The following is a 288,358-nucleotide window of genomic DNA, read 5'->3' as shown; positions in this document are numbered from 1 at the left end:
TTACCATTTGTATCCCAGCAGACAGGGTAGCTAGTAGTATTGCTCTGTAAATACTTGCTGATTGATTGAGACACTAACACAGGTAATTTGCTTTTCACAAGCATGAGGAATCCTCATGAGCCAATAATTCCCACTATTTCCAACGTGTGTTAGGTGTATTTTCTACCTACAAGAGTTCATTCATTTTTGGTTATCTCTTAGCTCATTGTCTCAGGGCTCTCTTAAGCTTTCTCTTATTTCCTTTTAGTCTTTGGCTTAGAAGCCAAAAGGTTTTACTCACAGAAGTTTTAAGTTTTCTCTCAGCCATGTTCAGATCTCTCCCACCATGACAGGTGGGCTCCCTCCCTGCATATTTCAGGGCTCTGTATTCTCCTTTTAAGCTGAGAAACCCAGGAAGTACACCAAGGACTGTCAACATGGCCCTTATGCCAGAGAACAAAAAACAAAACTGAGCGCAGAAATTCTGTCTGGCTAAGCCATTGTCAGGACACTTGAGGGCAATTTTATTCACTCACCAGCATTGGCTCTTTTTTAGAAAATGCACCTGTGCTGATATCTGCCTTTCCCGAGTCATACCGAGGGTCTCTGCCCAGCCGAGAATCTGTGAACATAAACAAAACATCTTCTTCTTCCTCTAAAAATGTCTGGAGGAGCAGGGAGGCGGGTGTCAACTAAAGCTACTGTCTCCTCTCCCATCTCTTTTTGTAGATGTGGCTGGGATCTCTGACCTCATCGATCAACCTACTGTCTGGGATACAATGAGTACTTACTACTGTATTTTGCTGTATATGATGCTCTCCCGTGTATAATGTGCACCCACGTTTTTGGCCCAAACTTTCGGGGGGAAAAATCTTTTGTTTTAATTTTTTAATTCAAATTTTTATTTGCCTATATTTAGGTACTTGTTTTTTGCATTATAAAGGAATTTTATCATTTATTTTTTAACATATTATGGTACAAGGAATTTTATGTAACAAATTATTGCAAAAGACAAGAACAGATACAAGGTACAAGAAATTTTATGTACCAGTAATAAATTTATTATATTTACCCATCATAGAAGGCCAAGAACTCTTCGTCATTGCAAGTTCGTCCTAAGTTCTACAAAACTGATTATCGTATTCCAGGGTATTATTTTGCATGTGGATATCGTTATTGATTTGTAGAGTTACACTTTTAACTCATAAACATAAATAAAAGAATTAAACACTTTTATATGGATATGGAATTAGTACTACCCATGTATAATGTGCATCCTTATTTTTCCCTCACAAATTTGGGCAAAAAAGCATGCATTATACATGGCAAAATACGGTATGTGCTAGGAGGTGATCCCAAAGAAATAGAGAAGACAATACACTGCCATCAAGGCTATTCAGTTCAACAATTATAGAATGTCCACCTAGGCCAAATGGTATAACAGCGTGCCAAAACCATGGGTAAATCTTGACCTGGAGCTATTAGGTTTCTGCTACTGAGGCAGGAGACCCCAGAATCCACAGGGATGCTACAAAGTCCTCATGGGCAAGGGCCAATGTGACAGCATCCTGTGCTGAACAGCTGACCACAGCGAAACCGTTGAGACAGTGCCTGATAAAGATTCAGATTCCTGGGCCCCACCTTCAGAGGTTCTGGTTTACTAGGTCTTAGGGGAGGAGACCAGGACTCTACATTTCAACTAGTGTCACTGGTGGAAGGTGGTCTAAGGACCACACCGGGAGTCACTTTCACATCTAGAGGCATCTGGGATAAAAAATTCACCCAAACTTCCTAAGGCTATACCATGTCCACAAAACACAGGAAGTGATCACTCTTTTTGACCATAGCCACTAGAGAGTGGATTCCCCTGGTGCAGGTGTTGCCCTCTTATCCAAGGTTTCACTTTCCAAGGTTTCAGTTACCCACAGTCAGCTGTGGTCCAAAAATACGAAATGGAAAATCCAGAAATAAGTTTGAAATTGCATGCCATTTTGAGTAGTGTGATGAAATCTTGTGCTGTCCTGCTCCATCCCAGCCAGGTTGTGAGTCATCCGTTTGTCCAGCATCTCCACACTGTATACACTGCCCGCCCGTTAATTACTTAGTAGTTGCCTCAGATATTAGGTAGACTGTTGTGATAGCACAGTGCTTGTGTTCAGTAACTCTTATGATGCCTTATTCACCTCATTTCATCTCATATGTAGGCATTGTATCATCTCACATCATCACAGGAAGAAGGGTGAGTACAGCACAATAAGATATTTTGAGAAGGGGAGCGAGAGACCACATTCACATAACTTTTACTACCGTATATTGTTATAATTGTTCTGTTTTGTTGTTTTTTGTTGTTAATCTCTTTCTGTGCATAATTTATGGATCAAACTTTATCAGGTATGTATATATTTTTAAAAAGCCATGGTACAGTCATGCACATCATAACGACATTTCAGTCATGACAGACCACATGTACTGTGGTGGTATACCACATAGCAAGGTGTGTAGTAGTCAATACCACTTAGGTTTGTGTACGTGTACTCTATGAAGTACACACAATGATGAAATCACCTAACAATGCATTTCTCAGGATGTATCCCAGTCCGTGAGCGGTACATGACTGTGTATATATGGTTCTGTGCTATCCGTGGTTTCAGGCAACCACTGGGGGAACTTATCCCCCATGGATAAGTGGGGACTACTGTATTTCTACACTCTCCACTTCTGCAAAGACAGAGTGTGCCCCGCACCCCTTTGTGACTAAAAGCTTCTATTAACTAAGAGGGAAGGGAAGTTTATTACCTCCAGCACAATTCTAGTCATTTCATCCTGCAGAAAATCTAGGAATTTTGCCCCAGCAGAGTACTTTGTTTAAGACCCACTCAACTGGTCCTGGTAATAGCTACCCCAACCGAAGGGTCCTAAACTAGAGTGAGCTCAGAAAATCTACTGTGGGCTCATTAGAGAAGGTTCCACAGAGGAGGGGAGCTTTGAGCAAGGGCATGGAAAGGGACCAATGAGGAATCCCTGGCTGGGGAAACAGCAGGAAGGAAGGTTATGAGGTGGGAATGACCCTCACGACCTGTGCAGGCTCCACTGTCAGGCAGCACACAGGAGGTCCCTGGCTGTCGGGGCAGGAGGAGGCAGTAATAGAGCATCTGGGGATAGAAGAACTAACCCCACTGCCTACTGCAGATGGACGTAGGGGCCAAGGAGGAGGTGGATGGTGCCTAGAGGTGTCCAGGCCCTTAGCTCTCAGTGTGCAGGGAGCAGTCCAGGCACCAGCTTCCTGAGAGCCAGCCTTGCGGACGGGCAACAGCAGGAGGTTCTCACGGGGAATTTAGGGCAGAGATACAGGCAGGGGACTGTCAAAGTGGAGAGGCTGAACCTGGAGATGGGGGGCTTGCCAATGTCACACACCAAGAGTACCAATAAGATCGTAAGCCCCGAGACTGTGAGGGGTGGGTGTCAGGATGAGCCGAGGTTAGTCAGTGGATGAATAGCAAAAGGCAGGCCCTGGCTGGGATGCACTGAAAGTCAGAACAATTAGGAATAGTGAAGGGAACCTGAGGTAACAAAAAATTGGGGAGTTTCTCACCATGAGGCAGATGGCTACCTGCAGCTGGACAAATGCCCATGGACCACTGCACAGTTTTTGGAGCTGCCACATTTGATCCTCTCTCCCCCTCTGCCCCAACCCCATCTCCAAGCCTCAAGGTCACATTATTCCACGAGGCACCCAATAAATGTCCAATGCTCCCCTAAATCAACTTGACTTCTCCTGTTCCTTGCTAGATGGGAGTGGGGTGGGGGGTGTAGAAGCTATAGGATCATAGTGTTAAGGGCTATAACCCCAACTTTGGTCCCATTTTCCCATTAGCAATATCATTAAGGCAAATGTGTTTGAATGGAACTTATCCAAAGATTAATATCATAAGACTGATACTGAGCTCGGAGCTCTGAAATGTATTTGTGCTCAGGGAGGATGTTTGCTAGTGTTTGGTTCTTATTTCCCCTGGAGCTGTTATGCATCAGTGAAGCCTGGGGATAATGAATAGCAGCACGACAATAAATTTTAAAACAAACAAAATAAAAACTCAAAGAACACTAATGCAGACCAGTGCTGGGACGTGGCGCATGTCACTATGATAGCAATGATTAGTCCTGGGTGAGTAGATTGTATTATCTGCTCCTTAGAAGTAGTAGGCGGCTGTCTCTTGATTGTATTTGTTCCCGAGTTATAAAATTCTCAATATGTCACATTGCAAGGGTGACAAATGGGGCGAAAGCACGAAGGTAAGGAAGGGCGGACTTGGGAAAAAGAAGAATGGGGTCTGTGGTAGGGGCTGTGGACTTTCCACCAAAGCCCATTTCCCCTTCTTGCTGGATGAGAGCTACGCAATATTTCTCAGTCTCTCTGGCAGGTATGGGCGGCCATCAGAATGAGTTCCAGCCAATGGAGTGTAAGGAGCTTTTGATACAGCAGCAGGCTTCCTCTGTGTTGTTTTTCCCCTTTCACTGGCTCAAGGTCCTTGGGGATGATGGAGCCACAGGTGGAAAAACCCTGGGTCACTCAATCGCCATGTAGCATAAAGCCACCTCCTTACCTGGAATATACATCCTATAATATGATCTAGAAATGCTCTTCTACTGTATTTGAGTCAGTTCATTTTGGGGTCTAGTTGTTAACAGAGTTCAGCCTACACTAACTAAAGCAGGGTCAATTCAGCATGCCCACCACAGTAATTCTGGAATGGAAGGGAGGGACACAGAAACTTTGCTTTTCATGAGAACTTACTTCCAGCGCTTCTGAAGAAAAGGTGTAGAGGACACTGCAGCTGATGGTCAAGACCTTGGACACTAGAAATAGGACCCCTGAACAAAGCAAGGAGGGGTGGGCTGTCCCTCTTGTGAGGTGAGAGGAGGGTCTCAGTGTGCCACACCTGGAACAGTAGGAGAAACTTTGAGTGTGACAGTCTTTCAAAAGGCTCTCTGGAAATTAAGGTCCATTTCTTCAGTAGAAGGAACCAGAGGTTGAGCAAACAAACCAGCTAAACAAGTCAAGCACAACAGGCTTCCTTGGAGGAGTGTGGAAGGAATGAAAACCCAGATGTGGTATATACATACAATGGAATACTATTCAGCCATAAGCAGATGAAATATTACCATTTGCAGCAACATGGATGGATCTTGAGGGTATTATACTAAGTGAAATAAGTCAGATGGAAATGACAAAAACTATGTGATTTCATTCACATGTGCCATATAAAACAAAAGAGTAACAAATGAACAAACATGAGGAAACAAAAAGAAACTCATAGATACAGACAACAGAATGGTGGTTACCAGAGGGGCAGGGCGGTAGGGAAAGGGGGTCAAATATATGGTGATGGAGAAAACTCGACTTTTGGTGAGTATACAAATACCAAATTAGAACTTGCTGTACACCTGAAATGTATATAATGTTATTAACTAATGCTATCTTAATGAAAAAAATAAATTAAAAAAATATGAAAAACCAGGGAGCAAATGTCAGCTTACAGAGGGGTGCAGTACCAGCGGGTCAAAGCACCAGGGTCTCCTCTATAAATTGGTCCCCAAAAGGCACCACAGATGAATGCAGAGACCTCCGTGGGATCAGAAGCAGCTGGCCTCTGTGAGGTCCCCAGAGACAGTGTGCAAAGGACCTTGACAGCAGCAGTAACAGCCTGCTGACTTTGTGAGAAAGGCTTGAGACATGGGGGCTTGGAATCCCAGGGTCATGCCCTTGACGTTGAACTCATGCCCTGTATTATCTCCTCCAAGACTCTGTGACCCAGAGAAGTAAATAGTACACTTAAATATGTGTTAAATCACATGTTAATGACATTCCAATGATGCTCATGGTTACATATCTGTGAAGATTGATTCGATGGAAAGACATGCTCATACTGACGGGAAAAAACAAGATACTTTTCTCCAAAATATTCACTCAATAAATATTTGCTTAGATGTTACAAAGACAAATAAGGCCAACCTCCTGCCCTGTGGAGCTAATAAATTATGTGTGATTTTTCAAAGTAGAGGTATATATGTCAAGAAGAAGAAGGAGCAATTCAATAAGAAAAACAATGTTCAGGAAGAGAAAGAAGGGAAATACATTAAAATTCAAGAATCTAATAATGTGTATACAATGAGTTCAATTATATTCCAGAATTATTCCAAAATTTTACTTTCAAATTTTATTGACATTCTAAACTATTTAGCTTGGCATAAATAAGATCTTTGTGTACACTCAGCAGGAACTGAATTTTAACTGGTGCTAAAAGCCATACAATTACTTGTCTGCCCTGGATAAGGTGTGAGCCAGGCCGCTGCCTTGAATCCCAGCTGGGCGGATCTGAGAGCAGATACACTTGGCAGAGAGTGGGGAAGGATGGAGGGATGGAGAGGCAGGATGGGAGAGTAGGCTGGACTGTTGGAGCTTTGTACTTGGGAGGTCTCTTGAAGAGTTGAAAATCCCCAGAACTTCAGCAATCACATTAAAACACACAACATTCAAAGTAAAATATTATTGGCAAAGCTAAACATGCTCTTCCCAGCAATCATGTTCCTTGGTGTTTACCCACAGGACTTGAAAAATTAACTTCCACACCAAAAGCCTGTACAGAAATGTCTATAGTAACTTTATTCATAACCGCCAAGACCTGGGAGCAACCAATATGTCCTTCAGTAGGTGAGTGGATAAATAAACTGTGATACATCCAGAATAGTATTCAGCGATAAAAAGAAATGGGCTATCAGGCCATGAAGAGACATGAAGGAAACTTAAATGCATATTACCAAATGAAAGAAGCCAGTCTGACAAGGCTACCTGTTGTATGATTCCAACTACATAGCATTCTGGAAAAGACAAAACTATGGAGACAGTAGAAAGATCAGTCGTTGCCAAGACCTGAGGCAGGAGGTGGGGTGTGAGGGACTAGAGGGGAGGGAGGGATGAATAAGCAGAGCACAAGGGAGTTTTAGGGCAGTGAGACCATTATGTATAGTACTGTAATGGTGGATATGTGTTAGTATACATTTGTCACAACCAACAGAATGTACAACACCAAGAATGAACCCTAATATAAACTATGAACTTTACTGAATAATAATGTATCAATACTGATTCATCAATTGTAACAAATGTACCAGAGTAATGAATGGTGCTAATGGTAGGGGGAAATGGGGAGGGGAGGGGGGAAGTAAATAGGAACTCTGTACTTTCTGCTAATATTATTCACTCCTAGGTCCTCTAATTTTGACCCACAAAGTAAATCCAATTGTTTGAGTGACCAATCCAAAGCTATCGGTGCAGCTGCAGAAGTCATCCTGATTATTTCACTTGTGCTAACGGAAGATTTACCTTGGGTCTGCACCGACTGGCAGGGAGGCCATGGGAAGCCCGGCAGCCCCAGAATTCTGACCTGCTGGGGAAGGGGTGGGGTTGCGTTCTGGAGCATGGCTCATTCAGCTGCAGTAGGTTCCCCAGTCACCCGGCCCCTGCTTCCCCGGCAGGGGTCAGGAGAAAAAGCAGGGCTGAGAAGGGAGGCTGGACATTCGTGTGGAAGCTCACAGGCTCTGGCAGCGGCAGATCTGGGCTGGAGTCCCAGACTTCCCCTTACTCATCTGTGGAATGGGGTAATAATAGTACTTACTTTATGGGGCTCTTGGAGGGAGCAAATGAGATGTTAGGTGTAAGATAATGAGCACACAATGCCTGGCATGTTGGAAAAGTTTAATACATGTTTGACTTATTAAAATAAAAATTTGTTTCATTATTACTAATTATAATTTAAAATATAATTATAATAATAATTATTATTGTTGTAATTCCTTTCTTGGGGTTTTTGTCAAGGAATATGTATAAATACCTGCTAGAGCTAGGAGTGTAGCTTATAGACAAGAAATGGTAGCTGCATAATTATAATGTTATGTTATGTTGTTCATAGTTATAACATAGCAAAGGACAGCATAGATGCTCGAAAAATCCATGGATGAATTCCTGTTGGGTTCCATTCATGAAGGTTACAATACTAAAAAAAATAAATAGTCCATTGATAGAACCGTTACCAAAAAGTCCCATTTGGGTTTGTGTTCTGTCATTTGCCTTTGACGGGCAGCCATGCCCCAGGCTACACTCCTGGAGCCAGTGCTTGAGGTGCAGTCATCTCCCCCCCGGACAGCGTCCACACTTGCTCCAGTAGGAACATCTTTTATGAGGGAGAGGGCTTCACAGGTGTGCAGCCCAGTACACAGATGGACTGCCAGATCTGCAAGAGAGAGAAGGCCGCTTTGAATCCTCACATGGGGAGCACAGCAGACAGTCAAATCCCAGGCAGGGAATCCCAGGCCTCAGGGTGACCAGCTGTCCTGGACCTTAGCAGACATGGACTCCCATGGGCCTCGTTGGGGACAGAGACAACCTCCATCTTTGGGCAGATGGGCCCACTGTTTTTGATATTTCTGGCTTTGTATCATCGGGGCACAGGAAGCGGAGCTGGGGATGCTCACCCTGAAAGTCCTGCTGCTGTGGAGGGCTGCCTCCATGCTCCAAGAACTGTGGCAGCCCTTTGTAAAAGCTGATCCAAGGCGTGATAACAGGAGGGGAAGCACCTCTGGCCTGACACAGAACCTGCCCAGTGGTATGTGCACATAAACATCTCTGGATTGTTCCTTCCAGATAACACAGGGGCCCCAGTGTGTGACAGGTCAGCCACACACTGGCTTGGCTTGTGTTGTACATTTGGGCCTTACGTTGCTGTGATGAAGCCTTGCAAGGAGCGTTCCTGGGGAAGACAGCTGCTACCTATGGGCAGCAAAGGAATGCACCATGGTTCATGTTGGGCAGAGAAGACCAAGGTCCTATTCCATCCCCCACGCTTTTGTGACTTCCTGGTGAGCAAAGAGAGGCAAGAGGGCCTCAGTCAACCTGGGAGAGACAAAGACCAGGTCTGTCTAGAGCCACCACTTCTCTGAATGTCCCTCCACTGGGGGCTGTGTTAGTAACTGTGTGACATAAGCTAAACATAAAGCAGTAAAAGTGGTGGCTAATGTTTAGGGTGTTTACAATGTGCCAGGAGCCATAACAATGTGTGAAGTAGAAATTAACAGAGCTAATATTTAGCAAGTATGCCCTAGAATTGGCTGGCATTCATTTCATAGGTCAGTGCCAAAGCTGGTTATTAAATGTTTTAAATATCAGCGTTGGGTACTAACTAACATTGGTCTCCATTTTACAGATTAGGAAATTGAGATCGAGAGGTGCTGTGCAGAGCCTGGTTGCGAAGCCAGGCTGTTTGACTCCAGACCTTGGCGCTTAGCCTGTGCATCCACTGGGTCTTGGAGGAGTGGCCAGTGAGCGCGACTCTGGCACAGATGGCATGAAGAGAGAGCTGAGCACCATGTCCCAGAGTAGACACAGGGGCAACAGTGCTGTTTTTCTCGCAGAGACCAGCGTTCTGCTCTCCTGCACTCCTGGGTGGTGGGGTGAGGTCAGTGGGAGCTCACTGTTCTCTGCAGGAGTCAGGGGATCTGAGCTTCAGAAGCACCAGCTCTGCAACAAGAAAAGACCACTAGGCCTAAGAAGGGAGAAAGATATGGTTGGGAAAGAGGGAACCAAGAGAAATGAGGCAAGAAACGTGCCACTCACAAAGGCTTGTCTTCTTGGAAAAGACTCGTCTTCAGCTCATCTTCTTCTAGGGGCAGGAAGCTGGGATTTACTGACATTTTCCTCCATGTTTGTTATGTGCAGGGAGATAAGTGTTTTGCATGCATTATCTCATTGAACCCTGAAACAATCCAGTGTGAGTTATTACTATTGTGCCCATTGTATAGATTAGGAAAATGAGGCCGAAAGAAGTTAGAGGACACATTAGATCTGACAGCTGTCTAAGCCTGTGATGTCTGTAATCATAATTCTATACTGCTTCCCTTTGAGGAATTTCGGAAACAGAGAAGGCAGTGATCTGGTCTATGGCTTTTATAGAAATTTATTTTATGTAGATATATTTTCTCAGCACCTGCTGTAAACCAAGAACACCCATTCATGTATTCAGCTGATTTCTTAAACCTTATTACAGGCCAGGCCAGGCGCTGAGCACTCAATGGTGAAAATCAGCAGTGGTTCCCACCTCACAGACCCTGCAGTATTGGGTGGGACAGGACAACGGAGAAGGGACAGGAGTTAGTCGGAAAACTGCTCCATTTCTTTGCGTTTTCTGTGAGCCAGACATGATGCTCAGTGCTAAGTGATTAGTATGTCATTTAACCTTCTCTGACTGGCAGGCAGATGTTCTTATTGTCGCCGTTTTACAGATGGACAAATTAAGACTTGGAAAAGTTAGGTAATTTGCCTAGTCTCACAGCCAGTACACAATTGAGCTGGGTTTTGAACTCAGATATCTGACCCCAAAGCCTGTGCTTTTATTTGTTGCCGTAATTCCCTGCCTTTCCCATGTATTTTTAGCCCCAAACCTGCAGGGAGCCACTATCAGCCCCAATTAACTGATTGGAAAACCAAGGCTCAGAGGGGAAAGTGGCCTGAGCAACTTCTCCCTGGCAGAGCTGGAGGTTGGGGGGAGGGGGGTGTTGGTCTGATCCCAGGGATTTGGGTGCTCAGTCTGGGGTGTGCCTGCTACTCCAAAGCCGCTCTGTGCTACAACCCTGGGGTTGGGAACTAGGAGGTGGGGCTACCCCTGGCATCCTGGCTGGAGACTGTTTTCTTACGGATTTAGGGCTGGCATCCGAGCATCTCTTGACGCACTCTAGGAAGCTGGTAGGAGGCGAGCACTGGCCTGTGAAGTTCAGGGAGCAGCAGGTGTGCAGGGAAGCCCCCAACAAAGGAAGTGACTTTGGAGGCCTTTATGCTCCCGTCCTCTACTTCACGTTGCAGTGCTGTCCCCTGTGATTCTCATGATTTCTCTGAGAAGGAAAAGGCTGCTGATTCACAGTGAACGGAAATGGCATAGGTTCTGAAACTTCCTGTTTGTCTGCTATCTGCAAAGATATCTGTGTTATGCAAATATCCTCGCTCCTGAGAAATGTAGGCGTGCGCACGCATGCACACACACACACACACACAAACACACACACACACCCTCTGCTTGGCCCTGTGCATTGGGTCTCCTCTGTACCTCCTTTGAAAAGGGACTCCACGAACATGGTAGCCAGGGTACTGGGGCACCTGCTGTATGAATTTATGCTCATTAAAATAGCAGCTTGGACATTTGGTTCCAAGAGCTTAGCAGATGTCCCTTCCAGGTAAGCCCTTGCTCTGGCTCCTGGCCCAGGGCTGGTTTGGTTCCCACCTGGCAGAGCTGGGAGTTAGGGATCCCTATGAGGGAAACAGATGTGTAAAAGGGTCTCCTTCAGACCTCAGCTCCGCCCCAGCCCAGGAACTCCATTTCCTCATGGCTCAGTTTTTCCTCACCGGCGCTCGGAATGTGCTGTGTCCCACTCCCAAGCCCACAGTGAGTTGAGATAATGACAGATGTTGAATATTTTCTGTTGGCTCATTGTGACCTTTTTGCAGGTCTTTCTTTCAAAATAAGTTCAGGTTTGAGCACAAGCCTGCAGCTTGCTGAGCTGGTCTCTGCTTCCAAAGAGCAATGACCTCTGGCACAGGCCTGAGACCCAGTCTGCACTGCTGGCTTGTGGCTGCCTCCGCACCATGAAGCTTTCTAAAATGCTGAATGTAAGCTTCAGTTTTAATAGGTGAAAGTGAAAATGGCATATGACTTCCAGAAAGTTCTCACAGATTCAGCAGACTTCTTCTCTGTAATGAGTTAAATTGCACTCTTCAAACGGCTGAATGCTTTTCTCATATTCAGAGTTGCCGGAATTAGGGTGAGTGGAAGTATAAATTGCTGGTTAGTTGTCAATATAAAAAAAAAATGTTTTTTCATTCTTTAGTTTCTTTCTGTCCCCACCCAAAGCCCCTCACCTGGGCAATGAGAGGGTGGCCATTCCTTCCCCTGTTTAGAAAGTGATGGAACTAAGGTCCCAGCAGGAGAGTCCATCAGCAGCTTAGAGCTGGATTCTTGGAATTTAGGCCCAGGGCTTGCCCATTACAAAAGGCGGAGGCCCAGGGGCAGGAGTGTTGGCTGGGATGGGAAAAACAGTGTGGATATCTTGGGCCTGCTATTTACCAGCTCTGTGACCTTGAGTAAGGTACTTAACCTTGGCAAGTCTTGGTTTCCTCACCTGTAGAATGGGTTATGATGGGGATGACAGGAGAGATACGTATATACAATGGCTGGTCCAGGCCCTGGAGCCCAGGACAGGGTCAGTAAGGGAGGAGTTATGATGCCCACATGCCATAGAGATGCTCACCACTCTTTGATAGAGTCTCAGTCTCTACAACAGTTCACATGGGACCTGAAAGGTCTTCAGAGAGTGTTTCTAGAATCTGTCTTTGAGGCAGAGCGTTGCCTCAAAGACTTCTCTTGCTTTGGGGATGCTTATGAGAAAAAGATTGGGGTGAGTAGTGAAAACTTTTGTGAGAAACATTCTCTCCACCCTTGGAGAGGGGCCCAGCTCCTACACTAATCTGCGAATTTGACCCAGTCTCTTTGCCTGATCAGGCTCGAAGGGAATGAGAGATCAGCCAGCTTTGTGCTTCTCCAGTCCTGCATATATGAGACAAGCCCATAGAAAAATAGAAACAAATGCCCTACCGCATAACCCATGTCAGGCAACTAAAGATTGAAATTCAGCCCATTTAGTCGCTGAGCACTTACTGTGCACCTACTGAATACCTGGTGTGATGTCGAGTATTAAGGAGACTTGTCACTAGAATAACAGCTGACCTCTGTGGAGTCCCTACTGCGCCCCAGACACCAGGCTGCATGTTTTGCAAAAAGGATTTCATTTACTCCTCCCAGGAGTCTCTCGTGTAGACTCTAGTATCCTCATTTATGGATGAGGCACAGAGAAGTTAAGTTCCTTCCCTGAGGCCACACAGTGGCAGATGGGACCTATCTGCTGCAAAGTCGGCTTGCCACCACTACCCTAATGCTGAAATATGCAGACGCCTAATAGCCCAGAGGAGAACCACAGACAGAGAAAAAGAAGGAGCCAGGGGAGACTTCACGAGGAGGTGGAGTGGGGAGAAGAGGTTAGGATGGGATTGGCGCTTATCTGGGGAACAGAAGGTAGGGACAGGACCGAAAGTGGAGGAAGTGAGACTCTGCAAACCTTGAGGAGACTGGACTCTGTTTTGTGGCACATGGGGCGCAACAGAGGCCTCTTGGTCCCCCTGGAACTGGGGACAGAGCCCTTGGAGAAGGCTGCTGGGCTGGGTCCTTGGAGTGTCTATCGAGCGCTAGCTTCAGGGCTCTGGGTAGGGTCTGAGGCTCCAGCAGTTTCTCCCTGCTCCTTCCATCCATGTTGGTGGACAGAGGCTGATAGCTATCTGGACAGGTGTCCAGGCTGGCACTGTGCTTGCTGTACAGCTTGTTGATTATTTGAATCTTGCTCCTGGGGACACTGGCATATGCAATGGCCTTTTCAGTCAGTCGAGCCAGGTAGGTTGGGTTGGAGTGGGGATGCTGCAGATGAGAGAAGCAGTGGGACAGTGCAGGAGCTGCTCACGTCTGCTTTTCTCCCATCCCCATGGAGTAGGGTGAGGCCCTGGACCTTAGAGGGGTGAGGGCCGGAGGGGAGGGGCACCCCCCAACTCCCCTGAGCAGAACCCAGCATTCAGTCTCCTCAAGAAGGTCTCAAGCCCAGCCTCGCAGGGCCACAGGCCTTCCCTTGCCAGGCACCATCCTATGGGCAACGTTGAGACTCTGGGCGCAAGCTTGAGGGCTTGCGGACTGTGAATGTCGACAGTGGGGGCAGAGCATGAGACGAAACTACCTCCCAAGAGAAACTCTTGGCTCCCCCAGCCCTGTCTTTCCTCCCATCTGCCCTATCTCAGGTGGCAGAGGCCAGAATTCTAGAGGTCAGTGTTGGGATTTCTCCCACACTCGTCCCACTCAGCACAGTTCAATGTTGTCAAATCCACCTACAAGATGTCTCTCGAGCTGCCCACTTTCCTCTAGCGCTGCCACGTCCAGCCATCTTGTCCAGGTGCTGTTTTTCTGCAATGGCCTCCCACCTTGTCCTCCTCCCGCACTTCCACACTTGGCTTTTCCAAGCCATTCTGCCCAAAAGAGCAGCCAGAGGAGTAGAGACAAGTCACAAATCAAATCAACTTCGCACTTATTTCATCAGCTTCCCAAAGCAGAAAAGACAAGCTATCCCATTAGTGGCTCTCCCTGATGGCTTGTGCTTACTCATTCATTCACTAACTCACATTCATTCAACACACATTTGCTGAAGCCCTGTCACATCGTGTTTTTAAACACTGGGGACACAGCAGTGACAAAACAGACAAAAACCCCTGATCTCATGGAACAAAGTTTTAGTGGAGAGGAGGGGAGACAGTCAATAAACCAGATGTTAGATGACAAAACTATGGAGAAAATAGAGCAAGGACGGGAACTAAAGAGCTCAGGGGTGGGGGTGGGCGTCAAGGCTGGTGTCATTGAGAAGGTGAACCTGGAACAAAGATCTGAAACAAGTGAGTCATGGGGATACGTAGTGGAAAACTTGTTCCTTGCAGAAAGAATAGCAGTTGTGCCCTGAAGTGGGAACGCACTGATGCTTGGGGTATTTTTAAGGAACACCCTACCTCCTGTTTGGTCATTGTCAGATTCTTTATCATAGCCTTTCCACAATTTATAATTATCTATTTGTTAGATAATTGTGTGTCTTCCCCCAACAAGCTGTCAGCTGTATACAGTCAATGATGCGTCTCTTGTTGTCACCTGAATTACTTGTCTAGCACAAGGCCTGGTGTCTCGAAGGTGCTCAGTAAATTGTTTTAAATGAGGTAACGAACCTGGCAACTGGCACACTATGAATGGGGTACAGGTGAGGGGTCCCTTTGGGGGCTTCTGGAAAATGACTGGGGGATACCCAGAAGGGAGAGTTCTCCTTGAGCTGGTGGATATGTATGTGGTGGGGGTGGGATGAGTCCCTGTGAATTGGACATTAGTATGACCATGCTGTATATTCCCAGGGGGTTGTGCTGGTTTATGGAATGAAAGGGAAAGCACGCTTCCTTCTTATTGGCTCTGATAGCTTCCCACTGTTTATCCTTTCTAAGGATGGGAAAAATCCTAATAAAGCAGGCTGACTCTTCTCAGAGATATCTTTTTTCTTGTTTCAACAGCCCTCCCACAGGCCATTTCTGATTTATCTATTTATACACTCCTGCTCTCCCAGCCAGTGGTATGGAAAACTTGAGAAGCAAATTTCTACCTTACAAGAATTTTTTGCAGACCCTGGAGACAGGCTTATTCTTTTTTACTGTGAAGGTTCTGGCCGATTCTGGTTGCAGGAATGTTAAATACTGATAAGGAGAAGATAAAATCTCAACATCCTTCAGGGCTTGGAATTTCCCCATTCCTGAGCCCAGCCTTCACTGTCTGAGAGAGATTGCCAATAACCTACTCTACACCCAGTTTCCCCTTTTGTCTTACTGAAAGTACCTGTTTTGGGGAAACGCAGCGAAAGGCCCAGCTAAAAGACTGTATTTCCTAATTCTCTTGAAATTAGGAGCAGCCAATAAGATATAAAAGCAAGGGGTTGGGTGGGGGTTCCCAAAAAATTAAAGGAAGCTGGGAAAGGTACTCTCTACTCTGCTCTCCCCTGTTCCTGCCCTTCGAATACTAATGTGATAGCTGGAACTCTAACAATCATATTGGACCATGAGGCAACCTTAAAAAAGGAAGCCACAAACTAAAACACTGACTCTCAATATTTAATATTGAGAAAGGAAAAAACAGCCCTGACATTGGTAAACTGGCCTGACACTTTCACCGAGGTCTTAGTCTTGTTGGTCTTGATGTTGGTCTTAGACCCTGGCCATGATGTTCTCTTTTTGGGCATAAACAATCTCAAAGAACGCTAACATCAGACAAGGTCACTGTGCAACTGTGATGGAGTTGGTCAAAACAAACCACTTCTAATTTTGTCTGAGTACAGACAAAAACAACCAAGATAATAAACGTCTCCCTCTCCTGGCTAATATAAATAACAGCTGCTTCTTTACCAGTTATAGCTTTAGTGTCCATCTGGTCTGCACTCCTTTATAGATAACATTTTGTAAGATTCCTCATTACAGAATTGTCTCGTTTCCTGAGAGCACCCAATCCAGATCAAACCCCTGCTTTCTTGGACCCTCCCAAAATCCACCTAATGAAAGCCCACATTCTACAAGTCCTTTCAAACGCCTTTTTACCCATGGTTCCCCAGGGTGTGTGATCGTCTTCACTACAATGACTAGTAAGTCCAACTTGTCCAACTACAGGTATTCAAATAAATCACTTGAGGGGTTTGTTATAACGCAGACTGGGTTTAGTAGGTCTGGAGCAGGCCCCGTTCTGTGTTTCTAAGGAATTCCCAGTGGTGCTGACACTGCTGGGCATTGGGCCCTGCAATCAAGGATAGAGGATTTGAATGCCGGAAGTGCTTGAGTTTGACCACTGGGCTGTTTTCTAGAGAAAATATGTCTGTATTTCATTTAATCCACTGGGCTCTTTATTACTAGCAACCCAACGCAAAACATTTTCTTAGACAGACATGTGGTTCTAGCTCCAGGAACTATTGATGGGGCCGTGTGGTGGCCAGGTGTGTGCAAGCCAAAACCAGGCTTGGAGAATTATTGGCCAAATGTGCTGCCTTTGAGGTGCAATTGTCAGCAATCAGAGAAACTAAGTCATTCCACTTAGAGGACTGCTTGAAATTCCCCAAATGGTCCTATGCTGGCTCCACGGTGGGCTTGGAGACCAGAGACACAAAAGGTTCCAAGCTGTCCTTTCAGCTGAGGTTGTCTGCACCTGCCCCCACTGCTCCCCCAATAGCACCAGGACGCTTCACAAATCCTGCCTTGACCTTTGCTGTTCCTTTTGCCGCAGATGCCCTTCTCCCCTTCTTTCACCTGGCTAACTGCTGACTAACTCAGCTCAGCCTCCCCAGCCGTTAAGACCAGCTGAGTGCCCGAGTGCCCCTTCTCCACATTTCCTCTACCCTCACTCTTTTCCAGGTCATGTCGCATTTACGTATTTTGTGTTCATCTTTCCATTGACCATCAGCTCTAGAGGACAGGAACCAGGTTTTAGTCATCATTGCATCCCCCAACATAGTCCCCAACACTCAATATATATGAATCCAAACTGAAGGCTCCAATTCCCCACAGCTTGCCCCTCAACCTCTAATCAACTGAATGAAGGTTATAAGAGCATAGCGAAAGGAACACTTCAATAATGTTCTCCCTTTTTAGGTTATGTGAAACTGGAGGTTCCCAGGGCTTTAGGCATGAAGCTGTAGGTCATATACCCCTTGGAAACTTGGCCCCCAAGAAAAATGTAGGCTTCTGAAAAGCCACAGGTGCATGAATTAGTGTTAGATAAGTGACGATTAAACTGAAAGTTAGGACTCATCTATATCCAGACTTCTCACACTTGGTTACGCTTACGAATCATCTGACTAGCAAATGCATTTTAGCCTCCAGATGAGTTTTATACTCTGAGACCTGCAGCGCTGGGATCACTTAGAAATACAAATTCTTGGAACCCACCCCGATCTACTGAATCAGAATCTCTAAGGGTACAGCCCAGGCATCATGGTAAGACTCTAGGTGATGAAAGCTAGGTTCCTGGAAATAAAAGAATGGTTAATTACAGTAACAGCTCCCCCCTAAACAAGGAGGCTTACGTTGTTCTTGGTGATTTACTTACTTTCCAATCTCACAACCACTCTGCCTCCACGAATGGAAGCCACTGAAAATGGAGACTTTGAAAAACCACAGGAAAAGAGAAATGCTAATGACAGTAGCTGTCTGATGATGATAATAATAACAGCAGTATACGTTCTGTGTGCACTGGAGCTCTCACTATGTAAATGTGTATGGGGAAACATTTGCAAGGAAATAAGCTAAAATGCTCAACAGTAGCCAGAGTATGAGTAATTTCCCCCTTTTCTATAATTAAAAAAATAAATGTTGTCTTAATTGTATAATAAAAGGTTACATGTATTCAGTTTTTAAAATATGTTCTTATTTTACACTGTAAGGGACAAAAGTGGCTGTGGGTTGGGATGGTTCAATAGCCTCATGACCCTTCAAAAAATACAGAGCTTAAGCCTTCCTCCAACAGTGTTGAAAGGTGAGGTGTTGGATAGACATGTGAAGTGGAAATGCCATTAGGGTATTTGTTGGGACGGTTTTAGTACAAGAGACAAAAAGCAAACTCAAACTGGACTGAGCCAAAATAAGCAGAAAAGAGAGATACAAAGAAGGAGGAGAAAGACAGGGAGGAAGGGATTTGCTTGATTCTGTAACTGAGAAGACCAGCTGGAGCCAGGAGCACCAAGGATGCTTTCGGGACTCTGTTCATCTCTTAGCTTTCCTCTTGTCAGCATCAGCTCCGTTCTCAGGCAGGCTGTGCCCTAGACTCAAGCCTAGCAGTGCCAGCCAAAGCTGACTCTGCCTGGCCAAGGTTGGGTTATGTGTCCATCCCTGCATCCAAAGAGGTGTACCACTGTGCTCGGCCGGGACATGCCGCTGCCTCTATGGAAACACAGGTACAGAGATGGGAGAAGAGCTGCTGCCCCAAAGGAAAACCAAAATGTTGCCAAAGAGAAAAGCTGCCGATGGAGGCCTGGAGGACAGGGGTATTCTTACCAAGGTTAACACTGTGCTCACTGTTTTCAGGAGGAAGTGGGAATTTCCACAGGGTAAGTTCCCTTCCCTGCACAATGAATTACTATCTTGATGAGAAACCCGTGGGCAGCTGATTAAGAAGAGAGAGGTAGTCTCTGAATGAGAGGGAATTTACCACTTTACTTTCAATGGTGACAGTTCTTCTGGTGGCACGATATGGTGTGGATTGATTCATCTGCAGATATATACATCATGTAGACACCATACTGCTAGCTTCTGCAAAATACATGCCTGGAGATCATTTCTGCCACCCAGGATATGTCACCTTTGTCACAAACATACTCTCCATCACCCCCACACCCTGTGGGCCCCAGCATGTGGGCCTGAAGTTCCCCATTAGAGGTCAGATGAGAGGTTTCTGTGTGTAGGGATTGCAGGGGTGAAGATAGGGGTGGTAAGCTGATTGGCAGTGGCCAAAGTCCCTTCCAGATCCTGTCCTGGGCCTCTCTCTCTCGGGCTGTCTCTTCCACCACTGAGTGTCTAACCTGGACCTCCAAGGTCATACATATCTCATCCCCCTGCCAGGGGTCCTCACACTTGCCTCTCTCCTAGGCCCCCAGCCAGGGCTCTGAACCTTGGCTGCTGTCCTTGGAGCTCCATCCTCCCAATTAGGGGACAGAAGAAACACAGAGCCCACTGTTCTGTCCAAGGAGCTCCATCTGCTGCCTTCTTCCCCTAGAATCCTCCCTCACTGTCATCATCAGCCCCCACAGTCCCCTCCAGAGGGCTCCCACTGCCATAGCTCCCCGTGACAGATGTCTGGTTCTTTCTTAATCAAAGGAAAATATGAGCTCTTCCTCAGTCCTAGAAATCCTTGTCCTGCACTGGGTGTTTGTAGGCTGAGGAGGTGGGAAGGCTGAGGGCTGGGGAGAGAGGCAACCCCTTCCATAAGCACCAAGAGGTTCTGCTGGAAAACCAGGCCTGATGTCTGGTTCTGAGGAGTTCTTAGCCAGGGTTGGGCCATCTATGAAATCTCTGCCCCAACCTTAATAGGCCCTCTGACCACCAACAGGGCCTAAGGAAACTGAATTATGGGTAGAAATGGACTTTAAAATGACATGAGCAAAGGGCTGGTATAAATTCTAATAGTGAAAAAAAATTTCAACACTTGCTGAAAAAAACTAAAGAAACTCTCACAATATTTTGCTCTATATTAGATCATCTACATCAACATACAAATATGCTATTATTTTCTCATCTTTTAATGAGAAAGTTTTCTCTACAGTAAATGATGCAACAAATTAAGAAATAATGGAGAAGGGGAAAAAAATCTCCCTATAGAAGGATTCTAAATAATACATGTAGATACTCCCTCCCTCAAGGAGGTGGAGTTTCAATCCCCTCTACTTGAGGATGGACTGCACTTAGTGACTGCATTACAAAAAGTAGAGTATGGAAGGGAAAAATAGTAACTTTATAGGGAAGAATCCTGGTGGACACCATCTTAAACAAGTGATGAAGATAACACCACCAGTGATATGCCATGTTGCTATCTTGTACCCCATGATACAACCTAATGACAAGGGCACTTCACCTCAGGGACGTTCTGCCCCAAAACCCATAACCTCAGTTGAATCATAAGGAAATCTCAGATAAACTCAAATTGAGGAACACTCTACAAAAAACTTGACCCGTACTCTTTAAAACTGTAAAGGTCATAAAAAAAAAAAAAAAAAAAAAAAAAAAAACAAGTAAAGACAGAAACAATCACAGATTAGAGAACACTGAGACATGATGACTAAATGCAACGTGGAATCCTGGAACAGAAAAAGGACATTAGTGAGAAAATTGGTGAAATCTGATTAGAGATTATCGATGGGCTATTAATATTGTCTAAAGGTTGATTTCTTAATTTTGACAAATATACCATGAGCTCAAAAAAGGTAATATTAAAAAACCTAGGTGAGGGGTACACCAGAGCTTTCTACACTGTGTTTTCAATTCTTCTTTGAATCTAAAGCTATTCCAAAATAAAAAAATCTATTGAAAAAACGAAACCAAACTATGCTGTACACCTGAAGTTAATATAATATTGAATGTCACCTGTAACTAAAACAATTTTTTAAAAACCTTCATCTATAGTTTAAAGACTGACAATACCAAGTGTTGGTAAATCTGTGCAGCAACAAGAACTCATACATCCATCGCTGGTAAGAGTGTAAAAGTATATAGTCATTTTGGAAAACATTTTTGTAATTTCTAATAAAATTAACCATACATTACTATATGAGCCAACGATTCTACTACTAGATGTCTACCCAAGAGCAGTGAACTTTATGTCCACACAAAGATTTGTATACAAATATTTATAGCATCTTTAATCATAATAGCCCCAAACTGGAAACAACTCAAATGTCCAACAGGAAATGAATGGGTAATCAAATTGTGATATATCCATACAATGGAATACTATTCAATGACATAAAGAAAGGAACTACTGACACATACAGCAACATGGCTGTATTTCAAAACTATGCTGAGTAAAAGAAGGCAGACACAGAGTACCACCTGTATGATTCAATTTACATGAAATTCTAGAAAAGGCAAAACTAATCTCAGTGACAAAAAGCAGATCAGAGGTTGCCTGGGGCTAGGGGATGAGATATGGAGGTGTGAGGGATTGACTATAAAGGGGCATGACGGAATTTTGGGGGGTAATGCAAGTGTTATATATCTTAATTGTCGTAGAGATTATGTTACATGTAGGATATATACATTTGTCAAAACTCAAACTGTATACTTCAAATGTATTAAATGTAAATTATGCTTCAATAAAGTTGATATTTACAAAAGCTTTCTCTTGACCCCACTACCCTGCCAGCTATCCTTTTGCAAGCCAGTTTCCTTTCAATCATCTGCAAGGCCCTCTATGATCTAGCCCCTACCATGCTACCTCTGTGATTTCATCTCTTGATACTCTCTTCCTTGCTCATTCCTCTCCAGACACACTGGTCTTTTTGCTGTTTCTTGAACAGGTTAGGGACATTCTTGCCCACCTGAGGGCCTTGGCTCTATCTGTTATGTTCTTTACCTCCTTCAGTGCTTTGCATACAGACTTGCTAAAATCTCACCTTCTCAATGAGACCTACTCTAACCACAAAATTTAATACGGCAACTTGCCCCACCCCTAGCACTTATTTTCTTATCTTATTCTATTGTTTCCTTTGTTTCCACAGCACTCCCCACTTTCTAATATACTGTTCAATCTGATTATTTATTTTGTTTACTTTTTATTGTCTGTCCACTCCCTCAAGGGCAGAAATCTGAATGTTTTTTCATTGCTGTACCCCAAGTTCTAGAACAGTGCCTGGTACATAGAAGCTGCCTGATAAGTATTTGTTGAATTAATTAATGAAGTTTCTCCAGAGGTAGCAAACTTCCCACTTCTGGCCTATCAGCCGAGATCTGCTCAGACTGAACCAACAAACTATAGAGAAAAGATGGATGTGGAGGGTTTCCACCCCATGTCAGGTCTGCGAAAACTGGGAGAGGCTCCAGACTCCTCGTGGATTGATTCTGGTTATGCCTTATCATCTCAGACAGACAGACAGCCTCTGGTTTGTTGGACTGCAACTGTGTTTTCAGAGCCACTGCCCACTTTCTAGGGTCAGATCTCATTGGGATCCCCCCACCCCAGGCTAGATGACATTTGTCTATAACTACACTGTCCAGCATAGTAGCCACTAGTCACATGTGGCCACTGAGCACTTGATATGTGGCCAGTCTAAGTTGAGGTATGTTGAAAGGTAAAATGTGAAAGACAGTACAAACAAGACTGTAAAATATCTCATTAATAATTTTTAATATTGATTACATGTTACTGTTTTAGATATATTAGTTTAAATAAAATATACTGTTAAAATTAAGTTTCTTACTACTTTTTAAAATGTGGCAACTAAAGGATACACGATAGTGGGGTAGATAAATGCTGCGCTTATCTCCTCCTGTGATCACATGAAAATTACAACTAAATTATAGAAAAATCAACCTGGAGAACCATCTGAAATCTAGCTGAATTGAAGTCCTATAACTTAGGATACGAAGAAGAAGCCACATCGAGAGGCCCCAGAACCAACATACCTGAAGGTCAGTTTCATACCCCAGCAGAGCACCACCCAATTAGCCCCACAAGTGGCATACCGAAAGGGCGGTCTCAGCAGGCACCAGAGCCCACTGGGGTGAATCCTGATCCATGGGGTTAAGTGTCCAGCACAACAGCTCATAAGCTGTGGTTGTGGCCAAACCCCACAGCCAGTCAGCCTGAGGGTCAATCTCATCCACTGACATGCCAATAGCAATAAAGGCTCAAATATAATAGGAGGGCACACACAACCCACACAAGAGACACTCCTGGAGCAGCCAGCGCAGGTGACCAGGGAGACTGTGCCATGGGCCCCACAAGGCACTACTACATAAGGCCACCTGGCCAAGACTGGGAGATGTAGCAGATCTATCTAATACATAGAAACAAACACAGAGAGGCAGCAAAAATGAGGAAACAAAGAAATATGTCCCAAATGAAAGGACAGGAAAATACTCCAGAAAAAGAACTAAATGAAATGGAGGCAACCAACCTACCAGAGACAGAGTTCAAAATGATTGTTATAAGGATACTCGAGGAACTTAGTGAGAACTTCAATAAAGAGCTAGCAAGCATAAAAAAGGACATAGAAACCATAAAAAAGAACCAGTCAGAAGTGAAGAATACAATAACAGAAATAAAGAATGCACTAGGAATCATCAGCAGACTAGATGAAGCAGAGGATCAAATCAGCAATTTGGAAGACAAGGCAACAGAAAACACCCAATTGGAACATCAAAAAGGCAAAAGAATCAAAAAAAAAAAAAAGAAGAAACAATGAGGATAGTTTAAGAAACCTCTGGGACAACATCAAGTGTAAGAACATTTGCATCACAGGGGTACCAGAAGGAGACGAGAGAAAACAAGAGATTGAGAACATATTTGAAGAAATAATGACAAAAAACATTTCCAGTCCAGTGAAGGAAATAGATATACAAGCCCAGGAAGCTTAGAGAGTCCCAAACAAGATAAACCCAAATAGGCCCCATCAAGGCATATTATAATTAAAATGGTAAAGGTTAAAGACAAAAAGAGAATCCTAAAAGCAGCAAGAGAAAGGTAACTAGTTACTTACAAGAGATCTCCCATAAGATTGTCAGGTTGATTTTCCCATAAGATTGTCTCAACAGAAACAGTGCAGGTCAGAAGGTTTTGGCACAACACGTTCAAAGTGATGAAAAGCAGGGACCTACAATCAAGACTATTCTACACAGAAAAGCTATCACTTAAAATTGAAGAACAGATAAAGAACTTCCAAGACAAGAAAGCTAAAAAAGTTGATTACAACCAAACCATTATTACAAGGAATGTTAGGGGGACTTCTTTAAACCAACAACAACAAAAAGATAAATATATGAATAGTAAAATGGCAATAACTATGTATCTATTAAATCATTTTAAAAGTAAATGTATTAAATGCTCCAATCAAAAGACATAGGGTACAAGATGGCCACGGGGTTTTGAAAATTAATTTGGGGAATGTAATCAATAATGTTGTAAGATTTTGTAGGGTATCTGATGGACACTTGTCTCATTAGGGAGACCACCTCAGGGATGATGTAGATGCTTGATCACTGCATTGTACACCTGAAGCTGAAGCTGAACAATAATGAATGTCAACTACAAGTTTGTATATATATATATATATATATATATATATATATATATATATATATATGTATATATATATACAAGTTTGTACATATACACACAGACAGATATATATATATATATATATATATATCTGTCTGTGTGTATATGTACGTACTTACAAGAAGCGGAGTACAGCATTAGGAATAGAGACAGTGGAAATGTAATGGCTCTGTGCGATGTCAGAGGGATAGTGGGTGGGGGAGTAGCATGAAAACATGCTACTAAACAATGAATGGGTCAACAACAAGATCAAGGAAGAAATCAAAAGATACCTTGAGACAAATGAATACCTTGAGACATCCTTCACACAGTGAGGGATATAAAAGATAAACGTCTAGTATTACTTTGTCTTGTGCACCTGAAACTAATTTTAAAAAAAAAGACATAGGATAACTGAATGGATAAGAAAACAAGACCCATACATATGCTGTCTACAAGAGACTCACTTCTGATTGAAAGACACACACAGACTGAAAGTACAGGCATGGAAAAAGATATTCCATGTGAATGGAAATGAAAAAAAGTTGCATAGCAATCTTTATACCAAAAAAAAAAAAAAAAGGACTTCCGGAAAAATGGCGGAGTGAGGTGAGCCTCTGTAAAGCTCCCCTGGAATTTACAACAAATCGAACAACAAAAACTCCACAAAGGACTCCCTGCACAGCAGACAGGCAACACGAAGAGGCCCACTACCGACTGAAATCACCTACAGGTGGGAGATTCGCGCGAGTGGAGGGAGGAGGAAAGGGAGAAGCGCGCGGAGACGGAGCCGCGCGGGCGCAGGACGCAGACCTAGTTCAGTGCGCCGAGCTCGCTGCTTCCCGGAACTACCGCAGCTGCGGGAGATCGGACTGCTAGGGCTCCGCCAGGGCTCCACAGGGCTGAGGGGACAGCATATAACACGGCTGAACCCAACGCTCACGGCAGAGACCTCGGAGAAAAGACTGAGGGAAAAAGGCTGAAAACGGTGGTTTAAGCCCGCACTGCCGAGCAGAGAACAGAGCCTTAGGCACTGAGACTAGCCGCCCCCTCCCTCCCCTTCCAGAGCTCGCCCCGCCCCCACCTGCCCGGTGCTAGAAGCGAAACAGTAGCAGTGTCAGATCAAAACAACAGAAAATTTGCTGTTTTGAGAACTGTGGGCCGCAAACACAAATTCACAGCCCAACTAGTTCCAGCAAAGGGGAGAGACCTGTGGAAGCAGGACCGGCTGTGGTGGTGGTCGCCGCCATTGCTCTGGGCCACCTCTCACAACTCACCCCGCCCCTGACCCCACCTATCTGGGCGGATCCCTGCAGGAGTAAACAGAACTGCTGAAATATACGGGCTCTGAATCAGGAGCTGGAAGAGCTTTGGAACATCAAAAGCTCTCCACATACCCACCGGGACACTGCGCCCTGTGACCTAGACGAACTATTAACAGAGGAGAAGCCCATCTCCCAGGGAATCCCCCCATTGTGTGAGAAGTTGGAATAGTGCAGAGAAAACATAGCACTACTGTGTGGGAGAAGAAAAATAAGTTGCAGTTGGAGAAATAATAAAACATTCTACCAACAAGTACTGGCAAACAAAAGAAAGACCACTTTCTATCAACCTGTTGCAGAAGTCACTCCTGTGGATGTCTAGGAAGAGAAATAGTAAACCAGTAATCGCCATGAATAACCAAGGCAACAAGATAGCTCAGAAAGAAAGTGAAAAATCTCCAGAGAAGGCACTTAAAGATACAGAAATATGTGACTTAAATGACAGAGAATTCAAGATTGCAGTTCTGAAAAAACTCAACGAGATACAAGAAAACACAGATAGGCAGTTAAAGGAACTCAGAAACTCAATCAAAGAACAGCATGAGCATTTTACGAAAGAGATTGAAATCTTAAAAAAGAACCAAATAGAATTTCTGGAGATTAAGAACTCAATAGAAGAAATTAAGAATGAAATAACTAGCTTAGGTAGTAGAGTTGACCAGATGGAGGAAAGAATCAGTGACATCGAAGATAGAAACCTGGAAATGACACAAATAGAAGAAGAAAGAGACTTGAGACTTAAAAGAAATGAAAAAACTCTACAAGAACTTTCTGACTCCATCAGAAAGAGCAATATAAGAATAATGGGCATACCAGAAGGAGAAGAAAGAGAGAAGGGAACAGAGAATATATTCAAACAAATTGTCGATGAGAACTTCCCAAATTTGTGGACAGAACTGGACCCTCGAATCCAAGAAGCAAATAGAACACCTAGTTACCTCAATCCCAACAGACCTTCTCCAAGGCACATTGTATTGAAGCTGTCTAAAATCAACGACAAAGAAAGAATCCTCAAGGCAGCCAGGGAAAAGAAGACGGTAACTTACAAAGGAAAGCCCATTAGATTATCATCAGATTTTTCAGCAGAAACTCTACAAGCCAGGAGGGAGTGGAACCAAATATTCAAACTATTGAAAGAGAGAAACCATGAGCCAAGAATAATATATCCAGCAAAGATATCCTTTAGATATGAAGGAGGAATAAAGACCTTTCCAGACATACAGAAGCTGAGGGAATTTTCTAATACACGACCTGCACTACAAGAAATACTAAAGGAGGCTATTCGACCACCATCAACAGGGACAATTTGTGGCAACCACAACTCAAAAAGGGGGAGAGTAAAGGCCTGAACCGGAATCTGGGAATGGAGAAAGTAAGCGTGCTGAAGAAAATGGAATACTCTAAATATCAAACTTTCTTTTACATAAACTTAAGGGTAACCACTCAAAATAAATCCAGAATTGAAATATATACTGAAATAAAAGAAGAAACAGAGGGAAACATCATAGAATACCACCACACAGAAATAATAGACAACAACAAAAAGGCAAAGAAACAATGGAGACACAACATTACCAGAAAACTAAGGATAGAATGACAGGAAATCCTCACATATCAATAATCACCCTAAATGTAAATGGACTGAACTCACCAATAAAAAGGCACAGAGTAGCAGATTGGATCAAAAAACTAAACCCAACCATATGCTGTCTCCAAGAGACACATCTCAGCTACAAGGACAAGCATAGACTCAAAGTGAAAGGGTGGAAATTGACACTCCAAGCAAATGGTGCCCAGAGAAAATCAGGTGTAGCCATAATGATATCAGATGAAACAGACTTCAAGGTGAAAAAGATAACAAGAGACAAAGATGGACATTTCATAATGGTGAAGGGGACTGTACAACAAGAAGACATAACAGTCATCAATATTTATGCCCCCAATCAGGGAGCACCGAAATACACCAAGCAACTACTAACAGAACTAAAGGGAGAAATTGACCAAAACACAATTATACTAGGGGACTTAAATACATCATTGACAGCTATGGATAGATCATCCAAACAGAAAATAAATAACGAAATAGTAGCCCTAAATGACACATTAGATGAAATGGACATCATTGACATTTATAGAGCACTTCATCCTAAAACATCAGACTATACATTCTTTTCTAGTGTACACGGAACATTCTCAAGGATAGACCATATATTGGGACATAAAATCAGTCTCAACAAATTTAAGAAGATTGAAATCATACCATGCATATTCTCTGATCACAAGGCTTTGAAATTGGATATCAACTGTAAAAAGAAAGCGGGAAAAAACACAAATACATGGAGATTAAACAACATACTTTTAAAGAAGGACTGGGTCAAAGAAGAAATTAGAGGAGAGAGCAAAAGATACATAGAAACAAATGACAATGAAAATACATCCTACCAAAATTTTTGGGATGCAGCGAAAGCAGTTTTAAGAGGGAAATTTATCTCATTACAGGCCTATCTCAAAAAACAAGAAAACTCCCAAATAAATAACCTCATGTTACACCTTAAAGAACTAGAAAAAGAAGAACAAGTGAAACCCAAGGTCAGCAGAAGAAAGGAAATAACAAAAATTAGAACAGAACTAAATGAAATAGAGAACAAAAAGACAATAGAAAAAATTAATATGACAAAGAGCTGGTTCTTTGAAAAGATTAACAAAATTGACAAACCCTTGGTTAGACTTACTAAGATAAAAAGAGAGAAGACACTGATTAACAAAATCAGAAACGTAAAAGGGGAAGTTATCACGGACACCACAGAAATACAAAGGATCATCCAAGAATACTATGAAGGACTATATGCCACCAAATTCAACAACCTAGAAGAAATGGACAAGTTCTTAGAAACATATAGCCTTCCAAGGCTGAACCATGAAGAACTGGAAAATCTAAACAGACCGATCACCAGTAACGAAATTGAATCAGTCATCCAAAACCTTCCCAAAAGCAAAAGTCCGGGACCAGATGGCTTCACTAGTGAATTCTACCAAACCTTCAAAGAGGATCTAATACCAATTCTGCACAAACTCTTCCAAAAAATTGAAGAAGAGACAGTACTCCCTAACTCATTTTATGAGGCCAACATTACCCTGATACCAAAACCTGGTAAGGACAGCACAAAAAAAGAAAACTACAGACCAATATCTCTGATGAATACCAATGCAAAAATCCTAAATAAAATTCTAGCAAATCGAATACAACAATGCATTAAAAAGATTATTCATCACGACCAAGTGGGGTTCATCCCCGGGGCACAAGGATGGTTCAACATACGTAAATCCATCAATGTGATACATCACATAAACAAAATAAAGGACAAAAATCATATGATTATATCAATTGATGCAGAAAAAGCATTTGACAAGATACAACATCCATTTATGATTAAAACACTTAATAAAATGGGTCCCAATGGCATATTTTAAAGAAATAGAACAAAAAATCATCAGATTTGTTTGGAACCACAAAAGACCCCGAATAGCCAAAGCAATCTTAAGGAAAAAGAACTATAATGGAGGTATCACACTTCCTGACTTTGGCTTGTACTACAGGGCTACAATAATCAAAACAGCATGGTATTGGCAGAAAAACAGACACATAGACCAATGGAATAGAATTGAGAACCCAGAAATAAAACCACATAAATATGGACAGATAATTTTTGACAAAGAAGCTAAAAACATACAATGGAGCAAAGACAGCCTCTTCAATAAATGGTGCTGGGAGAATTGGATAGCCACGTGCAAAAGAATGAAACTGGACTGCTATTTGTCACCATGTACCAAAGTTAATTCAAAATGGATCAAAGACTTAAGCATAAGACCTGACACAATAAACTGCATAGAAGAAAACATAGGTACTAAACTTATGGACCTTGGGTTCAAAGAGCATTTTATGAACTTGACTCCAAAGGCAATGGAAGTAAAAGCTAAAATAAACGAATGGGACTATATGAAACTTAAAAGCTTCTGCACAGCAAAAGAAACCATTGACAAAATAAAGAGGCCACCAACTAAATGGGAGAAGATTTTTGCAAACAGTGCCTCCGATAAGGGGCTAGTATCCAGAATATATAAGGAACTCATGCAACTCAACAACAAAAAAACAAACAACCCAATTGAAAAATGGGCAGAGGACTTGAAGAGACATTTCTCCAAAGAGGACATACAAATGGCAAATAGACATATGAAAAAATGCTCAACATCACTAATCATCAGAGAAATGCAAATCAAAACCACAATGAGATATCACCTCACCCCAGTCAGAATGGCTATCATCAACAAGACAAATAATAACAAATGTTGGAGAGGCTGTGGAGAAAAAGGAACCCTCATACACTGTTGGTGGGAATGCAGACTGGTACAGCCGTTATGGAAGGCAGTGTGGAGGTTTCTCAAAGAATTACGAATAGAATTGCCATATGACCCAGCAATCCCTCTTCTGGGTATCTACCCAAAAAATCTGAAAACATTTAGAGATAAAGACACGTGTGCTCCAATGTTCATTGCAGCTTTGTTTACGGTGGCCAAGACATGGAAACAACCAAAATGTCCTTCGATAGATGAATGGATAAAGAAGTTGTGGTATATACACACAATGGAATACTATTCGGCAGTAAGAAAAGATGATATAGGAACATTTGTGACAACATGGATGGATCTTGAGAGAGTAATGCTGAGCTAAACAAGTCAGACAGAAAAAACAGAGAACCATGTGATTTCACTGATATGTGGTATATAAACCAAAAACAACAAAAGAACAAGACAAACAAATGAGAAACAGAAACTCATAGACACAGACAATAGTTTAGTGGTTGCCAGAGGGTAACGGGGGCGGGGGGTGGGGGGTGGGAGATGAGGGTAAGGGGGATCGAATATATGGTGATGGAAGGAGAATTGACTCTGGGTGATGAACACACAATGGGATTTATAGATGATGTAATACAGAATTGTACACCTGAAATCTATGTAATTTTACTAACAATTGTCACCCCAATAAATTTAAGAAAAAAAAGAAAAAAAAGAAAAAGACTTTAAAACAAAGGCTATAATTAAAGACAAAGAGAAACATTACATAATGATAAAGGGCTCAATCAAACAAGAGGATATAACCCTTGTAAACATTTATGCACCCAATGTAGGAGCACCTAAATATGTAAAGCAAATACTGACCGACATAAAGGGAGAGTTTGACAGTAACACATTGTAAGAGACTTTAAGACCCCATTAACACCAATGGACTGGTCTTCAAGACAGAAAATCAACAAGGAAACAGCAGCTTTAAATTACACATTGATTTAATATACATTTTTAGAGTATTTCACCCCAAAGAAGCAGAACATACATTCTTTTTAAGTGCACATGGGACATTCTTTTCAAGTGCACATGGTAGGCCACAAAACAAGTCTCAGTAAATTTAAGGAGACTGAAATCATATCAAGCATCTTCTCTGACCACAATGGTATAAAACTAGAAATCAATTACAAGAAAAAAACTGAAAAACACACAAACACAGGGAGGCTGAAAACATGCTACTAAACAATGAATGGGTCAACAACAAGATCAAGGAAGAAATCAAAAGATACCTTGAGACAAATGAAAATGAAAACACAATGACCCAAAATCTATGGGACACAGTGAAAGCAGTCCTAAGAGGTAAATTCATAGCAATATAGGTGTACCTCAGAAAACAAGAAAAATCTCCAATAAATAATCTAACCTTACACTTAGGAACTAGAAAAAGAACAGCAAACAAAGCCCAAAATGAGTAGAAGGAAATAATAAAAACCAGAGTGGAAATAAACAAAATATAGTCTTAAACACAATTCAAAAGATCAGTGAAACCAAGAGCTGGTTCTTTGAAAGGATAAGCAAAATTGATAAACTTTTAACCAGACTCATCAAGAAAAAAAGTGTGTGGACCCATATAAACAAAATCAGAAATGAAAGAGAAGTGACAACTGAAACCATGGAAATACAAAGGATTATATGAAAATATTACAAACAATTATATGCCAACAAATTGGACAGTCTGGAAAAAATGGATAAATTCCTAGAAATGTATAATCTTCTAAGACTGAATTAAGAAGAAACAGAAAATCTGAACTGACTGATTACTACTAACGAAATTGAATCAATAATCAACAAGCTCCCAACAAACAAAATTCCTGGACAAGATGGCTTCACAGGTGAATTTTACCAAACATTCAAAGAAGAATTAACACCTATCCTTCTCAAATTATTCCAAAAACTTTAAGAGGAGAGAAAGCTCCCAAGCTTATTTTATGAAGCTACTATTACCCTGATTCCACAACCAGACAAAGACATTACAAAAAAAGAAAATTTAGGATGATATCCCTGATGAACACAGATGCAAAAGTCCTCAACAAAATGTTAGCAAACTGAATTCAGAAATATATTAAAAGGATCACACACTATGATCAAGTGGGACCCTGTTCATGGGATGCAAGGTTGGTTCAATATTCACAAATCACTTAATTTGATACACCACATAAACAAAATGAAGGTTAAAAAAATCATACGATCATCTCAATAGATGCAGAAAAAGCATTTGTCAAAACCCAGCATCCATTTATGATAAAAATTCTGAGCCAAGTGGGAATAGAGGGAACATACCTCCACATAATAAAGTCCATATGTGACAAACCCACAGCTAATATCATACTCAATTGGGGGAAAGCTAAAAGCATTCTCCTTAAGATCAGGAACAAGACAAGGGTGTCTACTTTCACCACTTTTATTCAACATAGTACTGGAAGTCCTAGCCACAGCAATCAGACAAGAAAAAGAAATAAAAGGCATCCAAATATGAAAGAAGTGAAACTGTCTTTATTTGCAGATGACATGATACTATATAGAGAGAATCCTAAAGATTCCACATAAACTATTAGAACTGATAAATGAATTCAGTAAAGTAGCAGGATACAAATTTAATATTCAGAATTGATTGGATTTTTATACACTGATAGAACTGTCAGGAAGAAAAACTAAGGAAACACTCCCATTTACAACTGCATCAAAAAATAATAATAAAGGGTGGATGGATGGCTCAGTTGGTTAGAGTGCGAGCTCTTAACAACAAGGTTGCTGGTTTGATTTCCACATGGGCAAGTGAGCTGCGCCCTCCACAACTAGATTGAAAATAACGGCTTGACATCCTGGAAAAACACACTGTTCCCCAATATTCCCCAATAATAAAATAATAATAATAATAATAGTAATACCTAGGAATAAATTTAACCAAGGAGGTAAAAGACCTGTACTCAGAAAACTATTAGACACTGAGGAAAGAAATTTAAGAAGATACAAATAAATGGAAACCTATTTATTGCTCATGGATAGGAAGAATTAACATCATTAAAAATGTCAATACTACCCAAAGCAATCTATAGATTCAATGCAATCCCTATCAAAATACCAATGGCATTTTTCACAGACTAGAACAAATAATCCTAAAATTTACATGAAACCACAAAAGACCCTGAATAGCCACAGCACTCTTGAGAAAATAGAACAAAATTAGAGGTATCATGCTACCTGATATCAACCTATCAAGGCTATAGCAATCAAAACAGCATGGTACTGGCATAAACACAGACATATAGATGAGAACAGAGAGCCTAGAAATATACCCATGTTTATATATGGTCATTTAATCTATGATTAAGGAGGCAAGAATATACAATGGCGTAAAGACAGTTTATTCAATAAATGATGTTGGGAAAACTGGACAGATGTATGCAAAAAAGTGAAACTGGACCAACTCTAACAACATATTCAAGAATAAACTCAAAATTAACTAAAGACTTAATTGTAAGACCAAAACCATAAAACTCCTAGAAGAAAACATAGGCAGTAAACTCTCTGACATTGCTGTTAGTAATCTTTTTTCTGATATCTCTTCTCAGGTAAGGGAAACAAAAGAAAAAATAAACAAATGGGACTACATCAATCTAAAAAGGTTTTGCACAGCAAAGGAAACCATCAACAAAACGAAAAGACAGCCTACTGAATGGGAGAAGATATTCGCCAATAATACATCTGATAAGGGGTTAGTATCCAAAATTTATTAAAATATCATAAAACTCAACACCAAAAAAAAATCTAATTAAAATATGGGCAGAGGACCTAAATAGACATTTATCCAAAGAGGACATACACATGGCCAATAGACATATGAGAAGATGCTAAGTGTCACTAAGCACCAGAGAAATGCAAGTTAAAAAAAACAATGAGATATTACCTCACACCTGTCAAAATAGCTATCATCAATAAATCAACAAACAAGTGTTAGTGAGAGTGTGAAGTAAAGGGAACCCTCATGCACTGTTGGTGGAACTACAAATTCGTGCAGCCATTATGTAATATAGCATGGAGATTACTCAAAAAATTAAAAATTGAACTACCTTATGACCCAGCAATTCCACTTCTGAGTATCTATCCAAAGGAATTACTTTGCCATAAAAAAGAATGAAATCTTACCATTTGCAACAACATGGATGGACCTAGAGGGTATTAAGCTAAGTGAAATAAGTCAGAGTGAGGAAGACAAATATCCTATTATCTCGCTTACATGTGGAATCTAAAGAACAAAATAAAGGAACAAACAAAACAGAAACAGACTCAGAGATACAGAGAATAAACTGATGGTTGCCAGAGAGGAGGGTAGTGGGAGAGCTGAGTGAAAAAGGTGAAGGGATTAAGAAACACAAATTGGCAGTTATAAAATAGTCACAGGGATGTAAAGTCCAGCATAGAGAATATAGTCAATAATATTGCAACAACTATGTAAAGTCCTAGGTGGGTACTAGGTTAATGGGGGGGAAATCACTGCATAAATTATATAAATGTCTAACTAATATAAAATAATACTGAATGTCAACTGTAACTGAAAAAAATGATTTAAAAACGAAATATTAAAAATGTGGCTACTAGAAGACTTAAAATTACATAAGTGGCTTGCATGATAATATATACTATTAACATATAATGTATATTATATACTATAATATATAATATTCTACGGGACAGTGCCGATCTATAAGGAAAAACTACTCACACCTAGAAATCAAATCCCACGAGCTTGAAAATCCACATTTCCTAAATGCAAAATGATGGTTCCTTTACTTCAAGTAATATTTGAGATATAGTCAAATTCCATTAAGACAAAGGTCCCTTCAGGATTTGACTAATTGGGTTAATGGGAACATTTTTAGAAGCTTTGGCTTTGTTTTTGTTCTTTTATCATCTGGTGATGCTTTGCCTGAGGGATTGAAAACACTCCCAAAAAACACAGCCTCCTCCTTGGGTGCCTGAGACAGTCACTGAAGCCCCACATAGGCTGGGAACTGGGAGGGGCAGGAGGCTGAGAAGCACAGGCGCCTGTAGTGCATGGGGCAGTGTGAGTGCAGCGATGGCCCAGCTCAGACCTGTAGGATGGCAGCCAGTGGACTACGGGGGGCACCACCCCGGACTGAGGGCGTGCACTTGGAGACCACCATAGGCCAGAGGGAAAGGCTTCGTGTTCTCAGGACTAAACGCAAGGGGACCTTTGACTCTGGGGACCGACATGGGAATGCAAATACAAGGCTGTGGGCGAGATTCAGGCTAGACCAGCTCCCAGAGCCGGGGAACACCGTGGAGCTACGACTCTGTCGAAGCTAGGTGGGGTGAGAGGGGCTCCCTAACAAAGCTGGGGATCAAGGATCAAGGGTAACAGGAAAGACAGAATGAGGGGCTCAGTGACTGAGGGACCTGGAGCCAGGAAGACACAACGATGGAAAGAGGGGCTGGGTTAGGAAGACTTTCTCCTGTCTTCCAACATTTTTTATTCTTTTCATACTGTTTTTATGAGAGAGAGAGAGAGAGAGAGAGAGAGAGAGAGAGAGAGAGGGAGGGAGGGAGGGAGGGAGGGAGGGAGGGAGGGAGGGAGGGAGGGAGGGAGGGAGGGAGGGAGGGAGGGAGGGAGGGAGGGATGACAGGGGATGCAACATCTCTTGAAAATTTGCCTCTGGATCTAGGCTCTCTGTCCCTGGTCTTTCCTGGCCGTGGTTATTCCTTCCTGACTCAGGGCTGAAGATCTGGACTGGGAATTATACTCTGAAATATCTGGTGAAAAGTAAAACAGAATTGCATCCTGTTTTCTCCCTCTTTCTCACTATTTCAGTTGTAGAGGAAAAAGAATATGAAAAGCAAAAAGGATTCACAAGAGATGGTGAGACTAGAAAGTGAATAAGAAATGAAACGAAACAAAATGTTATTTTAAATTTTCTTTAACAACTCAGAAGCCCAGGTCAACCGATTATGAGAGGGGAGGTGGACGCAATTGTGCCGGATGCTGCAGGATGGGCTTGGCAGGAGGCATTTAGGATGAGAACCAGGGAAACACGCCCCTGGGATATGGCATCTCCTGAGCGGAAAGGAGCTGAGGGATCTCGCCAGGAGCGTACAAGCACATCTGCCTGGAGAAGCAGGGCTGCGGGGGCGGTGGGCCGGCCTCTCACCTCTCTTGGGAGGGCGCTTCTTCCATCCAAAAGCCATTGTCTGCCTGTGAATGTGCTTTCATCAGCTGCAAACCGTATTTATGGCTTCTTGGAATTTTCCGAATGAAGTAACTTTTTTCCCCAGACCATTTTCTTCACAACTGAAATTGGATTCCCACAGTCCATGGAGACAAACAAAACAACATGACATCACCCACCAGGGAGTTGTCATTTCAGATACCTTCGCGGCCTTTTGTTCAAGATCAAATGGTGTGATTTGCCTTGTGGAAGTCATCCTGCCGGCAGAGGAGGGGATGGTCCTCTGAGCTCTGCCTGAGGGACTGGGAAGGGGGAGGGCGGGTGTCCCCGGGGTGGCCTACAGGGGAACACCGTGGGACTGGACAGGAGGGGCCCGCAGGGAGGTCTCTGTGCTTCCTCTTCAACTGTAGCTTCAGAGATGCCTCTCCTTGACAGAAATTGTGCCAGGGACAGCCACACCTGTCAGGGACACTGACGTCTGTGTCCCTCCTCTCTCCGCCTTTGACGCTCCGCTCCGGTGATAGATAGCAGCCAAGGGCAGAGCGCTGACCTGGAGGTTAGATGGCCTGGATTCAGCTTCTGTTGCCTTGCAAGCTTCCAGCCTCAGTTTCCTCCTCTGTAAAGGTGGGGAGGGTAAAAAGCTCCCAGTTCTGCGACCCTACACACTGGGACCAAATCAGCGAACATAAGGACCTGGAAAGCGGAGGGCCTGCCCTGTCCTGTTCTCGCTCTCAGAACTCTCTTAATGTTCACAGGGAAGTGTTTCGTAGCTCCTCAAATGTCCTTGGTTTCCTGCGGGGAGGGTGCAGAGAGATTGGCAGGGAGTGCGGTCGATGTCCTCTCGAGCTAATAATTAAAGGATTATTTAATGAAAGCTCACAGAAGAGCGGAAGCTATCCAGTCAGCCAGGAATCCAGTCAGCCAGAGCCTGGGGGCCTGACCAGTCACAAGAGAACAGAGGTGGTCCTGTCTTTCGGGGTGCTGTCATGGTTCTAGATAGTAGTTGGCCTAAAGGGGAAGTAATCCTATAATTATGCTAATAATTGAGAGTTACCAGGCCTTGCATTGAGCATTTTACATCCATTATTTCATTTGAGCCTCTTGTTAGTATTACTCTTCTCATTTAACAGATGATGACCCTGAGGCTAGGGGCAAGTGTAGGAAACCTGCCAAGACCATTTCACTATAACTGTAGGCTTGAGAGCCAAAGCCAGGTCTGGCTGACTCCAAGATCCACGTGTTTAACTAGCAGGCCATTCTGCCTTCCAGTCACAAAGAGAGGGTGTCTGTGAAAAGGTGTGCCTTGTTTATTTGCATATGAACCTGGTAAATGGTGAGGCAGGACGACCCTTGTATGTTTGTGTATTTCCCCTGGGGTGCTGAAGGTGGGGCATCTCATCTCATCCCTTTGTGTCCATTCTTGCAGCTCAGAAGCACCATGTGGACATTGTTACAACGCATTTTATCCAAATTAAATGATCAAGAAACATCATATATCCGTAAATATTTTAAAAGGCTGACATTGTACATAAGTTGACCATCTATATTTATTCCACAGCTGGGAATATTATTTGAGCAGAGTAGTTGTAAGTCAGTGAACCAAAATTAGGCCGCAGTCTGAATAATTAGGATTCCATTAATGACAATAAAGAATTTCAAACAGCAAGAGAAAAGGGGCTCAGCCACTAACTCTGGAATTGGAATAATTTCTTTCTAATAAGACTTTCTATTTAATAAAAGTCGTATTCTGAGCAGGGTCAAATATTTAGTCTGTACAAAGAGAATCATAATTTTCGTGGGTGGGAATTCCAGGTTCCTTCTATTTATAGCATTCTCTGAGTCAGGCCAGAGAACAGGTAACTGCTAGCTTTCCACATTCTCTCTCTCTTCCAATTGCAGCTCAAGGCTAGGGCCAGGCAAGCCTTGGAAAGGTGTAGGGTTTCTCAAAGGGGAAATAAGATAGGGCAGAGCTCCTTTGTGTTGGGTACTGGGCCTGCCACTTTCCAGAATGGGACTGAAGATTTGCTGCCTGAGGATCTAGTGCATTCTCATTTCACATGACGAACATGTACTTCTGAAGATCCTAAGAAGTACAGTGGATTTCTAAGCTCAGCCATTAAAACATTTCTGTTATTAGGCAAGATGATGTCACCATAGCTCTGGGGAACTGACAGCACCAACGTAACGGCAGATACAAAAATCATGAGAGAAAAGATTCATGCTTCCTCAACAGAAGAAAAGCTCAACTAGAAAGAAAATATAAGCTCCCATAATTCTCAGTGACTCTATTTTCTTTAAGAGTAGCTCTATTAGACGAATCTCTTTTGAAACAATTTAGTAAACATGGCTACCAATGTGGATCTTTCCTCATGGAACACAGTGGAAATCACCCTCTTGAATCTTAGGCATTTTGAAACTTCACAAGTGGTTAGAAAGGTACACTTGCCTGCTCAGTGTAAACCTGAGATTGGACAGTTCAGCACTTACTAGCCTGGGCATTGTCACTGATGAAGTCTCTGAGTTCTCCTCATGGCTGAGAGGCTCCTTAACTGAGGAGGGGCTGTCAGAGCTAATGAGACGATGCCTGGAAGTTTCTATGAGCTCTTATAAGGCTGTTGCTAAGAAAAATCATGGATGGGAGTTTAATTAATAAAGCCGTTATTAAAGCTTCCACAGCAAATCAGAAATTGTGTGATAATGTGTGAATCATTTGCATATAAAAAGCTAGATTTCAGTCAATAAATCACATAATTTAATCTGCCAAGAGAAAAGAAGGAGAACTTAATACTAAGTCCCTATAAAGTACCAGGTACTTTCAGATGCGGTGACTCACTTAATAGGAGAAGCACGTGTTCTGATGGCTATGCACAAAATCACCAGCATTAGACTGACTCTTGGTTTGGTCTACTTCATGGCCTTCGGAAATAACTTTTTAAGCCTTGTTTTCTTTATGGGAATAACAACAGTATCAGCCCTTGTAGGGCCAGGTGCGTATACACACACACACACACACACACACACACATCACTCAGATATTTTTATTTAGTATAAGTTTAGGTGGTGGGTATTATTTCTGTTTTACACATGAAGACAGAGGTCCCAAAAGCTTAAATTATTTGACCGAGGTCAGTCCATATTAAGTAGAGCTGGGATCTATCAACTCCAAGTCTACATGTTTTTTAGCATAACCACAGCCTCCACTGTCTGATCCAACACTTGAACTTAAACTAAAATAACAAATAACTGTGGACAGTGCAATAAGTTGAAATAGAGAACTGATTAAATATATGTCCCCTCCCCCAAGTCAGGGGATCTACTAAAATAAAGGAGACTCACCCAAGCCTAAACCTATAGAGTAAGAATTTGGGGATCCCTATATTTTATTTTCTCCTAAACTTGAATCACAGTCCAAAAGAACAGACTGTGCTGATGGAATTGTACTAACTAGGACTATCCAAAGTCAGTTACAGCTTTTTGCCAGATTTCTGTGCCAGTGACCTAGAAACAATTTCAGAACCTATTTTTGTTTCTTAGGGGCTGAAATTTCAGTGAAACAGTCCAGCCAACTCTTGATCCAGGGTCTTCAAATTTATAAATTAATCCCCAAAGAAAGAGAATATTAATTTTTATTTTTATTGTGATAGAGAATAACCTTCTCCTAGCCTAATTATAAGAAATAAGTGCCTCTGCAATGCCACACTTATAAGTATTTGCAATTTATAGCATGAAGATGGAAGAGAATTAGGCGAGCGATTATTCTTAAACCTCTCAAAAGGAATTAGGCTTATGGACACATACAAAAACACATAAGCATTCTGTAGAGCTAACACTGCATATCACACAATTTTAAAAGCACATAAATAGGTACTATGAAAACAATTGAAATTTGCTGAAATATATTTACTCATAAAGTAATATATCCACACGTTAATTTGTAATCATTCCAGCAAATAAAAAAAAGCATCCATTTCTTTTTTAATCTCAGGAGATTTACTATTACACATTTCTAGTTGGAATTACCCTAGGTCACAGCTTATTACTAAATTGATCCTTATATTAATTTGGACATGAAAAAATAACCCAGATTAAAAACAAAACAAACTTTAGGGGAAAAAGTGGGGAGAAGAATCTATTGAACGCTCCTAAATGTGTGATTCCTAAGCAGATACAACGATAGTTTTACCGTGAGTGTGGGTTACTCTCCTATTCTAACACATTTTTCATTGCCTCTTTAGAAATGCTCCCAAAGATGTGGGAAAGTACACATAGGAAACACACTGAAGAGCTCAATTAACAACACAAGACATCTCTGACACATGAGAGAACCAGGCAGCGAATGGCCTTGTTAGACACCGCCAAGCAGGGCATTTTATAACTCCAGGGCTTAAATTTTCAAACTGTCCTGCAACCATTCATGTCCTAACTTGAATTAAAAGTATGCAGCAGACAATGGAATTGAAGAAATAGTTATTCTAATAAGAAACAGTATGTCTGACCAGTGAAAATATGGTAACTTTCTGCCTGGTTTCCTCACAGCATTTCCATGGTGTAAGATCTTTACAGTGAAAGTACATTATTTGATGTGGATATTTTTTGTGAGAAGTGAAAAGATGTCTCACTTAAAGTGTTTATCGAAAGAAGATGATAGATTCGTGATTATCCTGTGTACAAATAAATGGAGACTGGGGTTACAGAAAAATATATCCTTGGCTTATGTCAATATCAGCTCAATGAACAGGTCAGTGTTTTGGTTAAATTATTAAAGTACACAGAATACAACTGGCAAGAAAGTTTATCTTTATGTATCTAATGCCAGCTACTTGTATTTTAAAATAACATTTGGAATTGCCTATGGTGGCAGGGGGACACATTAAGAGGCAGTAGAGGTGAGACTAGTGGACTATGTCTGGATTCACATAACAGCTCTGCCCTTTCTTAATTGTGGGATTGCAGTCATTCAGTCCCCCTTGGTCTTTTTCCCTGCCCCAGATGATTTCTAATGTTCCTCCATCTCTACATTCTGTGATTATAGTAACTTACTAATGTTCATTTATCAGACTTCACTCAAATGACTGATCAGAATTCCAGAACAGAACAAGCTGAGACATTTGATTCCCAGAGTTTAGAATACTACCTGCTTATTCGGGTGGACTTAAATCCTTTTTGGAACAAAGAGAGACACACAAAAAAAGGTAAACTGACAATTGCAGGTATGCCAGAAATAACTGCATTTTGAATAGGAGGCCAACAAGATATTGTTTCCAATTGCAAAAGGTCAATGCATTTTCTGCTGTTAGCTTCCAGAAATTAATAGGTATTTTTGTGGTAGTCCTAGCAATTCATACTAATAAGAATAACTTTCTAATTAACTATCTATCCCCCATCACAATTCAAACATAATTTAAGGGGGCTTAAGTACAGAAAAGCATAAATAAAAAGTGAACATTTAGAGTAAGAAAATAAAACTAAAGATCAGGATATGCAAGTAAACCAGGAATGAGGTTCTATTAAATCACCATAAAGATCTTACAGTGCTTTTGGTGGAACCCAAATTTGGCATTAAGCTTTTCAGCATCCAATGTGAAAGAGGAATTCTACCTGATCAATTACATAATTCATAGAGAACATAAGATGAAGCAAAGCTCAGCAGAAATGCAGTTATTTGTGGTTATAAGGAGCAAAAGTTCCTCCTCAGGGGTGTTCATAAAGAATAGCTGTGCCAACAGCAGCCCCAGTAACTTTCCTTAGAACAGATGCAGTACTTAGGTACACGGGGCTAATCCTTACTTCAAGGGCATAATCAAAACTAAACAGAGGGAGGCGTCCTAGCATGATGGTTAGAGTAAGAGCCTCCCATTCCATAATGCCTGAGTTCAAATCCCAGCTCTGCTACTTACTAGCTGTGAGACATTGGGCATGTATGTCTTTCCAACCACCTCAGGTGCCTTAGTTTCCCTAACTATGAGGTGTGTGGATAACAATCACTATTTGTGAAGATTAAGTGACTTAATATGCACTGTACAGTGTTGTCACTTAAAAACAAAGAGCTCACCAAAGCAATCGGGGTGGGCACTGCTATAATCCAGTTCAAGACTAGCTGTACACTGACCTGACTTGAGCTCAAGATAGATTTTAGAACACTGCTGTCCAAAGAACTTGCTGCAAAAATAGAAATGTTATATACCCGTGCTAACCAATGCAATAAACTTTTGTGGCTAATGAACACTAGAATGTGACTAGTTTTGCTTTAAAATGCAAATTGGAGTTGGGTTTTAGGCTCAAATTGTGCTAATGAAGAACTGAATTTATAATTTAATTTAAATAGCTGTGCAAGTGACAAGTAGCTACCACACTGGCAGCACAAATACAGAAAATTTCCATCACTGTAGAAAGTTTGGACAGTGCTGATCTAAAAGACCTTCCAAGCAATACTCTAAATATTATCAGCTAAGCTTCTGATATTAGGCCACAAGGATTGTATTCTCTGACATCTAAGTGGGACATATCAGAGACGGTCCCTATCTCTTGGGCTGTGCAGCTGTCTGTGATATCCAAAGTCTAAGGCAGGCAGCTGAGCAGAATCCCTGGCTACCTGTGCTTTGAGGGAAGCCAATGAGGTATCCATGGCAGGGCCAAGATCGTCCTTAGAAAATTGTTTTTAATTTACTTCCGAGCACAAAGGGATGGGCTTGATCCCAAAGTTCTACTTCATCTAGCACAGATGGAATTGTTTCAGCCTGAACAATTTTAAAGCATGGTTTAACCAGATGCTAGCCTCTTCCCCCCCCCCCCCCAGTTGACTTTGAGAAATGCTACTTCCTGGTGTACCCTCCAAGATAAACTATTTGGAAAAGGTACACCAAGATGATTACATAAGGGAAACTGTAGTATAAATCCCAGATAAAAGTGAGTAACAATTGCTGAAATCAATAAAGTGATTTCATATAAATCATGTAATATAACGGCAAAATAAATGGAAAGTAATTGATGATAAACTCTATTTCAGTCTGGTAATGCTGAGGCCCAGCACACGAAAAGAAACAATGAAGTCATCAGTACCTATACATAGAATTATATTATTAATCATAATCATATTCAATTCTCATCAGTAGCACTGATGATATAGCAATATCACTGCTGTCAATAACAAGATTTTTTTTTTTTGAAACATAAAATCTCTGGTCAAGTTTTGAACAAAATAAGTGGAATCTTCCCTCAATTCTCTTGGAAAATCATTATACATAAAAACTATAAAAACACTGTTTTAAAATGTAAAATGAAGTTGAGTTTTGGGCTTAAATAACTGAAACAGTTGTGTTTTTTTTAACCCGTATGAATGCTTATCAGAACATTCAAGAATCATGTATGATGTGGAACAATTCTTTGTTGTGCTGAACTGTCCCATGTGCTGTGGAACGTAAAACATCTATGGCTCCTGCCCACTAAGTGCCAGCAGTGCCTCTGATCATTTCTAAAATCATTGGTCCAAGCCAATCATATTAAATCTATCAACCCCACCCCACAAATCACTATTCATCAATCCAGGCCTAATCAACCAGCAAATGGCATTGGTTGGTTTGAGAATAGGGTATATAATGTAATGTCAACCAAGGAAACATAGAGGAAGTTTGCTTGAGGCTTCGAAGAAGTTTCATACGAAAGAACAACAGGAAAGATGGACTCTTTCTTCTTCTTTACTTGGTTAACAAATGGATGTGAGGCCTGAAAATCCTGGACTCATTTCAAAACGAGCTGAAGCCAACAAACAGCAGGGCAGAGCCAAAAATACAGGGGAACTGAGCTACATTTGAATTAAGTCACCCTTGGGGTCTACGGTACCTCTGGACTTCATTTACATAAATCAATAAACTTTCTATGGTTTAAGCCACTTTGAATTTGGATTTTGATTTCTTGCAGCTGAAAGCACTTAATACATACATAATTTCACAAGTCCAAGACTAAAGCCTGGTTAAAACAACAACAGGTGAATACTGTTCCTGGACTTCTTGTATATTAAGTGGTTAAAAAAAAAGCAGCTATGCTGTTCTAACATCTCATGCTCTTATGTAAAGAAGTTACACAGTATGAGACTATGTATGTGTTCAATCAAATGGCAGGCATATTGTGGAAGAATGACTAGCACAGCTTACACATTCAGCACGTTGGAGAAAATGTGAAAGGTTAAAAGCTATTTAATCTGAAAAGAAAAAATGTAGCTACAGGTAAAAAAAGGTAATGCTATCGGTACTTGTGTACAAAGAGTTCTACAGGATGTACTGTGGACAGATAGGGTAGTAAATGGACTAAGTCCCTTCTCTCATGAAGCCTATAAAAAGACAAATGAAAAACAAAACACATGCTTATTGAGTACGGTAAGTGGTAAGGAAATGATAGATACAGAAGTGGGCAGTCAGATATGGTTCACTATGGGATGTCTTATGAACATGACAGGAGTTTGAGCTTGAATTTTAAAGGTTAGTAACACTGGGAGGATGTGAGGAAATGGTACATTATAGGAGGAGGAAAAGATAAGAATTTAGGAACAGGAGTGGAGACGGCAGCAATCGAGGTTCTAGATACTAGCACTGCCATATTCATGACAGATAGTGGGGGATAAGAAAAAGTGAACTTATAACTGGGGATACAGCCTCAGTCAGGAATCCTTGTTCCACTATGTCCTAGCTGTTTGGCCTTGGACAAGCTACTTAACCCTCCTGGTATCAGTTACCTCGTCTTATAAAATGGAGAAATGTAGTGGGGGTAGAGGGAACATAGGATGAAATTAAATGAGGCATGTAAAGTGACCTGTATATTTTCTGCTCAAGATGGTGGAATAGGTAAATGCTGTGCTTACATTCTCTCACGACCACATCAAAATTACAACTAAACTACAGAACAACCATCACTGAGAATCGCCTGACTTCTAGCTGAACAGAAGTCCTACAGTGAGGACATATGGAAGAAGCCACCTTGAGGAAAAACATGAAACAGGCTGGTCCTTATAAGCACATGTGGTGGTTAAAAATAGGGAGGGGTATTTTGGCTGTGAAGGGACCCCAAGGAGAGAGAGATCCCAACCCCACACCAGGCTCCCCAGCCCAGGATTCTAGTGCTGTGAAGAGAAGGTTCCACAACTTCTGGCTGTGAAAACCAGCAGAGGTTGTGGCTGAGTGAGACGAGGGTGGCTGGATACCAGACATTCCTCTTAAAGGGCTCGTGAACGAACTTACTCACTGACGGACTTACTTGTTCTGAGTTCCAATGCTGGGACAGCAACTCAAGGGGCACCAGGGACGTATGGGGAGCTGGAGGAAGCCATTGTTTCTTTGTTGAGCAGACACAGGCAGGCACCATATCTGGGTCTCCAACCACCCAGCTGACATGTTCATTTGATCCACCACGGTGATTCCCTGAGAGCTGGCTCCACCCAACTTGTGGGCCCACCCAAGCCACTTCTAGTGGCTTTTCCATACAAATGGCCAGTCTTGGCTCATGATGCAGACTTTCCTAAAATCGCTCAAAGGTTCACAAACCCAAACAAGCAGCATCTGGCCTCTGTGTGCTCCGAACCTTTTGCTAAGCATCCCCACTAGCAGCAGCCAACCTCAGTGCGCAGCGTGGCCTCTCCCAGGCACTTCCAAGCCCAGTGTAGGTGGAAGACATCTGTGGATCACTTTGTGGCTCATGCCAGGTGGCCCTGCCCAGGGCACAGGTGGAGGCTGAAGTTGGCCTGTGGTGAAGCCCCTCCCAGGAAGACCCAGGGCTGGCATGCCCAGGGGCCAGTTTCAGACCATTCCTGAGCACCACCAGGCCATCTCCACAGACAACAACCAAAGGGAAGACTGGGCAGGCAACAGAGCCCTGCTAAAGCAAATCCTGCTCCATGGGGTCAGCCTCTGTACAACAGCTCATCCACTTTAGTCACAGCCTGTCCTCACAACCAATCAGCCTGGGGATCAATCCCTCCCAATGATGTGCCAACAGCGACTAAAACTCAAATACAACAGGAGGGCATGCACAACTCACACATGGGACACACTGGCGGCACCCAGCTCAGGTGATCAGGGAAGCTGGGTCCCACTGGGGCCACAGGGGCCACTGGGCCCTACAGGACACCTACTACCTAAGTCCATGCTACTAAGACAGGGAGATATTAATAGTTCTACTTAATATATAGAAACAAACACAGGAAGGCAGACAAAATGGGAAGAAAAAGAACACATCCCAAATAAAAGAGCAGAACAAAGCTCCAGAAAAAGAACTAAACAAAATGGAGACAAGCAATCTACCAGATGCAGAGTTCAAAACACTGGTTATCAGGGTGCTCAATGATCTCAGGGAGAACTTCAACAAAGAGATAGGAAACAATAATGGAGATAGAAAACATAAGAAAGAACCAGTCAGAAATAAAGAATAACTGAAGTGAAGAATACATTAGAGTGAATCAACAGTAGATTAGTACCAAATCAGCAATTTAGAGGACAAAGGAGAAGAAAACACCCAATGAAAACAGAAAAAAGAATCCCTCCAAAATGAGGATAGCGTAAGGGGCTTCTGGGACATCAAGTGAACCAACATACACATCATAGGGGTACCAGAGGAGAAGAGAGACAGCCAGAAATTGAAAACCTATTTGAAGAAATAATGATGGAAAACTTCCCAAACCTGGTGAAGGAAATAGACATACAAGTCCAGGAAGCTCAGAGTCCCAAACAAGATAAACCCAAACAGGCCCACACCAAGACACATCATAATTAAAATACCGAAGGTTAAAGACAAAGAGAGAATCTTAAAAGCAACAAGAGAAAAGCACTTAGTTACCTACAAGAGCACTCCCATAAGACTATCAGTTGATTTCTCAACAGAAACCTTGCAGGCAAGAAGCGACTGACACAAAATATTCAAAGTGATGAAAAGCAAGGACCTACAACCAAGATTACTCTACCAAGCAAGGCCATCATTTAGAATCGAAGGACAGATAAAGAGCTTACCGGACAAGAAAAAGTTAAAGGAATTCATCACCACCAACAAGCAATCTTAGAGGGACCTCTTTAAGACGAAAAAAGAAAAACAGGATAAAAAATATGAATAATAAAATGGCAATAACTACATATCTTTCAACAATTACTTTCATTGTAAATGAATTAAATGCTCCAATCAAAAGACATAGAGTGGTTGAATGGATAAGAAAACAAGACCCTTACATATGATGTCTACAAGAGGCTCACTTTAGATCTAAAGACACACAGACTGAAAGTAAAGGGATGGAAAAAGATATTCTATGAAAAATAAAAAAGAAAGCTGGTGTAGCAATATTTATGCTAGATAAAATAGACCTTAAAACAAAGGCTATAACAAGAGACAAAAAAAGGACCCAGTAATCCCACTGCTGGGTATTTATCTGAAGAAACCCAAAACACTATTTCAAAGGGACATGTGCATTCATATGTTCACTGCTGCATTATTTATAATAGCCAAGCTATGAAGGCAACGTGGGTGTCCATCAGTGGATAAACGGATAAAGAAGAGGTGGTACATATATACACAGTGGAATATTATTCAGCTATAAAAAAGGATAAAATCTTGCCAGAAATCTTGCAACAACATAGATGTATCTAGAGGGTATTGTGCTGAGTGGAATGAATCAGAGAAAGACAAGTACCATATGATCTCATTTATATGTGGAATCTAAAGAACAAAATAAATGAACAAACAAAACAGAAACAAACTCATAGATACAGAGAACATTTTGATGGTTGTCAGATGGGAGGGGGATTGAGGGGACGGGTGAAAAAAGGGAAGGGATTAAGAAGTACAAAGTTGTAGTTACAAAATAGTCACTAGGATATAAGGTATAGCATAAGGTATGTAGTCAATAATATTGTAATAACTATGTATGGTGTCAGATGGGGTAGATTTATTGGGGTAATCACTTTGTAAGTTACATAAATGTATAATCACTATGTTGTACAACTGAAACTCATATAATATTTGTATGTCAACTGTAACTGAAAACATTATTTAAAAAAATAAAATAAAAATAAAGTGACCTGTATAATTGGGAGGTATTTAATCATGGTAGTTGTTGTCACTTTAAACCTGCAAGCAATTCACCCAAATTAGTTTCAGAGCATTTATTATTATTATTAGTTTCAGGTGTAGAAAACAATGTAATAGATATTTCACGCCTCACAAAGTGATAACCCTCCTCCCCCAATCTATTGCCCTTATGATATCGCATATCTCTATTACAATTCCACTGACTCTATTCCGTAGGCTGTACTCCATATCCCGTGACTATATATATATTGAATTATAGTTGACATACAATATTATTCAGCTTCAGCTTCAGGTGTACAGTGCAGTGGTCAAGCATCTACTATAAGGCAAACATACATAAACATGATATACCCATTATACCAGATTTGAAAAGAAAACTTTGTTTTTTTTAAACAGCCAATTGCAACCTATTTACAAAAAAAAAAAAAAAGAATTTAAAAGAAAAACAATGATACATTACGAAATGGATTGTGATTAAGAGATTATAAATACATTTATTGGTAGTGTTAATGAATTCTGAATGCAGAGAATAGAATACAAAGAAATCACCACTTAAAAGGAAACATCTATTTTAAAAATGCAACATATTTACATGTATGTTTAACCAATTTTGCATATGTTTAAGTTTACAAAAGTAAAGCTAATTCCGCAACTTTCATTGCGAATATACCTTGATTTCTAGTATATTCCACTCTAAAGTCTGCTGATTTTGATGTATTTATACCAAGTATGATTTATTTTGTTTGAATCTAACTTGAAAGCAAGACTCTGTGAGCTGACACTGATGCAGCCAGGTAAATCAGGGAATTTTAAAACAGCTCTTTAAGCGAGGATAAAGCCACAAGAAAGAAAACACCTCAACTCTAAATATATACATACAAAAGAGAAAATAACAAGAAGCAAAATGAATCCGTAATACCAATTCTATTCTAAACTATAATTTCTAATTCTAGCAATTCAATTAGCAATAGCTTAGATGCCTCTGTTTTATAAAGTAAAACTATTTAGTTTTTCACTAGTTTTCTCACTATACCCAATGAATAATTATCAAGTCTTCATATTCTTTTTTAATAACCCAAGAATATGATTTATACATAACAGAATCATTAACAAAAGAGCACTTCAAACGTACTGCTGAAACCTGCAATATAGTTTTGGGGCCAGATTTAAATTTACATAAACTTACTATCCATAAAGTGTTTATGAAACCCAGTACAATCGTGTTCAGCATTGTTAACTCAGAAATACTCCATCCATTCTTGCTATCAGAGAATTACTGACATGGATGGGATTGTTATGACAATTCTACAGGGCCTCTAAACAGGATTGCACATAAAATAATTATGAACTATGATACAATTGTGACAATACGGCAAGCTTATAGAACTGAATTTTTCACAATAATAATAGCATTACAAAATTACAGTCACAGTTAAATATCAGAATTATTTTTCCCTGCTAACTACTGAATTAGAAAGAATTTTCTGACTATATTTTTGATGAATAGAATACCTTTGAAATAAACACTAGGGGAAATTAAAAAGTGAAATAAACCCCTCTAGTTCATTCTTCCCAGATATTAACAAGTAAAGCAGTTTACCCAAAAAAAAAAAAAAAAAAAAAAAAAAAAAATTTAAAATTATCCTAAAAACAAATAAATATAAGATCAAATCAATTATTTTTGAAGAAAACATAGCTTAGTTTCAAAAGTTCTACTTGGTTTGTGACTAGACTACAAAGTATTAAAATAAACCAAACAGATTCCAACAATACTGATTTACTATGTAGGCTTTGAAAAAAGCACTTCAAGTTTTAAGCTGAATGTTTCATCCTCTCCCCTAGTCCCAGAGGACGTAAATAAAAAGAGAAAAGAGGCTCTGGCAAAAACAAAACAAAACAAAACCACCAACCAAAACTAATTAAAATCTTTTTGTTTTTGAACACTTCACTTTAGTTGGTCCTATATTATGCTAAGGTTTCTATAGCAAGGGCTTCCTAGTTTCTTCCTTTATCTTTCATTCTTGAGTCATTCCCATATTTTTATCAAACAAGGCTATGTGTAGGCTTTCCTAACAAGTCAGGTTGAGTCAGAGGTAGCTTTAGGATGTAGTATCCTTGACTACACATTGTTCTAAAAGGATTACAATATGTAAAAATGAAGAAAGAAAAAATAAACAGCCCTCACTGCCTTGCACTGAGAGAACAATTTTGAGAAACTGAGAAACACTGGAAGCCAGGAAACAGGCATCTATCTGCCTTGTCTCCCATGAGCTCCTTTAATGCACCAGTTCAGGCTGGTTTTCCACGAAGGGGAGCACCCCACTCACATAGTAGGCAATGCCAAGAGACAGCAAAGCGATGACAAAGATCAAGAGCAAAACCCTCCAGAAGCCCAGATCCTCTACAAACTCCTGCCACGTGGTTCGGAAGCTGGACAGGACTCCTTCACCTTGCTGTAGGTTGGGATTGAGGAGTGAATGGCTCTCCATAGCACTGTGAAAGAAGCAAAGAGAACAGAAACGGGCATGAAACAACACATTTCACCCATCTCAAAAACATAAAACAATGGGAACTGATGAAAAGACTTACTTAGAAAAGCCTAACCCTACAACACAACACTCATAAGAAGAAAACTGACATACATACATATACTCTCACACGAACTGATTTACGTATATCTGTGTGTATCTGGACAATCTACTTTGTCTATCTGCATGTATCTGGACAATAAACTGTAAATTGCTAAACCATAATGATTATATTTCTTCGTTTTGTATTTAGCAAAGTTAAAAAATCCTTTTCTAATAAAAAGGTCCCAAGCAGAAGTCTTGAAGTAGGTCAAATGAGTTGTTTCCATCAGATGCTAAACCAAAACCCATTTGGTTAGTTTAAATTTAGAAGAATGCAAAATGAAGATTCATAATTTGAGAATTCATGTTAGTGAAAATAAGCAAAGACAGCATGTGAATCCTAAAGTTAAAGGGGTATTATTATTAGTTTAGTTTAATAATCGGACCAATCACAAAATTCCTTCTTTTGACTGTAATTCTCTAATAATGGATATTCTTCAGTCTGTTGCACATTTGAACAAGTCTACTCATTAAAAATTCTTAACAGTGTCCCACCATTGGTTTTAGTTCTATCTTGTACAATAATGCAAAATAAGTTTCTCTTCTGCATAAAGTCAGAATCTAGTTGAAATAAGGTAGTACAAACACCCTAAAAATAATGATTCTGGTTTTCAGAGCTATATCGATGTGAAATATGACTGCTGTAAATATAAAACAGTATATCTGACCTCAGTATCTGTAAGCCTGCACTGCGATGAATTCGAAGCTCTAAGGGATCAGCACCCATAATAACGTCACAACATGTTGGCCCAATAATAGAGTATCATTTAGATTAAAGCCACAACGGACATATTCAGATGTATCAACTATCTATTGCTTATAAAAGGTCATCACTACCCTCCTAAACCCCTTCTCTTCATATTCTTCCACCCATCTGGGTAAAGAACAATGAAAACAGCATAAAACAATGTTTTAGAGTCTCGTTCACTATGCAAAATTGGCAGGTTTTTTTTTTAAACCTACAAGTTTATTTTATTTCTTGACACGGTTAACCAGAGGTCCTTTTACCTTTACTAGTGTTAGAGGTCTCTTATTGGAAGCTGACTTCCTAATGCACCTGTCTGTTTGACATCCAAAAACTTTTTTTTTCATATTAAAAGATGTTGGCCGGCCCAGTGGCTCAGGCAGTTGGAGCTCCGTGCTCCTAACGCAAAAGGCTGCTGGTTCGATTCCCACATGGGCCAGTGGGCTCTCAACCACAAGGTTGCTGGTTTGACTCCCGCAAGGGATGGTGGGCTGTACCCCTTGCAACTAACATCGGCAACTGGACCTGGAGCTGAGCTGCGCCCTCCACAACTACGACTGAAATGACAACTTGATTTGGAAAAAAACTGGAAGTAAACACTGTTCCCCAGTAAGTCCTGTTCCCCTTCCCTAATTTAAAAAAAAAAAATCTTAAAAAGAACAGATATTTATTCTCTGAATAAGAGAAGACCTTTGCAGTGGGAATATACAGCAATACAAAAATTTAAGAAAATTCAAGCAAGTTCAAAAATAAGACTAGAATGTTGAGAAGGCTTAAACACATAAAACCATAAATAAAGAAAGTCATGAGAGGTTAATTCTGACTTATATGAAATTTATTGACTATGTCCGAGTTGACATGATTTCATACTCAAAGATGTTAGATGTAAAATGAGAATTCAGTTGAGCATTCTCCAGGAGCTCATGAAGCTCTGCCAATCATAATTTTATGCAGTGACTCTGTTTAATGAAATGTTTTCTACTGCCCAGGAAATATCTGATTCTAGCATGATATGTTTATTCATGTGCAATTTTTTTGCACATATGTCATCTACACTGTCTTTGTCATACTGTACCTACAAAGTAAAAGGAATTAAATTAAATCTAGGCTAGATGGGGGAGTGGATAAATATTTTTCACCAACTTGATTTATAGGCCCTTAAGAAATTATGCTATGTCTCAGGGAATGGAAAATATTGTAAGTAAATATATTCAAACTCTTGCTTTATCTTCTGCTCTAAAAAAGGCTAATTGTTACACAGCTATGCCATAATGCCATCTGCTAGTCAATCCCTTGAAGCTTTTTTCTCACATTTTTTTATTGAGCTATAATTCAGATACCATAAAACTCACCTTTTCAATGTGCACAATTCAGTAGTTTTTAGTATATTCACAAAGTTGTACAACCATCTCCATCTAATTCCACAGTGTTTTTATCACCTCTATAAGAAACTCTGCCCATTAGCAGTCACTTCCCTTGCCCCTCCCCCCAGCTCCTGGCAAGCACTAATTTACTTTTTATTTGCCAATTCTGGACTTTCATATAAATGGAACCATATAATACATGGCCTTTTGTGACTGACTTCTCTCATGTAGCATGTTTTCAAAGTTTATTCATGTTATAGCATGTATCAGTATTTTATTCTTTTTTATGGTGTAATAATATTCCACTGATGGACAGATGACATTTTGTTATTCTTTTCAGTTGATGGACTTTTGGATGGTTTCTACCTTTTGGCTATTATGCATAATTCTGCTGTGAACATTTTGTGTACAAGTTTTTGTGTGAACATGTTTTCAATTTTCTTCGGTCTATACCTAGAAGTGAAATTGTTGGGTCATATGGTAACACTGTGTAACTTTTTGATGAACTGCCAGACTGGTTTCCAAAGCAGTTACACTATTTTACACTCCTACGAGCAATGTATAAGGGTTCTAATTTCTCCACATCCTCGCCAACACTTGCTATTGCCCATCTTTCTGAGTACAGCCATCAGAGTGGGTATGAAGTGGCATTTCACTGTGGTTTCGATTTGCATTTCACTATGACTAATTATGCTGACTTCAAGCTTTTAAATTTAAGCTTCAACCACTGCATTTCTATCATGACGCTGAGGGGGCAGGAGTAAGACGGGACAACCAAGATATGACAAACTGGTACAAATATTAACTCAATTTTTGAAGAACTGGCTTTACACAATGCTGTAAACAATACAAATTCTCATGCTGAAGTGAAATGGCAGGAATGGAAAGAAGCAGGAGTAAAAATTTCATACTGAGCTGTTCAAATGACTAATTACTTCAAAAGTAATCACAATTGAGGCAAAATAAAATGAAAAATTAATTTCTGATAAAGACGTGCCAAAATACTAGCTATTAACCAATTATACCATGCTAGGTTTCCAAAATATACTGAGCAAAAACAAAAATACATTTTTGAACATTTCTCATGGTAAAGAAGCTTAAAGTAATTTACTACTATTTTATAGAAAGATGAAAATAAATTTCAAGTTATTTTGAAAGAACATGATCTATAACAAATAATATATAACTTAATGCTATTAAATTGTGTACGGCATTCTGACATTCGATCCAAAGTATACAGGTGAGAGAAAAAGGGCTTGTAAATGCGTCTTTGACTTCCTGCTTATTTTATCTACTTGTCAGCTTTCAGTGGTAATTCATGAGAAGTATGCAATGTTCTAGAAGTAAAATTCTTTAATTTCATTGGACAGTAATAAGTATTTGAAAGTATTCTAAATGAAACAGTCTTAAGCTTAAGAGTAGAATCAGTGGTCCACGAGGAGTACACCAGCCAGCAAATGAAGAGGGATGAAAGCAATCACGGATACAAAGGAATCAAATGAAGGGTGAACTATGAAAAATAGAGAGGATTTCTTTTAGAACTCAAAGACACAATGATACCAATGGTCTAAGTTGTCTATATGATTCTAAATCCAGGTTCTTGTCAATCATCCACTGGGTCCATAGCTGATGAGGGCCCTTGAAATATATTCCACTGAAATTTGTGGGAGAAGACTACATAGTAAGCTCATCGTCTTTCTTACCTGGTATAATCTGGAAGGCTGAAAGCCATGACAGTCAACCAAACTACATGCTAATACAACAAAGTCTGGCCTACTGACCTAATCTGTTGAGCCAGTGAGGCCAAAAGAAAAAAACTGTCACCTTTTCAGAGCTCCCTGAAACTGTTCTGAATTGCATCTAGATGAGAAATGATGAGATATTTAAGACCCTGTCAGTCACTGCATCTTAGCTTCAATTACTTACAGGAGCCCAAATTTCATTTTGTTCCAATTCATGTGAAAGTCACTTTCACATTACTGAATTGTGTACATGTTAAATCTTGTCTTACTTTCTCTCCTGTTTTCATTTTCCTCAGCACTCCACTTTCCAACACTTGAAACTACCTTTTTGGTCTTTTCTAATGTCCAAGTTCTTAGCCTTACTTATCTTTCTCCCACTTTTTTGAAATTCTATTCTTTTAGTGACCGGTACTAAAATTCTCAAACTCCTGTTTCCTTCCCTCATATTCAGCTCTTAACCACCTCTCCTCCCCTGTACTGCCAAAACAGCAGGCTGCCTTGCACAGTGGCTAACAGAACATTATGTGCATGTGGGCACGTAGTACTTTCTGTTAATAGCTCCTCAATTGTAATCTGCAGCCGTAAGGGCTTACATGAAGTTCAAAGAAAATATCAAAGCCCTGTACTTGAAAGCAAATAAATATAAAGCTCACAAAAGTTGTCATAAAAGATCTAGGGACTTAAAATGACTTGCCCATTAAAAAAGTATATCTTAAGTACCTTTCACTCTCAGCTGTCTGCATGGTCTCCAGTTTTGAGTGAGTTCCTCTGTTAAATCCTTTTACCTCCTGTTCTTCCAAAGATTCCAGCAATCGGATGACATCTTTATTCACTCCCCTGCGCTTTGCCAGAACTAAGGGTGTAGCACCTTGATGATTGCTAAAAAAAAAGGTCATAACAATAAAGAGGTCATTGCAGCAGTTGTATTATATTGTTAGTACCTTTTTGTGTAGATAAGTGAAGAAGGCATGGGCACAATTAACTCAAAATTAGAACCCAGAGCAGAACCAATGGTAGAGACAGAAACTGAATTTTGAGTTAACTTATATTCTTTTTCTTTTAGGGAAAAAGGAAAAAGAATCTATAGGCAAAAGAGTAGATAAATGATAATAAATAAAAGAAAAAGAGGGCATCTTCCCAGAAATTAATTGGAAAGTCTAGTTCTAGATTTATTCTTATTTGACATTTACATTTTATGGGAATAGTGTTGGTATTTAAAATGTCTAAGAATTAAAAAAAGAAAAAAAAAAGAAAACAATCCCTAAAGCAATCAAATAAGCTGCTTTGGTACATCTAGCTATTTACAACTGATAATAGGAGACAGCCCGAATAACACTGAATCCTGTATCCAATTCCCACCACATACTGTCCTTACATTAATAGTAGCAGAACCATTTACTATCTTATACAGATTTAGGGACATTATGCACCAATAAATTAGGGCAACATATAACTGTAGTTTAAAGGTCATGCTCAGTTTTAAAGGTGGCCCAACATCTTTCCCACTCAAGAGAGAAGGTATCTGTAAAAAAAAATAAAGAAGACCATGTCTCTAAGTTTTCAGTATAAAAAGGATTCTGAGCCCCAGAGAGATTATGACGCTAGCAGGGAATATAACATGATAGGGGGCAAACAAGCTTTGGAATCAGGCAGAACTAGGTTCAAATTCCAGCAGTGTGACTTTAAGTCATTTAACCCCCCTTGTCTCAACTATTTCATCTGTATAATGAAGATAACACACACCACAAGAGTTACCATTCTGAGGAACGAATGAGCTAACATAAGTAAACACGGTGCCCAGCCCAACAGATTTTCAACAAATGTTAGTTCTTTTCTTCTTTTCCCCTTGTCTTACAATACACAATTAGTAGCAGAACCTAGCCACTACTTTCATAGAACTTTCACTGCTTCAGCATAAATCTAGAAATCATCCCCTTGTTCCCTCACTCCCTTAAGATTCCATTGTTCTCAATGCCTTTCCTGAACGTGTCACTTCAACCGATCAACGAGGAAACAAAACAAAAAATAGACTCCAAGATTAGACCACTAGTTGAGAGACTAAATGGAAGAAATGACTAGACTTCAAAAACCACAGAGAACTTACCAAATATCAATTTTGAGTCCATTGGAAACCAAAAATTGAATAGTATCCACATGACCACAGAGATGAAGAGCTGTGTTCCCTTGATAATCCGTGGCCAGAAGATCAGCACCAAACTTATGCAACAACTGGCAGATGTCTACATTCCCTCGGGCTGCTGCAAGGTGGAGGCCTGTTCTGCCCCTGCTGTCACGAATATTTGGGTCAAAGCCACTTTCCAAAAGCCGCTTGGAATAGTTAAAGTCTCCATCAATACAGGCTTGTAGCAAGGGCACATTAGTCTGAGAAGAATCATTTACAAAAACGTAGGACATTGTTCTGATGTGGCGGGTGGGATATGCCTGTAATGAAATATGAGATGAGTGAGATTCAGTGAAGCCAAACTAAATCCAGATAATGAAGTCATTTAGAGAAACACTTTCTTATCCTTCTTGGTCTCCTGCCTCTAATAAATTATCTCACCAAACAGAAACAACAACAGAGTTATCATATTTTATTTTCCATTAAAATGTCTTGGTTTCTTCATATCTGCTGGACTAAAATTGCAAAAAAATTACTATAAAGCTCTAGTTTGCTTTTCATCATGTAAAAAGATTAAGAGATACTTTAAAAATTAAGATATAATTGCTTCAAGTTTACTGCATTGTCAGAAGACATAAATACATGATCCTTAGATTTCAAAGACCTACACACACACACACACACACACACACACACACACACACACACACGCTATTGCTGATACTTTTATTTAAAACAAAGTAATTCTCTTTCACATATTTGCTTATTATAGTTGAGATATTCTATATGGTAAACAGAACTGTCTGCTCAAAAGTTAACTAAATCAGAATGGAAAAAAAAAGAACTTAACACTCGATGAGGACCTACTAAAATATTGTGTTTACAGCACAAACTTCAAATTTTAATAGAAAGAAAAAGATAAGGAAAGCAACAAACTGAATTTAAAATTGGAAATATCATGAAATCAATTCAGACTGTCCATCTTTCTTACAGTATTGATTCTATTCTGCTGTGTCCTGCAGTTATCTAAATATCTGGCTTCACCAAACTCCCATTATCTGAAGACTGAGAGATGAGAAAAACCAGGTCTATCTGGGAATACAAAGGTAGGACAAAGGCAGCAATCTCAACTGTGTCCACTCTAATATTTCATCCACTTGCATAATGGAGGTTCACCAGTTTGTCCACACCGCTTTCACTGATACTTGCCTACCTCAGTGGTCTCTCAGTGTGTCTGTTTCTCTCTCTCTCTCTTCCCCTTCGTTCATTTAAGAAAAAGGTAAAGCCTGACAAAAGAAACTTGACTAAGAAACTGAAGAGAAAATAAAACAAAACGAGAAAACACAAAGGCAGAGAGTGATGTTTACAGGGATGCTCCCCCACTCTAAGGTTACAAAAGCTCAGTCACAGATGGGCTTGGCTTATGATTTATCAGCCAAAGTCTGTCTTTCTGGAACACCAACTGAATTGGATGCTAGACTAATCTATTCTTGTGCCAAACCTCCAGGGGATGCAGAAAAGCATGGCTGTAGAGTTTGGTGAGATTCTTGGCTCCTACTCCTTTCAGTCTGGTTTCCCAGCAGAGACACTGTCCCTCTAGACCTGGGCTTCCTTACACTAGAGCTTTGCTGCTGCCATGGGTTCTCTGGGCAAATGGGAAACATTCACACATACTGAGGGCTATGCCAAGCCAGGCATTGCACTAGGGGTTCGTGATTAATTTTATTTAATCTTCCTAACAATGCCATGGAAAGGAGTCATTGAAGGATATTAAATGGCTTCGTCTTATTACATTAGTCTTTCAGAAAGATTACTTTGTTGGCAATATGGAGAGGCTAGATTGGAGGGGGTTAAGGTTGGAGACAGGATGATCAATCAGTAGGTCACTGCAGAAATCCAGGCAGGAAAAGATGAGAGCCTGGTCTGGCAGTGCAGAGAGAACGGGGCATACTGGGGAGGGACATATAAGACAGAAGTAGCACAACTTAATGACCTGTTGGATACAAAGGGTGAGAAGGAGCTGTAAAGGATAATTCTAAATAAGGGGAAAATCTACTTATGATTAAGAATTACAGAGATCAAGATAAAACAAGCTTCAGATTATGACACTAAATAATGCTTTTTAAAGAAATTAACGCAATGAAATTACTCAATAAAATAGTCAAGAATTCTCTTTTGAGGATAATCTCCCTATTTTCCCCTACTGCATTCATTGGGTTGGATCATAAAAATGACAAAGCTATCACGAACTATTTAAAAAATAAAATACCACATATCAAGTGCTTTTTAAGATGTAATGTGTTTTGGTTACATTTTGTATGAATAGATAATGAAAAACAATCTACTTGGTGTTTTGGTTCAACACAGTAAGAATTCTTGTGGTTTGCAGACTGGGATTCTTCTGAATGTTGGCTAAGTAAAAAAGCCTTTCTTGTCTATTTTAAAAGCAAGAATAAGTGTGCTGTATTGTGTGAGTTTCTTTGTGTCCTTGAGAAACTGCTAACCTTACCCCCAACTTTAATAAGCTCAGAGGTAGATAATATTTTTCATCTTGATCACAGAACTGAATCTGCCCTAAACCAAGGCCACAGTAGAAAATACTCACGTAAGCCTTAAGATTAGATCTTTTTTTCAGTGGTCACCTGACAGTTTCTCTGAATTCTTAAGAAGGTTCAACAGGATATCCAGAAATGTGCCGGCAAGGATCTAGAGTAAACAGAAAATTCAGTTATAACAAAAGTGTAGTGTGAAAAAGGACTTGCTGTGTTTTAGTAAACACAGAGAAGCAAGTGGGACCTGTACATATTCTCCAGAAAATCTAGGGGTAAGACATCAACTTATAAGGTTAGTAAGTGACGAGTAATAAAGTATCAAAAAGGAAGAACAGAAGGGCTTAATAAACAGTGGTTCTGTAGCCCATAAACAAGAAAGCCTGGTCAGAAAGATAAAAGATGAAGAATCAAATTATGTGCTATCAGTAGATAAAAATTCTGGGCTCTGAACATTCACTCGAAATCACTGGAATTCAGAATGCATACTTTTCACAGAAATGGTGGCTAGATCTGATTAGCCCACAAAAGCGCTTTTAAAAATAAAAATGCTACTTGCAATGGGGAGAAAAAGTAGAAAAAAAACAGTACTTATATTTAAACCAAACAGGATACATTTAAGAAAAAATATTTCTAAACTATCTGGAATGCTGATACTTAAATCACCTTCTGAGACTGCCCCCTCCCCTTTTCTTTCCAGTGTGAAAGAAAAACGGGCTCAAATCTGCAGTCTTTTGCACATGCTTGACCCCACTCCTCCTGAATTGTGGTGCTGCTCCATGTTCATGCTCGCCTTGGAACCCACGCAGGTGTCCCTCTGTGCACGGAGAGACTTTTGCAAGTAACCTGTCTGTCCCAGTGCACTCTTCTCTTGAGGGATCCCAGAAGAGGGGATCATGGGCAGGCAGTATGGACCACAAAAAAAATCAATATTAATTTGTTAAACAAAAATGTACTGTGTCACCGAAATGTGCCAGTACCGTGCTAAGTGGTGGAATATAAACTCCTAAATTTAAAGCTCCAGCTGAGAAGTGAAGCCTTACGTTCACGTGACATTCAGGTTAACCTTTCACTGGTCTTACATATTCACTGCTATCGAATCCCTTTAAATAAGCTTACATAAAGAAATAATTAATGGTCCTTTGCGAAGCTCCACTTACAATATGTAAGTCAGCTTGTATCATAAGGGCTATCAGTGCTGGGTTGAAAGTGAAAACCAGGGTTGACAAACTGTATGTGAGAACCAGTCCCACAATAGTGTGAACAAATATCACAATGGCTGATAATATACAAAATAGCTACCCTCCTCAACTGTTTTAGTTTTCTGTGATTTTATAATACTGACTTAGACAAACTTCCTATCACAGAGCCACTTAATCAATTTCCTTGAACAAATACCGATTCACCTAAAGCCTCGCTTTTCCTTGCTTCTCCTGACCCCTGGAGCTGAGTCTTCCTGACTAAAGTCTTTCTCTAATATATAATCTGGCTTTAATTTTCAAAGTTAAAATGATGTAGGGGGGTTATTCTGAAGATAGTAGGGCTCACATTATGAAAAGGACATAAGTGAAAATTCTATCGTGTTTGGAAACAGAATTATAGATTATATAGTTACACACACCCCCCCCCAGTAATCCTAATGTTCCCTTAAATCCACAAGGCAATACTTCTGCCATTTTATTTTAATATAAGGCCCCATAAGAAAATAAACTTGATCAAATTATAGATTTGTGATTTCAAACAACTATTATACAAATGTATTAGACCTAATTCCTAGAAACCTGCCAAAAAAAAGTCTAAGACCTCAATTAGATCTTAATCACTAGAAATCTATTCATAGCTCCCTCAAGAAGTAACTGAAGTGAATAAAAATCAGGATTATATTAACTATTGTCCATGGGGTGAAGGGGACTAAAGATATTTTAAATGAAGCTTTTTATTTTGATATAATTATAGATTCACATGCAGTTGTAAGAAATAATACAGAGATCCTGTGTACCTCTTACCAGTTTCCCCAACAGTAACATCCTGCAAAACTATAGTATCGTATCATGATCAGGATATTGACATTGATATAATCACGACACAGAACACTTCCATCACCACAAACATCTCTCATAGTGCCCTTTTACATGCCACACCTATTTCCCTCTGCCCCACACCTCCTTATCCTCTGGAAACCACTACTCTGTCTTCCATTTTTATTACTGCCATTTCAAGAATATTACATAAATGGAACCATAATTCTCATAATCCCCATTCAACATAACTCTCTGGGGATTTGTTAGGTCATTGTCTGTATCAATAGCCTGTTTCTTTTTTATTGCCGAGTAGTATTCCATGGTATGGATGTAATACCAATTTGTTTAACTGTTCACCTTTTAAAGGACATCTGGTTGTCTCCAGCTTTTGGTTGTTATGTTAAAGCTTCTAAAACATTCAGGTACATAGTTTTATGTGAATGTAAGACTTCATTTCTCTGGGATAAATAACCAGGCGTGCAATTGCTGGGTTGTATGAAGGCCTAAAGATTTTGACAACAAGACTCGAGTCTGAAGGTGCCCACTTTCCCTACGTAAAACAAGGAAGAATACAAGGTCTTCTTTGTGGCCACCCGGCTGGGTGCCTCAGGCAACCAGGGGAGTGAGAGGTTATTTATGGAAGCCTTTGAAAGGCTCAGGTGGATGCCTGGTATTTACCCAAGTGAGTGAGGAGTAAGAACCATTCCACAAGCAGAGTTAGAGGCACTAATGTGTCTCTAAGGCACAGTGAACTGGTATCTTTCAAGATTCACAGAGGGAGTCTGTTCCCATGTGAATGGAAGTGAAAGCTAAGTATAAGGAAGGTTGCTTCTAGAGGTGGGAAACGCCAGAGGGAGACAGATGTGATACAGTCTGTTTCTCCTGGGAGGGGCTACTTTTAGGAGTGCATTACACTCTATACAGAGGCAGTTCTACAGCCAGAGGCTGTTAAAAGAGCGTGGCTACTCCATCCAAAATGTATCTGGAGTCAGACAGTCTGGGTTTGAAACCCACTTCAGCTACCTGCTTAATTGTATGACTTAAGGACCCCCAAAATAACAATTACTACCCTCCCAAGGCTGGACACAGGGAGACCAGTCCTCTACTCTAGAGAGCAGCTCGCATAGTAGTAGAACACTGATTCCCTGGTGACACAGCAGCTTCTAACATTGGGGGGACCTCCAGTGGGGAGTAGAGACTTCTAGGAAAGAAAAAGAGAACTGGTTCCCAGCATAGGAAAAACCACAAGAACAGTCAATAGTGGGAATAGGCCAGCCCCAGAAAGCCTCTGGTTGTCCACCATAGCCTGGTTCCTAAGGGACAGTGTCCTCTGACTGTTTCCCAGAGGCTAGCTTGCTGGGATTGTTAAAAGCAGCGCCCTGGTGGTCAGGTCTTACAAGGCTGGTGCAGCCCAGCGTTTCAAACTCCTAACCCTGTGCTCTGTGGCACTGACTGGAGAACATCATAAGGATGGAATCATTCATCCTCTGGGACAAGGGAGTCACCTAGATCTCAGTTACAAGAGCTCCTTACACTAAATAGCGCTTGTCCCAATCCAAATAAGATTTTAATAGAAGCTTGTAAGTCACTGACTTTATGGAAAGTTCTAGTTAATATTCTTTTTCTTTTCTAATTTCCTTTTATGTTAATCTTAGTTCAATCTGTACAACTTTAAGATAGTGTTCTTGATGGTTAAGAACTAATGGAGAAAACATGTCCTATTTTAACATATACTTATTATACCATAACTTTAAATTGGTCTTCTGTATCCAATATCACCAACCATATATAATGTATTGACTTATTTTTCATTTTGAAAGGTCACGGGCAAAGGCAAGACTAAGTGCTACATCCCTGGTTCTAATGGACTGACTACGCTCTGCCTACATAGCAACTTTAATCAGAGACCAAACACGAGACACTTCAGCAAAATGCAAGGAACATATGGCATATCTGGAGAGAGGTGTTATCAGACTTATTGCCTACATTTTTTAACATCAAAGAAATGTACTAAAACTGAGAATGATATACAGTAAATGGAACCCCAAAATCTGGATGCTCTATACCTCACTTGGTTAATTCTTACTCTTTTAAAAGGATACAGTTATTTTAAAATATAAAATAACCTCAAAGAATCATAAAATAAGAACTTCAAATGAAGTCATTAAATCCTAACTATTAGCACTTTAAAATTACTGTTCTTAAAACCTAAGCACTGCACAGATTCATAGATATTAGGCAAGGGAAGAAAGACAGTATCTATAAGAAATCTAGCTGTGAGCAAGTAAAAATTTTAACAATAATTTAAATACTTCCCAAAACATTAATAAGTTTTTCCAGTCTGCTTATCGTCATCAGCTATTTCTCTAACAGACTGGTCTTAAATAATTTCCAAGGCTCAGAGAGTTTAATGAGTCTAAGGCCATACTGCTGTGAAATGGCAGAGTGGGCTTCCAATTTAGTCTCTAATATTTCCCATATGCCATGCAGCCTCTATACAGTAATCAAGATAATCAGGATAAAATGGTTCATACAAAGCTGTATTGCTTGTTTACAATTGTTTGCAAAAATTCCTGCCAGACCATGTCTCAAGATGACAAAAAAACGGGTCTGATCTGTCTGTGTAACATGGCAGATTACACAGTGCTGGCACATTGCTTCTTGAAATCTAGACATAGGAAAATCCAATAATTCTTTGCTGAGTGTACACTCAATTAAGTTCATTTTAACAGGATTTTCAAGTAGCATTTTTTTCTTATGACTAGTTCTACAGTTCGTTGTACATTTTGTAAGAAAATAAATATGAAAAAAGAAAATAAGTTACCCATAATCCTACCAGGTAGAAATAACTATTATATTTTGATGCTATGATTGCTAGCATTTTTTCTCTATGTTAATATATACGTATATATTTAATTCATACTATGCATACTAATGTTAAACTCTTCTATTTACTATATTGTGAACATCCTTCCATGTTCCCAGTCTTCTATTACAATTTTTAATGGTTGTTTTCTATTGTATGTATGTACCATAGTTTTTTCTTATTGAATTTGTTAGCACATTAAAAAAGTTGGCCCTGTATTTTTCCTATTATTACAGAGATTCAAATTTATTGATATTTTAAGCCAATCAAAATCTAGATAGTCTAAGAGAATTTTAAAATAATACTTTTGGTCAAAATCTGAGTACCATAATGGATTCTCAGGCAATGTATTTAAAAGATGTGACAGATGGATATGACTATGATTATGGCTGTGGAACCAATCTCATTTCTTTATTGGTGAATTATTTTACTGTGACAGCAATCTTGATGCAATGCTTGCTTTGCTCACTCGAAAACTTCCAAGTTCTGGTTTACAGTTCACCTTAAACTATAGTTCATCTTAAACTAAGCTGCACTTAGGATCGTTATTTATCTGCTTTTCGGGAGACTGTCTTAGAAAAGCCTGGGAAGTGAATTCTCGTAGATTATATGGCTAGCACTCCAATTTTTAACCTTTGAGATAGCTATCCAAAATAAAGACAAAATATGCAAATGTTTACTATTTACTTTGAGTTCTTGGGAGGGAAAAAGGTGGCTCCCTTTTGAAAGCTTGGTAGTAAGTAAATTTAAGAAAGGAACTGAGAATACTGTCCTTTCAGGATATCCCAGTACTATGAAGAACATTTGAAGAATCAAGTTTATAAGTAGAATCTTCTAAATTTTACTCCCAAGGCTCAAAAATAATTAATAGACATGCAATACGACTAATGTTGCGATAGATCCACACACCATGGTCAGATACATTTTCATCTTTTGTCTAAACTTGTGGAGAATTCACATTTTGTGTATTATCAACATTTCAGTGTAATTTGGGTCTAAAATTCGTAACTTTGGGATTTCTTCAATGCCAAGCTATCGATTACTTCATAATTAAAAATTTATTAATGCAGTAAAGTTGAGTTTAATTCAAAATATATGAATTACAGAATGTGACTGTAAGAAAGGCCAGTTCATTATGTTTAAGTTCATATAATTAAAAGTAGGCTAATCAGGTACTATGCAGTAGAAGTTCTTAGGGAAAAAGCTTAATGAAAAGAGAAAAAAAGGATTTGTTTATATATCTGCTATTACTGTGCAAACGACTGCGTATCAATATCTGAGATACATAATATTCAACATTTATTAAGTTATGATACTCCAGGGACTGTTTAAGTATTTTTCCTTTAATAACTGGTTTAATCCTCATAAAAACTCTGTAAGGTAAGTATTAATTATCATTATCCTCATTTTATGGGTGAAAATATTAAGTCACTAAGTTTGTTCTCATAAGATTCTCCTTTATATAAGAAATCAGTTTAGCAAATTTTTCATCAATTATAAAAAGGTAAACATTAGTTCTAGTCCACACACTCTGAATTAACTCCTTAGAATCATTTCATTGAAAATAAACTTCTTTTTAGACTGTGGAAAAACAATAAATATCTGGAAATGTTTCTTAATTTACAGGAAACATCAGTCTAACTTATATACTCTGAATTAACTCTTTGCAATCATCTCATACGAAGCAAATTTTTTAAAATGTGAGAAAACAACAATAAAAAATTTGGAAATGTTTTCTACTTTACAGGAAGTGACTAAATTCCTTAACTCATTATTGTCAAGTTTTTGTTACTCATCGAGATTGTGAGAAAACACTTGCCTAAATTTTTCTTTCTCCATCAGGAAACCAAAAAAACACCAAAGAAGGATTTATGATATATATTTCCTGCAATATTCATATTACTTTATTATTTGTTTGTATTAACATTTAGTTACAATTCAACTTTTAGAAAGATATTGCCTTAAAATAAATAAAAATTAATTGTTCACAAGGGAATATTGGTCACTCTGGATATTTTATTTTATTCTAATTCCTTTCAATATTTTCTAAAATTTTTACTGTGTAAATTCTACCATGTTTAAAATTCTTAGCAAGGGACTTCCTCCCACTGGAAGCTTCTAATTTGTAATTAAATAATCAAGACATTAGATAAGCACTGGAAGGTCAACCTGAAGTCTTTCATGCACATATGTTACTTCTGTAAAAAGTTATTTTGATTTTTTTTAAAAATCAGTTTTTTTCCTAGCTACAGCTACACTTCATTTCTATGGCCTAATGTTGCCACCTTGTGGTCTACCTGGGCTTCAAGTGCAACTTTAGCATCTAGTACAGATACAAGGCAAGAAAAGAGCCACTGAAATTTCTCTCAGTTTAATTGCATAGTTACTTAAAATTCTCACTAATTCTTTAGAATTTGTGAAAATTCAGCATAGGTATGAAGTTAAATTTTCCTTAAAAAAGTTTACCAAGCAAATTAATAGCATAAATACGATTCTGGGACTATTCCGAAATCTAAACCTCATTGAACCCACCTTATCAGATTTCATTTACATAGAATAAAGTGCTACAAAAATGACATTCTTATTCATTTATTCAGTGTCATTTAAAAATACAGGAACTACAACTTTTGTAAATTATTCCTTATTTCTAAATATTCCAAAAAATGTATGCCAGACTTCACCTGAAGTAGTTTGAAGGCACGTGATTGTGATCTTAAGAAAAACAAACATTCCCATGAAATTTTTAGAGCTGGAATGGTCATCCAGGCTCATCTAACCCAATCTCCTTATTTTACAGATAAGGATACTGAGAACCAGAGCGGTTGTAACTTCATATGCAACTTTACACACTACCCCTCACCCCCAGGTTTTAGCCCTAGTCCTGATTCATAGTAGAAAAATACGGTACATCCTCAACGTAACAGTTGTTTTCACAACTCTATTGTAATCTGTCCCCTTCCACATTCTATACAACGGGCTAGATTAGGTATTAGCATGTACTGCACCCTTCATGTGAAATAAACAGTCTAGTGACACAGGGTGGACAAGGGCCCTCCCTATACAACCCAGAGAAGATCTAATAGACTCCTTTGAAGTGTGGTCTAATTGTGTGTGGAGCTTTGCAAATCACTAGTCTAGTCTAGAGCTCCATGATGCCTACATTTATGGCCTAGGTAGACTCTTAAAATTCAAGAACTCCTTACACATCATTATTATACCCACATCCTACCCCATTCATTCTTACCCTCTGGGGGCCCTGGTAAATGAGGATATGCAACAAAAAATAAAAACAAACACACAAACAAAAAGACTGAAAACAGGACTAAGAAACTAACGTAGCCAGCCAGCCTTTAAAAACGGCCCGTTTATGTATAGCCGCAAAAGGACCACCATATGGGGTGTTAGACATTGCCTCTTTCTCTCCACTTAAATAAGAATTAAGGATAAAATCTTTGGTAGGAAGTGAGTCAAGTCTGAGTAAGAGAGCTGAGAGGAGTGTCTGAGGCTTTAAAGAGTGCCTGTGGTCTTTTCCCATTGTCCCTCCTTTGGACTGGGATAATTTAATTTGGGGAGACATCGTGTGACACCCAGGGAAAAGCAAGTAGGGAGTTATGTGCTTAGAAATGGCTTTGGGTTCAAGAAAGAGAACTAGGGATTTCCCTCCTAGGTTTTCTAGCCCAGTTTATGAGGATAAAAATACGTGTAAGTAGAGGATTATAGGCAAAAGTTGTATTTTTTGGCTGGAACTTTCCTCATGCTGCCACTTAGAAGCTTAAGAGGTGGGGCAAGAAGTAGGAAATGCCAGTATTTTAAGAGGAGCTGAATCAACAGTCCTGATAGCTGCTTCAGTAGAGCAATAATTCTGAGTAGAGGGGCAATGAATTACAAGAATCCTCTTTCTGACTGCGACCTGGCCCACACACAGCCTCTCCTATTAAAACAGAAGATCTGTGAGTTGGCTCAGTTTGCATCTATGTACTCAGAGTTCTAGGGAATCTTTCAGAAATGGGGATAAAGGCTGGCAAATTCCTATACTGGTTGCCCATGGAACTATTTTTACTGACTGCCCAGAGACCTGCCAGGTCCTTGTGACCAACATAAGAAAGAGTGGTTAGTGACTAAGGATCTCAAATGTTAATAACTACATGGCTCTTCCAGATCTGCTGTTTTCCAGGAAATGTCTTCTCAACAGTTTTTTTCTTAACATAAAATCGCTTGCTAGATTTAGCAAATACAAACCTCATTTTCTTTCTGGTCCTTATTTTCAATCTCTCAAAACTATTTACTACAGCCATGTGCTGCCTAGTGACAAGGATATGTTCTAAGAAATGCATCATTGGGTGATTGCGTCTTTGTACAGATATCATAGAGTACACGCATACAAGCCTAGATGGTAGAGCCTAGCACACACCTAGACTACAAACATCTGTACAGCATGACAACGTGAGATTAAATCAAGCAGATTCAAAAGAAATGATGCAATCAAGACACACTTAAGTAAACATGAGATGCAAACGGTTGCTGCCAGCGTTAACCGTTTTACAGCAAACTTTTTTAATAAGTAGAAAGCGTACACTGTGAAATAACAATAAAAGTACAGTACAATAAGTACCAGCAAGTCATTTATTATGATTATCAAGTATTATGTACTGTACATAATTGTATATCTGTACTTTTATACGACTGGCAGTGCAGGAGGTTTACACTAGCATCTCTCCAAACCCATGAGTAATGCGTTACACTACGTCATGATGGCTGGCGACCATACCACCAGGTGATAGAAAATTTTCAGCTCCACTACACTGTCATGTGACCACTTTCATATATGTAGTCCGTCGTTGACAGAACTGTCGTTATGAGGTACATGACTGTATTTTGTCATTTGGTCTATGACAAATACTAAGAAGATTGGGAGTAATATGGCACATGTGTGCATTTCAAAAATAATTTTTTACATGACCTGTGGATAGGGGCATGATGTACTATAAAACTGTTAGGAAGAGTTTCGTGTTTTTTGTTTTTTTTTAACTTTGAACAATTGCTACTTTGAACTTTTGCCCTTGTACTCAAGAGAACCACACTGTCAAGCAAAGAAAATTATGATAGGAAAACTGTTCTTTAAAATGCTATCAAAAGATGACTTCACTGTCTTCAAACAACAGATGAGAGAATAAATTTCTTGTATTTGGATAAATGAAACAAAGTACATTATCAGAATTCACAGCTTTGGATGTGGAAAATTATCTAGGATTATTAAATGTGTAGCATCTTAAATGGTAGAGAAGTATAAGAACAGTCACAAAAACAAATTCAACTTTTAAGTGCAAAGTAAGTATTAAATCACCACTGATACTATAGCATGTCTCCCCCAGTGATACTAATGCAAATAAATCTAAAATATTTTTACCAAATGTATTGTCTTTTCTACCACTTCCCTTTTATCTTCTCTGGCCCAAATTTTAGTTTTTCATTATATTTTATTTGATGGTTTCATGTGTATCAATTTATCACTTAAAAAAGTTTAACCCAAGAGTTCTTCAATCTTCTCAATGTCAAATACCTTTATTTCCACACTTCAGTCACCCTTACTGGAACTTGATTCCACCACCCGGATCTTAACACATAACTCCCCCTTCTGACAACCACCTCCAATCTTCCACCTTTGCCATTTCCTCACACCTTATGAAATGTCTCCTATTCACATCTCTCAGCCCTCTTTTGGCTACCTCAAGCAGGAAGAAATCTGTCCGCACAACTTTCCCTCTCTTCAGCCAGCTTCTGGTTCCTTCTAATCCTCAAGAAAGATGCATCCCCACTTCCACCAAGGCAGAAAAGGCCTTCCCCATCCAGAGGACCAAGAAGTATAGGAGCAAGGACAACGAGCGTAAGTGTAACGTAAGACATGAAGGCATGAGAGGACTAAAGATCATGGAAAAGACTGAAAACAACTTCTAGAAGGAATTGAGAATTGGATCAAATCTCAGTGTCAGTGTTCTGCTAACCCAAAAGTACCGTTTCCCTCTCGATCTAGACAAGGTTGACGCTAGGGGAAATAACCAGTTGAGTGATTATTTGCTATAAACAGTGAATGCAGACTTAAAGACTTGAATGAACAGATTTGTGCTCTGTGAATTTACCAGGAATTATTCTTACGATAAGCACTGAGGACCAGATACCAATCAAAAGATTTATATCTTAGGTTCTGACTGCCATTTCCTAAGGTACAGTCTTGAGTGGCCAATCTCTAAGAGCCTCACATTCCTCATTTGAAAAATTGGGATACTATCTACCCTATTTACTTCAGTGTTTTTACAGAAGAACTTTGAAAACTATATGCAATGAACAAATAAAAGATGCTAAATGGTTTTGCTTCGTTTCCTAGCAAAAGTTCCCCTTCAAAAAGTTCAGCCTGAATTAAGGGTAAAAGGATTTCCGAGGAGTGTGGAAAGGTGTGTGTAAAAAATAAAATAAATTTTTAAAAAAAAGGATTTCCACATTTTGGTATCAGCAGGTAAAATTATTTCTGCCCTGCAGGAGGTCAGGGGTGATGATGAGAGCACCCCATTCTCTCAAATTCTTTTTCCTTTCCATTCACACTGCCTCCATTCTTAATTTGGGTTCTAACAAATAATCTTATACATGAAGTTTTCCATTGCCTTCCTAATTGGTCTCTCAGTCTCATTCTCTCTTCTGTCACCTCCATCTCATGCTTTTTGAACATCACTTCCAAGCTAAAAAATTTTTTAGTGGCTCCGCTGGTCCAAGCATGACCTTTTACTGAGCCTACTATAATAAACTGCTAACCATTCTCCAGTTCCACTTTTGCCCTTGTACAATTCACTTCTCCCCACAGGAAAAAAATCTTTCAAAACTATAAATCATTTCATGTCATTCTTCTGTTTTAAATAAGACAACGGAATGGCAACCCAATGCATTTAAAATAAACTTCAAAATCCTTACCACGGTCTACAAAGCACTGAATGATTTTGCTCCTGCCTACCTAATTTCATTTTAACCATACCGTTCTTGTTCTCTGTACTCTAGCCCCACTTGACTCCTTTATGTTCGCTGAAGCTCTTTCTGGCCTCAGGGTCTTTGCACTTACTTTTCCTTCTACTGGAATGTATTTCCCCTGGACAGATCTATACTCAACTGGCTCATTGCCAGAACTCGGGTCTCAGCTCAAGTGAACTTATGTCCCAAAATTACTTCTCACATCACCCTGTTTACTTCCTTCCTGATTCTTATCAATGTAGAATTTTCTGATTTAGTTAATCATTTATGAGGTTGGACAATTAAGTTCGCAAACTCATCCTAGAAAAAGTGGCTACATATCTCATTGCTGAATATCACTATGGTTGATAACCTGGGAAGTTAGTTATGCACTGACACCAGTGCCTAGTCCACCCTTCAAAGCCATTTTGGAACTCTTTTTATGGAATGGCCATCAGAGCTGTTGTCATATTACCCTTGATGTCCTGAATGTCATCAAAATGTCTTCCTTTCAATATTTCCTTTATCTTCGGGTAAAGAAGTCATTGGGGGCCAGATCAGGTGAGTGGGGGGGGTGTTCCAATACAGTTATTTGTTTACTGGCTAAAAACTCCCTCACAGACAGTGCTGTGTGAGCTGGTGCACTGTCGTGATGCCAAGAGCCATGAATTGTTGGTGAAAAGTTCAGGTTGTCTAACTTTTTCACGCAGCCTTTTCAGCACTTCCAAATAGTAAATTTGGTTAACTGTTTGTGCAGTTGGTACAAATTCATAATGAATAATCCCTCTGATACAAAAAAAAGGTTAGCAACATCAATGCAACAAGTTCATGATCTTAATTGTCAGACCTCATATGTCTCTTCCATTTGAATGTAAGCTCTTTGAGGGAAGGAGCTTGTCTTGTTCAACATGATCCACAGTGTCTAGCAGTGCCTGTTACATACTAAGTGATCAATCTATACTTTTTACTTTTTTAGTTAAATGAATGCATGGTCCAAATGAAAAGTATGCATTCAAATAAGTCTTTCAATGGAGTATGGAAATTGGCATTAATGCGTAAATGGTAACAACAGGCATTAAGACACTCATTGAAGTTGGCCAACAAATGTAACTAGACTAATAAAATATAACTATGTACCAATAAAACTGATATCACATTTAAAGAGAAATCATGTCTACTTCTACTGCTTAAATGTCTTTTAATTTCCAAGAAGTAGAAGTTATTTACCAGCTATTTACCAGAAGTTATTTTCCAGCTGCTGAAATATATCTCTATATTAACTGGAGATAACATAATCTTAATGTAATTCCGTATCTTCCAACTCCTTTATCTTCAAATTGTTTCATCTCTTCTTTGAGATCTGTATCCTTTTAATTACTTCTTTGTTTTTGCAGAAACTGCAATCTTCTTTATTCCTATTAATGTTCCTTGCCTCAACATTTGACATTAATGATATTATTATACTAGCTTTTTATGTTATCATTGTGGGGGGATATTTTTCTATTTCAACCATTCTGTACAGTTTTGTTTTAGGTATGTATCTTGTAAACAATAGGAAACAAAGTGCTTTTTAATTGTTTTGAAGATTTTTTTTTCAATAGGTGAATTTAATCAACTTACATTTTATGTGATTTCTGACCTATTTGGGATTATTTCCACTATCCTATTTTGTGTTTTCTGTTCCTCTTTTTATTTTTTCTTCTTTCCTATCATCTCTCAACTACGTTTTTCTCTATATTCTCCTCATTCCTCTGTATTGGCTTAAACACTATTATATTTCTTTTCTTCAACTGCTTATTTTTATTTTTTGACATACATGCTAATAATTTTTGTTAAAGTCTAAAATTATGTAGAAATTCTATTGTGAACACAATGCCCAGTACATGTTATAACCACCATAGAACACTCCACTTCATAAGAGTTATCTATAGAATTTTAGCTTTACTTTTTAAAAAATCAACCTCTCTTCTGGAACTTAAAAAAAAAAAGTTTAAATTTACCAACATTTTAGCAATCAGATCACTCTTTTTTAAAAAAGAATCCCATGCCTCCCCTCTGGATTTGCTCCTCTGGCTGAAGTACATTCTTTAGTTCTTTCAGTGAGAATCTGTGAGTATTAAACTCTTTTAAGCTTTTGTAAACTGGAAAATAGCTTTATTTTGACTTTACTCTTGAATAATAGTTACTTTCCCTCAGCACTTTGAAGCGAACTATTCTACAGTTTCCCGGTATCTTTTATTGCTAGATGTTTGCTTCAGTCTAATTGTTGTCCTTGTGTAAGGAATGTCTTTTTCACTTTGTTTGGTCTCAAAGTTTTCACTTCACCTGTTTTACAGTTTCACTGTGATCTATTTAGGAGGATTTATTTATCCTGTGTGGAATTCAGAGTGTACATGGAATCTAAGCACTCAAGTCCTTTTTGAATTCTGGACAATTCTAACTTATTATCTCTTCAAATACTGCTGTTCAACTATATTATATATACGCTGGAAACTCAATTATCAATTTGTCCTTTTCTTTTAAACAATGTTTTTTGTGCTACATTGTAGGTGCAGTTCTCAGCACTATCTTCTAATTCACTTATCCTCTCTGATTGGATTGAGTCTACAAGTTCATCACACTTTTTTTTTAATCTCAACCTTTGTACTTTTCATTTCTAAGAGCTCTAATTGGTTGTTAATATCCACCTGTTTTTGTTACTTTTGGTTTCATAATTTACTCTTCATTTTTAATAAATGTGAGTCCTTTTTCTCTTTGAGCACAGACACTTAAAAGTCTTTGCCGGATGGTTTCTTAATTTATTTACATCAGGACTGAATGTGTGTTCTAATGCTAATATTACTGAATGGGGTTTTTTTTTGTTTTGTTTTGGCCCTGGATCTTTTTCATTCATTTTAGAATTTTTGCTGTAAGCTTATTTTGGGAGAAAGAATTATTTGTTTTTGTTCTCCATTCTTCCTCCCCTGATGCTTATTCCCTCATACAGTTCCTCTGCCTTGCCATCTGGGAATGCAGTTCAGAACCAGGTCTTAGACAAGGTAAGTTTGAGCTCTTGTCTATAAGTGACAATGGGGCTATTACAGATCCAGCCACGGAGCCAAAAGTTTGGTTCAGTTTCTGACTGTGAGACTGCATCCTCGCACCTTGCTAGGTCCAGCTTCTTTAAGCCATTAGATTCTGACAGCAGTTAAGAGCAGTTTTATTTGGCTTCCTTGTATGCTTAGGGAATATGTACCCAAAGCCCAGACTGTAAGCCATAAACTTACTCGTATTGTCTTGTGCAGATCTCTTTTAAGAAGGCCACAATATTGGCTGCCACTACCCACTTCCGGAACAACTACAGCTCCACTCATCACTTTGTGCTTCTACTATATAGAGACATTTAGCTAACTTATTGTTTTGACTACATACTTTGGGTTTCCACTTTTTACGTTTTATCAATTATTGCCACATACTAAAACATGAACTAAATGTACCGTTTTAATCTAAAACTAACTATGTGTTTTTCATTTCCTCAGATGCCCAGTGCCACTGTAGTGAACATGACTGGTTACCTCCTAAAAAGCCATTCCTACATTGTTCTGTCCCATTAGTACCCAACACTATTAACTCTTTGCTGCCCATATGCTTTGAAGGGGTCAGCCCTGGTTATTTTAAGCCATGTAACATATTACATTTCCCTAACTGTAGTGGTTTATTTAGACATGGACATGTAACCAGTCCAATAAGACTCTTTGCTTAGAATGATACAGCAACACATTCTCTTCTTTTTTTCTGAAAATATGGCATAAACATGACATCTAAAGTTGTTTTCATCATTTTGACATGTATATCTTATATATATGCATGCGTGTGTGCGTGCACACACACACGAAGCAGAGTAAGGCAGACAGAGAAAGAGCCAATCCTTGATTAAACCCCATCTGAAGCTCATATTAACTCTGAACTTTTCAAATACAGGTATCAATAAATAACTTTTTTTATTAAGACAATTTAAATTAGGTTTTCTGTTACTTAGAAGAAAATATTTAAATGACACAGAACCTAAAGTGATCATTACTATTATCTACTGCTATATGTTCCTGTCATTTCTTTCTAAGAAGGAAACAAATATATTGCTTATGTTACTGTTTCTGCAAAAGACGAAAGTCAAAGAAAGGGTGGGGCACAATGACCTCTATTCAACTGCTTCAAGGAGCAGTTGAATTAAGGCCTAAAAAATCTCACATTTAAATGGAACAAACAGCTCAGGAGACTGGATACTGAATAACAGCTGGGTAAATTCTAGGACTTGACCAAGGAGACAAAGAACAAGCTGAAAGACACTCTGAATAAACAAGAGAGATAAAAATAAGCTTGTTATGGGAAAACTCTTTTATAGTCAATACCAGTTTTTGTTTTAAGAAAAAAACAACATAATAATCAACAAGCAAAATATAGCCAAAAGATGGGGAATGGACATCAAGACATTTAAATGAAAGAAGCAGTGCCATTTGGCTACTGGAAAAACTGACTAATATTGGGACTAAAAATGCCACCAAAGTTAAAATGCCTAGATAAAATATTCTAACAATCTCATTATATAAGTTTCAGGTATACAACATAATTCAACATCTGTATACTCTACAAAGTGATCACCTCCAAAAGTCTAGTTACTGACCATTCACCATACAACTGACCCCCTTCATCCCTTTTGCTCACCTCCCAACCCCCTTCCCCTCTGGTAACCATCCATTTGTTCTCTGTACCTATGACAAACATTTAGATAGACTAACCAAGAACACAAAAGAGGGCTCAGATAAATAAAATTAGAAGTGAAAGAGAAGTTACAACTGATACCACAGAAACACCAAAGATTGTAAGAGACTATGTGGGGACAGAGCCAGGAGTGCATTTTCCAGGCTCTCGCCCTCATGTGGAAAGGTGCTCACTCGGGTAGTAAATGGCCATCAACTGTGACTGGATGGCCATCAGCTGTGGCTAGTTGGCCGTCAGCTGTAACCAGTGAGCCAATGGCCACTAACATAACTGCCGCGGCTATGTTAACAGAAGAATGGGGGCTAGCAAGAAGATGGTGGCTGAGTTAGCAAGAGCGGATTGCAGTTAGCAAGTGAGGTTGGTTGGCAGAGAGAAGTGGACGGCAGGTTGCAGATCGTGTGGCTCCTGCTTCCTGTGTCTCCAACCCAGCCGCCAGTGAGAATATAGTGGTATGACTCCCCTATCTATGGCTCTGTGGGTGTTCCTTTTTGGCCTCACCAGATCCTGCGTTCCTACGTGGGGAGCGGGAGCTGAGACCTGTATGAGTCCCTGCATGACAGACTACTACAAACACTTATACACCAAGAAATTGGATAACCTATAAGAGATGGATAAGTCAGAGCTTAAATTACTTAAGGTTTCTAAAACACTGCTTTAGAGGAAGTGCTAATAATCTCTGTGAAAAACTGAACAGCAATAAAAAAAAGAACAAGCTTTCTGTCCTAGGTATATGCGTATATCCAAAGGAAATGAAATCACTATCTTGAGGAGATTTCTGTGTGTTCGTTGTAGTGTTACTCACTATAGTCAAGATATGCGAACAACCTAAGTATCCATCAGAGATGAATAATAAATCACACACACACACACACACACACACACACACACACACACGGAATATATTATTCAAGCATAAAAAGGGAATCCTGTCATTTGCAGCAACATAGATGAACTTGAAAGACGTTATGCTAAGTGAAATAAGCCAGACACAGAAAGACAAATACTGTATGATCTCACTTATCTGAGGAATCTAAAAAAGTCTAACTCATAAAACCAAAAAGTAGAATATCGGCTGCTAGGGACAGAAGAGTGAGAGAAATGGGAAGATGTTGGTTAAAGTATACAAACTTTCAATTATAAGATGAATAAGCTCTGAGGATCTAATGCACAGCATGGTGATTAGAGTTAATGATACTGTATTGTATACTTGAAATGTGCTGAGTAGATTTTAGGTGTTCTCACTACATACACACAAATGTAACTATGTGAGATGATAGATGTGTTAATAAACTTCATTGTGATAACCATTTCACAATGTATAAGAACTAAATTATGCATTTCACAGTGTATAAGAACTAAATCGTCACATTGTACACGATTTAAAAAATCATGCTATACAACATAAATACTATATTCAATTTTTATTTCTCAGTAATACCTCAATAAAGCTAGGGGGGGAAAGGAATACGCATCTATTTAATCTGGAAATCAGCTGTTCCTTTGTCACTGACATATAAAGTTTGAGTTAAGTTGATCATTCTAATGTCTGTTTACTGGTTTGGAAAAAAGGATTTTATTACAAAGATATAACCATAAACTTAAGTTCTAATAATACCAAAAATGATTTCAAATAGGTAAATCTTTTAAAAATACCACAACTGAGTCCTTTATGGTATACCTACATAAAATCCAACTCTTTAATTATTTTCCTTGTATGAAATCTAAAAGTCTTTCATAGAAAGTTACTGAACAATTTGGTAGGACAAATTCAATAGTACAGTTGGCCCTTGAACAGTGCGGAGGTTAGGAGCGCTGACCTACCACACAGTCAACAATCCGCGTATAACCTTTTTTGTATAAGTAAAACAATTTTATTTTTTAACTTTTTCAATTGCAATTGACATTCAGTATTATTTTATACTAGTTTCAAGGGTATAGCATAGTGGTTAGACATTTATATAATTTACAAAGTGATTCCACGGATTAGTCTAGTACCCACCTGGAACTATAGTTATTACAATATTGACTATATTTCCTATGCTTTACTTTATATCCCTGTTACTGTTTCATAAATAGCCATTTGTACTTCTTAATCCCTTCACCTTTTTCACCCAGGCCACCCAATCCCCTCCTACCTGGCAACCATCATGTTTTGTTTGTTCATTTATTTTGTTCTTTAGATTCCACATATAAATGAGATCATATGGTATTTGTCTTTCTCTGTCTGACTTATTTCATTGCCATAATACCCTCTAGGTCCATCCATATTGTTGCAAATGGTAAGATTTCATTCTTTTTTATGAGTAAATTCCACTGTATATGTGTACCACTTCTTTATCCAGTTCTTTACTGATGGGCACTTAAGTTGCCTCCTATCTTGGCTATTGTAAATAACACTGCAACGAACAAATAGGTGCATGTATCTTTTTGAATTAGTGTTTTGGATTTCTTCAGATAAATACCCAGTAGTGGAATTACTGGGTCATAAGTTAGCTCTAGTTTTAACTTTTGAGGAACTTCCACACTGTTTTCCATAGTGGCTACACCAATTTGCAATACTACCAATAGTGCACAAAGGTTCCCTTTCCCCCTCATACTCACCAAAACTTGTTTGCTAATTTACTGATGATAGCCATTTTGACAGTATGAGGTTGTATCTCATTGTGGTTTTAATGTGCATTTCTCTGATGATTAGTGATGTTGAGCATATTTTCGTATGTCTATTAGCCATGTGTATGTCTTCTTTGGAGATATGTCTATTCAGGCCGTCTGCCCATTTTTTTATTGGATTGTTAGTTTTTTGGAGTCAAGTTGTATGAGTTTTTATAAATTTTGCATATTAATGCTTTATCAGATGTATCACTGGCAAATATCTTTTCCCATTTAGTAGGCTGTCTTTTCATTTTGTTGATGGTTTCCTTTGCTGTGCAAAACCTTTTTAGTTTGATATAGTCCCATTTATTTATTTTTTTTGTTTCCCTTGCCCAAGGAGAGATATCAGAAAAAACATTACTAAGATCAGTGTCAAGAGAGTTGACTGCCTATGTTTTCTTCTAGTTTTATGGTTTCAGGTCTTACATTTAAGTATTTAATCCACTTTGAGAGTATTTTTCTATGTAGTATAAGGTGGTCCAGTTTCATTTTTTGCATATATCTGTCCAGTTTTCCCAACACCATTTATTGAATAGACTGTCTTTACTCCATTGTATAGTCTGGCCTCCTTTGTCATAGATTAAAATGACCATATAGGTATGAGCATATTTCTGAGCTCTATCATCTGTTCCATTGATCTGTGTTTGTTTTTATGCCAGTACCATGCTGTTTTGACTACTATAGCTTTGTAGTATACTTTGATATCAAGTAATGTGATACCTCCAACTTTGTTTTTCTTTCTCAAGATTACTGGGATTATTTGGGGTCTTTTGTGGTTCCATATAAATTTTAGGATTATTTGTCCTAGTTCTGTGAAAAATGCCATGGGTATTTTGATAGGGATGCACTGAATCTATACATTGCTCTGGGTACTACAGACATTTTAACGATGATAAATTTTTCCATCCATAAGCACAGTATATGCTTTCATTTATTTGTATCTTCATTAATTTCTCTCTTCAATGTCTTATAATTTTCCAAATACAGATCTTTTTTTTTTTTTTTTTTTTTTTTTTTTTTTGCCTCCTTGGTTAAATTTATTCCTAGTTATTTTTTGGTGCAATTATAAATGAGATTGTTTTCTTAATTTCTCTTTCTGATATTTGGTATATAAAAACGAAACAGATTTCTGAATATTAATATATTAATTTTGTATCCTGCTACATTACTGAATTCATTTATCAGTTCTAATAGTTTGGGTTTTTTTGTGTGGAATCTTTAGGATTCTCTACACATGGTATCATGTCTTCTGCAAATAATAAGTTTTACTACTTCCTTTCCAATTTGGATGCCTTTTGTTTTCTTTTCCTTGTCTGTGGCAAGGACTTCCAATATCAAGTTGAATAAAAGTGGTGAAAGTGAACATCGTTGGCTTGTTCCTGATCTTTTAGCTTTTTACCACTGAACATATTAGCTGAGGTTTGCCATATAAGGACTTTATTATGTTGAGGTATGCCCTCTATTCCCACTATGCTGAGAGTTTTTATCATAAATGAGTGCTGGATTTTGTCAAATGCTTTTTCTGCACCTATTGATATGATATGATTTTTATCCTTCATTATGTTTATGTGTGCATTATGTTAATTGATTTGAAGATGCTGAACCAACTTTGCATTTCAGAAATAAATCCCACTTGCTCATGGTGTGTGATCCTTTTAATGTACTGCTGAATTTGATTTGCTAATATTTTGTTGAGGATATGTTGATCTACGTTCATCAGAGGTATTGGCGCACGTGTACATGCGCACACACGCACGAGTATTTGTAATGTCTTTAGTTTTGGAATCAGGGTAATGGTGGCCTCATAAATGAGCTTCGGAGCCTTCCCTTCTCTTGACTTTTCTGGAATAGTTTGAGAAGGATAGGTGTTAATTCTTCTTTGAATGTTTGGCAAAATTCACCTGTGAAGCCATCTGGTCCAGGACTTTTTTTTTTGGGGGGGGTAATTTTTTGATTACTGATTCAATTTCATTAGTAGGACTCGGTTGGTTCAAAGTTTCTATTTCTTCTTGACTCAGTCTTTGTAGATTATATGTTTCTAGGAATTTATCCATTTCTTCCAGACTGTCCAATTTGTTGGCAAATAATTGTAATATTTTCTTATAATCCTTTATATTTATGTGGTGTCAGTTGTCATTTCTCCTCTTTCATTTCTGATTTTATTTATATGAATCCTCTCTATTTATTGATAAGTCTGGTTAAAGGTTTATCAACTTTATCTTTTCAAAGAACCAGCTCTTGGTTTCATTTATTTTGTGTATTTTTTTTAAATTCAATTTCATTTATTTCCACTCTGATCTTTATTATCGCCTTCCTTCTACTATCTTTGGACTTTGTTTGCTGTTCTTTTCCTAGTTCCTTTAGGTGTAAAATTAAATTATTTGAGATTTTTCTTGTTTCTTGAGGCAGCTCTGTATTGCTATCAGTTTCCCTTTAGGACTGCTTTTGCTGTGTCCCCTAGATTTTGGGTCATTGTGTTTTCATTTTCATTTGTCTCAAGGTATCTTTTGATTTCTTCCTTGATCTCACTGTTGACCCATTCTTAATAGCATGTTTTCAGCCTCCACGTGTTTTTCAGTGTTTTTTTTTCTAGTAGTTGATTTCTAGTTTCATACCATTATGGTAGAAGAAGATGCCTGATATGATTTCAAATTACATTTATTGAGATTTGTCTTGTGGCCCAACATGTGGTCTGTCTTGGAAAATGTTCCATGTGCACTTGAAAAGAATGTACATTCTGCTGCTTTGGGGTGAAATGCTTTAAAAATGTATATTAAATCAATGTGGTCTAGTGTGTCACTTAAGGCCATTGTTTCCTTGTGATTTTCTGTCTGGAAAAATCTGTCCATTGGTGTCAATGGGGTGGTAAAGTCCCCTACTATGACTGTACTGTCAATCTTTCCCTTATGTCAGTCAATAATTTTTTCCTCCTTCTTCTGTCTCCTCCCCACCCCCCACTTCAGTTCAAGGTGTTGTTTCTCAGTCTATTTGAGTATGTCACAGCTCCCTGGCCCATGCTGCTATTATGAACCTTGCGCTTCCCCCCACCCCGGGTGAGGCAGTCGACCGCTCACAGCAGCTCTCGGCAGCTGCCAGCCACTCGTGCTGGCTGCCAGCCACTCACTCTGGCCACCGACTGCTCATGGCAGCACACAGTAGCCCACAGCAGCCCAAGGCACCCACAGTAGCCCACGGCAGCCCACAGCAGCCCAAGGCAGCACACAGCAGCCTACAGCAGCTCAACCCAACCTCTGCCTGCTCACGGCAGCCCAGCTTCAGGGAGAGCCACTGTTCACAATCTTAGCTGTAAAGGGTGCGGCTCACTGGCCCATGTGGGAATTGAACCAGCGACCTCGGCATTAGGAGCTCAGTGTGCCAACCACGTGAGCCACTGGGCCAGCCAATATTTGCTTTATATGTTTAAGTGCTCCTATGTTGGGTGCATAAAAGTTTACAATGGTTATATCCTCTTGTTGATCTCTTACTTATTATGTAATGTCCTTCTTTGTCTCTCATTACAGCCTTTGTTTTAAAGTCTATTTTGTCTGAAATTAAGTATTGCTATTCCAACTTTTTTGTTTCCATTCGCCTATCTTTCCCCAGCCTTTTACTTTGTCTGTGTCTTTCAATCTGAAGTGGGTCTCTTGTATTCAAGATACCTATGAGCCTTCTTTTCTTATCCATTCAGCCACCTTATGTCTTTTGATTGGAGTATTTAATCAATTTACATTAAAAGTGATTGTTGATAGGCACATAGTTATTGCCATTTTATTATTCCTACTTTTGATCTTTTATTTTTTCCCCATTCTTCTTCATAAAAATATCCCTTTAACATTTCCTGTAATACTGGTTTGGTGGTGATGAACTTCTTTAGCATTTTCTTGTGCAAGATGCTGTTTATCTTGCCTTTAATTTTAAATGATAGCCTTGTGGGGTAAAGTAGTCTTGGTTGTAAGTTTGTTGCTTTTCATCACTTTGAACATTTCGTGCCAATCGCTTCTGGCCTGCAAAGATTCTGTTGAGAAATCAGCTGACCATCTTACGGGAGCTCTCTTGTGGTAACTGACTACCTTTGTTTTGTTTCTTTTAAGAGTCCCTCTTTGTCTCTAACCTTTGAAATTTTAATTATAATGTGTCTTGGTGTGGGCTTCATTTGACTCATCTTCTTTGCGACTCTCTGAGCTTCCTGGACTTGTATGTCTATGTCCTTCACCAGGTTTGGGAAGTTTTCAGCCACTATTTCTTCAAATAAGTTCTCAATCCCTTGCTCTCTCTTCTCCTTCTGGTACCCCTATGATGTGAATGTTGTTGCAGTTTATGTTATCTCTGAGGTCCCTTAAACTATTCTCATCTTTTAAATTCTTTTGTTTTTGGTGTTATGATTGGGTGTTTACTGCTACCTTGTCTTCCAATTTGCTTAGTTGATCCTCTGCTTCATCTACTGTGCTGGTGATTTCTTTTAATGTATTCTTCATTTGTTATTGTATTCATTTCTTACTGGTTCTTTTTTATGGTTTCTATGTCCATTTTATGCCTACTATCTCTTTGTTGAAGTTCTCACTATGTTCCTTGAGTATCTTTATAACCAGTGTTTTGAACTCTGTATCTAATAGATTGTTTGCCTCTATTTCACTTAGTTCTTTTTCTGGAGTTTTCTCCTGCTCTTTTATTTGGGATATATTTCTTTGTCTCATTTTGGCTGCATCTCTGTTTGTTTCTACGTATTAGGTAGATCTGCTATGTCTCCAAGTCTTGGTAGGGTGGCCTTATGTAGGTGACCTATGGGAACTAGTGGCACAGTCTCCCTGATCACCTGAGATGGGAGTTCCAGAAGTATCACTTGTGTATGCCCGCCTGTTGTAGTTGAGCCTTGACTGCTGCTGGCACATCAGTGAGTGGTATTGACCCTCAGGCTAACTGGCCGTGAGGATTGGCCATGACCAAAGCATACAAGCTGCTATGTGGGGGCTGATCCCATGGAAAAGGATTTGCCCCAGTGGGCTCTGGTGCCTGCCGAGACCATCCTTTGGGTGTGCCCCTTGTGGGGCTAATCAGGTGGTGCTCTGTTGTGGTCTGAAGCCGGGCAGCATGAATGCTGGTTCTGGGGCCTCTTGGGAGGAGCTCCTATGCAGGCCAAGGTCAGCCACTGCCTGTGTCCAGCCTGGGACTACCTGGTAGGAGCTACAAAGCAATCTGTGGTTGGTTGCTGCCTGTGCTGGACCCGGAAGCATGTGTGAGAGGCCAACTGCCATCAGTATTGTGCCTGGGTCCACTTAGGCAAAGGCACAGGGAGCCCCAAGGCCCTCTGCCCACTGCCTGCCAGCTGTACACAAGGCTCAGGTCCTGAAAGAGCCTCAGGCAGTATACAAGTTGGGTGAGGCGAGGGGCTCTGGAAGTCACCAGGGTGGGGAGAGTGGCATCCACCTGGTTAATGCAGATTCTGATTTGGCACCAAAGCTGAGCCTGGGAACACTCAGTAAGAGGTACACGGCACACCGAGGTCAGTCGCCACCTGCCTGGGGCCTGAAGACCTTTTGAGGCTTTTAAAAAAGACTGCAAAAAAAAAAAAAATTAAATAAATAAATAGAAAGACTGCAGCACATGCCAAAGCCAGCTGCCTGCCACTGAAAGAACGTCCAGCAGTGCAGGCTGAGGCCGGCTGCTTGCCACTGAAAGAGCCTCTGGTGATCCATGAGCCAAGGCTGGCTGCTTGCTGCTGAAAGAACATCTAACAATGTGCAATCTGAGGCCAGCTACTTGCTGCTGAACCTCCAGCAGTGTGCAGGCCAGGGCTGGCTGCCCACCAGTGAAAGAGCCTCTGGTGGTGCGTGAGTTGGGTGGGGAAGGGTCTCAGGGAGTCATCAGGGTGGGGTGAGTGGTGTTCACTAGGCTGATGCAGACTGAGATTTGGCCATGTGGGGGGAGGGCTCAACACAGGAAAGATGGTGTTTGCCTGCTGGCTGTGTAGCAGGAGCATTCAATACATGGATAATGGCGGCTGTCCCTCCAGCCCTTGCCCTAAAGCCACACAACTCAGTTCCTCCCTCTGTGTCCCCCAAGTCACTGTCCCTCTGCTGGAGCCCAGGGTGAGTGCGTTTTTACACAGGCCCTTTAAGAGGATGCCTGGGTTTTTAGCAGCCTTCTGTCTCACCCAAATGGGACCCCTGCTGATTTTCACAGCTCAATGTTGTAGGGGCTCCTCTTCCCAGCACTGGTATTCTGAGCTGGGGAGCCCAGTGTGGGGCTGGGAACCCTCAATCTTCAGGGGGAACTTCTGCCACTGAGATATCCCTCCAATTTGCAATTGCCACATGTAGGTGTGGGGCCAGCCCATTTCATGTCTCTGCCCCTCCTACCAGTCTTGATGTGTCTTCTTTATATCCTTAATTATGGTACTTCTGTTCAGCTAGTCTTCAGGTGGTTCTCCAGTTTACTGTTCTATAATTTAGTTGTAATTTTAATATGGTCTTGGGAGGAGGCAAGCACAGCATTTATCTACTCTGCCATCTTGATTGGAACCTCCACATATAACTTCTGACTCCCCAAAAATTTATCTACTGTCGGCCAGCTCTTCACATTCACAATTTCAACTAACTGCAGATTAAAAACTATATTTTCAACCCATGGTTGGTAATCTGCAGTTGGGAACCTGTAGTTGGGAATGCAAAAATACTGTTTCCAGCTATGGTTGGTTGATTCCAAGGATGCAAAACCCCCAGATATGAAGGGCTGACTGTATATTTTGAAAAAAGAAATCTGCGTATAAGTAGACCTGTGCAATTCAAACCTGTGTTGTTCAAGGGTCAAACGTATAATGACAATCTCAAGAGTTCTTTCACTTTTAAAAGATGAATAACAGACTAACAGTTCGGTTGACTAACAGAAGAAAGTCAACATGGAGTAAATGAAAAAATTCTGCACTAGAAGAGAATAGGTTCATTAGCTCTACAGCACACCACTAAAAATTATTTCCAATTAGGGATAGAAAAAACAAACAAACTGCTTTTAGAAATATATAACAAAAATTAAGAACTCTGAGTGAGAGGGAAAAATAGTATTAGGACACTGGCTAAAAAAAATTGACTACGTTAAATAAAAATATAAAAATAATTTACAATATAAATTGTAAGCAGTAAGGAACAGAACAAATATCACTGAAAATCAAATCAGTGATGGAAAGGCCTAACTTCAGAAGATGTGCAAAAGAAAAATAAAAGTGTAAAAGGACAAGGGAGATGATTATAAGAACTAGAGTGCAGAGCCAAGCCATGAAAAATTCCCAGAGAATAAAACAAAGACAAAATAAAAGGCAAATTTAAGAGAATAATTTCCTCAGTTGAAAAAAAGATTTCAATCTGTAGACTGAAGGACCCGGCATCTTCCAGATAAAAATTGATTTTAAAAGTCAGTAGATATAACAGTAAACTTCAAAACATTTTATCTAATCATTTAAAATCCTTAGAATGCAACAGATGAATGTATTTGCTATGGAAAAAGTACATGACAAGACCACAGAAAGAGCTCGCATCCAAAGTCAAGATGGTGTAATTATCTGGTATATACTGTAGGCCTTGTAGATTATTTTGTATTCGAATCTGAGCACTGACTTGCTGAGGACAGAAATAAGAACGTAAATTCATGTCTTCAGATAAAAATTACACTCTCTTTTTATGCATTTATTATCTTTTTAAACCATGTTGCCTTATTTAACCCATATTATTTACTTTCTATGAAATATTAGTCAACATTTTACAAATAACGATAGACAAGTGTAGTTTTATTTTGTTACTTATGAATTAATTAGTCCTCCACTAAGACTGGTGGTTTCTTATAATACAAATGATGTACCCCAGCACTGTCCTTAGTACTACTGAGATAGCATACTTCAAAATTAATCTGGGTTCTCAATTTCTGTATGTATGTTTTTTGTTTTTAAATGCAGTTTGTAGCACCTCTAATTTTATTTTCAACCTAAGAACAAAGATAAGTAACAAAGGAACACACTCCACCCAAGCACTTTTATAAGCCCTGAAATGTATTGTGTAAAAAGGACAAGCTTCATTGTGTATTGATTTTGAAAGTTAATACTTTATTATCAGTAGTAGCAGTAGTTATTTTATTTCCACCAGTCATTAATGAAATAATCCAAGTCTAGTGATAAGTAGCTGAAGCTGGAAATAAAATTTACTGTGGAAATGAATATAGTGCTGTCACATAATTTATACATGGAAAATTTACAGCTAACCTCTTCTGAAAAGTTGGCCAAACTCGCAGACTCCAATTCCTCTCCTCCTATTCCCTCTTTAAGTCACACCAATCAGGTTTTCTGCCCCCCGCTATTCTCCTGAAAGTGCTCTTGCATGATATGATCACCAGCGACCTTTGCATTGCTAAATCCAATGGTCATTTCACAGTCCTCATCTTACTTAACTTGTCAAATCAGCAGGAGGAAACACCATTGATAACATTCTCCTACCTGAAACACTCTCTTCACTTGATTCCTGTACTCCACACTTCTGCCCTCAAAGCCTTTTCCTCCTCATTCTCCTTTGTGGTCCTTAATCTCTCCAACCTCCGTACATGGAAATTCCCAAAGCTCAATCTTTATTTCTTTGTACCAGATCTCATACAATCTTATGACTTTAAATACCATCTATTTGCTAATGACTCCCAAATTCTATTGCAAGTCGGGACCTTTCCCTTGAACTCCAGCCTCATATAACCCTACATGAACAGGCATATCAAGTTTGACATAGCTAAAACTAAATTCTTAATTCTCATTTCACCCACCTCCTTGTATCTCTCCATTCTCAAGTCTTCCCCATCTCAGTAAACAGCAACTCCATGCTCTCAAAAGCTCAGGCCAAAGGCCTTGGAACCATGCTTCACTCTTTTACTCACACTCCACACCCAATCTATCAGCAAATCCTGTCGGCTCTATCTAGAATATGAATGCTTCTTACTATTCTATTGCTACTCTAAGCCCCAATCATCTCTCTCTTAGATTACTAAACCAACCTCCTAACTGGTCTCCCTGCTTCCATCCTTGCCCCTCAGTTGATTCTAAACATAGCAGCAAGTGTGTTTAAAAATATAAAGTCAAATCCCTAACTCCTCTGCTCAAAACCCTCCGATTTCCTCCTTCCTCACTCAGAAAAAGCCAAAGTCTTTACCAGGACCAGTTAGCTCTCAGACTCCACCCTTCAACTCCTTACTCTGCTCAAACCCACTGGCCTCGTTGCTGGTCCTCCACTAAGACTGGTGGTTTCTGGGCTTTTGCACTTGCCTGGTGTAGTCTTCCCCTAGGGAGCTGCATGGCTGTCCTGTACTCCTTCACGTTTTGCTCAAGAGTCTTCTCCATGACACTGTTCCTAATTTTAAAACAGCATCTGCTCCCTCCCTGGTACTCCCTACCATCCCACCTGACCCTTCACTGCTTTATTTTTCTTCTTAGCAGCTGTTACCATCTGACTGGATGTATTTTACTTTAATTTTTAAAAATTATTTTTTTTTGTCTTCACCCCTATCTTCCTCCAGTGGAATGTTAGCTCCACGAGGACAAGGATTTTGTTTTGTGTTGTTCACTCTTGCATCTCAGAAGAGCTTAGAACAGTGCCTGGCCATGGAATACACTCAATATACACTTGTTATATGGATGCTGAATATGCAAACTCTTAAATCATGATAAGGCTAAGAGATTTGGGATAGTATAATATCCAACCTCTTTCCACAATGGGAAATATGATTTCTCTTCTGATATTGATAAGAACTGTGAAAATTTTATCTTCCATGCTAACTCAATTTGCTCTAAATAACATGCCAAAAATCTCTTCATTCCTCTTTTCTTCAGTCTCCCTCCAATGCCTTTCCCACATCCTGTAAAATATTATCATACTGTCATTGAAAAAAAATCTTCCCTTTGAGCACTACTGTTAAAATATTGCAAATTCACTAAAACTGGTATTGAAACACAAATAATGAAGAAATGAAGCTCATTGACAACCAAATAAAACTCTCTCTATTTCAAATGAAACTATTGGAGTCGTGAGGGCCCTCGTCCAAGTTTAACTTCATCATCACTATAATCCTTAATGAGTAAACATTTTTCTCATTAAATTTCTTCTAAAGTAAAAAGGAGTTGGTATAAGACTCTTACATATAGCCATTAAAATTAAGCCTGAGAGAAATCAGTTCAAGCTAGAAAACAAATTAATAAACAAATAAAATCTCATAGAACATGTCTGGAAAGGCAACAGAAGCAGGGACACCGGTGTAAGGGAGAGGAGGCTCAAACCCCACCTCACCTTTTGCTAGCTGTCTGACCTTGAACAAAGTAGACTCTCTGTACCTCAGTTTCCAGGGATTAAATAAAGTTACTACGTATTTAAAGCACTCAGCACAATGTCTCACATACAGTAAGCACTGAAGATAGTTATTACTATAATATAATTCCTGTACCACTGATATTACCGCTCTTTAAGCTAGGAGCTCCTTGGTACCACCATTGTTTTCTAAGTAATGAGAACTGTTACCTCATTATGTTCATATCTGAACACTGTGAAACGTTTTGAAGAATATGTCTTTTCCTCGAGGAAGAGTACTGGGTTGGAAATCTGGGACGTAAACAATCTGCTTCTGAGCACTGCATGTTAAGCAAGGGGCAAATGCTGTCCTTTAACGCGCGCACCCAGGGCCAGGTGCCATTCGGGGCAGTTCACTGACATCTCAGCAGCTCCAGTTTACGCCTAGATTGCGGGTTCCTTATAATCTGCCACATACGGTGCCAAAGCCGCAAATGCACACGTTTCGTTCAGGCCTAATGACCCGAGGCCGGCTAGGGCTCCGGCGCGGACCTCCGGGTTTACTGCGAGCGTGCCCACCCCACGCCCGCCCGCCGCGGCGGGCAAATCCAGGCTGGCACCCTCCCGCGGACAACCACAGCCTCCTCCCGCAAAAGCTAACAAGAAGGCCCGCAGGCCTTTACCCGCCCTCAAGAGCAGCACACCCCCCGCCCCAGGGCTCGCGACAACCTTTACGGCTCCCTCCGGCCGCCGAATAGGTGGGGAGAGCCCCGGCGGCCTCGCCCCTTAGGCCCCTCGGCCAAGCCCCGGGCCTGGGCTCTGCGGTGCTTCGGGGGCCAGCGTCAGTGGCTTCCACCCTGGGGCCGTCCACGGGCCCGTCCCAGGTACCTTATACTCGGCCAAGCAGAGGTGACTGCTGCTGCACCTTCCCGGCGACGGCGGCGGCGGCGACGGCGACCGCGGCGGGCGGACGTGAGAGGCCGGCCAGAGAGGAGAAGCCCGCCAGAGAGACAAGCCAAGCCCCGGCTGGCCCAGAGCGGCCTCACGCCGCGGTGGCCGGCGCGCCCCCTGGAGGCGGGCGGCCCGCACGGCAGCCCAGCCGCTCTGAATTAGGCAAAACACCAAACCACAGCATTGAAGAAGGGGAAGACAACCCTAGAAGAGTTTTTCCCATCTGAGTCCAGAAGCGTTTTTCAATTTTCACGCCCTTTTTTAAGTACACATCCCACTCTTCGGCTAAATGAAGGCTTCAAAGGCAAGGATAGTTTTATTAATTAATAGTTGCTGGACACTAAGCAAAATCATCTCTATAACCCAAATTGATACATTAGTAATAGCAACTAACGACCGATTGCTCTAAAATATGACCCTGAGTTTTTCTTTTTTTCAAAAAACTGTTTGAATATTTACATCCCACTTTTTAGGATTCCCCGACTAAGTTCAACATACATGTATATTAAAAATGTGGTAGATGGTGGGGTGGTGGGAAGTCATTTACTGGAAACAATTTTTTCTTTTCTTTTTGTAGTTTACCAAATCCAGTCCTACAGCTAAGAAGACAGCCAAGAAGACTTCCTCTGCACAATGTTCATTGCTCCTCTGAATTCTAGTATACTCACCCAACCAAGACACCCTCTTGGATATCTCATGTCCATCCATTCAAGGGCCATTAGTCAGTCTAACAGTTTGTTCTTGGAAATGTCATATAAATTTTCAGGATTATTATCAAACTTGAGAAAACCTCTATCAAATTTCTTTCATAGAAGAATTATAAGATTTCAGGGAATTTCACATTTTCTAATAACTAATGTTATTAGAAACTAATAACACTAGTAACTAATCACAAATATTAAATACTCTTCAAACAAATGGCATTTATTAACCAATTTGTCATGGATGTCCTTCTTGTGGTTGTGTATTGAGTTTATGATATTTTCAATTATACCTGTAGATTATGTCAAATCAGCAAAGAATTTCAACCTTTTCCCAGTGTGTTCAATCTTCTTCATTAATTGGTTTATTAAACAATCTGAGAGCCTATTCATTACTTGTATTCAAATGTATCTCTCCATCTTCATGAATTACTGCTTTTATTTGATCTGAAAAATATAGGGACTATGTGGACACCTTTTTTCTCTGGTGAGATTAAAGGAATGAATTGCATGCTACACATATTCTGTGACTCCTTCATATTACCTCATGTGGTGATGTTAGCACAATGGGCATAAGGAGTATTCATGGACGCCACTCCCATACTCCAGCAATAACTTAACGCTGTATGGAAGTGACTGTGAACCACAGGAACGTATCCCACTAAATGTAAACTAAAGTATCCCTAACTGCATTTCTGCCTAGCCAGAGCCCAAAATGTCTGTAGCCACTCCATGCTACTCAGAGAAGAGAGCATTGAGAAGTCTGAGTGCAAAGAGACAGCAGCCTTAATTGTATTGAAAATATTTTAAATTTGCAAGCTTTACAAAAACATTGACCATGTAAACATACATCCAGAGTCCCTTCCAAGGTCTTGGAAGGGGCCGTACAAGGGGAGGTTGTAATAGTTCCCTATTGCCACTGTAACAAACTACTGCAAACTTAGACTTAAGGGCCAGCCAGGTGGCTCAGGCGGTTAGAGCTCCATGTGCCTAACTCCAAAGGCTGCCAGTTCGATTCCCACATGGGCCAGTGGGCTCTCAACCACAAGGTTGCCAGTTCAATTCCTCGAGTCCCGCAAGGGATGGTGGGCTGCTCCCCCTGCAACTAGAAAACAGCAACTGGACCTGGAGCTGAGTTGCACCCTCCATAACTAAGACTGAAAGGACAACAACTTAGTCCTGGAAGTACACACTGTTCCCCAATAAAGTCCTGTTCCCCTTCCCCAATAAAATCTTAAAAAAAAAAAAAAAAAGTACCACAGTTTCTTTAAAAAAAAAACTTAGACTTAAAACAACACTAATGCTCTTATAGTTCAGGAGGTCAGAAGTCCAAAATCGGTTTCACTAGGCTAAAATCAAAGTGTAGGCAGGGCTGCATTCCTTTTGGAAGCTCTAGGGAGAATTCATTTCCTTGCCTTCTCCAGCTTCTAGAGGCTGCCCATATTCCTCGGCTTTTGACCCCTTCCTTCATCTTGAAAACCAACAATATAGCATCTTTTCTTCTCTCTGACCTCTGCTTCTATCCTTGCATCGTCTCTTTCTACTTTTGACCTTCCTACCTCCTTAAAGGATCCTTGGATTATAAGGAGGGATAACCCAGAATATTCTCTCCCTCTCAAGGTCTTTAACTTAATCACATCTGCAAAGTACTTTTTACTGTGCAAGGTAACAATGTCATAGGTTCTGGGGATTAGGATATATGGACATCTTTGAGGGGATATTACTCAAACCACCCCAAGGGTCCTGAAACTTAAACTCCATTCCCTTCAGATAAATCTGCCTCCTCTTCCTCATCACCAAAATCTATTTGGTCCTGGGTTCTGATTATGAGAGTTCTAATGGGAAGCAATACCTGTAATTACAACTGGGACAAGCGTTACAAAAGAGGAGAGATGCTGTGAGGGAAAACAATGTCCCAAAATACGTGCCCTAATGGAAGGGCAGTGATGTCTTTGAATAAGGGATATTTAATCTGAGACACAAAGGATGAGAAGTTAATTATGCAATGAATAAGTGAAGTGTCAGAGAGGATGATATGTGTGGCCTGGGAATGGTGATGGCAGAAGGCCAGTGCAGCCGAGTTGTATCCCTTCCATTAAATCCTTAGCACTACTACAATGAACAGCACACACTAGGTGCTTAAAAATATTAGCTTAGTAATTCTCAAACCTGACAGCACACTACAATCACCACAGGAGCTTAAAAATACTAACACCAAGGCCCAGTATTTGCATTTTTCAAAGCTGCTCAGGAATTCTAGTGTGCAGCCAGGGTTGGGAACCACTGTATTAGACACAACTAAATGAGTGAATGAATGAATGGATGAAGAACACATTCGCTTGGGGTAGGATTTTATTTTAGGAAGTTTTCTTCTGTTTAAGGAAAAGAAGGGCTTTGTCTATATTGATTATATATTGTCTTAGAAAATGCAGAAAAGACTTTCAAAAACGTAATTGAAAGCTTATCAGAAGAGACTCAAAGTGATCTAGCAACCATCCCAATGTAACCAGTTGTCTCTGCAGAAAAGAAATGTGTCCAAATAACAAGGTGTTTAATAAGCACACTGCACCTACAAGGGAAGAGGCATGTCTTGTTTTTGAGCTCTAGTTATAGTCCAGAAGGCACTTTGCTTTGTTGTAGTCCTAACAAATGACCATCAGAGGGAGACATGCTCCTGAAAGTGTTTTCCACAGGTGTCCTACCTCACATCAGACTAGCGTGAATCAGGTGTTGTTAAAAACACTCTGGGTTCTCAAGGCATAATCATGAACAAGTCACAGGGTATGAGACAAGTAGCATATATCTATCTACACCAGAATTAGATTCATTTCAATTCTTCAACAGTTTAAACATTTAAATCACCGGGGGGGGGGGGGGGTGGCGGGGGGAATGAAGCGTGTATGTGTGCCAGGCATTGTATTTACAAAACTAAGGAAAAAATTTGAAGACTAGAAGATAATATTTTCCTTCAACAACCAGCACAAGTAAACATTAAGTATTCAAGCAAAACTTTCAGAAAAGGATCTTTCTCTCTTTGTTAACTGCAAAGTAAACATTTTAGATCTCCTTGAATTTCTGGAGTTATGAAGGTAACAGCTGGACCCCTGGAAAGAAGAGTTTGGCTCTTCACTGCAATACCACTTGTTTTTCTTTGCAGTTGTCCACACCTGCCAGAACCTTACAAATTTTTACACATATATTAGACAAAATACTGTATGTCTACCGGGTACACATGTAGTGCTTCGCCCTGATTAACCTCCCCTTCCAAAAGTTAAGTAACTGATCATTAGTATGGGAATCATTTTTGCCACGGTTTAAGCAAACATATTGCTTTTTCAAAGCCTTTAAAGGTGAGTAGTGAGAGGCTGGTTTCAGTCAAGGAAACAGAACTACTGTTACAGAACAGCGGATTTATTATAGGCATTCCACCTCACACAACTGCAAGGAGTCCAGAAAGTGAAGGTTTGGAAGGGGGTGTTGGAGAAAGATAGAACGTCACAAACTAGTCTGCCTGAGGATTCTGGGAAGCCAAGCATCGCTTGGGGGTCACTGAAGTGGGACCACTAAGGAAGAGCTGTTGGAGAGGTCTATGGAAGCTGTTCCCTCTGTGTAGCTACTGCGTCTGTGAGTCCCATGCCAAGCATCTGGTGGTGGGCCCAGGGTTCTGTTGGTCAGTAGGGCCAGCAGGCAAGAAGAAGAGCTGAAATGGAGTTCGGAGGGGCAAGGACAAGCTGAAAACTGTGGGCATCTTGCATTTGCAAGCCACTGTATCTGATTGTGAAAAGACCTTCAGAAGGTAATGCCACTCCCGTGCTGTTTCCCAGTTCTCATGCAAGGTTCTCTTTGGACTAATTCTCAACTGGAACCATACAGGTGAGGGGACTCTGGTAAACATAGTTCCAACTTAACCAAGTTGTTAAAAAATAATAATAATCCAGTACACATATAGGCTCTTACAACTAATTTTGCAGATGAGAAAACTAAGGGCCATATAGTTAGGTACCATGTTTCCCCGAAAATAAGACCTAACTGGAAAATAAGCCCTAGCATGATTTTTCAGGATGACACCCCCTGAACATAAGCCCTAATGCGTCTTTTGGAGCAAAACTTAATATAAGACCCGATCTTGTTTTCGGGGAAACATGGTAAGTTGCTGATACTCACATTGCTAACTTGAAGCAGAAGCAAGCTCAGAATTCAAGTCAGAAGGGTCATTTTCCACTCCACTATCATGCCTCTCATCCTCTGTGGAACTAAATGCTCTAAGTATTTCAAGAAAATTGCAGGAAAATTTCATGCCTCACTTCTGTGTTCCCTTCCTAGGCTAAGAGTCTATGAGCGGCCTACATACCATCACTGCACATAAATCAGACTATCTTCATTCCATAATCTCTGGGCACCTGGATTACAGGGATGTTTGGTGAGAAGCTATGCCTGTGACCACCAGATCTCACAATCACTGAGTTAATGAGATAGAAGCTATTAGGCATGTAAAAGTACTATCTTACTTAGGATGGAGGACTATGTGAGAACATGGGTTCCAAAGCACTCAAGAAATGATCTCCCAAAGAACACTGCTGCATATCATTGAAAAAGTCAAAAAAATTCTCCAGAGTGCACAAGAAATGACGATGTTCACATATGTAATCATTTATTTTGTACTTCAAAACAACTACCAGAAACTTGAGAAGTCAGTATGTTTATAAATTTTCTCAGATGCAAGGAAAGGCAATAGGAGATAATAGGGGGAAAACTCATAGTGTAGGCTAGCCTTGCCTTTTTAAAATTCCTTTCTGGACATAAGTTTCCTGTATAACCCTTTAATATTTCCACTCCTGAGAGGCTCTGCTAGTTCAGGGTTTGTTAAGTCTGGGCAAAGGAGAAGCTAAAGAAGGGCTTATGCTGATCCCAAAAGGCCCTGGGATGTCTGCTTGGACCAAATAACGAGCAGCTTGGACGATTCCAGCAATCTGTGTTGTTCAAGAGTTTGCTCCAACCCTAGAACGGCACTTAGCTCACCCCAGGGGCTCAAACTGAGTTGAAATTTTAGGCTTAGAGGGATCTTAACTCCCATATTAGTCTCAAAACAGCTTCTGGCGATCATTCAGACAGAAGTAAAGCATATCTCCTTCTCAGTCTTGAAATACACACCAGGAAGTGAACTTTATCAGAACTTGCCTCAATTCTGCTCTCCTCTCAAAACACTGATCCACCTTTACAAAACTGTGATGCCTAAATCAGGACAAAGCTCAAGGCTATTCCACTCTGACAACAATTTTCTGCAAATACAACTGGACTAATACAACTTTGGAACCTAACGCTCCTGACCAACAAGTAAGGAAACTTTTGACATTTTTATAGGGGGAAAAAGTGAACAAATAATGCAAATTGTTCTTGGTCTATGCAGTTGTTTTAAGGCAAACAGAATGAGAAAAGACTTACAAATGATTTTTATTTTCTTTAAAAACCTGAAAAATATGTTTTATATGTCTATCTTCCAACCTCACAAGGCACATTAAAAAAAAAAAGTGGAAGTAGTTGCTTTTTGTGTTTGTTTTGTCAATCATCCAGCAGACTATATTTTTAAGTCCCCCGTAAAGGGCAGTAAGATTGTAGAATTTTTCTATAGTGAATTCACACTCTAAGATCTCAGCCTACCTTTACTGTGATCCCGAGACTGCATGTCACCTGCTTTAATTTTGACAAATGAAAAGAGAAAAAAGGAGAGAAAAAGAGAAAAACAACCCATAGCTAATTGCAAAATTGTAACTAATGCTTACATACTTAATTGACATAAATCCAGTTACCTGTAAGAATCTTAGGTTTAACCACTGTGATGCATGTTCAGTTGATATATGAAAATAAACTCTGATACACAATCTTCCTACTGTCTTCCATAACATGGTGCCATACACATGCTGGGAAGTGGATGCTTTCCTTTTGTGCATTAGCAGGTATATTTATTGGTTTAGTGTCTCTGGAAAGCATACTGCTCCACCAGCTATTGTGAAGCAAAATCTGGGAATCAACTCTATAGTGAATTGATTTTTAAATAGAACTTGTCTCCAAATGGTTGACTTTTCCAACATCTATGTTTAATAACTGCCATTTCACTTGTTTTACTCATCATTTTTGCACTGCTGAAAATCAAGTTCTGAACTTCCCTTGATTGGGACCCAGAAGCAGGTTTACAACATCTCCTCCTCTGCACACTAGACCCTATTACAAAGGATTGGAGCTCCTTAGAAGTTCTGTAGGGACCAGTTTCCAATGCAAATGAGAGCACCCATATGCACAGCAAAGCCAACACACACGCGCCAGTTTCAGCCTGCTGCTCAGAGCACCTCCACCCCAGACAACTGCTGCACCACAGAACCCATCAAACATGTGCTCATGTGGACAGATGGAAAACTCATTAGGAAGTACAGCCAACTCTGTGTTCCCACATTTCCGGGAGAGAAACCACATTCGGTGCACAAACAATGCAAAAACACTAGGGTCAGTGCCTTTAAATCAAGTGAATGTCTAACCCCTTCCAAGATATTACACAAGCAAAGCCCATATGGTTAGCTAAAGACTGCCCTACAGGAAAGTACATGGTTAGGGCTAAACCAAAGATGCAAGCTCACGGTGTACTTTTTCTAAAGTTCTATCTAATTTTTCTTGTCTGGAAAATTGTTATACGAACGACTTATCTCTTAAGAATATAACAAATAACTATCATAAAGCAACTTACATGCAAACTACAAATATAAAGTGGGGGAGAAAGTACAAATATAAGAATTAAAAGCCATCTTATAAGGGATTATTGGTTAGCCATGCTTTTTCTAAGTTAACTCAGCACATCTTATTTTTGGGTGATAAGAGCAAGCAAAATACATTTAACTTCTTCTTGACTTTTTTTTCTAGGATCACTGATGACAGGATTGAGATCACCCTAATGAAGGAGAGAGGTCCTTTCCACTCTATCTCCCACCACCTTGAATGCACACTGGCCCTCTTTCAGTGGCCTGGTGGACCACTGTCCACACACTGCAGGAGGAGGTACAAACAGGAAGCATCTGGAGAAGAAGCGTAGTCTCCATTGCTGAGTTTTCTTTTGTTTTGTATTTTAGGTTCACTTTGGCCACTATTTTCTCACTGAGGCTTAGAACCTATTTGATTTTCCACAAACTAAGACAACTTGGTGATTCTCAAATTCACTTTGGGGGAGAACTTCAAATAATTTCTGACTTATATACTCAACAAAAAATTTGCTTCCCAATTGTCCACATGGGGATGCATGCAAGCCGTAAGCTCACTACTACATGCTGACCTTGACTGACACCTGGCTCTGGCGAGCACGTGAGCTCTTCAAACAAAGCCTGCACAGGTTTCCTATCATAAGACTCAAGGGCCTCGGGGCCTAACTACAATTTAATCAGCTCTGCCTTTTATTCTCGGTATGATTTTTGTGCAATTTTCAAACTCAAGTTTGTTTGCTATGGGCAGAGAACTTATGCCAGTTATTTTAGGAGTATGAACAGCCGTAGAGACGAAGATGCATGTCTAGAAATGATGAGAGAAGTGATGTTGGTGAATGTAGACGTATCAGGAGAAAATCTGGCTGACTGAGGACCATTTTGCAGGTATATGAGGAGTGAATCTATAGACTAAAACATATGCTGGTAATTTCCAAAGACATGCCACAGCCCTTAGGAGTTACTTGAATGATTTCAAGAATTGCTTACCTTTATAAAGGTCAGGAGTTGGCTGATGCCTCTCCTGTGCTGGTTGGCTGCGTGGTTGGGAAGGTCATTCCAGCAGCAACACCCAAAGAGTGAGGTCATTACCCCCAGGAGTGATGGGGGACTTCTCTCAGGGGCTGCAGCAGGGAAGGCCACTCTGGCAGTTGGAGTTCAGACTTTTTAATCTGATAATGATATGTTTTGATCCAGAAGTGATTCAAACCCCCAAACTCCTCCTAGATACAGCTAGGCCCATTAATCCCCAAAAGGGCTAATAGCCCCTTCTTCTCTCACAGAACTGCTAAGGAATGTGTCATTTTACAAAGTAAATTTTGAATTTTGTTTTCTGCTATCCCAGTTCCTTTATTCTTCACAGAATATACTGTGAATGCATTCATCACTTGTATTTTTCTTCTCATATTCTGGTATATATTGATGATAATCTCAACGTCAAAAAACCTAACAAATACAATGCTTCTGTTTTTGCCATTCTCAAACAAGGGATAAACTGCTCTACTTATCTTACAGGGATGCTACATTTGTGTATACATATATACTCTTAGCACTGTCTCCTCACTACTCCCTTAACCTAAAACGTTGCTAGCATGAAATAGATTTGCTGATCATTGCCCAAACACTGTATTCATTCTCCCGTAGGTGTTTGTCCTTTCCTTTTACGTGTGTGCCCCCATCTCTGCGTCTACTTGGCTCTACTCTTTCTTCAAAGTCCCTCTTCCCCTTGGGACTTCTTTCCTGCCCCCCAACTTCCTTTGACACACAGGTCCACACTATACATTGGACACCTAGTACCTGCTGTCTGGGATTACTCACTCTTATGTATCAAGTTGAAACATATCAAATTGACAACATTCAACTATTTCTGACCTATATAACAGCACTTGCATATAGTTCAACCTAATATATGCATCTTCTCCAAATACAAATTCTGTTTGCTTTCCTAGTGTCTACAATAGTCCCTTGCACAGTGTAGGTGTTTGCTATTAAAAAGAAATAGACCTCGACTATTTTTAAGTTGGCAAAATAGTGGATAAGCTTCTATTTTCATCTAATAAATTAACATACTCACCATGGATTATTTAGGATATTTATGATCCCTCCTGCCAAAATTTCCTACTATAGACTAAGATATAAATATAAAACTTTATGGCACTAGAAGTTATGGCTAGAGGCATTGCTTTATAAATACTGTGGGGCCTTAATAGATTCTACACTTCAAAAAGATCATTCATAGAATTTTCATCAGTAAATTCTATATTCACTAGAGTATATTTTGTATTCATTATATAATTAGTTAACAAGCTGGTTAGAAAAGAACATTAGAATATTGCACTTTATCTAACGACATTACATTACATATATTCTTCTGCCCTTCTCCCTTACTACAGTCTTAATTCTACATATAGTTAATTATCATGATAAACTGAATTTGGATAAGGAAAATCTAGCGAAAAAAACATACATATTTTTAAAGTGAAGAGATGTGTAAGGTATCTGATATCAAGTGCAGGGCCCCACAGCTTTCCAAAACAAAAATATTCAAAATACACACAGCATGATGATTATTGAGCTGAATTCAGTATCCTGAGGACAGAATATAATTACAACAGTGGAGAAACAGAGAACTGGGCAGCCTATTACCTTGAGCATATGCATATTGGTAGGCCCAGAATTATGTAAGGAAACTGATCAGTACTTCATTCCCTTCTTGCTCTGGTGCTGTGGATGGATCACTGAAGTCCGGATTTCATTTTCCATTATTCCATTTCTTAGAGTCACATTTTCCTCAGCTGATGAGTCATGTCTTCAGAACTGAACTCCAAATGCACTTAGTGTTTTATACAGAGCCTTTCATTCATGTGGTATCAGAACATACAAAAGATTTCATGAAGCCAGGTAAACATCTATTGGAGTTGGCGTGGGGGAGAACGAGCTTCATGTTAATTGATTCAGCTTTTCCACTTGTCATTTATGAGTCATTAAAAACAAGCTGTACAACTTTGGCTCATGTATCTTTTTCATCTTGAGATTAGCAAAGTTCTGCAGGAATCTTGATGAATATGGTCCATCTTAATGTCACAAAAAAATTGTGAAGGTGTCAAATTTCTTTCATTGATGGTAGGAAGCACAGTTTCAACTCCTAACCTCTTTCACTGTCAAGACAGCCATAGAGGACATTTTAAAAAGTGAGACTTTCTCTTCAAAGACCTTCTTCCTTTATGTTCCCCAAAACACAGTCAACTTCAGCTATTTTAATCTTGCTTTTTCTTGGTCGAAAACTAGAATAATCTTTCTGCTATAAAGTAAACAGAGAGGTCAGATATGTACATGGGAGGAAATAACTTCCATAACAACAATAACAATAAAAAAAAGTCAAGGATGTTAATATTAAAAAGGCAACAGAAAGTTAACATTTGTTTAAGCAATGGCTATTATAAATGGTTTTATCCTGTAGAAGATGTATTTTGGGTTAGGTGTACATCTGTTAGGGCTGAGAGCGCCCCTTGCTGGTGTGCCCAGGTAGCTCTGTCCAGAGTACCTTTCCAAACACTGGAATGTCTACAGGTTAACACTTGAACTCTGCTTCTCCTGTCTTTTTCTCCTTTCTTACAGCCATGTGACAGTCAATTTTTAACTTCACCCCAAATCTTTACTGCACATCCCACACAAATACACATTTAAAAAAATATAATAGTTCTTTTAAAACATTTTAAGAGATTATGGTGGCTGCAAACCTCCAGTGTCTGAGTAGTCAGCCTTCAGTATTTATGAAATCTCAAAGACAGGACCATGGAGACTATGCTTTGGCATTGGCAAAATAAATGTAGGACACGTCAACAGCAGATCAGCTAAAGAAACATTTTTTTTCTATGAGGGATTTGTCTTGATAGAGAGATCCCATGGCAGAGTGGTTAAAAAAACAAACAAACTTTATTTGTTAAACCGCAAATAAAGGCTGCTTGGATTTGGACACTGCCTCTGCCATTTACTAGCTGTGTGACCTTGGGCAAGTTACTTAACCTTTCTGTGTGTTTTCAGTTCTCTCGGCTATAAACCAAGGATAATAATAGTACCTGGGGTGTTATGAGGACTCAATGAATTATACATGGAAAGTAATCATGACAGTGCCTGGCACAGGGTAAGCTCTATAGAAAGGTTTGCTATAAGGTATATAAATATCAAATCACTATGTCGTATGCCTGAAACTAACATGCTATTGAATGCCAACTATACTTTCATAAAAAAATTAAAAATAATCAAAATGAAGAAACAAAAAAGAAAGATTTGCTAAAATAAGTTGGAATTCAACATGGTGGGATGGATACCAGGCCCGCTTCTGACACGCTGGCCCTGCTCAGAGCATTAAGGAAGTTTGCCTGTTTGGCATTGCTGCTCCTCTAAGAGGATAACGGAATTAGCATCAATGCTGACCACAGTTGTGCTGTGAGTTGCGTTGCCTGTTGTTCTAGGACAGTGGCTCTCAAATTTGAATATTGCATCAGACTCAGTGGGAGGATATGCTGAACACAGCTTGCTGGCTCTCACCCCCAGAGTTTCTGATCCAGTAGGTATTGGGCCTGAGAAATAGAATGTCTAGTAAGTTCCCAAGGGATGCTGATACTGCTGGTTTAGGGACTACACTTTGAGAACCACTGTTCTAGCATTATGGTTCCAATCCTGGCTGTACATGAAATCACTTGGGAGCTTTGAAAAACTCTGTTACCAGTCCCCAGCCATCACTAGTTTTTAGATGTCTCTAGGTGATTCCAGTACGCAGCCAAAGTTGAGAACCACAACTCCACATGGTCTCTCTGCTGCCGAAATGGATGTATTTAAATGATGGAGTGATTGCCACCTATATTTTTACAAATTAAAACAATTGAGGCTCCGTGTGGTGTTTCCCACTGAGGTGCTTATTATACATTCTGATTCAGGGCCTCTACCTCAGATCTACTGCATCAGTCTTTTGGGGTGCAGCCCAGGAGGCACATTTTAATAAGTACCTCAGGAGTCCCTTATACACATTTAGGTTATTACCTGAAAAAACATAGCCAGTAAGTGGCAGAGTTCTCATGTCCTGTCTCTGATCTAAGTAGCCAGATATATTATTACGAAAGAGAGAAAGCTTTATATTTTAATCTGTTTTAAAATTTTTCCTGAGGTTATTGACTTAAGAAAGGACCCTATATACTTATATATTTATAAATACTATCCCCATATACTAAGTATTTTTATATATACAGCAGAGCCTGTGACAAGAGCTAGACCAATAATAAATTCCATTCAAATGCTGCTTAGAGGCCACCTTTATTTCATCCATCTACACTAAGATTTGAACCTATAAAGGAAGAGTTGGCAAAGGACACGGCTCTGGAGTCATAGTGCCTGCTTCCTTCCACCATTGATTACTGTGCAACCTGGGGCAAATCACTTAACCTCCTGTGCCTCAGTTTCCTCAACTGATTTACAGGACAGTAGTGAGGATAAAAGTGCTCAGAACAGTGCCTGGGAATAATGAGAGCCTATTAATGCTTTCTATTATGATTTTTACATTACTGTTATTGGCACAGCAGATTTAAATTCTCAAAAAGTATTTTATAAACTTAAAAGTTGTTTTATATAGAGTACACTGTAGAAAATCCATGAAACTAAAATATACAAACTAGAAAGAGAATTTTCCAAAAAATGCATGGGGTATAGAAGGTAATCACTAAAGAATTTTGTGTTCTTCTTTAAAAAATTTTATGTAAAAACTCAGAAAAGCATTTCTCCCAGCCCTAGTGGGGGTTACAATAAACATACTACATGTCTCTGATGGCCCTCCAATTGACCTAACCTACCTGGAAGAGCTTCTGAAAAAGAGAATTCTGGCTTACTCTTGAAAGTAGAATGACATTGGTTACTTAGTAGGGGGAAAAAAGGGCAGATTTATCAAAATTATAATGTACTAATTACATAATTTTACTCACCGACTGACTTTGCTGACTTTGTTGAATGTGGTATTTTTTACTTTTGCCTTGTTCCGGAACTTCAATCTGCTAAACAGATTAGAAAAATATCAGTCAGTACAGCTCTGAGAAGCAAGCATGCAAATACCTTATTTAACCAGCACATTTCCCCTTCCACAATAACCCTCGTAATGGCCCGGTCAGCAGGCACACCCGCTTCTAATCTGCATAGTCTCTCTTCATTTTCCAGTGTCTAAATGGTACAGTAATCGAGTCGCCAGAAGTTAAGTGAAGCTTAATGTTTAACCTTGGTGGTTGCCTATGGATACTGTGATTTAATGCAGATTCTAAAAGGACTTCACATGAAATGAACTTCTAAATCCTGAAATAATCCACAGAACTCCAATCCATATGCTGAATCAAAGCCAAATGGGGCTTTGATTAATCAAAAGGCACCATTAATCAAAAGGGAAGAATCAAACTGAAGTTTAAGACACTTGAATCTACCTCATGTACATAAGGTAAACTTAACATAACAGTCAGACTCCCAGCAGAAAACAGATGGCGCCCTCCTGGGGTGACTGAGGAGAGTTTTAAAAAGGAACTATTTAATGGAGGTATGGACAGGATTAAAGGGAATTAAAGAAAGGATGCTGAAGCCACCAGGGGCTAGCAATAAGGGGGGTAATTCTTAGCACCTCTGGGCCTGAAAGGGCAAGGAGAGCAGCTGGGGCTGGAAGGGGAGTAGCTATAGCTGCCAGGAGGAGAGGTCACCTACTGGAGTACAGCCCTCAGTAGAGTGCTGTGCCAACTGTAGAGACCCAGAAGGCACAGAGTGGGAGAAATAAATACCCACTCTCGCTTTTCTTTCACTCTCCAATCTCGCTAGGTTTCCCCATTGGTGAGCCTGGTTGGAGGTCAGAGGGCAAGGTCACAGCGCACGAAGGTCAGTCTCCAGGGTACAGAGAAAGTGGAAGAGAGTAGAAAGTGAATCTGGAGGGGCAAAGAGAGGGTCTGGTACAGCCAATAAACGTGACCTAGCCAGGGTTTCGGGGAAAGAGTTCTTAGACTCTTCTTACAGGAAAAGAACTACTGTTAAACAACTATACATTATGTACATGTCTTATCACTCTCTCACTCACTGTGTCTCTTTATTAATCGCCTTTCTCTCCAACAAATAAGCTCCTTGATGCGTAGTCTTGAACCAATGCATGGTAAAAAAAGGCATTCATAAATGATAGAATTAGGGGTGAATTATTAAGTTGTTTATTATTGCTTATTATTCATGAGCATACAGAGCGGGACATTTCCAAATAAATGGGGTAAATAATGTGACACTGCAAAGAGCATTATCTTTTAACTATGGTTAACTTAATTTTGTTATAAAATGTATTGTTTTGAAGTATGCATAGGACTTCCTTTAGGTTAGTATTATTAATAGAAAAGTTCCTATATTTGAGGCCTACCTCAGTATTTAAAAAAAAAAGTCACTTATTAAGTCTCACTAATAAGAACTTAATACTCTGATGTTTTATGTGTTTTGCTATATTGTTATTATTATTATTATTATTTTACAATATTACATTATAGTGTATAAATAGTCTTGGGCAGTGAAATACAGAATTATGGAAAACCTCTTGGACTTTTTCTCTCTCCTAGTCTCCTCATCCTCTCCCTCCCCCTCCCTATATAAAAATAAATAAAATGCTAAGTAATTTCTGATATAACTTGTTTCCTTGACTTATTTTAATAATGCTTTACTAGGGGAAATAAAGTTGGGGGGAAATCGTAACCCTTTTTCCTAACACAGTATATTCCTGAACTCTCTCCTTCATCGATAGTTTCTGATGATAATCTAACCACTTATTCCTGCATAGCAGTGTCCCCCGGCTCTCTAAAACTTTGTCTTCCTGCTATGCTCAAGCCATTTTCGTGATGGCTATAACGTGTCTGCATGAGCTATTCAAAATATTTTTGAACTGAATGAGCTTTTCAAAAGCCAACATTCCTGGGGCATCAGATAGTACCGCCCTTGGTGTGCCCCCTCCTTACCACATCACAGGAACACACTTCAAAGCACCCATCTCTGAGCCCAGTGGCGTTTTACATAGTGTGACCTTACCCAAAATGAAAAATAAGTAAGAGAGAAAAATATATATGGTGATAGTAGTTGGGGAGGGGAGTGAGAGGTATGAGGCAAGCGGGAAGCAGAAGTTCATCTTGTTGTTGCCATTTTTCAGAAAAGCTATGTAGAGATTCAGACCCACTTTTAAGTGGACCTAAGGAAAAAATATACAAACAAAACAATTAAACTAGGTATGGATTATTAAAAATATAAAATGTTTTACAACTCAGAATATTATTCACCAGCATCATCCTGATACCTCTCATGTATTTCTATTATGGTTCAATATACAAAATAATAACAGCAACAATGCACTTCCAGAAACTCCCTAGGAGTACATCTACTGCATAAAATACATCTGCTTTTTGTTGTTTGTGTCTTATATTTCATTACATGGCAGAGATTGCTGATAGCCTACTCCATTATTCATTCTGCCCTTCTTTCTTAGTTATGTGGGCCTCAAGAACACATACATCTGCCAAGAAGGACTCCTTATGATTAACAGGGCCTAAATTCATAATCAGAGTCTAACAACCATTGTTTAGAGGCCTCTCATGCACACTGCATATTAAGGAACAACCACAAACTGAACCAAGCCTCCTGCACTTTGTATTGCTGGCTGAGCTGAATCTTATAACAGAGTTCCTGGAATTGTATTTCAACCAATGCGCTGAGACCTGCCCTATCCAATGGAGCTGTGCAACTATATACTTATTTGTGTCTTTTTTTTTCTTTTTAAAATTTTTATTGGAGAATATTGGGGGACAGTGTGTTTCTCCAGGGCCCATTAGCTCCAAGTCGTTGTCCTTCAATCTAGTTGTGGAGGCTGCAGCTCAGCTCCAAGTCCAGTTGTCGTTTTCAATCTTTAGTTGCAGGGTGTGCAGCCCACCATCCCATGCGGGAATTGAACCAGCAACCCTGCTGTTCAGAGCTCATGCTCTAACCAACTGAGACATCTGGCTGCCCCTCATCTGCATCTTTACCAACCAATCCAAGTGGCTCCATAATGGCCATTTCAGACTTGTGGTTCTGACCAATCAGGACAGTACTATTTGGAGAAATCACCTTGTGCAAATCTGGATTTCTTATTTGCGTAAAAATGGTTCAATGAGGTACAAGGTAGGCACTTTCTCTATATATGTAGGCCTCCCCTTTGTCTCAGTGGAGAGCACTTTCTGTTTCCACTAGAGGCTGCCTCTCACTGGTTTGCAAACTGTTCATCTGAATCAAGTTTCTCCTCTTTCTGCATCCCAGACTGGGGACTCCTGTTGGCATAAGATTAGTGGCAGTGACTTTGTTGACAGTAATAACACCTGAATTTATTTGGAGAGACAACATACCCTTCAAAAAGACTACACTTACCAGCTCCCTTGCAGTTAAGTGTGGGCCTGTGATGTGACTAACTCTTGGCCAATGAGCTGTAAGCAAAAAATTTGTGTGGGACTTCTGAGACAACTTCTTAAAAAAAAAGAAGGGAGCCCTTCTTCATATTTTCCTCATACTTGTTCCCTAGAATGTGGATATAATGACTGGATCTCAAGCAGCCATATTGAGCATGAGGTAAAAGTCACTGAAGATGGCAGAGAGAAAAGCTCTCTGATGACATCATGGAGCTACCATCCCTGCCCTAGACTCCCTATCTCTGGGCTTCTCTTAGATGAGAGAGAAACAAACTTTCCTTTTGCTGAAGACACTTATCTATTTCTAACTAGTACAATTTATCTTCAAATAAAATAATCCTTGTAATTCTGTAGTGGTTAAAAGTAGCACATATTAACAAAACTTATTTAGGTTTTTCTGTAGGAGCATTTGTTATTTCTCCTGGTTTGCAGTTAATACTGCTTTTAAGAATTTAACATATTTTTTTACTGTTGAGCATTTACATTTTTCTTTAGTGCATTTGTTTGACATCAAAGTTTAATGATCTCTTTATAAACATTTCAAAACTTACCTTTGAAAACATTGCCTAAAGCTAACTAAGCTAATTAAGTTGGCACTAATTTTCTTCTTTTATTCTTTCCTTCTTACTAGGATGAAACAGTACTATTTAATCTGCTTCTAGGGACCATCCGCTTTATTTATGGGGCTCATTTGGTTACAGTTTCTTCAATGTCTCTCCCTTTCCCCATATTTTTCATGATTATTAAAATCTTGAAATCTATGCTGCCTTGCAAAATAGAGACCTGTTTCCTAGTCCATACAAGCCCTCTATAAGTGATACACATCAGTTCAGACTTTACGTGTTTACCTAGCAAACAAGTGAATGTCACAGTCACACACTTACGTGGCTACTTTAAGCTCTACAGTTGTTCTCATCAACTGTACTTTGATACAAGTCCCAGAAACAGTTGAAATCCAAACAGCTGATCTGTCTGCTCTTTTTCCCTGCCAGAGTCCCATTCTACCCAGGGGTTTGTAGACGAAATTCCAGATTGAAATGTGGACTATCCCTACAATATCCTCTTGAAAACCCAATTTTCAAGAGGAAGGGTATTAATTTGTCTTTTCAAGAGCCAAAATAATAAAAATAAAACTTGAGAATTTGGATAAAGCAATACAATGATTGACTGATACACTGATTTTGCAACCAGGGATAAACTATAGATTTCATTTTGTGTGCAGATCTAAGGAATGTAGTTAGTGTGGTTATTTTTCTTGAAAACTTTATAAATGGATCACTACTTTTTTTTATTATTATTATTGAGCAAACTCTTTAGCTCTTCATGGTAGAAGTACTTCCTGCATCAACTAGCTTACATTTTATTCAACCACATTTGAGGGCACTTCTCCCTTTTAATAGGGCTATTTCAGTTAATTACTTTTCTCTTTCTTCTTTTTGTGTATATAATAACTGGAGCCTAAGGGGATCCATCCTGCCTAAGAGGTTAGATTTTATTACTCTTTTAAAAAGAGCATCCTTGATTTTTTTTATTGCTTTGATTTGCTACTCTAGTACATTTTGAATTGTTTAAATACCAAGAGGCAGTACATTTTATTTTCCTTGGAGAAATACTTTCAGTTCTGGAAGAAAGAGATAAAATACAACTATTTGCTTAGAAAAAAAGCTGCAAAGTCAAGAAAGAGCAATGTTAAAATAAAGATGTCATCCATCCTCTTATAAAGAACTAAATTTAAATGAAAACATTAGAGAATATTTCCAAATGTTTTCTGTTGTATTTTTAAAGATCAGTGTAATATTCTGAGTTACATTTATAAATGTCAACCAAGCATTAGTATTTGTAACCATGTTTTAAAAAGCAAACTGTACTGTCTTATTGGGGACATGCTTTTATGATCTTGTAACAAAGCAAGTAGAACAGTTTAAAACCTCAGTAACTCTTTTCACAGCCTGCCACCAACCCTTTCAATGAGTTATTAGGTTCTTATTAAAGAGATGTAGACTAGAAAAACAAGTAACAAAGTAACTTTCAGAAAGTAACAAAGAAAGTAACAAAGCTTACTTTCACATTGAGAAAAAAGTATAGGCGGGAGAGCTTCTTTTACTCAATGGCTTCTCCCAACTGATAAAGGCATTTTAATATGGCACAGTGGAAGTATCATGAGGCTGGGGGTTCTTCCTAGAGACAAAACTGTAGAGTTTAAGATAACTGCTGTTGTGTTCAAGACCCCTCAAGATCCCGACTTTATGATGTAGCTTTTATGGTGAATCCAGAATCCTCCATTTGCGGGGAGGCAGAAACACAAAGACACAGGGTAAAGGGTTAGAGAGTTCTTAGCAATGTAAGAATGACTTCTCCTTGGAAAAAAGGCTTGAATGTTAAAGACTGAGCTCCCAAGGGGCAGAGGTGGGCCAGTGGATTCCATCCTTGAGGCCTAGACTCGAAGGCCTAGGTTGCTGATCAGGGTAGTTTAGTGGGAACTTAAAGTGAAACGTATACACAAATAAGAGCACTTACCATTTCTGGATTCTCTGCTGCTTGCTTTACCATCTTTTCTGAGATCATCTTTTTCAAGCAGCTACTCAGCAAAAAAGCCTAAAAAATCCAGAAAAAAAGAAGTCTTTCAACTGAAGAGATCTTCATTCTCTTCTTTCCCTCCTCACACCATGAAGCAGATTTTGAGTTCTGCCCTCCAATAGTATGAGTTTGGATTTCTTCAACTTCCATAACTTTGTGTAAGGTGCAATTAGCAAGTAATGATAAATTTTCTCAATCATGTAGATATATTTACAGTAAAATTTTAAAAGACAGGTGAGAAATGGCATGGATCTCATTACTTCTCTTTTTCCCTTTTGAAACTTCCCCCTCACATCCCATTTTTTTCTGTTACTTTGCAAGCAGCTCATGTTTTACAAGCAACAAATAATAAAAACTGCTTATTACTTTAACCAAATAAGCTGATGCTGTTCAATCTTACGGTTAATTGTATGCATAATAACTGAGACACCTATTATGAGGCATAAATAGTAACCTGTCTGCTTGAAAGACTATATTAAGCGCCTTACGGCTTTTACTGAACTAAAAGAAATTAGTTGTTTTTCTTCACTTTCTTATTTTTCTGGTATCTTTAATCATTCACCTTCAAGTCTGACAGTTGCCCCCAATATCACCTGTGGCTTTACTGTTCGTTCATCATGGTTAGTCCAAGACGTGTTATGCATCTTGCTACACAAAAGCTGGGGCTTCCTTGTTCCAGGATCTTTACCCCTATCTGCCAAATATAAGGTACCCTATAATGTTCCCATTTGTTCCTTTCCCATTAATTCTTTTTCTCTCTTGTTTTGCTCTCAGTTCTTGCCTTGCTCTCTGTTCCCTTTCAGCGCTACCAAGGTTTGAGACAACTGCTGCTCAAAGTTTGAGGCTAGGTGACCTTAGTATAGGCTGAGTTTGTGCTCACGGATGGTCACTGCAATGGGAGTTGGGTGGGGCAGAGATGATGGAAAGGAGGAAAGAGAGAGAAAACTCAGATTGTGGTGGTAGCCCATGTAGAAAACTCTTGGAGGATAGTTCATAGAAATAATTAGAGGGAGAGTGGGCTACATAGAGAGAACATCTCAAAGTCTTGCAGGACTATAGAACATGATAGGAATTCACTTTATTTTAAGGGGACAGAACAGTGGGAAGAGAGAAGAAAGACACTGCCACTAATAAAGAAGAGTAACATACGCATACGCAGGGTGTATATACAACAACAACAAATGTTGACTTCTTGGTTTTGATAAGAACTAACCCTGTTTATCTGTGTATATATGTAACCTACATAAAACCAGGGTATGAAATAGTTAAACAACTACCCCTGAGCTGAGGCAGCTAGGAAGGCTGTTTATTGGTGTCCCACAGGTATGGACTGATTTGTATTATTATACAATGTACATAAATATGTAGGTTAGGACTCTGCTATAAACCAGGTAATGTTTATTAAATATAAAAGTACTGAGCTTTTGTTTAAAGGGTTGAATAAAGATTTGGGCCCAAGTCCTCAGTTGTATGTATTTGCAAGGCACACAGCCACATTTCTGCCTTTTGCAGAAGTAGCCCCTGGGTGCATATCAATAAACCCACACTCCAAAGGAAGTAAGACCTTACTAGGAATCATTTAAAAGAATGTTTATTATACCTCTCTATAGTGGTTTAAACTCATTTGCTACAGACTAGATTAAAAGACCATAATAAAATTTAACTATTGCACTTAGCATTCTGGGGGAGGGAGGGTGGTTTCACTACTAAAATCTATCTCTTCAAGTGACTGCAAATCTTGCCTAAGCAAACATCCTGCAATTTCCCTAAGAATGCTTCATATTAAAGGTAAACCTGAGGACCCATTTCTTTTACCTAGGATTTTGGTTTAGCACTTCATGTTTTTCAGAGGACTTTGATATCTATTATCTCGTGATCACAACTGTACTACAAGTAGAGAGTTGAACAGACCTTTGGCTACCTAAAACCAGAATGCTCCATGGAACTTAGTGTGACCACCAGGGACTTCGGTTGAGCATAATGTTGGCAAAAGGATTACTTTGCTATTTTTGTTTCATTTTAGAACATTTGTAGTTTTGACTCCAAATTGAAATTACTTAAGTTAGTTCAGTAAAAGGAAGCTTTATATTGAATTTGGTGTTTAGAAAACTAGATCTTGTTTTCAGAATTTCTTTTCCAATTTTAGTTATAAGTCTGTGGTAGACATGGACAGTTTGCTATCCAACAGCCCCTTTCCCTTCTAACTGAACACTGTTACAACAGATTTTGTTTGGAATGACAAGTGCTCAGCTCCAGGCAATGACTCATGCTTATTCTGAGCTGATTATGAATCCTGTTCCTCTTTGCTACATGCTTGATTTCTAGACTCCCTTGCAGCTAGCAGTGGTCATGCAACCCAGTTCTGGCCAATGAGACATAATGGAAAGCCTACCAGGCGCTTCTGGGGTAAAGCTTTTGCTTTCCAGATAAAAGGGATAGCATTTATCTGCTTGGAAAAGATCAAGAGAATTATAGAGATGCCAGTCATCTACCTGTGGTATTCTTATTCAGATGATAAAAATCTATATTGTCTAAATCAGGGGTCAGCAAACAAATTCAGCCCCCAATCTATTTTTATAAATAAAGTTTTATTGGAACACTGCCGTACCCACTTGTTTACATACTGTCTGTGGCTGCTTCTGTGCTACAACAACAGAGTTACGTACTTGCAACAGAGACCATATAAACCTTAAAATCTGAAGTGTTTACTATCTGGCCCTTTGAGAAAAAGACTACTGACCCTTGATTTAGGCCACTGTTCGTTGAGTCTTCTGTTATCTAGTAACAAAATTCCTTTTTAACTGATATAAGGCTGTGGTGACTAGTAAAATAAAACAAAACAAAAAGCAAACAAATTATATTAGGTCAAAAAGAAATTGTGTAGCATATTCTAGCACTCTGCTCCAGTTGGTAATATACTTCGTCCACCCCAGCAAGCAAGAGAGCATTTCAGCATAGGTCATTTTCATGCTCTGTCCTGAGAACTCACCTGTTTGGTGTAAATAACAAACCACTGCCAGCGACTATCCTCGCTATACTGAAATCTGAGCTCTAAGTTCTGGTTCAGAGTTCGCTGGGGCCCATCCATATCCAACAGAGTCCCCTACAGAGAAAAAGATATTATTTGATATTCAATAGAAATTTAAGTGTCTCTTATGTGTTGGCAAAATATCAAAACAAGTGAGACTGCCCTTATTACCAAAAAGCTATCAGTCTATGAGGAACCATGAGAGTAAATCATCACACAGTTGGATATAATAAGTGTTGTAAGAGAAGTAAACACAGGTCTATGGAAGTAAATAGGATGGGCATCTAATCCAGACCAGGAGGGTAAAGGTAGGCTTCTCAGAGTTGGGGGATATGAGCAGAAATAGAAACTAAGTTTGTTACGTGTGGGGTTTTTTCGGGGGCCTGGAGGAACAAATGGTTCCTAGCAGAAGAAATACGTACAAATTCACTGAGGTGTGAGGGAACTTGGCACATTAGCGACATGGCAAGGGATTAGTGTGGCTGAAGCACAGGCTGCAAGGCATATGAGTGGTGAGAGAAATTTAGGGAGGGAGGCTATGGCCGCATTCCTGAAAGCATGGGAGAAAGCACCTGGGATTTTTGCTCTACAGCATCTCTTCCATTTCCTCCTAGTAACAGAGTCTCACATTCCCTTGGGAAAACCTTCCCTCTTCCACTATGACTTTCTAGGTAGGACTATCAGGGAACATTGCCCTCCTGGGTGGCACCTGATCCAAGTTCATGCAATTGAACAAATATTCTCTGTGCTCCTCATCTGATTCCATAGCAAAGAGACTCAAGGACCAGGTCTTGATAAAAAAAAAATTCCTAGAAAATTTCCTAGAAAATCTGAGCTTCTTTTGCTCCTGATTTTCCTAAATCTCTGCTTCAGCCCTTCCTTTAAATCAGTGAGTTACCCCGTATCCTTCCAATAAATTCCTTTTTTCACTAGAGCCACAATTGTTAGTTTTTCTATTGCTTGCCACCAAAGGGCCCTAACTCTTACAGATTTTACAAGCTAAGTTAAGGAGTCTGGACTCTATTTTGAAGGCAACAGGCATGTATTAAAAGATTTTAAAAGCTGGATAATAACACAATTAGATTTATGTTTTAGAAATATTGGTCTGACGCCATCAGTGTAAGAAATGAACTGGGAAACAACTGCTTTGACACTGAACAACAGATAATACATGACTATTAACTCAGGGAGAAAAAAAATGAGGTGAGTCCTACACTTTCACAGTTTACTGCCTGGAGGAGTCTCCAGGATTCAGAGCAGGGACGGGGGACCCAAATAGAGCCCCGAGGTCTTGCTGAGTTGAGAAGAAAGAGATAGAAGTTTGAAGAAGTTCAGGTTAGAATTTGTGGGACAGAAGACCAAAGACAAGCGATTTATACAGAGAAAAAGCTCTAGAGAGCTCCTTTCAGATCTTTAGTTGAATAATGATCAGAGTCCGTGTGGGGATGTACAGATGTGCACGCACATCTATGTATGTGAGGCTTTACATGGGTGAGTTGTATGGCATGTAAATTATATCTTGATAAAGCTATTACAAAGGAAGGGAATGATTGTGTGGTACTGGTGGAGGGATAGAAACATAGGTCAGTGGAATGGAATAAAGAATCTAGAAATAGACCTACTAATATAGACCTACAAATATGCCCAACTGTTTTATGACAAACATAGAGAAGCAATTCAATTGAGGAAAGATAGCCTTTGTAACAAACAGTGCTGGAACAATTGGACTTCCATAGGCAATAAAGCAACCTTGTTCTAAGTTTCACACCCTATACAAAAATAAACTCAAAATGGATCATAGACATAAATGTATAACCTATAACTATAAAACTTTTAGGAAAAAAACTAGGAAAAGAACTTCAGGATTTAGGGTTTGGCAAAGACATGATACCAAAAATGCAATCTATGAAAGGAATAAACTAATGAATTAGACTTCATCAAAACGTAAAACTTTTGTTCCATAAAATGCCTGTTAAGAGGATAAAACACCATAGAGAGAGAAACTATTTGCAAACCACATATCCAACAAAGGACTAGTATCTAGAATGTACTAAGTGCTCTCAAAACTCAACAGTAAACTAACAATCTAATTAGTAAATGGGCAAAAGATATGAAAAGACATTTCACCAAAGAAGATAGACAGATGGTAAATAACCACATGAAGAGATGTTCAGCATCATTAGCCATGAGGGAAATGCAAATTAAAATCACAATGAAACACCATTACACTTATCAGAATGACTAAAATAAAAAATAGTGACTATACCAAATGCTGATAATGATGCAGAAAAACTGGATTACTCATACATTGCTGATGGGAATGTAGGTTGGAATAGCCACCCTTGAAAACAATTTGGCGGTTTCTTAAAAACTAAACATGCAACTTCTATATGACCCAGCAATGTACTCCTGGGCTTTTATCCCAGAGAAATAATGATCTGTGCTCAGACAAAAAAAACTATACATGAATATTTATAGGAGCTTTACTCATAATAGCTAAAACTAGATACAACCAGGTATCTTTCATTGGGTGAATGGTTACACAAATATTGGTCAGTCCATACCATGGAATACTGCTCAGCAAAGAAAAGAAACCAACTACTGATATACACCACAACCTGGATGAATTTCCAAAGAATTATGCTGAGTAAAAGGCTACATACTATAGGATTCCATTCATGTAACATTCTTTTATTTTTCTTAAGGTAATCAATTCTTTGCTTTTATTTATATTTCTACCTTCTAAAAAGAGTCAATTGTTATAATTCATAGTAGTCATGTTCTATAAAGTCACTGTAAATACTGAATTACTGAATACTGAATTATAGCCCAAGGGGAAATACAGATTTATGTCCTGTGAACCTCTGGTCACAACATTTTCATCAACTGACCAATACATAACCTCATTTTATGTGTGTTTGTTTTATTTTTAAATGGTTTTACTGAGGTATGGCTGATATACAATAAACTGCACATATTTAATGTATACAATTTTATGAGTTTAGACATACACATACATCCATGAAACCATGACCACAATCAATGTAATAAATATATCTATCACCTCCAAAAGTTTCATATAATATTCTTGAAATGATGCACTATGGAAATGGCAGACAGATAGTGGTTGAGGCGTTAAGGAGGAGTAGCGGTGGGAGAAAGTGGGCATAACTATAAAAGAGGACATAGCTATAAAAGGCCAACATGAGGGTGGTGATGGAAATGTTCTGACTCTTGATTGTACCAACGTCAATATCCTGAGTGGTGATATTGTACTATAGTTTTGCAAGATGTAATAATTGAGAAAAATAGGTAAAGAGTACACAGGATCTCTGTACCACTTCTTACAACTGCATGGGAATCTACAATTGTATCAAAACTAAAAGGTTAACTAAAAATAATGAACTGTTTAAAGCAAAAATAATTGTGTGTGGCATGAGGCTAATAATATATGTAGAGATAAAGTTTGGCAACCACTATCATAAAGGACAGAAGGGGCAAATAGAAGTACACGGTTGTCATGTTTTTACACTTCTTGTGAAGTGGTATATTTGAAAGTAGACTAAAATAAGTTAAAGATGTATATTAAAAACTCTTAAATAATCATAAATAAATAAAAAATGTATAGCAAATTTAAAAAGCCAATAGTACAAACAAGTGGAATCATAAAATAAGACAGGAAAACACTGATAAAATGTAAAAGGAATAGACAAATCCACAATTATATTTGAAAATTTTAACACTCCTTCAGTAACTGATAGAACAAGTAGAGAGAAAATGTAGAAGGCTATAAGAGATTTGAACACTATCAACTGATTGATATTTATAGAATAATCTACCCAGTAGCAACAGAATACACATTCTTTTCAGATGCACATGGAACATTTACTAAGATCAAATTTTGGGCCTCAAAACAAATTCCCATAAGTTTAAAAGGACTGAAATCATATGATGTATTTTCTCTGACCCCAAGAGAGAAAAAGTGAAGCAGGAAAAAGGGTTAGGAGGCTGTTGGATCCATCTAGGCAGGAAATATTGGGAGCAAGTGATGAAGGTGGAGAGAAAGGGAGAATTCTAAAAAATAACAAGGTTGTAGAATGCATATGTCTCCACCAGCAATTAAACATGTAAGGTAAGAGAGAGAGAAAAGTCAGAGATATAATTTCAATGTGACCTGTTTGGTAATTAGGGGGTGGCAATAGAAGTCCCATTTACCAAGATTGGGAACACAAGAAGAAGAACCCTAGGATGGGCATGAGAGAGAAAGGATGAGTCTGGTTTGGGGAAAGGTTGAGTTTGAGATGTCCATGAGACAGCTGGTGAAGACGTCCAGAAGGCAGCAGGAAACACTGGGCCTTTTGAGAGGGGTCTGGGTAATTAATTTCAGAGAATACGTAGAGGAAAGATGCTAGAAATAGAACCCCAAGAAACCAGCATTTTTGGAATTGTCAAAGGGAAACGTGGCCCACAAAAAGGGGAAGAAGGAGAGGGAGACACCTAGTACTCTTCCAGATAAAAAATTCCCATGGATTCTGTGGATTTAACAGCTGGTAGTACAGTTGCTTTAGTAGTATTTGCCCTCTACTAGTTAACCTCAGTTTCCTGTGTAAAGTGGATATTCCCATTTAGTTCACTGAGTTATTGTAAGAATTAAATAATAGATGTGGCAGTGCCCCACACAGCACCTGGTACAAAGCATGTACTCAACAAATCCAATCATAAGGGTTTCTTTTGGAAGATGGCAATGTAGGTATGATGCCAGTGGTCTTTAAGTATAACTGGCTGGACAGCATCCAGTTTCTAAGGATAGAGATCTTGTCAGTACTAAGTACATATTGAGTGTTCTATACATGGTAGCTGTTATTTCTGTATGCTGTTATTACTATAGCTACCCTTCAAGCAATAGAGAAGCCTATTGTTGGAAGGTGGAAAGATGGCTGTTGCTACTGCTGTGGGTGGGAAACTTATATCAAACAATAGATAAGTTTTACCAGTGGGTGACACTTACTGTGGCTTAGATGTTAGTTCACTCAAGGTACTGATTCAAATGGCAACTTTGTCGCCCTAGTGTCAACATTGTCACCCTAAAACAATAGGATTTTAAATCATGAGTGGAGATGTTAAATCATGAGTAAGGCAGTGCCAAGATACTCACAAGGAAAGTGACCTGCCAGCACTTCACTCTGTTCATCTGGAAAATGATGTCCTGGGTCTGGTTATCAGGCAGGGTTATGGAGCAGCTGATCTCGTTATTGCCCACAGAAAGAATGGCCCCACAGCCCGGTTCTGGGTAGTCACAGGTACAGGGGTCCAGCTGCATGTATCCATAATGCTGTACCTCCTGGGACAGCTCCAAAAACTGCTCCAAAAGAGAGTGTGAGAGGTAGGAGGAAACAAAAGACCATTTGATGAAAACCTCACGTCAGAAGCTACTACCATTCTAGGAGGACACATGGTATTAAGTTACAGTGACTGCACCTTTTTCTTCTGCACAATATGAAGACAATGCGCCCTGTGCTCTCTGACAATAAGGCCTGGGGTAGTTCATGTTGGGTTCTAACAGGGCACAGATCATTTCTGCCTCATGGCATTACGTCTCTACTCCTGTTGCAGTGCTTGGTACTTAGTGGGAGTGAAAATATTGCATGTGTGAATGATAAATGAAGAAATGAGTAGAGGGAATAAATGAATGAGCAGATATGATTCATCTCAGCAGATTATAACAGCAAAATAAACAAAAAGTATACATTTAAAATGCTGTCTTTTAAAAAACTAAGCTGAAGTCTATGTAGGAGGAAACTAGTTCATTTTTACAGTAGTTCATTATGTGATGGTGGTATCATTGTCAAAGAAACAGATTTTGGAAATAGACATGAAATGAGAGCAAGAGTAAGTCTGCTTTCTTAATAGAGTTTCAGACAGCCCCACGTGTCAAGGGAACACTTTTATGTGATGTTTTGAAGTTTAGATTTTCCCTCTGCTTCTGACGTGACTTAAGAACAGATGGCAGCTGCAGTTCACAATTGTGGTCCCAGCATCCCATCCTGTTTATGTCTATTGAGGACTTTTCATTCTTTTTAACAGTGATTATTGATGCATTTAAATAAACTGCTATCAGCTTGGTGACCTCTACCTTGTTCTTCCAGCTTTCACCATGGTCCTGCCTGCTAGTATGTGAGATGTGTGTGCACAGAGGGGAGTTCTCACTTTAACAACTTTAACACATAAGTTAGAAAAACCACCCAGTGACAACCTGGCTCTTTCCGGTTCCTTTCCTGAAGCAAGGTAACTTACGCCTCCCTTTCAAGTACTACATGAAGCACTCTCTAAAAAATGCGCTGAGACACATGCCGTACCTTTGGTACAAGGTGGGAGAAGTATTTGAGGCTCCTCTCCCTCCCAGCCACATGTTGTACCAGCTCATTGTGCTGTAGCCCAGGCATTCCCCTTAGGAGATGCATTAAGCTGCCGGGCCTCCTCTTGGGTCAGAAATGACAGGTTGTGAGTAGATGTTACTTGTGCAGGGGTGGAGCCAGGAGATGAGTAATCCTGCCACACAAAGCATATAGTTTCATGCTCTTCCTACAAAAGTTTCTTATTTATTATATGGTATAAATCATTAATTGTTTAATAACTTTTTAAAAATTGTAATAAACTCTTAATTGCAATGCTCTAAAAGAGATGAAAACTTTTTGTTTAATTAAATATTAAGCTGCATTTCACAAGAAATTTGGTGATGAATAAGTAACTTGTTTAAAATACTTGCTGGCATTTGCCATTCAGCAAGAGGGTGCAGTAATATTACTGATTGCATGAAAACCAGAAGACAGAAATCTGCAAGGATTATCTACTCGAAAATAGTTCTAAGAAGACTGTGGTGCACGTCCATTCGGGACCCCTGACCCTTTACTTTTAATATACTATCCTCTTTTTAAAACTCCAAAAAAAAAAAAAAAGACTGTACCTGGAAAAGATAATTTAACATGTGTAACTGCAGAAGGTATGTTTATATATTTTCATTTAGATCAGAGGTTTCCAAATGTTTCTGCAGAGCCACATAGTAAATATTTTCCATTTTGCAGGCATATGGTTTCTATTGCAACTACTCGCCTCGGTAGCTCTAGCACAAAAGTAGCATTGGACAATACACAAGTGAATGAGCATAGCTGTGTGCCAATAAAATTTTATTTACAAAAACAGTTGCCCATACACCATAGTTAGCCTATTTGATTTAGATAAAATGATTGCTTCTTTAAATGAATTTCACTCATTTTCAGTTCTGAGTTTTTTTGTATATGTACATAAAGTAAAGCAATAGTTGCTAATGTGTTGGCTCCATTAGCAGAAGAAGAATTTCACAAACATTTAAATAACGCTGATGTTATAGCAGTATCCTTAGATGCTTCAAGAGAAAAATCACTTAATTTGAATAATGATTCAATTTTTTTTCAGAGAGAAAAACACTCACACACACCCTGTCCCCACGCAGCGTGTATGAGTCAAACGAGCCATATTTTAACAGAAGAAATGGACTCCGCTTCATTCTGTTGTCTTTTTTTATTCTTTACACTTAGTCAATGTTCACCACTAAAGTATTGATTTTGAACAAAATGCAAAGAAAACTTAGAGGACTGAATTTAGAAGACAAATTCATGCATGTGAAGTTTTTAAAAGACCACCGTAAAAATAGTATCATAAAGACTTCTGGTCAAGATGGAGAAGTAGGTAAATACTGTGCTTGCCTCCACCCATGAGAATTACAACTAAACTACAGAACAACCATCATGAAGAACCGCCTGAAGACTAGCTGAACAGAAATCCTACAATTAAGGACATAAAGAAGAAGCCACAAGACTGAAGATGCAGAGTGGGCTGGTCCCACATCACATGTGGGGGTTAAAAATTGGGAGGGATATATCAGCTGCAGAATTCCCCCCTGAGAAGTAAGGGATACCAGTCCCACACCGGCTCCCCAGCCCAGGGTTCCAGGGCCAGGAAAAGAAGTCCTCATGACTTCTGCCTGTGAAAACCAGTGGGGATTGTGGCTGAGTGAGACAAAGGGATGCTGGAGATCCAGGCATTCCTCTTAAAGGGCCCATACATGGACTTACTTGCTGAGGGATTCACTCAGTCCAGCACTGGGACAGGAGCTCAAAGCGCATTGAGGAAATACAGGGATGAACTGAATTGTCTGGTTTCAGAGTGAGGGCTGGAAAGGCAGCTTTCTTTCAGACAGAAGTGCTGGCAGATGCCCTTGTTCCTTGGTTGAGTCCTCCCACTACAGAGCCTGCAGGCGCAGGTAGGCACCAAATCTAAGTCTCCATTAAACCTGGCTAACACCAGTCACCCAGCCCTGGTGATTCCCTGAAACACTGCCTTATCCAACTTGTGGGACCACCGAAGCCTCTTCCAGCAGTTTTTCCACACAAATAGCTTGACTTGGCTCATTCCGTGGACTTTCTAACATTTCTCAAACATTCACAACCCCCAAACAAGCAGCAGCTGGCCTAGGCATGCCCATATCACTTGGTAAGTGGCCCCAAGCTCAGCACCAGTGGCAGCCAGCCTCTTAGTTCTCAGCTTAGCTCTTCCAGGTGCCTCCAAGTCTAACACAAGTGGCAACCATCTACAGATCACTTTGTAGCTCATACCAAATGGCACCAGACTGGGCACAGGCAGTGGCTGACCTTGTCCTGTACCAGAGCCCCCACCAAGGAGCCCCAGAAACCAACACACCCAGTGGCCAGCTTCAGACCATACCAGAAAACCACCCTACCACCTCCACAAATGACACACCCAAAGGGTGAAGTAGGCAGGCACCACTGTCCCACTAAAGTGAATCCTGATCTGTGGGGTCAGTCCCTGCACAACAGCTCCTCTGCTCTAGTCACAGCCATTCCTCACAACCAAACATCCAGAGAGTCAATTCCTCCCACTAACATGCCAACAGCAATCAATGTTCAACTACAATTGGAGGGCACACACAAACTACACAAGGGACACACCTGGAGCACCTGGCTCAGGTGTCTAGGGAGACTAGGCCACTGGCCCACTCAAGACACCTATCAAATAAGTCCACTCTACCAAGACCAGGAGATGTAGTACATTTGCCTAATACATAGAAACAAACGCAGAGAGTCAGTCAAAAAGGGGAGACAAAGAAGCATGTCCCAAATGAAAGAGCAGAACAAAAACTCTAGAAAAACAATGAAACAAAATGGATACAAGCAATCTACTAGTTACAAAGTTCAAAACACTCGTTATAAGGATGATCAATGAACTTAGGGGAAGAGTAGATGAACTCAGTGAAAACTTCAACCGTGAGATAGGAAACATAAAAATGGAGATAAAAAAAACATAAAAAATAACCAGTCAGAAATGAAAAACACAATAATTGAGATGAAGAATACATTAGAGGGAGTCAATAGTAGATTAGATGAAGCAGAGGCTTAAATCAGTGATTTTGAAGACAAGAAAGCAAAAATCACCTAATCAGAACAGCAAAAAGAAAAAAGAATACAAAAAAATGAGGACAGTTTAAGGGGCCTCTGGGACCACATCAAGTGAAACAGCATAGGGATACCAGAAGAAGAAAAGGGAGAGCAAGAAATTTAAAACCTATTTGAAGAAATAATGATGGAAAACTTCCCTGAACTGGTGAAGGAAGTAAACATACAAGCTCAGGAAGTGCACAGTCCCAAAAAAGATGAGCCCAAAGAGGCCGACACCAAGATACATAATTAAAATACCAAAGGTTAAAGACAAAGAGAAAATCTTAAAAGCAGCAAGAGAAAAGCAGTTAGTTACCTAAAGGGAATTCCCATAAGACTGTCAGCTGATTATTCAACAGAAACTTTGCAGGCCAGAAGGATTGGCACGAAATGTTCAAAGTAATAAAAAGCAAGGGACCTACAACAAAGATTGTAATACCCAGCCTATCATTTAAAATTGAAGGAGAGATAAAGAGCTTCACAGACAAGAAAAAGCTAAAGGAATTCATTACCACCAAGCCAGTATTACAAGAAATGTTAAAAGGACTTCTTTAAGAAGGGAGAAAGCAAAAAAATCAAAGAAGATCAAAAGTATGAAAAAAATGGCAATGATTGTATCTATCCATAATCACTTTAAATGTAAATATATTAAGTGCTCCAATCAAAAGACATAGGGTAGCTAAATGGATAAGAAAACAAGACCCATGCATATGCTGACAACAACAGACCCACCTCAGATCTAAAGATATACATAGACTGAAAGTAAAGAGATGGAAAAAGATATTTCACACAAATGGAAATGAGTAAAAATCTGGATTAGCAATACTTATATCGGACAAAACAGACGTTGAAACCAAGGCTACAATAAGAAACAAAGAAGGACATTACATAATGATAAAAGGATCAATCCAACAAGAGCACCTAAACCTAGCAAACATCTATGCACCCAACATAGGAGCACCTAAATATATAAAACAAATATTGACTGACATAAAGGCAGAGATCGACAGTAACACAATCATAGTAGCAAACTTTAAAACCCCCATTGACACCAATGGACAGATCTTCCAGACAGAAAATCATCAAAGAAACAGTGGCCTTAAATGACACAGTAGACCACATTAATTTAATGTATATTTTTAGAACATTTTACCCCAAAGCAGCAGAATATATGTTCTTTTCAAGTGCACATGGAACATTTTCTAAGACAGATCATATTTGAGGCCACAAAATAAATCTCAATAAGAAAAGACCACAATAGTATGAAACTCAAAACCAATTACAAGAAAAAAACTGAAAAAACACAAACACATGGAGGTTAAATAACATGCTACTAAATAATGAATGGGTCAACGAGAACAAGGAAGAAATCAAAAGACCCCTTGAGATAAATGAAAATGAAAACACAATGACATGAAATCTATGGGACACAGTGAAAGCAGTCCTAAGAGGGAAATTCATAGCAATGCAAGCCTAAAGAAAACAAAAAGATCTCAAGTAAACAATCTAACTTTACACCTAATGGAACTGGAAAAAGAACAGCAAACAAAGCCTAAAGTGAGTATAAGGAAGGAAATAATAATGATCAGAGCAGGAATAAATGAAGTAGAAGCTTACACAACAATAAAAAAGATTGATTTTCAGAGCTGGTTTTTTGAAAAGATAAACAAAATCGACAAACCTTTAACCAGACTCATCAAGAAAAAAAGAGAGAGGGCCCAAATAAATAAAATAAAAAATGAAAGCAGAGAAGTGAAATGGACACCACAGAAATATAAAAAAAAAAAATTTAAGAAAATTTTATGAGCAACTATACGCCAAAAAATTGGACAATCTGGAAGAAATGGATAAATTCCTAGGATCAGACAATCTTCCAAGGGTGAATCAAGAAGAAACAGAAAATCTGAACCAACCAATTACTACTAATGGAACTGAATTAGTAATCAACAAGCTCCCAACAAACAAAAGTCCAGGACCAGAGAGCTTCATAGGTGAATTTTACCAAACATTAAAAAAAAAAAAAAAAAAAAAAAAAAAAAGTTAACACTTATTCTTCTCAAACTATTCCAAAAAACTGAAGAGAAGGGAAGGCTCCCAAGTTCACTTTATGAGGCCACCATTCCCTGATCCAAAACCAGACAAAGATATTACAAAAAAAAAAAGGAAAGAAAATTATAGCCCAATATCCCTAATGAACAGAGATGCAAAAGTCCTCAACAAAATGTTAGTACACTGATTTCAGCAATACATTAAAAGGATCATACATCACAAACAAGTAGGATTCATTCCTGGTATGAAAGCTTGGTTTGATATCTGCAAATCAATGTGATACACCACATAAAGAAAAATAAAAATCATACAGTCATATCAATAGATGCAGAAAAAGCCTTTGACAAAATCCAGCATCCATTTATAATAAAAACTCTCAACAAAGTGGGAATAGAGGGAACATACTTCAACATAATAAAGGCCTTATATGAAAAACCCACAGCTAACATCATATTCAATGGTGAAAAACCGAAAGAAAGCATTTTCCTTAAGATCAGGAACAAACCACTTTCACCACTTTTATTCAACATAGTATTGGAACTCCTAGCCACAGCAATCTGACAAGAAAAAGGAATAAAAGGCATCCAAATTAGATAGGAAATAGTAAAACCCATTATTTGCAGATGACCTGAAACTATATACAGAGAGGACCCTAAAGATTCCACTAAAAAAAAAAAAAAAATCCATTAGAACTGATAAATGAATTCAGTAATGTAGCAGGATACAAAATTAATATTCAGAAATCGGTTTTGTTTGTATACAACAATAATAAATATCAGAAAGAGAAATTAATAAAACAATATCATTTATAATTGCACCAAGAAAATACCTAGGAATAAATTTAACCAAGGAGGCAAAAGATCTGTATTTGGAAAATTATGAGACACTGAAGAGAGAAATTAATGAAGATACAAATAAATGGAAGCACATACTCTGCTTATAGATGGAAAGATTTAACATCATTAAAATGTCTATAGTACCCAACGCAATGTATTGATTCAAGGCATCCCTATCAAAATACCAACGACATTTTTCACAGAACTAGAACAAATAATCCTAAAATTTATATGGAACCCAAAAGACCCTGAATAGACCCAGTAATCTTGAGAAAGAAGAACAAAGTTGGAGGTATCACATTACTTGATATCAAAGTATACTACAAGGCTATAGTGATCAAAACAGCATGGTACTGGCATAAAAACAGACACACAGATCAAAGGAACAGATGATAGAGCTCAGAAATATGCCCATACCTATATGGTCATTTAATCTATGACAAAGGAGGCAATAATATACAATGGAGTAAAGACAATCCATTCAATAAATGGTGTTGGGAAAACTGGACAGATACATGCAGAAAAATGAAACTGGACCACCTTCTTACACCATATAGAAAATACACTCAAAATGAATGAAACACTTAAATGTAAGACCTGAAACCATAAAACTAGAAGAAAACACAGGCAGTCAACTCTCTTGACATTGCTGTTAGTAACGTTTTTTCTGATATCTCTCCTTGGGCAAGGGAATCAAAAGAAAAAAAAGTAGGACTACAACAAACTAAAACGCTTTTTGCACAGCAAAGGAAACCATTAACAAAGCAAAAAGGCAACCTGGTGAATGGGAGAAGATATTTGCCAATGATACATCCAATAAGGGGTTAATAAGCAAAATTTATAAAAAGATCATACAACTTGACACCAAAATAACCAACAATCCAACTTAAAAATGGGCAGACGGCCTGAATAGACATTTCTCCAAAGAAGACATACACATGGCCAATAGACATGAAAATATACTCAACATCACTAATCAACAGAGAAAAGCAAATTAGAACCACAATGAAATATAACCTGATACCTGTCACAATGGCTATCGTCAATACATCAACATCAAGTGTTGGTGAGTATACGGAGAAAAGGGAACCCTCATGCACTATTGGTGGTACTGCAAATTAGTGCAGCCACTATGGAAAACAGTATGGAGGTTCCTCAAAAAATTAAAAATAGAACTACCTTATGACCCAGCAATTCCACTCCTGGGTACTTATCCAAAGAAATCCAAAACATTAATTTGAAAAGACATACATATGCACCCCTGTGTTTACTGCAGCACTATTCACAATAGCCAAGATATGGAAACAACCCAAATGCCCATCAATAGGCAATTAGATAAAGAATTTGTGGTATATCTACATATGGAGTATTTTTCTGCCATAAAAAAGAATGAAATCTTACCATTTGCAACAATATGGATGGACCTTAAGAGTATTATGCTAAGATAAGTCAGAGTTAGAAAGACTAAATGATCTCACTTATATGTGAAATCTCAAGAACAGAATAAACAAGCAAACAAAACAGAAACAGACTCATGGATACAGAGAATAAACTGATGGTTGCTAGAAGGGAAAGAAGTTGAGGGCTGGACAAGAGAGATGAAGCAATTATAAAGTACAAATTGGTAGTTACAAAATACTCATGGGGATATAAAATACAGATTGGGAAATACAGTCACTAATATTGTAAAAACTATGTATGTATAGTGTCAGACGAGTACTATACTTATTGGGAGTATCCCTTCATAAATTATATAAATGCCTAACCACTATGTTGTACACCTGAAACTAATAAAAATAATACTGAATGTCAACTATAATTTAAAAATATGCAGTAATGGAATTTAAACTACAACACAGGGAATATAGTCAATGGTATTGTAACAGCAATGTATGGTGTCAGATGGGTAGTAGACTTGTGGGGTTATCACTTTGTGAGGTATGTAAATGTCTAATCATTATGTTGTTTTTGTACACCTGGAACTAATAAACAAAAAGAATATAATTAACATTTTAAAAAAAAGAAAACAAAACCCTTACATATGTTGCCTACAAGAGACTCACTTCAGATCAAAAGACACACAGACTGAGAGTAAAGGGATGGGACAATGATATTTCATGAAAATGGAAACAAACAAACAAAAAAATCTGGGGTAGCAATACTTATACCAGACAAAATAGACTTTAAAACAAAGGCTATATAACAAGAGACAAAGAAGGACCCAATAATTCCACTTCTTTGTGTATTTATCTGAAGAAACCCAAAACGCTACTTCAAGGGAGACACGTGTACCTGTACGTTCATTGCAGCATTGTTTACGATGGCCAAGATGGGGAGGCAGCCTGGCTGGCTGTCGATGGTTGAATGTATAAAGAGGAGGTGGTATACACACATATATATATATATATAATGGAATATTACTCAGCCATAAAAAGGGATGGAATCTTGCCATCTACAACAACATGGATGAACCTACAGGGTACTGTGCTAAGCGAAATAAGTAAGACAGAGAAAGATGAAAACCATGTGATTGTCCTTAAATGTGGAATCTAAAAAACAAAATAAGTGAACAAACAAAACAGAAACAGACTCATAGATACAGAGAACATTTTGATGGCTGCCAGATGGGAGGGGAGTTGGGGGGATGGGTGAAAATGGAGACCGGAATAAGATGTGCAAAATGCCAGTTATAAATACTCATTGGGATGTAAAGTACAGCATAGGGAATATAGTCAATAATACTGTAATAACTATCTATTGTATCAGATGGGCACTAGACTTATCAAGGTGATTACTTTGTAAGTTATATAAATGTCTAATCACTGTGTTGTACACTTGAAAATAATATAATATTGTATGTCAATTGTAATAGAAAAATAAAAAATTATTTAAAAGAATAAAAATTTTAAAAATAGTATTATAAAATCAGATGAAACAGTCATCATGGAAAATAAAATTTGTTTTGTGGCAAAAATACAAATTTTGTTAGAGCATAGCAGCATGGTTAAAACCAATATTCTTACTAAATGAAAAAGTTTATAGAGCATAAATGTCCTCAGAAGTGGTAATTGTATCCAAAGTAGCAGAAATATTCTAGCCATCAAAACAGAAGCTGTAGGGATGGCCGGTTAGCTTAGTTGGGTAGCTGCGTGGTGCTAATAACACCAAGGTTGCCGGTTCAATCCCCACATGGGCCACTGGGAACTGCACCCTCCAAAAAAAAAAAAAAAAAAAAAAGAAGCTGTAATTGTAAAAGTTTACAAACAGGCAGAGAAATTGAACTCCAAAACTTCTGTGACAAAGCTATGATGGAATACCAAGAAGGAGAATATACTAAATCATGGCAGTATGTGCTTTTTCCTTTTCGTCCCCCAGTCTCATCAGTAAAATTCTCAAATTATCACAGACTTTGAAGAATTATTCTATATCAAGCTAAGTATAACTGAATTCTCTAAAGTTTGTTCAAAATCAATGCTTTAGTGGTGAATAATGGCAAAGTCTTAAAGAATAAAAAAAGACAACACAATGAAATAGAGGCCATTTCTTCTGTTAGAATGTGCCTTCTTTGTCAGACTTGCATGTACTTCTTGGGGGCAGGGGTGTGTGACTTGGCACCATCTTCACAAAGTTTTAAAAATGGCTGTTTAGAAATATATTCTAAAGAATAATAGAATGTGTACTCAAAGACCGAGGATGCAGCTGCAGTGTGTAGGGACCTTCAGCCAGGAACCATACCAGGTGTTGGGAAAACACAGGGACGTATATATTATTAGACACAGTCCTGAGGCTCATGACGCTCGCTGCCAAAGTGATTTATAGCAGCAACAGCTGGAAAGAACCTGACTTTCAATCTCAGGAAACTGGTTAGCTAAATGATAACAAAACGTAAAATGGAGTACTCTGTGGTCATTAAAAATGTTGAGGGTCTATATTAATTAACTTGATAAAGGATTCACAATATATTATATTTTTTAGATTCTTTAAACAAAAAAGTCTTTATTAATTTTATAATCAGAAAAATCAATGAAAGTATTCTCGTTGCTTTAAAAGAGCCCCATGTTGATGGTCTTATAAATTACCAACAGCTCAATTCCAATATGTTTAATTCCCTTCCAAGGGATTTCTTTGGGTGCAATATTTGATTTACCTTTGTTTGGTTGTCTTCTTTCTGGAGAGCCTCTAATTTCTGCCTCTGCAACTGGGTCGGTTTGGCCCATTCTTTTTCAATGTCCTGTATTGCCTTAAAACAACATAAGTTGTAAAATCAGCAACTTAACAGAAATGAATTACTCTGACAAAAACATAGTCATGTATGAAAGGCTATAAAAAACAGACCCAAGAGGACCTAGTATGTCATAAAAGTTACTTTTTAGTGGGTATAGAAAGATTGTTCAATGGTTTGGGGACAGCTGGCAGCACTTGAGAAAGAAAATAAAGTTAGCTCTTTTCCCACACCACCCAATCAAATAATTTCAGATGCATTAAAGATCTAAGTATAAAAAACACCATAAAAGATCCAGAAGAAAACAAAGGTGAATATCTTTATCTGATCTTGAGATAGGTTATATCTTTTTAAGATAAAAATACAAAATGTCACAATGAAGGAATATATAATACATGAAATATAAAACACATGCACATAAAAACCACTAAGAACAAAACTAAGAAGTAAATGGCAAACCAGGGAAAATGACTGTATCCTATGTGGCAAAGAGTTAATATTATTTCCAGAAAGAAATAGGAAAAATGTCCTAATAGAAAACATCCCTAACAGAAAAATGGACAGAGGATATGTATTGGCAATTGACAAAAATGAATTCCAAGTGACAAACTGGATATATATATATATGCATATATATTTAACCTCACTAGTAATCAAATAACTTTTTTTCCCATCTCAACTTAGCAGAGACTAAAAAGTATATAATATTGAGGGTTGGAAACAGGAAGCTTCATATAGAATTGGTACAATTTAAATTGATACAATTAGCCTGCCCTGCTTTTATTTATTATGCTTTGAAAGGGTTTTCCATTGATCCTCAATTAGACTGTTAACCCCTTGAGGGAAGACCCTGTGTCCTTCACCTCAGTGTGGCTTGTCCAATGTCTTACATACAGCAACACGCAATAATTCTTTGCCAATTATCAGGTGCTTACTCACACCTTAGTCTGAACATAAATCTATATATTTCATCCCTCAGTGATACTGGCAGGTTTTACCTTACCTCTACGAGGAGAATGAAAAGCTGAATAAATTTTTGACATTGCTATTTAGAGAGAAAATGAGATGAGTTTAGAGAGAAGAAAAATAACATTTACTGAGAACCTGTTTTAGATAGGATTTCTCAGTTGCTTTTTCCAAACTATTATGTAAGGTAGGAAAATTACCACATTTTATACATGGGTAAATTAAGATCTAGAGAGTTTAGGACTTTCAAGATGACCCAGCAAGTTGCGGCAAACTTGGATTAAAACGCAGATCTGACCACTACACCAGGTCCTCTTATCCCTTCCCAAGCCACTGAATTCTTGCCACATAAAAGCTACCCAACCCAAGACTTTCTTCTTGTTGCCAACTGTTCTCAAAACTGAACCTGGACACCACACTAGAATGGATTCAGGATGGGTGCGAAGAATTAAACGCCATTTTCTGTCCTGAATTCTACTTGCGGTCAGAGTCCTGTAAGGGCTGTTAGCTCAGGGCAACGATGTCTGAGAGAAAGCTTGGCTAAATAAAGAAGGGAAACAGCAATCACGGCAGTAAGTCCTAACCGAAGACACATCAATAATCATTAGGGCAGCTGGGACTCAAACAGATACTTAAATGTCTTACAGGAGAGGAAACATAACTGTTTTTCTTTCACTACGTTTGAAAATATTTTACCCTGATGAAACGTAGGCCCAGAATTGACCAAGCCTTCAGTACGAGTTCACAAGTCATCACTCAAACGCATTATATACAGTACCTCACTCCAGATGAGGAAATCAAGTTTAGACAAATGTCTCTACTTAGTTCTGTGGTTCCCCAAAGACCGGCTGATGGAGACTCACACAGAACCTAATTTTTCAAACCATGTGAAATTACATAAGTCATGGTTTTCATGAGCTTCAATCACACGTACGCTAGTGCTCTCTGCAGAGGGTACAATAGTGAGAAATAGAAAACATGTGCCTCTTTTAACAAGGCATCAGCCACTTGGCTCCAGCTGGTTGCGGCTGAGCAAGGCCAGCGATGTGTGACCAGCCTGGTGGGCCATGTCCAAGGGCACCGGCCACGGGGGCATTAGGAGGCTAATGAGCAGCCCACAGTCCCCTCACCAAGCCATGGGCCCTGCCTGGATGAAGGGGCACTTTTTTCAAACTTGCACAGTTACCATACGGGCCCTGCTGAAATGCAGGCCCAGAATAGACCAAGCCTTCAGTATTTTTGAGAAAACCCCCAAATTTACAATTTTATATGCAATCTTGCATTTTGTTAATGTCAGTAAAATTTTTAACAAGAAGAAGAAAGGAAACACATTGTGGGAATTCACTTGATCCTGACACATCTTGATTCACATCTCTGGACACATCTGCTTTAGAAAAATCAGAAGAGTATGCCTTAGTAGTCGTTTGTGATGGCACCGTTATTTATCAGTGCTCATAAGAACTTCTGCATTAACTCTTTAAAGGGATGATTGTTCCTGACTCCTTCACATATCCTAGGCACCCCGGACACAGCCTCTGCCCTTGGCAATGCAGAGTCTAGCTAGGGAGATACATATGTGAACCAGTATTTACAATGCTGGGTGAGAAGCATCAGAATAGGGGGTTTAAACAAAAAACATGAAAGCAGAGGAGGGAGGCATTTTCTTTTGGGAGGAGCCAAGGAGGGCTTCCCAAAGGAGGCAGCGATTTGGGGTCTCTCCCTCCCGCTGACCTTGGGCCTCTTTTGATTTCTCAGAACCTCCACTCAGATTCAGGGAATACTAATGATGACAATGATAATGGCACAGGTTATTATGACATCACCTCCAACTTTTTGAAGACTTTGCCAGGCAAAGAGCTAAGGTTTGAATAACAGTCTATTTAAGCTATGAGAAAACTTAGGGCCTGTTAGTTCCACCTCACTGCTTAAAAGGGAGTCGTAGTTCTAGTTCCAGAAGGAAGAAGTGTCTGGGCCAAGGCCACGTGGAGAAAGAGCCAGTGGCAGAGCAAGGGACAGATTCATCTTTGAAACTGCAATTCAATATGCTTTCCACAAACCCTCTTTTTTCCAGCTATTATATAAGCAGAGGAAATACCATCCATTCTCTCTGGGGTGCAATTCTATAACAAAGACAGATAAAAATCATATTACGATGCTGGCCGTCCCTACCTCTCACCACAATGTGACCCTGGAAACCATGCCACAATGACCCTATTTCCCACAGGAACAATATTAGAATTAGGTAACGCATTCTCAACCAAGGATGTCCTAGCAAATAAACCATATATAAATGCAGTCACACAACAGCCTAGCCAACTATCCCCCCGTGTCTTTCCTTAAGGAAAGAAGAGTCTGTGAGACTGTGCCTTTCTGGAACTCTGTTCCATCCTTGTGTTTACACCTTATGTCTCTCTGTCTGGTCCCCAAAAGATGGTTTGCAGCTAAAGACAGGTAAGATATCTCATGGGAGATACAACCTGAGCCAGGCGGAACCGAGTGGGGACCCCCAATGAGCTGCCTTAGAAAAACATGGGAAGGGGCCTTGCCTCCCCTTCCCCCTGCCTAGGAAAAGCCATTGCTGGCTCTGGCTTTTCCTTTACACCTATTTGTGAGAGAAGTCATGAGAACAATAAAGATCAGTTCTCTCCACTTGTCTCAACAGAACTGTTACAATATGAGAGACTTGACCCTGAGAAGGTACATACCTTAATTAAGACATCAGGGGACCTTGTGCTTCGGCTGTTTACAGACAAAGGGTGATTGGAATAAACACTGTTCTGCTATGATGTGTGAGTCTCACAGGCCGTGTAAGAAACAATGTTACTTTCTTGTATTTGTATACCTATCAATAAAAACCTTCAGTCGGCCTTATTCTGGGCTCCAGTCCTCTGAGACTGCGAGATCCCTGGCCTTCGGAGATTTTAACTGCATTAAGTCTCTGTTTCTTCTTAAAAACTTAACCCAAGCCGCTCCGTCTCGCACCCTCACTGCCCGTGTTGCGCTGGACGTGACACATAAATAATAATGTATCATAATAGCAAGGATACAATGCTGATGAGCCTCAGTAAACATTTAAAATGGTAAATTACCCGCCAACTACTATAATATGGGTATAAGTACACTGCACATGGTTATATGTGGATCAAAGTCTATTATGAAAGGAACTCAAAACTATGTTCTAGCCATAAAAATACAACAGTGGACATTAAGCATGTATTGAGTGATACCCTGATACGTCTCCTTAGAATTTAGAAGAGTCTTATAGAAATGATTTAGTAGATGGTCTTGATCTCTTAAAAAGTCACCCAAGGAGGACTGGATATTAAGGTTGTGACTCATCTGACATTCTGCTTGCTGGGATCCGTTTTGTCTGCTCAGTTATGCCCCCAAGTTCTTAGCCCTGGGCCAAAAGCCAAGGTCCCTGCCTGAGGCTGGTGGTCTAGTGGGGGAGATGTGTACATAAATAATGTTCTATTTTGTCAAAATGAAGATACTGTTGGTTCTCAGATAACCATGATTTTGTGTGACACCAAGAAAAAAACACTGTCAATTAAATAATGACCCAGTGCCTTGTGATAGTCCTGTATGGTGCATAAGCCAGTCATGCCAGCCTCTTCCAGTAACTACTTCCATTTCTTCGGAGGCATTTAGCAATTTCTCTTGCCTTTTACTGCACTGCTCAGCCTGTGCTAGGCAGTCCATTTATACATATCTTAGTATAAAGCATAGCAGTTTCCTCTCTCTGGGCACAGAAAGCACCTGTTTGTTGCTTTGCAAGAAAATATGGAACTCCCGTGTTTCTCTGAAAAGAAGACCGGGTCTTATATTAATTTTTGCTCCAAAAGATGCATTAGGGCTTATGTTCAGGGGATAACATCCTGAAAAATCATGCTAGGGCTTATTTTCTGGTTAAGTCTTATTTTCAAGGAAACACGGTATGGTCATTTTTTTAAAGATGAACATTTGCTTTACTAACTATAAAAAGGAACTCTGCCACTCTTTGTTTTTCAGTGTAAGTGATAACTCCCATTCCATGTAGAATTATAGTGTAACTAACGTCCTGAAGTAGTTTAAAATGACAATTAGGCTCAATACATGCAATATATCAGCAACACACCTACTTAGCTAAAGGGAAAACAATACAGCTTTGTATCAGTTAGCTACTGCTGAATAACAAACCACTCCAAAAATATAGAATTGCTTAAAATAATACAATTAAAGCAATGTAACTGCTTAAAACAAAACCAAAGTCACCTAAGGAACTATGTGCCAAGGCTGTTTTCCTCTTCTGCTCTTCAGGAATCCAAAGCAGCACACTCCACCCAGTGAATATTACAGTAGGTTTTATAAATGCTTGTTATTCCTTTGAAAAGCTCACTGAAAGTAATGACTGACCTGTATTTCTCCCCTCTCTTTAATTTCAGTTTATGAAAAGCTACAGAGTATAGCAGCTTAGAATCATGCTATATAAAAGCCACCAGCAATAAGTATTGTTAAATCCCTTTTCTTCATCCCACTGAATCCTTTGTCAGCAAACTTTGTGTTTCTTCTTACAACGTGGAGGGTTATTATGAGTTTATATGAAACAATGCATTTAAAACAAGCATTACAATGTCGGGCCCACCACAGGGCTTAATACTAATGTCATGCCAGAAACAGTTATAGCTTCCGGGGATACAGCAGTGAACAAACAAACACCTGCTTTTGTGGAGAAATCATTCTAGTAGGGAGAGAGACAATTAAAAAAATGTTAAAAATGGATAGACAAACATACACACATATATTTATATTTGTGCGAGGGAGGGAGGGGGAGAGGGGGAGAGGGGGAGAGGGGGAGAGGGGGAGAGGGGGAGAGGGGGAGAGGGGGAGAGGGGGAGAGGGGGAGAGGAGGAGGAGAGGGGGAGAGGAGGAGGAGAGGGGGAGAGGAGGAGGAGAGGGGGAGAGGGGGAGAGGGGGAGACGGGGAGAGGGGGAGAGGGGGAGAGGGGGAGAGGGGGAGAGGGGGAGAGGGGGAGAGGGGGAGAGGGGGAGAGAGAGAAAGGAAATGCTAAGGAGAAAATAAAACAAGTGTGCAAAGATTTAGGGTTTAGTCTGAGTGAGATGGAAAGACTCGGGAGAATCTGAACAGGGCAAGGATCTGACCTGCCACTCTGCCTGCTGTGTGAGAACAGACTGTGGGATCTCTCATGGAACTCCTTAAAAGAGGTTTCCACACCTCCCTCCCAGAGCTGCCAGGCCTTAGAAAGGATCGGGCCTCCCATGATGCTGACTTGGGGAGCCCTGTCAGGGGTGCTGGTGAAGCAGGAGGGAGAACTGAGATGGGGGTAAGCGGCCGCGTATGATGAGGCAGCCTCTGCTGACCATTACACTGCTTAGCAGAACCTTCACCACGTGAGCTGGAGAAAGGAGTGGAGGCCAAACTCTAAATTTACTTTTCTGGGGGTTGGTGGGTAGGGGGAGACAGGATCAACTACATAATTTGCAGGGCCTAATGCAAAATGAAAATGCGGGGTCCCTTGTTCAAAAACTACTGAGAATTCCAAGATGTGACAGCAGAGCATTAAACAAGCAGTGGGTCCTTCTGAGCACATGGCCCAGTGCCGGCTTCACAGGCCACTTGCCTGTGAAGCTGGCCCTGGGGGCTGGAATGTCACTTGTTGGCTCAGGGAAAAAGAAGATAATGCTAAAATGAGATTTAGGGACCATGTGTACCTTTCAATTATCAGGGATGTCATTTCTAGGCTCATGTAGATTAGCCCAGACGATGGGTGTCAGCTGCAAATTCAGACAATGATTGTTAAAATGGAGGTAGAATTCTTTTTTTTTCCTCCAAACACTCTACTTTTTTATTTTGATATTTTTTACTGTGGTAAAAAATATATAACATTTATAACTTTAACCATTTGTAAGTGTACAATCCAGTGGCACTAAAAACATTCACACTGTTGTGTCACTGTCACCACTCTCTATAGCTAAAACTTTTATCATCCCTAGCATAAATTCTTTCTCTACGAAACAATAACTTCTCCCCTCCCCCAGCCTCTGGTAACCTCTATTCTACTTCTGTCTGTATGAATTTGCCTACTCTAGATATGGAGATAAAAGTCTTAACTAGTATAATTCTTTCTAATGGCTTCAAACCCAAAAGACTTATAATATGTGGTGTTTTGATGGTTCTTGGTTTTCCTCACCTGCATATAGATCAACTTCACAGCTGCTCTGCAGTCCATCAGCATGGAATCGAGGGATGGGTCCATGTACCTGCATAATTGAGGAGTATTAGGTTAATTAATTTAACACGGCTAATGGGTACACCTGGGAGCTCATGGGCTCTGAAGTGGTGCCTTCTACACTTTGAACCTACACCCCCTTTTCTGACCAAGCTCCACCCATCTACTTGTCTAACCTTCAATTTGTCCCTCCATCTCTTCTGTTTCCTTTCCGTATACTGTAAGCTCTTGCCTAGTGGGCACTGAGAGCAAAGATGCAAAATAATAATAATAATGATAAAAGCTTTAGGGGAATGCTCTGTATCCCTATTCACACTCAGCCCCACTTGAGTCACCACGTCCTGCATGCGTTTTCCCCACCCACAATACCTGGCATTCTCATCTGCCCAGTGCCCACATTCATATCACCATCCTGTACCCAGGTGACCTTTGTCTCTTGTCTGAGCTGCTCCAGTAAGCTCCTCACCAGGCTTTCTGCCTCAGTCGTGTTCCCTCAATCTCACGCTCCACATTCCAACTGGAGTGGTCTTTCCTGAGTAACCTTTTGATTCTCATAGTCCCAGGAGTTAGATTATTTATCCTGCTCACTTCCAAGTCCCTTCATGGTATGCCCCAGCTTTCATTTCCAATTTCATCTCTTACTCCCCTCCCCAACACTCTACATTCCAATCATATTTTCTCCCTTCTCCCACTGCCTGGAAGACCACACCCCTCACAGACCGCCTTCCCTGGCTTATCTGCCCCTCCGCAAGCCATATTTTCATGGCCCCTCCTCTGATCCCTACTCTGCAAGGCTGTGTTAGGAGCCCACTCTGTGCTTCCTCAGCACCTGAGTTTATCTTGATCACTGCTCTGATCAAGTTGATATTGACACTAGGTGTGAAGACCCCTGAGCTTAAGGGCTGGGTCCTATTCAGAGTTGCGCCCCTGGCAAAATGACTTGTCTGTCTAATGTCTGTCTAATGGAAGCAGAATCACCAGGATGAAATGAAATAACAGTTACTGTATAAGCACAGTGTCATGCTAAGAATTGACAGAAACTGTCAATAAAGGGTGAGCTACGGCTGGTCTGTAACAAGTCTGGTCAGAGGTAAGCAGAATCACTGCACTCAGACGTGTAGGGCGAATAGACCGATGGCATTGGCTTAAACAAGGAAAAGGATGAAAATGTTACTTAAAGAGCAACTTCATTACTTACATTCCATTTAGCTATTTTACCCACTCTCCCAGGGGCCCCCTGTGGCAGAGAATAGGAACTGTTGCATCAGAGAGTTAGAGCCCCCAGACCCATCCCAGACTGGGGCTCTCAGAGGCCAGGGCAGGGTCTGGAAGGAACTATATCATTGGAGAGATGCACCAGGGAATTTATGAACAGAGAAAAATCCCTAAGACTCCAACTAGGCCTCACTGCAAGGCCTCACCTGCTGGGAATCCCACAGCTCGTGGCAGTCAAGCTAGGCTCCCTGCTCCCATCTCACTCTGGAAAGGGGACCAGGCACCTGTGGGATGCTATGCCAGGTTCTCACGTTCCAGTGAGCTGATTCTCACCTCTAACAGGTGAAGTGGGACCACCTTTCATCCCAGTTCCCATGAGCAAAGGCAATCTGCCTGGATACAAGATGCTGGCTTGTTATGCAGTAGACATTTTACCATGCACTTCACTTATGATCTAGAATTTACCCATTTAATAAAGACACAGGCAAAGCCCAATTTCTAATTCGAGCTTCAAGGTGAGGAACAGAATCTTCATCTGTCCTGTATCTCAAGTTCCCTGGAGAGCTCGTGAGCAAAAAAGTCTAAGCCCCAAGGATTTTTGTTGTTACGATTATCAGCATTATTATCCTCAATATAACAATAACAAACCAGACCAAAAGTTATTGAGTATATGACCCCATATAGATAACTTTATTTAACCCTCACAATAATTCTATGAGGTATACGCTATTGTTATTATTCCCATTTTACAGATAGAGAAACTGAGGCTTAGAGAGCTTGTTGAATAACTTGGCTAAGGTTATTCAGCTAAACCCTATGAGGGTTGGGATTTAGATTCATATACGTTGATCCCAGGAATAACTGAGTTCAGCCTCTTACTATACTAAGCAGCTTCCATAACTACTCTATAAACGCTTAGATGGAATTCCTAGGGGTTTTTCCTTTTCCCTTCTCAGGGTTTCACAGATTTTGACCATTTCTCAGAAATACTTTTGAGTAACAGTAAATGAACTTCTAGCCTTGCTGGGTATATTCTTCCAAAATTCAAAACTGCAGACTGGAGGTCTAGCAGGGCATCACAAAGTCAAGATAACTGCTATTCCTAGATTTCAAAATGCCTTTCTTTCAAGCTTCTGTGCTCAGATTACAGAATAACTGGGCTGGGAGAGGGTAAACCAAAGAAGCAATCCAATGCAGCCATGGGAATAAACCCTGGGAACTACAGGTTATACGATGTGTGTGGGGGTGAGCTGGGGAGTGTCTTTGTTATTTTCTTTTTGTTTGCTCTCCATAGGGCCCTGTGTTTCTGGGGGGAATGATAGTATTTTCAGCAAAGTGTCCTATCAATCTGGGAATATAGCTGGCCCTGGTATAGATGCATTTATTGTTGGAATCCTTTAGGAATGTAATCCGACTGTTTACAGTTCAAGTGCACTCCGAGTTGGCTGAGTCCACCTTTTGCCTTCAGGGAACACCACAGTTCAACAGATGAATCAGACCTGTTTGTAACCATCAACAAGTTCCTTCAATTAATAGTCAGTAACCCATTCCAAAACAAGTCCACAGCCCACAATTCTTCACCATTACCTGCTTCAATCCCACCCCAACAGCCCTTGTTTTTCAAGCCGTATCTTCATGGCTGCCACCCTCAAGACACCACCCCTCGAGTATTTCCTTGAGACCAGTATAAGTCATCTTCAACATCCTATCCTTTCGGACAAATAGCCTTGTTCATTCCCCCCTCTCTCTTCTTCACTGCTTTCCTCTTCACCTTCCCAAAGTTCCTGCTCTGTCGTGAGCTGTTGGGCTGTGAGACTGACAAATTCTGATCAGCAATGGTAAGACAGCCTCAAATGCCTACTGTCACAATGCTTACTCACCACTTCCTGAGTCCAACCTTGCAGTTTTCCACTTCAGAACTTCGAAGACTCACATAAGGGAGTTCAAAGTCTGCCAATTTTTTCATGACTAGAGAAAGGGGAGAGGACATCTTACGGGTTGAAACAGCACAAATAGTTTACATACAGTGGCTTTAAAATGAGAACACAAAGCACTATGTTGGAAAGAATAAAATACAATAATAATATTCTCTTACACATGTATGTAGTTTTTAACTTTCTAAATTTTTTTCAGAAAAATAAATAACATTTTAGTCTCATAAAATACCAACACCATGAGAGAGAGAGAGATTTTACACTGTGATACAGATGAAGAAACAGGTTCAGAAAGATCCTGTGCCTTCACCAGCACACCACAGATCCCAGTGGCCACGCCCACACACAAACCCTTAACTTCCAACTCAGAACCACCTCCCCACAGTTTCATGAAGACATATGAAAACTACTTGAAGATAACTGATAGCATTTCACAACTGAAAAATTTGCAATATCTAGAAATGCACTATAAAGCAAAAGCTATATGAATCATACTGTCATCTTTCACTATCTCATTACATCTTTTTTAAGAATCTAAGAACTTATTTATGTCATCTGCATTTTCTAGCAAATATTCCTTAACAAGGAGAAATTATGGCAATGGGGGATGCCCTAACGCCTGGAATTTAGCGCTCCATCCACAAGGGAATTGTGGTGTGGCTGGTGGTCAGCAGCCAGGGCACAGTGGTGAAGGTGACATGGACATCATTTGGGACCGGGGCAGATAGGAGAGGAAGTTACTGGAAAACCCTGACCTCTTGCTCCTATCTGTGCCACCTCTCTGGAGCTGCTCATCCTGAATACAGACACAACCTCCCACCCATAAACTTTTGATCCAGGGGCTGAGAAAAGTAGTAGAGACCACACACTGGGGAGTTCCCCTGGGGGATAACCAGCTGTGACTCCTGCATCTCCTGGGCGGAGTGCCTGCCCATACCTGCCCACCCTGTATTCCTTCTCTCCTTACCAGACAGCTTGCCCTCCTTGTAAAACTGAATGAGAAATAGGCCGAAGTAGCCCAAGAGCTCACGACATAGTCCAATTTTGTGTGACACCACCTTTAACCAAAAACAAGGGGTGGGGAGGTGAGTTATTAGTATCCACCATGCTTATCGTAGTGTGCAGAAAGAAGTTGAAATTGCCTATAAACATCTATAAAAGTGCTTTAATGGGCTAGCAGACATTAAATGTTTTCTAAATCTAAAAATGGTACATACTCATTTGAGAAAATTTAGATATTCAAAAAAGTTAGAGTGAAGAAGAAAATCTGTCTTACCACAATGGGCCTGAACTGGCCTCAGCTGAGGTCGGTTGCCCCCTCCCAGATGTGGAGTCTCCGGGATCATTTTGGACTTTATTGTCCACTGGGGGGCAGCAGTCATTCTCAATGAACATCTATACTTCTGTCAGAGTGCCCCCAGCGCCCTGCACTTCCATTTGCCTTCCTAGGGGCTGGATTGCTGGAATGGGAAAAAGGATGTTCCCCCACTGCTTGGCTGTCATATAAAAGTGTACCAGCTATTATCTGCCTTTGACACTCCAGGCCTGCTTCTCTCTCACGTCTCCTGTGATGTTCAAGTCTAATTTATATGGCATTTTTGCAGTGAAATCCTCAGATTCCAGGCTGGGGCTGCCCTGATTTCATATTTCTTTTTGACGTTCACATCAAAAGGCTTTCATTTCAACACCAATGGGTTCGTTTTTACCAACAGGTCACAAGGCTGTAACATTCACCTGCCCTTAGCAGGACCGTCCATGCTACCCCAGACTCTCTCCCTTTCTACCGACCCAGCCCAATCCCTCTTTAAGACTGGGTTCCTGAGTGATTTCTTTGCATGCCTCACCTGAAATCTCTGGGTCATCTCTAACACCCACGGACTCGCCTTTACAGCACTGTGTGAGCTGATGCTTCAGCCATGACTCCAAGTTCTCCCGGTGGAAGTTGTCCTAATACCAGGCTCAAAGGGGGACCTTTTCTTGTCAGAGACCTGAAAATTACCTCGTGGGGCAGTCTTACTAGGTGGATGGTATGAGAAGGTGTCCTTAGGACAGCTTTGCAAATAAAGAGCCTGGGAACTTTTTATAAGTTTACTCAACACTTAACCCCATTCTCCTTTCTACCTCATTCTCCCCCACACCTCTGTAAAACAAACAAAAAAAACCTAAACCACAACACAGGGCTCTGTGTGCATGGGTGAGTGTGCGCTGATAGGTAACATTGTAAAGACATCTTGTCCTAAAATAAATATGACCCATGTCCACTCAAATTATTAGATTTCTCTCTTCTCTGACTCATTCCGTGAAGACCACAAGCTTACATGCCAAGGCAGATAGAGGGGTGGGAAAAGGAGAATGGAGAAGCTTTTATATAATTTATATAGACATAAATAGAAGCACCTTCTTTTGAGAGGAGTAAGCATCTACGTAGAGACACAATAATATTCCCTTCTTAGCAGATATTAACAATGCTTCAAAACACAAATGCCAGCAATAAAACCACATTAGCGCAAATGCATAAAAAATGAAAAAAGGATTTTTAGTATACTGTTAGTCTTTAAAGAGTCCAGCAAGATGGGGGTGAAGTCATTGGTAACAGCAAAGTGAGAGTAACAACAGCAAGTGTGCTTGAGAAGATACAGACCATGATTTTTAATTACAAAATTCAAATTAGTTTTATGCCAGCTATAGAATTTCCCAGCCCCTGGAAGAGAATCCACATTTCTGTTTGGCCACGTGCTCACTTTACCTTTTATAGAAACTCCACCACCTTGAAGGTAGAACCTCCAGTTAAACGTACCTGATACTAATGACGTCAGTGTCATGGGTTGGAATTTCTCACAAGCAATGTGATTGGAAGAGAGAAAGCACATTTTTCTGAGATCATAGATGTGCCTAATTAAATTTAAGCTATTAGCTATAAGGTGAACAGGACAAAACAGATGGTACTGTAGAACCCTAGCCTTACTGCCCTACTCAACACTTATTTAGCACTCCCTCTTCTATCAATAACAATACCAATTATGATCAGTAACCAGAACCCACTGTTGAAGGAACATGAACTATTTCTATAATTCCTTAGACACTGTCTTGAAAAGTTAAGTAGCTTACCCAAACTCACACAGCTACGACATGGCAGCTGTCATGCAGGGCAGCCTGCGGGGTCTCTGTTCCCGCTCCCCACATAAGAACGCAGGACATGGTGAGGCCAAAAAGGAATACCCACGGAGCCATAGGTAGGGGAGTCACACCACTATAGTCTCACTGGAGGCTGGATTCACACGACGTGCGACCTGCTGTCTGCTTTGTTGCCAACCGACCAACTCTCCTTGACTCCCCAGCACAGCCGTGGCAGTTATATCAGTGGCCAATGGCTAACCGCTACAGCTAACGGCCAACTAGCTACAGCTGATGGCCATCTACCACCTGAGCCAGCACCTTTCTACGTGAGGCCGAGAGCCTGGAAACTGCTCTCTGGGGCTCTGTCCCCACAGCAGCATTTTTATTTGAATCCAGGACTTGTCCTAGCCGCAACAGATAGGAGACCCCAAAATCCCACCAGCAGGCAGTTTCAGCTGCAGGTAAGTCTCAGTTGGCCAGTGAACCCCGTGTGTTGAAAACATGTCAATAATAATGTCATCAGGCAGGGCAGGTACTCTTTAGTGCTCCACAGGCCCAACCATTTCCAAATCATCTTACATCCGCAGCTGCGCCTGAGTTACCTGCCTGGCCCCAGAGGGATCTGAGTGTGTGGTCCTCACTGGTACTATCCTCCGCCTTCATTCATGTGCCTGTCTCTCATTTTGTAGGTCCCAGGAAGGCAATTGAGGGAACTTTGATTTGGGGTTTTTGGGGGGATAAATCCCCTAAAACATTAAGCATCAAGGGCGTTTGATGCTTTTTAGAAAGCTCATTCTGGAAATCAGTGTAGAAGATTAGCAAGACTGGAAGCTGGGAGGCTAATTTCAGGGCTGCTATAGAAATCTAGCTGAGAATGATGAGGGCTTGAAACAGGAGTGAATAGGAAAGAGACTTGGGATACAGTGGCCGGAGGACTCGGGGGACAGGGAGGAGCCCAGGGTAACTTCCCATTGGGTGGCCTCAGTCAGCTGATACTATTCAACCAGGTCAGCAATACAGGAGCCATGAAAAGGCTGAGGTCGGGTGTGTGCAGTGACTTTAGCAAGAAGAAAGGTCCAAAACAATCATACTCAGATGGGGCCAAGACCTAGAGAAGGGGTGTTTCCTAATCTGGGGACACAAACTGCTCTTCTGAGGCCAGGAGGGTACCAGTGGGCTTGAATCTGAATCTCCAAGCTAGAAAGAAGAGCCACAATGCAGGGAGGAGCCACCCACCCCCACTGTCTTAGGTAAAGACAGCTTGAGAGCTGGGAGCCCAATAGGCAACATTTCTGTTCATTTCCGGCTCAGAAGGCATCAGATACCATGACCCTAGCACGAGAACTTCCGGTCCCTGGCAAGGTCCTAGAAACTTCCCCACTTCCTCCTGTTTATAACTTTTTATGCTCCTAGGTATGTGTCTCTGGAGGATTAGAACTAAAACCCTCTGAAGGAAAGGGGCCTGGGAGCACTGTGTGGATGTGAAAAGACGTGTCCCCTCAGCAGCCCAGCTCAGAAGGAGGATAGGCCCGGGGCAGAGCTGGTGACAACCACATCTGAAGGGGAGGATGCTTTCTGGGGCGTCCTTGGAGTTCTCAGAAAACTGACTAAAACCGGGAATGGTACAGAATTAGACCCACTGGGGTGTGGATTTCAGTGGCTTTCTCTGTGGGGGAGGAGGGACACGTCTTTCAGCCTTTGAGAAATCCACTATCCCTGTCACTCTCTCCTAGAATCTGTCACCAGTCCACCTGGATGCAGCCTGTTTCCTACTCATCTGGGCTCCAGCCTCCTTCCTGCTCCCAACAGTGGAGCACCCCATAATAAAGCACTTTTCATGTTTCCAGGATACATCCCTAGCTGAGTTCCAGGAAACTGACAACAGCCTTAAGAAAGCCCTAAGAAGTCTCCGGAAAATTGATGCCCACAGAGAAAGTAAAACCAAAGGGGCTACGGGAATGGCTGTAGCTCAGATTCCCTGGTCAGTCTTCCAGAAAACCCCAGCATCTCTACAGAGAAGTCATCCAGAGTAAAATGAGAGGCAGGAAGCTTGTGGAAGATAACCAATCCTAGTCCCTGCCTTCAAGTAGACTACTTCCTCAGTTTAATTTGGGGGCTGGTGTTTGGATAAAGTTTACCTCTAGGACTCTTTCGACAGTGTCTGATGTTAGAATGTCAGCTTGAATGCTCCTTCCATCAGGCAAAAATACGTCCAGAGAGGCTTTCTTGGTAGTGATGCCAAACGTGTCCTGTGAGCAAAGGGAAAGCACGGTAAGCCCACACAGCCTCAGGGGCCCCTCGCTGCCCACACAGCCTCAGGGGGCCCTCGCTGCCCACACAGCCTCAGGGGCCCCTCGCTGCCCACACAGCCTCAGGGGGCCCTCGCTGCCCACACAGGCTCAGGGGGTCCTCGCTGCCCACACAGCCTCAGGGGCCCTCGCTGCCCACACAGCCTCAGGGGCCCTCGCTGCCCACACAGCCTCAGGGGCCCTCGCTGCCCACACAGCCCCAGGGGGCCCTCGCTGCCCACACAGCCTCAGGGGCCTCCGCTGCCCACACAGCCTCAGGGGGCCCTCGCTGCCCACACAGGCTCAGGGGCCCTTGCTGCCCACACAGGCTCAGGGGGCCCTCGCTGCCCACACAGGCTCAGGGGGCCCTCGCTGCCCACACAGCCTCAGGGGGCCCTCGCTGCCCACACAGGCTCAGGGGCCCTCGCTGCCCACACAGGCTCAGGGGCCCTCGCTGCCCACACAGGCTCAGGGGCCCTCACTGCCCACACAGGCTCAGGGGCCCTCGCTGCCCACACAGCCTCAGGGGGCCCTCGCTGCCCACACAGCCTCAGGGGCCCTCGCTGCCCACACAGGCTCAGGGGCCCCTCGCTGCCCACACAGCCTCAGGGGGCCCTCGCTGACCGTCAGCAGTGTCCTCTCCCAGGGCCCTGGGGTACACAGTACCCAGAAGTACATGAGAGCAGAGATTTGGAGGATGGCGTTTTGGGGGTGCAGGGTGGGGATTAGAAGGGATATGGAGAGAGGCCAAAGCAAAGCATAACATGCAGCTTGAATGATTTCTAAATAAACCACAAGGCATCCACTTTAGGAAAGAATCACCCGCGTGAGCCTTAGTGGTCTCAGATTTTAACTCTCATTTTGAATATTTCCAGGCATCCCTAAAAGTCCATAATGTGCAGTAATTTATGATTCTGCTATAGTGAAAATCTCAAGTGTGCAAACTCTGAGGCCTGGGGCAGCAAGTCACTGTCTGCGCGTGGGTGCCCAGCTGAGTGCAAACACCCGCAGCTCAGTGAAGTTCTGCTTGTGCTTATGTATTCTGTGAGGGGACGTATGTGTGCTAGAGGTGAGTGCAAATCTGGGGACCTGTGAGGTTCCGGGGTGGGGTGCTCTAGAATGTCAAGGACATGCTAGACACTGGAAGGCTGTCTGAGTTTAGGAAAGTGCAAAGCTGAGGATAGTGCTCAGTTACCACAGAGAGAAGGACCCCCAGGAGGGCATGGCCAGTGGTTGCCCAGACAGGCCTCATAGTGTAGCTGCAACTGGGAGTAGGCTGTTTCTAGCACCTCCCAAAGGGGATCCTGTCAGTTCACAGAGCTGCCTCATGGCCAGGAGGCTGAGTCAGGTCACAGCCTTTCTCATCCCAGGATCTACAATAGGATTAACCCCTAATGTTCCATCATCCACTGTATGTATTAAGCTCACTTCTCTCCTAGGCATTTAGAATGGTACAAGCTATGGGTCATCTCCGGGAGAACTGAGAGTCACTCAAATCGTTTCTGTGTTCTAAACCTACTATATAAGCCAGAATATTAGTAATACAGAGGGTGGAGTCAGGGGGTGGGGTGTGATCTCTTTTTAGTGACTAAAACTTTTTATCCAGCCCAAGTATCCTTTCTGGTATCAGGTTGGGGAGAAGAGATCCAAATCGTCAACCTGAAGATTGGAGATTGCAAACTTGGGGCTCAGGTAAGCTGACCAGGTGAAACCCTTCCACCTTAACAGGCAACACCTCCCTTTTCCTTAGTCTTCCTGAACACACCCCCACCCAGCCACGACCCCTACCCCATTCCCAGACAACAGATGAGATATTAGGTTTTATAGGAAACCAGAGGGATCCAACAACTCAACCACATTGTCCAGTTATCTCAAAAGGCCAATCACATTAGTGGCAGGCTTATTTTGCCTAATTTTGCTATCAAAAGGCAAGCTGTGACTTTAAATTTTAACTCCCCCTCTCCATCATACTTATAATTACTAAGTTTCTATGATTCGTAACCTAAGCACTTTAGAAGAGAAAATCTGCTGTTTTCCGAATTCAAAAGGCTGGTCCAAAAAAACAACATATGTGTATGAATGTATTATGTCTACACATATAGGCAACTGTGTAAATAGCATATTATTTATGAATAAACACATCTAATTTGTTACATACAAATATACTGTTAGGTCCTGATACTGATCCTTGTGCTGTATGCTAACTGCTCCACATACAGTAGCTCATTTAATTCTCAGAACAACTCCATGAGGTATAGATACTTATTAATCTCCCTTTTTTCAGGTGAAGTAAAAGTTCACAAAGGTTAAATAACTTGCCTGAGGACACACTAGATGGTGGCAGAGGCAGGAGGCAAGGCCAGCTCCACATGACTCTAGGGCCTGGGCCCTAAGTAGAGTGGACACATCCCCCAGCTGGTCCAGGAAGGTTCTAGTATGAGCCTGGCATCCAGCATTGCTATGGACTGAATGTTTTTGTCTCCTGGCCACGCTCTCGCCCTCCACCCCACCCCACATTCATATGCTGAGGCCCTAACCTCCAGTATGATGGTGTTTGGAGCCGGGGCCTCAGGGAGAGGATGTGTTAGGTGAGGTCATGTGTCTCAGGATGGGATTAGTGCCCTTATAAGAAGAGCGACCAAAGAGCTTGCTCTCGCTCCATGCATGCACAAAAACTAATTTATGTCTCATAGGTCTAGGCATTTCTGTTCTTAAGCTACCCAGTCTGTACTTTGTTATGGCAACCAAAGTGGTCTAATACATGTGTAATAATTATAGCACTCCTTTCACTCCCCAAAGTGTCTGTTTGGATAAGTTATATAGCCACCCGGTTACCACCATAATACCAGCATAAGGTACTATGTTATGTTGTTTCCCGCCACATAAAATAAGTTTCCGGCTACATAAGAATTTGCCACTTACTGATCACTGTGTTTGTCACTCTTCAAACAGTCCTATGGCTTCTCCCTGTCAGAACTGGCCGTGGAATCAGCAAATGCAGAACCACCTCCCAGGTTTTCCCTCCAAGCGTCGAGGGCTGGGACAACCCATTTCCCAGAATCCTTTGAGAATCACTCCAAGCCCTTCCACAGAATGTCAGGGCCACCGGTTTGCCTCCTCCACCACATAGGCTCTGAGCAATCCCCATACAACCTCAGGCCATACTTTGTTCACTTCTACTTTTCCAGGGGAATTTTGGAAGGTTTCCCTAGTTCCCTGCAGTCATTATAGCTGATTGATTGTGAACCACACCAGGACCCCCCCAAAACCCCATACTTAGCTGATACACAGGTAATCAGTGATAAGGGATTCCCCAGAGTAACTGTTGTAAATAGTCCTTTTCTAGGTATACCTTTGCTCAGGTCTTGGGTTCTTAAAGGTTTTGGGCCTATAATCACAGATATCTGTTGCCTCAGGGGAAAACCACTCACAAAATCAATGGAAAGAATGTGAGTGTTTTTTGATGATTCTAAAGGAAAGCCTACCATTAACTTAGGTTACCTCAACGCAACTGCCAATTCAAACCATATTACAGACCAGTAAAATATCGAAATGATATAAATGCATGTCTTTATTAAATTCTTCTGCGAAGGAAAAATGAGGATGCAGATTGGACTGGTAGAGCAAGTCAGATTATAGATGGCCCTGAAATCAGACACTTGAGAATTTTATTAAAAAGGCAAAAGGAAGCCATAATGATTCTGGATCAGGGAAATGGAAGGATAGAAATAGAGTTATAGAAAGATTTGTCTGGAAGTGTGGTGCAAATGGACTAGAGTCTGGAAGATGGGGGAGACTCAAGATAGGTGGGTTGCAGTAATCCGTGGGTAAGGTACTAAGAGACTGGGCCAGACCACGGGCATGGTTAAGAAGCACACAGTCCACAGAGCAGATGCTTAGGTGAGCCGCCTACCTTTCCCTCTCACTGCATGTGACCTTGTATACACCTGAAAGGTCCCTTTCCCTCTTTACACCTCATTCCTTCAGCTCTAAAATAAGGATGGTAATAGCGCCCACCTCATAGGGCTCTGGTGAGGATTCAAGGAGGTAACATGTGGAACTTGGAACAGCACTCATTACAGTCCCTGAAATGGCAGCTTTATTGCTTTGTTATTGTTGGGAATGAGGAGGAAGTTATATCTTTGATTTGAATTAGTGGCAACAGATAAAAATTAAAGGAATCAAGGAAAGAGTCAGGAAGATGTTTTCAATACTCATATCTAATCAAGTTCAGAGTCCTGTACATTTTATATCTTAAACTACCTCTTGAATCCATCCCATTTTCATCTCCAGAACCTTAGACCCAACAGACGTCTCCTCTCTCCAGACGCCTACCATGGCCTCCGTATTGGTCTCCTGCCTCCATTCCATTCTTTCCCTCCTATAAAGCACTCTCCATACAGCAGCCAGATTTTACATATATATACTCTTTTGGGGTTTTTTTCCAACTTAAGGACATTTATTTGAGGAAGTGTGGGGGAAGTGATTGAAGCCCCCAAAGTCCTTGGCATGTCCTTTGGGACTCAAAACACAGGAGAGAAATATTTTTTAATGCAAACCTAAGAATGTCCTCTTGCTTAAAATCCTCCAATATTCTTACATTGCTCATTGGACACTAAAGAGAAAAGCACTGTTTTTCTCTATTCACACCAATACTTCTGACACTAACTACCTGGAGTTAGCACAGACCCCAGAGGTTCAGGGCTCAGTCCCACAAGGCTGCTCCTCCCCAACTTCAGACACCAGTCGCAAGTCCAGGCCTCTCATACTTCAGGCCAACCAGCTATTAGTCGGGGGTTCCCATGACACACTCCTCAAGTTTGATAATTTTCTAGAACAGCTCACAGAACTCAGGAAAGCTCTTTACTTACAATTACCCATTTATTATAAAGGATACAACTCAGGAAGAGCCAAATGGAAGAGGCAAGGTATGTGGGAAGGGGCGCAGAGCTTCCATGCCCTCTCCACGTACGCCACCCTCCCAGCACCTCTGCATGTTCACCAGCCCTGAAGCTCTCCAAACCCTGTAGTTCAGGGATTTTTATGGAGGCTTCCTCACGAAGGCAGGCGTGACCAACTATTAACTCAATCTCTCACCCCTCCCCAGGGGGCTGGAAGTTGGGGCTGAAAGTTCCAACCCTGTAATTATGCCTTTGACCAGTCCCCATCTCGAAGCTATCTAGGGGCCCCCAGTGACTAGTAATGTCATTAGCATACAAAAATACACTGTTTTTTAAACAAACTGCAGTAACATTGGTTTATAACATTATATAAGTTTCAGGTGTGCAACATTATAACTCCACGTCTATATATGAGTCTTAGAAGCTCTGTGCAAGACAAGCCTATCACCCCATCACTCAGGAAATAGCAAGGGTGTTTGGAACTCTGTGTCAGAAACCCAGTTCAGAGACCAAATATGTATTTCTTATTCAGTCACAGACACCCAGCCTTTTGCCACTGGTCAGGTTGAGACAAGTCAGTTGGCAACCACCCCTTAACTTTCCTTCCTCCTTCTCTCTAGCAATTATCATGTTTCCCCAAAAATAAGACCTAGCCAGACCATCAGCTCTAATGCGTCTTTTGGAGCAAAAATTAATACAAGACTTGGTCTTATATTACATTATATTATATAAGACTGGTCTTATATTAAAATAAGACACGGTATTATATTATATTATATTATATTATATTATATTATATTATATTATATTATATTATATTATGGTGCATTAGAGCTGATGGTCTGCCTGGGTCTTATTTTGGGGGAAACACGGTACCTGCAGGTTTCCTCCCCCAGTGGAGTTCTGGTTCCATTAGAAAGAAAGAGGAAGGAAGTTGAGGGTATTCTCCTTCAGCTGGGGCTGCTAATTTTGAAACAAATGGCCATTTTTTCAGAATGGAGGGAGGCTATGTGAGAATGAAGTCAACAAAGAGAAAAAGCAGAGCTTGGAGTAGAGAGTGGGAAAAGAGTGCCAGCCATACTTCGACTTTTCATTTAAATGAATAAATTTTGCATTTGTGACTTTAGTCCTTGCAACTGAAAAAGGGCTGACTAATAAGGAAGTAGCTGAATTCTACCTTATCCACTCTAAGTGTTTATTTGTTGAATGTTCTTGGCTTTTTTATACTTAATTTGTTTACAGCTGGATTAGATGGCTGCTTAGATGATAAACTCCTTCAGAGCAGGGATTATGCAATAAATTTATTTTGAACAGTGCCTGCACAAATAGGTATTTGAAAAATCTTGGTGCCGTATTTCTCAAAATAATCCAAGTGAGAGGCTGAAACAAAACTAGGATGGTGTCATCTAAAACGGAACATTTAAACATTGATTGTTTATACACATTACCTCCCTCTCTAGTCCATCACTGCACATTTACACTACTGGTATTTTAGAAGAGAACATTAATATTAAAGTCTCCAATGTTCTGTTTAACACAGCAACAATGGTTTCAGTTGAGATAACTTTCTCTCAGTGGGTAACCTCCACATTAAGGCAGGTAAAAGTTTCAAGGATCACCCAATTCTTTGCCACTGGTTGGAATGAGACACATTGGCTAGCAATTGGCCCTCAGTCTCCTTCCTTCTCTCTGGCATGTCCTACCAGTTACTTCAGTCAATAGAGTTCTGACTCACACTCTATTTCAACCTTCTTCACTTTCCCTGAACCACCAACCACATCCCTCAACCCACCAGGTGGCCTCGCCTCCTATAACTACAAAAGAAACATCAAGAAGGGACTCACTCTACTTATACTCATAAATCTTGGACCATGAACGTTGCCTAGCCCTATGTTTGTCTTTCTCTTTGTCTCACACTTGGTTTAAAAGGCATCCTTCCTCCACTCAATCCCAATTCACGTTCAGTCCTCCTTCCTCAAGTACTTGGTGCCATTGCTTATCAAGACCAATCCCGCCCACTCCAGTCTCAAACTCTCTTTTTCTACTGGCTATTTCCTACTAGCAGGAAAACTTACTCAAGTCTCAGCTTTAACAGAGACTCTGCATGGATCCCCTGCAAGAAAAGAATCTGACTGGATAGACTGTGGGGAAAATTCTGTTTTCAGCACTGCGATAAGTATGGAAAGAGTCATATGTTTAAAGACAACTAAACATATATTTTTCTTTTAAATGATGCCTTTTTAACTCCAGGAATAACAAAAGTTGTTTTAAAAAGTAAAGGTAATTATAAACATTATTTATTCAGCAGTAAGTAATAGTTACATATGTATTAAGGTGATCAAAATACTAAGGATTTATTTTTTTTAATTGTTACATAACAAAATTGGGGAGAAGAGGGTAATGGAAGAAGGTGATACTAGAAAGCTGGAAGAAAAAAAATAGCTGAAACCCTCATCCCCATAACAGGCAGTCAGTAGATAATGTCTACAAATTGAAGAACAAGAGAAAGTTAGAGATGTATGTCATTAACCTCCAGATTTTTAAATCTGAAGAAAAAGCTAAAAGATTTGAAAGCTATTGCCTCTGGAGAGCAGGAGATGGTTATGCTATAATCCTTTTTAGCGCTATTTTACTTTTTAAAATATGAGCCCATTTTGCTTTGGAAAAAAACTATTTTGAACAATATGGTAAATAGGATAAATTATGGCATCGAAAGACCTTTATATTACAAAATAAAAGCCAGTGTACAACAGGTGAAATATTCTAGGTTTGGCATTGTGATCAAGGAAAAGTTTGCCTCTCTTTGTGATCTGAATTTTATTAGAATGTGTATAATTAGTAAAATGTAAAAGCAACACACAAAACACATTAGAGGAAAAAAGCCAACTGGGTAGATTCGGAATGCAGAAAAACAAAACCTTAACTAAGCTGTCATCCTGATCTAGGGTGGATCAAGAAACAAAATGAACAATTCACACTAGAAAATGGAACACATTTATCTTTAAGAAACATAGAAAGTCTTCCGTACCATGGACTGCCTGAACACACTTTAAACCATGTGCTAACTCCTTTCATCAAATTTAATAACCTGAGAAATTTGTTAATTTCCCAAAGATCAATCAGAGTGCTTTATTGATTCTCTCTGAGGTAGAGGATGTCTGATAGCCATGGTGCTTATTCCTGAGTTTTCTTATCCAAGAAAATCCATACTTGGACTCGCCAAGCTCTAAATTTCCACCACCTTTAATAATGGGCCCTGATCATTTAGCTACAAGGGAAACATCCTTAAGAGGAAATGAGGAAAATGAGGAAATACATCCTCGAAACATAGCCACGATGGGCAAAACTTCCCAAATACATAAGTTACCCTAACTTCCCAGGCACACAAAAGCCACTCCAAATACCTTCTCAGCCTTTTTCTCTCAAATACATTGTTCACACGAGGACATAGAACATGACAGTTTAAGAACCAAGAACATAAAAAGGTCTTTAGTCTAAAGACTTCAGTTTTGCCTTTTCAAAAGTCCCTTCATCTACAGCTAAGATGGCTATACTGGATCTTTTTAGTAATAAAATCCAAATATTATCATTTATCAATATACGTCTTACGTCCCAAGCTCCTAGAGGCTGTATCTTATTTACCTGTGTATTGCCTGCAACACTTGGAAATGTGTTGTGGTGGAATGGCAGTGTACTCTGAAGTAAGAGGATTCAAGTCTCCGCTCTGCAAGTTTCTTCTAGCAATTTTACCTTGGAAAATTTTATAAAACTCTGAGCCTCAGTATCCCTGTCTAATGAAACTGCCTAGGAGTTCTTATGAGGATTAAGGATGTGTAATTGAAAATAGCTTAGAACTTAGCATCTAATAGGTGCTAAAGATATATTAGTTCCTCTTTTGTTTTTGGATATTGTATATAATAGAATTTATAATATTTCCAATAAAGGTATACACTTACATTAAAAAAAAAATTCCCTTCATCTCGAAGGTGATCGATCACAGAATATAGTAAGTCAAGTGAGGCTAGACACACAACACAAGGGGGACCCAGTGGGAGGCAGGGCTAGGTAGGCTACAACCACTCTAGAAATACCTCACAACCTCAATGGAACAAAGGCTCTGGATCCAGGCTTCCTGGGTTCAGATCCTATCTCTTCCACTTACAAGACAGGCGTCCTTAGACAAGTTACTTAACCTGAAACCTGAAAAACAGATACTAATAGCACCTCTTCTAATAAGTTGGAAGAGAGAAATGAGCTACTGTACCTAAAGCACTGGCCTAGCCCAGATTAAATGTCCCTGTAGAAGCAAACCCCTCTTATTTTTGCAGCTTGCCTTTGGCCATCGTTGGCAAAGGCTTCCCTCAGACTCCTGGAAGGTCACATGTATTCATGTTTCTTATGTTGTGCGTCCTTGCCCAGAGACGGGAAGATGTTCTTGTACTTGCTCAGCCCTGGAGAGCCAGGTCTGTGAGCCTGTGATTATTTAGCAATAACCACTTGGAAACGGCAGGCCAAAAACATATGAGATGCAGTGGAAATATCCAGGTGGGGTCTGTATAAAACTGAGGTGAGGAAGCCTCATCCCTATCCTTGGACTCCTTCCATGGTCTGGGACATCCACGTATCACCACTGCTCATTCCTGCCCTCACAGCTCCCACCAGCCCTGCAGGAGCAATCCTTTTTGCTGCTGGTAAATCACTCTCGCCCTAGAAGGAGCCAGGGGAAGGGTCTACTGGCAGTTGGAGAAGGCCCACCCCCCATAAGAAGTGGTGACTGCTTCCCTTTTCCTAATATCGGTCATGAGTCTCCCAGACCACCAGATATTACTGCTTTGTTATTTTTTCCTCTAGTGGGAATAAAAGCTAGAGTAAACTCTTATCTCCCTGCCCACCCCAGAAATCTACCAATACGAGCTTAGATGTGACTTTCTTTAGAAAGGCTCCTGACCAAGATGCCTTCCACCACAGCCCTCAGACACACGCCCATCCTGTGTCAAGTCTCCAATGTTCTGTTTGACATGCAACACTGAATCAGTTGAGGTAAGCGTCTGTGGGGGCTGATGGCTGGAAACGCTCACATGGTTAACCAAGACACATGTTCTGCATCGAAATATGACATTAGTAAAGAAGAGCAATCTTACCAGCTGTACCCGTTTTAAAAAATCAACGAAGACATCACTTCTCAACATGTTTGGGTCCACGGTTACTGAAAAACATGGACAGCAAGCTAGGTTAGCATGGGGCTGGGTTGATTTCTCTATTAAAATGCTCTGTCCTCCAGGGAATCCTCCAGGCCTTGCCAGCACATTGCTGCCTCCTTGAAGACAGTGGACCTTGTGACCTCTCAGATACATGAAAATCTGCAGAGCTTGCCTCCTCCAGGCAGCCCTGACAACATGAACCCCTCACACCAATGCCATGTGACTGTTTCCAGGAATCTCCCTTTAGTCATGCATACCCAAATCGCTCCATGGCCATCTTACCAAAGGGGATGCATGAGACTTCCTGATGATGTGGATAAAGGCCACGCCTGGGAAAGTGACCCCTTAAGCACTGTAATCATTTGTGAAAGGCCAGTTGTTAAAGGAGGGTTTTTTTAAGATGTGAGAAAATAAACCAAGAGAGAGCAAACATTTTTTAAATATTACATTTTGAGCTGGGAAGGGCTTATTTAACAGGTCTGAAGGAGGCATGTTCTCCATTTCAAAAGATGAATGGGAAATAGATGACTTCTAAAATTTTCAGTTACTGTGTTTTAAAAGAAAATGTGCAGCCATGAGAAATAAGGAGGATAAATCTATAATTGCTGATCTAGAATGATCTGTCAGATATGTATTTTAAGCGGAAAAAATCAACATACAGAAGAATTTTCTTTTGCTATGAAGGACATCTGTTGAATTGTTGATGAAGTTTGAATAAGGTCTCTAGATTAGAAAACATTATTGTATCACTGTAATTGCCTGATTTTGATAATCATATTGTGGTTATAGAAGGGAATGTCCTTGATCTTAGGAAATACAGAAGTATTTAAGGGTGAAGTGGTTTGTGTGTGCAACACAAGTGTCTCAAAAGTTATATTTATATGTACACATACACATACATACACACACATAACACAAACACACATAGGAAAATGAAAGAGAATAAAACAAATGTAAAATGTTAATATTTGAGAAATCTGAGTGAAGAGTATACAGACATTTTTGTGTTATTTTTTTGTGACTTTTCTGTAAGTTAGAGATTCTTTCAGAATAAAAAGTTTTTAAAAATCAGATAAAGTATGTAAATTTCAATTAGCGTTAAATCATAAAATCCTCTCTGAACCCAAGGTCATTAAGTTTAGTACCTATGCTTTCTTCTATGTAATTTACTGTTTCAAGTTTTATGTTTAGGTCTTTGATCTATTTTGAGTTAATTTTGGTATATGGTGACAGCAGTCTAGTTTTATTCTTTTGCACATGGCTTTCAAACATTCCGTCTTCTTATTTCTTTTCTCCATTGTATGTTTTTGGCTCCTTTGTTGAAAATTATCTGCCCATATATATGTGTGTTTATTTCTGCATTCTCAATTCTATTCCATTGGTCTGTGTGTCTGTTTTTCTGCCAATACCACGCTGTTTTGATTACTGTCACTTTGAAGTATAAATTGAAGGCAGTGAGTGTGATACCACCAGCCTTGTTCTTCTTTCTTTGGATTGTTTTGGCTATTCAGGGTCTTTTGTGATTCCATATAAATCTGATTTTTTTTTTTCTATTTTATGAATTTGATCTCAAAGGCAAGGGAAGTACAAGTGAAAATAAATGAATGGGACTATATCAAACCAAAAAGCCTCTGCAAAGCAAAATAAATCATCAACAAAGCAAAGAAACAACCAACAGAATGGGAGAAGATATTCACAAACAATACCTCCAATAAGGAGCTAATATCCAAAATATACAAAGAATTCATACAACTCAACAACAACAAAACAAACAATCCAATTAAAAAATGGGCAGAGGACCTGAACAGCCACTTCTCAAACAAATGGCCAACAGATATCTGAAAAATGCTCAAGGAAAATGCTATTAGGAAAATGCAAATCAAAACCACAATGAGCTACCACCTCACATCTGGTAGAATGGCTGTTACCAACAAGACAAGTAATAACAGGTGTTGGAGAGGTTGTGGAGAAAAAGGAACCCTCATACACTGCTGGTGGGAATGTAAGTTGGTATAGTCACTATGGACAACAGCATGGAGGTTCCTCAAAAAATTAAGAATAGAATTACCATATGACCCAGCAATCCCTCTTCTGGGTTATCTACCAAAAAAAATCTGAAAACATTTATCCATAAAGATATGTTTACCCCTATGTTCATTGCAGCATTATTCACGGTAGTCAAGACATGGAAACAACCAAAGTGTCCTTCAATAGATGATTGTATAAAAAAGATGTAGTTCATATATACAGTGGATTATTACTTGGCCATAGATGAAATACTGACATTTGCAACAACATGGATGAATCTTGAGATTATCATGCTAAGCAAAATAAGTCAGACAAAAAGTCAAGAACCATATGACTTCACTCATATGCGGGATATAAAACGGAAAGCATCAAATGAACAAGACAAACAAACAAAAATCATAGACACAGACAACAGTTTAGTGGTTACCAGAGGGTAAGGAATGGGAGGGGTGATAGAATGGGGTAAAAGGGGTCAAATATATGGTGATGGAAGGAGAACTTTCTCTGGGTGGTGAGCACACAATGTGATATATAGATGATGTATTACAGAATTGTACACTTGAAACCTATATAATTTTACTCACCTCAGTGTCACCACAATAAATCTAATTTTAAAAAGTTTTAATTTCAATTAGTATTAAACAAACAGGGATATAATACACACTATTATACACTATCCTCAGATAGTTTCGGAGGAATACGTAAGACACCTGTAATAGTGTTTATTTCTACAAGCCTGGGTGGGGGTCTGGGGTGGAAGGGAATGTACCTTTTATTGTATACAGTTGACACTTGAACATCATGGGGGTTAGAGATGCTGACCTCCATGCAGTCAAAAATCTGAGTATAACTTTTGACTCCCCCAAAACTTAACTAGCTAATAGACTTTTGTTGACTGGAAACATTACCGATAATTTAAGCAGTCAATTAACACACATTTTGTGTGTTATATGTATTATATACTATATTCTTACAATAAAGTAAACTAGAGAAAAGAAAAAGTATTTCTAAAACCAAATCCAAAGGCCACGTATTGTATGATTCCATTTATCTGAAATGTCCAGAACAGGCAACTCTATAAAGACAGAAATTAGTGTAGTGAGTGACAGGGGCCGGTGGAGGAGAGGACTAGGGAGTGACTGATAATAGGTATGAGGTTTTTTTCTGGAGAGATGAAAATGTCCTCAAATTAGATCATGGTGATGATTGTACAATCCTGTAAATATACTAATAACCACTGAGTTGTATATCTAAATGAATGAATTTTATGGTGTGTAACCTAAATCTCAATAAATCTATAATAAAAAATCCAAATACTTACCATTTTGCAAATATTGTTCCAACTGATCCCTCCTCTCATCCGCCATAGCTGTGGTCATTGCAAGATAGTACTTTGGTGGAAAAGGAGGTAGGCAATTTCCAAAGACCCGTCTCAGCTGAAAGATCCAGAAAACACACATTTATGGCCAAGAGTCTCTAATTCAAGGTTAGTGAGACATCAAAGCCTCCGCTTAGGGCACACCTCACTCCAGCATTTTATTTAAAATTAACTCTTTCTAGTGGCGAAAAGGAGGGATACTTTGGCTTAAGGAGGAATTTATTTCAGTATAGGTTTCTAGAGATATTATTAGACATATCACAGAGTGACAACTTCATTCTGAGTTTGGTAGATTTGGGGTACATTTTGATTTTTCATTTGTTTTTACAAGACTGCCCACTACTCACATCATACAATTTCTTTAATTTATATCAAAATAGTATCTGTGATATCAATGACAATGATTAGGAATTTAATTCCCCACCCCACCTCCACCAAATCTGAACATAACAGATGCTTACAGCTGTGCTAATATGGCAGCCACTAATCCACCTGTGGCTAACAATCACTGGAAATGTGGCTAGTCTATGTTGAGATGTGCCATAAGTGTCAAAACACAATGCACATTATGAAGACGTAGTTGCTTAGAAAAGAGAATGTAAAAGATCTAATAATTTTTTATATTGATTATATGTTGAAATGATAATGTTTTGAATATATTGAATTAAGTGAAATATATTAAAATTACTTCAACTTGTTTCTTTTTATGCTTTTTTAATCAGGCTACAGAAAATTTTAAATTACATATGTGGCTTATATTACTTTTGGACAGTGCTAGTTTATAGAATTCCTATAAGGCTGACATGCGATCCCACTAGAAATCCAGTCAGGCCATTCCCTCCCTCCTACCCATCCACATATAACCCAAGACCATGGCACTTATATTTCTGCAAGTTAATAGTGGGTGCATTAAAAATAATTTTTAAATTAAGATAAGCAAAGTGCATCATCTTCATTCCAGTCCTACCCTTACAGTGGTGGCTTGAAGATAAGGCACAGCATCATTCTCTTTAAAATAGGAGAAAGGAAACCAGTAAGGAACCCAGTCAGGTTTTAATATGGCACCTCTGGAGCAGGTGGGCTAAAACTCTATTATCAAAACCAATGGCTTAGGGCGGCCAGATGGCTCAGTTGGTTAGAGCGCGAGCTCTCAACAACAATTTGCCGGTTCAATTCCCGCATGGGATGGTGGGCTACACCCCCTGCAACTAAGATTGAAAACGGTGACTGAACTTGGAGCTGAGCTGCGCCCTCCACAACTAGATTGAAGGACAATGACTTGGAGCTGATGGGCCCTGGAGAAACACACTGTACCCCAATATTCTCCAATAAAAATTAAAAACAAAACAAATACAATGGCTGAAAGAAAATGAAAGCAGAGCTGAGAGAAATGAGACTACAAACAGGTAAGAATTTTAATTCCATGGCCTTTGTCACAAATACAATGTGTATTTGGCAAATATTTACCTTGCACAGGTTCTAACTTCAAAATGCATGGAGAACCTCACCACTTCTCTCCACCCCCACTGCTGTCAGCCCAGTCCAAACCACTGTCGCTTTCTCAGATTATTGTACTTCTAAGAGATCTCTCTGTTTGTGCCCTTGACTCCCTTCAGTTTATTCCTAATTAAGAATCTAGGAGGATATTTAAAATGTAGGTTAGATCATTCTCCTGCCTTGCTCAAATCTTTCATGGTTTCCCATCTCACTCAAATAAAGACAAATATCCTTAAAACGGTCTAGAACTATGCCATCCAATATGACATCCATTAGCTACCTGTGACTACTTAAATTTAAACTTAATTAAAATGAAATTAAAATTCAGTTCTTCAGTCATACTAGCAACATTTCAAATACTCAATAGCCACTCGAAATATGGCAAGTTCCTACTGGATTGGATGAAGCCAATAAGGAGCATTTCCATAGCACAGCAAATGCTATTGGACAGTGTTTGCTTAACATCTAGAAAGTTATTATTAATTGCCTGCCTATAGGACAGATAGAGCATCCTGATGTGTTTTGTTTAGTCTGCTAGGTTGTTGTTTGATTTTTAGAGAATTTGAATTTGACCCCAACATTTATTTTTGTGATTTAAAAATGTTTAAACTCATGTCCTGGAGGGAATATAGAATGGGATAGCCACTTTGGAAGATAGTCTGACAATTTCTTATAAGCTAATGTAGTTTTACCATATAACACTCTATAATATTTACTATGTAATATCCAGTAATAATACTCCCAGATATGTACGCTAAATTTGAAAACTATGTCCACAAAAACATGCATGTGAATGTTTGTAGCTGCTTTATTCATAACTATCCAAAACTAGAAGCAACCACGATGTTCTTCGATATGTGAATGGAAAAACATACTGTGGTACATCCATACAGTGGAATATTATCCAGCAATAAAAAGAAATGTGCTGTCAAGCCATGAAAAGACATGGAGGAAACTTAAAAGCATATTGATAAGTGAAAGAAGACAGTCTGGAAAAGCTGTATACTGCATGATTTCAATTATATGACATTTTGGAGAAAGCAAAATTATAGAGATAATAAAAAGGTCAACGGTCCCCAGGAGCTTGGCACAGGGGGCATTAAATTGGTGAAGCAATTTTTTTAGGGTAGTGAAATTATTCTGTATTATACTGTCATTGTGGATACATGATGCTATGTTGTTGTCAAACCTATTAAACTTTACAACACAACCTTAACATATGAAAATATTTTAAAAATCATTTAGGAGGTAGGGGAAAACCCAGGATGGAATGCAGAATATGACAAAAGAAATTAACTATATTACAAATGTCTGAAATATAGCAACAAAGGGAAACAAGTGGCGTGATCAGTGAGTCTGTAAAACTAAAGGCAAAAGAAGTGTACATAAGAACTGTGTTCTAGTTGATAAAATTGTTTCCTTATGTAGGTACAGCTCATATACTGCTCATATACTCACTCCAATACTGCTATATGTGCGTACAGAATCAAACAATTAATACCCAGATGGCAGTAAGTGGGAATCGGGTTTCTCATTGTTGGAGTGGGAGTTTACAGATAAGTAAGGGGAGTAGGCTAGAAAGATCCATTGGTAATGGATTATAGTTGGGGATATTGGTATAAACTCATGTTTAGCTTAACATACCAGGTGTAATACAAACTATCGTGAGGGTAGATGGGTGGCTCAGTTGGTTAGAACTTGAGCTCTGGGCAACAGGGTTGCCGATTTGATTCCCACATGGGTCAGCGGGCTGCGCTCTTGGCAACTAGAGTGAAGACAACAAGCTGCTGCTGAGCTGCCAGTGAGCTCCTGGGTGACTGGATGGCTCAGTTGGTTGGAGCATATGCTCTCAACCACAAAGTTGCCAGTTCGACCCCTGCAAGGGATGGTGGGCTATGCCCCCTGCAACTAAGATTGAACAAGGGCAACTGGACTTGGAGCTGAGCTACACCCTCCACAACTAAGACTGAAAGGACAACAACTTGACTTAGAGCTGAAGGGTCCTGGGAAAAACACATACTATTCCCCAATAAAGTCCTGGAAATACACACTGTTCCCCAACAAATTCCTGTTCCCCTTCCCCAGTAACATCTTTTTTTTTTTAAAAAAAAAAAATCTACCGTGAATGTTTAAATTAAAAAAAAATTATTACAGTAAAAGACACATTGCCATTAATCCTCCTCAAAATACTTCCCCTCACTTTGAACACACTTATCCCACCATTCTTGCCACTTTCTGAAGCAGTTCTGGAAGTCCTCTTTCATGATTGTCTTTAGTTGTGCTGTCATGGCTGCCTTGATGTCCTGAATCAATTCAAAATGTTTACCTTTTATGGTCATTTTGACTTTGGGGAAGAGCCAGAAGTTCCATGGTGCCATATCTGGTGAATAAGTCGGATGAGGACACACCGTAATGTTTTTATTTGACAGAAACTGCTGTACCAGAAGTGATGTGTGACACAGAGCCTTTCCACTGTGCTCAAAATATACAGTGAATGCTGCTACCTAGTGCCATCCAATGGAAAGGCAGGGATCTTCGATATGGGAAGCGGCATGTTGAACCTTAGTAACAGTGTGTGACAAGTTTCAACTTGTTCAGTGCAGTCAGTCAGGTGCGAGCTACATTTGAGAGAAAATGTGTTTTAAAGTGTGCCATAAATCATCCTCCATCATGATAACACTCCATGTCACACATCGCTTCTGGTATATGGCAATTTCTGTCAAATAAAAACATTACAGTGTGTCCTCATCCACCTTATTCACCAGATCTGGCACCATGTGACTTCTGGCTCTTCCCCAAAGTCAAAATGATTCAGGACATTGGGGCAACCACGACAGCACAACTAAAGACACTCATGAAAGAGGACTTCCAGAACTGCTTCAGAAAGTGGCAAGAATGATGGGATAAGTATGTTCAAAGCAAGAGGAAGTATTTTGAGGAGGATTAATGGCAAAGTGTCTTTCACTGTAATATTTTTTTAATTTAAACATTTACCATATTGTCAGCTGAGAGGAACTGGAGGCAACAACAGTGCAGCAACGAACACACCTAGCGCCCAGATCTTGGTTTCTAATACTGTTCTCCAATAAAAGCTTCCAGGGCTCCATGGAGAAATGGCTGAATCTAGGAATGAGGCCGTAAAGATGCAAGATAAGTCTGGAGCACTTTGTAGCACCAGAAAACAAGGAAGTGCTCAAAACAACAACAGCAACAAAAACAAAAAAAATCAACAATAGGGGTACATGAAAGAGACATAGGAGCAAACTGAAAGTGCTCCCACAGGCCAAAGCTAGAATAATTTGAGCAACAAAATGAAGTAGTATTGAAGTATAACCCAAAGTATAAATATCCAGGAGTCCATACAGATATAAATTACTGAACAAATAAATAAACAGGAGCAAATAGACAAATCTCCTGTACAGAAGAATCCCAAATAATTTATGTAGACACTCATCCCGCAAGGAGATAGAGTATAACTTCTCACTCTTTAAGTATGGGCTGTGCATAGTGACTTCCTTCCAAAGAGTATACTGTGGAAGGGGAGGAAGAAGAGTTACAGAAACCTGACAAACACTGCCTCAGTAAGGTGATCGAGGTCAACATCAACAGTAATAAGTCATGTTGCTAGCAGGTGCCCTTGATATGATGTGATTAGAATGGCATTTGACCTTTGTCGTCTCCCTTCCCAAAACACATCACCCCAGTCTGGTCATGTGAAAACATGAGATTCCAAGAGAGGGACATTCCACAAAATGTATGACCAGTACTCCTCAAGACAATCAGTCATTAAAAACAAGGAAAGTCTAAGAAACTATCACAGCCAAGAGGAGCCTACGGAGATATGACAACTAAATGTAATGTGGTATTCTAGATGGGCTCCTGGAACAGGAATAGGACATTAGGTGAACACTAAGGACATTAGGTAAAGTCTAAATAAATTATGGACTATACTTAATAATATTGTATCAATACTGGTTCATTAACTGTAATAAATGTACCATATTAATGGAAAACAATAGGGAAAATTGGGTGGAACTCTGTATTATCTCTGCAATTTTTGTGTAACTCTAAAACTGGTCTACAAAATTAAAGTTTATGTAAAAAGAACTGATATTCTGGCTTCTCTTGAAAAATCAGAAGGTCTGGAATAACTGGGTTCCCATTCTCTCAGGCAACCATCGCCTTTAGAGACCTAAGCAGTTCCCACCACTCCCCATTGCCTCTCACCTGATCCACACCTTTCATTTAAATTATCTGCCTGACCCCTGTAGCCATTTAAGTTTGCAAACTTTCTTCTAAATCTAGAAGTATAAAATAACAACAATTCTGTTTCTTTTAAATTCAAGGATATTTTCCCATCATGCCAGAGACTTTCCAAAGGCAACTAGGATGGAGCATCATCCCCGGCAGGTCTGCTCAAATATCCTGGAATTTCTGTACCCCATCTCTGCTAATTCCATTAAATAAAAGCAAAGTCCTGTCTTCTTCGCATGCAATTCTTTTTTGATTAAGTGATCTTTAAAAGGCAATTGTCTTCGTTGGCACATGTTCATAAATGTCACAGATGCTCCCAAATTGGGTTGAATCACAGAAGACTTGAACCAGCAGGGCTGCCTGGGTTATCCATCTGTAGGAGAGCAGCTTTCAGAAGCCCCTTCCCTAAGGCCAAGGTCTGCAGGGGGGAAAGTCAACAAGGATTAAGGTTCTAATACGCATCACAGAGCAAAAACTCTCCCAGCAGGTTTTACAACCTGAGCTCACTTCTCAAACAATCTTTCCCCTCCCTTCTCTAATATTGGTGGAAGGGGGAAGATAAACATACAGTAAACTGCAGTCAAGTCTGCCAAAAGTCACTCATCAACTCACAAGTTCTTCAACTCTATCAAAATACAGCTTTTTCTACTAGGCTCAGACAGCACATAGTTTAGGTATTAAAGCCAGGAGCATGCTGAGAATTTTCTGGTATTACAGTGCAGCCCACTCTTTCAAAAAATTGTTTCAAGAGACCAAAAGGATAACACACTTCTGTCCCTTTGTTGTGAGGTGTTTCAGTTTGTTTGGTCTTTTTTTTTTTTTTTTTTTGGAAAGACCATGTTCAGATAATATAATTTTTTAATCCCAGCACAATCTCCTGTGATTTTTCCATCATGCAATTCTGCATTTTAACATGAAGAAGGCTTTACCGGTCAATTGAAAATATTACCTCCTTCTGGGCTACGCACTCACAGGCTGATCGGAGACAAATGGAATTACAGACACAACGAACAGCCTTTCTACAGTCTCTTTCTCTAATGTTGACTCACTCATCCCACCTCTTTAAGGCCCCTTGTAATCAAAATCCCACATTCTCCAGATAAAGAGCCATAACTCAAAGCAATCTGGGCTGTGGCAGCTGGTACCAAAGAACATTAGCCTGCAGCTTATACATCATCCCATTTGTTCCTCAAAACAACCCTGAGGCAGATGATCATCACCGCCATTCACATCGCCATCCTCCCACCTTGACAATGAGGGTACCTGACAACATCCTGTCACCTTGACAACCTTGACAAGATGACTTAACAAGAAGCGTAACCTAAAGCTTAGGGAGGGAAATGCCTTAGACCAAGGTCCTACAAGCTGATGAGTGGCAGAACTTGGACACAGTTTCTTCACTACTTTTTCCTTCTTCTCCCCCTCATTTTCCTCCCCCATCCCTCCTCCTCCTCCTCTTTTACCAAATGTCTGTTGAATGTGTACTAAAGCAGGATTCTTTAAAATGCTGGGTAGGCATGCCTACAGCCTTCATTCCTTTATTTAATATTTGGTTTTTGCAACTAAGTAATCAGGGCAGACAAAATATACAAACAAAAAACAGAAACATGGCAAGGTCCTGCACAGGAATCAGAGAAAGGCATCTCATGCCATCAAGCGGGACTTCCCAGATGAGGTGAGGCTTGAGGGGGGCCTGGAGAAAGGGCTGGTCCCTGACCAGTTGGCCAGAAAGCTGGAGTCTTTCCAGGAGGGGGACATGAGCCAGGCAGAGGCAATGAATAGGGCAGCCTGATACAACAGCGAGTTTGACTGGGGAAGAGGGAAGATCAGGTGAAAGAGGGAAAGGAGCCAAGCTGGGTCTGCCCTGGGCAGGAAGAAAGCCTGGACCACTGCACATGGTCTCACACAACCCTCCTCTCCCAGTGAAGGATCCCCACTGCCATGTCTGATGCTAGCAGGACATTTGCAAAGAGGAAAGCATCTCTTCATAGAGTCCAGTATCACTTACACAGATGGCCAGTTAAATGTTACCTTCACAGATTTCTTTCGATCCATTTGAGGGAGATGGTGCAGGTTAGGGCAGGGACATAAATCAAACTGGTTTTATTCATCTAAAGGCACAGAAAGAAGTCAGGTCAGGCAGTTCACGTGGTGGAGAGATGGGCAGCATTCAGCAGCAGTGGGGGCAAGCCGCCAGACCTGGAGGGAGCCTCACCAGGGGACAGGACTGCAGGCAATGACTTCAGACAACTGACCTCTTGGAAACATAACCACCTGCACCCAGGTTTGGTCTTACATGCATGAGCTAGTTTCCACATAGCTTGGCTGAGAAGGAGCAGGGACTATCTCACCTAGGCCAGGGGCTCCTCCTCAATCTTAGAGTTCTAATACACAAGCAATATAAAACAATATATGACACATGAAATAGAATCCAGATCTTAAAGCCAAAACTCACATGTGCTCAATTCATAGTCTTCCCCTGATTTAACACAGGGCATGGCATCTAATAGGAACTTAGTAAATTTTTCTTTAGTAAATGAGTAAGTCAGTTAATTCTATAAGATGAAATTTCTATTCTATCAGGATGCAGAAATTCTCAGAAAATCAATTGGAAATACACTTACATACTCAACACACACACACACACACACAAATAGAGCCTTTGTATTGTTTCCTTTTTTATAGTGTAAATCAGATTTAGAATTCTGAGTCATTTCACATCTTCTACGGAATAGGAAGAATAAAATCCAGATGAAAAGTGGCTGGGAGAGGTCACCCAGTGTTTGCCTCAGACTTATGGTTGCTAGATAAAATACAGGATTTCCAGTGAAGTATGTCCCAAATATTGCTCGGGATGTAGTTATACTTAAAAAAAAAAAAAAAAGTTAGTTGTTTATCTGAAATTCACTGGGGGTCCTGTATTTTTATTTGCTGTATCTGGCAACCTTACTCAGACTCTGTCTATAAAACGGGAGTGATGACGATTGCAGTACAGGCGCTTGCTGGGCAGCTGGAATTAAGTCCTGTGCCTGGAACTCTGATGACAGAAAGCAGATCTTCGTTGCTTGGGGCGAGAGTGAGGGGATCAAGGGCAAAGGAAACAAGGGATCTTTTAGAATGTGGGAACTGTTCCCTATCTTGATTATGGTGGTGGTAATTGTATACATTTACTGCATCACTCTAAACACCTGAAATTAGGACATTTTATGTTATTCCAAAATAAAGCAAAAGAATATTAGGTTGGTACAAAAATAATTGCGGTTTTAAAGATTAAAAATAATTACAAAAGCCGCCATTACTACTTTTGCACCAACCTAAAAGTTTGAACTCAATCATTTGACTCAATTGTTGTACTGATACAATTTATTTTGTCAACTTTGGTAAGAAACCACAAAACATAATGGGTCAGAATAGGTTCTGGAGATCAAATCCTGGTTCCAACCCTTACGAGCAGTATGACTTTGGGCAAGTTCTGCCTCAGTTTCCTCATCTGTTAAATGGGACTAACTATAATCCTAGCTTATAGAACTGTTGTAAAAATTAAACATGCTATTACATATAAAGCTCTTGGCACCAACCTTAGCACACAGTAACTGCTTAATTGTTAGTTTTTGTTTTAAATTAATAATAAATACCAATAGCCACCTAAGATCTAACTAGTTTCTTTAAAATGGGAATTTTTCCTACAGAAAAGCAAAACAATTATAATTGCAAGGTGTAAGGTAGTTGGGAACCAGATAAAGAAATCTCCACTTTAGGATCTTGAGAAACCTGGGACAAATATGAAGCATTCATTAGCACCTATTGTATACCCTACAGAAGGCACTGGGTTGTGGCAATTCAATATTTAAGAGTCCACTGCAGTGAATCACAAACAGCTTCTTGTTCATGACTTCCAAAACAGAAGATCAAAAGTTAACTCAGTTTATGTCTCTGCTTCTGCACCTGCTAGGATTTGATAGGTCCAAGTTTTTCTGAAAACAAGCACTCTCCTGAGTCTGTTGGTTAACATGGGCCAGATTCAGGAATTCTTCAAGCCTTTCGGTCAGTCAGTGTTTACTGAGCATATATTATGTGCCAGGCTATATGCAAAACTGGTCCCTAATCCTCACAAGTACTCTGTGACATTGACATCCATAACCACCTATTTGCTTATTATTTCTGATGAGAAAATTGAAGGTCATAAAAGAGGTGAGGTGACCAGCCAGGAAACGGTTAGCCAATTCCACCGTCCTCCTGCTTTTCTCTGTTACCTCCTGCTTTTCACCTTGAGAGGGCTACCTCCCCAATCCTACCTCACGTTGCAGGAAAGCAGATAAGGGTGGGAGATGATACCTCAACTTCCTCATCCAAATGCCTAAAACACCTTTCCTTTCTCTTCCTTTGAGATCCCCATCTGCCTGCCACTGCAGTCTTCCCAACATTCCTAACACGTTTTGGTCACAAGTAGCTTCTCATCTTTCAGCAGTCTGAACCCATGCCTTTCCTCATCCAGTCATCTGACAATCATTGCTGAGCACCTACTGGTGCACAGGCACTGTACCATGTGCTGGCAATTCAAAGACACCACACAAATACACAACTACAGTACAGCTGGCTTTTTGTATGTATGAGCAAGAGGGCTCACTGCAGTGAGGTTTTTCATAGAAAAAATGAAACTGAGTGGTCCATCAACAGATGTTTAAAGAAAACATAGTGTGTCTACTTACTAGAATCCCAGAAATTGTCTGAAATGATTCTCCCCAAAATGTTAATAGCTATTGCCTAGGCAAGGTTCCTTCCTCACTCCCTCCCTATCATGCAGGGTGTCATGCGGGGTCTCTGGTCCCGCTTCCCAATATAAGAACTCAGGATATGGTGAGGCCAAAAGGGAACACCCACAGAGCCATAAATGGGAGTCATACCACTCTAGTCTCGCTGGCGGCTGAGTTGGAGACACAGGAAGGAGGAGCCACACTATCTGCAACCTGCCCATCTACTTCTCTCTGGCAACCAACCTCACTTGCTAGCTGCAATCCGCGTGCTAACTGCAATTCGCTCTTGTTAGCTCAGCCACCATCTTCTTGCTAGCCCCCATTTTTTGCTAGCATAGCCACGGCAGTTATATTAGTGGCCAATGGCTCACTGGTTACAGCTGACGGCCAACTAGCCACAGCTGATGGCCATCCAATCACAGTTGATGGCCATTTACTACCCTAGTGAGCACCTTTCCACGGGAGGCAGAGAGCCTGGAAACTGCACTCCTGGCTCTGTCCCCACATTCCTTTCTTTTCTTTTTTCTTTTCTTTTCTTTTCTTTCCTTTTCTCTCTCTCTCTCCTCTCTTTATCATCAGGATACAAAATCTAAACAATAAATAAATAAAAAGAAAAATCTGTGCATGGGGGGGTGGGGGAGAGGGTGAAGTTTATTTCCAAACTTTACTCCTCTAACCCCCATTTTGAAGACTTGCAATACTTCTTTACTAGGATAATAAAACCCATTAGAGCACGCTAATAAATCAGTCTTCATCCCAGAGAAACCGCTATCAGGACATCAGAGTGAGAAACTACAGCGGGAAATGGCCTCCTGTCTTGATATTATTGTTATAATAACAATAGGTTTCCAAGCCTGCCAGTACTTGAAGCCTACGAATGCAGTGGTTTGAAAAGAAAAATACACACCTTTTTAAAGGGGGGTAAGCTTAAGAACTCTCGGAGGAAGGAGATTAAATACCACGTACACGATTTCTAAGACTATGCCTTGGTCTAGACTTGGTTTGCTCATTTTGAATGGGGACATCGTCCTGGGGAACAGGTAGCACTGAATTGGAGCCCACCATGGCCCAGCACCCTGCTAGGGGGAGCTGGTGGGGATCGTTGGGCTGAAACGGTTGGTTGGGAGAATCACCTGTGCTCTGTTCCCTGATCTCCTAGCTGTAGATGATTAGGAGAAACAACATGTATTCACTGAGTTGTCCGCCAAACAACTCACAATTAATCCTTACCACAACCCTGTATCGCAGATTAGGAAGGAGCCTGAAACCCTCAAAAGACCCAGTATCTTGCCATAGTCGCGCGCTTAGACCCCACTGGGCGTACTTTTCCTCACTTGCCTCAGGTGAACCGGCTAGTACTTGCCTCGAACCAGCTCACCTGTTCGTTCCAACGATGCAGCTGGCTGTAGCGCACCCTGCAGAATAGGAACCCGTCCAGGTACACGGAGTACAGCTGCAAACACAGAGACGTCCCATCCCGGATTAGCCCAGCGATCTGCTGAGCCCCCACCATGTCACCGCCTCCTCCCTGCCCAGTCGGACCCCGGCCCCAGGCGCACCGTGTAGCGTCCCCCCAGCGCGTCCGGCTGCTGCTGGGACACCGGAATACAGAAGTGCATCTTCATGGCTCGGGTGGTGGCGCTGCGCGGTCCGCGAGTCGGGGCTCCGCCAACACTCGAGGAGCGGGACTGGAGGCGACGCAGCATCGGCTCTGAGCCCCTAGAGCGGTGGGTTCGCCTAGCTGGCCACGCCGGCCGGGGCGGGGCCCTGCTGCGGCTTCCCCTCTGCCCTCGGAGTCCGCAGGTGGGGTCGGGGGCCGGGCTGCGCAGCCTCCTGGTCCGCGGTCCGCTGTGGCCGCGCAGCTAGAGTCCCGGGACCAGTGGAGAATGGAGCGCGTCTATGGCCAAGGGCTGGGCACCGCCCACAGCCAGTTTACACCCGAGGCAGGGCTCCCACGTGCCAGGCGGGGCCTGGGGCAGAATTCAGAACAGAGAGCGACCCTAGAGAGCGCGAGAGCCGTCCTCCGGACAGGGGTTTCGCCCTGGAGTCCATGGACTCCTGGGGGCCTCTTGGGGGAAAAAAACTGTGCGTGGGTGAGTGACTGGGGAGATATAATTCATCTGGGGAGAAGGTCCGGAGTTTTTATCAGATTTTCAGAGGGTTCCCTGAACCCCCAAAAGTTAAATATCGTTGCTCGAGCCGCATAGATGTCCTGCACTCGAGCTAAACTAGTAAATCACAAGCTACTTTCCACCCCGCTCCAACATCAGGGTCGGGCTGTGTGCTGGAGGTTAGGAGGTAGGAGGTCGCGGGTGCACAGCCAAGGAGAAACCAGGCTTCTCCACGTGTCCACTCCAGGGCCCCATTCTGATCTCTGTGGCTTGTTGAATGTCCAGTCTCCCTCACGACAGGACTGTGGTGAAAGACAGAGACATCACATTCAGACCCCAATGTTGACAGTGTCTTTAAGTAGGTGGCTTGACAGGATTGAAAATAGTTTGTGTCCCATTACCTGTCAACACTGCCTGTAGTGCACTATAAATTAAGATTTTTAAAAAAATACATAAATCTAGTAATTACTCTGACTAGTGCGATTATATTAGGTTCAGTTTTTTTTGTGTTAATATTCCTTAAATGTAACACTTAAGGATTTTTAAAATCTTCGTGTAAATGGACCAGTGCAATTCAAACCCACCTTGTTCAAGTATCAATTGTATTTTAAATGTGAGGTCAGGAATCTGAGTATTCAAAGAGCCAACTTGAATTATACCTGGATTTTCAACTGGGCTGTGGTGGGCTGGGCCGACGCTGTTCAACAGTTAATTGTATTTGTAACCCTGCTTTAGTATTTTTTAACTACTAAATATTTTTCCTTTTTTTCCCCCCTTCTTCTGCCTCTCCCTTCCCCTCCAGTTCAAGCCATTGTTTCTCAGTCCAGTTGTGTAGGACACAGTTCCCTGGCCCATACTGGTATTAAGAGCCTTGGGCTGCACCACCACCTCCCACCTCACCCCCACCCCCAGTCTGAGGCAATCAGTTGCCAGTCCTCAGTGGGCCGCTCACAGCAGCTTTTGTGGGCTACTGGCTGCTCACGGCAGCACACGGTAGCCCACTGCAGCACACAGCAGCGCTTGGCAGCCCGTGGCAGCCCATGCCACCTCACGCCAGCTCACGAGGCCCTCCAGCTGCTCACCGCAGCCCAGCTCCAGGGAGAGCTGTTGTTCACATTCTTAGTTGTAGAGGGCGCAACTCACTGGCCCATGTGGGAATTGAACCAGCAACCTCGGCTCTAGGAACACAGCGCTCCAACACCTCAGCCACTGGGGCCAGCCCAATATTTTTCCTTTTAAAAAAGATGTGTGTTTCTCTTTTTAATTAATATACCAGAAACTTCATTAAATGGAAGTGGCTTGGGCCTCTCTTGATTTCTCAAGAAGCTCTGGTTTCAAATAGATGCCAGCATTCAGTTAATTATATTCATATAAAACCTGTGTTATCTGGACTAAGCATCCCAAGTTCTTTCAACAGTCTCTCATTTTTAGTTGCTGTGGAAAGTAATCCTCCTAATTCTCTTATTTTAGTTAAATCAGGATAGAGTTCCTCCCACCTTGCCGTGGCCACTGGGATTGAAGGAAGGTAGAGGAGAGCAGCAGCCACACGTGTGTCTGTCACACGGTAGGCACTGGGCTGTCTCCCTGCTTCCTCCTGTGCTTCAATCCTCCCGTTACTCTCCCAGGTAAACATGAACAGTGACAGAACAGGACCAGAGAGTGGAGTAACTTTTCCAAGACCACAGATCATTTTATCATATGCATGAGTAGTTTATTCCGGGATTTAATCAGAATCGTTGAAGAAAGTCCCTTAAAATGCGTGTCACCCTTGGGTGAGAGCTGAGTGCCTGAAATGGAAATATGAGACTAGTGAAGAAGCACCAACACTTGCTGAGCATCCCTCAGGTCCTGCATGCTGACTGTGTGCCAGGCTCCGAAGTACATGATGCCGTTGCATTTCCTCAGTAACAGCCAGGAACCATTGACAGTTCTGGTTTGACAGAAAAGGGGATTGAGACTTGGAGACTTAAGTTAGGGAGGCAATGTAATGTAGTGACTGAAAAAATGGCAACAGGAATTTATATCCCAGCTTGGTGTCATTTAGTTGAGAGGCTTTGGGCAAGATAGTAGACTCTTAAACTGCACTTTTTTCCTCTATGAAATTGTGTTCATAGCTGTACCCACCTCAAGGGGATTTCCAGTCCAGGGTAGATGGGCCTTAGGGCTTTTCCTCTGCCTGTGGGACATCTCTGATCTGGAGAACCACCCTAAACCAGGGCCAGGGGTGTGGGTGTCTCTGAGTGTCCCCTGGGGCAGAGGCTGGCCAGGTAGGCTCTGGGATCTAGCCAGTCTTCAGGGCAGCAAAGCAGAGCATCCTGGTCAGGCCTGTCCTCCTGGGAACTTTCTTCTGCCTGTTTGAGCACTAGTTCAACCCCATAGTGTTGTCCAAACAGGCCATTTCCTCTCTTTCACTGATGGCAGCACTGAAACTGAACTGGAACAGGACCAGACTCTGCAAGTCCCTGTCCTCCTCCACCTCTGACGTCTGTGCCTCCGAGTCATCTGTTACTCACGCAGTCAGTGACCTTTTTTGGCCAGATTACTTTGTGTTTTATTTTTTCCAACTTTATTGAGGTATAATTGACATAATTTTGTGTAAGTTTACGGTGTACAATGTGGTAATTTGATACATGTATATATTGCAAAATTATTCCCATAATAAGATTAGTTAACACATTGATCACCTCATATAGTTACTGTGTTGTTTTTTTGTAGTGAAAACATTTAAGATCTACTCTCTTAGCACTTTCAAGTATAAAATATAGTATGGTTAACAAAAGTCACCATGCTGTACATTAGATCCCCAGAACTGATTCATTTCAAAACTGAAAGTTTGTACCCTTTATTTACCATCACCCATTCCTTCATCCCCAGCCTGTAGCAACCACCAATCTACTCCCTGTTCCTATGAGTTTGTTTTTTTAAAAATTCTTCATACACTGTCTTAATATAAGACTGGGTCTTATATTAATTTTAGCTCCAAAAGACACATTAGGACTTATGTTCAGGGGATGTCATCCTGAAAAATCATGCTAGGGCTTATTTTCTGGTTAGGTCTTATTTTCGGGGAAACATGGTAAGTGATATCACATAGCATTTTTCTTTCTCTGACTTTACTTAGCGTAATGTCCTCAAGGTTCATCCATATTGCTGCAAAAGGTAGGATTTCCTTTTCATGGCTGAATAATATTCCATTGTATATATACATACCACATTTTCTCTATCCAGTCATCCGTTCATGGACACCTAGGTTATTTCCATGTCTTAACTATTGTAAATAATGCTGCAGTGGACATAGGGGTATAAATATCTCTTTGAGATATGATTTCTTTTCTTTGGTTAGATATCCAAAAATGGGATTGCTGGATCATATGGCAGTTTTTTGAGGAATCTTCATACTATTTTTCATAGTGGCTGTACCAGTTTACATTTGGGCAAACAGTGCACAAGAGTTCTTTTTTCTTTACATCCTCACCAACACTTATTATATCTTTTGTTTTTGAAAGCAGTTATTCTAATAGTGTGAAGTAATATCTCTTTGTGGTTTAGAGTTGTATTTCTTTGATCATTAGTGATGTTGAGCACCTTTTCATGTACCTGTTGGCCCTTTGTATATCTTCTTTGGGAAAATAGTTATTCAAGCTTTTTGCCCATTTTTAAAAATTGAGGTATAATTGACATATTATATTAGCTTCAGATATGCAACATGATTCAATATTTGTATGTATTGCAAAAGGGTCACCACAATAGTGTAGTTAACATCCATCACCATACATATAGTTACAAAATGTTTTATCTTGTGATGAGAATTTTTAAGATTTACTCTCTTAGTAATGAAATGTAGTATTCTTAATATAATCACCATGATGCACATTGCATCCCTGAGACTTATTTATTTTATAACTGGAAGTCTGTATCTTTTGACCGCCTTTACCCATTTTACCCACCTCCCTCTGCCTCTGCCTCTACCAACCACCAATTTGTTCTCTGTATCTATGAGCTTGGTTGTTTTGTTTTTTAGATTCCACGTATAAGTCAGATCATATGGTAATTGTCTTTCTCTGTCTGACTTATTTCACTCACATAATACCCTCAAGATACACCCTTGTTGTTGCAAATGGAAAGATGTCCTTCTTTTTTAATGGCTGAACAATATTCCATATATATATCACTCACATTTTCTTTATCCATTCACCCGTTGATGCACATTAAGTGTGCTTCCATGTATTGGCTACTGTAAATAGTGCTGTAGTGAACATGGGGGTACACATGAGGTGTGATCGAAACATATAGTGAATGTTTAAATTAAAAAATATTTTATTACAATAAAAGACACATTGCCATTAATCCTCCTCAAAGTACTCCCCCTTGCTTCAAACACACTTACCTACCATTCTTGCCACTTTCTGAAGCAGTTCTGGAAGGCCTCATTCATGAGTGTCTTTAGTTGCGCTGTCATGGCTGCCTCGATTTCCTGAATCAATTCAAAATACTCACGGTGATTTTGACTTCGGGGAAGAGCCAGAAGTCACACGGTGCCAGATCCAGTGAATAAGGTGGATAGGGACACACTATAATGTTTTATTTGACAAAAATTGCGTACCAGAAGCGATGTGTGACATGGAGCGTTGTCATGATGGAGGATGAAATCGTTTGCCCATTTCATGCTAATGCGTTGTTCATGATCCATGATTTATGGCACACTTTAAAACACACCTTCTCTCAACCATAGCTCACACCCAACTGACTGCACCAAACAAGTTGAAACTTGTCACACACTGTTACTAAGGTACAACGCACCACTTGCCATATTGAAGATCCCTGCCTTTCTGTTGGATGGCTCTCGGCAGCAGCATTCACCATAGTTTTTGATCACAGTGAAAAAAGGCAAGTCTCCATGTCGCACCTCATTTCTAGTACGTCAATTTCTGCCAAATAAAAACATTACAGTGTGTCCTCATCCATCTTATTCACTGCATCCGGCACCATGCAACTTCTGGTTCTTCCCCAAAGTCAAAATCACCATGAAAGGTAAATGTTTTGAATCGATTTAGAACATCAAGGCAGCCACAACAGTGCAACTAAAGAGACCCATGAAAGAGGACTTCAAGAACTGCTTTAGAAAGTGGCAAGAATGATGGGATAAGTGTGTTTGAAGCTGGGGGGGGGGGGGGGACGCGGGTATTTTGAGGGGGATTAATGGCAATGTGTCTTTTATTGTAAAAAAATTTTTTTTTAATTTTAAACATTCACGGTATTGTTTGATCACACCTTGTTTATCTTTTGGAGTTAGTGTTTTCATTTCTTTTGAATAAATACTCAGAAGTGGAATTGCTGGATCATATGGTATTTCAATTTTTAATTTTTTGAGGAACTTCCATCCATACTGTCTACCATAGTGGCTGCACCAATTTACATTTGCACCAAGAGTGCACATTCTTTTATCCACATCCTTGCTAACACTTGTTATTTCTTGTCTTTTATATAATACCCATTCTAACAGGCGTGAGGTGATATCTCATTATGGTTTTGATTTGCATTTTCCTAATGATTAGTGATATTAAGCACATTTTCATGTACTTAGTGGCTATTGTTTAACTTCTTTGGAAAAATGTCTATTCAGATCCTCTGTCCCTTTTTCAATCATATTTGTTTTTTTATAGAGTTATGTGAGTTCTTTATATATTTTGAATATTAACCCCTTGTCAGATATATGATTTGCAAATATTTTCTCCCATTTCAAAAGTTGGCTTTTTATTTTCTTGATTGTTTCTTTTGATGTGCAGAACTTTTTCAGTTTGATGTAGTCCTACTTGTTTATTTTTGCTTTTATTGCCTTTGCTTTCAGTGTCACATCCAAAATATCATCACCAAGACCAATGTCAAGGAGCTTACCACCTGTGTTTTCTTTTAGGAGTTTTATGGTTTCAGGTCTTATGTTCAAATCTTTAATCCATTTTGCATTGGTTTTGGAGTATGGTATAAGATATTGATCCAGTGTCATTCTTTTGCATGTGGCTGTCCAGTTTTTCTGGTAGCATTTATTGAAGAAGTTGCCCTTTCTCCATTTTATCTTCTTGGTCCCTTTGTCATAAATTAATTGATCATATATGAGTGGGTTTATTTGTGGGCTCTCTATTCTGGTCCATTGATCTATGTGTCTGTTTTTATGCCAGTATCATATTGTTTGGATACTATGTCTTTGTAATATACTTTGAAAGCAGGGACTGTAATGCCTTCAGTTTTGTTTTTCTTTCTCAAGATTGCTTTGGCTTTTCAGGGTCTTTTTTAGTTTCATGCATATTTTAGGATTGTCCTATTTCTGTGAAAAATGCCATTAAAATTTTGATAGGGATTGCATTGAATCTATAGATTGCTTTGGGTAGTATGGACATTTTAACAATATTCTTTCAATTCATGAGCACAGAATATCTTTCCATTTGTTTGTGTCTTTAATTTCTTTCATCAATGTCAGATAGTTTTCAGTATAAAGGTCTTTTACTTCTTTGATTAAATTTATTCGTAAGTATATTGTTCTTTTTGATGCAATTGTAAATGAAATTGTTAATTTATCTTTTTCATAGTTCATTATTAGTGAATAATGGAACAGAAATGCAACAAATTTTTGTATTTTGATTTTGTATCCTGCAACTTAACTGACTTTGTTTGTTAATTCTAACAGTTTGTTGTTTTGTGGGGGTTTTTTGGTGGAGTCTTTAGGATTTTCTGTATATAATATCACGTATCATGTCACTTGCAAATAGTGACAGTTTTACTTCTTTCTTTCTGATTTAGATGTCTTTTATTCCTTTTCTTGCCCAATTTCTCTGGCTAAGACTTCAATTATGTTGAATAAAAATGGGGAGAGTGGGCATCCTTGATTTGTTACTTATCTTAGAGGAAAAGCTTTCAGCGTTTCACCATTGATTATGATGTTAGCCTTGGGCTTGTCATATATGGACTTTATTATGTCAAGGTATCTTCCCTCTATACCCACTTTGTTGAGAGTTTTCATCATAAATGGATGTTGAATTTTGTCAAATGCTTTTCTGCAACTATTAAGATGATCATGATTTTTATCCTGCATTTTATTAATGTGGTATATCACATTGATTTTTGTGGATGTTGAACCATTCTTGCATCCCTGGAATAAATCCCACTTGGTCATGGTGTATGATCCTTTTAATGTATTGTTGAATTTAGCTTGCTAATATTTTTGTTGAGGATATTTGCATCTTTGTTCATCAGGGATATTGGCCAGTAATTGCCTTTTTTTTTTTCTTGTGGTGTTTTTGTTTGGTTTTGGTAGCAGGGCAATGGTAGCCTCATAAAATATTTGGAAGTGTTCCCTCTTCTGTATTTTTGGAAGAGTTTGAGAAAGATTGGTATTTATTCTTCTTTAAACATTTGGTATAATTCACCAGTGAAGCTGTCTGGTCTTGGACTTTTGTTTGTTGGGATGTTTTTGATTACTGACCCAATCTCCTTAGTGATAAACAGTCTGTTCATATTTTCTATTTTTTCATCATTTGGTCTTGATAGGTTATATGTTTCTATGAATTTATTAATTTCTTCTAGGTCGTCTCTTTTTTTCTTAGTGAGTCTAAATTTATCATTTTAGGGAACAAATTTTTAGTTTTGTTAATCTCGTCTAGTCTTTTCATTCTCTATTACATTTATTTATTTTCTAATCTTTATTATTTCCTTCCTTCAGCTAATTTTGGGCTTAGTTTCTTTTTCTTTTTCTCGTTCCTTGAGGTACAATGTTAGGTTATTTGAGAACTTTCTTTTTTCTTAATGTGGGTGTTTATAGCTATAAACTTTCCTCTAGAACTGCTTTTGCTGCATCCTTTAAGTCTTGGTATGTTGTGTTTCCACTTCCATTTGTTTTAAGATATCTTTTGATCTACCATTTGATCTCTTCTTTGATCCATCGGTTGTTCAGGAGTGTGCTGTTTAATTTCCATGTATTTGTGAATTTCCCAATTTCCCCACTGTTATAGATTTCTAGTTTCATACTATTGTCTCAGGAAAGATGCTTGATATAATTTCTATCTTAAATTTGTTGAGACTGTTTGCACTTGAGAAGACTACTATATACTCTGCTGTTGTTGGCTGGAATATATCTGTGTATATCTGTTAGGTTCATTTTGTCTATGATGTTGTTTAAATTCACTGTTTCCTTATCGGTTCTTTGTCTGGATGATCTATCCATAGTTGAGAACAGGGGCATTAAAGTCCCCTACTATTATTGTATTGATATTTATTTCTCTTTTAGTTCCCTTAGTATGTATGCTATATATTTCAGTGCTCCAATGTTAGGTGCTAAATATTTACAATTGTTATACCTTCTTGATGACTTCACCTTTTTATATTATATAATAACCTTCTTTGTCTCTTGTGATATTTTCAGGTGAAAGTTTGTGTGTGTGTGTGCGTGTGTGTGTGTGTGTGTGTGTGTGTGGTATAAGTAAAACTACCCTGCTCCCTCGGTTATCATTTGCTTGGAATATCTTTTTCTACCCCTTCACTTTCAGCCTGTGTGTCCTTCAAGCTAAAGTCAGTCTCTTGTCAGCAGAATACCACTGGATCTTTCGTTTTTTTATTCATTTAGTCATTCTGTGTCTTTTGATGAGAGAATTTAATTTGTTTATAGTCACAGTAATTATGGATAAGTAAGGACTCACTATTGCCATTTTGTTGTTTGACTGTTTTTTAGTTCTTTGTTCCCTTTCTTCCTCTCAAGCTTCTTCCTTTGTGATTTGATGATTTTTTGGTGGTATGCTTTGATTCCTTTATCATAATCTTTTGTATATCTACTATAGGTTTTTTTCTTTGTGGTTCCCATGAGGCTGTCATAAAATGTACTTAAAACATGCTATTGTAAGCTTATAACTTCAAGAACACATAGAAATTTTATACTTTTATTTCTTCCCCCTCACATTTTAGTTATTAATGTTACAATTTATCAATGAACATTATTGAGCTCCTCCTGTGTACCCTGTACTGTGCAAGGTACAGTGCTCAAACATGCCCAAGAGATAAGTATAATAATAACAGCTAATACTTTTTGAGAACTTACACTCTGCCAGGTTTTGTTCTAAACTCTTTACATGAATGAACTCATTTTATTGTCACGACAACCACCTGAAGTAGGTACTTATATTATCCTCATATACAAATGGAGAAACCGAGGCAAAGCAAAATTAAGAAACTTGGTCTAAATGGCAAAATTTGTAGAGTTGTGATGTGAAACAGGCAGTCTGCATCTACAGCCCTGCTCTGTTAAGTTGCTTTGCAAGCCCTCCCTATCCCCTGATACAACAACATTGAAACTAGACCAAGTAATAACGCTTCAATGGCCTCTAAGTAAAACAAAGTCTCACATCTCTCACTTTAAATCAAAAGCTAGAAATGATTAAGCTTAGTGAGGTAGGCATGTTGAAAGCCAAGATAGATGGAAAATTAGGCTTCTTGTGCAAAACAGTGAAATTGTGAATACAAAGAAAAAGTTATTGAAGGAAATTAAAAGTATAACTCCAATAATAATATGAATAAGAAAGCAAGAGACTTATTGCTGATATGAAGTTTTAGTAGTCTGGGTAGAACAAGCCAGCCACAAGATTCCCTTAAACAAAAGCCAATCCAGAGCAAAGCCCTACCTCTTTTCAATTCTATGAAGGCTGAAAGAGACAAGAAAGCTGCAGAAGGAAAGTTTGAAGTTAGCAGAGGTTCATTCATGATGTTTAAGGAAAGAAGCCACTTCCGCAACATAGAAGTGCAAGGTGAGGCAGCAACTGCTCCCATAGAAGCTGCAGCAAGTTACCCAGAAGATCTAGCTAAGATCATTAACAGTAGCTACTAAACAACAGATTTTCAATGAAGATGAAACAGCCTTGTATTGGAAGAAGATGCCATCTAGGACTTTCATACCATGTTTCCCTGAAAATAAGACCAAGTCTTATATTAATTTTGCTCCAAAAGACACATTAGGGCTTATGTTCAGGGGATGTCATCCTGAAAAATCATGCTAGGGCTTATTTTCCAGTTAGGTCTTATTTTCAGGGAAACACAGTAGCTAAAGAAGAGATGTCAATCTCTTGCTTTCAAAGCTTCAAAGGATAGGCTGACTCTCTTGTTAGGGACTAATTAGGCTGGTAACTTTAAGTTGAAGCCAATTCTCATTTACTGCTCAAAAAAGCCTAGGGTCCTTAAGAATTATGCTAAATACACTCTGCCTGTGCTCTATAAATGGAAAAACAAAGCCTTGATTATGGTACATCTGTTTATAATATGATTTACTGAATATTTTAAGTCCACTGCTGAGACCTACTGCTTAGCAAAAAGGATTCCTTTCAAAATATTATTGCTCATTGACCATACAACTGCTCACCCAAGAGTTCTAATGGAGATGCACAATGAGGTTAATGTTGTTTTTCAACTTTTATTTAAGTATGTTTTTCCAGGACCCATCAGCTCCAAGTAAAGTAGTTGTTTCCATCTAGTTGTGGAGGGCGCAGCTCACAGTGACCCATGCGGGATCGAACCGGTAACCTTGTTGTTAAGAGCACCGTGCTACAACCAAATGAGCTAACCGGCCACCCCATAGTTAATGTTGTGTTCATGCCTGCTAACAGGAGTCCATGGGCCAATGAGTAATTCTGACTTTCAAGTCTTATTATTTAAGAAATACATTTTGTAAGACAACAGCTACCATAAATAGTGATTCCTCTGATGCATCTGGGTAAAATAAATTGAAAACCTCTGGAAAGGATTCAGCATTCTAGATGCCATTAAGAATATTTGTGATTCATGGGAAGAGGTCAAAATATTAACAGGAGTTTGGAAGAAGTTGAAGAACCCTCATGGATGACTTGAGGGATTCAAGACTTTAGTGGAGGAAGCAAAGGAGATATGACTGAAACAGCAAAAGAACTAGAATTAGAAGTGGAGCCTGAAGTTATGACAAAATTGCTACAATCTCATGATAAAACTTTCACGGGTGAGGAGTTATTTCTTATGGATGAGCAAAGAAAGTGGTTTCTTGCAATGGAATTTCCTCCTGGTAAAGTTGCTGTGAAGATTATTGAAATGACAACAAAAGATTTAGAATATTTCATGAACTACCATGCTTCCCTGAAAATAAGACCTAGCCGGATCATCAGCCCTAATGCGTCTTTTGGAGCAAAAATTAATATAAGACCCGGTCTTATTTTAATATAATGTAAGACCTGGTCTTATATAACATAACATAAGACCAGGTATAATGCAATGTAACGTAACGTAACGTAATGTAACATAACATAACATAATATAATATAATATAATATAATACTGGGTCTTATTTTAATATAAGACCCGGTATAATATAATATAATATAATATAATATAATATAATATAATATAATATAATATAATATAATATAATATAATATAATATAATATAATATATAATACCGGGTCTTATATTAATTTTTGCTCCAAAAGACGCATTAGAGCTGATGGTCCGGCTAGGTCTTATTTTCGGGGAAACATGGTAGTTGATATAGCAGTGACAGGGTTTGAGAAGATTGACTCCAATTTGAAAAAAGTTCTGTGGGTAAAATGATATTAAACATTATTGTATGCTACAGAGAAGTTGATGTAGCCAACTTTATTATTGTCTTATTTAGAACTAGCCATAGCCACTCCAATCTTCAGCAACCACCATCCTGATCAGTCAGCAGCCATCAACATTGAGGCAAGACCCTTCACCAGCAAAAATATTATGACTTGTTGAAGGCTCAGATTATTGTTAGCAACAAAGTATATTTTAATTATGGTATGTACATTGCTTTTAGACATGGTATTGCACACTTTATAGACTACAGTATAGAGTAAATATAACTTTTGTACGCACTGTAAAACAAAAAAAATTGTGTGACTCACTTTATTGCAGTATTCACTTTATTGTGGTGAATAAACTGGAACTGAACCTGCAATATCTCTGAGGTATGCCTCTGTTACAGGTCATATAGATGTCAGTCATGGTTATAACATAAACACAGATCTCGAACATCAGAGTTCAAAGGACCACCCAAAGTTATCCCAAAAGATGCAATGGAAAGGAATTTGTTGCCTCTCCAAAGTGATGGGAATATTATTGAGGAAAATATCACCCAGGTTGTAAAAAAAATCTGAATTAACCATTGCTGCTTAATATTGTGTTTCCCCCAAAATAAGACCTAGCCGGACAATCAGCTCTAATGCATCTTTTGGAGTAAAAATTAATGTAAGACCCAGTATTATATTGTATTATTATATTATATTGTAAGACCCCAGCTTATAGTAAAATAAGACCAGGTCTTATATTAATTTTTGCTCCAAAAGACGCATTAGAGCTGATTGTCCAGCTAGGTCTTATTTTGGAGGAAACACAGTAATTATACTCAGGATAATGATAATAAGCACAGCTAACCTTATAAGGGTTTACTCAGTGCCAAGCACTACTTTAATACATTGTACTAACTCTTTACATCTTCAAAGTGACCCTGACGTAAGTACTATTATCCCCTTTTGACATCTGGAGAAACAAGCACAGTGAGGTTAAGGATCTTTCTCAAGGACACACACCTTGCATCCCTCCGCAGTGGCCTCCTCTGGACTGCTTCCCACCTCTTCAGATACTCTCCACAGCCCCCTTCTCTATACTTCAGGGCATGGCTTCCCATCTTGCCTCGTACCGCAGGGTTGGTTATTTCCCCTTTATATCTCAGTTCTCCTTAATGAGACACTGAATGACTCCAGGGCAGGGCTACTTCAGGAGTGTGCGGCATTGACTTGGCTTTGCCCAGCCCTGGCTTTGGACTCATGCAGGGAGTTCTAATTGAGAGCAGGGTGAGATTTGATAAAACAGGAAAGAACTGTTCCCCTACAACCCTGTGCACTACAAGAACACAAGCTGTACTACCTGGGGTCCCCCAAACTAAGCGTCTTTCAAAAAGGTGAAAAAATATACCGTGGAGCTTTGATATCTTAAAGGTTCCATTCCTGAGCCTTTTGTGCCCCCAATCTTGTCAGTTTATTAACATCTGCTATGTCTTTAAATATGACCATACACTAGCCACCACCTATGATCCGTTACTATGGTGACATTTGGTTTAGACCTAGGCAGCACTTCTCAGCCTTGATTGCACATTGGAATCACCAGGGAAGCTTTTAAAGCAATACTGATGCCTGGGTCCCAGCTTCAGGGATCCCAATTTAATTGGCTGGAGGTATAGCCTGGGCATCGGGCTTTTAAAACTCCCAGATGTGAAAGCACTGGAGAATGAATAAAACCCATTATGGTCAGAGCCCCTCACAGCTCCTAGAATTCTGAAGATTGAGATTTGGCTCCAACTGCCTCTGTAAAAGATGAGGTCTAGTCTTGGAAAAATGCCTCCCAGGGAAGCTGCATTAAGAACATCCAAGCAGCTTGCTGGGATAAAATTGAAGTCTGTCAAACGTTGCCTGGGTTTTATTCAGTCTTTTCCATCCATATGTACAGTGAATATTTGTTTCTCGTGCTGCTAGAAACCTGCAGAGGAATAGTGAGTGGATGCCCAAAATGCTGAGCAGAAACATTGGCCAATAATAAAAATGTAGTTACTATGTGCTGGGTGCTATTCAGAGTACTTAATCCCTCACACAACCCTATGAAATAGATACTGTTGTGCCCATTTTGCTAATAAAGAAACTGAGACACAGAGAAGTTAAGTATCTCGCCCAAGGTTACACAGACAGTAAATCCCACAGCCAGGATTTGAAATTTGACCGTTTGGGCTCTGCAGTGCAGTGTAGGATACAAGGACACTGCAGAAGCCATGAGAGAGACAGTGGGGCATGGCCAGAGGAGACTTTGTGTGAGCACAGGTGAGAAGCTGCAGGGGATCACCACATTTTTAAGAGGTTCTTTGCAGTGGGTACAGATCTCAGTTGAGCAGGGAGGGCCATGAACCAGTGACAGCTATGTCATCACTCTTGGTGGGACTTGTTCTGGACCCACTGGCTGATAGACTTGGGGAGATTCACGGTACAAAACAACTGGTTTCAAACTGAGTGGTCCAAGCAGAAAATTGAAGAGTTTAGATTTAAGAATTTAGATTCATGTATGGATTACAGAGCAAAATCTAGCAATAAGGGACATAAGGAGCCTTGGGGGACATCACTGTCTTTTTCAGTTGGGTGTCAAGGGGCATAGCAGGACCTTCCTGAAACTACCCCATGGCACAGATCTCAGACTGATGCCTGAGCTGGCAGATCATACATCAGCTTGAGACATTTTATTTATTTTTCTGTTTGTTCACAGGTGATGGTTATCTTTATTAGTTAGAAGTAACAAGAATATTTCTTGCTTTTTTGAACAAAGGTAGCAATTCCAAGCTAGAAATACTTTGGTTTAGGAGTTTTTGTTATTTTGTTTTTGTTTTCTTTTTGCAAAAGCAATATCCACTTATTGTAGAAAACTTAGAAAATAGAACTAAGCCAAGAGAACAAAGTGAAAAGCTTCCCAACCCCAAGTCTAAAAGTAACCACTGTTAGTGCTTTGGTTTATACCTCTTGGCACACATTTGGAACAATTTTAGTTTGTATCTTTCTAGTCTTTTTTACTCTGGGTGTATAAACTCCCTCCCACCCCCGAAATGAGGCATTTTAACATATGCTGTTTCCAGCAGACACCCCTGCAGGCTCTCTAGATTGATACTAAACAATTGTTTTTATACAAGAGATCAAGCCAGGCTCAGCTACACCACCCAGCACCTGGCTTCAACTCATTGAAGGGTAGGGGCCTCTGGCCAGAAGGAAGAAGCTTCCGTAGGTAGCAAACTCTCCACCTGGGCAGTTTCTATATACAGCAATCCCCTCTAACACTGGCCAGTTCTTTCCAAGTGGCCTGGCCTGAGGCCCTCAGACTCTGACATCTCTGAGTCTGCCCTCTCCACAGACCCAGATGATTAACCATAAAAATGAGCTAACAAAGGTATTCACACGAAAATCATAAATCCAAATAATATTTGTAAAGGAGCTGCTTTAAGAAGTACTTAGTATCAATTTCTGCTAGCAGATCAAGTCCTGGCAAATACGTCGAATATTCGAACTCATGTAGCACGCGTCATCCCCTTATGTTTGCCCAACACCAGACGTTGTGGAGCACTTTGATGAGCATTTCCACATTCGACCTTCACAACAATCCAGAAAAGTAGGTAGGTATTATAATTTCCATGTTATTGGTGAAAAAACATTGAGGCTCAAAGAATTTCAGTGATTTGTCTAAGGTCTAATCAGGACTAGTGAGGACTAGTGAGTTACAGAATCACAAATTCTCATAAGTGAGAGAATCAAAAGGTTCATCTAAACCAGGGAAAACCAATTAAGACTAGAACTGAGTGTTGACTCTGACCCAGTAATGACCACCTGGGGCACTGGGTTAACCAAAGATCGGGTAATGGCAATGGCTAATATTTCTTTTTTGTTTTAGACAGTTTTGTTGAGATATAATTGACATCTAACAAATCACATGTATTTAAACTATGTAGTTTGATAAGTTTTGACATATGTGAACCCTCATGAAACCGTCACCACAATCAAGATAGTAACTATATCCATCACCCACAAAAGTTTCTTCGTGCCCCTTTGTAATCCATCCCTCCTGCCTCTCTGCGTCCCCGTTCCCAAGCAACTGCTGATGTGTTTTCTGTCACTGTAGATCAGTTTGCATTTTCAAGAGTTCTCTATAAAGGGAATCATGTCCTATATATTTTTTTGGTCTATTTTTCCACTCCACATATTTATTGTGAGATATCCAGGTTTTTGTGTATGTTAATAGTTTTTTCCTTTTCTATTGTGTGTATATACCACAATTTATGTATTCACTTATTGATGGGCACTACAGTTGTGCCCATTCTGGCTTAAGAGCTTAACATTTCTTGAGTACTTACTTTGGGCTAAACATGCTTCTAAGTGCTTTATATATATGAAATCATTTGATCACTTGGTCAATGTCGTAACATTAAGATAGGCACTCCTCTGCTCCTTTATCAATGAGCTAACTGAAGCACAGCATGGTTGAGTAAAGTGCCCAAGGTCATGCAGCTGTTAAATGGCAGAGCCAGGATTCAAACCCAGACAGTATGATTCTAGAGCCAGCATTCTCAACTGTCCTGCTAAACTGCTATGATTACTTAGCAATGCCTGTCATGGGCAGAGCTGGGGAGATGGCAGTTGTACCATGTGTTTGCAGTACCCAAGCTCTTAACTGCCATCATTTGTCATCCAAACTCTCTTACCACATGTTGAAGTCCCCTTACAACATCCACTTCAGCTATTCATAGACTAGAGTACATTTCTAGGTATGAATTTGTTCAGCACTAGAAATTTCTGTCTCAACAATAGTGTCATAGCACAGTTGGCCTTATTTTTTCAAAAGTTTACTTTTGAAAATAAATCAGTGTAAACTAGGAGTATATGATTGTCACTGAGTAAATAATATCTTTGAAAGTTTAAAAAGAGAAATAGCTCTTTTTTTGACAGTACAACTGGAAACGACTTAACCAGCCCTTATCTGAGTGCACAGGGCTTTTGAGGAATGCCTTTTCAGAAAAATTGTTTTGTTTCTGATTTTGATTCTTTTTGGCTCTTCTTCCTCTTCCTTAGTTGTGAGGATACTGTGTGAATTACAGTGATGCCCCCACAGCTCTGAAACAGAGTGGGGCTCTCCCTGCCCCTTGAAACCCTATTGTTGAAGGGTTTAAATAAAGAAGATTTTGTTTCTTCAACAGAAATGAGAGCCATGGCTCCATGGCTGGGAATAAAGAAGGAGTATTACCAGCCGTGCCAGGACGCCCTGTAAATAACATGCCTGGGTTCGTCCTGCCTGCTGAGCCTGTCTTACTATTCAGCTATCAGACTTTGATTTCAGTTAAATAAACATGAACTTGAGGACAACCAGCTTTTCTGCATCTCTCACAGGGGAGTTGTAGGAATAAAGTTGAGTTAGTGACTCCAGCAGTGAGCTGGTCAAGCAAGGGGGCTGCTATTCAGTCAAGAGGGGAGAGTGTGTTTAGTGGGTATCTGCTGTGTGCCTGGCTCTGTGCCTGGGTTGTGGGTACTGTGGTGGATGTGCCAGCTGCCCTATGCTCATGCACTCTCATGGGGAAGCCGGACATTCAGCAAGAAAGAAAGCAACTAGAATACACTCCAAATATGATCCATTCTATAAAAGACAAGCTTAGAGGGCAGAGCACGGAGCCTGTGAGGGCTTGGAAGTGAAAAGGGAGCCATCCTGAGTCCCTTCTCAGGATGGGCAGGGAAGGCTTATCTGGACCAGGAACATTTAACTGAGTCCTGAAGAGTGAGTTGGGATTAGCCAGATGAAGAACCTAAGTTAGAGGGTTAGAAAAAAGAGGGTTTAAGGCAGAAAATCAGCAAGTTTGAAAAAGCCTCAAGTTCTCCTGGAGAAACAGAAACAAAGCCACTGAACTGGAGTGGAGGAATGGGAGGCAAGGCAGGGCCACAGGAGCCCCATTTTGCTAATGAGGAAAAAGAGGCTCTGAAAAGTCAACTAATATGTCAAGCTTTTATAGCTGGAACTCATAATTGTTATTTTCATACAGCATTTGACTATGTCATCCTACTTTATAAGTCCTTTAAAAAATATTCCCATTTTAGAGATAAGAAACTAAGGCACAGAAAGGGTTTGCTCAAGGTGACATAGCCAAATACATCAGAGCCAAGATTTAAATGTCAAAATTCTGCCTCCAAAGCTCTCTCACTGCCTTAGGTGGTGAGTTATTATTACTGTCCCAAGTTTAAAGATGAGAAGAGTTTAGTAACTTATACCCCGAAAGACACAGCTGATGAGGGTCTGAGCCTGAAGTTGAATATAAAAGCCTATGGTTGTTTCTTGTGTTGACCTCTGATTAAAGCCAAGCACAACACACTACCTCCCCACACCCACACTCCGCCCCCTGGAGGTTGTTCTGCAGAAGATGACCCACCCCCTCACCCTGGCCATGCTGTGTGAATTCCTGGTGATCTGATTTGATGTGAGAAGAGAACTTAGAATACCTGTAGAAATAAGGTGTTAGCTTAGAATTCTTTAGAGGCAAGTAGAGAAACACACTGGAGATATAAACAAAAAGCAAAAATTTACTTAAAGACACAGGTTCTTGAAGAACACAAGGGCAGGATATAGTTGGATCTACAACTGTAAATTATATCTACAACTGTCTTTCGAATCACATATTGGGAAGGCATGGATCTTGGGACTGGAATATTTCTGAAACTCGGTTTCTCCTTTCTTCTTTCTGCACATCTGGTAATCAGTTTCCATAAATCAACTGACAGAATATAGCACATTATAGCTCTCCCCTTCCCCCACCCTACTGTTCATATTATCTATAACGGTTCCAGCCCTAGAGAGAATGATTCAGTCCACTAGACCCTGGGTTGAAATTTCTGGGAAAGAGAATTTGATCCATCAGCTATGCCCAGAAAATGGCCATAGAACATGCCTGCCAGGACTCACATGTGTGCATTTGTGTGTGTAGGGATAGATTAGTACCATGAGAAAAATAAAAAGTGGGATCATTTGCTCATAGGCCTTACTAGGCCTGACTTACTGCGATATAACACCCCGGAGTTCACTTTCCCTTTCTCCTCCTACTTTGCAGAGGAAAAAAGTAAGTCAGTAGTAATGATGAAGTATCATTGAACAATTTAAAAAATTATATCTACAACTATCTTTCGAATCACGTATTAGGCTGAATTTTGGCTGCATGTGTCAGAGATCAAACTCGATGTAACTCAAACAAAAAGGAAATTTAATACTCTTGTAAACTGGGAAGTATCTGACTTCAGGCATGCAAAGTTATAACAATTAAGTTTGCGAACTAATCGTAGGAAAAGTGCTACATACCTCATTGCTGAATATCACTACCATCACCTTTGAAGCCCTCCCCTTGGGAAACTATGCACCTATGCCACCCTTCAAAGCAATTTTGGAACTCTTTTTCTGGAATGGCCATCAGAGGTGTCATTGTATTTCCCTTGATGTCCTGAATGTCATCAAAGTGTCTTCCTTTCAATATTTCCTATATCTTTGGGTAAAGAAAGAAGTCACTGGGGGCCAGATCAGGTGAGTAGGGAGGGTGTTCCAATACAGTTATTTGTTTACTGGCTAAAAACTCCCTCGCAGACAGTGCCCTGGGAGCTGGTGCATTGTCATGATGCAAGAGCCATGAATTATTGGAGAAAAGTTCAAGTCATTGTTGTCTGACTTTTGCACACAGCCTTTTCAGCACTTCGAAATAGTAAACTTGGATAACTGTTTGTCCAGTTGGTACAAATTCATAATGAATAATCCCTTTGTTATCAAAAAAAGTTAGTAACATCGTTGCTACAAGGTCGGGAACTTTATTATCAGACCTGTACATGAATCCTGGAGCTCAAATATTTCTGGACTCTTTCTGTCTGGCTGTCTCTCAGTTCTACCTTCTCTCCAAATTGGCTTTATTCGTGTCTTCTACAGATAACTGCTTCGAGGAAGCTGGCAGAGATGACTGCAAGCAGCCGGAGTGCAGACCTCATGATCCCAGGCAGAGCTGCTCAACGTGGGGAGGGAGGCAGCAGCGCCCCCTAGAGAGCATCTGGAAAATTTGTTGGATGGTTTGGGTTCTCACAAAGATGGTGGGGCGCTACCGCTTAAATTTAGTGCTACATCCAGCAAAGAATGGGAAATTCCTATAAAAGAAGAATTGTCTCATGTTCCACACAAGTTTCTAATGTCCCACTGGACATTCATGTAGATGGAAAGCTTATTTATAATTGAGCCTAGACCAACCTTATTTTATGTATAAACATAAAGTCATTTGTGAACTTTTAAAAAATATATAATTGACATATAACATTAGTTTCAAGTATACAACATAATGAATATATATACATATATATAGTACATTGTGAAATGATCACAATAAATCTAGTTAACATCCATCAGTACACATGGTTAAAATTTTGTTTCTTGTGATAAGAACTTTTAAGATCTACTCCCTTAGCAACTTTCCAGTATACAATACAGTATTATTAACTATAGTCACCATGCTGTACATTATATGCCCTTAACTTATTTATTTTATAACTGGAAGATTGTACCCTTTGCCCCCCTTCACCTATTTTGTCCATGCCCTCCACCCCCGACAACCACCATTCTTTTCTCTGTATCTATGAACTCAGACTTTTTTTCTTTTCCTTTTTTAAAAATTAAGATTCCACATATAAGTGAATCATATGGTATTTATATTTCTCTGTCTGGCTTATTTCACTTAGCCTAAGACCTCAAATTCTATCCATGTTGCCACAAATGGGAAGATTTTCTTCTTTTTATGGCTGAATAATATTCCGCTGCATACATATACATTATCTTCTTTATCCATTCACCTATCAGTGGATACTTAGGTTACTTTTATGTCTTGGCAATTGTAAATAATGCTGAAATTAACATAGGGGTACATATATCTTTTTGAGTAAGTGTGTTTTGGGTTTGTTTGGGTTTTTTTGATAAATACCTAGAAGTAGAATTGATGGATCATATGATAGTTCTATTTTTAAATTTTTGAGGAACCTCCATTCTGTTTTCCATAGTGGCTGTACCAATTTACATTCCCACCAATAGTGCACAAGGTTTCCCTTCACATCGTCACCAACACTTGTTATTTTTTGCCATTTTGATAAAAGCCATTCTGACAGGTGTGAGGTAATTGCTCATTGTGGTTTTGATTTGCATTTCCCTGATGATTAGTGATGTTGAGCATCTTTTCATACTCCTGTTGGCCATCTCTATGTCTTCTTTGGAGAAATGTCTATTCAGAAAATGCTCATTTTTAAATTGGATTGTTTGTTTTTTAATGTTGAGTTGTATTTGTTCCTTATGTATTTTGGATTTTAATCTTTTATCAGCTATATCATTTGTATATATCTTTTCCCATTTAGTGGGTTGTCTTTTTGTTTTGTTGATGGTTTCCTTTACTGTACTGAAACTTTTTAGTTTGATCTAGTCCCATTTGTTTGTTTTTCTTTTGTTGGCCTTGCCCAAGGAGACATATTCAAAAACATATTGCTGACACTGATGTCAGAGCATTTGATTGGGTGAGTACCACTGCCTTTCTTCAAGTTCATGGATCCTTCCGCTTCATCTGGTCTGCTATTTAACCCCTGTGGTGTGTTTTTCAGTCCAGTTACTGTATTCTACAGCTCCGTGACTTCTGTTTGGTACTTTCTTATATATTTTCTTTCTTTGTTGAAATTCTCACTTTATTCATCCATTCGTCTCCTGGATTTGGGGAGCATCTTTATGACCATTATTTTGAACCTCCTGATCAGCTAAATCACTTATCTCCAATTTATTAAGAGCTTTTTCTGAGGTTTATATCTTGTTCTTTCATTTGGAACATATCCCTCCTTTTCTTCCTTTTCCTTGTCTCTTCTTCATTGGTTTCCCTGTGTTTGATGAAACAGCCACCTCTCCCCATCTTGAAGGAGTGGTCTTATGTTGAAGATGAGCCTTATTGTTCTACCCTGCCCTAGCTTTTGCTTGTCAAACCGTTATGATTGTCCAAGCAGTCTATTTTTAGTGGTTTCCAGGTTGATGGTGTACCAAGACCTGTCAGTGTCCCAAAGGGGAAGATCTTAGTCAGCACCTAGATTCAGACTGATTAGAAACCAGACCCCTAGGCAGAAGCTTTTAAAGTATGCAAATATAATCTCTTTTAGGGGAAAACTAGGAGATGGGTGTTTTTGTCTGCTTCCTCTGTTGAGCCCTGGGGTGATGAATAGGTAAGAACTGTTTCTTTCTTTGCTATTATCCCATTGAGCTTGTGAACACAAGCCCCATTTGTTGGCCACCAAACAGGTGATCAAGGAATGTCCCCTGGGTGGCAATTACAAAAACCAGGACATCAGATGTAAAACTGTGGCACCAGATGTGTGTACAAGCTCCCCTCCAGGAGATACCAGTGCTCTGGAGAATAGCAGAGGGAGACTGCAAAGATAGCATCCACCCTCTGAGGTCTCTGGAGAACATCACAGATGGCTTTAGATGTGTGTTTAATTAGAAGCCTTCCCCTCAGACTGTAGCTATGAAGATAAGCTAATAGGTCTCTTTCACAGAACAGTTGGGCTCCTTAGTATGTCTCCTCTCTGCTGCTCTACTCTTCATGCAGGTGGTAGCCAGTGAAGAACTTTCTCTGTTGGTTACAGTCCTGTGGGGCCCACAAGCATAAGCCCCACAGGCCACCAGAGTCAGGTGATATAGAGGTGGCCTCTGGGTGGCAGCCACAAAAATTGGGGGGCCAGACAAGTGTACAAGCTTCTTTCCAGGAGATGATGACAACCTGAAGCAAGGCATAGGGAGAATGAAAGATGACATCCACTGCCTTTGTCCCCAGAGAGCACCTCAGTAGGACCCTAGATATATTGCTCAATTTTACTATACACTGAATTATTCATGAATACTAACTACCATGTGTAAAGTGAGAGAAAATTGTACTTTGTTTTGTTTCAGATTTTACCAAGGACTCTTCACTATTAGTGACATTAGATAACACATCACTAATGGTAGTGTCACTAATGGTATTGGAGATACCATGCAGCTCAGCTGCATACATCTCCATCTGTCGTTGTCATAGTTATGGTTATTCTACATGTTTGGGGCAAACATCTGATTGTCTTACTATATCTTCAAGTGTAGTCATGCCCATGCATTTACATATTGATGCATTATTAATTTATTATAAACTGTTTTATTAAATTATTTTTATAAGATATTTTTATATCTCTTTTGTTAGGAGTTAGGAGAGCATGTTGATTTTTTTAATGACATACGTGTTATCTATGAATTCTCTTTTGGTATATTAAAGGGATAAAAAAATAATTGTTTATAAAAAGAAAGTGTTAGTTTCAAGAACCACTGTCCTAGAGGAAGAGGGCAGTCTGCTGCTCCCTCCTAAGGAGCACTGAATTGCTAACTCATAGTGAAGAGACTCTGATGGGCTGGTATGGGTCAGGACCCATCCCTGAGCCCAGGGCTCACCACAAAGTGCTCTTCTTGGCTAGCCTGGTTAGCTGAGCACCCTTTGCGCGGGGGCAAGGAGAGAGGCAAGGCTCCAAGTTTCACAGCCCCGCTAGAGCCACAAGGAATTGGCAGGGGTCCCCAAAGTAAAAGTGGAGTGTTCTTACCACATGCAAGCGGAAGGGAAGCTGAACAGACTTACATGACAATAATCCACAAAAATCAATACACACCAACTTAAAACCTAAGCAATGGGAAAGTGTTGATGAAATACTCTCTATCACAGCCTGCAGGGCTTACAAAACAAACCAGATTGCTAAGGGTAAGGAGAAACAGAAAATTACCATTAAAATGCAAGCAAAACTGCAAGAGAAAGCCATGAACCGCTCTAAACAACAGTGATGATGCAATAATAACAAAGCTTCCACCTAAAATTGGCAGGAATTCTGGCAATGCTGTGCACATGCACAGTGGGAGATGGCAACACCCCAGAGCAGGGTTTGACAGCCTGGCTCCTTGGTTGAATGTTAAATCAGTCCCTAGGAAACACTAGCAAAGCACTAATTTTGGTAACCCTTGACTGCGTATAAGCGGTTGTGTACAATAATGGCACTCTAGGGAATAGTATGCTCTTGTAAGAACCAAGGAAAAGACTTTCATTGTTCTTACCAATCGGTGGTCCATCTGACTTTCCTTCTTATGGGCTGCAGACTGTATTTTCTATAAAACAAAGCCTCAGGAGAGCTCCATAAATGTCACATCTCCCAGTTGGGTTTTGCATGGCACGACAGAATTGAACCTACAATACTGATACTCTAATTTGCTGATGGACGAGCTATACGTAGTTAATAATTCACTTCCCTTTATTTAATAAATATTTTTGAGCATATTCCAGGGGCTGACATAGTACCTAGCGATACAAAGACTTGAGACTCATAGTCTGGTGGGAGACCACAGTCCACAAACAGATGTGCTGAGTGGTACAATGCACTTCTCCCCTCAGCCCCTTTCACTCCACTCTAGCCCTCCTATTCCTGGACCAGCAGTCTTCTGCTTCAGGACCTTGTTTTTGTTGTTGTTGTTGTTTGATTTGTTTGTTTGTTTACTGTTCTGTCATCCCCAGACACTTGATCCATCCTTCTCTTCATTCAGGTCTCTACACAAATGTCTCTTCCTTGGACCACCTGCCTATCTCAGCTAAAATAACAATCCTCCTTTGCCCTCCCAGCCTTTTATTCTCCTACCCTCACTTCTTTTCTCTCCTAACTCAGTTTAATTTGTCTTCATAATATTATCAGTAGTTGATGTTAAGGTAATGGTTGATTCTTATTTTTTGAAGTTTTATTTTCCCAACACAAAAGTGCTTTTTTCCCCTCAGTGTAACAAAAAATTAAATCTTATGTGTATTGAATAGTAAGTAGACAATTTTTTTTTACTTCCACCTGAAAAGTTACATTTTGTATAAAAGTTTACAAATATAGGTTTTTATTTCGATTTTTTCAGTATAAAAAAAGCTTTCATGGCATATTATGATGTAATGCTAATTGCTTGTAGGATAGTTAATGTCAGTATAGAAACCTAATCTTTAGCTGCCATCTTGTAGATATGAACGAATGTTCACCAAACATGTATTCTGTATTTTGTTGCATTGCATTGTACACTGCTGCTAAAAAGCCAAGGAATTGACAAATGCAAAGTGAGACAATTAAGTTAGCAAACTTTCCACTGTGTAAGTGGACAGTAGAAAGTTCGCAAACTTAATTGTCAGACCTTATTACTGTTTTTGAGTTAAATTTAGAAATGGCCTATATAATGTTTATCAATTGATACCTACAATATTGTTATGTTTAAGAGGACTTGAGGGGCCGGCCCGGTGGCTCAGGTGGTTAGAGCTCCATGCTCCTAACTCCGAAGGCTGCTGGTTCGATTCCCACATGGTCCAGTGGGCTCTCAACCACAAGGTTGCCGGTTCGACTCCCGCAAGGGATGGTGGGCTGTGCAACTAGAAAACGGCAACTGGACCTGGAGCTGAGCTGCGCCCTTCACAACTGAGATTGAAAGGACAACAACTTGACTTGGAAAAAAAGGCCTGGAAGTACACACTGTTCCCCAATAAAGTCCTGTTCCCCTTCCCCAATGGAAAAAAAAAAAAAAAAAAAAAAAGAGGACTTGACATTGTAGGGTATCCCACATATTAACCTTGTGATTTTTTTTAAGTTGAGAAGTATAATAGAATTAATTCAAGTTTATTAACAATACTATAATATTTAAGATAACTGGCAAATCACTGTCAAAATTTATTAGATTTTCTAAGGTTGTTTGAGCATTGGGGAAGGTTATACTTGTTAGTCTAGCATTTGAGATGCTTAAAATTGAATATATGAAATGTATAAAGAGTTTGACATTTACAGAACTTGAACTAAGTTGTAAAAGGAGCTGGTGTTTACTTTGGAGATAGCCTTGATTCCCTCTTTCTCTCGCATCCCATTTCTGATCCATTGGCAAAGCCTGTGGCTCTTTCTTTAAAATATATCCAGAATGCTATCCCTTCTCACCTTCTCCTACTTCCATCCTGGTCTAGCCAACATGATCTCTCACTGCTCCTACCCCCATCCTCTCCTCTAAGCCAGGTCCTATCATTCCTATTCCAACCTTCTGGCAGCTCCCTTTCTCCCTCAGGGTACTAACTCCCTCCCACTGCTCCCACTTTCCTGACTCATCTCCTACTGCTCTCCCCCTTGCTCACTCTGGATTCATGGCTGAGTCAAGTAACCCCCTGTGCTAGGGCCTTTGTACTTGCTGTTCCTTCTGCCAGAAGTTCTCTTTTCCCAGATGGCCACATGGCTCATCCCTTGCTTTCTTCCGCTAAAATGTCACCTTCTCAGAGATGTCTTCCCTGACCATCCTGTGCAAAACACTTCATGCCCTCCTCCCACCCCTTCACTTTCTGTCTCCCTTGGCTTGCTTCATTTTTCTTCATGGCACTTACCACTATCCAATAGATTATATACATATTTTAAAAAGTGCCTTCAGGGGCAGCCACATGGCTCAGTTGGTTAGAGCGCGAGCTGTGTACAGTGGGGTTTGCTGGTTCAATTCCCACATGGGAGGGTGGGCTGCGCCCCCTGCAGCTAAAGATTGAAAACTGCGACTGGATTTGGAGCTGAGCTGAGCCCTCCACAACTAGACTGAAGGACAACGACTTGGAGCTGATGGGCTCTGGAGAAACACACTGTTCTCCAATATTCCCCAATAAAAAATTAAAAAAAAAGAAAAAGAAAAAGCATTAAAAAAAAGGTACCTTCAAAGGCAGCAACAAAATTCACACTGACATGTCAAAGGGAGATTATATTACATTTATAATGGTTTCAGAGCTGATTGTTTTACGTTTTTAATACTGAGTATTCCTATGTTAAAATAATAGAGCAGTGCTATGTAAGTAACGAACACTAAGTGTTTACAACCTGCTAGACATCATTCTAAGCACTTTATCCACTTAATTCTCACCAATGAGTTGGTTACTATTACCACCCCCATTTTTCAGGTAAGGAAGTGGAAGCACACAAAGGTTAAGTGTCTTCCCTAAGATCACACAACCAGAGGTTGGCAGGGCAGTAATTCCAGGCCAGGCCACCTGGCTCCAAGGCCCAGGGTCTTCACCACTTAGCTAGAATATTTTATTAAAGGCTCCTTCCCTGTGAATCGCAGAGGAAAGGTCTAGGCTTGTCTCTGCCACAATTTGGACAAACGGCTTAACCTCCACTTTGACCTGCACAGGGGCTCCCTTTCATCTCTAAGTCTTGATTAACTGCCTTTAGAGAACAGAATTTTCTGCCTATGAAAAGGGAACAGGAGAAAATTGACATAAAGGATCTGGCGCATGGGCCCATTTAGAATGGAGACCCTCTCTCCATAAAAATTGGCATGCACACACAATTTTATAGACAGCTTTAGGAGGCTCCTAAATTCCCCAAAGCCCCAGATCCTAGGTTAAGAACCTCTCATATGAACAATAAACCTCAGACCATTCGAAAGGAATGTTGGTCCTCTTTCTTTGAAGAAGTTTTTGAAGAAAAGGCTGGGTTTTACACGTTTGAAATTGTCCAGATGTTGTTCAATTGCAAGAAGGGAGAATGAGGGTCCTCAGTGCTTCCCAAACCTCCTCGCTGTACATCTGAGTCACCTCGGGCAGAGGATTCTCAGCCTGTGCACTACTGACATTTTCAGTGGTATAATTCTTTGTTGTGTCACTGCCCTGTCCATCGTACGCTGTTTTGCAGCATCCCTGGCGTCTATCCACTTGATGTCAGAAGCAAGGGGACAAAGTCACCCCTGTTTGAGAACCACTGACATAAGAAAGCACTTAAAAAATAAGTCTTGTCCACACAAACATTTATACCTGAATGTTCACAGCAGCATATTCATAATAGCCTAACACTGAAAACAACCCAAACTTCCAGCAAATAATGGATTGATAAATAAAATGTGGTATATCCATACAATGGAATATTATCTGGCTATATAAAAAATAGAATATTGATACATACTACTACATAGATGAACCCTGAAAACACTATATTAAGTAAAAGAATCCAATCATAAAAGACCACAAGCTATATGATTCTATTTATATGAACTGTCCAGAATAGGTAAATCTATACAGACAGAAAGTACGTTAGTGGTTGCCTGAGGCTGGGGTGATGGAGGGATTGGAGAGGAATAGCTAATGGGCACAGCGTTTCTTTCAAGGTGATGAAAAATGTTCTAAAATCAATCATGGGGATGGTTGCATAGCTCTGTGAATATACTAAAAACCATTGGCTTGTACATGTGAATTATATCTTGACCAAGCCTTTAACAAAAAGAAGTCTCTGCTGCCCCCTTTCTCTTACTTCCTATCCCAGACCTATGGAATTAGGTTCTCCAAGGGGCAGATCTTGAGAACTGGGCTTGTGTCTAAAGCTCCCCAGGTGGTCAAGATGCAACTGGCAGGTTCTCCAGTGTCTGGGAACCTCCACCAACCCCACTGTTCTCTCCAAATCTCAGGCTGAGAGACCTTTTTTTTTTTTTTTAAGATAATATATGTATTTTTTATTGAGATATAATTGTCAAATTAGTTTTAGGCGTACAACATAATGATTTGATATTTGTACATATTGTGAAATGATCACCACAATAAGTCTAGTTAATACCTATCATACATAGTTACAAAAAAATTTTTTATGAGAATTTTTAAGATCTACACTCTTAGCAAATTTCAAATATACAATACAGTGTTATTGACTGTTGTCACCATGCTGTACCTTACATCCCCATGACTTATTTATTTTATAGCTGGAAGTTTGTACTTTTTAACCCCTTCACCATTTCTCCCACCCTCCACCCCCACACCTCTGGCAACCACCAATCTGTTCTCTGTATCCATGAGTCAGTTAACCAAATATGTCAATTGATCTGTTAACCAAATACCTCACTTCTTTCCTGTCTGCATCAATTTAGTGTCAGTTTACCTGTCTTAGAATATTAGATACAGAGCACATCGTAAGCCTTGGAAAGTACAAGATGAGAGCACACACTTTAAAAGGTGACATTTGCAGAACAGGTGGGAGTTCAGGAACAGACTTCCTCGAGGTAAGAGATCTGGTCACATCTTTCGCTTTTGTGTTGCCACCATAAAAGGATCCTGCTGCATCATTCGTTTCTCATCCGTTTATTGACCATTTTCAGTTGGTGGTAACAAATGTTGGTGAGGATGTAGAGAAAAGAGAATCCTAACACACTGTTGATGGGAGTGTAACTTAGTGTAGCCATTATGGAAAACTGTATGGAGGTTCCTCAAAAAATTAAAAATAGAACTACCTTATGACCCAGTAGTTATCCCACTTCTGGGTATACATCTGAAGGAAATAAAATCAGTTGGTGAAACAGTACACTGTGGTCATGTTACCACAGCTGCTCTGTTACCTTAACTGCTCTGGGTGGCAGGTGAATCTGAGGGCTTCCTCATCTTCTTTTGCTGTTTCCCTCCTTATTAGATGGACTGTGACTGCTAGTGCTTCCTAACCACTCTGACAGGCTTGGGCTCCAATTCGGGCTTTCCCAGGCACTATGACATGTTATTTTCCTGCATTATTTTAATTAATTATCAAAACAATCCTATGAGAAACATTCTGTAATTATTAGGGTCCTCAGATGAGGAAACGAAGCCACCAAGAGCTTAGTCAATCGTCTTGAGGTCGATTGGGCATGGAAAGCCTGTGCCCCAGTGCCTGGCATTGGAACCAGGTCGCATTACCATGTGCCTTATTCTCCAAGTCCTGTTCTGCTCTTTGATGATCAGTTTAACTCATCCGCGATAAGTGTTTGTGTCGTCTAATGACTCACTGTGGTAGGACTTTCAAGTAACACATTTGCATTTTCACAGGGACTTTCTAGCCATTAAACCATAGCCCCCAAACCCAAATCCCTAATGCTTGGGATTTCAAGTGCTCTGGCTGATTGGGGGTGGGGGGTACAATTTTGGGCAGTGGCTCTTTCCAGGTTGCTCTGAAAGTACCATCTGCACACATAATAACATTAACTCCAGTTTACTGAAAGCCTTTCTGCTTGGCACTTTATATATTTTATCTGTTTTAATCCTTCTAATAACCTGCAAGGGTATTATTATCCCCATTAACAGCAGAGGAAACTAAGTAAGGCTCAGTGTCAGTGAGTAGAAGAGCCAAAATTCACAGCCAGGTCCTTCTGGCGTGCTGCCCCACCCCTTTCAGCGGTTAGCTAACTGAGAGTAGTTCTGAGCACTTTCTATCTTGTTAGTTATGTCTATGCCACACCCTCTAATAAACCACTCTAAACCTCTCAAGGGACTGGATCTTATTCACTTTGGGTTCCCTGTGGTATCTGTGGTGCACATAGTAGCTGCATAATACATGTTTGTTGCAGGAATGAGTGGCTGGTTAGATTGGTTGCTGCTTTTTGTTGCAGAGATAGACTCAGCCTTTGAGTGAAATACTTGAACCACATCCCAAGTCCTTGATAGTAGGTTAGGGCCACCTTCCCTATAGCAGATGGCAATGGGCACATGTGTGGTCTAATTGTAGTAGGCAAAATTTGCTGTGTCAAATACAACCTTAACTTGCCTTTAGGCTGATTGTTTTTTAAAGTCCTAACTCAATGTCTCTCTGAGGGTCCTAGATCTCTTGACTCACTCATGGGGTTAACTTGATTTAGCCAAGGGTCTTTCTGTTGCAGGTGACAAAAAAACCCAACTCAGACCAGCTTACGTAAACTGGGGGAATTTATTGGCTCTCACAGCTGGGAATGACTTGGGGTTTGGAGAACTGAGGCTCCCGTGCTCAGGGGCCTGGGAATGGAACGAGGGATGCCACTCCAGCATGACTCTCCTTCCTCTCCACTTGCCAGGTTTCATTTTGCAGACAGGTAAGCACTATAAGGCAGGGAAGATTGTCATCTATGACCCAGAACCTGCCTCCCGGTGGCTCATAAGCCCAAAGGAAAAGAGGGCAGTATTCTTCCACCTTTGATTTGGGAAATTCTGAGGAAAGGCTCCAGTTGGCCCAGCCTATGCTTGGTGCCCACCACTTGGACCAATTAATTCATTGTCAGTCATTCAACAAATATTACAATTAAAATGACACCATATTTAGCTTCATGAAGCCGGTAATCTGTGTGGGAGACAAACATAAATCAATTGGCCAACAAATGCAAAATTGCGGCAAGATTGTGGCAAGTGCGTTGAGAAAGTGATAGATGGTGATATGAGAGCGCACAAGAGGATTTGACCTTGGAGGTCAGGGAAAGCTTCCGTAAATAAATGATATTTGAGCTAAAATCAAAACGATGAGTAACCTAGGCGAAGAGCTAAGGCAAGGGCTGTTAGGGTGAAAAGAGAAATATGTACAAAGCAGCATATTAATACTATGACCTGGGGCTGTAAGAAGCCGGAGTAGCTAGAATGAAAATATCCTGCAGAGAGGAGTGCAGGTGAGACAGGAGACATGGGGAGGGAGCCGTCCATGAAGTACCTTGTGGGCCACATTAAGGACTTTTGTCTTTATCCTAAGGCCATGAGAAGCCAGGATAGAAATGGGGAATGGGTGGGGTGTCACAATCATATTTGTCATTTGAAAGAATGACTCCAGCTGCAATAGACTGGATGGAGGTGGCCCAGATGAACGTGGGAACATCCATTAGGAGGCTATCCAGTTGTTCAAGAGAGAGATGATAACAGCTGGGATTAGGTTGATAGGAGGAATGGACAGAAAAGAAATCTAGGAGGTTGAGTGGCAGGACTTGACGGCCGGATACGGCAGGTAAGTGAGGTTGGTATCAAGGAAGAGCTCCTGCTTTCTAGCTTACTCAGCAATGTCCAAAGGGATACAGGACTGAGGTTGGTCTGGTTAGATCATAATTTCACCCCTATAGGCAGGATCAAGCACTGTAGCTTATCAAACCTACTAGATTCACCTGGAATGGGGGAGAAATTTCCTGACGGGAAGGGGGTACTATTACCAGGAAGAGAAAAATGGAAAACTCAGCTGAACAGACCAGACCCAGCTGTAGCTCCCACAGCCCACTGCAGAGATAACACAAAGGGTCCAGGCTCTGACCTTCGTGAGATGATGGCAATAAGCACTAATCATCACTTTGCACATGCCAGCAGGGGAGATACCAAGAAACATGCTCCTGCTGCTCAGGAGGCCCCTGAGATTGTCAAGTTCACTGTCATAGGCACACACCTGTAGGGGGCACTGTTACTCTTCTCATGCACGTCTCTGGTCTCTGAGGTGGCCAACCCGGTGTCATTTTGGCCCCAGCTTAAATCAGAGGTTAAAAGGGCAGACAGATTAGTTCCAACAGTTCCAGCCAAACTGGGATGTGGCAGAAGGAGCTAAAGCAATGTTGTGGCAGCCGGGGAACATCTAGTCCTACTTTTGCATAAACACCCACAAACACACACACACTCACATGCTCCTTGGCATTCTTTAAATCTTTCCCATCATGTCAGGGAGACCTGGATCTTAAGAAGCAAAAATGCTCTTTGTTTACCTTAGACATTTCCTTCAGTGGTACCTGGGAACCATTGGCAAGTATGTTAGAATTATAAACCAAAATGATAAGCCAGTGAGGAGGTTAAAAACAACAAGAACTGGTCCTTCAAGGTCCCCTAAGGTACTCAGCAAAACCGGTTGTATTAATGACAAAGTAAAAGAAGCCAAATTGCCCAGGATGTTTGTCTAAGAAAATGATAGTGTCGCTTTTTGTGTATCTAGTGACGGATGTGGCCTTGCCAGGGTTTGCTAAGTCCTTATAAAGGGACAGTGGTGGCTGCAGGCTTTATCGTGGGGAGGATGTGTGCAAAGTCAAACACTATATCTAGCACATTGGGTTTTTCGGTTTGTTTTTCTTTTTTGAAATATTGTTTAAAAATGTGTTGGAAATAGTTCAAGTAGTTAGGAAGGGAAACCAAACTCAAGGAAAGAAAAGATACTGTGCCATAAAATAATAAACAGACAAATCCTAGGTATTTGTCACAAGGGTGTTAAATAATAGTGGAGCTAGTTGCAATGTCTCTAAACTGGTGGGAATGTTGGCCTGAAAGTATTAAGTAAACGGAAGCATTTCCAAATTGGTGGTTTCTGTACTTCTTGTGAAACAGATCTCTGGGCCCAAGCCCACTGTCAGGATTGGCAGCTGTGTCCAGGAAATCTGTGTCTTTGCTCTTTGTGGTTCTGCTCAGTAATAAGAACTACTGTTTATGGAGAGCTCGCTATGGGCCAGGTGCTCCAAGAGCTTTTCACGGGTTGTGTCCATTACATCTTCACAACAAGCTGTGAGATAGCCCTATACTCATCCTGGTTTTAAAATAAAGGCATTGAGGCCTAATGAGCCCTTTAAGCAATGGGCTAATTTACTGAAAGTTAACTTCCTGAAAGCCCAAAGCTGGTAAGTGATAGTGCTGGGGTTTGAATCTGGGAAGTCTGTTTCTAGAATCTGCCCTTTCTAGAGTCTGCCAGCTGAGCTACTGCGCCTTCCACACTCTTTATTCTACCTTGTCGCTCCCTGAATTTTGGCCCTAGCTCCAGACTGGGGCCAGGCAGAAGGTAGGGAGGGCAAGCATGATAGTAACAAGAGTATATATGGAAGGAAGAGTTTACCTTTATGCTTCAACTCTGAGTTAACCACGGTCCTCCCTGCTGTCCACCTTTGGGTGATTGTTAGCTGTGCCTAGTGCTGGCTGCTTGTACCAACAACTTCCCAGAATGTTGAGAGGACATAGAGGAGCAGGAGGCAGAGACTCATGAACCCTAACCAATATCTACCATTCCCTTTCATCCTTAGAAACAGAACACACGTTTTATTCCAGGTGGCAAAGGACCCAAATGAGACTAGATTTCCTTGTCTCCTTTGCATGCAGCCATGTGGCTAAGTTCTAAGAAATGAGATGTTCTCAGAATTGTTGTGAGAGTCTTCTGGGATTAAAGGAAGTTGACTCAACAGGGAGGTGAGTGTTTTTGTGTCCTTTCTAATGGCTGAGATGCAGTTGTAATGGCTGGTCCCCTAACAACTGGCTTAGACACTAAGGTCATTTACTCTAGGTGGGCAGTGCTTCTCACACTTTAATGTGCATATGAGCCACCTGGGGATTCTGTTAAAAATGCAAACTCTGATTCAGTAGGTCTTTAGTATGTTCCCTAGCTCTTTTCACTGATAGAGCTTAGGTGCATCAACCTTCTAAAGATATATGAGTACACCTATCACTCATGTGACAGGGCTTCTAAATGCTGTCACTCTGGGCTTCTAAATGCTGTTTTTCACTAAAAGAAACCAGGGCTCCTTGGAGAACTGGCTGATTGTAGGGCTGAAGCAGAAAAAATATAAGAAAACTTGGAGGGGCGGCCAGATGGCTCAGTTGGTTAGAGTGCAAGTTCTGAACAACAGGGTTGCCAGTTCGATTTCTACATGGGCCAGTGAGGTGTGCCCTCCACCACAACTAGATTGAAGACAATAAGCTTCCAGAGGGGCGGCCAGATGGCTCAGTTGATTAGAATGTGAGCTCTCAACAACAAGGTTGCTGGTTCAATTCCCGCATGGGATGGTGGGCTGCACCCCCCTGCAACTAAGATTGAAAACAGCCACTGGAAGGAAGGAAAGAAGGAAAGAAAGAAAGAAAGAAAGAAAGAAAGAAAGAAAGAAAGGAAGGAAAGGAAGGAAAGGAAGGAAAGGAAGGAAAGGAAGGAAAGGAAGGAAAGGAAGGAAAGGAAGGAAAGGAAGGAAAGGAAGGAAAGGAAGGAAAGGAAGGAAAGGAAGGAAAGGAAGGAAAGGAAGGAAAGGAAGGAAAGGAAGGAAAGGAAGGAAAGGAAGGAAAGGAAGGAAAGGAAGGAAAGGAAGGAAAGGAAGGAAAGGAAGGAAAGGAAGGAAAGGAAGGAAAGGAAGAAAAGGAAGAAAAGGAAGAAAAGGAAGAAAAGAAAGAAAGAAAGAAAGAAAGAAAGAAAGAAAGAAAGAAAGAAAGAAAGAAAGAAAGAAAGAGAAAGAAATCTGGAACAACTTGTGCCCCAAAGCAAGAAAATGCTCAAAAAATAATGGGAACTTGTCAAAAGGACACAGAAGCCAGCTTGAAGGAACTGCCATTAGTCACATCACAGACAATTTGAGCACTACAATTAATTAATGATAGTAACAGATTATAACCCAGTGAATAAAGTAGAAAGCAATGAATCCATACAGATATTTTAAAAATCAATGAGTAAACGGAATGTTTGTTGAGAAATTGGGTATTTACATAGTTTCATAGTAACTCCCTATGAAATATTTATCAATTACAAAGGAAAAATAGCAACTTTGTGGTGCCAGATACCAACTTAATCAAGTGTTCAAAGCGAACATCATCAGTAATAGGATAAATCGAGAACCAGGGGCTGCCTAACAGGATGATGAGAAGAAAGATGCGTCAACTCTACGACATTTTCACCAAAAACATACAATCTCAATATTATAAGGAATCATTAGACAAATCCAAACTGAGGAATATTCTACAGAATAACTGGTCTGTAATGTTCACAAGTGCCCAGGTCATGATAGTCAAGAACAGACTGAAGAATTGCTCCAAATTGAAGGAGATAAGCAGGCATGACAACTAACATGCTTTTAAACTACAGTCTTTTGCTAGAAAGGATATTATTGAAACAATCGGAGAAACGTAAATGGGGTCTGAGGATTAGATGGTAGTCATGTATCAATGACTTGGGTGGTGATGTTATGGTCTTATAGGAGATGTCTTTTACAGGAAATAGACACTAAAATATTCAGATTGAGGGGCATCTGGTTGGCAACTTACTCTCAGTTTAGAAAAAAAAAATTATTTGTACGATATTTCCACCTTTTCTGTAACTTTGTGATTGTTTCAAAGTAAAAAGTTAAATTTGATGTAAAAAATAGCATGCTCAGCTGTACAGCAGCTATCCATGCAGAGCATGTTTTGATTTGGAGGCGGGGACATGGATATGATTGTTTTGATTTGACCATGTCAAAATCTCTTGTTTGAACATGTAAACATTATTCTTCTAGGGTGCAATAGACATTTCTGAGTTTTACATAGTCCAAAACTCCCCATCCCCAATCCCTCCCGCATCTAGTTATGAAGGGCTTTCACTTTCTGCTTTATTCTGAATTGGTATTTAAGAGGAACTATTATTTTTTTAAGTAAGTGAAAGGACAAAACAATAAAGACACTTTAAAAAAAAACATGCTGGGAGAAGATAGTCAAAAGGTACAAACTTCCAGTTACACATAAGTCCCAGGGATATAATCTACAGCACCATGACTATAGTGAATAATACTGCATTATATATTTGAAAGTTGCTAAGAGAGTAGATCTTAAAAGTTCTCATCACAATAAAAAAAATTGTAATCCTGTGTGGTGATGGGTTAACTAGACTTATTGTGGTGATCATTTCACAATATATACAAATATTGAATCATTATGTTGTATACCTAAAACTAATATAATGTTGTATGTTAATTGTATCTCGATTAAAATGTCGTAACTGGGTTATAGTCTAAGGTTTTGTTGTTTGATGCCCCTCCACACCCTGACTCCAGCAATCAGAACGGGCTTTAACAATATTAAGTGTTGCATTGCATTACTGAGTACTAACAGAGGACCCAAGTAGCAAGAACCACATAAGAAAGAGCCATGTGATCTAGAGGTGTCCTCTGGGCATCAGTCACAAAAATTGAGATGCCAAACAAGTGTACAACCTCCTTTTTGGGAGATACCAGCAACTTGGAGCAAGATGGAGGGAAAATGGAGGAGGGAAAGTGGAAAGATCACCACCACGGGCCTCCGTCCCTGCAGTGCACTGCAGGAGGCGTCTAGCTGTGTGCCAAATCAGCAGCCTGCCTCCCAGGGTGAAGCTCCAGAACAAGCAAACAGGCCTTCTTCACAGAAAGCATAGGGGTGTATTTTATTCTGCTGTCTGCACAGTGCCCCAGGAGTGGTAGCTGGCTAAGAAATGTCTTGTCATTTATTCCAGTCCCATGGGACTGGGAATGCAAGCCCCACTGGCCACCAGATCTCGGTGATCAAGTGGCATCCCCTGGGTGGCAGTCACAAAACCAGGGCACCAGACACATGTACAAGCTCTTCTCTGGGAAATACTGGCACTCTAGAGAGCAGCAGAGGAAGAGTGCAAAGACAGTGCCTGCCTTTCGGGGCTGGAGAGAATTACAGCAGACCCTTACATGTGTGTTTAATTAGAAGCCTGCTCCTCAGACTGTAGCTAGGAAGATAAGCTAATAGGTCTTTTTCACAGTAAGGCTGTGTGGGGACAGAGCCCCAGAGAATAGTTTACAGGCTCTCGGCCTCACGTGGAAGGGTGCTGGCTCGGGTGGTGAATGGCCGCCGGCTGTGGCTGATTGGCCATCGGCTGTGGCCGGTTAGCCGATTGGCCGCAGGTATAACTGCTGTGGCTACGAAGGATTGCCGAGGATTGCCGAGGAGCCGAGCAGAGCCGAAGAGAGCCGAGCAGGGCCGAGGAGAGCAGAAGAGGAGAGCGGAAGGGAGGAGAGGAACAGAGTCGAGGAGAGTGGAGGAGAGTCGTCGGTCGGTTGGCGGAAAGGCGGACGGCAGGTCATGCGTCCGGTGGGCCCAGCCTCCAGTGAGACCATAGTGGTATGACTCCCCTACCTATGGCTCCGTGGGTGCTCCTTTTTGGTCTCACCATGTCCTGCGTTATGTGGGGAGTGGGACCAGAGACCCCGCAGGCCGCCACGCACGACAAATGGCGCAGCGAGCAGGGTCTCCCGCACGACAAATGGCGCAGCAAGCAGGGTACGGTGCCCGCCAAAACCTACCGAAGCATGGTGGAGCAGTTTGTGCGTGTGAGAGCCCAGCTTCCGAACGCCCATGAGGAGCGACACCGGGAAGGGGAGGTGTGGTCTGCCTGGGAGACTCAAGCCTCCAGCTGGCACATCACCCTCTTGGCCATGGACGGCATTGCCTTCATTTTGGTGATCTGCTGCGGCCTTAAGCTCCGAGGGTGGTGGACATCTTACAAGGAGGCCTCCACCCACTCAGACACCTGGCACGGTGAGCAAGATTCTGACCAGGTAGGAATGGCGTCTGACACTGGGCAGGAGGATGTGTGGCCCCCACACAGTATATGGTGTTTGGTGGCCACTGTTCTCAGGAGTTGGACCCCCAAGGAGGGGTGGGAGGACATGGACGGCTCTCCGGCCAGTGTGGAGAGGGCCCTGCAGGCTCTGGCTGAGCAGTTGCTGGAGGAGGAGAAGGCTACAGCCGGCCGCAGGGGCTGGATGTTCCTCACGGCCTTGAGTCTCAACACGGAAAATGGGCTTAATGAAATGGCCCGGGTGCCGAACCAGGTGTCCCGGTTGGAAGCGCTGGAAGCCCGGTCCGCCTGTTAGAACAGGGGCCCCAAGGTGGAGAGTCTGAGGCAGAGGCGGAGGAAGCAAGTGGAGACAATGTAGCTCCCAACCCCCAAGCTCAGCCAATCTTAAAGCAAAGGGTAAAACGTGAGCAACCTTTGGGCCCCGGGGGCGTTGCTGCCGGCAACCCAGCTGTGACTGAGTTCACAACCTACACCCCTTACACTCCCACTGAGTTGCAGGAGCTGGGGAGGTGGTACAGACAGCGCCCTGGAGAGCCAGTCTCGGCTTGGCTATTACGTTTATGGGATGAGGGAGCAGACAGCATTCTCTACTCCCCAGGAGAGATGGAAAAGCTAGCCTTCGTGACAGTGCATCTGTCCCTGTGACAAAGGTTACAAAACTGCCATAGGTTGGCCAACAACCAGAGCAACCATTCTCTAATGGCGTGGCTCACTGCTGTGGTACGCACAGTATGGGGACAGGCTGGCGAGCTGCCAGACACTGTGAGTCAATGGCAGTCATATACAGAACTTACGCAGATAATCCGTGAAATGGGTATGAGACATGCTATTTTTAACCTCAACATGCAGGGCCCAGATGACGAGCTTTTTACTGCCAGCATGAGAGATCTGGTTTTGGATACTGCACCTGCGAGTGCTTTTGGATCCTTGGTTGCTATTCTTACACCGTATGTAGGGCGACGGATCCATGAAGTTACAACTGCCATGGCCACCCTAGGGGATGTTGAAAGCCGGAGGCGAAGGAAGTTAAGACAGGAGGTCCGCACAGTTGAGACCTGGAAGCCCAAACCAAAGGTAAAGGGGCGAGGTCGTGGGCCTCAGAGAGTAACACGCGCACAGATGTGGCGTGATCTCATGGCAGGAGGGGTCGATAGGAAGAAAATAGACCAACAACCCAATGCACTCCTGCTGGAACTTTGGAAACAGTTGCGTCTGGAACAACAATTCCGGAGAAGCATAAAGGAGGAGCCTGGGAAAGCGCGACCTGTGTCCCTCCAGGACTTCATGCAGCCACTTGAGGCCAACTCCTTTCAGCTTGATTAGGGGTGGGGCCAAGGTACCCGGTCAGAGGGGACGAGCAGGGACCGGAGGCCCCACGTGGAACTGTCCATACATTGGTCCCCTTCGAATGTACAGAGGGTTTTGGCTCTAGTTGACATTGGCGCCGACTGCAGTCTCATTTATGGGAACCCAGAACTGTTCCCTGGACCAGCAATCTGCATTGATGGCTACGGGGGGAAAACTGTGACTATGAAAGCCGTTTCCTCACCACTGGGTATAGGAAGGCTTCCCCCTCGTACCTACAAGGTTTATGTCTCCCCCATTCCGGAGTATATTCTAGGGGTGGACGTGCTACATGGCCTCAGCTTACAGACGTCGGTAGGAGAGTTCCGTCTCTGGATCTGGGTGGTGAAAGCAGTGACACACGGGCATGCTCACCACCCTCCTCAAGTGTTGCCACAGCCCTGGCGCGTGGTGACAGTGCAGCGCTGGGCTGCCAGGATGGACATGCAATGGTTGTTTCACACCCCATACAATCCACAAGCAGCTGGAATGATTGAACACTATAATGGCCTTTTGAAGCAAGGTCTCCGGGTGTCAAAACACCCTCCCACAATGCGTGACTGGGCCTCGCGTCTATGGGACGTCCTGAGAGTCCTGAATGAGAGACCACAGAAGGGAGAGCCCGCACCAGTAGAAGCTCTGCTACATTGAACGGCCGCTACCATTCAATTACAAGTTACCACAAGTGAAACTCTGTTAAAGCCAGGCTACGGCAGGAATGGGAACATTTTGCTGCCAGCACCCACATGCTTGAAAGCAGGGGAACGGCAGCAATGGACTTGGCCCTGGCAGGTCAAAAGCCCCCACTGTCCGTGGTTGGGTCTGATAGCCCCATGGGGGGCTGGTTTGACTCATGATTTGCAAGTGACGCCAGGGGTGGTGGCTGAGTGGCCACCGCAAGTGACTGTAGTATACAGAGGTCCCGATACCGGGATGATTTTGCGGGGAACCTATGTGCTCTCACTATGGCCTATTATGGGGTCCCCTGTTCTGTTACATGTTGAAACTATGCAAGGGACCCCAAGTACTGCCATAAAGTTCTGGTACCACAAACTGGGAAAGGTGCCAGTGGCAGCGACCCTCCTTTCCCAGGACAAAAAGCTAGCATGTATCCTCCCAGATGGAAGGGATTTGCCATTGTTGGTTCCTAAGACTATTGTTTCTTTTCGTCCGTAGGTGTCAATAAGCTAATATGACACAGGGACCCTTGCGGAAGATGCTTGTCGCGTAGATTGTGAGGCAGGACCCTGTAGGGGTGGGGTGTGGGGACAGAGCCCAAGAGAGTAGTTTACAGGCTCTCGGCCTCACGTGGAAGGGTGCTGGCTCGGGTGGTGATTGGCCGTCGGCTGTGGCCGGTTAGCCGATTGGCCGCCGGTATAACTGCTGTGGCTATGAAGGATTGCCGAGGATTGCCAGGAGCTGAGAAGAGCCGAGCAGAGCTGAAGAGAGCTGAAGAGAGCGGAAGAGGAGAGCCGAGAAAGAGGAACAGAGTCGAGAGAGTGGAGGAGAGTCGTCGGTCGGTTGGCGGAAAGGCGGACGGCAGGTCATGCGTCCGGTGGGCCCAGCCTCCAGTGAGACCATAGTGGTATGACTCCCCTACCTATGGCTCCGTGGGTGTTCCTTTTTGGCCTTACCATATCCTGCGTTCTTATGTGGGGAGCGGGACCAGAGACCCCGCAGGGCGCCGCGCCCGACAAATGGCGGAGCGAGCAGGGTCTCCCGCACGACAAATGGCGCAGCGAGCAGGGTCTCCCGCACGACAGGCTGGATGCCTTGGTCTGTTGCCTCTCTTGTTGTGCCCAGGGGATGGTAGGCTTTTAAGAACACTTTCTCTACTGTTTACAGTCCTGTGGAACCCCTGAGCATAAACCCACTGGCCACCACAGCCACACATTCTGTGTAGAAGCCACAAAAATTGAAGCATTAGAGGAGAGTATAAGCTTCTTTCCCAGAGATACCAACAAGCTGGAGTGAGGCAGAGGGAGAGTGCAAAGATGGCGCCCACCAGCCTCCGTCTCTGAAGAGTACCCCAGCAGGCCCCTAGATGTGTATTAAATGCCTGCCCCGTAGGCTAATGCTTCAAGTTATGCAAATAAGCCTTTTTTCACAGGAAGTCTGGGTGCCTCTTGGTCAGGTGCCTCTGTGCTGGTCCCTGGGTTGGGTGAGTCCAAACACATGAAACCTTTAGAAATCATTTTCAGTTCACTATATCCTTGTGGTTATTGTGGATGCAAGCCACATTGGTTGTCAAAGCTAGATGGTGGGGGGCTCATTTCTCAGGTGAAGGTGCCTGATGTGAGGTTCAAACTGTTCACTCCTTAAGGAGAAGTTCTGAATTTTGAATTGCCTCCTGATTCAGCATCAGGTGTGGGGTTTACGAATCTGACAATTAAGTTTGCAAACTTGTTGAAGCAATGTTGCTAACTTTTTTTTGTATCAGAGGGATTATTCATTATGAATTTGTACCAACTGGACAAACAGTTAACCGAGTTTACTATTTCGAAGTGCTGAAAAGGCTGCATGGAAAAGTTAGACAACCTGAACTTTTCTCCAACAATTCATGGCCCTTGCATCACGACAATGCACCAGCTCACACAGCACTGTTTGTGAGGGAGGTTTTAGCCAAATAACTGTATTGGAACACCCTCCCTACTCACCTGATCTGGCCCCCAATGACTTCTTTCTTTACCCAAAGATAAAGGAAATATCGAAAGGAAGACATTTTGATGACATTCAGAACATCAAGGGTAATATGATGACAGCTCTGATGGCCATTCCAGAGAAAGAGTTCCAAAATTGCTTTGAAGGGTGGACTAGGCACTGGAGTCAGTGCATAGCTTCCCAAGGGGAGTACTTCGAAGGTGACCATAGTGATATTCGGCAATGAGGTATGTAGCACTTTATCAAGGATGAGTTCGCGAACTTAATTGTCAGACCTCGTGTAGTGAAATTGTGTCTCAGCCTGCTACCTGCTTTGAAATGGGGTGGTTTTGGTTTTGTTTTGCTTTGTTTTTCATTTGCCCAATGTATAGGAGTCACTCAGCTAGTTTTTGTTTTTTTCAGAGGAAATTGTTCCATATGTAGATGTAGATAGGTGTGCCCATGGCAGGAGGTGAATTCAGGATCTTCCTACATCATCTTAAACCTGAACCCCACAAGTTTGGCTTTTGTAAATTACACATATAAATGCTATCACCCAGTGTTTATCTTTCTCTAACTTATCTCACTTAGCATAACATCCTCAAGGTCTATCCATGTTGTCACAAAATGGCAGAATGTTCTTCTTTCTCATGGCTAAATAATAATTCCATTGTGTGTGTGTATAATCACATTTATCCATTTATCTGTTGGTGGGCACTTACGTTGCTTCCATATCTTTGCTATTATGAATAATGCTGCAATAAACATGGGAGTGCATATATCTTTTAGATATCTTGTTTTCATTTCCTTTGTGTATATACCCAGAAATAGAATTGCTGGATCATATGGTAAATATATTTTTAATTTTTTGAGGAACCTCCATATTGTTTCCCATAGTTGTTTAACCAATTTCATTCCCACCAACAGTGTACAAGGGTTCCCTTTCTCCACATGCTCACCGACACTTGTTACCTCTTGTCTATTTGATAATAGACATTCTAAAAAGAGCATAGTGATGTCTCATTGTGGTTTTGATTTGCATTTCTCTGAAGAATAGTGATGTTGAGCATCTGTTCATATACTTGTTGGCTACTTAGATGTCCTCTTTGGAGAAATGACTATTTTTCTCCTCTGCCTATTTTTTAATTGGATTGCTTTTTCAGTTATTGAATTATATGAGTTCTTTATATATTTTGATATTAATCCCTTATTCAATATATGTTACCCTTTCTTTTTGTTGATTGTTTCTCTTTCTATAGAGAAGGTTTAAGTTTGATGTAGTTCTATTTGTTGATCTCAGCTTTTGTTGTTTGTGTTTTTAATGTCACATCCAAAAAATCATTGCCAAGACCATTGTTAAGAAGGTCTTCTCTATGTTTTCTTCTAGGAGTTTTATGGTAATAGGTCTTAATATCTACGTCTCTGAATGATTTTGAATTAATTTTTGTGTACGATGTAAGATAGAGGCCCAATTTCATTTTTCTACATGTATTTATCCAGTTTTCCCAGCACCATTTGTTGAAGAGATTAGTCTTTCTCCATTGGGTGTTTTGGGGCTCTCTTGTTAAATATTAGTTGATTGTGGGGATTTAATTCTGGGCTCTCTATTCTGTTCTATTGATCTATGTGCCTATTTTTATGCGAAGACCATGCTGTTTTAGACCATACTACAGCTTTATAGTATACAGTTGACCCTTGAACAATGTGGGTTTGAATTACAAGGGTCCACTTATATTCCTGCATTTTAAAAGTGAACTGTATTTTTGATTCACAGTTGGAAATTTGCATATGCAGAGGGTAGACTTAAATTACACATGGATTTTTTATTATTTAAATAATAATAACCTCTAACCCCTGTGTTGTTTAAGAGTCAGTTGTAGTTTGAAATCAGGAAGTGTGACACCTCCGATTTATTTTTGTTTCTCAAGATTACTTTGGCTCTTCAGTCTTTTGTGGTTCCATACACAGTTTAGAATTTTTTTTTTCTATTTCAATGAAGAATGCCAAATGAAGTTTTGATAGGGATTAAGTTGAATCTATGGATGGCTTTGGGTAGTATTAACATTTTAATAATTAATTCTTCCAATCCATGAACACAAGATGTCTTTCTATTTGTGTCTTCTTTGATTTCTTTCAAAAAAAGTCTTATAGTTGGGCAGACTGGTGGCTCAGTTGGTTAGAGCGCGAGCTCTGGGCAACAGGGTTGCCAGTTCAATTCCCACATGGGCCAACGAGCTACGCCCTCCACAACTAGAATGAAGACAATGAGCTGCCACTGAGTTCCCGGCAGCTGGATGGCTCAGGTTGTTGGAGAGCATGCTCTCAACCACAAGGTTGCTGCTTTGACTCCCTGCAAGGGATGGTGGGCTGTGTTCCCTGCAACTAAGATTGAACAAGGGCAACTGGACTTGGAGCTGAGCTGCACCCTCCACAACTAAGACTGAAAGGATAACAAGTTGACTTGGAGCTGATGGGTCCTGGGAAAAATACACTGTTCCCCAATAAAGTCCTGTTCCCACCCCAATAAAATCTTTATTGAAAAAAAGAAGTCTTTTAGTTTCTGTTGTAAAGTCTTTCACTTCCTTGATTAAATTTAGTACCAGGTATTTTATTGTTTTTGCTTCTATTGTGAATGTGATAGTTTTATTTGTTTTCAGATGTTTCATCATTAGTCTATAGAAATACAACTGATTTTTGTTGGTTAATTTTATATCTGCAGCTTTATCGTTTCTGATCTTAAAGAAAAAGCTTTCAATTTTTCACCACTGAGTATGAAGTTAGCTGTGGCCTTGTCATATATGGCCTTTATTACGTTGAGGTATATTCCTTCAATACTTGTTGCCAGGTAGCAGCCTACCCGTCTGTCCCCTCGTACCTACCCCTAAAGAAAGGAGCATCTGTGAGACTAATGCTTTCAGGGACTTTGCTTCACCTTTGTGCTTACACCTTATGTCTCCCTGTTAGGCCCCAGGGGATGGCTGGTCAGCCAATGACGGGTAAGATTCCCCACCGGGGGCGGGGGGGAACAACCCAAACCAGGTGCAGCCGTGTGGGGACCAACAGGAGAACCCACCGGGTTGATAGAGGTGGGCATAGACCCCCACCTTCCCCTGGCTAAGGAGAGCTTCTGCCTTTGTGGCTGCATTCCTTCCCACAACCTGCTTGGGAAGAGATTCAATGATGTGATAACAGTTTTCCATCTATTCATATCAGCAAGTTTCAGCATAAAGGTTTTGTCCCTTAGGGAGGTACATCCTGAAACTGACAGTTTGCTGCTTGCAGGCAAAGGTAATTAGTCCGAATCAGTTTCTTGGTATAATGTGTGAAATTCACAGACTGTGGAGAAAACAATGTTACTTTCTTGTGTGTGCATCAATAAAAGCCACAAGGCAGCCCCATTCGGGCTCTCAGTGCTTTGAGGCTGTGAGATCTTTGGCCCCCTGTTTCATAACTTTCTTGATTTCTGTTTCTTTCTTAGCCCTTCGCCGCCCCTTCTCGTTCGTTCACTGCCTGTGTTGCACTGGACACGACAAATACTCAATCTGTTGAAGGTTTTATCATATTTTGTCAAGTACTTTCCTGAATCTATTGTGATGACCATGTGATTTGTATCTTTCATTCTATTAATATGATGTATTATACTTATTGATCTGGGTATGTTGAACCATTCTTGCATCCTAGTGATAAATCTCACTTGCTCGTGTTGTGTAATCCTTTGTGTTCTTGAGTTTGGTTTGCTATTATTTTGCTGAGAATTTTTGCATCTACCCTTATCAGGGATATGGAGCTATAGTTTTCTTACATTGCCCATATCTGGTTTTGGTATCAGGGTAATGCGGGCTTCATAGAATGAATGTGGAAATGTTCTGTCCTCTTCAATGTTTTGGAAGAGTTTAAAAAATATTGGCATTAATTCTTCTTGAAACGTTTGGTAGAATTCACCAGGTAAGATTTCTCGTCCTGAGGTTTCCTGTATCTGGAAGTTTTTATTATGCATTTAATCTCTTTACTCGTTATTGGTTTGTTTAGATTTTCTGTTTCTTCTTGATTTAGTTTTGGTAAATTTTGTGCTTTTAGGAATTTATCCATTTCTTCTAGATTATCTAATTTGTTGGTATATAATTGTTCATAGTAGTCTCTTATGATGCTATGTATTTCTGTAGTTTCAGTTGTACTATCGCCTCTTTCATTTCTAATTTTATTTCTTATCTCTTTTATTCTTAGTCTAGTTAATTGTTTGTCAATTTTATTTATCTTTTTGAAAAACTAGCTCAGTTTTGTTGATCTTTTCCATTGTTTCTGTGGTCTCTATTTTATTTATTTTTGCTCTGATATTTCCTTCCTTCTGCTAACTTTGGGCTTAACTTGTTCTTCTTTTTCTAATTCCTTGAGGTGTAAAGTTAGGTTGTTTATTGGAGATCTTTCTCATTTCTCAATATATGTATTTACTACTTTAAACTTTTCTCTGAGAACTGTTGCATAATCCCATAGAAATAGATATGTTGTATTTCCAATTTCATTTGTTTTGAGAAAATTTTTTATTTCCCTTTTGATGTTTTCTTTGAACAATTGGTTGTTCAGAAGTGTGTTATTTAGTTTACACATATTTGTTGATTTTCCAGCTTTTCTCTTTTGGACTTCTAGTTTCATTCCATTTTGGTCACAAAAGATAGTTAATGTGATTTCATTATTTTTAAAATTGCTAAGCTTTGTTTTGTGTCCTATCATAGGATCTATTCTGAAGAAGATTCTGTGTGCACTTGAGAAGAACGTGTATTCTGCTGCTTTGGGATGGAATGTTCTTTATGTCTATTAACTTCATTTGGTCTAAAGTATGATTCAATTCCAACATTTCTTTTTTTTTTTTTTTTAATGATCTATCATTTGCTGACAATCAGGTATTGAAGTCCCTTACAATTATTATGTTGTTGTCTATTTCTCCCTTCAGATTTGTTAGTATTTGCTTAATATATTTAGGGCTCCAATGTTGGGTACATATATATTTATGATTGTTATATCTTCTTGATGGAGCAAACCTTTTATCATTATATAATAACCTTCTTTGTCTCATTATCTTTTTTTGCCTTGAGGTCTATTTTATCTGATATAACTATGTTTACCCTGCTTTGTTTTGGTTTCCACTTGCATGGAAACCTTCAGTTTGAGCCTATGTGTATCTTCAGAATTGAGATAGGCCTCCTTCAAACAGCACATATTTGGGTCTTGTTTTTTTTAATCCATCAAGCCACTTGTGCCTTTTGATTGATAAATTTAATTCATTGATAGAAATTATTGATATGTTAGGACTTAACTATTGCCATCTCGTTGTTTGACTTCTCATTGTTTTGTATCTCCATCATTTCTTTTTTCCTCTGTTTCTGCCTACCTTTGTAAATTGATGGTTTTTCATGGTGCCATGTTCTGTCTCCCCACCCCTCCCCCTTTGTTTTATTTCACACACTTACTATAGATTTTTGCTTTGTGGTTACCATGAGACTTACCTAAAGCATCTCATAGATAAAACAGTCCATTTTATGCTGGTAGCAACTTATCTTCATTCACCTATAAAGTCTTCACCCTTTTATTCCTCCCCTTTTGTATTTCTGATGTCACAATTTACCACTTTTTGTGCTGTGTGTTTGTTAAATACATAACTATAGTGTTGTTGTTTTTTAACACTCTTCCTTTAACATTTATACTATAGTTAACTGGTTAACCCACCATTCTACTATAGAGTTACAGTTTTCTAATTTTGACTTTTTTTCTTACCTTTACCAGAGTATTTTATACTTTCATATGTTTTCATGTCTTGATTAACATTTTCATTCAGCTTAAAGAACTTCTTTCGGCATTTTTTGCAAGGCAGGTCTGGTGGTGGTGAACTCCCCCAGCTTTTGTCTGGGAAAGCTTTTTATTCTTATATCTGAAGGATAACTTTGCCTGATAAAGTATTTTTGACTGTTATTCTTTTATCTTTCAGAACTTTGAATCTGTCATTCTGCTATCTCCTACTCTCTCTACTCTGCAGAGTGTCTGCTGAAAAACCCACTGCTAGACTAATGGGAATTCCTTTGTAGGTTATTTTTTTTGTCCTTCCTGGCTGCCTTTAAGATTCTTCATCTTTGATTTTTGACAGTTTCGTTATATTTCTTGGAGAAGGTCTTTTTGTATTGAAATAATAGGGTGTTCTATTAGCTTCATAGATGTGTATGTTCAAGTCCTTCCCCAGTTTGGGGAAGTTCTCAGCTATTATTTCTTTAAATAATCTCTCTACCCTCTTCTCCCGCTCTTCTTCTGGTACACCAATTATTCTTATATTTGTCTTTCTGATTGAATCTGATAGTTCTCATAGGGTTACTTCACTTACTTTAGACCTTAGTTCTCCTAAAAATAATTTAATTGCTATATTCATATTCTTTAAGTCACTTATTCTTTCTTCCATGTGGTGCACCTTGTTACCAATGTTTCTATGGCATGCTTCATCTCATTTAATTCATCAGCTCCAGAATTTCTGTTTGGTTCTTTTTTATAATCTCTGGTAAAGACTGCTTTTATTCATTAATTTTATGCCCACGTTCATTGAATTGTCTTTCTGAGTTTTCTTGAAGCTCATTAAATTTCTTCACAAAAGCTATTTTGACTTCTTCATCAGTTAGATCACAGTATTCTGTGCCTTTGCGTTCAGTTGCTGTAGAATTATTTTCTTTTTTGATACCATATTTCCTTGATTATTCAGTGTTTGTAGGTATGCATTTCTGTTTTCGCATTTGAAGTAGCAGACACCTTCTTAACTAAGGTTTTATGTCCTCTTGATTCTTTTTTTTTTTTAATTTTATTTTATTAAATTTATTGGGGTGACAATTGTTAGTAAAATTACATAGATTTCAGGTGTACAATTCTGTATTACATCATCTATAAATCCCATTGTGTGTTCATCACCCAGAGTCTGTGTTCCTTCCATCACCATATATTCGATCCCCCTTACCCTCATCTCCCACCCCCCACCCCCCACCCATGTCCTCTTTGATTCTTACAATTCAACAGGCTGGCTATAAAAAAACCTTTCTTTTGTATTCCAGACTGTGGCACCATAGCTCAAGTTTGTGGTTTCTCACTTGCCCTAGAGCTTGGCCTATTATCTGAACATCCACTGGGAGCTGGCTCATGGGATGCACTCAGGAGTGCACACAAGGAGCTGGCAGACGAGTAGGGGGAGGTGTAGGTTTGGCACTTGGGGCATTGGGGGTGCCCACATGTTGTTGAGGGGATCCTCGAGTGGTACTCCCAGAGGTTTGTGAGTAAACTTCTTGCTCAAGTCCTGAAGCAGACATGAGGAAATGCATTTCTCTAATGACCTTTGATATTCTTATCTGCTTACTTTCCTTTCTCTTTGCTCCTTCCAGTCATCGAGGTCCCACTTCAGAAATTTGGTGCTTCAGGAGAGAAATGGTTTGTTGTGAAACCTACACTACTGTGGTAACCCTGCATTCTCTCACCACTTTTGCTTTTCACCTCCTCCATGGGAGAGGTCACCACTTCCCACCTCATCTGCCATAGAGGTTGCCACTGCCAGAGTCAGAAGCCCAGCGCCTTGCAGTGTTACCCTAGGGAGAGGGCCCACCTTGGTGAATTCCTCTCTCTCCTCTACATCCAAACTCATCTCTATCCCACTCTGATGGCACGCTGAAATCTTCCCTCTGGCAGGTTGGGCTGCCATAAATCCTCTCCCTCATGGGTATCTGCTCAGTTTTGCACTCTCCAGGCTCTTTTCCCCGCCTCATGATGAATGACTGTGGCACAGGTTCTCCAAATCCCTTGGATCTGTAGCCCTTACTGAGGATCTGTTTGTTTAGTTGAGGGTGTAGAGGTGGACTGGTGTGTCCGTTGGTGTAACGTGCAAAGACACTTTCATTTGGTGCCTCTATGGATGTCAAGTTACTTGTCATTAAAGGAGAGAGAAAAGAGGAATAACTTACACCACCATGAATATGATGTCACGTCAGTCATCTCTATCTGGGACCAGATGAAAGCTAAATTTAAATGACAAAAAAAAAGTGCTGTCTTTTAAGTTATTATCCATTAATATAATTGGTAAAGAAAATACAAGGAATTCTTGTCTGTTGAATTTTTTCAGCAAAAAAGATTAGCAAGGGGGCCGGCCTGGTGGCTCAGGCGGTTAGAGCTCCATGCTCCTAACTCTGAAGGCTGCCGGTTCGATTCCCACATGGGCCAGTGGGGTCTCAACCACAAGGTTGCCAGTTCGATTCCTCGAGTCCCGCAAGGGATGGTGGGCAGCGCCCCATGCAACTAAGATTGAACATGGCACCTTGAGCTGAGCTGCCTCCCGGATGGCTCAGTTGTTGGTTGGAGTGCGGGCTCTCAACCACAAGGTGGCCAGTTCAATTCCTCGACTCCCGCAAGGGATGGTGGGCAGCGCCCCCTGCAACTAGCAATGGCAACTGGACCTGGAGCTGAGCTACACCCTCCACAACTAAGACTGAATGGACAACAACTTGAAGCTGAATGGCATCCTCCACACCTAAGATTGAAAGGACAACAACTTGACTTGGAAAAAAAAAAAAAAGTCCTGGAAGTACACACTGTTACCCCGATAAAGTCCTGTTCCCCTTCTCCAATAAACTCTTAAAAAAAAAAAAAAAAAAAAAAAAAAGAGAGATTAGCAAGAGAAATAAAAGCTAAACTAAAACAAAATAAAAATAGCCCAGACTCTGGAGTCAGAGAGCCTGTTCTCGATTTGGCTTTGCCTCTCACTAGCAGTATATGTTACTTAAATAAAACATACCTAATTTATTGGAAATTTCTTCTTTAGCAACAGCAATTGGCATTTTATCTAACATATTTCTTAATAACTATTGAGAAAAGGTAATGTATACAGCATACAAACCTTTCTAATTGGCACAGAAGAGCAATACAGGGTCAGAAGTTTAATTCCACAAGTTTTTATAAAAACTCTTATGATAATTAAAAGGTTTTGGTTAAGTTCATTTACAATTCCAAGAGCGCCTAGAATGGGAATAAGAACAAACTCAGAAAAATGATCACAGTGTTGCTAAAGGAAATGTTTGATATTTCTAGGCAGTCTAGGCATTTCAGAAGGAAGGAAAATCTAAATCAGAAGAGGTCAACCTAGTTAAAGATCTCCTTTTTCTTCTAAAGAATGATTTTCACTTTCCCTTAGTTTTTTGACTGCCCAAAAACATTACAACAGAGAAGTATTTTTTATGTTTTGGCTTGCTATTGTGTTCTGAGTCCATTCCACTTCCCACCCCCTGGGCTGAAGTTACCCCAAGTGCGTGAAATTTTATGGAACTTTACTTCTACAGTAGATAACAGGCAGTTTACCCAAAGCTTAAGAACATGAATTGTAAAGTCTGTAAGTCTGGATTCAAATCCTAGCTTCACTACCACTTACTGTGTGATTTTGGGCAAGTCAGTACACTTGTTGAAGCTTTAGTTTATCTATAAAATGGGAATATATTACAGGACCAACCTCATAGGGTGGTTATAAGAATTAAATGAGATAGTGCACATAAAGGGTTCACTTGATAAGTAAACATGTAGCACATGGTCAATTTAGCATTTACAAGTATTGATTCAAAAGCAGTCATTTCTTTCACTGTTAAAAAAAAGATCCTATGATTTTCCAACAACACAGGCCCCCTGTCTTAAGAATCACTGCTCTCTACGCAGGCACTTACAACTGCTGTCTCTTCCTAGTGACCATGAGCTCCATTCCTCAGGCATTTCATTCCAAATTTTCATTGTTGGCCATAATAATTACAGTGCCACCAGTTATCAGTGCATCACAATTGGTATTGTGAATAATAGTCACCAACATTTATGTGATTATTTAAAAAATTAAATCTATTCAACAATTAAGTTTAAAAGTAGAAAAGATGGGTGTAGCATACAGTTTAGCATCAGACTCATTTTACATTATAACTTTTTATGCTGTTACTTAGAAAAATGGTCAAAATGTCTTAGACTGATTTCAATAGTTTGGGAAATATTAACGTTCGGGGACTGATAAAGTACTTTTGGATGTCAGGCTGGCACATATACTTGGCAATTTTAACATGAGTGCAAAATATTCCAAGTACTACACTATTTTACTTGGGACGAGGGGTGATACATAGAAACAAAATCCCATCACCAATCAGAAATCCATCTGCTCATATATACCTTATCAGTGGTTATTATGTATTTTGTGGGATCTTTCCAAAAAAAAATACAAATATTCTTGACTTCCAATGTGAAGACCTTTTTCTCTACAGAATGTTAGTTTAGGCTAATGAATATCCCATGTCATTTCAAGTTTTCTGGGGATATTATTAGTAACCATGTCAATAAGTAAATTGCATGCTTTTCTACCTTTAAAGGTAAGACAATCTCCTCCCCACACACACCCAAATTAGCCATGATTGGGATGGACACATACAAAGCTGAATTAGGTAACATCTAAAATTCGAAATTGAGTTACCTAATTCTGCCATGTACACACCTAGCACTTGCAACTAGATGATTGACAAGACACAGCAGTATCTGACAAGTATCAAAGTGGTAACTAAGAACTCTTATATCTAACCAATTAGATTGTCGAACTGAAGATAGGCTCTATTTACAAAAGAGAGTGAGTCACTATGAAGTCTAGGAAAAGGGAGATAGAAATTCATTAATGTAGCTTTGACATTGTCCAAAGGTGTGCGTACCCTCATTGGGGGACTCCAGGATGTCCTCATGATGGTTTGGTTTCCTAGCAGAGCAATGTGTATCACTCTATCATGGCTTGATGATATTGGCCAGTATATTGACCAATTCCACCCATTTTGCTTCCAACTTGAAACCTGCAGTTTTGCTTTCCATGGTTTCAACCTGCGGTGAACCAGTCTGAGAATATTAAATGGGAAATTCCAGACAGAAATAATTCACAAATTTTAAATTGTGTGTCGTTCTGTGTAGTGTGATGAAATCTCGTGCTGTCTAGTGCAGGACATGCATCACCCCTTCGCCCAGTGTATCCACACTGTATACGCTACCGCCTGTGAATCACTTAATAGCCATCTCAGTTATGACTGTCACGGTATCGCAGTCCTTATGTTCAACTTATGTTATTTTACTTAACAATGGCCCCAAAGCACAAGAGTAGGGATGCTGGCAATTTGGGTGTGCCAAAGAAAAGCCATAAAGTGCTTCCTTTAAGAGAAAGTATGAAAGTTTGGTATTATCTGCGGCTTCAGGTATCCACTGGGGACCTTGAAACACATCCCCTGCAGGTAAGCAGGGACTAATGTATAGGAAGAATGCACTCCAGGTCCTCTGCAGTCATTTGCTCAATGCAAACGAATAATCTGGGACTATGGTTTTACATCCAAAGGATAAGAAAATGTCGAAGTATCCTCGAAAATATTCCTCATGACCTAGTACGGTCACGTGGCACATAATGATGTTTTTGGCCAATGACAGACCTCATAGATGATGGTGGTCCCGTAAGATTATGATGGAGCTGAAAATTCCTATTGCCTGGTGAGTTGTAGCCATCATGTCTTAGTGCAACACATTACTCACCTTTGTGGTGATGCTGGTGTCAACAAACCTACTGCCCTGCCGATCATATAAAAGCATAGCACATACAATTATACAGTTCCTAATACTTGATGATAAACGACTGTTACTGGTTTATGTATTTACTATATATACTCTTTATGATTATTTTAGAGTGTACTCAGTTTCTACTTGTAAGTTTGCTGTAAAACAGTATGCTGTGTTATGCCAGCAGCAGCCTCATAGGTTACCATGTCTTATGATTAAATCAAGCACAAGAGAAAATGAGACAGTCTCTTGTTTGGTTCATCATGGCCCCTGAACATACAAAATTCACTATTACCAATAAGAGGCCACATGAGTGATTGGAAACAAGTGATTACAGACTACAAAGGTGGAAAAATCAGTGATGGTTACTGCTTGCCTGTCAGGCATGTCCCATTCCACCACAGTTACCATCTTGAAGAACAAAAACAAGGTGAAAACTGTAAAGATCTGATTCACGAAAGGCAATGAGACTAAGGAAAATTCAAGAAGGGCCTTCATCAGACATGGACCTGAATTGACAACCAGACAGAAGCATCTCTCACAGAACCATGATCATGGATGGCCAAAGCAAAAAACTTGCAGTGTGGGAAGGCTGGACCCAACTATGATGCTGAATTTACTGCGAACTCTGGGTGGTTTAAACTACTCAAGAATCGTTATTCATTCCATAATGTGAAAGTGAGTGGGGAATCTGCCAGGGATTGTGAAGGCAGTTGAAAAATTTTGGGAAACTAGGCTAGATAAGTTGACTGTGCAGAAAAATTACTTGCCAGAGCTAATAGTCAATATGGATGAAAAGTCTCTATTCTGGAAATAGATGCCTGAAAGGACTTTCATCCGTAAGGCCAAGTTAATGTCAGGTTTCAAGGCTTTTAAGGACAGGATAATAGGGGCAATGTTTCAGACTACAAACTGAAATCCTTCGTAATCTGGCAAGGTGAGAAACCCAGGGCCTTGAAGCACGTCAATAAACACATGCTACCAGTGTACTACAGAAGCAGTAAGAAGCTATGGATGACACAGCTCCTCTTCGAAGATGCCCTCCTGAATTGCTACGCCAGCAAAATGGAGTTTGGAGAATAAGGTACCTTTCAAAATTGTTTATTGTTGGTAATTCTTCCAGAAATCCTTATTGGTCTTCATCCCAATGTCAACATGGTTTCCCCCTCCAAACACCGCCTTTGGATCAGGGAATTACAGCAGCTTCTAAGGCCTACCACCTGAGGACCTTTGTTCAAGTTTTGCTCAAGCTATTGCTGCAACTGAGGAAGACACTGAAGATACTGATGAAATTCTGGAGTTACATCTATGACTATCAAGAACCTTGCTTGGATTCAGTGTGGTGTCATCAAGCAGTGTATAAATGGCATCTGGAAGACACTCAAGAGGTTCATCCCTAACTTCAAATGACTTGTCAAGGATGAGGTAAGGAAGTTGCAAAAATGAAGCTTGTGATTGAGATGGCAAACACTTTAACCTGGGTGTGGATGAGGGTGACAGAGTTTCCTAAAGGTGGTTCCTGAGTAACTGACGAGTAAGTTGTTGGAACTGGAATAAGAATGAATAGCTGAAGAAGAGGGAAAACTGCAGAACAAGAACCCCCAAGAAAATTCAGAGGTTAGCAGATGCTTTTGCATGGCCTCAACAAGGTCCTTAAAAAATGTGAACATGGACCCCAACACCGAAAGGTTTTTATTGAGAAATGTACATGACGCATTATCTGCTTACAAGAAAACCTAAGGACACACTTCTGAACAGAGTAACATGGCCTCCGGAAGAGCTTGAGGCAGGTCCCTCAGAAGTGTTATAGAAGGCATTTTTATCACAGGACAACTCCCTGAGTGCTATTACCCCTGAATACCTTCCAGTGGGACAAAATGTGAAGGTGGAGACAAGTGTTATCGATGACCTGACACTGTGTAGGTTTGGGCTAATGTGTTTGTCTTAATTTTTAAGTTTAAAATAAAATTAAAAATTTTAAATAGAAAAAAAGCATATAGAATAAGGATGTTTTTGTACAGCTGTACGTGTTAACTTTACGGTTATTACAAAAGATTTTTAAAGTGAAAAAAATTAAAATGTTTATAGTTAAGTTGCAGTAAGCTGTTAATTATTGAAAATATAGTTTATAAATTTAGTGTAGTCTAAATGTAGTTTAGTCTACAATAGTGCACTCTTTGGCCTTCAAATTTACTCATCACTCACACCCACTTCCAGTTCTGCCAAGGTCCACTCATGGGAAGTGCCGCATACAGGTGTTTCATTATTTACATCTTTTATATACTTTTACTATACCTTTCTATGTTTAGATACTTACCTTGTGTTAATAGCCTAGGAGCAATGGCCTATACCATACAGCCTAGGTGTGTAGTAGGCTACACCACCTAGATTTGTGTTAAGTGCACCCTATGTTTAGTGACAAAAGTGCTTAAAGAATTTGTCAGTATGTATCCCTGTCCGTTAAGTCACATATGACTGTAGTTTGATGAGAGCAAGTACTCATGCACTACGTAACATTTCAACGACAGACTGCATACACAATGGTGGTCCCAAGATTACAATGCAGAAAAATCCCTTGTCACCTAGTGAAGTCACAGCCATCACAATAGCACAGATCAACGCATTACTCATGTTTGTGATACTGGTGTAAACCTACCGTGCTGCCAGTCATATAAAAGTATCATCTAGATTTGTGTTAAGTGCACTATGTTCGCACAAGAACAAAATTAATTGCTAAGGATGCATTTCTCAGAATGTATCCCCATTATTAAGCAGCTCATGACTTGTATAATCAAAGAGGGCATACTGTAAACAATATACTTTAGCTGATTTCATCATGCAAGTTTCAATATAAATGTTGAAATGGAGAAGATTCTAGGCTAAAAAAGCAGTTTCCCATTAGCCATTCATACATCTAGCACCCACAGAAGAATGTCACCTATCAATTTAGTCTCAAAACTTCCAATAGGAGCAGACATAAATTTGAGGTGAATTTGCAAATATAGTATCTTCCAATGATGAGGATCGACTATTTTTTTCCTAAATTGAGATCACAAAACTTTAGTTTTGATGGCTCCTCTCAGTCAAGAGTTTGCTACATCTAAGAAAATGAAGGTATTTAAAGAACAGATGGAGATGATTTATCTTCGTATCACACAAGAAACACCAAATTCCAACTACCCAATGTACAAAGAAAGCTACTGTCTGTGCACTTATCTGCAACTTTAGATTTTAGAATAGTTTGAAGCTGTGGTAAATTATAGATGCACCTTCTAAGGTGTCTCAAACTAGTCTGTTCCTTTAAAACCTCAAAGCCTGAACCATTTTGTATTCAAATTTGAAAAAACATGGTGTATACAAAAGGTGCCAAAAGAATGTGTACACATTTTAAGAAAGGAAAAAACTGTATTGAAATTGTAATATATACCGACAACAAAAGATATTCAGTCATGTGTATACATTTTTTTTGGCACCCCCATTATTTTTATACCTTCAAGTACTGAAAAACTTGCATGGTGACAGATTGTTTTCATCTCAATGAACTGTCAGCCCCTTAGAGGGCAGTTCTATGGTCAGGTAAAATACAAAATGATCATTACAATGCCTACTGGGTACAGATTTATCCATGTAGGAGATAGGGTTTTTGTGTACATCTTAATTTCAAAAGAGGAAGCCAAAGTGAAGCCATTCCAGGTAGAGTATCATAAGGCTTCATTATGCAGGGAGGGCTTACATTGTCACAGGCATGGTTTTATTTGGATTTATTTATTTGTTCCCAAAGGCAACAGAGCTGGTGTTGACATAATTCTAGCATAGTGATGAGATAATCAGATGTGTACCTTTGAAAGCTAACTCTGGCAGTAGTAGTATGTAGAGAAATGGAACAGAGATTAAAACCAGACCATTCTCAAAAGAGCATTCCAATTGCCAGGGATTTTTGTTTTATGCAGATGTTCTGGGCCCCGGCCCTCATCTTCTAAAATACGTTCTCTAGAGATAGGACCCTTTATCTCCCTTTTTCACAAGTACGTTGGATGTTAAGATATCATACTGAGATGAAGTCATAATCATCAACTATCAAATTAAAAATTATTCAAAAAAAGGCTTAAAATGAATCCTAACTTTTTGATATCAATATAAAAATTGTACCAAAAACATCTTCCTCTATTTCACTAATTTTACTATAAGACCCAGTCTTATATAATTATATACCTTATATAATAATTATGTATCTTATATAAGACCCGATCTTATATTAATTTTTGCTCCAAAAGACGCATTAGAGCTGACTGTCCAGCTAAGTCTTATTTTCGGGGAAACATGGTAATAGAGTCTAACTGTTGTTACTATCTTATACATATAAATGAGGGCTTAAGCTAATTATGTCCCAGCCTAGAAACCTTAAGTCACAAATTGGCATCATCTCAAAAAATGTTAAGATCATTTAACAAATACAGATATTCCTTGTTCAATTCACATGAATGCCTAAATTCATAAAATGCTTTAGAGGAACCATCTTGTTTCTCCTCTTTTCCATAAAACCAAAACACTATTGAAACTTAACAGTACCTTTGTCATGAAAGGTTTTTATGCCAATTCCAGCTTATCACCTATTTACACAAGACAAGAGAAATAAAATAGCATAACATCACCGTGCACTGTTTAATTTTTATTAAAGCAAGAATTTTATAATCCAAATTACGTTTCCTTGCTCAGTTATCAATTCTGTTATTTGAAACAGAAGTGACATTCTGAGCTATTCCACGGTAAAGAATTACAAAATTAAAGAAAGGAATGCTTTAAATTTTTGTACATGAAAATTCTTTCTCATGGTCTATAAAATATTAGTTTGTTTTTATATTTTACTATTTTTTTGTGTTTTTTGTTGTTTTTAAATCAATAAGTAATCTAGGACTAGCATTATGTTTGCTAGACCTGGCATTTGCTCAGTATGTACGCTTCAAAGTTTCCTTTCTTTTTTTTATTTATTTTATATTTTGCAATGTTTTTTTTCCATAATATTTAAGTTTTTCGATGTTTAGATATTTTTCTTCGGTGAAGCACGAGTTTCTTTTCGTGGTCCCTGATCAATCTGTAAGTGTGAGGGGAAAAACAGATTATTACAATCATCAAATTTGCTATGAGACTAGATCTTAATTATCCAATCACTGTAAAGTAATAGAGGTGCTATTTATTGCAACCGTGGCAAACATATCACAATATAACAATGTATGAAATTAACTGGCATTAAATTTGCCAGTTATGTATCAAATACTTCAATAAAACCCAAACCAACAAAACAAGGAAATTAAGAAGACCAATACTAGTACTCATCAGCAGCAAATTAAAAGCCTTGGGCCAAATTCAGTCTGCAGCCTGTTTCTGTAAAGTTTTATTGGAACACAGCCACACCCGTTTGTTTACATATTGTCTGTGGCTGCTTTCACAGTCTTAACAGTGGGAGTACAGCAACTGCAATAGAGACAAGGCCTACAACAAAGCCAAAAATATTTCCTATCTGGTCCTTTACAAAAAAGCTTTGCCAATCTCTGGTCCAGGCTACGCTGTTTCTTGGGAGTAAAGAAGGGCAACAGTAGAGGCCCAAGGGCAACTGTCATTGCTGCCACCCAAGAAAAGGTATTAGCTATGAGACCTCTAGAGTAATCACACAACGGGGCCAATCCATTACAGGCAATTTGATAAAAACTACTATACAAAATGTTTGAACATGCTTTGATTTTAAAAACCCAAGTTTATTATCAGGGTAACAGATAAAATTTCCTTAATTCTAATATTTCTACATCTCTTTGGAAAATTAGGAATACATTTGAATTAATGGTAAAAAAAATTTCTTGCTATGTTTCAAAATATGCTCAAACTGTTATAAAAGATTAAGGAAACAAGCTTAAAACAAAGACGGAGTCAAGCTCACTTTAAACAGTTGGAACACCAGTGGCACTGTTAACTGCTTTCTGGGCAGCCTCTTTAGCTTGGTGGGCTTGTAGCACAGCTACAGCTTCATCAACCTAAAAAAAGAACAAATTGGCTCTGAAAAGGAGTAACTAGAAGAATCTCAAACTGACTATACATAAATGTCCATCAAAGATGAAAGTAGAAACAATTATTAATCAAGAAAACATTCCAGTTGTATCCATACATATCTTTTTGGGTTCCATTTCCACCACTGTTCTAGAATGATGAACTCTTGACCTTATTCTCTTTCCACCAGAAATCCCCCAAAGTTGAAAAGTATCAGCAAATATCTCTTTCTCCAAAAAAGCAGCAGCACAGTTAAAGAGAACATGGACACCGGAGTTAACCTGACGATTTGAAACCAAGCTCTGCCACTTACTAGCTGTGTGAGCATTGGGCAAATTATTCAAGCTCTCTGTTTCCCTATTTATAAAATGTAAGTAATAGCACCACAGGTTGTTATTATGAGAATTTACAATTAACACAAAGCTCTTAGAACTGTGTGGCTTGTATACAGCACTTCTAAATGTTCTATGAAATTAAGTTCTTACAAAAAGCCCTGAAATACATGGTCTAAGAGGCAGTTAGATAAATGATAAATTTAAATTACTTTAGAACGGAGAGACTCTGGAGACTCAAGCATATGAAGAAGTTCTGAATTGTCGATCTCCAACAACATGCCAGTGATTTTACCAGCAAGATTAGGGTGCATGGCTTGAATTAGAGGAAATAGCCGTTCACCTGGAAACAAACACATTCAAAGACTCTTTCAATCGAAAGAATTTTAAAGGCATTTACCACATAAAAAGGGGGCTTTTATGAACCTTTTTTATATAGTTAAATATATGCTAACCCATAGTCCAACATTTTAATACATTTTCATGGGAAAATTGTTAAAATACAAGAAATTAACATCTACCACAAGGCAATTAATTCCTGGCAGTATGAGTTTGCCAAAAACTGAGATTAAGCTATGTTACAATATTAAGTTAGATCTGTGCTCAGGCAAAGTCAAATTTGTTTCCGCATATCTGGTTCAAATTCCCTCTTCCAAACATGTGGTAGGGCACATGGCAAGTAATGCCCTATTACCGTAATTCATCAAAAGCAACATGTTAATAGATTTCTGGGCTTTTAATTAGTTAGGCAGACAAACTGTGCTATCATAATCATTCATGCCAATTCAGATCAATCCTGCCACCCTGTTATTATCAGGTGAAAAGGAGGCGTCTTTCTATTTTCTAGTCTCTCTGTAACTAACTGGGTGGGACAAAGGTACTTACCCAACATTTGCTTTTGCTCTTGAGGAGGGGCAGATGCTAACATGGAAGCAGTCAAAGGCTCCTGACCTTGTACATGAACAGCAGGCTAGATATAAAATAGGAAATTTCCTAAGTTAAAGTACAGAACTAATGGCAAGTACAAATGACACTCATCTCTGGAAAAATCACTGAAGTGATCAAGACTGCAATCTAAACATACATGGGAAAAGCTGAGTGAATCAGAATAGCCTAAGGGAGTTATTAATACTTATCTGCTCAAGTATTATAACCACATAGGATATTTCAGTTTTTAACCTGGAGTATTCTTCTTAACCATATTTCTATTATGATCAATGACAGTTTTTGATCTCAGGGTCAAAAAAAAAGGGTAAGCCAAACCTCACAAACCAAACTAAACTTTACCCTTTCTTCCTTATAGCTATGGCAAACAAAACTGTTAAGCCACACAAGTAAATTCAGGATGCTGAATGCTTGTCTAATTCCTACAGTATAAGGCAAATAAGACGTTTTTACATACTATCAATTACTGGGACCATCAATTCACAAGATGTCCTAGGTATTTTAAGCTCTCCTGTATCACATAGCTGTCTTCAATTTCTCTGACTGCAACCAAGGGCTGGCATCTTTATAAAGAAATCAGCACCATACCTGCTGCATGGTAACTTGTGGCTGTGCATTAAGATGTTGCTGAGGATTGCGAACTCCCGCAGCGTATTTATACTGTGGGACGGTGCGGACAGCAGGAGTAGCTGCAGCAGCAGCAGCTGCAGGACGTGGACCCATTGTCTGTGTTGATGTGTTAGCTAAAAAAAATTAAAAACATATTTTTTAGTTTTATGTTGCTACTTCAAATTGGAGGTCAATTTTTACAGGCAGGGTTAAGACTCACCAACACGCTGCGTTGACATGACTCGTGGAACCTGTGAAGAAGCTGGTCTCATAGTACTAAATGGCGGTCTAGGAGCGGCGGGGCGGATAGCACCGGGCATATTTTGGAATGCTACATTGAAAGATATGAAAACACATTAACTTGAAGACTCACTCAAAGTGCTTTTTTAGAGCTGAGGTTTGCACAAAAGGCTAAGTGACCAAATATAAATACAATTTTTAAAGCTTAGTCTCATACCTGCCATTTCTACAGACTTATCAGATCAGATCATCAGTTAAATAAAAACATTCATTCATATAAGAACAAGGACTTATTAATATCTGAACATGATATATGAACCTCGTTCCAAGCGCCCCTGCAATACAGCACTATTCTACAGGGCAAGGCTGACGATGCCAGGACGCTGGTCCTCATACATGGAACAAGATCTTTTAAAACTACTGTCTAACCAAGTATGAAATTAAGAGTTAGATCCATTCCCAAACTTGTAAAGGACAATCAAACCAGCACAGAAATCACTGTCATTAAGACATGAATTATGAAACATTTTATAATTCTTTTAAAAAAAAAGCTAGGATTTGCAAATGAACAGATACCCATAAATTATGAAAATCAAGTTAATATACCATTGACATATACAGCTAATTTAACTCATGGGTATTTCTTTTCCAAATAATTCACCACCTTAATTAAGAGAAAAGTGAAAGGCTTACGATGAGGTCTGGCACCCTGAGCAGTCCAGCGAGGACTTGGTCTTAGTTGAGCAATTTGGCTGGGAGGATAGTATGCAGCACGGTTCTGAGTCTGCAGAGCGCAAATGCATCAGTGAGAGAAAAAAGCAAATCATGTAACTAGTTAGACATTCTCAAAACATTTAGCAAGTCGTCACACTTTAACCATTTTTTCCAAATTCAATCAGCATTCACATGTCTCTTAATATTTTCATCTTAAGGCTTTTACTATTATTTTTTGCACAAAACACTAAAAATGACCGAATATGAAAACCTTCAATGCTGTTTTTGTTCTCTTCTAAAACCTACCTGTGGAATAGCTGCCATGAAGTAACCTGAAGGAGGTGCTGGCTGGTAGGGGTTGATTACAGGGTTGGGCACAGCTCTGACACTCGCCATTCTCTGCATATACTGGTTAGTGAGGTGAGCCTGGCGCTCTTCTTTGCGCTGAGCTAAAGCTACATACAATGGCTTGGTGGCCACGATTCTACCATTCATTTCTGTAACTGCTTTAGTGGCTTCTTCTGGGGAGGAGAAACATACAAAACCAAACCCTTTGCTGCGACCACCCTCCATCATAACCTATTAAAAGAAAAAAATATTAAACAAGGTTAATGCAATGGTAGAACGAGGCACAAAAAGGAGAGCACTACTATTTAGTCAATTATAGCTACTGACTCAAATATTAAAGACTTAATGCTTTCACCATATCCCCCAACAATTTTTCCTTAATGCCTACATATTAAGGGCAAACCACACATATACATTATCCTAGCCAAGCCAAAGAAGTGAAGGGGTAAAGGTAAAACAGCAACTTTAGTTACTTAGATATTAGGTTTTTAATATTAAGGTATAAATATCTAAATAAGATTCAAGGTCTACTATATTTGACTCTTTGGCACCACCGGAAATGTCCACAATTAAAATTTGACTCTTCTAGAAATTCAAGCTGATGAGATGCTTTACTACTGTTTGGGAGGGAGCAGTTGAATCTTCTAATACCAATTATTTTAAAATAAAAATTTCACATTCAAGACAAGGGCCATAAATACTGGGGTATAACAATATTCAGGAAGAAGCTTCCATTCATTGACTACGAAGATCTTTTAAATGTAAACGAGCAATGAGGTTACGCAAAGAACTCCTCCCAAGTCCTGTAATATATATAAGCATGCTATCCAACTTTAAAAACAGTATGCTCGTGGAACAAATAAGACAGAGTCCAATGATCTCACTTATATGTGGAATCCAAAAAAAAAACCAAAAAATAAAAAGTAAAAGAAAACAAACAAAAAAACCCTAAATTCATGGACACAGAGAATAGCCTAGTGGGTGCCAAAAGGGTGAGGGTGGGAAGGGAAATGGGTGAAAGGGGTTAAAAACATACAAACTCCTAGCTACAAAATAAATCATGGGAATGTAATGTACAGCATGGGGACTACAGTTAATAATACTGTATTGTATATTTGAAGGTTGCTAAGAGAGCAGATCTTAAAAATTTTCATTATAAGCAAAAAAATTTTGTAATTATATGATGGATTGTGGTGATCACTTTGCAATCTATACAAATATCAAATTATGTTGTATACCTGGAATTAAATGCCATATGTCAATTATATCTAAATGGAAAAAAAAAAAAAACTCCAGAAACATACCCATGCAATTATGGGAATTTAGTATGTTAAACATTTTTAAATAGTGGGGGAAAAATGGACTTTTAACTATTTAGTACATGGTATATTGGCACAACTGAAAAGAAGTTAAATCTCTTATATCACATTAAAAAATAAAATTGCCCGGTAAGAGTCTCAATCTGAACATAAAATGCAAAAATACAGAGAAAATCTAAGATGACACAAGATCCCAAAGTCCTAAGTGTAAAACTGGGAGAAAATATTTGCAATATATATAAAAAAAGGGCTGACATAAAATTCTCCATTAAAAAAAACAAAACAATGTAATGTAAAAATATGCAAAGAAAAGGCAAAACTAGTAAACACATGAAAAACACGTCACCATTTGAAAAGATGCATACCACTTTCTACTAAATTAACAAGATGTAGAAGTTTGTTCAGCCCTTTTGGACAATTCAGTTAAATCAGTAATTTCAACTCTAGAACTTCAGAAATACTGGCACATGTGCTAAGATATACATGTATAAGAATGTTTATTAGACTGGTAGGTCTAACAGTGGAAACATGCAAAGCAACCTAAATGATTATCAATACGGTTACAGTAAAATAACCAATGGTGCATCCACACCATGAATATTCAGCAAATAACTAAGAAAAATGATTGAAATAAATATATAGATCTACTACTAAATAAAACAGCAAATTGCAAAATATGTATAGTATGATCCTGTTTTCTAAAAACTACATATAAACTGGACAAGTGTGGAAAATTATCTGGAATGGCCACTCAAACTCCTTTTTGGAAGCTGAAAACAGAAGATGGAAGGGTCGCCTCTCACTTTTTACCCTTCTACCTTGATAAATTTGTTTTCCAGCAAGCACTATTAAATCAACATAATGCCCTCTTCCTCCAAAATAAATTCTTGCCAAACTTTTCACCTACTTGCCAACAGGCACATTACTATCCACAAAGGACTTAAAAAAAAAAAAAAAAGACTTAATAAAGACTCTCCTTTGTAAAAAAAATGCATGCATGATGCATTCCAAATAATCTAATGCAAACTATTCAATTTAAAATGCTTTCAGGGAACATACTAAGGATAAAGACAATCAGGAATATATTCTGTCACACTCCAGGTACTTACACATGCACAGGCTGAAACACAAGGCAACCACATCACCTGCATTTTTATTTGTATTCATCTATCATGCCCCTAACATTTCCTTACTTTCATAACCAATGGGGTTGCCAGGAAAAGTTGAGTAGAAAGATAAATCACGAGGTCATTCCAGGGCACTGAGTTTTAATTGTTGCTATACTTTTGAGGACCTGCCTAAAGTTTCAGACACTCCTCCCACCCCTCCAAAATACATGTGCACAAAACTTTATATACAAAGGGATTCGTGTACCACGGACACCATAAAAACGACCTAGAGTAGTTTCTTGAATCAAAATTCCATACTTTAGAATAGAGTCCTACTGTTATTTCTTAATTTCTGATTTCAAGTAAAAAGAAATATGATCTCCATCTTTACTGCTAGGGGACTTGAAGTTTGACTCCCCAGAATGAACTGAGTAAGTGAATAGATTAGCCTGATAGTTAACAAGTATAGTTCCCTAATAAACTGCCTTCTTTAACCAGTTAAATAACTAGCATAGCAGAGTATAGAACAGTGTGTATCACTGAGGACCAATCAGTAACTACAGTCATCAAATGCAGCCTTCCTCATAAAGATTTCAGAACTTGCCATCTGCAAAAATAAACCATGGGGCTACAATGTCCACTTCAAATTTTATTGTTTCTGAAGCAATGAATGAAAAACTCAATTTCCAGAAAAATAAAGTTTGTTTGGGGTAGGGGGATCCTATTTGGCTATTCGTCTACAAAATAATGTAAAATTTATATACATGTATCTATGTGTATGGATTTTCCCAAAATCTTTAAAAAAAATTCATCATATGCTTTACCTTTGCACTAGTGATTGTACCAAATGGAGAAAACTCTTTCCGGAGACGTTCATCATCAATACCATCATCAAGATTTTTCACATAAAGGTTAACACCCTAAGAAAAAAAAAGAAAACACAACTGTAGAAAAAGAAAACGATGGTGGTACTTAATCACACTTCCTATTGTTTTATCCCATGTTTCTTCTCTTTTCCCCCTCTCAAACCTTCCAGTTATCTGGCAGTAACTGAAATGAAAGTAAAATAGATTTCCTCATCCCTGTCATATTTTGCTTGTTCAATTAAAAATGAACCTGGTATCTGGTGATCCTATCTTGTTTCATCTGTTCAAATTTGCGCTTAAGTTCCGTCTGCCGTTCCACTTTTTTCTGAGCTCGACCAACGTAAATTTGTTTTCCATTGAGCTCCTTGCCATTCATCTCATCCACAGCCTTACAGAAATCACAAAAATTTTAATTACTTGCAAAGTTCATTTCTTTAACAATAAAGAAAACTTGTTAGATTATGAAAGCTAAAGATAGACCCACTACAAAAATAAAACAAGTTTTGCAAAAACACAGGTTTCCAACTTATACTGTGAAAACTAATACATAAAATGCAACTAATTCAAAACAACACACGTAAAGAGGAACATACAAAATAGCCTTTGGTGTGCATGTAAATTTCAACACAAGAGCAACCCAACTTTACATCCCCCTTTACTATAAAATACAGAAAACCACACTGCCTTTAGTATATTTAAGTCTTACTTTCTGTGCATCTTCATGCCTTTCGAAGCTCACAAATCCAAAACCTTTGGATTTTCCACTTTCATCAGTCATTACTTTCACACTTAAGGCAGGTCCTAAAAACAAAATTTTTTAATGACTCAAGATATACTATACAACACTTAGTTTATACATTTCAAACTTCAATATATAAAAACAAAGCCATGAAAAAATAGTTAGAAAAATTCCAAGCCTTCAGAAATTTATTCGTGCTCTAACTGAACCCCATCCATCTGGCCAAAGACACTAAATATTCTCTTCAAAGACCCTTTCTTTCTACTAACAAGCTAAATAAATACTCTATTCCCTGAAACATTCCTACTTTCATTTATAGAAGTATGCTTTAGACAACTGTGAAAAATGAAGTTTTTAACATTAGCAAAAAGAAAAGGTGTTTTTTTTTTAAAACCCAATAATTGGTTTCCTTGACATCAGAATTAAGAAATAAGAATTTCTTAAGACTATATTTCAATAGGCAATACAGGGTTTGACATTTGGGAAGACATAGCAGCATCACATGGAGGAGGTGGCATGTTTCTGAAGACACAAGTCCCCTCTCTACACTCTTAAGTGAAATAGAGACTTAAGTGAGGTAGGTGTTACCTCAGGTAGGTGGGGCAAAAAAGGGTAAAAATCACATTTGATTACAGAAATTACTCAAAATGTATGGGCATAGGTAGACTATTACTTCTGAATGTATCTCAGTCCTAAGGCTCCATTTCCAATGTCTGTTATGTAAACCACAAATAATTGACATATTTACATATTGGTGTTCAAACTGACATAGCATTATTCATTTGGGATAGCAGTTAACAATATTCAACTTTAGAAATAGCTTCTTATTAAAAACAAGACAGATGAAATATACAAAAGCTGGTCACCAAAGAAAATGTGGAATAAGATGCAAGACATGATGTCACATATTTTTGTCTTACACAATTCATCTTTATGCAATAATGACGTTTTTGCTCAAAGGAATAGAGGGTTCAATGTGGCGTGCTAGCTTGGCAATAGAAAAGGATTAGATTTTCTAATTCTTTATTATTTGAAATGCTTTTAAAAAGCCACCTTAAATTATTTAAGGTCAACCAAAGGAAAGCAAAGGGTAAGAGGCAAGCAAATCATTTATAAAAATGTACAATATAAGGTTCACCTGATCACTTAACACAACTATCTAAAGTAAGGCTGGTTACACCTCATTAATTTGGAGTTTAATAAAGTTAATTTGAAATACAAGGAAAGAGTAGTTTAAGATCCCATGGATTCAGAAGGCCATCCCAAGGAGATACCCTTGGAAAATCTGGATCTTTGGCTTTGTCTGTAAACGTCATTGTTAAAATTGCTCAAATATGATGCTACTGAGACTAGCCAAATAGCCTAAAGTTAGCCAGCCTTCCTGTCCCATAAAGACTGCACTCCAACCTAAGATGGCTGTGTCACATGCATGCTCTGATGAGATAGGATCTATAAATGCATAAATCCACCAATTTCTCAACAGTGCAAAACCTTTTAAAATCTGTTCTAATTACAGTCACACCTTGCTGTGCTAATACAATGCTATTGTTCTTATAACCGGATAAAATTCTATTTGTATACTACTTTGAAATATAATAGACTATCAGTAGCTTAACCCAAATTACTACAAATATTTTTAAGTACCATGTTAAATCTCATTTCATTTACTTTTGTAGTATATAAAACTAGCCAAAACTAATGTTGAGCAATTATATTCAAAACTTTGAGTATAAAAATTTAATTCAGACACATTACCAAACTTGCCAAAGAGATCCTTAAGGCGCTCATCATCCATGTCTTCTCCAAAATTCTTGATGTAAACGTTGGTGAATTCTTTTGCCCTAGCTCCGAGTTCTGCTTCTCGTTCTTTACGAGACTTAAATCGTCCAACAAATCTAATGAAGTATGAAAGGACTATAAAATTAGGTTCTATTTTATGAAGTTCAAATTAATTAAGCCTGATGGTTGATTTGTAAATGTTACTGATAATTTCAGCGCCCCCAACAGAGCATACTATAAAACAGAACAGGGCCTCAATTGAAGAAATGAAAGCATAAAATAAGAACAAATATTGTAATTACAATCACAATTTTGTGTCTTAATACACACTTGTCTCCCTTCTGGTCCAGCTAACCCAGGGTTAATGAGATCACGCCTATCAATACAAATGAGTGGGAGTAAACATGCACCATGCCAATGAAAAGATCTAAAAGCTTTCATCACTTCTTTTTCAAGTGGTCCTTAAACTTTGTTTGCAATCTCCTAAATTAAAACGTAAACTTCTGAATTCTGTACTCTTAACACACAATAGGCGAGCATAATTTTCTTTGCAACAGTATCAACAGAATGCATTTTAAAAATTTAGTTTTCCCTTAATACAAAAGTAGTACATGGATCACTAAAAAATATTTAATATACATCAAAACAGAAAACCATCTCCTATAATCCCATTCAAATCACAACTAACTTTTCGTATTTTTTTTGTTTCTGTGTTCAAGAACGTTAAAGGAGATACCTATGATTTTGTTTCCTTGTACACCCCCCACCCATATGGTGGTGCTTCTCCATGCTATTAATTTTATAAATGTTCCAACGGAAGCATAATATACCTTTGTGGACATAACTTTTTGCCTCTGTAAGTAATGCTGGAACTTTATGAGACTATTACTTGTTCTTAGGGCAGAGTCGCAGAAAAATCATGGTAGTTCAAAGGGTATATAAACGACCCTAAGTTTATGCATACAAACTGTTTCCAAAAGGGTTATGTAATTTTATTCTCAGAACAGCAATAAATTAAGTCTTTATTTAATCTAGAGACCCCACCAGTGGTAGGCATACTTTTTTACTCTCTAAAGCATTGTTGACAGGCAAACAGTTGTTTTCACCTGTGAATACTAATAATGCTGAATTATTTCTCATTTAAAGATGTACTCTTATCTAAGAATTAGTCTTTGTAAACACTATTCATATTGAGGAGGTGCTGGTTTTCCTAAGTCTTACATGGGTTCTTTATATATTACAAAGTCTTTCCTCAATCATGCAATTGACACAGAATTCAAACAGGTAACACCATGTGCGTAAGGACTCCTTCATGTACAGACCAGATCACACCACCTGATGCGCTGATTTATGAGAACCACACCTTAAGAGTGATGCAATTGACTTATAACAACCAAACCCAATTTGCATGCCATCATTACACAGTAACGTGAACTCACAGATCATTTACAATATGACCTCACAGCTGAAACTGCCCAGATAATTAACCAAAATCCACTGGCACTGAGGATAAAAAAAATTAAGATGTATCATTTCGTTGGGCTCATAAAGTCTGTATTCTTACAACCTGAAGCAGAAAGTCTTATAGAAGTCTTATCAGTGTCATTATTTTAAAAGTTTGCAACTTTTAAGAACAAGTTTACTTCAGAAAGATTAATCATGAAACGAAGACTTCTGGTTTAATTGAGCTTTGTTTCTTTAAAGAGGTGAAGGGGGTCAAAAGTTAAAAAAACAAAACAATACCCTAACTTTAAATTCCATCAATAAATTGCAGCAGTATAACTAGTAAGAGCCACCCTGGTCTCTGAATTTAGAACACTGGGTTTGTATCCTAACCTATCATACTAGCATGTACATACAGGAAAATTATTTTAGCCCGTTTCCTCAAATGTAAAATGGGCTACTTACTACCTCAGGACTTACAATTAAGTTTCTGTCTTGACTCCTAGTTTTTCAACTGTGCACTTACTTTGAAAAAGTTCTATATCCTAGCATATTCACTTTCTCCCTTTTCCTTTTTGGTTTGAATGTTGACCATTTTATTAATTCAGTTATTTGTATGTTACATTAAATGTAGAGAAAACACAATTATAAAATCTACCAAAATGTGGTTTATTTTCATTCTAACTGTATCTCTTTAAGAGCAAATATATTAACTTGTAAAATGAACGTATTTGAATTATTAAAAACAGACTTGAAGCATGATTAACTAAATATTTATACTTACACTTTGCGATCATTTAGAAGCATCCCATTCATTTTTTCAATAGCTCTTTCAGCTGCTTCCTGTGTCTCAAAATGTACAAATCCATAACCCTTGGAACCATTTTCATCACAAACCACCTAGGAAAAAATGTATACCAATTTTTCATTACTTACTATTAATTTAGCATTTTTCCAGTGTTCGAAACACAGCTAACACAAGAGTTAGGGGTGCAGACCTCCCCCCACTCCAGTACAGTAAAAAATCTAAGTATAACTTTTGACTCCCCAAAACGTTAAGTTGTCCCTCAGTATCCATGGGGGAATTGGTTCCAGGAGCCCCTGTGGATACCAAAATCCACAGATGCTCAAAGTCCCTACATAAAATGCATACAACCAGTTCTCTGTATCCGTGGATGCCCAGTCACAGATAAAAAACACTACAGGTACTTATTGAAAAAAAATCTGTGTTTAAGTGGACCCATTAAGTTCAAACGTGCACTATTCAAGGGTCAACTGTAACTTGTCAGCCACCTAACCTGGGTATTTGGGACATAAAGATATCTATTAACAGACAATATCGCTATTTTAAGGAATAAAGTGCAAATAGCTAAGATACTATAAATATGTTTACTGTCACCTTTTCACTTACCTTACATGAAAGGATGTTACCAAAAGCAGAAAACGTATCATACAGTGCTTTATTATCAATGGATTTGTCCAAATTTTTAATGAATATGTTGCCCACTCCACTTTTGCGAAGTGATGGATCACGCTGAGACCACATGATGCGTACTGGCTTGCCCTTTATAACATCAAAATTCATGGTGTCCAAAGCACGCTCCGCTACAAGGACATTTTCAGAGTAAATATTACTTCAAAACTTTTACAAGCCACTTAAAATTATACAATCTATTGTGTGTGAGGTGGAGTTGTTAGGCATTCGATCGCTCTACCTCTTTAAACTTCAAGATGACTGGACCTTACCTCTCAGTAGTCTAGATTTAAACTTAAAATGCAAAAAGAGAAGACAAATATCAGAAACCCAAGATTTCCCACTCATTAATGGATGACATATCACTATTAATGTATTTCTGAAACATTTCTTCCTTTCATTGCCATTAATTTAAAAGCACTTTTTTGTTCCTAGTCAAAATAAAACCAAAATTCCCTTTCACATAATGAGCAACATAATGCTTAATGAGCAATATAAAAGACATTAGGCAACTGAAAATGATCCACAGGCTGAAAAGTATTACATGGATTTTTAAGTATTTTAACTTCTCCCTTATTGCTCGCCAAAATTAGTGGTTTCATTGGCAGCTTATCACTTCCAATATTACACAAGTTAGTCTATTTTCTTAAAATAAGAACTTCCTGAATTATTGGGAGGATTTTCAGTGAATCATGGCACAACTTCCTATTGCCATGTAAAAAATAAGGTATTTATTCAGATCAAGATTTGAATTAGGCCTTTAAAAACTACAACTACAATAGTCACAATTCACGCTTTTTATTAACGCTTTATTGATGTATAAAACCAATTTTATCTTAGATCACTGTTTTACTCAGTAACTGATCATTTAACCAATTTTTTCTGGATAATGCTACAAAATTTCAAAATCTACCCTACAATTTTAGGATCTACAAAGGATTGAATTATGTGCACCTGTACCATTAAAGAAACACTTAAAGAAGTTGAGACTCAAAATGAAAAAAATACATCCTTAAGCGAAAAAGACTAATCTCTTCAGAGGGGGGAAAAGGTGGTCCGTTTGAAGTTCTACACCAATTTTCACGAATTCCATGCCAATGTAACTGAAGTTATTGAGGGGGCAAATTTTCTGGCCACTTCTTTTTATAAATGAAAATTTCACTTTCTAAAAAATAGTGCCGATCAGCTGTCAGCTCTTTATCAATTGACCACACCCACTCAGCTCCCCTAGTTTTTTTTAGCTGACTTTGCTAAAGCTTCTTTTTAATGAGTCACCTCTTCCGGTTTAATTGGAAACTGGTCACTTTCAGAAGTTATTCTGAAGCAATAAAGTCTATTCATGTAGCAATAAATAAGGAAACAGAAAAAGAAAACCACTAAAAAAACTATTTGGAATGACAGTAATTTGTACATATAGAAATCAAACTGAAAGGTGGAAAAATGCTATCTTCTTTGGTATACACTAATTACTACCTACCCTGTCCTGTAACCATGGTAATCTAAAGTTCAACTTTTCAAATCCCCAAGAAATTTTAAAAATTGCTTTTTAAATTTTAAAATGGTTAAGCTTGGAAAAAATAAAAGCCACTTTCAAAAGTTACTATTTTCCAGTATCTAGAACTTGTTCAAGTTTTCTCTATCAACTCGTTAGATTTTGATTACCTGACTCAAAATTATCTTTCCTAGTATTACTTTATCTTCTATTGAGTGGTAAATCTTACCCAGAGTTGGGAAGAACTGTTATGGAGTGACATTTGGAGCTACTGCTTACAGAGCAAAAGGGCAGGAAACCTGCAGTGCTGTTTTACAACTTTTGGCTCAGTGTAACTCAATTAAGTCTGCCTACCCAAAATCTGAGTATTAACTTTAACAAATGAAAAGCTGATCATTAAGTAATTAAAGTTTCATTAAGTGAACTTAATTAAAGTTTAAATTCCACCTTTAACATCTTTTCTACAAAAATAAAAACAATTATCTGTGTATTTTAGAATATTTGACATGTATTTAAGCAGCCTGGTAGGAAAAAGCAAAACTGGGCCCTAAAGTCGACTGAAGGTGACTTTTGGAAGTCAACTGATGCAGGTATAAGGAAAAAATCTTGGCAACACACATCAGGCCACATATGGCATCATGTTTGCTCAATTTTGCTTTTGTGAACTGTTTAATTTCAAAATAAAAACATAAAGTCAGCTAGCTTTTCCCCCATAAGTTTCAAGCTAACTCTAATCTGTTACTTGGTACTCATTCTCCATGATTTATAGATATTCTGGACCATTTTAAAAAATAAAAGAAACCTGAAGTACTCGAATGCCACAGAACAATAATGGCCCAGTCCACACACTACACTCACAAGTAACATTTTACAGCCAAACTTGGTCAATACATTTTTAAATAAAACCCCTCAAAATCACAGGAACTATTTCAGAAGAGATAAAAACAATATTCTGAACAAATTATCAGTACCATGAAACTAACTTGATTAAAAAATTAAAATGATCTTAACTGCCTGAGAAAACGATGGCCTTTCAAAGGGATCATCCTCCACATCCCCTCCTCCCACCCTATTAACGTTAGAGAGAAATGTTTGAACCAGGGGAAAACCCCAAATGCAAATCTTACTGGTAATTTACGTTTCTAGAGCCATCAATCACTGACAAATTATTCAGAATTGAATTAGAAACCTGAGGACCCCCACTGCATCTCCGTATTAACTTTGAGTATTCAAAGTCCTTGTGGCTTCCCCAGGCGATTGGGCCAGTAACAGGAACAGGCCTCGGGCCTGTGAGGTTACAGGGTTCAACACGTGGTATTTTTCGAGCACCGAATTACACTTCCTCCCGGTCCTGGGGCGCCGGCAAGAGCCCCAGGTGGGGGGAGCGCCTCTACCTATTACCGGAGAAAGGGGCTCGGCGCGCCACTCCCCAGAATCCCAGGACTACTGGCGGGAGCGACTACTCTCACCCACCCTCCCGGCGCGTCATCACCCTAAAGTTTGAGAGCGGCTGAGGCCGAGAAAATGGTTGCAAAGGAGGAAGTGGCCTGGCGAGCGAGAGGCGTGCGGCTGTCGGCTGCGCGTGTCCCCGAGGGGAAGGGGAACGCGGGTGCCGGCGCTCTCCCGCCGGTCCCGGGTTGGAGGGGGTGACATGCCCTCCCGCCCGCCCCCCCCAGACCCGTCGGCCTAGCCCGCCCGCTGCCGCCTGAGCCTCATGGCCGCCAGCCCGCCCGCCGGGCCCGGCTTCTCACCGTCCGCCGGCTGCTGGAAGTTCACATACGCGTAGCCCAAGGAGCGGCGGGTGATCATGTCCCTGCAGACCCGGATGGACAGGATGGGCCCGGCCGGGCTGAACTTCTCATAGAGCATCGCCTCGGTCACGTCGGGGTGTAGATCCCCCACGTAGAGCGAGGCCATGGGGTAGCTGGGGGCGCTGGGGTTCATCTCGGCACGGCTGCCCGCAGAGCCACAGGCCGCGACCTTTCCGTGAGGAGGGCTAGTGCTGGGGCTGGGGGCCGGAGTCGGGGGGAGGGGAGCGGGGGCAAGCACAGAGGGACAAAAATCAACCGGAATCGAAAACTACTCAACGGCCGCAGAACGGAGTCGATCCGCTGCCGCTGACTGCCGGCTGCTGGCTAGGGAGCGAGGGTGGCGATGTCGGGTCCAGGCAGCGGGAAGGCCTCGGTCTCTTGGTTGCTTCTTGGAGCTGCTGCGGGGCCGCGGGCGGGCAGGTCGGTCTCGGCTGCTTCACCGGGTTATTTTATAAAAGAGGAAGAAAAAAAATAAAAGTCTCCGGCGGGGGAGACGCGGATGTTTTGTAAATTTTTTTTGGGTTTTTTAAAAGATTTTTTTAGATTTTTTTTGGGTTTTTTAATAATAAATGTGTGTTCCGAGCCCGGAGCACACACTCCGCACTCTCAGCACTAACCGCCGGGGAGAAGGGGAAGCACCGCCTCCTGCACCCTCTACTTATACCCGCCACGGCACTCGCCCCGCCCCCGCGCGTCTGACGCCAGGGCCTACGTGAGCGTCAGCGCCGGAGGAGGAGGTGGAGAAAAAGAGGCGAGTGGGAGGAGGGAAGAGAAAACTGGAGGAGAAAAGAGCAGAGAGGAAGGGAGAGGTGGTGACGGCGGCTGCTGCGGGTGTGGGGGTGGGGCTGGAACGGAGGGGCGGGGCTTCTGCGCACGCGCCGCGGCCCGAGAGGCGGGGCCCACGCTGTGTTAGGGCCAGTGGGGGAGGGGAGAGCCGGTTCGCGGGCGGCTCTCGGAGAAGTCGGGTGGTACGGCCCTCTTTCCACACACCCCGCCCCCACCTCCACCCCGGAGAAGCGTTAACCCGTCACCGCGGCAGTGGGCGGTGCTCAGGGCTTCCGGGTTCCTCAGCGCTAACCACCCCCCACGTGCACGGTTGCCCGGGCCTCCTCCCGCGGCGGCCGGCTCTGCTCTACCCGCCCCCGCCCCCGAGGGAGGCCGGGCACTAGTGGGCCGGCGTGATCCTTTCTAGGCCCGGTTTCCGAAATGTGCGTGAAAGAAGCCAGGGCTGGTCCCCCTTTTTCCTACCCAGACCACACTACGAGTCTTAGCGGGCAGCGCTGCCACGCGCGTCGGCCGCAGAAGCGGTGCCTGCTGGTACCTGGAGTCCCCAACGGCTGTGCCCGCTGACCCTAACTGGCCGCGTGTCCTGGCCGCCCGCTCTGGGACCCCCCAACCGTCTGGGCGCTGGACCCTGGTCGCCGCCCCCGCGGTGCGTCCAGTAGGGGGCGGGTTCCTTGGGCTTCTCGTCCTCTGGTTTCCGAGCCTTAAGACTACTCAGTCTCTTCTTTGGACTCTGTCGTTGGTCAGTGGCTTTAATTTGGGAACGCTGTCTTGGGGGCTTTGTCCGTTTCCCTCTTTAAAGTATCGTGATCACTGTTAACTTAAGGTGCTAGGTTGGAATCATTGATTCGTTCTATTTCTGCCAGAAATTTCTTTGAGGTAGAAGACAGTACTCGAGAAAAAAGTTTTTCTTAAAAGTATGAGTCTATCACAGTTGTACATGGCACCACAGACCTGCAACCAGGCAAATTTAGAAGAGTCTAAAACGCAGTATTACCAATGTCTAAAACAATTTTATACATTAGTTAATGGCTTTTAATCGGAATGCTAAATTTAATGAATTGATAGCTGTAGAAATCCCAGATAATAAGAATGACATTAAGTCAACATACAAATTCCCACTTTAAAGTAGTAATGTATTTTACAGTTTTTAAAGCATTTTCATAAACATCGTTTGTTCCCTACAAATCTTGTGTAGGAGGTGGAGCGAGTAATAATTTCATTTTACTGTTGAGGGAACAGTCTCAAGTTAAATGCCCAGTGCATTCTTTACTGCAATGCATGGTAAATGTATTGCCAGGTGTGGACTGGGTACTTTATTCTCATTTAATTAAAATTTAAACTAGCAGAACCCTACATAAGTGCTCTTTTACCCCTATCTTGATAAAAAGGTAATGTTTCTGAAAAACATGTTGCCTCATGTGCTTTTGTTAGGCAAAAGAGCAAAATTTATGACTGTTCATTAAGAAGACAGATCTATTACTAAATGATAAATCATTTGATCTATTAGAATTCTGTGGTTAAAATCAATCCATCGATATATTTATAGAATGCCTACTAGATGGAGAGTACTGTATCTGTTAGTAAGGAAGACAGATGACAAAAATAAAATCCTATTCTAAGAGGCTTAGGATGAGTTCTCTGATAGTCATATAAATGTAAGCATTAAAATCAGTACAATAAACATCCAATCCGAGTATATTATCTGTCAATGAAAATTTTCTATTGGATTCTAAATTTTATTTCTTAAAAAAATAAGAGGGTGGAAATTCCATTATAGTACTTGAAAAGAAAACATGACTTCATTTTAGTGCTTTCATTAAATTACTGAGCAGAGACGGTATGAAATACCAAACAAGAATAAAAGAGGAGGTGTATTCGATAAAGAAGAATAAGGGAGATCACCTCTAATAATTTGGAAATTAGATTACACTGAGTTAAAACTACCCAAACCATGCGTAATTACTAAGATTATCCAGGGGATTTTACATCTACTTCTGGTAGAGGAAGATGAGGGTACAGTTTCTGGTGGACCTCACTAAAATGATTATAAATAACAAAGATGAAAAAAATGGTCTGCTTGGAGTCTAGAAAACTTCGTCAGTAAGAGTTTGGCATGCACTGGCTAGGGTGGTTTTGAGTACTCCAGTCACCAGAAAGGGTTTACTCTCAGGTTTCACTAGAGCGTGGATTAAATAACTCTCAAAAGACCTCTTACAAATCCATTTTGAAAAAGTAACTTCCCAATTGATCAGTCCAATGAATAGTTAACCTTCCAGGGCACCTTGACACAGGAAATGGATGACCTGGATGGTAGAAGTATTCTAGTCACTGGAAAGGTTTATCAGTTCTTTGTAGATTAATAAATACTTTGGGAAGGAAGCTGGTCATCAGGATTTCTATGCAGCTGTGGTTCTTGACATTCAGGGGATATCATTGTCATATTTTAGGGAGGTATAGTTGAGTATGTGCAAGGGAAACTAGAAGCAAAGTCCATCCCTGGTGGCAGGGGTGGTGGGGGGAGGTGGCTAGTTGAATCAGGAGAGAGAATCAGAGCTCATCTCAGGAGGAAACAGCTGGATCTGGAACTGGAACCAAGAAGGTGTTCCCTTGGTCCATCAATCAAATCACCTCGTTCTCTTTATCTCCAAGAGCTCCTTTCTCTCAAATTAGAAACCTTTCCAATCAAAAATCAAAACAAAAAACCCACATTTTCCCTTAATAACGTTCTTCTCTCATTCATACTCTTTTCACAGCCAAGCTTTTTATTTCCACTTCTTGTCTCCCCTTAAATCCTCAACCCACTATGATATGGATTCTCCCACGTCTACACACTCAAACTGCCCCTGTCAACAGTTGCCAATGATCCCTCTAATATTTGACAAATCCAATGGACTTTCTTCAGATCCATTTTGTTTACCATCTGCAGAATCTGACCCTGTTTTCCTCCTCCTCTTTTTCTAACTCTCTTGGCTTCTGGTTCCTCCCAGCTCTCCAACTATTCCTCGTCTCCTTGTCACCCTTCCTCACCACCAGAGTGGGGTGGGTACCCTTCCTTTGGGCTTTAACTTGACCACCCCTCTGCCCCTACTTTACCACATTGTATTAAAACACTCTGTTTATGAGCTGTCTCCCAAAATAATTTGCAAGCTTTAAAAGAGAGCTTATGTCCTATTTATCTGTATTCCTACCACCAAATGTGAAGCCTTGCAAATTGGAGGTGTTTGTTTTTTTTCAGCCTGACTAGGGAGAAGACCAATCAGCCTTGTGGACTGACCACACAAGGATGGGGATTAATCAGATCTCAACCTGAAGTTCACATTGACACCTAGAGCTGTGTTCAAGTCCAGGCTGCTTGGCCTCGTGCAGTGTACTACTTCCAAACTCCACAGGTACTGGAAGGAGTATTTCCTAACATACTGGTTGGGCACTCATTTCCAATGCTGAGCTTGGAGGTAGTAGATCTCTAGTACCCAGAGTTAGGCAAGCAGGGCAAACAAGGACTGCTGGATAAAAGGAGTTTCTGGACCTCCAAAGCTGAGGACACTATACAATGGCAAATCCCATTCATGTCCTGTTACTCTTCAGGGCCAATCAGACAGCCTCCCTCTTTGACTTCAGCAGTATGATTGATTCTGATAAAGATGGTTGAGGCTACAAATAAAAGGCAGAAGATAGAATATTTGTCAATTCCCTTTGGCTTCTTGATTCGCTACTCTTCATATTTCTCTCCATCATTTATTTTTGGTCTTAAAAAATGTGCTGTCTATGTTTATCTGGCTTGCCTGTGTATATCTAATTTTAGATTGCAAGCTGTGGGACAGAATAATGTCTTTATATGTGCAGCATCTCACTGTGGGTGCTTGAGAATGTCTAATGACATCAACACTATTCAATTAACCTGTTTTTATCTTAGCAGATAAAATGTAAAGTTCTCCAGAGAAGTTGCTCACTTGAACTTCACTAGAGATGTATAAATAATTTTCAGGCTATATCCAGGATTTATTCTGAATAATTACAGAATAATTTATAGTGTTTCACGTAATGTAAGACAAATTAAAGTTGTCTGGGCTTATAAGATTTTTAGGTAATAATAAGAGATATATTTGAGATGAATAGTAAGAGAATATAGTAGTCCCCTCCCAACTGAAGGGATATACTTTCTGTAAGTCCTTAAAATAGAAAAATATTAATCAATGTCCATAATGAGACTCAAACTATGCAATGTTTAGGAAGATTAGCTATTTGGTTCTTCGGTTTGCTGGGAATACAATACCTACTCAAATTTGTAAATTGTGCCTACGATCAGAAGGATTTTCTATAATAAGAGTCCCATTCAGATTTTGTGTTTTCTTTCAGATGCATTACATATTTTCCTCATACCAACCAAGAAGAAAGGGATCTATAAGAGTTTGAAATTGGTTGTAACATTGTGTGTCAGATGATGCAACATGACATTAGTTCTGAGAAAATGACTGCCAAGGAAGAAGCAAGATCCTGAAACAGACCCACTTAGGGTCATAAACACAGAAACTATATTGGGAGAAAAGGATAATTAAAGGCTTTGTTGTTGAAGAGAATAATAAACTCAGAGAAATCTCAGAAGACATAAGTTTCTTATAAAGTGCTCTTCTAAACCTAACCCTCCCTGTTGAACCAGTATATTTGTTACAATGATAACAGCAGGGACACTACTGTAACAGGCATTATCTCTCTCTACCTAGTAGGACTATTGTAAGACCTGATACTATATGTAAATTTAAATTACATCATGCACAGTGCTACCATTTATTGAGCAACTCCTATTTCTGTAAGTATAACTACATATTGATTTGGCAGATACTAAATTCAAATTCATGTCAGGAGTATTAAACAGAGACATACACATACAGACATACAAAAGATACAACTGTCACTGTCCTAAACCAATTTGGAGAACAGCAAAATGCAATGGCTACATTGAGATAATGTTAAAGATTAGACAAATAACAACAAAAACAAATAATTTAAGTCAATTACCTAATTAGGGTGTGAAAAAAATTAAATAAACTTTAAAATAATAACAATAATAATTAGGGTGTGAATTATGTGTGGAGGGGTCAATGTGAGAGCTTCGAAAGGGATAATACTCTAGGACTGTGGTTCCTAAGGCACAGATAACCTAAGCATGTAAAGTATAAAGAATGATCAAAAATTTCTGGTAAATAGAAAAAAAATGTATTAATATTCTGAGCTAGTGTTTATTGAGCATTTACATGCGTCCTCATCACAACCCTATCAGGTGTGAAACTACAGTATTGCCAATGAGGAAATTAAGGCTTAGGGAAGTTGAACAACTTTGATTCAAACACAGGCAGTGCAAGTTCAAAAGATGAGGTATTTGGGAATTAAGGGGGGCCAGTACTTGGAATAATGAGAGGAAAGGGTATTGTAAGGTACAGGAAATAACATCACGGATGTCATAGAGGTGGGAATAAGCAAGATTTGTTGAAGGTATTACAAAATTCCAAGGCTGAAACATGGCAGATAGAAGGGAATAAAAGCAAGTGAAAGAGTGAGAGGGGACAAATACAAGGAAAAATAGATTCGGGCTTGAATCTTGGAAAAATAGATTGAGGCTGCAATGAAACGGGGCACAGAATTTAATCTTGTGGTCTTGTGGTTTATCAGAAGGTAATTTTGGTGACAGTGTAAATGTATTGAATTTGAAACACAGACAAAGGGAGACCAATAAGATATTCTTGGAATAGCCGCACTTTGGTCTAATGAAAAAAAGCACACCATTTTATTCAGGAAGTAAAACTTTTTCCCTGTAGTAAATCTTAAAAAGAATTTTTTGTGTATTTCTTTATGTAAAGGACATTGAATTTACAGAATTCATTCATTCGTTCAGTGCAAATCAAATATTTATTTAGGCCTATAGTGTGTGCTGTTTAAGGCACTGCATATAAAATATTAAAACTAGTAAAGTCTCTGCCTTCATGGAGCTTACTTCCTAAAGAATTGGGCAACTGTCATAGTGATTTTACAAAAAACGCAGGAACAATTTTCATGTGGGTGTTTTTCTTTTGTTACCTCTTAATAATGACTAACTATAATCCAGCCAAGTTATTTCTATTAAGAGCTGAACTTGACATAAAACTTACCAAATCTATAGAAACTGGTGGTTGTGTAGCCTTCAGGCAATATATCTCAAATATCAGTGGGTCTTTTTAAAAAGGTAGATTGAAGTAATTTTCAAACTGAAGTCTCTGGTAGGTGACTAAAGGACAACTATTCTGGGTTGGTGATTGAAAAGGACTATATATATTTACATATACATATATACTTTACTCTTTCTCTATATATTTACTGAGTGATATGATAAGAACCTTGGAACACTGCAGATACAGAAATAGAGAAAAGAATCTCTACCTTAAAGAATCTGTAATAACATTAATGCCATTGAATTCACCTCTTGTGTAGATGTTTTTAGTGAAAGGATTGCATAGTTCTCTAGAATAAATCTAGAGATTTATAAATAACTTACAAATAATTTTTATGCTACATCTCTCTAGGATATACCTAGAATAATTTATAATATACCTTGTTATGTAAGCTAAATCACAGTTGACTGGTTTTATGAGGTATTTAAATCTAACATTAAGAGGCCTATCTGATGCGAATAATAAGGGAATATAGCAACTCCCTACTAAAGGGGTATGCTTTCTGGAGACTTCTATAATGGCAAAATATGACATGAAGGAAATGTAGTCTAATGTGGTGACAGACATGATTGCCAAACAGTGTAATGCAACACACTAAGTGGAATAGTAGTAGGGGAGCACAAGGTGCTCTGAGTACACAAAGCTGGTGCATTGAACTCAGCTTTGGGTATTTGGGGCAGGGGCATGAGAGGAGCAATCAGGCTGTTTCCTTAATTTAACAATAGCCACCATTTAGCAAGCCTGTTTACTCAACACACAGCTCAAGGGAAGAGCAAAGTGAGGCCCAGAGAAGGTCAGCACTCAGCTAGACTCCAGGTCCAGGCCCACTAGCAACGCACTCAGTGGTAGTGCCACCTCCTTTGGGTTAGGCCCTGATAGAACACTGGCAGCTCTCGTGAGTCATAAGTGACCGACCTGTCAGATTAAATGAAGAAAATCAGTTCCACTTCAGTATTATTAGTTAGTAGGCAGCTCCTGTAAGTAATTATGGTTCATTGGTTTATTTTATTTATTCTAGAAAACCAAATACATCTGAACAACTTCCTTCTGGAAATATTTCTTTGGGCTCACTCATAGGTTGAGCAAAAAAATGTATTTATGCTAAATGGTGGATAACTGCCCTATGTCCTTCTGCACAAGTGTACGTTGAATGATTATAGTGACAGAATCGGGTGTAGGTACCTGTCCAGTGTGTTTCTGACTTGGAAATCTATAGTTGTATTGTCTGGTTTTTAAGCCTACTTTTAATCGGTTAGACTTAAGATTTACCCAGTGATACCTTTCCTTTTCTTTTTTTGTTAGTTTCAGGTGTACAGAACAACATAATGATTAGACATTTACACACCTCACAAAGTGATAACTCCCCTGCCAGTCTACTACCCCTCTGGCATTGTATATAGCTGTTACAATACCATTGACTATATTCTCCATGCTATACTTTACATCCCGTGACCACATATTTATAATATATATATTATATATATGTATATATGTTATATATATATATATATATGTGTATATATATGCTAAAACATGTATACACATTTTAAGGAAAACTGTATTAAAATTGTAATAATCATATACCGATAACAAAAGATGAATACAAGTCACGTTTGACTTCTGCAACTAAAAGAGGTGCTCAAAGTGTACAATTTTAATACAGTTTTCCTTTCTTAAAATGTGTATACATTTTTTGGCATGTATATATATATATTTAATTATAGTTGACATTCAATGTTATTCTACGTCATCAGCTTCTCCATCATACAGCACAGTGGTCAAGCATCTACACAATCTATGCAATGATTCCCCCAATAAGTCCAGTGCCCATCTGACACCCTACGTAATCTGTACAACATTATTGTTTATATTCCCTATACTGTATTTCACATCCCCATGACTATTTTGTGACTACTAATTTGTACTTTCTAATCCCTTCACCTTCTCCCTCACCCTCCAACCTCCCTCCCATATAGCAACCATCAGTTTTTTTTCCTCTTTACCTATGAGTCTATTTCTGTTTTGTTTGCTCATTTATTCTGTTCTTTAGATTCTACATGTAAGTGAGATCATATGGTATTTGTCTTTCTCAGTCTGACTTATTTCACTTAGCATAATATTCTCTAGGTCCATCCATGTTGTAGCAAATGGTAAGATTTCATTCTTTTTTATGGAATAGTGATACTCCATTGTGGAAATGTACCTCAATTTCTTTATCCAATCGTCTATTGATGCGCATTTTGGTTGTTTCCATATTTTGGCTGTTGTGAATAGTGCTGCAATAAACATAGGGGTGCATATATTTTTTCAAATCAGTGTTTGGATTTCTTTGGATAAATACCCAGGAGTGGAATTGCTGGGTAATAAGGTAATTCTATTTTTAATGTTTTTGAGGAACCTCCATACCATTTCCTTTTCACTAATAAGTTTGGAACAGTGTCCATTTCTTTGCATATAAAAATCTGTTTTTAAAAGATAATGTGGATAGTGTATCTGCCATTTAACTGTTGATGAAGTAATTTTGCATTTGAAAAACAAAATCCTAGTTTCTCAAGAGGTAAAAGTGAGAGGCTGAAAGCCACTACATCCAAGAACTCAGAAGTGTCAGTTTTCTGTCTGCCGATGCCCTCACATGGAAAAAGACAAGAGGGCTGAACTATACACTTGTAAGTATTATGTAAGCATGCAAAATGAAGACTTATTGTGAGTGGCAAAATAATTGGCTAGACGGCCTTAGTGAGATGCATTCAAATAGAAAAGCAAAGAAAAATTTGAATGTTACATAGTAATTTCACTATTAATATTAATATTTGTTTTAATATTTTATGCTTTTATCATCAGATAAAAGAAGGGAGTAGTGAGTGATTATGCTAACTTTGTTAAGAATCCAACATTTTTATTTGCCATGATAATTGAAGGTTTCATTGAATTATAATAAGGAAATATAATTTGGATGAAGAATTAAAAAATTGAAGTAGCATATATAATGTGAGAACTAAGTTGGAAATATTAATATAAACTAATAATATTTAATAAAATATGTCTTTTCTAGCTCTGTTCAATGAAATGCCCAAGAAATAATATTAGTCCACCATCGTGAGCCTAATATGCACTCCTAATGCCTAAATTTTGGGGTCTAATACTATTTTTCACTTAAAAGAAACAACATGGCTTCGAATAATGGCTGATTCATGTCTGGGTCTGGGAAGGTACAGGTGAATCTTGAAATATTTTCTGGCCAGAAAGCAAGACTGCTTTCAAAATGGTGTTGTATGGAAGAAAACAGAAGCCAGTTTAAGGGAAACCCATTGGCTAAATTCTGTCAATTTGAGTATTGACAACAGTGAGTGATGACTACAGTGAGTTGAAATATGTTAATTTTTAAAAAGCTGAGTACATAAGGATAGCAAAAATGAGAAAAGTTGGCGAATTGTACTAAAGAAGTTGATATAATTGAATCTCATTACTTACCTTTACCATGTTAGTACTATTTGGCTCATTTATTGAATCAGTGCAGAATATTAAATTCAGTAAATATTATGTATGTTAGTTTTACTTAATCTAAGTTTACATTTAGAAGAATAATTCTTAACTCTTAGGCCATAACTGCCAGTGTCTATACTAGTGCAAACTGACTTTTTTTGTAGTGACAAAATTATCTCCCTAACTGCCTTAGAAATCTCATGCTGGGAGTTTTGATTGCACCTCAATGTGCCATTCTAGTGAGTCATTTTGGGAAAATGCATGTTGGAATATGTTTGAATTTTGGTACTCCTGAGTCTCTCTGTATTAATCAGCAGCGTTTTAAAGCTAGTTCATCACCTTGGTGGTATTTTGCATAAGTGTATAACAGACTGTCTGATAGAACTTTCCATAATGGGGGAACATTCTATATCTGTGCTATCCACAGATAATGGCTATTGAGCACTTGAAATGTGGCTAGTGAACTGAATTTTAAATTTAATTAATTTAAAGTTAAAGTTAAATAGACACGTGACTCGTGACTACTGTAGTGGACAGCGTAGGTCTAGATCCTAAACCTCCTTTCTAAGTATACGGAATAATTTTAGGTTACCCAGCGATACAAATTCCTTCTGGGATATTGTCCATTTTCTTAAAGATGGGATCTATACTGAAAAAAATTTAGGATTTTAATTTTTTTGAATAGGTAATACATTCATGTTGTTTAAAACATGAAAAAATATAAAAAGGTAGACAGAATTCTCTCCCACTCTATCCCCAGCTACTCATAGGTGCGACACGTTATCAGTTTCTTATGTGTCCCAGGAATAGTTTATGCATATAGAGTATATAATGATATCATGCCTTCATTGTGCACAGGCTTTTCCCTCTTAACTTATCTCGGGGATCACTCTATATCAGTATATCAACAGTCTCTTTCCCTATGACTGCAGTCTTAAGAATCTATTTTAAAGGATACCTGAAGATGGCTTGTCTGCCCTCTTGACAACTGATGAGACAGCTTGCATTTAGAATGTGTAGAATATTAATTGTACAAGAAAGTTAAGGATAATAGCAGGTAGAACCTATGGCAGCTCCTGCTCAGTGTACCCCGCCCATATGGAGGAGTCCCAAATTTAAAATTGGCTAGTCCTTTATCTTTTAAACTTATCTTTTGAAGCAAATCATGCTAAGCTTTGTGAAGTGACCCAAAATATTATATTATGATAACACTGACTATGATTTTTTTAAAAATGGTATAATTATAGTTTCAATAATATGCAAGCAAGCTCCTTTAGTGGCTTCCCATTGTGCATAGAATAAAATCCGAACTCCTCACCAAGGCCTGCCAGGCTTTGCGTGATCGGCTCCAGACTTCGTAATCACTAGGCTCTTCGTAATCCTACAGGCCTCTTAACATAGCCAGCCCCTCCCTTCCTGCCTCAGGGCCTTTGCACTCTCTCTTCTCTCAGTCTGGCACGCTCTTTCCTGGGCTCTTTCTGTGACTCTCTACGTCATCCTCCAACCTCAGCTTCCATGTCGCCTCCTTGATGTCTTTCCTGAATGTGTCATCTGTAGTGCCCCCTCATCCCACCACACGCTGCTACTTTCTTCATAGCACTTATTCTAATCTACAGTTACTTTGTTTATTTACATTTTATCTCTCTTCCGTTGGAATGTAAGATCCCTGAGAACAGGGACTTGAACTGCCTTCACCAATCCATCTGCAGGACCTAAAACAGTGCTTGCCCTTTCAAATAGTCCCTCATAATGAAACACAGTATGTTACTCTAAAAGAAATACTGTTTTTATATGAGGTTTTTTATTCTGTTAACCTCTGTCTGTAGGCCTAAATACTTCTTTTGCAAGTCAGAGTGGTTCAATATGTTTGATTCATTAAAGCTACTTGCATCTGCAATGATATGCCATCTATTAAGTAATGCTGCTTATGCCATAATGGTATGTCCTCTTCATCTTATGATCTTTTAGAGTCACTAAGTCAACAAGTATTGGTCATTCTTTTGACATTTATTAGCCAAGTGCTTACCTCATCATTACTGAAAAATATGCATTTATATGGTGCTTTAAAGTTTGTAAAAAGTTTTTTGTCGATTTATTTGATCTTCACAACCCCATCTACCCTCTAAGGCATCTTATGGCCATTTTACTGGTGAAGTTACTTGAACTCAGGAAAGATTAAATTTTTCTTAAAACAACATAACTGGTAAAAGAGAATCAGTGAACTTAACTCTTGCAAGTCAAACTTCTAAGTCCAAATCCTTGAAGTTTTCAGCCACACCACCACTATTCCAACACTGTATTTGAATAAAACTTGGTAGTGTACAAAGTACATCTACATAAACTATTTCATTTGATCCTCTTTACCACCCTTGTGGTTGACAAGACTGGTAAAATTCCTTCCCTAAATTTCCATAGTCTCTTTAAGGAAACAATACACCTGCAAAACTGAAGACATTGTTATAGAATAATACAAACACATGGAAATTAATTATGGAAATGTATACAGATACCACGGACGTTATGAATTGTATGTAGCATTGTATATAGCCAAATGAGATCTATTAGAAAGCCTAGGAAGAAGTGAGTGTTAACAATTTGGAAGGAGAGGAAGAAACCAGATTCAAGGGTCAGAAACAAGAGGGATCCTCACCGTCAATACAGAGGCAATGGGCTATGCAAACACAGAAGTGCCCATAGGCAGGATGTCATGTGGAGAATGTGGCCAACAAATAGAGAGGTTCCATCTAGTAGGAATAATGAAAGCTGAGGATACTAAGATGAAGAGTACTCCTAGTTGGCCGAGACCTTAGATGTCAAGGTGAGATTGGATTTTATTTGACATGCATTGGGGATTTGGTAAAAGCTTATGCAAATAAAAGAGATGAGAGCAACGTTTGATGACTCTGACAGCTATGTAGAATGAATTGCAGCAGAGGAGACCGACCGAAGACTAGTGCAGTAATCCTGGTGTAAGGTGACATAGTCATAAACTGGTGGTAACTGAGGAAAATGGAAGGAAAGTGGACCTTCAGAGAAAGGCTCATCAGGACGAGATGATGGATTTGAGTAGGGAAGAAAGAGAAGGAAGATTAAAAAACCAACCAGAAGGTTTCCAGCCTGTAGAACTGGGCTGATTGTGGTGCAATAAACATGTTAATTCTGAAGCAAAACCTTTTGGCTGAGGCCAACAGTAGAGAGGTGGAGATAAAAAAGTGATGAGCAAAGTTTCTGAAATGCAAAGTTGAAGGTGGTTCAAGGATATTTAGTTGAAGGCCTGAAGGCAACCACAGAAACAAGTCTAGAAACAAGGTCAGAAGTCAGAGTTTACATTGTGTCATTTTTTTTTTTAACCTCTGACTCTCTTTCCCATACAGCACATTCTCTGCCTACTCACGTAGCCTTAGATGCTCTTTGCTTGGCAATTCACTGTTGAGAAGAATTCACATTTATAGATTTTGATATTTCCTTGTGAACTTCTCTGTGGTGTGGTAGTATAAAAAAAGAAAAGGATTTTCAAAATACATTAAGACTTGTCACCCTGATAGGATTATTTAGAAGCTACAGGTTTTTAAGCTTTGGTTTTTAAAAATTAATATTCATCACTTTAAAATTCAAAATTTGTCTTTAAGCTTTTACATTAAATATTTCCATTTAATTATTCCATTTCTCTAGCAAATTGATATCTGATCCACTTGGTTAATCATTTTAAATTGCATTTATTAATTTAATAATTTGATTATTTTTTCAAGCACAGCAATTTTTTTTACTAACAAGCCCTTCCAAATTCTTAAGTAATTCTCATAAAACTAAAAAACAAATACACATTGCAAGTGGTAGGTTATCTTAAAAGTTCCAGTATAGAATAGAAACTTTAAAAAGATTTTTAACTTAAAAGTTTAAATCAATTAGTTATATGCTTTAAATCAGCATTGCAAGGTTAATTTTCAGATACTTTATTAAACCTTAAACGTGTTTCTGTTAAATACTATTAAACATTAAAAGTATTTAAAACATCGAACATCGGAAGCATTTAAAATACCACACATATAGATCCCTTATCTACAAAAATATAACACCATGAGATATGATTTCCTTCTCTACATCTCTATTAATTGGAAATCTTTCCAGGATTAAGAGATGCATATTCACTAAGAAAACAATTATGTCATCCCAAGCAAGCCTAGGAACACCTTGCTGGGAAATGCTTTGGTTGACCTTCTTAGCTAGGAGGTTTCTCTACGAAAGGAATGAGACTAGTTTTGCAAATGTCTCTTGACCTCTGGGTCTTTTCTTACCTTCTCTTGAGTGGCATCCAAAAGGAAGTAGGTTTAACTTTCTCTATGGAAGTACAGTCAGACAGATTCCAGTTCTGCATTTTCTTCGCACCACCCTTTAAAGGCTGGTACTTTCCCTCTCTCAGGATTCCAGTGTACTCAGGAAGCCTCTGGAGGCCTTTGGGCCTGGACCCACTGCAGTCTGATAACCCACTGCAGTCTGAACCTCTTTGATCCTTCATCACCCTGTAGTGGGGAGAAAAGATACAGTGTTAAGATTAAAACCAGTCAACAGAACTTCTTTTAAGAGAAAGAACTATCTTTAGCTAAACAACAGGACTTAGTGAAATCCTTTCTCAGACCATTTTGATTGTCAGAAGGTAGTCTTAAGGAGATGGCAGGAATAAGTTAGGAGTCAAATGGCTTACATGATGAAGAATAAATTTCAAGTCTGGGAAGGAAGGGAAGAAAAAATTAGAGTAAGTGGGGAGAGAGAGGAGCCTAGTTTGAGGACAAGGGTGACGTGGGTGGATAGATTCTTTGGGGTGGGACCTGTGAAAATTCTCAGGAATGGTGCTGTGGGAACAGGGACGTCATGTTCATGATAGTTTTTTTTCTGCAGGGCTGCCCTCCCTGTCAGGACCTTAGTGGTGTCTTATGAAAATTATTCTGATAGTGACGAGCTGTGGTTGGGTCAGAGCTAGGAGACATGTGAGGTAGAGAACTGTTGGGAGCCAATCACAATTGCCCAGCAATTAAGACTTTAACTATTGTTGTGTTGACTAGAATGGAATGGAAGCAATGAATGGAGGACAGATTCAGGGATATCAGCAAGAATAGGAGTTGGAGCCAAAGTGAGAGAGAATGGTGAGACCACTCACAGAAGGAATGAGGTCAGACAACCAGGGACAAGGTAGGAGGAAGGAATGAAGGGGGTAAGAGCATGGGGTAGCCCTTGTTGAGTATGATACGCTGGGACCTTCAGGGGGAAATCTATAGCTGGAAATTATGCCATAGCAGTGATATTTGAAATAGTGTGAATATTTCTGAGGGACTGAATTTAAAGAGGAAAGAACAGACTATGCACCACAGGGCCTTGGAGGGCTTGGACATTAGAATTAGGGAGATGGAGAAGGGGGGAAAGGAACTTCTGAGGAAAATAGACAGAAATGATGTGAAAGACAATCTTGGGTATCGCTGAATCATAGACATGTAAGGAATAGCATAAATGAACTTATCTCAGTTTATGCAATTCAGCTTAGCTCACTAGCCATATATTAAACATCTTTAGTGTGCTCGACCTGGGAATACAGGTATAAATAAAACAAGATCCCTGAGGCTGGCTCAGGGAAAGCCACTTCCTAGTATCAGGGGGAATCCATCCAGCAGACAGGCCAGCCTGGGTGTGAGTGGCGGTGTGTTGGGAGGAGGGCCACAGGTCAGTAGTTCTCATATTTCACTGGACGTCACACTCTCCCTGAGGGCCTGTTAAAACACAAATTACTGGGCCATATTCCTAGAGTTTCTGATTCAGTACATCAGGAGTGGGGCCTGGGAGCCTGCATTTCCAACACATTCCCAGGTGATGCTGACCCTGCTGGTTCCCGGACTGCTCTAGGTTGATGGTGGCGTAGAGTTGGGGGTGTGAAGCACAGGAAAACCAGTGCCAACCTTTGCCTTCCTTCTCTGTAGGTCTCAAGGTCTGACTACTGAGCTTCCATCACTTCCTTGATAGTCTTCAGCACAATGTTAACAATGGCAGTGGCAAATTCTAACTCCAAAAACTTGTGTACAAGGCTGCTGTTTTTGAAAATTGTGCTGGAATGGAGGTAAGAGAGAGGAATTCTTAAACCTTTCCCCAAAACTCCCATCCCTTCACCCCACCTCCCTTGCGAGGTGCTGGACTCCTGTTTCTGATAATGATAGAAAAGTGTTCAAGTTTCTGCTTTCTATTTGTCTGCTACAGAGAGGCCTGACTCAAGAACCTGGAAATAAGCGTGAGTTCTTAAATTATGAAACCCACACTTAAAGAACCAAAGCATAAGCCAAAAGGGTGGCCTTTGCTAACAGGCCTCTTCAGTAAGTTCATTAAAGGATCAATGAGACAGAAGCACCCAGACCAGGAGGCACAGGATTTAGTCAGCCAGGGAAGTAAGAAAAGCATTACAGAGGCTAGCATTGGCAGTGATTATCCAGGGAACATTAAAAAACAGACTTCTAATATTGCATTCTCATTGGCAAGCCCATTCTGATGTGGAGATAGAGGTATCAGATTTTTTAAATCTGATTCCATGAGTTGTTTGATTTATCTAACTTCCATTGTTCCAATTCTCATCATGGCCATGGTAGGTCTCTTTGCAGGGAAAGAATGCGCTGTTCTCTCACACTCCAGTATTAGAGTCCATAGGAAAGTTGTAGTTCTTACTATAATGAATGTGTTGACATTCTGACTCTATACCTATTCAAGAAGTTAGTTAATTTGAGTCTGCCACGAAGAGATGGATCTGTTCTCAATAAGCTGATGAAATCAGGTTTCTGTATCTGCCAGGTTGAGTACCAGAACCTGGACTAGTAAATTCACCACAGGAATGTCCTGGGAGACTGCTACTCTTCCCAATTATTCCCCGGGACACATGGTAACAGGGTGTGATGACCGGGAGCCAGAACCCGCCCTAAGGGTTCAGCGGAGGGTTCTTGGAAATGATAACATCTGACTTATATCTTACAAACTAAGTAAGAGTTTTACAAGTAGAGAGAGGTGGGCAGGGTATTCCCAGCACAGTCCATGAGAATTAGCATGGTGAGTTGTGGGAATAACAAGTATAAGTTGAGGGGTGGATAGAAAAACAGATAGGGGTCAAATCAAGGAGAGCCATCAGTCTCATGGGTAAGAAGAAAACATTCTGGTTTTCTAAGCAAGAGAATAACAGGGCAAATTTGGATTTATCTTTCCAGCTCTAGGGTGGAGTATGATTTTAAGATGGAGCTAGTCCAGAGGAAGTTAGGAGACTATATTCCAGAGAAAGATAGTCAATTCTGAACTATTATAGTGGAGAAGAAACATTCCAGAAGCAAACACCAACAGGACTTAGTATTTGGACACACAATGTCGGAAGGAAAGATAAGGGTTACAGGAGGACACCCAGGTTCTGGTTTGGGTGTTGAGTGGATGGCAGTACCATGAACTTACATATGAAATAGAGAGGGAAGGATACCAGGATTTGTTTTGTAGAATCTAGGGGATAGGGGGCTAAGTGGAGGGAAAATAATAAGGTTAGTTTTGCAAATGTTAATTTTGATGTGTGTGTGTGACTTCAAAGTAAAGATATTCAGCATTCAGTTATATGTAGTTTCTGGGTGCTCAGAGAGGAAGTCAGTGCTGGACGTAAGAATTTGTGTGTTCTCCACACAGAGGTGGTAGGTAGAGTCTGAGACTGTGGTTGTTTAGACAAGTCAGAGAAGGACAATGATCCAAGGAAAAAATCCTTGGATTTTTCAATATTTAGGGGGTAGGCGGAGGAAGAACCATGAAGAGGAACAAAAGTCCTGAGACCAAAGAAGGAGAAGGAAAATGGAAAAGTTTCAGGAACCAACGGACAGTCTCAAGGAAGGGTGGCAACTCCCAAGAGAGATCCAGGAAAGAAGGACTTAGAAGTCCCCCTTGGATTCTGCATAAAGGGAGACTTCAGTAACCCTGGGAGAGATGGTTCCAGGGATGTGGTGGAAGTGAATGGGTGGGAGGGGAGGAAGTGAAGACAGTTCCATGCTTTCCATCGTAAGATGCTGGTGTAGACCACAGTCACTTGAGGGGGACGGTTCTTTTCTTTTTGACCTTCCCTCTTGCCTAGGAGCCAAGCAATTGGGAACAAGAACCGTAAAGTAGACAGGAGAAACCCTAAAACCAATCCTGGTAGAGAATGCAGGGGTGATCCTTTTCTCAACATCACTCCACTTTCCCTAGATCCCTCTAACTGTCTCCATCTTTTTGCTTCCCTCTATTTGTAGATGATGGATCCACCTTCCATTCCAACAGAGATCCCTCCTCAAGGGGGAGCAGTGAACCAGGGGGCTCTGCATGAACGATTACATCTCTCAGTGATGCCATCTGTCGAGCCTCGGAATCAGTAGGCTTTCACGAGTCACTTCCCTTTTAGTTAATGTCCCTCCTCTGACTTCCTCAGACCTTGCCCCAACCCTCACAATTTCTAGGGTCTAGAGAGCCACCATATTATGGAAGATGAGGTTCCCTGTCATTGCTCTGGTTTGTTCCTGCTCAGCCCCCACTGGACAGTGGCTCTCTGGAGGACAGCCCAAGGATGTGACTTGAGACTTATCTCAAGGGCAGTTTTGTAACTTCAAGGTGAATGGGGAGCCTCAGGATGTCCTTCCCTTCCGGGTCAAACTTGAACTCAGTTAAAATGGAGTGTACGGTTCTTCTGAGGGAAGGCTGGTCTTTCACCTGGAATCTCCCCAGGCTCTTAAAAGCAGGGGGAAATGAAGAGGAGCTGGGCCCCTTCTCTTAATCACTGCTGGGTCCTTCCCTCCCTGCCTTAGCTGGGATCCAAAGTCTTCCTCATTTACCACCAACATGGAAGGAGGATGGAAGTCTACTTAGCCTGTAGCCTTGAGCAGATTCTAGAAGTCCTGTCCCAGCTCAAGGGGTTATTTTTCAAGTTTGTTTGTTAGAAAAGAAGATGAAAGAATGGGAGATAGTGGAGGACACAGGATTCACTGATGGACCTTTTGTTTTTAGTATGAAAGACTTGAGCAACCTGAAAGCAAAAAGCCAATGGACAAGAGAGACTCAAGATACAGGAGACAAAAATTAATGATGGTAGCAGGTGCTGGAAGGAGACAGGATGAGAGATACAATGGGATTGGCTGCAGAGGGGCTGGCTCCAAACAGGAAGAGAGAGATACCAGCAGATGCTGATGTTACACAGAGTCAAGTGGGACCAGTAACATAAGACACTCTTGGGGGATCTCATCTGAATTTTAAACGGGTCTTAAGTCATTTAACAAAGTAGGGCATACCTACTTTGTGAGAGCCATTCACACAGATCATTATGTTTAATCTTCACAACAACCCTATGAGGTATATATATTGTTCTGATTTTACACTGGAGGAAAGCGCCTCAGAGAAGTTAAGCAACATGTCCTAGGTCACCGAGTTTACAAGAAGACCTGGGTTTTGCATCCAGACCTGTTTATCACATGTTCTTTGTATGACCCCGTGTTACACCATGAGCAAAGTGGAGGGAATTGTGCCTGTCCTAGAAAGCTCACATGGGTGGTATTAAAGGACAGTGAATCTTTTCATCTCTGAAATCACTACAGGGGTGTTATCTGCTTAGGTATAGAGCTTGTTCTGGATTCTAGATTTTTTAGTTTATCTAGAAATATGTCCAACTACAGCAAACAGTACAGGCCCACCTAAGGCCTCAAAGAATCAGCAATAGCCTGGTTACAATTTGAGCTAAAAATCAGCAAACAATCTCTTGATTTTGTGTCTTATATTCATTACAGAGTAAGTTTATGATAGTTGAGTTTATGAAAGTGTGGGAATGGCTGGAGAAAATGTTTGCCATTCTGAAGCTGCTTAACCAGTAACCATGACTAAATCCTGTGAGTTAAATGATCATCTACCAAAATGGTAATAGTGGTTGCATCTAGGAGAAGGGACCTATGGGAGGAGTCAGGGGATGTTTGCCTACGTACATGTCACTGAATCAAGTACATTTCAAATCATCTCTCTACATGGTGGCCTAAACTTAGTTATTAAGTACAAAATCCTCAGGTAATACCACCAAAAGGCAGGACTTCTGCATGCAGTAGTTACAAGAAGAGCAGTCACACACCATGTGGGGCTCTGTGCTCTCTAATACAGAGCGTGCAATCTTTGGACTAGCATTCAAAGATCCCCACAGTACAATCTGCTGACACATCTCTTCCTAGCACATCAGCATTTCCTACGTGGAGCAGCAGGAAAAGATGGCACAGGGAGAAATCAAAGCTTTCTTCTGGAGCTCTGAGTGTCCTAGGAATTAATGCTGGACGGAGCAAAGAGGTTCCATGGCTTCTATGGTTGGAATATAAGCTCTCTCCTGAAGCTGGACTAGCGACCAAATGATTAAAAGGTTGATGATGAGAGCGCAAGAATTTAGTGACACGAAAAAGAGAGAGGACACTATGGGGAAAGGCTCTTAAGAAACCGTCTGGAAATATCAGAAGAGATGGCTCCAAAGACAGTTTGGGACCAGCCTGTGGGAATTGCGAACACCCCCAAATCTCCCACGTTTTCCATGAATCCTCGCAGAATTGGCCATAAGAAATAATTTTGCTTTCCTCGGCCTTGGTGAGTCTAGACTTGGAATTCCATTAATTACACTCTCCCTAACCTCTAATTTATTCTAAAATATTGGGCACCTCCTAGGTACTGGGCTCTGTTCAAAGTTCTTAGGAATACAAGGGTGAGTAAGAAGGACAAAGACACTTCCCTGTACTTTCTGATGCAAGCAGTTAGAAAACAGAAAATATCGGTGTCTTAAAAAATGAAATTAAAATCAGAATGAGGAACTAGAGAGAGCTAGTAGGCTATTTCAGATTAAGATGGTCAGCAAAGGCTTCTCTGAGGAGGTGAGGTTTAGTATGAGACCTGATTGAGAAGAAGGAAGTGGCATTTAAAGATCTGTGTGATGAGCGTTCAAATGCAAGTTTTTCCTAAACTGAGAAACAGAAAGAAGGACAATGTGGCTGGAGTGAAGTGAGTAAGGAAGAGGTATAGGAGAGGAGCTGGGAGCGATGGGCTCTGGCTGGGGTGAGGAGTCTGGATTTTATCATGAGGGCAATGGGGAGCCATTGAAGACTCTAGGCAGAAGACAGGCACAAGCTTTTATGGGTCAAAAGCTTTCTTTGGCTAGAATGGGAAGAAGAGGTTGTATATGGCAGAGAATGGAATCAGAGAAATCAGGAGGTGATTGCAGTATAATTCAAGTGACAGGCTTGGACCAGGGTATAGGCAGAGACAGAGGAGGAGACATGGTTGAGATTCCAAAGGTATTTTGGAGTCAACCAGCTTGCTGATAAATTAGGTGCAGGAAGTAAAAGAGAAAGGAATCAGGGATCATTTTGGGGTTTGGAGCTGGGTAAATGAACTTTTCTTTATTTTGTACTGCTACTATATACCTTAAGGAAATTTAACATTTTTTAATTATAAAAGCAATATATATTTGTGTAGAACAAATGAAAGTAAAATTAAGAAGTACAAAATATTTATAAGCCCGTAATTCACCGATAATTACTATTAATCTTTTGGTTCATTTACTTCTAAACTTTTCTCCCTTTTTTTTTTAAGGAAAACATTTTCCCATGTAATAAAATAATACATATTAATTAGGAAAATACAGAAAAAATAAACATAGAAATTTAAATCACCCAAACATAATGAGAATTAATATTTTTTGAATGATATACACATATATATTTAACTCATTTTGAACGTTCTTAACATATGGCTTTTTTTCTGCCTTTGTCTTTATATTTGCCACGAATTTTATCTTACTGCCATTAAAATTATTTTAAAATATTATTTTATTGATTTGTAGGTATTTATTCTTGATCTACATGAAACTGTCACATCAGCCACATCTTGCTGGATTTTAGGAACTTTGCTTTTACATTAAACTTCTCACCCAGCATTTTCTACGTAGTCAGGAATGGCTGACTCAGAATCCTGCCTAAAGCACGAGGCAGAGTCTTCTCCAGGACTTGTCTCAGTCCCCTCATTCCATCACCTACCAGCACCACTACCAAGAAGCAGGGCAAGCCCCACAGAGCTCTTGCTGGTGGCCTACCTGGCATCATCCTTTGCAACGCAGAAGGAAAAACACCTGAATGGGTTTCAGGTGAATCACTGCATGAGTCCTCCAGCGTAACCATTTTTGTGGGAATGACTTACAGATGGCTAGCTTTGAGGCACACACCGTCCCACCACACCTGGGACCATCTGCTAATGGAGCAGGCAGGGTCATGCCCACTCACCGAGTAAAGCCACTTAGGTCACTCCACCACATGGCCCAAGCCCCACCCAGAAAGGAAGATGGGTATTTTCTCCTTAGTCTTGAGCTGCTTTCTGAGCTGCTTTCACATCTACCCTGCTTCTAACCTCATCTTCCATTTATCTGCCCACCTTCAAACAGGTAGGAGACAATAAGGCTGTATCACTTAGTCATTTGGGGGAGGTAGATAAGAAAACCCAACTCCACTTTGAGAGAGGTACTCATTGCCTGCTTCCTGATGAACGATCGATTGAACGAAAGATACACACTTTTCATTTACATCATTGTAATTACTTTCTTACCGCAGGCAAAGATGCCACAGTTGTTATCCCAAGAGAACTTGGTTTATTTTTAAACTATAGATGAAACTGAGTTTTTATAATCACCAGAGTCTGAGCAACCGCCACGAGTAAACATGCTTCAGCTGCATAAATCTGAACTGCTGCAGAGTGGAAAGCTGATGGATGATAATACTTTATGTCTGTACCACACGATACGTTTCTCCGCTCTCGCTCCCAAATTATCGCACTTGCCTCATTACAACAACTTATTGAGACATGGAGACTTGATATTTTTATTTCCATTTTATAGGCTTAATTCATCAAACATTTATTGATCCCTTTTTATATATCTGTCCCTATGCTGGGCACTGGTGATATTGAGAGGAAGATACAGTTTCTCTCCTTAAATTGCTCAGAGTCTAGTGGGAGACACAGATATACTTGTAGCAGCTAAGTAAAGTATGATGTGGTTAGCATTACGCAAGTGGAATGAGCAAAATGTTATGGGCACCAAAAGGAAGAATTAAAGAAGGGGGTGGGGAAAAGTAAATGCCACTGAGTGCCTACTAAGTGCCAGGTACTAGGCGAGGGTCTTGCTCCTCAAAGTGCAGTTCACCAGGCACCAGCATCTATGTCACCTGGGTACTTGTTAGAAATACAGGATTTCAGGCCTCACCCTACACCGACTGATTCAGGCTCCGCGTTTTAACAAGATGTTCAAGACATCTCTATGCCCATTCATGAAGGAGAAGTACGGGGCGAGGTAACTTACAGATTTTATTTAATTCACAAGCCAGTGAGGTAGTTGTTATTATCCCCATATTATAGATAGGAAATGGAGTTACATAATTCACTCTGTGTCACACAGCTATGTCACGGAGCTGGCATTTGAACTTAAGCCTGACAGACTTTCAGGCTGCATTCACTATGCTATGCTGTTGCTTACTCTCTGGGGGAGTGGGCAGGGGGGTCTCAGAGAGGCTGCACAGAGGAGATGATGTCTGAGCTAGACTTGGAAGGACCTCATTGGGAAGAGAAAGGGCATTCCAGTCAAAATACCACTTGAGCAAGTGCTTGGTATGGCGATAGTGTCATGGGGAGTGGTAGGAAACAAGGTGAGCAAAGAAGATTGGAATCAAATTATAAATGGCCTTAAATGCCACTCTGTGGAACTTGAATTTATCCTGTGAGTAGATTTCGCAATCCGCTGTGGAATTTTGATTACAGGTAGACTGCTTGTGTCAGAAGCCCATCTTCACCACTTACTAGCTACATGATTTCAGGCAGTATCGCAGCGTGGTGTCTCTCAAAGCAGGCACTGAGACGGACTTGGAGGTGCAAGATGGTTATTAGAAATCAAGGCCATGAGAGGAAGAGGGAGGGAGGAGGGCAGAGGAAGAAGGCAAAGACAGTTCAACAAAGTCTCAGCCAGCCTGATAGGAAGTTCTCAAGCAAGGATGGCCTGTCCAAGTTGTCCTGTATCAAGCTGAAGTGTCCTGGACTTTATCCCCTCTCTCACCCAGTCACCAGATGCCCAGGCAGGTCATGACCTTGCATGATACGGGTCTCTGCAGCTGAGCAGGACCTGAAGGAGGAAGCTGTCTATTGACAGCTGAGTGGCAAGTCTTTCCCTCAAGGGCCTCTGAGCAGCACAACTCTGTGTCTCCCACGGGCAGTTTCCTTTTTTCTGTATCTCTGTTCCTTCACCAGCAAAATGGAAATAGTAGTAGTAGGTACCCCATGGGGCAATTAGGAGATTATGTGCCTGGCATATAATTCCAAGGATGCTAGTTTTTATTATCTACCCTGACGAGATCTTTCACTGTATACTTTCTTCCTTGGAGCATTTAGATTTTGAAAACCCCTTACTGGAATTCTCCTTTCTTACAATGTTCCAGGTCTCATTGATTGTCAGGACATCCTGGTATGATTCCATTTATAGGAAATTCTAGAAAAACACTTTATTCTGTTCTCTCATTTGGGACATAGTTCTTTGTCCCAAATGGAGGCAGTCCATTTTGGCTACCTCCCTGTGTTTTTCTATGTATTAGGTAGAGTTACGCCTTCAGGTCATAGTAGAGTAGCTTTAGCAGCAAGTGTCCTTTGAGGCCCAGTGGCACAGTCTCCCTGGTCACCTGAGTCAAGTGCTCCAGGTGTATCCCTTGTGTGGGTTGTGTGTGCCCTCCTGTTGTAGTTGAGCCTTGGTTGCTGTTGGCACATCAGTGGGAAGGATTGACCCTTGGGCTGATTGGTTGTGAGGACTGGCCTTATTATAGTGGAGGAGCTGTTGTGCAGGGGCTGACCCTCCAGAGGAGGATTCACTTTAGTGGGGCTCTAGTGCCTGCCTAGTGTGCCCTTTTGGTGTGTCATTTGTGGAGGTAGTTAGCTGGTGCTTTGGTGTGGTCTGAAACTGGCCACTGGTTGTGGGGTTTCTTGGAAGGGGCTCTGGGGCAGGCCAAGTTCAGCTGCTGCCTGTCCCCTGCCTGGGGCCACTTGGTATGAGCTACAAAGTGGTCTGCAGATTGTTGCCACTTGTGCTGGACTAGGAGGAGCCTGGGGGAGGCTAACCTGGAAACTGAGGACAGGTAACGCTAATGCCAGGCTTAGGGCTGCTTAGCATGAGGTATGGGTCACGCCACGGCCAGATGCTCCTTGTTTGGGGTGTGAACCTTTGAGAGATTTTGGGAAAGTTCAAAGTATGAGCAAGACAGGCCATTTGTATGGAAAAGTCACTGGAAGTGGCTTGGGTGCTCCCGCAAGTTGGGTAAGGCGACGTATCAGGGAATCATCAGGTGGGGCAAACAGTTTTAACTAGGTTGATGGACACAGATATGGTGGCAGCCTGCATCTGCACACTGGGAGGGGTGAAAGCTCAACAAAGGAACGATAGCTTCTGCCAGAACTTCTATCTGGGAGAAAGCTGCCCTGCCAGTCCTCACCTTAAAGCCAGACAATTCAGTTTCTCTCCAGTGTCCCTGGCACCTTTTGAGCTGCTGTCGAAATGCTGGAGCTCAGAGAGAATAAGTCCTTCAGCAGGTGAATCCATGCATCATTCCTTTAGGAAGAGTACCTGGGACTCCAGCAGCTCTCTGTTTCACTCAGTCATAATCTCTGCTGGTTTTCACAGCCAGAAGTTATGGGGACTTCTCTTCCTGGCACTGGAACCCTGTGCTGGGGAGCCATGGTGTGGGCTGGGACCTCATGGGGGGAACTCCACAGCCTAGATATCTCTCCAAGTTTTTAACCACCACACGTGGGTGTGGGACCAGCCCGTTCAGTGTCTCTGTCCCTTCTACCAGCCTCAATGTGGTTTCTTCTGTATATCCTTAGTTATAGAACTTCAGCTAGACTTCAGGAGGTTCTCAACGATGGTTGTTCTGTAGTTTAGTTGTAATTTTGATGTGGTCATGGGAGGAGGTGAGCACAGCATTTACCTACTGTGTCATCTTGACTGGAAGCCACCCTAGGAAACTATTTTAAATACATATACCGTATAATTATTACTAAAAAGTTCTCCCTAAAATAAATTTTTATCCTACTTACATCTTTTTAGATTATTAGTTGTTAATAATTATGGTGAAATTACCTATGAAAACTTCATGAGATATCAGACAATAATAATTAACTAATTATTATCCCAAGACATTTTCCTGCTGTCAAACTTTGTAGCAGAAATAATATGAATTTATTTTTGTAATACCGGCTATATCATGCTAATAACTCTAAAGACATGCTTATTTAACCAAACCAAATTCAAAACAGCTTTAATATCAAGTATTTTTCCAGATTACATGATCTTCAAAAACATTTGGATTAGTTTCTATTATATTTTTAAGTTCTTTTTTAATATAAGTGCATAATTCCTTTAAGCCAATTAAATAGAACTCTTCAAAATCCAATTCTAATAATATCCTCTGGAGTAGAATTAAATAGTGGCTATGTATTGGAGAGCAAAATATGTATTTGAGAAATATATTTTTGATGACTGTTGGATCTTATGTGAGGGAGGAAAAACAACTCCTAGGTTTCTAGGTGAGTGGATGCTCCTAGTTATTAACTGTGATAGAAAATCTAGCGGGAGAGAAAGGAGAGAAGAATATGAGATTGAACTAGAAATAATGAGTTTCAGTTGACTGAAGAACATCAAGGTAGAAATCTCCATTCCTCTATGTAGTTGAAAATACTTGTCCATGGACCCTGAGAATGGCTGGTGCTGGAGATAGATTGGGAAAACACTGTGGTAGGCAGAGCTTGGATGTGAACAGGATTGCCCAGAGTGTGACGTGGGAAGAGGGATCAGTGCTGAGGAGCACTGGCATTTAAGAGGTGAGCACTAGAAGAGAAACTAATGAAGAGTGGTCAGACTGGTAGGAGGGCCAGAGACTAGGAGTTTAGAGAAGTCAATAGAAAAAGGAAGGTTCTTTAAGGTCAGGGTGGGTCCAGCATCAAATGCTACAGCAGTGACACATAGGACAAATATTCAGAAGTATTCTTTGGTGACAAATGAGAAAAACTGGGACTCAGACAGCTTAAAGGACATGCCCAAGGCTCCACAGCTAGTAGGTGGCAGAGCCAGGGTGAATCACGTCTTCTAGCACTAGTTTCCCACTAGAAGGTGCTCAGGCAGCCATTGTTTCTCTCCTTCTAACACTATGTCTATGCAACATTCTCTCCCACACCAAGCCGGTGTATAAAAACTGTCTTCTGGTTTGTGGATCTCTGCTCTTCTATAGGACTAGTTTCCAAAATTATCACGGTTCTTTCTGCCTCCTATCTACTTGAGCTGACCCACCCCAGGTCTAATTGTGACACACCAGGTTGGTTTATGGGCTTCCCTTTCCTCCCAAGCATTCTGCAGTCATGTTGCCTTTTGTCCTTATGGTGTGCTTTGCCCTGCATCCCAGTTTCAGAGCAATGCAAAATAGTTGTCACACCCCTCTACCCACCATGCTCTGTCAGGCCAGTGCTGGAAAGAGGAGCTTGATGACTAAAAAGCATAACTCAAATTCAAATGCATGACACTGCTGAAGCTCCTTCCATGGATTTTAAAGTGCAGAGAGCTTGATTTGCTGAAGATGCTGGACATCTTGGTCAAGGACAAATATCAGTAATCTGACCTTATTCTCTAGGCTGCCTGCTGGTCTGGAGGTTGATCTTGGACTTGGCACCATACAAAGTTGCTTATCTCCAAAGTGCTCAGTTTCATATTTATTCTGTATTCCTAAATCTTTGACAATTGTGTATCAGGGTGCTTTGAAGGTAGCTGAATTCTATGGCAGTTTTCACTATCCTGCTACTGGGGAGAATTTTTTGCCTGTTGGAAGGAGGCAGCCACCAGCGGACTCCCACCATCCACCAACGAGCTCATTGTCAATCCATAGTCGTGTGCTGGCTGCAAAGTGGCCCCAGGTTTTTGCATATCTTGTTGCTATGGGAACATAGTCATTATGATACAGCAGTTCTTGTCTTAACTAATTTTGATAGTTTTATTTTTTGTGGTTTCATTTCCTATTGATATGACAGAGATTCTTGATAATCAAAAATAAATATATCCACAAGTGCCAGATTCCTTGTTTCATAGAAGAGCATGATTTCATAATCTAAATTGGATACACCTAGATCTGTTATGTAGCTGTGTACTCTCGGAACAGGCAAGTCAGATAGGACTCCATCAACTCTGACAATTAAGATGACCTTGAGAATTTAGTGATTTCCTATGACATAGAACAAACCAGGTTAGTAGCTGCCAGTAGAAACAGGCATAAATATTGCTAGTAAATACCACTACTGGTTCTAAAATATATACTGAATTGGCTCACACTTCACTTTCTGCTGCTGCCACCAAAGTCCAAGACATCATGACACTATTGCTAACCTGGACTCTTGACCAGTCTACCTGCTTTCATTCTGACCCCCTCCATCCACTTTCCACACTGAAGCTGGAGTCATCTTGTAAGTAAATCAAATCATGTCACTCATCTGCTTAAAACTCATCTGCCTTTCATCTCATCTAAGAATAAAATCCAAGCCTAGCCTCATGATCTGTGAGGCCCTATGTGCTCTGGTCCCTGCCAGACTCTCCCATTTTACATCCCACCGTTCTCCTCTCTCCTGTAGTAAGCTGTCTACACTGCAGCTGACCCACCCACCTACACTACATCACCTTGTAATGATCTATCCGCACTGACTTTTCTGTTTCTCAGACACAGGGCCACCATGTGCAGACAGGCGGGTTGCTCAGTGCATAATTTCAGGGGGGCATTCAGTAGGCTGCAGGGTGAATGATGCCCCTGGAAATGTGCAACCTGGCAGCCCCGCTCACACACACCAGCCTCCTTCTCACTGCAAGGCCTTGGCATCTACTGATCCTTCTACCTGTATGTTCACTTGTGGGTTCTTTGCGTGCCTGGCTCTTTCTTGTCATCCACTCAACAAATATTTCACAAAGCACTACGCTACACCAGGCAGAACTGACCACCTAATTTGCAGGGCCCCCAGTAAAATGAAAATCAGGCCCTCTTACTCAAAAATGGTGAAGAATTTCAAGATGGTAACAGCAGAGTATTAAATTATGCACAGACCCTTCTGAGTATGGGGTCCTGTGTGGCCACATGGGTTATAACCCCATGAAGTTGGCCCTGGCCTCAGTCTCAGCTTAAATGTCGCTTTCCGTGAGTCGTCCTTCCTAATCACCCAAACCAGTATGTGAAGGCAAACTAAGGACTCCCTTTCCTTTCTGGGTAAAATGTTGGCATTTTAAACAACAGATGAAACAGAAACACTAGCACTATGTTTTTAAGGCTGAGCATCCAATCATCATAAAAGGTTTTGTGTTCTCTTAATGAAGTCTTGGACAGGTACTCATTTTCCTATAAATTGGCCTTGAAGGCAATGACAGGCCTCGTAAGCTGAGGAGAACTCTAGTGTACCAAGATCAAAAGAGACCGATTACAGTATTATAAATTTGAAAAGAATACTATGGTTGAATTTTTTCTAATTAGAACAACAATGGACATTTTATGAAGCTAAGGATTTCATACGTAATAATGAACTCAACTGTATTTTAAAGTTTAGTAGAAATTGCGTAGGTGCTAATTGGCTAGCTTATACTTCCTTTTCCTTCGGAAGTTAATGTTTTTGCTTCAATGAACTAAAACAAAATTATTTAAGTACAATTTCATCCTCAAAAAGTCAAAGTGATGTTGTTTCATAACACTATGACATTACCTATTTAAAATACAGTTAATTGAGGGGTGGCCAGTTACCTCAGTTGGTTAGAACGTGGTGCTTTTAACAACAAGGTTGCTGGTTCAATCCCCCTCATGAACCACTGTGAGCTGCGCCCTGCACAACTAGATTGAAACAACTACTTGACTTGGAGCTGATGGGTCCTAGAAAAACACACTTAAAATTAAAAAATAAAACAAAAATTTAAAATATATATAAATAAAATACCATTAGTTCAAAATGTATTTCTTTTATTTATTTCATGAGACATAATAATTGGATTATAAAGTTCTACATATAATATTTGACTCAGAAAAAAGGACGCATAAACAGCTTCTTTAAATATATGTGTTTCTCTCCTACTCCTAGGAATTCAATACTCTCAGTATAAACAACAGGAGTAGCAAAAAGGTCAAGAATCTGCGAGAGCAAGATAAGGCAAGAACATGTAATTTTCAGAGAGACTGTCGTTCCTGCCACTGTCTTTTGGCTAGGCAATGTCATGTGGGGGCTTCAGATATGGTTTTCTGTAGTGGATTACCCTTGGGTAAGTGCCAGGACAAAGTCGTAAAAATATAACTTTGTAAAAGCACTTGTGACCAATAAACAAGTTTCTGCCCCAACTTTTGCTAATTTTGTAAGCAATCATAAAAGAAGGAAGGAGTGAAGGAAGGAAGGAAGGAAGGAAGGAAGGAAGGAAGGAAGGAAGGAAGGAAGGAAGGAAGGAAGGAAGAAACAGGCCTACGAATGACATGAGTTTGTAGTAGGGAAATATTAAGATTAGAAGCAAAACTAAACAAGCACAAGGTACGTCACTCAAGAATTCTAGTTCAGACTAAATTATGAAAGAAGCAAACACTGACTTGTTCCCTTCTTATCCCACTTGCTTTCAGAAAAACTGATAAACTATAGTTCTAAGGTATAAATGACTAAAAGGATTAATGGATTATCTTTTACAGGAGGATTTGCTTTAGAGCAGGGAAAAAATGTCTCTTCTCAAAGAGCTGAAAGTTTTAGTGATAGAATATCAGCAGAGCCCAAAAAGTCATTCATAGACAAACTATTTGAGAAAGTTGTCTATATTTGCTTGTTCCTTTCCTCCTTCCCTCCTCTTTGTTTTGGAATAATTTTAAATTTACAGAAAAGTTGTAAAGATAATACAGAGAGCTCCCGTACATCTCTCACTTTTTTGTTCCTAATGTCAACATCTTATGTTACTATGACATATTTGTCAAAACCAAGAAACTAACATTGGTGCATTAGTACTATTCACTAAACACCAGATTTTATTAGGGTTTCACCAGTTTTTCCACTAATGTGGATCTGTTTGACCCAATTTAGGACACCACGTTGCATTGAGCCCTTTCTCTTTTACACTCAATCTAATCAGGCTTTCATCCCCAGAACTTCATAAAGACAGCTTCCATCAAGGTCATCAATGACGATCACGCTGCCAAAGACAGCATGATGCCAAGATCTTTTCCCAGTACTCATTTCAGCAGCTTTGGTTGACACAGCACTTCACTGCCTCCTTCTGAGAACCATTTCCCCTCGACCTCTGAGACACGCCTTTCTCTCAACTCTCCTCCCACCTCAATTCCGGGTCTCTTTTGCTGGTTCATCCTATTCCTCCCTACTGCTGGGCAACAGAGAGACCCAAAGCTCAGTCCTTGGTCCTCTTGTCATCTCTATCAACCCACTTTCTAGGTGTTCTCATCAAGTCATATAGTGATAAAAATCACTTATTTGTGATGACTCTGGATTTATGTCTCTAACCCTGATTCCTCTGGGGAATCCTAAACCAATATCTAAAGCTGTCTCCTCAACATTTCACTTAGTTTCTAATGGGAATCTCACACTCAACACCTCCCACAATGAACTCTTGACTTGTGCCCTTACACCTGCTCTTTGTCAGGTCTTCTCCATCTCAGAAAATGGCAGCTCCATTCCACCAATTGCTCAGGCCAAAAATTTTAGAATCACCTTCAACTTCTCTCTTTCTTTTATACCCCACATTCAATCCATCAGCAAAACTGATCACCTTCACCTTTGGAGCCATCCTGATTCTAACCACTTTTCACTATATCTACTGCCATCACCCTGCTCTAGGTGACCATCTTTCAACCTGGACTATTGTAATAGCCTCCAAAATGTTCATCCTGCTTTTGCCCTTATTTTGCCTCTACCTCCTCACCACTCCAATTTATTTTCAACACAGGGATGCTTTTTAAATGTATGTCTGATCATGTTACTTCTTTACTCAAACCCTCCAGTTGTTTCCATTCTCAGTCAAAGTTCATAAAATCTAAAGTCATCACCAAGACTGCAAGGCACTGCATGGTCTGCCCCTCTCCCAACTCTGTCTTAATCTCCCACCCCACTCTCCTCTCTGCTCTTCCTTTGAATTACCAAGCATGTTTTGCCCCAAGGCCTTGCACTTGCTATTGCCTCAGCTTGGAACCTGTTGTCCCTAGATATCTTCCTGGCTTGCAGGGAAGGGAGATAAAGTAGGTTGAGCAAGGCAGGGTGACCAATTCCTTCCTGTTTTTCAGGGACTATCTTTATTTTAAAACTGAAAAGCCCTGTATTCCAGGAACCCTGTGAGTTCCTGGCAAATCAGGACAATTGGTTTACCTAGTGGGAGTAAGTGTGTATGGGTGGTGGTGGGGGAGTTGCAAACATTTAACATGGAGGTCAGAGCAGGCCTCATGGACGAGGAAACGTTTGGGCAAAGGCTTGACAGGGGTGAAGGATTGAGTTTGCTTTTCCTTATTGTTGTATGATTGCTGGGAGCTGTCTGCAGAATTCGATGAGCACAGATAAAGAAAACCCCATTGGCTATCAAAAAATACACTTAAAAATGCTGTTTTTAATAATTGAACTCTCAGGTTTTATGAACTCTACAAAGAATAGTGACCAAATAAGCTTTGGAGCCCAGAAAATTTGGAGTCTTGGCTCTGCTTTGTGACCTTGAACAAGTTATTCAATTTCTCAAAGCCTGATTTTTCTCATTTGTAAAATAAGGATGATAAAAATCTCAAAGGTCATTGTAAAGATTAAAGAGTCATATAGAAAGTATTTTGAACCATTCTGACACACAACAAACACTCAATAATGGTCTATTTTGTTGTTCTATTTTCACCAGATTTTCAGTGGGCCATGGATACTATTCAATGTAAGTGCTGTTCTGTGTGGGACACAGGGGCAAGCAAGACCTGTGGGCATGAGTTAGGGAGGAAGAAGGTCATAAAAAAGGGGGCCAGGAAACATAAGAGTTAATATAGGTACTTACTTTTAAATTATTTTTATTTTGAGATAATTATAAACTATATGCAGTTATAAGAAATAATATAGAGATGCCATATACCCTTCACTCACTTTCCCTCAATGGTAACCTCTTGCATTCTATATAAAGTACAATATCACAGCCAAGACATTGATATTGATACAATCCATAGTAGGTACTTACCATTTTGTTACTGAAACTAAGACTGTCATCTGAATGAGATTGAATGACCAGTGCTTGCACAGTTGTGGGGGTTCAGGGGGAGGGCAGGGGCTAAAGAGGGTCAAAAGTCCTTATCACTCCAATGCTGGACTATTGCAGTGGGTACCTCTCCCTACTCCATGCTGCAGTAAACTACAGACTGTGTTGATAGACTCACTTCTTAGCAGTGTTCTCTTTTTGCCTTGAGAATAATCAAAGATACCACTTACCAAACGTTTACTATGAGCTCAGGCTCTGTGCTGATTATTTTTCATGCATTATGTCAATCTTTACATCAGCCCTATGAGGTAGGTAATAGTATTTTCCACATTTTAAGATGATGGAACTGAGGTCTAGTAAGGTTAAGCAACTTGCCCAGGACATATATCTCAAAAGTAGGAGAGCTGGAATTCAAACACAGGACCATCTGATTCCGAGGCTGTTCTTATCCACCCACATAGGCCCCTCACACTCACGGGAGAGTAGAGTGGAAAGGAACTGGATTAACTGTGGCCTATGATGGGCATTTTATTTTATTTTATTTTCTTCCTCAGTAAGTTCACAATTTTGTTGAAGAAGCAGAATGTAAAATTGTAGGTGATAATACAAGGCAGTCTATGTAAAGCAGCAATCCAGGGTGATCTGGGAACCCAGAGGACAGGGCAGTTGAGAGAAGCTTTCTGTGGAAGGCAGATGATGGGAGATGGGCTGGACCTGGAACGCGGGCCTAGACTTACACATATGAAAAGCCCCTGTCTGGCAGAGCTCACACTGTCATGACACTCACGTCTGGTTTCACCCTGCCTTCCCACATCTCCTTCCTCTCCTTCAACCAAACGGATCTGTGGCACACTTTCTTCAGAACACATAATAATCCTACTAGTTACATGTATAGAGGCTCATATTGTGCTAGTCACTGTTCTCAGTGCTTTACCTATGGTAACTCATTTAATCCTCACAACAACCTATAATATAGGTATTATTATTAGCCCTATTTTACAGATGAGGATATTGAGGTACAGAGAGGTTAAGTAACTTGCCCGAGGTCACCCAGTTAATGAGAGCGCAGATCTGAAGCTAGGCAGTTGTGTCCAGATCCCCTGCTTTTGAGCTCTATGTGCTAGTATAATTTTTGTTTTCCTGCATGTGAGCCTTTGTAGAAGCCCTGCTCTCTACATTGCAAGCCCTCCTTTTTACACATCTCTGTTGATAAAATCTCACCCTGTCAAAACTCAAGTTAAATAGCACAATAGCAATCACCATATGGGAAGCAAGCACTTTCTGAATAACTACCTTCTGTGATTGGCCCTGGGCCCAGTGATTCACATTTCATTTTCACAACAATCCTGCAAGGTTTTTATAAATGAGGAAATTGAGTCTCAGAGACATTAAGTAACTTGCTCAAAGGCTGAGATTTCTACCTAAAATCTATGTCTTCCTATGTAGCTCATGTCTCAAATCCCTCCTCCTCATTGGAACCTTCCTGCCCCCACCCCACAACAGCCATGCTTTGGTCCCTGCTCTGCACTGGCCACACGCATTCTGCATCTATTTAGGAATTTGCACACATGGCCTTTATGGTCCTCTCTGAAATGCCTCTCCAGCCAGGGTTAGCTCCAAATGTCAGAGGCCATGGGCACACTTTATAGGGCTTATTAAATCCTAAAATTCTAGAGATGGAAAGCACCCAGAGACAATCAGACCCGCTAATTACCCCAGGCAGAGAGTTTCCTTCTACAAGGATCCCTGATCATTCATTCACTCAGCAGTGAATGCCTCCTGTGTGGCAAGTATGTCCTAAACAATAGATAGGACAACAAATACAACAGTCAAAGTCCTTCATCTCCAGGAGGTTCCATGCAGTTGAGAGAGGATGACAATAAACAAGATAAAAAAAGTAAAATATATAGGACGTTAAGTATTGATATACATTAAGGAGAAAAAACAAAGTAGAGAAGATAGAGAATCTGAGAGAGAGAGAGAGAGAGAGAGAGAGAGAGAGAGAGAGAGAGAGAGAGAGAGATCTTAGGTTGGCCCGTGGTAGCCTTTCTGAGAAGGATTTCTTCCTCAAAGTCTGTCATCCATTGTTTGCTTGAATATGTCCAGCTACAGAGAGGTCATTCCTTTAAAAGGCACTCACTCCACTTTTAACAAGCTCTGACTGTTCTGAAGTTTATCAGCTCTCCCAGTGACTTGTATCCTTCCTTCTGAGTTCTGCCTTTGTGGCGGTACCCAGCAAGACGGACCCATTCTCCCAAAACAGACAGCCCTTCAGCTGTTTGAGGACAGCTATGTTTCCTTTGGTAGTTTCCCCCAAACCCTAACATCCTCAGTTCCTTCAGCTGCTTCCTAAATAGCATGATTTCAATACCCGTCACCCTGGTGACTGCCCTCTGAATGCACTGCCCTTTATCTAAGAACAGAACATTTTTACTCTAAGTGAGTTGATTGGGTCAGAATATTCCAGATTATTGCTCCCTGATTGTGGACTCCTATATAAAAACAAAACTAAACAGGTTTTAAACTATCCTAACCAGAACTCATTCCTCACTGCAGGGAGCCAGTCTAGAATAGTCAGAACCAGGAAGGTAGGGGGAAAGCCTGGGACCAGTGGAGGGGCAAGCCTTTCTTTCTTCAATGTGCTTACATTTAGTGAGGGTAAGAGGAGACAAGAGAGAGAGTCCACGGTGAAGAGAGGCAGCGTGAGGAAGATCCTGTGCTTGTCAGTGAGCAGAGGTCCTGGCAGGTGGGTAAGACAGTATTGGAGGGAGGGCACAGAAGCCAAAGAGCTGATTACAGTTTTGACTTGTCTACTTCACTTCTTTTCTTATGAATGAGGTTAAACATGTTTTTATATGTTTAAAAGCAATTTATATTTTACATGTCCTTTGCAAAACTTTCAATTACTAGTTTAAGGTTCTTTTCCTTGTTGATTTCTAGAAGACCTTTATATATTAAAGAAAATAACCCTTTGTGTTACATAATACAACAATTTTTTCCCAGTTTGTCATTTGTCTCTTCACTTTAAGTTGTTTGTTTTCTATGTAGAAAAGATTTATTTTTAAATAGTCAAATGTATCAATGTTTTCATTTTGCACATTTTTTTCTACTCCTTCTCCTTCATCTTCATAAGTATATTTAGAAAAGCCTTCTCCATTCTGGATATTGTAAAAATAATCTTCCATGTCATCTTCAACTATTTTTATTATTTCATGTTTTACATTTACATCTTTCATCCATCAGAAATTCGTTCTGGTGTACCACTTATTGTTTGTTTACTGTGTGTGCCAAGCATGGTGTTCAGAATTTTGTTAATACGTAGATTATTTTATTTAATAGTAATAAATATGGCAACCTCTATTTTAACGATGAGGACATTAAAGCTTAGCAAGGCAAACTCAGCCAAGATCATACATCTAGTAAGTGTCAGAATTGAAACCACGTCAGCTTGAGTTCAATTTTTATCCTCTTCACTGCAATACTTATAAGAAAGGTATCCTACATTGTTTGTAAATCCTCAACTTCTTGACCACATATTTCAGGAAAAATTGTTGAGTTTGTGATGACTACGGCCCATTCCATGAGATGTGAAGAAGTGGATGATGCATTGAGGTGGAGCTACCAGACGTCATTTAGCCAAAGTCACTCTCCAGCTGGGTAACTCACTCATACTCCTGCCTGGAAAATGAAGATTCCAATTCTTCTCTTAGCAAAATCATGGATGATTAGATTAAGATACATCAGATTAGACAGGACTGTGACTTTTAAGTCCTTGAACATAAGAGTCCCTTGAACTTCTCTGTCGTGGGACAGCATAGATCCCAAAGTTCGGAGGGGGTTCAGCTTGCAAGTAGAGCATAATTACTGAAATTTACTGATTGTTAGATATTTATCTTTTCATAGTTAACATCTCTAAAATTAGAATGCCTGTTCTAATTAATGGTGTCTTGTAATTGCTGTTGGCCAGGTGACAGACAAGCTGTAGCAGGGGCTTCCTGCACATGTGCCAACTTGCTTTATGTTTCTGATGACACAATGGACAATGGCAACCCATCAATGTTTCATTGAACAAATAATATAAGGACCATTTCAGGAGGTAATATAATCTTGGTTATCTTCTGAAACCCTCTGTTGACACCAGAAAATGTAAGAAAAGACTTGCATTAGAACTTGTGGATGAAGGAGGATGAAGTCACTGGCTTGAAAAAAAATCCTTAAAAGAATTATTTAAAGACATGCTGAGTGTCTAACTGACACTCCTGGTGGTACCTAGGATGATTGTGTTTTGTAAAATACGTATTTACCCAATTCTGAAGGGAAACACATTTTGGTTTTGTTTTGTTTTATTTTATTTTTAAGGAGGGCGCAGTTCCCAGTGGCCCATGCGGTGATTGAACCAGCAACCTTGGTGTTATTAGCACCACACTCCAACCAACTGAGCTAACCGGCCACCCCAAAGGAAACACATTTTGTAAGATTGAATTCTGCATAAGAAGTTTGGGGAATACTTTAACCTATTTATTTCTTATATTTCCCTTTTGTGCATGCACAGTTGATATATGATAAAATCAATGTCTAGTAAACTGCTACATAGCAACAGATAAAAATCAAAATAGTTGTGTTAACCATCAGCAGTGGCGATTTCAGTCTCTACTCCTGGTTCTGTGTCGATGGAAGTAGGTTACTTAATCTCGGAACCGTGCAAATTAGTGATCACTTGTGGATTCTCATCTGGAAACCATCCTAGGTCTTAGAACTGTCAGCACGAAGAATTTTTCTCGTGGTGATTCTCAGTCTTGATAGAAGACCAAGTCCTTTCACTTTGAGGTTCTATTCCTTTGTGCCTCTAATCAAGTCTGCCCATACTTTCTACAGGGGCTGGTTAGTATGACTCTAATCCATGAATTGCCCCCTCTGGCCCGATGAATGTTCTGACTGATCTGTTCTTCGGCAAGAGGTAATAGCCGGGAGGTGGGAACCACAACAGTCATTGTGTCTTCCTCAAAAAGCTATTCAAGTTTAAATAGTTCTTTCAGTTTTTGTAAAATAAAAATGCTAAGTGATATGAAAGCATTGTGTCCTAGTTAATTGATGGCATCCCTTCCCCCTTTCTCAGTGCTGCTAAGACACTGGTGCATCCTGAAATCAATGGTATCTCAGCTTTGATGAAAAATGGTAGCTTCAGTTTTGGAGGGATGTGGGTCAGGGGTCCAGTTAGACATAGAAGTATGTGAGGTTGTTATGTGTTGCATATTCTCATTTTGAACTCAATCTATAGGAGACTGACTCTCCAATTAATCTCCTAGGTTTCTATATTTTTTTCCTTATGCTCATTAGCTGGGTGTTCCTAATTGTACTTACTTTTGAAACTAGGATATAGAATTTTACTATGGTCCTTATTAAATTTCATTTTGTGGGTTCTGGCCTGTTATGCCTATCTGTCAAGATCATTCTGAATTATGATTCTCTCATTTACCTTATTACCTATCCCTTCCTCTGTCTTTCTGCCATTTGTAAATTTGGTAAACCCAAGTTCTATATTTTGATGGAATAAAAATGTGAAGTACCTCTGGGATGAATTTGTGGACCCATTAGTGAATCCCTCAGATCAGCATGAATCTACAGATCAACTCTGTCTGATGGTATTTCCCTCAGTTGTGATTCCATCCATCTGAAATATAATGCAGTTGTTAGGTGCCCAAGCTTCGATCTCAGAGCAGACCTCTCAAACCCTAGCTCCACCATATCCTGGCTATATGATCCTGAGTGAATTACCTGATGAATTTCTGCTTAGTTTCCTCACCTGTAAAATGAAACCATTGTTTTTACTTTATTGGGATGGCTTGAGGATTAAATGAATTAGTACTAACAAAACACTTAGAACAGTTCTTGACATATAGTAGACTCTCAATAAATGTTAATGGTTAGTCCTATCAATTTTCTCAGATTTCTTCATCTTTCCCAGTGTCTACCATGAGATTCTTTGTCAAATGTCTAACAACCCAACATAAGCTAAGTTCATCATTCTATTGTTCTAGCAGAATTATAAAAAAAAGAAATGAAGTCAATTTAGTATGTGGAGTTTCTTATTTATAATTTATAACTTGAATATTTTCAGTAAGGGATTGATGCAGCTTTAAATACAAGATACATACAGATGTTTTTCTGGTGACTCCAGGCTGACTCTTAACGATCAACTGTGGGGACAGAGCCCCAGAGAGTAGTTTACAGGCTCTCAGCCTCACGTGAAGGGGTACTGGCTCGGGTGGTGAATGGCCGTCGGCTGTGGCTGATTGACCGTTGGCTGTGGCCAGTTAGCCGATTGGCCGCAGGTATAACTGCTGCGACTACGGAGGACTGCCGAGGATTGCCAAAGAGCCAAGCAGAGCCGAGGAGAGCAGAAGAGGAGAGCCGAGAGAGAGGAACAGAGTCGAGAGAGTGGAGGAGAGTCGTCGGTTGGTCGGTTGGCGGAAAGGCGGACGGCAGGTCACGCGTCCAGTGGGCCCAGCCTCCAGTGAGACCACAGTGGTATGACTCCCCTACCTATGGCTCCGTGGGTGTTCCTTTTTGGCCTCACCATATCCTGCGTTCTTGTGTGGGGAGCGGGAGCAGAGACCCCGCAGGCCGCCCCGCCTGAAAGATGGCGCGGCGAGAAGGCCTCCGCACACGACAAATGGCGCAGGGAGCAGGGTCTCCTGCACGACATCAACACTCCATTTTTAAGGGCTTAAAAACACTGTTTGTTAACCTTTTTCAAAGTTTTGCTAGGAATCCATATAAAATTGACAGTTCTGTATTTTCTTGAATCCCTCTTTTTGCCACATAATGGCAAACAATATTTGTCTATCTCTACGTTTCAAGCACTTCTGCCATTCTCTATGATTTCTTAAAGATTGGTGGTGGTGTTTGTATGATTACATTTGCAAGTTACTTCATTATACTGGATGCATGTCATAGGTTTGGCAGAATTAAAGTCATTTGAAGCAGCTAGTACTCTTTTACCACCTCGTCACTTATTATATTGGGCTTCATTTCCTTGTAGCCATTGTTCTGTTCTTAAGAATAGTGGTTTTAAATCTTCAGAGGACATAAGAATCTCTTGGAGGAGGCAGAGCCTGTTAAAAATGCATATTCCCAGCCTGCTCTCAGAGATGTAGGCTTAGTAAGTTTGAGATGGGGCCTGGGAAGATACATTGTAACAAACATTCTGGGGGATTCTGATGCACCGCCCTGTAAGAAACACCTTATATAGAGGAATATGATGGAAAATAATTTGGTAATTATTTTTTTTATTATAATCTATTAGCATTACTGTCGTGCGGGGCGACCTGCGGGGTCTCTGCTCCCGCTCCCCACATAAGAACGCAGGACATGGTGAGGCCAAAAAGGAACACCCACGGAGCTATAGGTAGGGGAGTCATACCACTATAGTCTCACTGGACGCTGGATTCACACGACGTGCGACCTGCTGTCTGCTTTTCTGCCAACTGACTGACTCCCACTCCCCAGCCCAGCCACGGCAGTTATATCAGTGGCCAATTGGCTAACTGGCTACAGCTGATGGCCAACTAGCCACAGCCCACGGCCATCTACTACCCAAGCCAGCACCCCTCCACGTGAGGCCAAGAGCCTGGAAACTGCTCTCTGGGGCTTTGTCCCCACAATTACTAATCTCTCCTAAGAAATGTATCCTAGTCTCACTTGTTTGGTCTTTTTGGTCCAAACCTAGCTTGTAAAAAACCCTTTTGTGAAATAGTGCCATTTGCGACTGCATGGATGGATCTTGAGATTATCATGCTAAGTGAAATAAGTCAGACAGAAAAAGTTGACAACCATCTGATTCCACTGATATGTGGGATATAAAACTGAAAGCAACAAAGAAACAAGACAAATAAACAAAGAAACAAAAATTGATAGACATAGACAACAGATTAATGGTTACCAGAGGGTAAGGGGGGACGGGGTGGTAGATGAGGGTAAATGGGATTAAATATATGGTGATGGAAGGAGAACTGACTCTGAGTGGTGAACACACAGTGTGATACATAGATGATGCATTACAGAATTGCACACTTGAATCCGATGTAACTTTACCAACCATTGTGAACCCAATAAACTTTAATTTGAACAGAAAGGGCCCTTTTGTTAGGCATTTCACAAACTTCAGATTATTCTGGATTTTGACCTTGACACCACTCACAAAGCTTGTGCCTTTTAAAAACAATTACTCTTGGCTATGGGGCATTCCTGTCATTGTTAGATGAGCCCATGGAGCGCTGTGTGTGCAGCCCCACCTCTGCTCTTTCAGATGCCTACAGGACAGAAGCCTATACCCTTGTGGCACTCAGCCGGTTCATTGATAATGAGATGAAGTCTGCTACGACAGAGAGAAGAGCTATATGGGCTACTTCTTAGGATGCCTTTAGGAAATCTCAAACAAACTAAAAGCCTGCACTTTACACACTACTTCACATATAAATAGGCATTCAATAAATATTTGTTGCGCTAAGCCAAGGATAACAAATATTTGACAGGCCTGCTTGCACTCCCTCTCCCAGTTGGGCAGATATTGCTAATGTATCTTAGAGCTTTTTCCTCCTGAGCCTGGAAGCGGCTTCAGTATTTTTCAAAACATGGCTTTCCGTCAAATCAACCAGAATTAGTTTGCAAAATGAAACAAATTTTCCAATTCTAAACAAAACAGAAGCCCTTTTCTCCTATAGTTCAGTTGGTAACTTCATTTGTGAAACTTAAAACAAGGGGAAAAACTTACAAATAGAAAATAAGTACTTAAAAAATCCAGTTGGTATGATAAATACTAAGGGAAAAA

The 288,358-nt window shown here is 40.1% G+C and overlaps 3 protein-coding genes across 6 annotated transcripts; all 3 read right to left on the bottom strand.

Moving 5' to 3' along the window:
- Positions 1–48,282: 48,282 nt before the first annotated feature.
- Positions 48,283–90,234, bottom strand: ANKRD46 (ankyrin repeat domain 46). Of its 2 annotated transcripts, XM_074316281.2 has the most exons (6): positions 90,079–90,223; positions 59,656–59,756; positions 58,264–58,336; positions 57,033–57,370; positions 55,649–55,807; positions 48,916–50,940 (listed from the first exon to the last, which is right to left on the bottom strand). In XM_074316281.2, the coding sequence occupies exons 4-6, from the start codon at positions 57,341–57,343 to the stop codon at positions 50,724–50,726; spliced, it is 687 nt and encodes a 228-aa protein (XP_074172382.1). In that variant the 5' UTR covers positions 57,344–57,370; positions 58,264–58,336; positions 59,656–59,756; positions 90,079–90,223; the 3' UTR covers positions 48,916–50,723. The 2 variants fall into 2 exon arrangements, with proteins under 2 accessions (XP_019571936.1, XP_074172382.1); XM_019716377.3 differs by lacking the exon at positions 58,264–58,336 and having other exon boundaries at positions 48,283–50,940; positions 90,079–90,234.
- Positions 90,235–93,180: 2,946 nt separating this feature from the next.
- Positions 93,181–170,910, bottom strand: SNX31 (sorting nexin 31). Of its 3 annotated transcripts, none has more exons than XM_019716373.3 (14): positions 170,586–170,910; positions 170,405–170,479; positions 158,465–158,579; positions 155,056–155,120; positions 144,864–144,974; positions 140,576–140,666; positions 139,555–139,642; positions 136,421–136,490; positions 129,190–129,282; positions 117,822–118,025; positions 112,628–112,741; positions 109,579–109,656; positions 103,558–103,626; positions 93,181–100,883 (listed from the first exon to the last, which is right to left on the bottom strand). In XM_019716373.3, the coding sequence occupies exons 1-14, from the start codon at positions 170,730–170,732 to the stop codon at positions 100,788–100,790; spliced, it is 1,416 nt and encodes a 471-aa protein (XP_019571932.3). In that variant the 5' UTR covers positions 170,733–170,910; the 3' UTR covers positions 93,181–100,787. The 3 variants fall into 3 exon arrangements, with proteins under 3 accessions (XP_019571932.3, XP_019571933.3, XP_074172587.2); XM_019716374.3 differs by having other exon boundaries at positions 93,181–100,880; XM_074316486.2 differs by having other exon boundaries at positions 103,558–103,623.
- A 58,217-nt stretch (positions 170,911–229,127) lies between these two features.
- PABPC1 (poly(A) binding protein cytoplasmic 1) lies at positions 229,128–246,363 on the bottom strand. Its single transcript, XM_074317165.2, has 15 exons — positions 245,671–246,363; positions 242,365–242,558; positions 241,738–241,853; positions 239,487–239,626; positions 237,699–237,793; positions 237,243–237,380; positions 236,951–237,046; positions 233,657–233,929; positions 233,330–233,420; positions 232,617–232,727; positions 232,376–232,530; positions 231,728–231,812; positions 231,055–231,185; positions 230,404–230,497; positions 229,128–229,563 (listed from the first exon to the last, which is right to left on the bottom strand). The coding sequence occupies exons 1-14, from the start codon at positions 245,861–245,863 to the stop codon at positions 230,405–230,407; spliced, it is 1,911 nt and encodes a 636-aa protein (XP_074173266.1). The 5' UTR covers positions 245,864–246,363; the 3' UTR covers positions 229,128–229,563; position 230,404.
- Positions 246,364–288,358: the final 41,995 nt, after the last annotated feature.

This window comes from Rhinolophus sinicus, chromosome 6, assembly GCF_057876585.1.
Source record: "Rhinolophus sinicus isolate RSI-liver-muscle chromosome 6, RSI-T2T, whole genome shotgun sequence".
Lineage (NCBI taxonomy): Eukaryota > Metazoa > Chordata > Mammalia > Chiroptera > Rhinolophidae > Rhinolophus > Rhinolophus sinicus.
This window is presented reverse-complemented; position numbering and strand designations above follow the sequence as displayed.

Bases quoted from the DNA above. Each gene is read 5' to 3' on its own strand.
- ANKRD46 (XM_019716377.3), bottom strand. From the start codon at position 57,343: ATGTCCTACGTTTTTGTAAATGATTCTTCTCAGACTAATGTGCCCTTG. The intron at 55,808-57,032 runs GTAAGTTCTCTG...CTTTTTTTTTAG, and splicing joins GGACTCAAAATTGATATTTG to CAATCATCAAGGTGCTACAC. The intron at 50,941-55,648 runs GTACTTAAGATA...CTTCTTTCACAG, and splicing joins CAGACAGCTGAGAGTGAAAG to TGCTATGGAGAGCCATTCAC.
- PABPC1 (XM_074317165.2), bottom strand. From the start codon at position 245,863: ATGAACCCCAGCGCCCCCAGCTACCCCATGGCCTCGCTCTACGTGGGG. The intron at 241,854-242,364 runs GTAAGTGAAAAG...ATTTTTTCCTAG, and splicing joins GTAACATCCTTTCATGTAAG to GTGGTTTGTGATGAAAATGG. The intron at 233,421-233,656 runs GTAGGTTTTAGA...TGCGCTCTGCAG, and splicing joins TCATGGCAGCTATTCCACAG to ACTCAGAACCGTGCTGCATA.
- SNX31 (XM_019716373.3), bottom strand. From the start codon at position 170,732: ATGCTGCGTCGCCTCCAGTCCCGCTCCTCGAGTGTTGGCGGAGCCCCG. The intron at 103,627-109,578 runs GTAAGTGCTCTT...TAATCTGTTTAG, and splicing joins CAGCAGAGAATCCAGAAATG to CAGATTGAAGTTCCGGAACA. The intron at 100,884-103,557 runs GTGAGTAAAATT...TTTACTTTATAG, and splicing joins AAAGTCAGCAAAGTCAGTCG to CAGAAAGATTATTCTAGTTT.